The sequence below is a fragment of the Chiloscyllium plagiosum genome, unplaced genomic scaffold, assembly GCF_037043375.1.
Source record: "Chiloscyllium plagiosum isolate Xiang-an unplaced genomic scaffold, Cpla_swu_hap1 HiC_scaffold_14, whole genome shotgun sequence".
Lineage (NCBI taxonomy): Eukaryota > Metazoa > Chordata > Chondrichthyes > Orectolobiformes > Hemiscylliidae > Chiloscyllium > Chiloscyllium plagiosum.
In genome coordinates, this window is record NW_028270152.1 from 24137460 (window position 1) to 24400948 (window position 263489).

General features: G+C 40.4%; 5 protein-coding genes across 8 annotated transcripts; 4 read left to right on the forward strand and 1 right to left on the reverse strand.

Annotated features, from left to right (window-relative positions):
* Positions 1-9902: 9902 nt before the first annotated feature.
* On the reverse strand, positions 9903-187890 carry LOC122558906 (uncharacterized). 3 transcript variants are annotated; one of them, XM_087994175.1, is made up of 9 exons: positions 187756-187890; positions 125845-126046; positions 31337-31439; positions 27144-27277; positions 21027-21439; positions 18693-19078; positions 16713-16873; positions 16206-16338; positions 9903-10469 (listed from the first exon to the last, which is right to left on the reverse strand). In XM_087994175.1, exons 5-9 carry the CDS (start codon positions 21250-21252, stop codon positions 10299-10301), a joined length of 1077 nt encoding a protein of 358 aa, XP_087850301.1. In that variant the 5' UTR covers positions 21253-21439; positions 27144-27277; positions 31337-31439; positions 125845-126046; positions 187756-187890; the 3' UTR covers positions 9903-10298. The 3 variants fall into 3 exon arrangements, with proteins under 3 accessions (XP_087850301.1, XP_087850302.1, XP_043563782.1); XM_087994176.1 differs by lacking the exons at positions 125845-126046; positions 187756-187890 and having other exon boundaries at positions 31337-31469; XM_043707847.2 differs by lacking the exons at positions 31337-31439; positions 125845-126046; positions 187756-187890 and adding an exon at positions 23184-23281 and having other exon boundaries at positions 27144-27381.
* Positions 30823-38802, forward strand: surf6 (surfeit 6). The gene is made up of 4 exons (XM_043707851.2): positions 30823-31108; positions 34884-35051; positions 37003-37088; positions 37903-38802. Exons 1-4 carry the CDS (start codon positions 31009-31011, stop codon positions 38587-38589), a joined length of 1041 nt encoding a protein of 346 aa, XP_043563786.1. The 5' UTR covers positions 30823-31008; the 3' UTR covers positions 38590-38802.
* On the forward strand, positions 68303-128389 carry LOC122558903 (inter-alpha-trypsin inhibitor heavy chain H3-like). The gene is made up of 22 exons (XM_043707837.2): positions 68303-68450; positions 68540-68593; positions 69106-69135; positions 73321-73487; positions 83459-83563; positions 83821-83983; positions 84101-84211; positions 84309-84437; positions 84520-84636; positions 85779-85947; positions 87634-87756; positions 88987-89168; positions 90546-90731; positions 92585-92724; positions 102080-102240; positions 107174-107290; positions 116573-116593; positions 120843-120956; positions 122332-122533; positions 124792-124964; positions 126569-126680; positions 126811-128389. The coding sequence occupies exons 1-22, from the start codon at positions 68343-68345 to the stop codon at positions 126941-126943; spliced, it is 2817 nt and encodes a 938-aa protein (XP_043563772.2). The 5' UTR covers positions 68303-68342; the 3' UTR covers positions 126944-128389.
* LOC122558904 (inter-alpha-trypsin inhibitor heavy chain H3-like) lies at positions 138067-228808 on the forward strand. Of its 2 annotated transcripts, XM_043707838.2 has the most exons (23): positions 138067-138220; positions 138309-138365; positions 145339-145368; positions 145683-145849; positions 151748-151852; positions 153869-154031; positions 154128-154238; positions 154319-154447; positions 154526-154642; positions 176851-177019; positions 181903-182028; positions 185101-185282; positions 194654-194839; positions 199473-199612; positions 200799-200956; positions 205330-205380; positions 208044-208073; positions 208328-208351; positions 216504-216617; positions 217863-218064; positions 223386-223558; positions 226916-227027; positions 227131-228808. In XM_043707838.2, the coding sequence occupies exons 1-23, from the start codon at positions 138131-138133 to the stop codon at positions 227273-227275; spliced, it is 2781 nt and encodes a 926-aa protein (XP_043563773.1). In that variant the 5' UTR covers positions 138067-138130; the 3' UTR covers positions 227276-228808. The 2 variants fall into 2 exon arrangements, with proteins under 2 accessions (XP_043563773.1, XP_043563774.1); XM_043707839.2 differs by lacking the exon at positions 208044-208073.
* Positions 228809-236456: 7648 nt separating this feature from the next.
* On the forward strand, positions 236457-249730 carry LOC148147933 (inter-alpha-trypsin inhibitor heavy chain H3-like). Its single transcript, XM_087994174.1, has 5 exons — positions 236457-236613; positions 237859-238060; positions 243382-243554; positions 247838-247949; positions 248053-249730. Exons 1-5 carry the CDS (start codon positions 236472-236474, stop codon positions 248195-248197), a joined length of 774 nt encoding a protein of 257 aa, XP_087850300.1. The 5' UTR covers positions 236457-236471; the 3' UTR covers positions 248198-249730.
* The last annotated feature ends 13759 nt before the right edge of the window (positions 249731-263489 follow it).

Consider the following 263489-nt stretch of genomic DNA (forward strand, 5'->3'; position numbering starts at 1 on the left):
GAAGAGTCAAAGCCTTCCAGAGATCAATAACAGCCATATGGAGTAGCTGGCATTGCTCCAGACACCTTTTTTGAATGCCAATGATTCCTTTGGATGTTTGGAAACCACACTGGGTCTAGAAAAGGATGACTTTGCTTACAGGTCGGAAACAGATCAGAAGGGATACATTTGAGAATTTTCCAATGAGTGGACAGACAGATATGCCTCTATAGCTGCAACAAATCAATTCAATGAAGAATTAAATACTGTTGGCATTGTGCAATTTGGGAGATGTTTGTAAAAAGATCTGAAAGTTTGAGTGAGATTTTGTGATTTTTTAGCTTTATAAACATCAGTATAAATATTGTTCAAACCTTGTTATTCATCTGTTAGATAGGTTTTTCCAAGTGCTGGAAGCACACTCAAAGTTGATCTCTCAACCTGTTAAGGGATTATTTTGATGGTTTTGCCTACCATTGACTTGCAGTTGAGAAGCTTGAGTCGTGTTCCTTCCAATGATTTTGGAGAGCTGTATTGTCTTTGGCAAGAGTAATGTCTCAAAGGGGAGAAAGATTGTTTGTTTTTGGTCCATAAATAGTCTTGGTGACGTGGAAAAGCTGAATATGTTGGGCAACTCCACATAGCATTAGATTTTGTTCACCTTCTCTACTCACAAAATTGATATTCCTGTTGGTACTTATGATTTGAACTTTGGATTTGAGTTGTAAGACGAAAATGAAATGTTCAGAACTTCAATCCTCTCCAAATTCTAATACTCACCCATTAGAAGTGAAAATGGACATGATGCAAATACTAAGTATGGATCAGATAAATATAATTCATCATCATGTACAGACTACTGAAAATTCAATACAGAATCTCTGCATATTTACAAACTTGTTGTTCAAACTTTATAAAATTTTACAAAGGGTAGGAGTTGTCTGGGTCAGAGTTCTGTTGCCCGTAATGATACCTGGTTTAAACAGATATTTTTGCCCCAATCTCACCTGATCAAGCAATAGCCAAACAGGTACTAAAAACAATAACTTTTATTTTTATAGAACCTTTAATGAAAAGGACAAGGTGGTGATGTCACTGGACTAGTAATCCGGAGATTTAGAAGAACCATCTGGGAACATGGTTCTGAAATTCCACTTCGGTAGCTGGTGAAATTTAAATTCAATTATCTAATCTAAAAAATCTAATCTTAACAATACTGGAATATCAAGTTAGCCTCAGCAATGAAACTATCATCAAAGCTCATCTGGTTCACTAGTGCTTTTAAGGAGGAAGTTTGCCATTCTTATCTGTGCTATTTCCATGTGACTCCAGGCTGACAGTAGTGTGGCTGACTCTCAATTGCCCTCTGAAATGGTCTAGCATGACACTTTGTTCAAAGGCAGTTAGGGTTAGGTATCAAATGCCTTGCCAGTGACACCCACGTCTCATGTAATGATAAAGAAAAAAGATTTGCTGACGTGTTTAATAGGAGCATATTAAGTCAATATGCAACACTGACTTCCATAAAGAGATATTAGAGTATAAGGCCAAAGCTTGGAAAAAAGGTAGCATTTAGGAAGCATCTGAAAGAGAGGTGAAGAGGGTTAGAGTGTGAATTCCATAGTTGAGGACATTGGTATCACCAAAAATGGAGAAGCAGTTAAGATCAAGGAAATCAAAATTAGATGTGTGTTGATATCTTAGAAGGTTACAGAAGGTTGAGGTATACTTGAAAAAAGTGGCAAAGTAGGTCTGTGGGGAAAGGTGTGATTGGTGAACAGGACTTGATGTAAGTAAGGGCATGGGCAGCAGAGTTTTGTTTCACCCAAGGTTGCTGAGAGTAGAATGTGGGAGACCAGTGCATTACAATAGTCAAGTCTGCTGATAACAAAGACACAGATACATGTGTGTTATGAAGATGTGGGTGTACTGTATCTTTAAGAGAGTTAAAAGCAACAGAACTACCTGACAGCATCAAGTGTTCTGAAAAAAGATATAATATAGCCTTTTGGGCCAGCAATTTGGGTAGCTGGTTGCCTGGAGATAAAAACAGATTTGAATTAGGCCAATCAATTTAAATGATACCCCAAAAATACCAAACTCCAATCCTGTTTGAATTTAGTATATTGACAATCTTAAAAGCCAATGACACAATTCAATGCTTTGGGGGTATAAGATCAATAGACAATAGACAATAGACAATAGATACAGGAGTAGGCCATTCTGTCCTTCGAGCCTGCACCACCATTCAATATGATCATGGCTGATCATCCTTAATCAGTATCCTGTTCCTGCCTTATCTCCATAACTCTTGATTCCACTATCCTTGAGAGCTCTATCCAACTCTTTCTTAAATGAATCCAGAGACTGGGCCTCCACTGCCCTCTGGGGCAGAGAATCCCACACAGCCACCACTTTCTGGGTGAAGAAGTTTCTCATCTCTGTCCTAAATGGTCTATCCCGTATTTTTAAGCTGTGTCCTCTGGTTCGGCACTCATCCATCAGCGGAAACATGTTTCCTGCCGCCAGAGTGTCCAAACCTTTAATAATCTTATATGTCTCAATCAGATCCCCTCTCAGTCTTCTAAACTCAAGGGTATACAAGCCCAGTCACTCCAGTCTTTCAGCGTAAGGTAATCCCGCCATTCCAGGAATTGACCTCGTGAACCTACGCTGCACTCCCTCAATAGCCAGAATGTCTTTCCTCAAATTTGGAGACCAGAACTGCACACAATACTCCAGGTGTGGTCTCACCAGGGCCCTGTACAGCTGCAGAGGAACCTCTTTGCTTCTATACTCAATCCCTCTTGTTATGAAGGTCAGCATGCTATTAGCCTTCTTCACTACCTGCTGTACCTGCATGCTTACCTTCATTGACTGGTGTACAAGAACAGATCTCTTTGTACTGCCCCTTTACTGCAATTGATTCCATTTAGGTAGTAATCTCTCTTCTTGTTCTTGCCACCAAAGTGGATAACCATACATTTATCCACATTAAACTGCATCTGCCATGCATCTGACCGCTCACCTAACCTGTCCAGGTCACTCTGTAATCTCCTAACATCGTCCTCACATTTCACCCTGCCACCCAGCTTAGTATCATCAGCAAATTTGCTAATGTTATTACTAATACCATCTTGTATATCATTAATATATATTGTAAAAAGCTGCGATCCCAGCACTGATCCCTGCAGTACCCCACTGGTCACTGCCTGCCATTCCGAAACTCTTTGTTTCCTGTCAGCCAACCAACTTTTAATCCAAGTTAGTACTTTTCCCCCAATACTATGAGCCCTAATTTTGCTCACTAACCTCCTATGTGGGACTTTATCAAAAGCTTTCTGAAAGTCCAGGTACACTACATCTACTGGATCTCCCTCATCCATCTTCAGAGTTACATCCTCAAAAACTTCCAGAAGATTAGTCAAGCATGATTTCCCCTTCATAAATCCATGCTGACTCTGACCTATCCTGGTACTACTATCCAGATGTGTCGTAATTTCATCCTTTATAATGATCTTTCCCACCACTGAGGTCAGACTAACTGGTCTATAATTTCCTGCTTTCTCTCTCCCATCTTTCTTAAAAAGTGGTACAACATTAGCCACCCTCCAATCTGCAGGAACTGATCCCGAATCTATTGACCTCTGGAAAATAATCACCAACGCATCCACGATTTCTCGAGCCACCTCCTTCAGTACCCTGGGATGTAGACCATCAGGCCCCGGGTACTTACCAACCTTCAGACCTAACAGTCTCTCCAACACCAATTCCTGGCAAATATAAATTCCTTTCAGTTCAGGTCCTTCAGCCACTGTTACCCCAGGGAGATTGCTTGTGTCTTCCCCAGTGAACACAGATCTGAAGTACCATTTCTTTGTTCCCGTAATATATTCCCCTGTTTCTGTCTTCAAGGGCCCAATTTTAGTCTTAACCAATTTTTTGCCTTTCACATACCTAAAAAAGCTTTTACTATCCTCCTTTATATTTTTGGCCAGTTTACCTTCGTACCTCATTTTTTCTCTGCGTATTTCCTTCTTAGTAATCCTCTGTTGTTCTTTAAAAGCTTCCCAGTCCTCCGTTTTCCCACTTATCTTTGCTATGTTATACTTTTTCTCTTTTAACTTTATATGTTTCTTAACTTATCTCGTCAGCTATGGCCACCCATGCCTCCTCCTGGGATCTTTCTTCCTTTTTGGAATTAACTGATCCTGCATCTTCTGCATTATACACAGAAATATCTGCCATTGTTCTTCCAGTGTCATCCCTGCTAAGGTATTGCACCATTGAACTTTGGCCAGCTCCTCCCTCATAGCTCCCTTTATTCAACTGAAATATTGTCATTTCTGTTTGTACCCTCTCCCTCTCAAATTGCAGATTGAAGCTCATTGTATTATGGTCACTACTTCCCAATGGCTCCTTCACTTCGAGGTCCCTGATCAATTCTGGTTCGTTGCACAATACCAGATCCAGAATTGCCTTCTCCCTGGTAGGCTCCAGCACCAGCTGTTCTAAGAATCCATCTCGGAGGCACTCTACAAAGTCTGTTTCTTAAGGTCCAATACCAGCCTGATTCTCCCAGTCTACCTGCATGTTGAAATCCCCCATAACTACTGTAGTAACATCTTTGCGACAGGCCAATTTCAGCTCCTGATTCAACTTACATCCGACATCCAGACTACTGTTTGGGGGCCTGTAGATAACTCCCAAGAGGGTCTTTTTACCCTTAGAATTTCTCAGCTCTATCCATATTGACTCTACATCCCCTGATTCTAGGTCCCCCTCACAAGGGACTGAATATCATCCCTTACCAACATGGCCACCCCACTCCCTGTGCCCGTCAGTCTGTCCTTACGATAGCGCGTGTAGCCTTGAATATTCATTTCCCAGGCCCTGTCCACTTGAAGCCACGTCTCAGTTATCCCTACAATATCATATCTGCCAATTTCCAAAAGAGCCTCAAGCTCATCCATCTTATTTCTAATGCTTCGTGCATTCATATATAGTATTTTTAATTTGTTACTGCCCTCACCCTTCCCATCAACTCGTATTTCACTCAACCTTACAGCATGATCCCTTTTTGAGTTTTCTGCTTCATTGAAACAGTTGTCTTTCTTGACTTCCTTTGTTCTAATTTTTCCTTCATTTCCTTCTTCAACATCCAGTTTGTCCCCTCCCCCCCACTACTTAGTTTAAACGCAGCTGTGTTGCAGTAGCAAACCTGCCTGCCAGAATGCTGGTCCCCAACCAATTTATGCTTACCACAAAACATACCCCAGTGATCTAAGAATTTAAATCCTTGCTTCCTGCACCAGTTCCCCAGCCACACATTCAAGTCCATTATCCCCCTGTTTCTGGCCTCACCAGCCTGAGGAACTGGAAGCAAACCGGAGATAACCACCCTGGACATCCTGCTTTTCAGCCTTCTTCCTGGTTCTCCAAAGTCCCGCTGTAGTATGTTCCTCCTCTTCTTCCCAACATCATTTGTGCCGACATGTACCACCACCTCTGGCTCTTCACCTTCGTCCTTGAGGATTTCCTGCACTCTGTCTGTGATGTCTTTAACCCTGGCACCAGGAAGGCAACACACCATCCTTAAGTCCCGCCTGCTGCCACAAAAACCCCGGTCAGTTCCTCTCACTATGGAGTCCCCTATTACCACGGCTCTGTGCGATGTCCGACTCTTCCGCTCTGCCTCCACGCCAACTTTTAATTGACAGACCTGGCCGCCTCGCGGACTGGCAGTGTCATCTGTCTCTAATGTTTCCAAAAGATTCAACTTATTCCTGACAGGTACTTCCCCTGGGGTGTCTTGCACCTGTCTCCTCTCTGCCTTCCTCATTGTCTGCTCTCTTCTGGTATGGTCGGTGTAATAACCTCACTGCAGGTCTTGTCCAGAAAGATCTCGTTCTCTCGGGGTGCACAAAGGATAGTACATTAGAAGGAATGGTTCAGGAATAGGAAGAAAAGCCAATGTAGGTAGTTCTGATTAGATAGACAAAAATGGAACCTAGGTGAGTGCAGTCAAAGTTCCTTTAAGCTACAACACAAATGCTGCAACACAGGCTTCGCACGTCAACCCTTCTTATGTACCATGTGTGCGTGGCAGCACAGAAAAATTTAAAGGGTCCATGTACATACATGGAATAGCACTACACTACAAAAGAAAATTAGAGAGGCCATTGATGTAGTCCCACCCAGCTGGTCAACAGAAGGGATATGGTGGACGAGGGTTTACTCAACCTTGTCAAAAGACAGGGTGAGAATGATATGGAGGGTTATGATGACCAATATCAAGTTAATAAGCCTAAGTTTAATTGTTTCGCCGATTCTGCTGAGTACCAGCATTACATTTTCCACTTTCCAATCCATTGGATCTATTCCAGAACTTTAAGAATTTTGGTAGATTACAACCGTGTCCACCTCTTTAAGAGCCCTGGGAAGCAGGCCATTTGCTCCATAGAATTTGTTGACTCTTAGTCCCACTAATTTCTCCAGTACGTTTACTCTAATAATATTAAATGGTCTATGAGAACAAGGTTACTCTCAGCATGGTTCGCCATTATTTTTGGTATGATTCTGCATCTTCTACTCTAAAGAGATATACAAATTATTTGTTTCATTTCTCTGCCATTTTCTAATTCCACATTATAACTTCTGTCTCATATCAAGGTTACCCACATTTACTTATGCTACTTTCTTCCTTTCACATATTTATGAATATCTTACTATCTGGTTTTAGACTTTTTGCTAATTTACGCTCATAATTTTCTAACTATTTAACAACTTTTTAGTATCTGATTGGATCATGGCCCATCTCCTTCAGGGCTTCGGAAGATTCCACTCTGTAAAACACTGAAACCAAATGAAAACCTTTTGTATATGAAAAAGTTTACAAGGATGCTGCCAGGGTTGGACGATTTGAGCTATAGTGAAAGGCTGAATATGCTGGGACAGTTCTCCCTGCACCATCAGAGGCTGAGGGGTAACCTTATAGAAGTTTATAAGATCATGAGGGGCATGGGTAGGGTAAGTAGACAAGATCATTTTCCTTGGGTGGGAGAGTCCAGAACTAGAGGGCATATGTTTAGAGTAAGAGGGATTTTTTTTTAAAGGGACCAAAGGCGCAACTTTTTCACACAGAGGGTGGTGCATGTATTGAATGAGCTGCCAGAGGAAGTGGTGGAGGCTGGTACAATTACAGCATTTAAAAGGCATTTGGATGGTATATGAATATGAAGGATGTAGAGAGATATGGCTAACGCTGGCAAATGAAACTAAATGAGGTTAGGATATCTGGTCAGCATGGATGAGTTGGACCAAAGGGTCTGTTTCTGTGCTATACATCTGTGTGATAAGTCTGTAACATAGTCATGGTATTATAATGTGAGGAAAGGTTACACTCATAGATTTGCACTTAAATTGTGAGGATCTTTTCCAATTACGAGGCAAACTCTGTTGTCTATCTTTTACCGTACAGAGATAAAAAATATAAAAATACTAAGTGATATTACATTAGATGTGGAAGGGAATTAAAAATCTGTTTAATTCTTCCGTAAATTCATTCAATGTTTTGGCATCCACCACACTCTGAGGTAATGAACTCTACAGATTCATGGCCCTTTGAGAGAAGTAATTTCTCATCCGTTTTAAATTGGCTACCTCTTATCCTAAAACTATGACCTCTCGTTCTGTGATGTTCCACAAGAGGAAACTTCCTCGCTACATCTACTTTGTCAATTTCCTTGAGCATCTTATATTCCTCAATTAGATCTCTCATTCATCTAAGCTTTAGATACAATGCTGGATTATAGACACGAGGATAGCATGGTGATTATGATACCTTGATTACAGTTTGAGTGCGTGTAATGTTTGAACAAGTTTGGAAACTATGATCATGAATAGGTTTGAACACAATATTGTATCTCCACTGATAAACAAAACCATGATATTATGATAAATTCATTACTGGTTCTAAAAGGCAGACTGCAACTGCCAGTCAACATTACATAATGCCAAAGAAAATGTTAACTATTTTTCTCTCCACAGATGCTGCCTAACCTGCTGAGTTTCTCTAGCACTTGCTGTTTTTTCCTTCAGATTTCCAGTATTTTGCAAATATTTCAGTCAATATTACACTTGTGATCAAAATATTTACTCCTAGTGTGGCTAGGGACATTGATGGAGGATTGTTAAAGCAGCTTTCCTTCAGAAGTTTCAATAATGACTATTATAGAAATTGAAAAGGATAGACAAAGTACACATAGCACAGCTTTCTTGTGATATGTTATTGCAATGCCGGGCATTATTAGGCTAGTTTGGGAATTAAATTTTCCCTATGCTCATGGATGACATGAGAGCAAGTACAAGTATGCAGCAGCAATAATTTTCTGGAATCAGAATCTGTTTATTTTTGGCGTTTGTCACTCAGCTTGGGTGTAAAAGTCAATAAGTATTTAAGTTCTGCAAGATTGCCCAACAAGGCAGAGTGCTGAGAGCATCCAGATGGAACTCATTCACTTTGAGCCTATTAGACCAATTAAACAACTCACAGATGTAGTCTGGTCCAGTCCATCTGCTAGGCATATGTTCCAGAGTGCAAAGTATCCTTGCTGCAACATTTCAATAATTGCCATTTCATTCTCAGGTGCAGCATTGAAGTGCACTGTAAGTGGATCAGAGATTTGCCATGACGGCTTTTAGAGGCTGACATATGTCAGATGCCAATGTCCATCGACTGAAGCAATATTTGTCAAATGGCCATGGAACACTGAGAGTTTGGTGCCTGGTTTCCAACATGGAGATCCTTTGAAGCAAATAGCAAGCTGAAGTTATCAAGTAACTATTCTGACTTCTATATTGAGAATGTTCACAATCCAGTTTGCTCGTGGTGTGTGATAGGATAGGCAACTGTATAAACTGAGGTGAGATGTGTAGTTTGTTAATAAGCAATAATCCTCCTTAATAGGCAACTTACTGCTCCCTAGTGAGAATCTCACCTCATTGCCCAGAACTTAGTAAGAAGATGCAAGTTTCTTCCAGTGCCAAAATAGGCCTCACCGAACTTCTTGCGCTATTCTGCCATATTTCTCCCTGGAGCATCTATTGTTCAGATCCTATGTTTTATTCTGGTAGGAAGTGGCATATCCCAATGTTAAATAGGTGCTTATATCTTATACTTTTGGGTTCGGGAACTATTGTCTATTTCTGGCCCTGGTTTTAAGACACATTACTGTTGCCATCAGCCTATAAAGCAAATAAAGGGTAAAGTTCAGACAATATACCTTAAGTAACTATAGTGTTTGTATATCCTGTAACCGCCTATCAGTTTTAGTCTATTACAAGTAATAGATATAGCATCTCTGTCTCTAAAACACACCCAGTGAAAGTTCAACAATTAGTTTTAAAAGGAGACAAAGAGTTTTGAGGGCTCGTTCATGATGTATACAAAACATTGGAAAGAGCCTGGGCTATCTGTGTATCTCATAGACTGTGTTGCCCGGATCATAATAACTGAATTATTGTTGGTTAGTTGGTGGGTTTGAAAGTTGGTGAGGATTTTTGAACTAATATGAACTACCCATTAAAAGTAATGGCGCTGCTGAAGTGTTAGTGAACCATCAGAAAGGGATTTCTTCATTTTCAAGAATGGCACTGTAAGCTATCCCAATTACTATATGTATGTATATTTAGTTTATTCTCATACGTATAAAATTTATGGTTTCTTTTTAAAATGTAATAAGTATTTTAAAATAGCCAATTTCCACCATACTTTCAGTTTTGATTTATCCATGTACAATTTACCCGATAGCTTGGTTCGGGTTATAAGAGATTTGTGTTCCTTGCTTCGTTTGCATTGGGAATCGGGTCAAAATTCAAAGACAGCAGGTTATCAGTGAATCAAGGCAGTTTTGAAATAAAAAAGTAGAACAATGGAATAACATCTGGTATCTGTCATTTTGAATGAGTACATCTTTTCTGTAGATTTAATGATCTATTTCTCTGTACATCCACTCTTTACAGTTATTGTAATTGTCTAGACTTCGTTTGATACAAGTGAACAAGAGTTGTTGCAAACCATGTTCTGATGTCAGAATCAAGCTCATTATAATTTCCACAGTAACCATAAATAATAGATCATTTTTAAGAGTAATGCATCATTGTGAATGTTTCTTTACAACGCAACAATCTATCTCTGTTTATATTTGGGACAAAAGTGAAGACAAAGTTACATACAACTTTATTATCCAGTTTCACTTTCAAACATGCCCTGAGTTTTTCAGGTATCTGAGCCTGATAATATATTAGGTAGGATATCTTCAATGTGAAAGTGCAGTGTATTTACTATAATTCTCTTCACACTGTTGAACACATCTGATGAAGTAACTCCGGTCATGGATAGCTCTGAGAAGGTCTGTCTGAACGAGACAAATATCAAACAACTCTGAAGTTGGCACAGTCCTGGTGCCAGAACCATCCTTCATAAACACCTGTTTATTTATTAAAACAAAAGAAGAATAGTTGATTTGAAAATTGTGCTATAAACACAGCTTGGTACCCATAAATTTCAATACTTAACTATCAATAAGTGAAATACAGTAATTCATTAAAAACCAAAAGAACTGCAGACTCTGGAAATCAGAAACAAAAATGGAAATTGCTGGAAAAGCTCAGCACATCTGGCAATATCTGGGGAGAGAAATCAGAGTTAAGTTTTTGGGTCCAGTGACCCTTCTTCAGAACTGATGGCAGTTAGGAAATTATTGGTTTTCATGCAGCCGATAGGTGGAGGGGGTAAGGAGTAAATGAGAGATGGATATAGAGCCCAAAGAGAGAGAAGGACAGTTGGACAGGTAAAGGAATGGATAACAGTCAGCCTAAGAGAATGGATATTTATTAAAGGGGACTACTGGGCTAACAATGGGTTGTGTGTAAAAGGAGACCACTTGATAACAAGGCCTGGTGTGAGGAGTTTGGGGTAAGGACATTAGAGTTTGAGACACCTACTCCAAAATTGTTGAATTTGATGTCGAGTCCTGAAGGCTATAGAATTCCCAATTAGAAAATGAGATGCTGTTCTTCCAGCAACGCTTTACTGGAGCACTGCGACAGCCACCCCATTCATTGGTAACAACTCCTACCAATCCCTTCAAATTTTCACGTGAGGCAAGCAATAGATGCAACATGTATTGTTTACCTTCAGGGATCAAGATTTCTTCAAAGGGTACAGATTAATTTCTATGCATTTTGGGTAAGTGAAAGAGATTTTAAGATTCATACAGGTTAGCAAAAAGCAAAGTACAGCAGATGTTAGAAATCTGAAATAAAATCAGAACATGTGGGAAATATTTAGCAGGGAGCATCTGTCATGCGAGAAACAGACTTGAAGTAAACATGAAGACAGTCATTACAGCAATAGACGCCTTCAGGCGTGAGTTGACCTTTGCTGGAAGAGAGCCACAGGCTAAAAGCAGGGATGTCAGCATAACAGAAGGGTCAGTGGAAGCTTGGGGGCATGCTTTGGTGTAAACAGAAATATTCTACAAGGTGGTTACCCGATCTTTGTTTTTTCTCTCCAATATGGAGCAGACTACAAATCATGCCTTGTCAGCTTTACTGGAAGTTATGTCTTTGTTCATCATAGTGAGATCAATCAGCCATCAATGTTCAAGATCAGAAATTATTTTCCTGTTCACCTTAATAGTAGCTGTGTTAGGGGAGATTGAAAAACAGAGTGGTTTGTGTGCTTGCAAGGATTTTATGTTCCTGGTTTTCTCTATCAAAAGAATGAGCAGGAGGATACTGGTGTTAGAACATAAATGGCTTTCCGATAATATTTATCACGATCCTGAAAATTTTGATCCTGCTAAAGTGGAACTTTGTTCAAAAACTGTCTAAATAGACAAATCCTGGAAGTTGTAAGTGGTACAATGAAGTCAATTAGAGCATAACTTCAGCTGATAGTAAATTTCAATGCTGCACAATAATAATATGCACTACATCACGTTTTCACTCTCAGAGCTACACTTCCTAAAAGAAAGCTTCTTCCCATATGAATCTATCGTAGCATCCTGAAACTCAAAATACATTTTTAAATACAATTCAACAGATGATTACGTAATGTTAGAATTATTTGACACATTGCAGCTCCTCTCAGTATGGCACTTAAAGTAGATAAGGACTCAGAAGTGAAGAGTAATGTAGGATTGTATCGTGGTCAGTCACGTGGACCTCTTAAAATATGAGTTCCCCGATTGTGGCTCTTAATCCAGTCCAATCAGAGAGCCCTGGCTGACAGACACAAACATCCTGTTTTCTCTGACAGCTGGTTCTGAGGGAGCTGAATCGGTGCCAATGACTCTCCACCTGTAAATAAAGGGTGACTTGGTGACGGGATAGTGGCCTCTGTAGAATTATTTCAAGTGTCAGATGACTCAAGGTTGGCTTAATGCTATCATTTGCTTTGATTTTCAGAGGCTTTTCATGAAGGTTCTAATGTAAAGCATTTAAAGTAAAGATTTGTTGACAATTATTGACTTGGATTAACAAGCACCTTATAAAATTGAAAGCACCAGTGATGATTAATGGAAGAACTGTAGAAACACAGAAAATAGGTACAAGAATAGGCCATTTGGCCCTTTGAGCCTGCACTGCCATTCAATACAATCATGACTGATTATCCAACTCTCGCTTTCTCCCCATACCCTTTGAAAACTCTAAGGTGAACAGAAAGCCAATGCCAGAAACTTGTGGAGTTCTATAGGATCTTGTTCAAAGAATATGCAAATTTGTGGAGTTGGCTGCTGAGGCAATCTTGAAAATGATGGTTTTAATGTCAAATAAGCAGCAAAATAAGCTTCACTGGATAGATAAAAGGTCCCAGGGTAGACTGTTACATTTGAATTTTGACATTCAATATTATAACCAAGTGGATCAAATTACAAAGTTATCTTGAGTTGAAAAGTTTAACGAGTTACTGTTTAATTTCTAGAGTCTGCTATAAGGAACCAGAAGGACATTCAAATTAAAACTATCAACTCAGATGTACGCATTCTAAATGACAAATTATTCTATCAAATGTAGCATTTCATCTGTATCTTTGGCTCTATAAATACATAAATGGAAATACATTCAATCAATAGTCTAGCCAGTGAATAAATTCTAGTATGGAAATGTGTTGCTGGAAAAGCGCAGCAGGTCAGGCAGCATCTAGGGAACAGGAGAATCGACGTTTCGGGCATTAGCCCTTCTTCAGGAATTCCTGAAGAAGGGCTAATGCCCGAAACGTCGATTCTCCTGTTCCCTAGATGCTGCCTGACCTGCTGCGCTTTTCCAGCAACACATTTCCATCTCTGATCTCCAGCATCTGCAGACCTCACTTTCTCCTCAATAAATTCTAGTAACCAATTTACTTTGACTGGATGTTTGCATATGCTAACTTAGCATAGTGGAGACTGGAAGGTAGCAATTGAAGTATGCTGATGTTACAGAAAGAATCCTCATAGAATTCCTCTCTATTCAACACAAGTGTTCATTTTTATTGACCATTCACCAACATATGCCATTATGAAGTTATCAATGATCCAAAACAAGCATGAGAAGTTGAATGCTTATTTTAACCATTTGAGCACAAGTGCAAATTTGAACAGAACAGAAATCAACCTTATAAATCAAGTGCTAAAATAACTTTTTTAGTACATTTTCTGGTCTAATGTATTCTACTTGGAAAAGGACGTGAACAACAATGAGGATGAATCAAGGATGGTCATGAGGGATATGGATAGAGTAAATTATAGGTGTATTTTCCCAGGATGGGGGACTTGAGGACTGGATGACACATTTTTAAGGTGAGAGGAGAGAGATTCAAAAAGGCATGGAGACATTTTTTTTAAATAGAGAGCGATTCATGTATGGCATGAACCTCCTGAGGAAGTGGTGAATATAGGCACCATTACAATGTTTAAAAAAGACACTTGGATAAGTACATGAATAGGAAAGGTTTGGAGAGTTATGGGCCAGGAGCAGGCAGGTGGGACTAGCTTGGTTTGGGATTATATTCAGCATGGACTGGTTGGACCAAAGGGTATGTTTCTGTTCTGTATGGGTCTATGACTCCATGATCCAGGATGCTAAGTGGTGAACAGGACTCACTGTAGAAAAAGTAATTATAAGCAGGGATAAAATCGTTAAAATATTGAGAACTATAAGTAATGGATGCAAAGTTATTATTAAATTTGAATGATGATGAGTGCAGTATTAGAGAAAACAGGTTAAAAATAAACCAGTTCTCAAACTAGACTCAAAATTAGAATATTTGCCTTTCATTCAACACAATAGTGAATGAATCAGAGATTTCAGGTAAAAACTAATGCTTCATAAAAGATAAATATCTGAAGGTTATTGCTTTAAGCAAATCAAATGGTCAAATTGAACTTTTGTGATCAACTAAATGTTAAAATGCACAGAAACTATAACAGTCCTTAATATTCAAACAAAGCTATTAAGAATTTAGAAAAGCAAAATTATTTGTCTAATACTGCATTGAGTTAAAGTTTTGCCAAGGAACTGGGAAACAACAGCCAAGTTTGACTTTTGGTCAGAAGTTCACCTCTGATGGGGACCTGATTAAAACTACCATTTTCATGGGAATTTGGCAAAGCCGGGAGGATTTGGTGAACGCTTAATAGACATGGAAATGGTTTCCTTATTCAATTAGAGCCAGCTTGAAAAGGAACAGTGAATATATCGAGTGTGAAATTAATTTTAGTTTAAAAATTCCAAAGCAGCTATTATGAAGGCTGCTGGATATCCTGAAGAAGAGAATTGCAGTTTGTGTAGAAACCTTTCACTGCTGCAATAGCATGTGAAATTATGGAGAGAACAGGAGGCCTTGCACCCAGGGCAGGGCTGCTCCTCTATTTATTGATGGGGACCTGGATCACATGTTGGAGGTTGAAGGAGAAGAGGATCATCCTACTACCAGAGGTGGCAAGAGGAGGGTACCTTTGCTGACCACACAGGTCTAGCTCCAAACGGCTGTAGCCAACAGCGACAAAGGTGAGACAACGGGAACTCTGTTAGTATTTCAAGAGTTTAATGACCTCATAAATTCTGGCAAAGGGAATGCCCCCAACACACTGAGGACACCTCAGGACTTGCACTAACCAGCAAAAACATCACCAAAGCAGCCTCAGAATGCATTCTGCTCGTAAATTAGGAATGAGCAACTGAGGCACTTATTGGCTCCTCAGAATTGCTTACAGCCAGAGGGCTCCTGAAAGCTTTCACCACTGAGACATATAACTGTAAATGGACAGGAGATTTGGCACCCTATAAAGGTGAGAGGGATGGCAGTCACCCTTCCTCTATCAAATAGCCATGAAGAAAACAATAATAGAGATCACAAAAATGTGAATGAGGAGGAAGTCGGGCCTGGCAAAACAGAAGCTCCTGGTTGACCTGGTGATTACAGAAGGAAACTTGTTGATTGAGGAAGTAGATGTGCAATGTATTTGCTAGCATGTCATGCACTGAGTAGCATTTAGAAATTTTAGCATTGCAGTGGTTTCTAATCTCGTAAATGAGGTTTTGTCATCTCTTCAGGTGCAGACTTCCAACCCATGACATATCTTTTCCCTCTAGATCCATAGGGCAACAGAAGCATGAGCATGAAGCAGTAGCTTAGTCACACTTTATAGGTGCACCATCCACCATCACAGGTACTCTAACATGTGGAGCCTTGCATGTGTGTAGATTGTGTAGCAGATGACAATGATCACATCAATAGTATGCAGCTTGAGGCAGTGAGAGCTGTGGTCAACTCCCAAATGGGGACAACATACACAGTTCTATTCAGTTCAACACAAGTTCAAGATTGGGGTTCACAGAAAAGATGGTCCTACCTTGAATAGCAGTAAGAAATATGTTCCCACATCTCAGTGTTCACTGAGATAGTGTGGGTTCTGCACCGACCTGTTTTTCCAAAGAACTAATTATCTGTTATTTATAAACCACAAAGACCGATAGCATATTTCCAAGCACAATGAAACCACTGCAATGCTGAAATTTCTAAATGCTACTCAGTGCATGACATGCAAGCAAATACATTGCACAGAGAAGACATGCAAGTTATATGGTCACAAATTTGGCTCCAGAAATGAATTTTGGCAGTTAACTACAAAATCCAATCAATGACATATCCTAAATCATACCCTAGCAATTTGTACCTGTGGATGAACAATGCTCTCAGCATCATTCAGACGGATATTATCATCTATAAATATATGCTGTATTCCAGTTTCAGAAGGATCGATCCAAAATGGTTTACCACCTTCGTTTGAGAAGCTATTCCTAGACCACCTGAAAGAAAAAAGGAACACAAAGCACCTTTTCAAAATTAGTAAAGCAATTTTCTAATACTTGGAGTTTTGCTCCAATATAATGACGAAACAATGACAAATTTGAAGCCTAGTCACAGCTAAAAAGTTCAGTATGAGATTATTTGAAGCAATCACTACTATTTCCTGATACCAACAAACTGTTAACATGCTGATTTATACAGGTGTTAGGATTTTTTTCATGAATAATGAACTGTAGAAATCAATCTAATTTTTCAAACCAGCAAGTTAAAACTTGATTAAAGTATTGTGGTCCAAACAATTCTTTTTGGTTTTGTGAAGTAATGCTATTGTAATCCTTAAATTTGCAATGCATAATTAACTTCTAAGACTCACCAGTCAAAATGATCCTGAAAACCTACAATTCCTTCCAATGAAGAGAAATAATGATATACAGCTCTATCGTCTGACTGTGTAGAAATCCGCTCAGATCCCAAGGTCAACACAACATTCTTTTTATTACAACGGATTTTACCCGGAGATATTCTCAATGGAAGCTAAAGGGAAAAAAATAAGTGTAATATCTGTTAGTTAATGTTTTATAAAAGCCTTTCATCTTAAACTGGAAGAATCACGTGCTCTCGGCTGTTAGAAAAATCTAACTATCTCTGAACATTAAATTGTTCACAAAACAAAAAGAGAGACTAAAACAAAATACACATTAGACCAATTCGTCTAGGTGAAGGGAACAAGAAAGCTAATGCTTTAAGTGCAGATTTCTATTTGGGAAAAGGATTCCGATCACAAACATGAATTTACCTGTTAGATCCAAAAATGACAATAACTAAATCCACTGTTGCAAATTTCCAGGCTGTTTTGTTTTTGTTTCAAATTAACAGTAATCTGCAGTATTTACCTTTCACTTGGAACAATCAAGTTATTTATATCTATTATACAGTGTTTAAACACCCCCACGCATAAAAAGACAACTTTTAATCTTTCAACAGAATTATTAAATATCTTTTTCTCTCTATTTCGTTGTGATACACTTCAAATTCCATTATGTGAAAAGCAACGTAGACGACCGATATCTAGCTTTTCCCAAAGTTCCTCCTGAGGTAAGTACAAAGTGGTGCATAACAATAGTCTGCACTAACTTGACTGACTGTCTTCCTTTATCCCCGGTAGTAAAGTATCAAGTTCAAGGTGAAAATATTAACATACGCACAAGAAACAAAAGTAGGCCACTCAGCCCTTTGAGCCTGCTCTGCCACTCAATTTTGATTTTAACTTCAAGTTCCTGCATATCACTATTAATCTTTCACTCCCTTGGTAATCAAGTATTTATTCTACTTCTGCCTTAAAATTATTTGCTGTCCACTGCCTTTTGTGGAAGGGAACTCCAAAGACTCATCATCCTGACAGAAAAATGCTTGCTCATCTGTTTTAAATGGACACTCCCTTAGTGTTAACCCATAACACCTAGTTCTAGAATCTCCCAGAAGAGGAAGCATCCTTTCAACAATCACCCGATCAAGTCACCTCAGCATCTGAAATGTTTCAATTAAGTCACCAACTCCCATGTTTACAAGCCTAGACTGTCTCACCTTCCCTCATGCCAATATTCAGTACTGTAGAGGCAGAGTTTAATGTCTCCTCTACTCTCAAGGTGAGTTCCAAGGGGCGAGGAGTAGAGGGGGTGGGAATTTGGACCCTCTCGCCACCACACTTTAAGCAGACTTGTGGGTCACCTATTAGCCTGGACAGCAATTCAGGCTCTTATAATGTAATTAATGCCTACATAAGTGTCTCCACCTCCTACCTCGGGTGAACTCACCATGTGGAGAGACTGGCAAGCAAACCTGATTGGGCTGTATCTGCTCTCGAGACCCAAATCAAAAATAGGGGCCTGTTCACAGTTAGACCCATGTCTTTCCCCTGCCCTTTCTTCATCCAGCCCCACCTTTTCCTTAATGACAAAGCCTAAGTGTGTTACTGGCAACAACAATTGACACCAGAGAGCTTCCAGCATCTGATTGGCACCTCTCAAGAATGAGATTCCCATCCTGTCGGGGGAGGTGCAGAGACTAAATGTCCCAGTGGAGGCAAGAATCATGGGCAGCAGGGTTTCTGCTACTCATGAGCAGCTTCATTTCCTGAGAGTTCCCAATGATTGCGACAATAGGGGGGTACCAACAGTGTTGGTTGTCAGACCCTTTCCAACCCCTTATTAAATTCCATCCAATAAAGAGAAATTCAAGTTGTCTGGTTTGGAAAAATATCAGAATGAATAATCACTATAGCTTACCAGACCAATATTAAAATTTTTAAAAATTCTGTCTTTATGCATTCATTTGAAAATTAAGCTTTGCTTACATGTTTCGTTTGAAGGTGTTGATACTGAGGATGCTGACCAGACAGGGTGATCTGAATGGTCTTTAAAGTTCTACTCAAGTCCGACCCAAAGGTTCGAAGTACGATGGCAAATTCTCTGCCTTGTGATGACAAACAATCAATTAACTCAAAGAAAGCTGGCAGGATCCGATGGTACTCTTTGCCATCTTCATCAGTCATAGACAGAAGCTCATTGTGGGGACCCATCCATTCTACTTTCTGTAGGTGGTCAGTAAAAATCTTTTTAAAGAGGGAACCATCACCAGTCTCTGTGAAATCCAATGGCCTCCCAAACTGCGAATAATAGCTCACAGCACCATCACAAGGTGGGTTCAAGGAAGGTACTTTACTCAGCCATTCCCATTTTCCTGAAAAATAATTCACACTGTAATCAGCTTAACTTTAGATTAGATTACATTACAGTGTGGAAACAGGCCCTTCGGCCCAACAAGTCCACACCGACCCGCAGAAGCGCAACCCACCCATATCCCCACATTTACCCCTTACCTAACACTATGGGCAATTTAGCATGGCCAATTCACCTGACCTGCACATCTTTGGACTGTGGGAGGAAACCAGAGCACCCAGAGGAAACCCACGCAGACACAGGGAGAACGTGCAAACTCCACACAGTCGGTTGCCTGAGGCGGGAAACGAACCCAGGTCTCTGGCGCTGTGAGGCAGCAGTGCTAACCACTGTGCCACCGTGCCGCCCACTATCATATCATATTGCTAGTGGTTTTGATGAAGACATTATGATGGTAACAACATCTAGTAGGTAAATACAGGGAAACTTACCTCTACTAGAGAAATAACCAAATAAAAGATTTATCACTTCAAAATTAGCATTAGGTAGGTTAGGATGAAATAAAGAGGCTCATCCTTAAAAAGAAATCACGGAAAAGTTGAAACTCACTACTTAAAATGTTCTTGAGGCTAAGTCAATTGAAAATGTCAAAACTGAAACTAAAATGTTTTTGTTGTGCAAAGATCCTGTGGTAGATGAAACCAAAGGCAAAAGAGAAACTAGAAACAGAATAGGGCCCCTTAAAAACCAAGAAGGCTGTGTGCGTATCGACTCACAAAAGATGTGTGAGATACTAAACAAGTATTTCGCATCACTAGAGAACTTGGGAAAATGGTGATACCTTGAAAAGTGTCCATATTAGAGAAGAGGAGGTGCTGCACATCTTAAAACGCATAAAGATGGATAAATCCCCAGGACTTGATCAAGAGTATTCCAGACTTTGTGGGATTATTATTTATATTTTTTTTTATTTATTCTTTATTTAGTCATAGAGTCATAGGGATGTACAGCATGGAAATAGATCCTTTGGTCCAATTCAAGCACTCCAACCAGATATCTTAAACAAATCTAATCCCATTTGCCACCATTTGGCCCATTTCGCTCTAAACCCTTCCTGTTCACATACCCATACAGATGGCTTTTAAATGTTGTAATTGTACCAGCCTCCACCATTTCCTCTGGTAGATCATTCCATACACGCAACACTGTGTGTGTGAAAAAGTTGCCCCTTAGGTCCCTTTTAAATCTTGCCCCTCTCACCTAAAACCGATGCCCTGTAATTTTGGATTCCCCCACTCCAGGAATAGGACCTTGTTTATTTGCCCTATCCCTGCCTCTCATGATTTTATAAACTTCTGTAAGATCTCCCCTTAAACCTTCCAACCTGGCAACATCCTCATAAATCTTTTCTGAACCCTTTCAAGTTTCACAATATCCTTCCTATAGCAGGGAGACCAGAATTGCATGCAATATTCCAAAAGTGGCCTAACCTATGTCCTGTACAGCTGCAACATGACCTCCCAACCCCTCTACTCAATGCACTGACCAATAAAGGCAAGCATACCAAATGCCTCCTTCACTATCCTGTCTACCTGCGACTCCATTTTCAAGGAACCATGAACCTGCACTCCAAGGTATCTTTGTTCAGCAACACTCCTCAGGATCTTACCATTAAGTGTATAAGTCCTGCCCTGATTTGCCTTTCCAAAATGCAGCACCTCACATTTATCTAAATTAAACTCCATTGCCATTCCTCGGCCCACTGACCCATCTGATCAAGGTCCTGTTGTACTCTAAGGTAACCTTCTTCGCTGTCCACTACACCCCCAATTTTGGTGTCATCTACAAACTTACTAACCATACCTCCTGTGTTCAGATCCAAATTATTAAGTATTATTTAATTATATTATTTATTTTTCTTCCAGCCAAGTTTATTGGATTGTTAACTATAACCACTTCCACACCCAAAAAAACTAGAAATATTTGAATAGAAAAATATGAATTCCTACCTTCCTGGTTGATCCGACCCCAAGTAACAGTGGTGAGAAAGGAACTGAGAGCTCTCCTGGGCCCTTGTCTGGTAACTGTGTCAAACAACAGGACGGTGTTATTTAAATCCAAGTGCACAATCAGTTTTGATCTACTACAATTTAAAGTCTTAGGAATCTCAGTGATCATTTGGCTTGAAACAGATTCCACTCTTTCAGTATCGTGATCTGGATGAAGCAAAGCCATTTATAATTTCTGTACTAGATGATGTAGAAATCAATTATCTTGTCGGACGTGCATTGTTACTTGCAGTTATTGCGGCCATTCAAATTCCCTGTGCTTACGGTCACATAGGATTCATTTGTAAAATTTCTGCTTTCAGCATTATCCCAGTGACGTGGATTATGGAGTGGACTGGTTGGGCCTCAAAGACCTTCAGGAAAGAAGATGAAAATTTTGTAATTATTAATATGACTCTGGTTGGATTCTGTATGTTTTAAATCTGTAAGTAAATATAGACTAAAACAAATGGCAAGCAATGAGAATTATAAAACAAAAGGTAAACATAAACTACTGTCAATACAAGTGCAATTACAAATGGTGCACAGAGGAAACACTAATTACAGTAGATAGACTAGGATGAGAAAGATAATTGAAAATGGCCCATTACTTCCTAGATGAACTATGAAGATTTTCCCCAGAGTGACAGTAAGTTCTTTTTTCATTGCTCCCCTCTGCGCATTTATATAACGTGCCTGAGTATTGCACACAATTAGTATACTCTCTTCTATTATGCTCTGCAACTCCATGATTGGCTGATGTTTTCAAATTTACCAATGACTTTCCAGGAACCATAAAATATATGTGAAATTTGAGAATTGCTCAAATACTAAAAGTAATTCTAGTTTTGCTACTTCAATAACCAGACAAATCTTCAGAAATCAAATGCATGAAGACATTTTTACTTTTACTGATTTTATTTTTCTTAAACTAGCATTTATATGGCACAAACCAAAAGACTTCAAAGCACTTTAAATCGAATAACTTTTGGACTGAAGTACTGCACTTGCAAGGCAATCTAAATTATATGCTGAAGTCCCATTGCTGTACTTGAACATAAGTATTTCCTAAGCTACAGGCAAAAAGCTACGACAGATGGATGAGCCATGGATTTTGCCCTTGAATGCGATTACGTTTTACAGATTTTTGTTTTATTTTGGTCAGCTAGTTGCTAAGAAACAGCTTGGTGACTGAAGTCCAAACTGCTCAAGCACAGTTTAGAAAAAGCCAAGGCTCCTGAAAGATGCAGGAGTTTAAGAAAAAAACACACAGCTTAACAGTGCAAAGCATTATAAAAGTTCTAAAAATTGTATGCGGCATAAATATATATTCTTTCCATGCAATACCTTTCAAACTAGCACATCACCGTCCACAGATACCAGTGTTCCCAACCCCCTGCATCCCTCTTCAACATCCAGTCCACCCATCCATTATCTGGTTTTGCGGAGGGGTAGTGTGGCACACCTGCAGTCATCCTACTGCCACTGTAACACACACTAACACACACACTCACTCACTTACTCCTCAGCTTTCAATTATTGATGCAAATTACATAACGTCACCACTGACTCTCCTTCTTCTCTAGGTACTAACTTGGTGGGGAATCAAACTGTTCATAAACTGATTGACTGTGAAAGGCTTGCTAACCCCTAAATTCTCTCTATTAGCCCACTTCCACATCTGTAAAGTTAGCCATCTCAGTCTCCAACTCAACTAACCTGTAACTAAAACCCAGGTATATTTTGGCCCAGATACGGTTACATCAATTCTCTGCTGCTTAATCTCCATTCCTCAGCCAAAACAAAAACCAAAAGAACTATGGATGTTGGAAATCATAAACAAATCAGATCGGCCTTCTTGAGAGTGAACCCGAGGAAAGCAACTAGCCCAAATGGAGGCCACAGCCGTGCACTCTGTCCTATGAGGACCAGCTGGTGGGAGTATTCGCTGACATCCTTAATCTCTCCTTGCTGCAATCTGAAGTCCCCACCTGCTTCAAGAGGACCACTATTATCCCAGTACCAAAGGAAACACATCAAATGTGCCTCAACGACTACCGCCCAATGGCTCTGACCTCCACAATCATGAAGTGTTTTGAGAGGTTAATCATGACTCACATCTACTCTAGCCTCCCAGCATGCCTCAGTCCTTTGCAACTTGTCTCTGGCAGATTAAGTCCACAGCAGATGCCATTTCTGTAGCTCTTCGCTCATCCCTGAAATATATAGATAAGAAGGATAACTACGTCGGGCTCCTACCTTTCGACTACAGCTCTGCCTTCAACACTATAATCCGCCTTCTTGCGGATTGTTTCAGAGAATATCTCTGGGACACCCACACCCACCAACCTCACCGCCTTATGGCTGAACGCTTCAACTCCCCCTTCCACTCCACCAAGGACATGCAGGTCCTGGGCCTCCTCCACCACCAAACCATTACCATCTGACGTCTGGAGGAGGAATACCTCATATTCCGCCTTGGGACCTTGCAACCACTCAGGATAAATGTGGATTTTAATAGCTTCCTCATTTCACCTCTCTCACATTATCCCAGTCCCACGCCTCCAACTTGGCACCGCAATCTGGACCCCTCCATCACTACCCCCACTGACCTATCACCTTCTCCCTCACCTTCATACACCTATCGCTTTCTCAGCTACCTCCCCACAACGCCACCCCCCTCCCATTTATCTCTCAGCCCTGACCCACAAGCCTTATTCCTGATGAAGGGCTTATGCCTAAAACATCGATTCTTCTGCTCCTCGGATGCTGCCTGACTGGCTGTGCTTTTCCAGCACCACATGCTTGACTCTGATCTACAGCATCTGAGTCCTCACTTTCTCCTAGTTGATTTCAACACTAATCACTACCAAACTGATCTCAAAACTTTGAGATCTCGGTCTCGGCTCCGTTGTCTGTAACTGGATCATCAGCTTCCAGACTCACAGACCGCAATCAGTGAAGGCAGACAACAGCACCCCCTCCATGACAATCCTCAACACCAACACCCCATAAGGATGCATACTCAGCCCCCTGCTGTACTCCCTGTACACTCTCAACTGTATGGCCGAATTTTATACAAATACCATCTACAATTTACTAACAACATCACCGATGTAGGCCGGATATCAAACAATGATGAGTCAGAATATAGGAAGATGATAGAATACTTGGTATCATGGTGCAAAGATAACAAATTCTCCCTTAATTCAGCAAAATTTAAAAAATTATTAAGTGACATCAGAAATAAAGAAGAAGGACACACTCGTATTTACATTAATGAAGCTGAAGTGAAGATGGTGGAGAGCATCAAGTCTCTAGGAGTGACAATAACTGACAACCTTTCCTGGAATTCCCAGGTAGATGCCACAGTCAAGAAGGCATAACAATGCCTCTGCTTCCACAGGATGCTAGGAAATTCCATATGACCATAAGGACCCTCATTAACTTCTACAGATGCATCATAGAAAGTATTCTATCTGGGTGCAACACAGCTTCTTTCCTGCTGTTATTAGACTGTTGAATGGACCTCACTAATTTCAATTATAATGTTGATCTTGCTTTTGTGCACCTCCTATGCAGCCATAATGTTGTATTGCCTTGTTCTACCTGAACACTCTATGATCTGTATGTCATTGTACATTATGATCTGGCTGTACTGCATGCAGAACAAAACCTTTCATTATACTTTAGGTACATGTGACAGTAATAAATCAAATTAATTCAAGATCAAATCAAGAACAAATCAACAAAATCAGAAATAGTTAGAAAAACTCAGCAGGTCTAGCAGTATAGTGTCAGAGAGATGTACTGCATGGAAACAAACCCGTCAGTCCAACTCATCCACGCCGACCAGATAGCCAAAGTAAATCTAGTCCCATTTAGCCCAATCCCTCTAAAAGTTTTCTTTTCATATACCAATCCAGATGCCTTGCAGTTGTACCAGCTTCCACCACTTCTTCTGGCAGGTCATTCCATACATGCACCACCCTCTATGTGAAAAAATTGCCCCTTAGGTCCCTTTTAAATCTTTCCCCTCTCACCTTAAGCTTATGCCATCTAGTTTTGGACTCCCCCACCTTGAGGAAAAGACCTTGTCTATTTACCCTACCCATGCCCCTCATGATTTTATAAACCTCTATAAAGGTCACCCCTTAGCCTCCGACGCTCCAGGGAAAACAGCCCTAGCCTATTCAACCTCTCCCTATAGCTCAAACCCTCCAAATCTTGCAACATCCATGTAAATCTTTTCTGAACCCTTTCAAGTTTCACAACATCCTTCCGATAGCAGGGCGACCAGAATTGCACACAGTGTTCCAAAAGTAGCCTCATAAATGTCCTGTACATCCGTAAAATGCCCTCCCAATCCCTATACTCAATGCACTGACCAATAACGGCAAGGATACCAAATGCCTCCTTCACTATCATAAGAACATAATAAGAACATAAGAACTAGGAGCAGGAGTACGCTGTCCGGCCCTTCGAGCTTGCTCTGCTACTCAATTACATCATGGCTAATCTTTTTGTGGACTCAGCTCCATTTACCCACGTTTTCACCATATCCCTTAATTCCTTTGTTTTTCAATAGAGTATCTATCTTAGCTTTAAAAGTGATTACTGAAGTAGCGTGAACTACTTCCCTGGACAAGGAATTCCACTGATTAACAACCCTCTGGGTGAAGACGTTCCTTCTCAGTTCAGTTCTAAACCTGCTTCCTCTAATCTTGAGGCCATGCCTTCTGGTCCTAGTCTCACCTACCAGTGGAAACATCCTCTCTACTTCTATTTTATCAATTCCTTTCATAATTTTACATGTTTCTATAAGATCCCCCCCATTCTTCTGAATTCCAATGAATATAATCCCAATCAACTCAGCCTTTCCTCATAAGCCAACCTCCTCAACTCTGGAATCAACCTAGTGAACCTCCTCTGCACCCCCTCTAGTGCCAGTACATCCTTTCTTAAGTAAGGAGACCAAATCTGCACACAGTAATCCAGGTGTGGCCTCACCAGAACCTGGTACAGCTCTAACATTACCTCTCTGTTTTAAAGCTCAACCCCTTCAGCAGTAAAGGACAAAATTCAACTTGCCTTCCTAATTACTTGTTGTACCTGCAGACTAACCTGCAATTCATGCACAAGGACACCAAGATCCCTCTGCAAATTAGCATGCTGCAACTTTTTAACCATTCAAGTAATCTATTTTGCTGTTACTCCTACCAAAATGTATGGCTTCGCATTTACTACATAGTATTCCATCTGCCAGACCTTTGCCCACTCACTCAAATGCATCTATGTTCTGTCTACCTGCAACTCCACTTTCAAAGAACAATGAACCTGCACTCCAAGGTCTCTTTATTCAGCAGCACTCTCCAGGACCTTACCATTAAGTGTATAAGTCCTGTCTTTCCAAATTACAGCACCTCACATTTGTCTAAATTAAATTCCATCTGCCATTCCTCAGCCCAGTGGCCATCTGATCAAGATCCTGTTGTACTCTGGAGGTAACCTTCTTCACTGTCCATTACACCTCCAATTTTGGTGTCATCCACAAACTGCTTAATTATATTTCCTATGTTCACATCCAAATCATTTATATAAATAACAAAAAGCAGTGGACCCACCATCAATCTTTGTGGCACATTTCTGGTCACAGGACTCCAGGCTGAAAAGCAAACCTCCTCCATCTCTGGAGGGAAAGCAAAGTCAACATTTCAGAATAAAGTGTCCCGTAACATGGGCTTTGCTTTCTTGACACAGATGCTGCCAGATCTGCCGAGCTGTTCCAATTTTCAGCCACCTTCCATACATAGACTTGAAACTTCCAAAGCAGCTCCATTTTCAGCCCCCGATCGGTTCTTAACGGCTAATTTCACCTTCCCCCAAAACCTCTCCACTTCTCTTTCGTTCAAGACTCAATTTTTAAACGCTCCGGCCAACCTTTCACTTCCCCTTCCCTATGTCGATTTTGGTTTCAGGTCTGGTTTGCCATGCCACTCAAGCTGCTGTAAAGCGTCCTGGGTCTTTTCTGTTTTCTCCCCCCGGGTTGTTTTGCAGGATTTCGGTCCTGTTACTGACCTTGAGTCAGGAGCAGTCACTAGAGTTTGGCCCTCTGGTACAGGAATAATCTCTGATGATGGAGAGACACAGCTCCTCACTCACACACAGCTCCAGGACCCGGCCGGCAGACTCTCCTCAGGATCAAAGACCTGCTGTTAATCAAAACACATAAATATTTTAAATATTTCACCTCCGGGCATTCCGAAGTGTCTCTAATACGTTAACTACTCCACACACACACATCCTCCTCATAACGTTATATCCACTTAACCGACCGGCTTTTTGTCTCCGAGAATTGTGGGATACAGGAGGACCAGTCAAACTCCAGGGCGACAATTAGCCTGTAATTTCTGCTTACTTACCATTGATGGCTCATTATTTTTTTCCCTAAAAGTGCTTTGACAGCCTTAAAACAATGCATTTTTTTAAATTCAAAAAAATCTATTCCATCTAAATGGGTATCCGTTCAGTTATCAGACCTCTTGGTGCCTCAAATGCATATAAATGTCATGATGTGGAAGTGGTAGTGTTGGACTGGGGTGGACAAAATTAAAAATCACACAACACTAGGTTATGAGTCCAACAGGTTTATTTGAATGTACTAGCTTTCAGAGCGCTGCTGCTTCATCAGGTAGCTGTGGAGCAGGATCATAAGTCATAGAATTTATAGCAAAAGATCACAGTGTCATGCATGCAACCATTACGATATATTAAACAAACCTGGATTGCTGTTTATGTCTTTCATCTTTTAGATTTGGTTGCAGGGTTTGGTTAATTAATATGTAAATCCCAGAACTTCTTTCAAATCACATTTGGTTTTACAAAAAATGTTACATCTCAGCTCAGATAATGCATTAAAAGTGTGAGGTTAAAGTCTGCCTCTATCCCAATCCTAGGTTAGACTGGTTCTATTTCCAAAGTAGGAATTTACAAAATGTTTCATGGATTGACTGCTTGCATTGACTGCCTGCAGATTGTGTGCTTTTTGAACAAAATAGAATATATCTGCAATCACAATTTTCCAAATGCAAATTCACCTCATGGTGCCACTGTTTAAGAAAAGATGGTAAGGACAAGCCAGGGAACTATAGACCGGTGAGCCTGACCTCAGTGGTGGGCTAGTTGTTGGAGGGAATCCTGAGGGACAGGATGTACATGTATTTGGAAAGGCAAGGACTGATTTGGGATAGTCAACATGGCTTTGTGCATGGGAAATCATGTCTCACAAACTTGAATGAGTGTTTTGAAGAAGTAACAAAGAAGATTGATGAGGGCAGAGCAGTAGATGTGATCTATATGGACTTCAGCAAGGCTTTCGACAAGGTTCCCCATGGGAGACTGATTAGCAAGGTTAGATCTCATGGACTACAGGGAGAACTAGCCATTTGGATACAGAACTGGCTCAAAGGTAGAAGACAGAGGAGTGTTGCTTGGAGTGCAGGTTCATAGCTCCTTGAAAGTGGAGTCGCAGGTAGATAGGATAGCGAAGAAGGTGTTTGGTATGCTTTCCTTTATTGGTCAGAGTATTGAGTAGAGGAGTTGGGAGGTCATGTTGCGGCTGTACAGAACATTGGTTAGGCCACTGTTGGAATATTGCATACAATTCTGGTCTCCTTCGTATCAGAAAGATGTTGTGAAACTTGAAAGGGTTCAGGAAAGATTTACAAGGATGTTGCCAGGGTTGGAGGATCTGAGCTACAGGGAGAGTTTGAACAGACTGGGGCTGTTTTCCCTGGAGCGTCGGAGGCTGAGGGGTGACCTTATAGAGGTTTACAAAATTATGAGGGGCATAGGTAGGATAAATAGACAAAGTCTTTTCCCTGGGGTTGGGAGTCCATAGAGGGCATAGGTTTAGGGTGAGAGGGGAAAGATATAAAAGAGACCTAAGGGGCAACGTTTTCACACAGAGGGTGGTACGTGTATGGAATGAGCTGCCAAAGGATGTCGTGGAGTTTGGTACAGTTGCAACATTTAAGAGGCATTTGGATGGGTATATGAATAGGACGGGTTTGGAGGGATATGGGCCGGGTGCTGGCAGGTGGGACTAGATTGGGTTGGGATATCTGGTCGGCATGGACAGGTTGGACCGAAGGGTCTGTTGTTGAAACTTTATTGCTGGAACAGCACAGCAGGTCAGGCAGCATCCAGGGAACAGGAGATTCGACGTTTCGGGCACAGGCCCTTCTTCAGGAAAGAAGGGCCTGTGCCCGAAACGTCGAATCTCCTGTTCCCTGGATGCTGCCTGACCTGCTGTGCTGTTCCAGCAATAAAGTTTCAACTTTGATCTCCAGCATCTGCAGACCTCACTTTCTCCCCGAAGGGTCTGTTTCCATGCTGTACATCTCTATGACTCTATGTGTAAACAGTATTCATTGTTTTGCATTTTGCTTTACTCTAATCTGGAGGTGGACTCAAAATTCCAACTGAAATGAACAGATGCACAAAATAATGAAAAATGCTTGTATATTTCTTGTATATTGCTGGCCTTTATATCAAGAGGAGTATAAGAGAAGGGAGTACAAGTCAAGGTCTGGACAAATAAAGCCCTGGCTAGATCAGACCTGGAGTACTGTGAGCAGTTCTTGGACTTACCTTAAAAGTTTTTTTTCCCTCTGGCATTAAGAGTGCAGTGTAGGACAGCTGGAGGTGGGATTACACAGAATAGGGTATTATTTAAGGGTTGATCCACTCAATACTTTCAAGCTATTAAGGGGAACAGACTGAGCAGATAGCAAGAAACAATTTCTGTTCATTTGGAAATCTATGATTAGGGAGCATAATCTAAAATTAGATCCAGATCTTTCAGGGTAAATTACACAGAAAGGTTTTTTACGGTACAAAAGTGGCTACACGTAAAAAGATTTTCATTGGTTGTAAAGCACTTTGAATCATTCTGTGGTCAAAAAGGTACATCATGTAAATCTTTCTTCGAAGCTTGAAAGCTGTTCAGTGAACAGTAATTAGTGCTAAATCAACTACCTATAAATTAAAACTTTAGATTGATAGATTATAGCTAATAAGAGAAGATACAGAATATGATGCATAAATGGGTATATCAAATTATATTGCTAAATTGACCATGATCTTTATGTTGGCAGAAGAAGCTGAAAGGAAAATCAGCCTATTCAATTTCATACTATCTCTAACTTTTTCTTGTATATTGAAAGTAGTATCCTGTGTTTTCAAAGTTCCCTGATCACTGCGACCTCTCAGTTCTAGCTATATGGTATTTGTAAATCTTGTGTACTAACTATTGAAAGTTCAGTCTCATTTTTATCACATGGCATAAAATTAAAATCGATCATTCTTTTTAACTTTTGAAGAAGGGTCACTGGATCTGAAACATTGACTCTGCTTCCTCTCCAAAAATGCTGCCAATTGCTGTTGAGTTCCTCCAGCAATTTCTGGTTTTGGTATCAGATTTTCAGCAGTTCTTTGCTTTATTATTCTTTTTAATTTGTTGTCGCTAATATGTGGCATGCTTGCCTGTGCTGCTAATCAGAGGGCACAGTGGTCATCAGACTTGGTGTGAAGTGAATGGAGAAGCTGGAGGAGAGGGAAGCCCCTTCAACCACTCTTGTCCTTGACATCCTGCAATACCTCACGTCAGCCACTAGGACAGGGTTATGGGCAGTTTCTGACGCAATCACAATGTGCCAGGTGAGCGAAGCTGGCTGCAGAATGATGACGTAGAAGGCACACATGGGAGCGTGCGGGTGAAGTATTAAAACGGGATTGAGCCTAATATTAATTAACTGGTTCATCAGTACTTTTCGATGAGAAGTAGTCGTTACTGTTTTTAATCTGCTGCCCTCCAAACGCTTAGTTTTCCACCGTATCTGTACTTAACCCACTTTCATTGGGAAACAGATCTGGATCAGAAATGGCTGATCCCAGTCTCGCTGCAAAAGACCAGTATTTTCAGAGTTTGGGAAGCAAAGTGTGCGCATCTCAGAATCAGGAGCCGCGTAAACGAAAGCTGGGTAAGGAACGCAATACAAATCGTAATACTGAGGGGGATTTTTCTTGCTCCTGATTAACGAATGACATGGGGCGAAAGCGGTCCTGGTAGCAATGTTCAAAAAGTCAGGCATTGTAAAAGAAACTAATATTGTGGAACTCTCTAGAACAGAGAGACTTATGGCTTCATGAACATAATTATTTGCGTCACACGTAGACAGGATGGTTAAGAAGGCGTTTAGCACGCTTACCTTCATTGCTCAGACCTTTTGCGGGAGGAATTGGGCTGTCACGTTGACGTTGCACAGAATATTAGTCAAGCCTTTTCTGGAATAATGTGTCCGATTCTGGCCCCTGTTATTGGAAAGATATTATTAAGCTGTTCAGGGTTCAGAAGAGATTTACCACGATGTTGCTGAGAATGGAAGGTTTGAGTTAGGAGAGGCTGGGACTCCTTTCACCTGGAGCCTAGGAGGTTGAGGGATGACCTTTGTGAGAAACAAAGCTCACTCACTTCAATAATTTCAGTCCGAGACAAGATCTGAAGCAATCAGTATATTTATTATACGCTTGAAAGCGAAGTGCCTAAAATAGACACACCGAGTTTAGCAAGTACATATTTTATATAGGATTCACTACTCCAAACCCAGTGCCTATTACTATTGCTTATCTCTTGCCGTATCCGGCCTTGTGCATAACAAAGTACAAGTTTTACTCGGCCATTTCACCACATCCTGCTATGGCCCATTGTTAGGTATATCCTTCTTCATGATTATCTGCTACCTCCACATGTGCGATTTCCTTCCTTTCCCTCACCATATTGATCCTTATGACCTTTTAATTGGGGTTTGTTTTTGTGTTTTTGCAAAAGTGGGAAACAGATGCTTATACCTACTGCTTGCACAAGCATATCTGGCTTAACCTACATCCTCACAGCACCTTATCTATTTGTCTACCATTGTTAGCAGGCATGTTTCATTCTTGCATTTACATTTTAGCTAATACAAAAACAATTATATATTCCCTCCACATAGTTTTCATTGTTGTTGACTCAGCTCTTGGGTTGAAACAATTATACACTGGTGTGAGTGCATTTACCTTGCATAAGTAATTATGATTGCAGAAGTAACACTACTTTACCTATATCCCACACCTTATAGAGAATTTATAAAATCATGAGTATAGATAAGATGTCTTTTCTGTACGTTTGGGGATTTAAAGACTAGGGATTACGTTTTTAAAGTGAGAGAAAGATTTAAAGAAGATGGGGGGGGCAACATTTTTACACCGTGGTTTGCATGTGGACTGAATTTCCAGAGGAACTGGTGAGTGGGAGTACAGTTACAATGTTTGAAAGACATTTGGATAAGTACATGAAGAAGAAATGTTTGGAAGAATATGGGCTAAGTGCAAGTAGGAGGGACTAGTTTAAGCCACTGCAGGAGATATTTGCAGGACACAATTTAACAGGTGAGGATGATGCAAAATTAGACTCATTGCACTTAGCTGAACAGTATGACAGATGTAAAATTCTGAATTAAACCATACAATGTAGCATCTGTCAAAGAATAAACCCAAGAGGTCAATAACTTTAAAAGTTAACTATTTCCCTTTCGTAGATGCTACTTAACCATATCCAGCATTTACTAGTTACTCCAGCATCCACAGTAATTTGCACATTCACATTTTATAAATACAGAAGCAAAAGGTAAATTGGGATTGTAAAACCATGGCAGAAGTAAGGGTTAGAGATTGGTGGCTAATCTTTTTGGATTGTGGAATCTGGAAGTGTTAATGACAGTAAAATATTTTCAGTAATAGATGAATTAAAGCAAAGATAGTTGGAAGTACCATCTACAAATACAACTCACCTAACCTCCTCCCACAATACTTTCCAAATCCATAACGCCAGTGTCCAGATGGAAATTGGCAGCAGATGCATGGGAACAAAACCATCTGGAGTCTTCCTCCAAGCCATGTGCAACTATCACTGTTCCTTCACTGCTATTGTATAAAATCCTTGAACTTCCTTTCTAACAGCACTGTTGGTGTCCCTGTGCCCCAAGTTCTGCAATGGTCCAGCTCATCTCCACCTTCTCCAGCAATTAGGAATGGGCACCTTCTGACATCTCATGAAAGAATTTAAGATAAAAAAATCTTATTCTGATTATAGTTTGAGGATACAATAGGAGTATAATGGAAGTAAAATTGTGAGCTATAATTCTGGGAGGATGTTAACTTGTGAAGTCAGCTTGTATCATTCACAAGCTAATCTCCAGATTTCAGGAGAATTATGCACAGACAGTGAATTCAGGAACTGTTTAATGGACAGAATCAATAGGTGAATTGTTGGCGGTTATCACTGAAAACTGGAGAACAGGAGGGTTGGTTTAATTCTGAAGTACATTGATAAAAATTAACCATTTAGAAATTCTGTAATGAAAATACTGAACATAAAGCTGGAGTAAATAAATCAAGATTTAACATTTTGTGTTGAGGCCCAGATGCAGTGTCTCTCATTGAAACAACATAGAACGTTACAGTGCAGTACAGGCCCTTTGGCCCTCTGTTGCAACGACCTGCGAAAATCATTTGCTGCCCATCTAACCTCCACCATTCCATTATTATCCACATGTATATCCAATGCCCATTTAAATGCCCTTAACGTCAGCGAGTCTACTACTGTTGCAGGCAGGCTGTCCCACGGTGCTACTATTCTGAGTGAAGAAACTACCCCTAATATCTGTCCTAAATCTATTACCCCCCCCGCCCCAAATTTAAAGCTATGTCCCCTTGTGTTAGCCTTCACCATCCAATGAAAAAGGCTCTCACTGTCCACCTTACTTAACTCTCTGATTATCTTACACATCTCGATTAAGTCACCTCTTAACCTCCTCCCCTCCAACGAAAACAGCCTGAGTTCCCTCAGCCTTTCCTCATAAGACCTTCCTTCCATACCAGGCAACATCCTGGTAAATCTCCTCTGAACCCTTTCCAAAACGTCCACATCCTTCCTGTAATGCGGTGACCAGAACTGCACGCAATGCTCCAGGTGCGGCCTTACCAGTATCTTGTACAGCTGAAGCATGACCTTGTGGCCCCGAAACTCAATCCCCCCCAACAATAAATGCCAACACACCATATGCTGCCTTAGCAACCCTATCAATATGGATGGCAACTTTCAGGGATTTATGCACCTGGACACAGATCTCTCTATTCATCTACACTGCCAAGAATTTTACCATTAGTCCAGTACTCTGCATTCGTGATACTTCTTCCGAAGTGAAATACCTCAGACTTTTCCACATTAAACTCCATTTGCCACTTCTCAGCCCAGCTCTGCATTTTATCTATGTCCCTCTAACTCACAATATCCTTTGGCACTATCCACAACTCTGCCTATCTTATTTACTAAGCCATCCTTCAATGCCCACATCCAAATCATTTGTATAAAAATGACAAACAGCAGTGGCCCCAAAACAGATCCTTGTGTCACACCACTGGTAACTGAGCTCCAGGATAAACATTTCCCATCAACCACCACCTTCACCTCCCCAAATCCTTTGATCCCTTTAGCACCATCTTCTTTCAGCTAGCCAATTTCTGATCCAGTTTTCTTTTGTTTTAAATTCTGATGAATTATATACTGTTTCTCTCTTATACAAAATGCAGATAATTTTAAAGTTACTGAGTGGAGACTAACTTGTAGAAATATTCAGGTGATGCTGTTAATTATTAAATGTGAATTAAATAAAATCAAGTCCTGTTCAGGTTGTGTGGTTTTGTTTGTATCTTTAGTTTCTAAAAAGGAGGGCTCAAAAGCTCTAACCCAACCTAAAAAGAAGAAGAGGAGGAGAAGAAAGGAAGCTCTAAAGGAGCTGAAACATTTTCAACCAGTGAGTGGGGGTCAGCCTAATACCGTTCAAAATGGAGTGAAAGTGGACAAAATCCAGCAAAATACCAGAGGTGTGAGAATTCTGTCTTGCTATGAGTATTGTTTCCCTGTTCTCCACTGAGGTAGTGAAATTAATCTCCTTTCACAATTTAGGTACTTAGATTAAATTCTTTTACACTCTTTATTATCATTGTTACCTCTAGATTCCAATATATTCCTGGCTGGTCTCTTACATTTTACCTTCCCATAGACTGGACGTTATCCAAACTCCAGTGCCTGTGTATTGATTCACAGTGAGCCTTGTTCACCAAATACCTCTGTTCACCTACCCACATTGGCTCCAAGAAAAGCAAGCTTTGATGTTAAAAGTCTCATGCTTGTTTTCAAAACCCTCTGAGGTCTAGCCCCTCCTGAAATCTCTAATAAATACTTTTAATCAACCTATTTCAGATGTTAATACAATACCTGTCTGGTGCAGGTATAACGTGAATCCTGACCTTCCAGCTGAGAGATAGGGATATTACCACTGCATTGCAAGAGCCCCAGTACTGGCTAACTGCAGGCAGTTGTAACTGGTTTAGTCTGGAATTATGACTGATATGGACTGAAGGGTCTGTTTCTGTGCTGTATGACTCTGACTGTAATATCCCTCACAAACTTTTGTGTTTTCCTCTAATTCTAATATCTTACATATTCCTATTTAAAATTACTATGCTATTAGTGGCCACGCCTTTAGATTGCCTAAGTCCCAAGCTTTGGAATTCCCTTCCGACATGTCACCACCTCACGTTCCTTTATAAAAACTCTTAATACTGACTTTGTCCAAGTTTTTTGTTATCTGACTATTACCTCCTTATGTATCTTGGTGTCGTATCTTCATTTATACTGCTCCTTTGAAGTACCTTGGGATGTTTTATTATGCTATATAAATATGCCTTTGTTTATTCCCCATCCTCATCTGCTCCCAGCACACTCATGCTTTCACCTTTACGTCGAAAATATAAATGCAGAAAACAGGAGCAGGATTAGCCCATTCAGCCTTTTGAGGCTGCTCTGCCATTCATCATGATAATGGCTGTTCACCCAACTCCATAGCCTGTTCCTACTTTACACCTCCCCAAATCCTTTGATCCCTTTAGCACCAAGTGCTAAATCCAACTTCTCCTTCAAACCATAAAATATTTTGTCCTTGATTGCTTTCTGTGGTAGTGAATTTTACGGGCTCCTCACTCTCTGGGTGAGCGGTTTTCTCCTCACCTCAGTCGTAAATGATTTCCCCTGTGTCCTTAGATTGTAACCTCTGGTTCTGGACCCCACAACTGGAAATCCATCCTGCATCTACCCTGTTCAGTCCTGTTTCTAGGTTTCTATGAGATCTCTCTCCATTCTTCTGAACTCCAAGTATAATCCTAACTGAATTTTTTTTTAAAAACCTGAACTTGTATGTAATTCTCATCATCCCAGGAATCAGTTTAGTAAATCTTTGATGCACTCCCTTTATAGTAAGAGTATTCTTCCAAAACTGCTCACAACGTTCCAGTTGTGGTATCACCAATGCCCCTGTAATTGCATGATGTGGAGGAACCGGTGTTGAACTGGGTGGACAACGATAAAAATGACATAACAACAGGTTTATTTGTAAGCACTAGCTTTCAGCACTGCTCCTTCATCAGGTTGTTGTGGAGCGGGACCATAAGACACAGAATTTATAGCAAAAGATTACAAATATTTGTTCAGTGTCTCATTTCAGTTGCATGATGCTGTAATGTTTTGATGTAAATTCTGTGTCTTTTAGTCCTGCTCCACAACTACCTGATGAAGGAGCAGCGCTCCAAAAGCTAGTCCTTCCAAAATAACCTGATATTGTGATTTTTAACCCTGTAATTGCAGCGAGACATCCCTGCTCCTGATTATTTTTGTATTATCATATTGTTTTAAAGCTTTTTCTACATAGCTAATCTACGTTTAGTACAGATGTAATTGGTGAATATGATATGTTATAACTTTAAACTTTCCTTTCAGTCAGTGAAGTGAACACAAGCTCGTTTTCAACAGTAAATATTCTTCGTCAGAGACTACATGAGAAAATCCAAGAAAGCCGCGGTCAGGTAAATTTTGATATGCCTTACATTTTGTGTGCTGGGTATATTTGGAGTCACTATTGGGTCACCTAGTCAGTCAGTTAGCTCTGAAGTGAATACAAGTTAAGTAACTATTAGTTTGGAAAAAGAAATTCAAATTGTGTCTAAATGCAGTGAAAGACGCTTAACTGGATTTGGATTGAAATATTATTGATTGAATGAATATCAAACTTTATCTGTTTTTAAACTTTAATGTTTACAGTTCCCCTGGAGAATTAATTAACCAATGCTTTTGAATTTTAAAGTATATGTAAAAAGATTCAAAGATCTGACAGTACAATTCTGGGTGCCACAAAATAGAATGGGATTATTGAATGTATATTTTGAATTGTTTTTTTAAACTAGTAATAATTTCACGGTATATAAAGCTTTTTGCAGTCAGAGATGTCAGATTAGAATAGTCTCAGTTAAATAGTAACTTTACAGTCTTGACCCCCCCCCCCCCCAGCCAAAATTCAAATCCTGGCAAAATATTTGACTGTAGAGACCTTTGTTAGAAAGGGTCTTTGTTTTTTAATTTGTATTGGATTCTGGGAGACTATAATTGTGAAAATGCCTCCATTTACAGGAGACTAATTTAATACCAAGTAATTTGATAAGTAAATGGGACAAGTGGAATGGCATGCAATTTATTGAGAGTAATTCTAGTTTTTTTGTCTGTATTCCAAGCAAACTTTATATGTAGTCTACATAACTTTCCAGCTATTCACTACAGATTTTCATTTACTACCTTTTCATTACTCTGTCATCAATTGTGTCATGTCTTGTGTTTTTTTGACAGTGCAATCCAAAAGGCTTGCTTCCTGAAGAATTAGAGAAGAAACGGCTGCACAGAAAGCGTGAGAGGGAAAAGAAAAAACAGAAACGGAAAGAGATGCGAATGAAAAAAGAACAGCAAATTGTCCAGGAAGATAGTATTGCAGCAGAGGCTCAAGATACAGAGAAAAAAGACACATCGAAGAAAATGGAAAATCAATTGCTCTTCAATAAAGTGGATTTGCCATCTGAGGTAGTTAAAGACAAAAAGATGAAAAGAAAAGAGAAAAAACAGAAAATTAAAGGTGGCATCACACCTCTCACTGGTAAAAACTACAAACAACTTTTATCTCGACTGGAAGCCCAAAAGAATAAGATTGAAGAATTGAAGATTAAAGATGAAAATAAGGCAAAGGAAGTTGAAATGAAGATGAAGTGGACCAATGTTCTGTACAAAGCTGAAGGCCTGAAAATTAAAGACAATGAAGAATTGCTGAAAGCTTCACTAAAGCGAAAAGAAAAACTCAAATCCCAACGGCAGAAGAACTGGGAAAAGCTAACAGAACATGTTGTTGAAAAGATGCAGCGTCGTCAAGATAAGAGGAAAAGAAATATAATGCAAAAGAAGCATGCCAAGATAGAACGGAAAAAAGACAAGGCAAGAAAGAAAGGACGTATTCTACCTGAAGATTTAAAAAAAGCAAATCTTTGAGAGAAGAGTTGAATTTTGTATTAACATAAAATAGTCTCAAACCTACACTGTGACCAATTTTTGTAAAGCATTGATATACAATGGTGTTGCTCACTAGTATTTTATTTACTGTATTATATTGAGTAAAGGATCCTGGCACTGTTAAATATGTTACAAACAGATTTTCTATCAACATTAAATATTTCCACCTTCATAAATAGTAAATTATTTGACTAATCAAGTATATAATGGCACAGTAATATTTTCTTGCAGGATAATTCAGTTCATGTAGCTGAATCAAATTCTGCCCTGATCAACGTTTGCTGTTAAGAGTGAATGTGTAAATAACGGACTCTTTAATGCGTAATCATAGTATCCCAACACTGTGGAAGCAAGCCGTTCAACCCATCAAGTCACAATCTCTGAACAGCATCCCACCCAGACTCAAACTCCTACTTAATCCCTGTAACCTTGCATTTCTCATGACTAATCCACCCAACCTACACATCCCTGAATGCTCTGAGCAATTTAGCATAGCCAATCCACTGAACTTGTACAGCTTTGGACTATGGATGGAAACCACTGCAGGCACAAGGAGAACGTGCAAACTCAATGTTGGATTCAAACCTGGCTCCCTGAGGCAGCAGTGCTAACCATTCAGCCGCCCTGGCCTCTATACTCCTGATAGACGTCATTGCTTGTAGCAGTGAGAGTGGAAATTAAAAATAATGACTGACTTGGCAAGATGGCGGTGATTCAGTAGAACTGCCGTGGATGGCTCTACCTAACAGCCAAGGCATATTGGTGTTTTTTTTAACCATCCCCGGCCAACTTTTTTTTGTTTGATTGCATTACTGAACATTGCCCAGGAATGTCTGCAGCCTGTGTTCCACATTTCCAAAAGTATGCTCCAGAACTGCCTCACCCACAAAGAGAGTGACAAGGCCAAAATGACTACAATTGTCACCTCGCCCATGTACAATAGCTCCACCCTCGCCAACTTAGTTGGAGGAATTGTTAATTTGAACTAACAAACAACACATTTGTTGACAATTTGGAGTGGGCAGGATGCCAAAAGGAAAAGGAGCGAACAAACATCAGCAAGGAGGACACTCTCCTGCAGCACTTTGTATGCCTGTGGCCGTAGCAGCAGCCCCTCCCGAATCCCCCCTGGGGGACCAGACGGGGACTCAGGAATTGGTGGCAGTGAGACTTAGTGCGAAGGTTGAGGCTGCGATCAAGGAGATCCATGCCAAGGTCCAACCCATTGCTTCCATGCTGCAGAAGCAGGCCCTTGGGGAGCAGGTGGAGGGTCGAACCACAGCCTCAGAAGTGATAATTGAGGCCTTGTTAGGACAAATCCATATACTGAAGCAGGAAGTGTGGGCCTTACGCGATCAGGTCAGAGGGTGAATCTTCAGATTGTCAGGCTTCTGGAGAGTGAGGAAAGTGGGCAGCCAGTCAGCTTCTTTGCAAGCTGGCTGTCGCAGTTCCTGGGCTTTCAAATTGAATCGGGACGGCTGCATATTGAAAGGGCGGTGCACAGGTCTAGTCCGGTACAGCACCCCCGCCCGGTCTTAGTGCACATCTTCATGTACAGGGCACAAGCAAAGAGAGATAGAAGCCTGCAGATCACTGGGGGAAGATCCACAGGCACTGCTGCACAAGGGGTCAAAAATTACATTTTTCCAGGATTTCTCAGCCGCTGTAATTCGAAAGAGGAAGTTCTTCAATGAAATTAAAAAGAGGCTGAAGAACCTGGGTATCCAGTATTCCATGAAGTACCCTGTGGTGCTCCATTTCAGCCACGAAGACTTAGTTTATATCTTGGCGGATAAAGCCAAGACCTTTATAGACACTTGAAAATAGACCGATTGGTCTGAAGAATACCGTTAATGTTCGTCCTCTTTTCCTTCTTTCCCAGTGTTTTCCATTTTCCCTTATTTTTCTTTCCCTAATTTTTTTTTTAAGAAAACAGATCTTGGAATATGTTGTTCCTATTATATTTTTATAACTGGATTTTATTATGGGAAGTTTTGTGGGCATCCTTTGTTGAATTCCCTTTTTTTTGTTCTTTCTCTCTTTTAGTCATAAGTAGGGATGACATGAAACTGGAGATGGGTAGAGTGCTTATCCTGACTTTTTCTTTTTGTTGACTTAAGGATCATTTCCTTGTTTATTTACTTTTGTTTGCCTAAGGCTGGGGCACAGTCTGGGCCTGAGGGAGATGTGCAGGAGGGACGTGTCCCCTATGGACAGGGGAGAGTGTCTTCCATTCAAAGTTTTATAGTTGGTTTTCTTTGTAGTTTTTTTTGGTAGTAATAGCTGTTTGTAGTTATGATAGAATAGTTTTTGTATACACAATTCGGCGACTCTGAGTCTCCATTTACTTATGCTCGGCATATTTGCAAGCAGGGTTCTCCCTCCTGGCGGTTCACGGGTCTCTGAAAGGGGATATGGCTAAGTGGCTTGTTAAAGGGTGCATCTGGAACGTCAAGGGAAATCATTCGCCTGTTAAAAGGGAAAAAAGTGCTTTCTAGCCTTAAGAGGGAAAGGGTTAACTGCCCTGTTGCAGAAAACCCATCTTAACGATGGGGAACACCTGAAGTTGCAACAGGGGGGTTATGTTTGGGTATTCTTTTCATCCTTTACTACTAAAAGTAGGGGAGTGGCTATACTTATGCAGAAAACCTTCCATTCACATTATTAGAGCAGGTGAAAGATGAGCAAGGGCAGTTTGTGATACTTAAAGCCCTGATACATGGGGAGAAATATGGCATTTTAAATATCTACTGCTCTCCAGCGCATCCCCTCAAATTTTTGATTGATGCCTTCTCTAAGCTGAGTGCCTTTGGAACACGCACATTATTATAGGGGGGGGGGGGGGATTCAATTGCCTTTTGGATCCAACAGTGGACGGGATGCCTAGTGGCCCCCCAACAATTTCTTTGCAGGTCAAGCAGGTGACTGACTTATGTGAGGAGTTGGGACTGGTGGACATTTGAAGATGTCTTCACCCTACCAGCAGGGACTTCACCTTTTTTTCAAATCCACATAAATGTTACATGAGGATTGATTTTTTTATTTGGCTCCTTCGACCCTTCTGGTTTCGATAATGGGTTGTAAAATTGGGAATATTACTATCTCTGATCACACAGCGGTATATTGGGGGTTAAGGCCAAGAGTGAGGTGCTTGGTTTGCACCACTGCCATCTGGATCCTTTTCTCCTTAAGGATTCCAAATTTGTGAAATATCTTTTGAGGGAGTTTTGGGAGTTTCAGGAGTTCCTGACTATCAACCCAGGCACGGCTAGTAGTCCTTCTATGCTATTGAAGACCGCTAAGGCCTTTGCTAGGGGATTAGCTATTTCCTATTCGGCTAGCCGGAAATGACAGAAGGGGGAACAGCAGCGTCTACTTGAGACACAGCTGAAAGCCGCTGAGACAGCATATTTTGCGAGGCCTTCAGTGACTAAGCTACAGCGAATCACAGCCCGAAGGGCTGCCTTGAATTCAATACTTACACAAACTGCAAAGAAATCATTTGCTTTTGTTAGACAAAGGATGTTCGAGTATGGGGATAGGTCAGGGAAGTATTTTGCATATCTGACTAGGAAAAAACGTGCTCCCTAATCCATTACTGCAGTTAGAGACAGCACCGGGGTTCTTACATACGATGCCAAAAGGATTAAGAAGGCTTTTCGGAGTTTTTACTCTGAATTGTATCAGTCTGAAGGTTGCGAGGATAGGAGAGCCAAAATTGAAGCCTTTTTAAGAGCCTGAACCTCCCAGGGATAAGCTTGGAACAGGCCTCTCTCCTCAATACCCCCTTGACAGTTCAGCAAGGCAGCTAGGCAACTTCAGAATGGAAAAGTGCCCAGCTGTGATGGTCTCCCTGGTGAGTTTGACAAGGAGTTTATAGAGATTCTGTCAGGACTGATGCTGGAAATGTACAATCACTCCTATATGAATGAATGCCTACCACCACCTTTGAAAGAAGCTAATGTTTCCCTCATTCATAAGAAGGGGAAAGTTCCTCAGGATTGTGTCTCACACAGGCCCATCTGTCAATTAAATGCAAATTTTAAGATTCTATCTAAGATTTTGGTACTAAGATTGGAGAAGGTATTGCCCTATATTGTCAAAAGAGGACCAGACAGATTTTATAAGGGGCCATAGGTCTTCTATTAATATTAGAAGGTTGCTGACTATGATCCAGGCATGTCAGCAACGATTGATCCAGGGGTTAGTGATTTAGAGTCATAGAGATGTATAACATGGAAACAGACCCTTCGGTCCAACCCATCCATGCCAACCAGATATCCCAACCTGATCTATTCCCACCTGCCAGCACCCGCCCCATATCCCTCCAAACCCTTCCTATTCATGTACCCATCCAAATGCCTTTTAAATGTTGCAATTGTACCAGCCTCCATGACATCCTCTGGCAGCTCATTCCATACATGTAGCACCCTCTGCATGAAAAAGTTACCCCTTGGGTCCCTTTTATATCTTTCCCCTCTCACTCTAAACCTATGCCCTTTAGTTCTGGACTCCCCCACTCCAGGGAAAAGACTTTGTCTATTTATCCTATCCATGCCCCTCCTAATTTTGTAAACCTCTATAAAGTCACCCCTCAGCCTCTGACGCTCCAGGGAAAACAGCCCCAGCCTGTTCAGCCTCTCCACATAGCTCAAATCCTCCAACCCTGGCAACATCCTTGTAAATCTTTTCTGAACCCTTTCAAGTTTCACATCTTTCCAGATAAGAAGGAGACAAGAATTGCGAGCAATATTCCGACAGTGGCCGAACCAATGTCCTGTACAGCCACCACATGACGTCCCAACTCCAGTACTCACTACTCTGACCAATAAAAGAAAGCATACCAAATGCCTTCTTCACTATCCTATCTACCTGCGACTCCACTTTCAAGGAGCTATGAACCTACATTCCAAAGTCTCTTTGTTCAGCAATACTCCCTAGGACCTTACCATTAAGTGTATAAGTCCTGCTAAGATTTGCTTTCCCAAAATGCAGCGTCTCGCATTTATCTGAATTAAACTCCATCTGCCACTTCTCAGCCCATTGGCCCATCTGGTCAAGATCCTGTTGTAATCTGAGGTAGCCCTCTTCGCTGTCCACTACACCTCCAATTTTGGTGTCATCTGCAAACTTACTAAGTGTACCTCTGATGCTTGCATCCAAATCATTTATGTAAATGACAAACATAGAGGACCCAGCACCGATCATGGTGGCCCTCCACTGGTCACAGGCCTCCAGTCTGAAAAACAACCCTCCAGCACCACCCTCTATCTTCTATCTTTGAGCCAGTTTTGTATCCAAATGGCTAGTTCTCCCTTTATTTTGTGAGATCTAACCTTGCTAACCAGTCTCCCATGGGGAACCTTGTCAAACGCCTTACTGAAGTCCATGTAGATCACATCTACTGCTCTGCCCTCATCAATTCTCTTTGTTACTTCTTCAAAAGTCTCAATCAAGTTTGTGAGCCATGATTTCCCATGCACAAAGCCATGTTGACTATCCCTAATCAGTCCTTGCCTTTCCAAATGCATGTACATTCTGTCCCTCAGGATTCCCTCCAGCAACTTGCCCACCACCGGCGTCAGGCTCACCGGTCTATATTCCCTGGCTTGTCCTTACCACCTTTCTTAAACAGTGGCACAACGTTAGCCAACCTCCAGTCTTCTGCAACCTCACCTGTGACTATCGATGATACAAATATCTGAGCAAGAGGCCCAGCATTCAAGAGTTCTAGGGTACACCTGATCAGGTCCTGGGGATTTATCCACTTTTACCCATTTCAAGACATCCTCCAGCACTTCCTCCTCTGTAATATGGACATTTTGCAAGATGTCACCATCCATTTCGTTACTTTCTCTATCTTCCATATCCTTTTCCACAGTAAACACTGGTGCAAAATATTCATTTAGTATCCCCCCTCCATTTTCTGCACCTCCACACAAAGGCCATCTTGCTGATCTTTGAGAGACCCTATTCTCTCCCTAGTTATCCTTTTGTCCTTAATGTATTCATAAAAACACTTTGGATTCTCCTTAACTCTATTTGCCAAAGCTATTTCATGTCTCCTTTTTGCCCTCCTGATTTCCCTCTTAAGTATACTCCTACTGCCTTTATACTCTTCTAAGGATTCACTCGATTTATCCTGTCTATACCTTACATATGCTTCCTTCTTTTTCTTAACCAAACCCTCAATTTCTTTAGTCATCCAGCATTCCCTATACCTACTAGCCTTTCCTTTCACCCTAACAGGAATATACTTTCTCTGGATTCTCGTTATCTCATTTCTGAAGGCTTCCCATTTTCCAGCCATTCCCTTACCTGCGAACATCTGCCCCCAATCAGCTTTTGAAAGTTCTTGCCTAATACTGTCAAAATTGGCCTTTCTCCAATTTAGAACTTCAACTTGTAGATCTGGTCTATCCTTTTCCATCACTATTTTAAAACGAATAGAATTATGGTTGCTGGTCCCAAACTGCTTCCCCACTGACACTTCAGTCACCTGCCCTGCCTTATTTCCCAAGAGTGGGTCAAGTTTTGCACCTTCTCGAGTAGGTACATCCAGATACTGAATCAGAAAATGTTCTTGTACACACTTAACAAATTCCTCTCCATCTAAACCCATAACACTATGGCAGTCCATAGATGCAAGTGCATTTCCTTAGATGCAGAGAAAGCATTTGACCAGGTGGAATGGCCATACCTCTTTTATGTCTTGGAGCCGTTTGGGTTGGGTGGGGTCTTTGCTAAGTGGGTGGAGGTTTTAAATCACCACCCTCTGACCGGGATCATCACCAACAGGGTGAAGTCTGGGAACTTTAGGACAGGTAGGGGTAGTTGTCAAGGCTGCCCCCATTCACCATTGTTGTTTATGTTGGTGATAGAACCGCTGGCAGAGGCCATTTGTCAGAACATCGACATAATCGCTGCGGAAGTGGGATCAAGGGTATACAAAATTACACTGTGTGTGGATGATGTCCTTCTGTTTTTATTGAACCCGATGACCTCCGTTCCCTATCTGATACAGTGTAGTAATTCATTTGGGGCTATTTCAGGATATAAGATCAACTTTACTAAGTTGGAGGCTATGCCCTTGGGGGACCTCAAGGAAGTTCCAGAGGCTGAAAGTGGCCCTAGGTTCCCCTTTAGATGGTCACAGGTGGGTTTCTGATACCCAGGTATCTTTATTACCCCCATGTTTGGTCGGTTATTTCGGACTAATTTTGCTCACCTGCTTGACAATATTTGGCGGGATCTTCAGAGATGGGAGGCTTTTCCAATTTCTTAGTTGGGCCAAATAGCCCTTATTAAGATGAATGTCCTCCCTCGTTTGCTTTATCCCATGTGTATGCTCCCTATAATGTTTTCTGGGTCAACGTTGGGGAAACTTATGGGTTGGCTTAGTTCCTTCGTCTAGTGTCGTGGACGGCCCCTCATCAAAATTACTAAATTGCAGTTGCCTCAAGGATGGAGAGGAGTTGATTTCATAGGCATCAGGAGTTATCAGTTGGGTTCCCTGTTGTCCTTTGTGTGCGATTGGGCAAGTAACTATCCAGTCTCAGTATGGCTGGATATCAAGGCCTCCCAGGCAAAGTGCTCTCTTATTAACCTATTGTTCATGGATAAGATGAGGACAGTTATGGACCACTGCCGGAACCCCATTGTTATTAGTACAGTCAAGGCATGGAGGGCAATGCGCGAGAGTGAGAGTTGCTTATCCAAGACTTCGCCACTTACTCCCATAGTTGGTATGCCAGGGTTCCGACTAGGGATGGTGGACTCAGGGTTCAAACTATGGGCGGCGAGAGGAGTTTCAAGTTTGGGAGACTTGTTTGAGGGGGACGTTATGATGTCTTTCGAGCAACTGAGCTGCAAATACTGGCTGCCCAGCAGAGATCTTTTCTGTTTTTTTCAGGTTAGGGATTTCATCCAGAAGAAGAATACACTTCTCACTAAGCCCTATAAACCAGATACAGAGAGATTGTTGCTATGTTCCACAAGCACCCTTTCGGTTAGTGCCCTTAATCACCTGCTGAGGGTAGGGCCTGGCAGCATATCAACTGGTTATGTGAGGTTTGGGAGAAAGAGTTAGGAGTGGAGATCTCTTCTGAAACGTGGGAGGACATATGGGAGAATGTGCGAAAGATCTCAATTTGTAATAAGACATGCGCTTTGCAGTTAAAAGTTCTGCATGGGGGTTCATTTGGCACCGGACCATCTGGTGAAGTTTAAAAAAGGGGCATCGCCAATGTGCCCCAAATGTAAAATAAGTGTAGGTATTCTTACCCATTGCTTCTAGACATGCCACAGACTCCATGCTTATTGGAGCGTCGTGGCAGGAGAGATAGGGAGGGTATTGACGATCAAAGTTAAAGTAGACCCGATATCTCTCCTAGGTCTACCGAATTTATCATCTTTAGACGGGCATAGGAAGAAACTATTTAACATTCTTACTTACTGTACATAGAAGAAAATTCTGATGAATTGGATGTCTAAGGAAATTAATTCTGGAGCACGTTCCCTTGGATTTTTTTTTACAAATATGGTGCACCACAGAACAGACCTTTTTTATAAGACATAGCAGCCATTTTTGAGTTATTTGGACACAGATCTGTCTGCTATCTTAATCAGGGCATTCGTTTAACCAGGATGGGTAGGTTCGCTCACCCCTGGACCCTGGAGGGGTGTCTCCTGAGTTAATACAGGTACATATACAATGCTCTCGTTTTTTTGTTTGGGAGCTTTGCACCGAACATTGTTATTTTGTGTTATTGTGTGTCCTTTTGTTGTTTTTTTATTTTATTAGTCACTTACTTATTGGTGTTGTTTTGCACAGTGTTTGTTTTGTATTATAGGGTAGGTTAGGAGTTAGTAGATAGTAATTGAATTGTAATTTGCATTTTTTTATTATACTGGTATTTGTCATATTTTCAATAACTTTATATTTTTGTAAAGTCAAAAAAAAATTTTTTTTTGCTAATAAATATATTTACAAAAAAATGTGCCTGGTCTTTTGAATGAGAAACTCATCATATTTGGGATTGTTTATGAAACAATAAATGGGCACTTTAGAAAGGACGTGAGATAAACTAAACTTTCAAATGAAAAATGAATCTGAAGATGGTGTTAGTGTGAGTGTCAACTGAAATCTTACAATATACCAACTTGCCCATATTTCAGGTAGTAATCCAGAGATTGGCAACCTGGACATTCTGTTTTCTGATTTCACTCTTAACTGTTCAACCTCTTTCGGCAGAACCTCCTTTAAAGACCCACTAATGTCACTGGTCAAAGTGCGGATGACAACGATGATGATAGGAGCTCTACCCCCTTCCAAATACTTTTCTAGCCCTGAGGAGATATCCATAACCCTGGCACTGGATATCAGTCCATCTTGCTTGTCAATAATGATAAATCTAAAACTTTAGTATTCAATTCACTTCCAGTTCAGCTCAAATTAATTTCAATGGATTTTAAATCCCTCAAATTTTGAAGACATAGCTTATATATCTTGATTTTCCAAGAAAATTAGGCACATAAGTTCACAGGCTGAGAGGAACACAACATCCATTTTAGTAAAGCATACAACTTGAACTGATAGAATAATGAAAATTGAGATGTTTGTATTATTTTAGCTTAAGTGCCATACAACTTCAAAAAAAAAACTGGAATTGCATTTTGTTTACCTGTGCTTTGATGTTTAAAAAATGCATCCTTCCTGCCAATGCTGCAATTTGGATCAGAAACAACTGTGCTAAGCTCAACTATGGGTAATCAAAAAGGAATTAAGGGAGAGCTCGCTGGAATGGGCTGGGAAAGGAGTTGTCAAAAAGTGTGGCGTTGGAAAAGCATAGCAGGTCAGCCAGCATCCAAGCAGCAGGGAATTCGATGTTTTGGGTATAAGCCCTTCATCAGGAATGTGGGGGTGGGGGGGAAGGTGGGGAAGCTAAAAGATAAATAGGAGGTTGGGGGTGGGAGCAAGGTAACTGGGAAGGCAATAGGTAGTTACAGGTCAGGGGTGATAGTGAAAGGTGAGAGGGGAGTGTGGAGCAGATAGGTGGGAAGGAAGATGGACAAGTAGGGCAGTTCAAGAGGACAATGCCAAGTTGGAGGATTTGGAATGAGTTGGGTGGGGGGAAGGGAGACAAGGACACTGGTGAAGTCGACATTGATGTCATGTAGTTGAAGAGTCCCAAGGCAGATGATGAGGCGTTCTTCCTCTAGTTGTCGTGTGGTTTGGATTTGGTGGTGGAGGAGAACTGGGACTTGCATGCCCTTAGCAGAGTGGGAGGGGGAGTCGAAGTGGTTGGCCACAGGGGCGGTGGGGCTGTTTGGTGAGTGTGTTCCAGAGATGTTCCCTGAAACGTTCCGTGAGTTGGCGTCCTGTCTCCCTAATGTAGACGAGACCACATTGACAACAACGGATACAGTGGATGAGGCATTTGGATGTGCAGGAAAATCTCTGCCGGATGTGAAAATATATTTTGGAACCTTGGATGTACGTGAGGGATGCAGGTTTTACACCTCTTGTGGCAGCATGGGAAGGTGCCAGGAATGGAGGGTGAGTTGGTTAGGGGGCATGGACCTAATGAGGGAGTCACAAATGTAGGAGGTAGAAATGGGGGAACGATAATTTGCTGTACCTGGAGATTAGTGCAGTGGAAGGTGAGGACCAGGGGGGTTCTATCCTTGTTGTGGGTGGAGTGGTGGGGTTCAAGGGTGGTGGTACGGGAAGTGGAGGAGATACGCTGGAGAGCATCGCTGATAACGTGGAAGGGGAAATCGTGGTCCTTGAATTAGGAGGACATCCAAACTCATAGTCCCAGAACCCCACACTGCCCAGATCCACCTCTTACCCAAAATCCACAAACCTGACTGCCCTGTTTGACCTATTGTCTCATCTGCTTCTGCCCCATTGAACCTATCTTCTCATATTTTGATACTGTCCCCCTTGGCCCAGGAACACCCACATATACTTGGGACACCATCCACACCCTCCACCTCCTCCATGACTTTCATTTCCCCAGCCCCCAAAGCCTCATCATGTAAATGTCCATCTGCCATGGCAAAGGCCTCGAAGCCCTCTGTTTTTTCCTCTCCCATCAACCCAACCAGTACCCCTCCACTGACACACTCATTTGATTGGCAGAACTGGTGCTCACCTTCAACAACTTCTTCTTCGAATCCTCCCATTGCCTTCAGAACAAAGGGCATGGACACCCACATGGGCCACAGCTATGCCTATCTCTTTGCAGGATATGTGGAACAATCCATCTTCCACAGTTACACTAGCACTATTCCCCACCTTTCCCTCCACTACATCAATGACTCTATCGGTGCTTCTCCGTGCTCCCACAAAGATGTTGAACAGTTCATCAACTTCACTGATACTTCCATCCTGACCTTACGTTCTGCTGGACCATGTCAGACATCACCCTCCCCTCCCTGAACCTCTCCGTCTCCATCTCCAGCAATTGCCTCAATACGGACATCTATTTCAAACCCACTGACTCCCACAGGTACCTGGACTACACCTCCCCCCAACACCAGCACACACCCCTGTTCCCCCATCAACCCCCACCTCCACTCCCTTCCCCCCCAGAAAAACACAATCTCTTTCTCCTAATTCCTCCAGCTCCACCATATCTGCTCCCAGGAGGAGCAATTCCACTCCAGGACATCTCAGATGGCCTTCTATTTCAAGGACCACAGTTTCCCCTCCAATGTGATCAACAATGCCCTCCAGTGCAAATCCTGCACTTCTTGAACCTCTGCCCTCAAACCCCACCCCTCCAACCAAAACAAGGATGGAAACTCCCTGATTCTCACCTTCCATGCCACCAATCTCCATATACAGTGCATGTCCGCCCTCCCCTCCCCCATCCTCCACTTCCTTGCCATCTCACCTCCCACCACACCTCTGTCCAAGGGTCCAATGGATCTTTTCATATCCAGCAAAGATTTTCCTGCACATCCAAACACCTCATCTACTGTGTCCATTGCTCTCGATGTGGTCTCCTCTACATCAGGGAGACAGAACGCTTACTCATGGAAAGTTTCAGTGAACACCTCTGGGACACACACCAAACAACCCCACTGCCCTGTGGCCGACCACTTCAATTCCCCCTCCCATTCTGCCAAGGATATGCAAGTACTGGGCCTCTTCCACAGCCAAATCCAAGCCACCTGATGGTTGGAAGAAGAAGGCCTTATCTTCTGCCTTGGGACCCTTCGACCACATGGCATTTGCATTGACTTCACCGGTTTCCTTATCCCTCCTCCTGCCACCTCATCCCAGATCCAACCTTCCAACGTGGCACTGTCCTATTGAACTGTCCTACCTGTCCATCTTCCTTCCCACCTATCCGCTCCACTCTCCCCAGTGACTTATCACAACCCCTGCGTCTACCTATCACCTTCCCAACTACCTTCACCCCACCCCCACCTCCTATTTACCTCTTAGCCCCCTTCCCTCCCTCCACATTCCTGATGAAGGGCTTATGCCCAAAACATCAACTCTCCTGCTCTTCAGATGCTGCCTGACCTGCTGTGCTTTTCCAGTGCCACACTTTTTGACTCTGATCTCCAGCATCTGCAGTCCTCACTTTCTCTTGGGAAAGAAGTTGAGCAGTTAAGATGGTTGAGGAACAATGGCTGATGTTCAAGAAGGTAGTTCATGGCTCACAGCAAGGATATATCCCAGTGGGAAAGAAGGATTCCAGGAAGGGGATAAGCCAACCAAAGTTAACCACGGAAGTTAAAAGTAGCTCCAAGTTAAAATGAAACAATGTGGCAATGTTTAGTACTAAGACAGAATATTAGGAAAGTACAAAAAATGAATAACAGACTAAAAAGAGAGGGAGAAGTTGTCAATTTTCATCAATGACATAGACGAGAATGTAGAGGGATAATAAGTAAATGACATAAAGATTGGCTGAGTGGTTGACAGTGAGGACGAAGGTCTTCAGTTACAGGAAGATTTGGACAGATATTGATATAGAGTTGAAGTGCATGGCGCTGGAAAAGCACTCCGGTCAGGCTTCATCCAAGGAACAACATTTTGGGCATAAGCCCTTCATCAGTAATGAATAGCCTGATCTCCAGCATCTGTAGTCCTCACTTTCTTCGTGATATCGATATAGGGTTGGGCAGATTGGGGCAGATAGAACTTAACCCTGATAACTGCGAGGTGATGCACTTTGGAAGAAGCAATGAGACAAAGAAGTTCTCAATGAATGGCAGGACACTAGGTAGCTCAGAGGAAATTTGGGGTGCTTGTCCATGAAAGCGGCTGGACAGGTTAACAGGGTAGTTTAGGCATATGGACACTTGCATTTATCAATCAAGGTGGAGATTATCAGAGCAGGGAGGTTATGTTGGGGCTGTACAGCTCCATTGATCCGGCCACAATGAACGAACTTTGTTCAGTTTTGTTTAACACATTATAGAAAGGATGTGATTGCACAGGATTGGGTACAAAGGGAACTCACCAGGATGTTGTCTATAATGGAGCTTTCCGCTCTGAACACAGGCTGGATAAGCTCACATTGTTTCCTTAAGAGCAAAGAAGGATGAAGGGGAACCTGATAGAGGGGTATAAGATTATGAGGGACATGGACAGAGTGAACAGAAAGCAACTGTACTCCTTAATTGAAGAGTCAAGAACAGGCACATGAAGTGAAAGGCAGGAGATTTAAAGGGGATTTGAGGAAAGGTTTGTTCATCCTAAAAGTGGTGAGTGTCTGAATTGCACTGGTTGGAGGGTAGTTGAAGTTGGTAACCTCACAACCTTTAAAAAGTATTTGGATAAACACTTGAAGTGTCATAATTTTCAAGGCTATGGGCCTAGTAGTGAAGTGAAACTGGAAGTCAAATTCATGTAGGTAGCATGAATTTCAGTGGTAAAGACTGATGGTCCAAAGAATGTCTTCTATACCATATGATTCTAAGATAAACTTTAAGGTAATTTTACAAGTAATGTCAAGCTAGATAGCAAGAATTTCTTTAAATATATTAAAAGGAAAAGAGAAGTCAAAGTGAACACAGGCCCCTTCGAGAATGAGGCTGGGAAATAATAATGGGGAACCAGAAAATGGCAGAGGAATTGAATAAATAAATCAAACATTCCAAAACTACTAAATATTCACGGGGCAAAAGGAGGAGAGGAAATAAACGCAGAAGCTATCACTAGAGAAAAAGTGCTAGGGAAACAAATGGGGCGAAAGACTGATAAATGCCCTGGGTGTAACGGAATGCATCCTAGGATAGTAAAGAAAGTAGGTACAAAGAGGTGTTTTGGTAGCAATCTTCCAAGAATTTGTTGACTCTGGGAAAATCCCTGAGGACTAGACTAGACAACTGCCAATAAAACACATTTATATCAAAAAGGAAACCTTTAAAAAGGACAAAACACAGGTATCTTAACATTATTAGGATATAATACCACAGCATTTAAAAATATGTATGTTCGAGCAGAGTCACCACGTCTTCATGTGGGTCCACATTAGGAGTCAACTTAGAATGGAAATGAGGTGACATTTCTTCAGCCAGAGAATGGTGGGCCTGTGGAATTCATTGCCATGGAGTGCAGTGGAAGCTGGGACGTTAAATGTCTTCAAGGCAGAGATTGATAAATTCTTGATCTCGTAAGGAATTAAGGGTTACGGTGAGAGTGCGAGTAAGTGGAGTTGAAATGCCCATCAGCCATGATTAAATGGCGGAGTGGACTTGATGGGCTGAATGGACTTTCACTCTTATGTCTTATGGTCTTATGAAGGGAATGCACGTCTGACAAACTTACTAGAATTCTTTGAGGAAACAATAAAAGGATGGATAAAGGGAAAGCAGATAAAGCATTTGATAAGGAACCAAACATTAGACCACTTAATAAGACAAGACCCCGTGATGTTGGTGGTAATATATTCAACTGGATATAGAATTGGCTAACTAAAGAAGACAGAGAGTTGGGATAAGGGGGGGGCACTTTCAGGATAGCAACCTGTGACTAGTGATGTGTCACAGGTATCGGTGCTGTGGCCACAATTATTTACAATATATTCATGACTGAAGTGAATGTACTATCGTCAAGTTCGCAGAAAACACAAAAAGTAAGTGGAAAGTCAAGTGATGAGGATAGCACAAAAAGTTTTCAGAAGGATTTAGACAGTTAACTGAGTGGCCAAAAACTTGGCAGATAGAACATAATGCAGGAAAATGTAAAGTTATGCACTTGGCAGGAAGACTAAAGGAGCTGAATACTATTTAGATTGGATTAGATTCCCTACAGTGTGGAGACAGGCCCTTCGGCCCAACCAGTACACACCGACCCTCCAAAGAGTAACCCACCCAGACACATTTTCCCTCTGACTAAATGGAGAAAGATTGCAGAAAGACCATAGCAGTGGATTTTGTGGTCCTTGTCCATGAATCACAAAAGCTCACCTGGTAATAGGGAAGGCGAGCGAAATGTTGGCATTGGTTTCAAAGGGAACGGAATTTAAAAGTAGGGAAGTTTGTTAAAACTCCACAAGGCACAAATACTGTGAACAACTATGGTTCCCTTAGCTAAGAAAGAATATACTGGCTCTTCAGTGGAGGCTCACCAGGCTGACCCCAGATATGGAGTGATAGTCTTATGAGGAGAGCTTGAATCGTTGGGTATGTACTCACTGAAATATAGAAGAACGAGAGGTAACCTTATTCAAACATAAAAGATTCTTAGGGGATTGGATAGGGTGGATGTGATCCTCTTGTGGGTGAGTCTAGATTCAGAAGGCATAATCTCAGAGTAGGGTCTCACATTTAAAACATTTACTTTCTTCTCAGAGTGTACCGAATCTGTGGAATTCTTTACTGCAGAGGGGTGTTGACGCTGGGTAATTACGTATACTCAAGGCTGAAATAGACATTTTTAATCTAAAGGGAATCAAAGATTACAGGGAAAAAGTAGGACAGTGGAATTGATGACTATCAGATTAGCATTGATCTCATTGAATGCGCTACGTCTCCTCTCCCATCTTACGGTCTTATAAACTAGTAATCTGTGTGAAGTTACTGGCTGTGAGATGTGACTACAATTGACAGCAATGAAGGTGTTATTTGTATTTGAATCAATTTCTATGAGCTTAAGAAGATTGTATTCTATTCTCAGCATCAAGTCATAGGAAGGATTTGTTGGCTTTGGTGGGAGTGCAGCATGAATTTACCAGATTGATATCTAGATGTCTAGATGCAACAATTACATTACAAGGAGAGATGATATAAACCAAAGTTTTATTTCTCAGAATTTGGAAGGGCAAGGAGCAATGACATTTTCACGACATAAAAGGGAACTGATAGGGTGAGCAGACAATTTCATTACCAAGGGAAATGAGGAATGAAAGTTTGGTTAAAAATTTAAGCCTGGATTTTCAGGAATGAGGTTAAACTGAATTTTAAATTAAATTGAATTAGCTTTGTTGTCATATACTCAAATGAATACAATGGAAAGTTTACAAGTTGCCACTCACGATCACATCTTAGGTACAAAAGTACATATGTACAAATTTTCAGTACAAGTTCTTAGGAAAAAATTTAGAAAAGAAATAAAACATCCAGAAATACAGATTGTAGGAATAACCTAGAAAATAGAGAATTAAGAAGTTCAGAACAATGATCTTTCTAACCCAGTCCACGCTGACAGTTAGCTTCCCGTCCAGGCCGGGTCTTGATTCCAGACCATGCTGGGGTTTAACTTGAGATTCTCAAGGCCAGGAGATCACTCTGGAGTCACCTTGAAACCAGAGGTCCAAACTGAGGCCATGTGGGGCCAAAAGACCACTATGGGCTGTTGAAAGACAACCATGCTGGGCCGAGAGACCCATACACTGGGACACTCAGAGATCATCACGCCTGGTTGTTGAGAAAGACCACCATTCCAGGATGACAGATTGCCATGCTGGTTGAAAAATTGCCACACCAGGCTGGGAGGCCACCATGCCAGGCTAGGAGGCTGCTATGCCAGGCAGGGAGGCCACATCACCAGTCAGGGAACCTGCTACTCCATTTTATCCTTTACCAAGCTGGGTATTTTATTCCAGTTAACTGGCTGCATAATCGCAAATTCCAGAAACTGCAATCTAATTGAGGTCACCCACAAGAATTGTCATTGTTCAGCATTAGGCACATATACAAAAAATGAAAATTATTTCAAAGTAGTCCTGAATAGAACAGGAGGCCATCAAGTGCCCCAAATTCAATGAGTTCATGATAAATCTGTGATCTAGTTCCTTATACTTATATTTGCCTTACTTCTTTAATGGACATGGAAGATGCCTCCCTGGTTCTGCGCTGAGGCTGGGAGTCCGAGGCTGGGTGTTTGAACCGACATTGAGGCAGGGAGTCCAAGGCTGAAAAAAAGGAGAGAAGAAAGAAAACACAAAAGAGAGAAACGAGAATGTACAGAGTGGACAAGCTCCAGCTGAAGCATCCCACTCTGCCACCATCTTGGACATGAGATTAGCAAATACTTATGTACACAAAGGGTGATAGAACTGTTTTTCACAATAGCAATTGATGCTACTTTAATTAGTTGTTTTAAATCTGAGATTGATAGATTTGTGCTAATTGGAGTTATTAAAGAAGTAAGGCAAATATAAGTATAAGGAACTAGATCACAGATTTATCATGAACTCATTGAATTTGGGGCACTTGATGGCCTCCTGTTCTATTCAGGACTACTTTGAAATAATTTTCATTTTTTGTATATGTGCCTAATGCTGAACAATGACAATTCTTGTGGGTGACCTCAATTAGATTGCAGTTTCTGGAATTTGCGATTATGCAGCCAGTTAACTGGAATAAAATACCCAGCTTGGTAAAGGATAAAATGGAGTCCAAGCAACACATGCAGTTTTATTCACAAAGTTCCATGCTTACAAGCGTAAACCTCCTAACTCCTCCAACTACTGCTTCAATCTGTATCTATGAATATAGGAAGTATGGTTAGTAAGTTTGTAGATGACATGAAAATTGGTGGTGTGGTAGACAGTGAAGAAGGTCATCTTAGAGTATGAGGTCTTGATCAGATGGACCAATGAGCCAAGGAGAGGCAGATGGAGTTTAATTTAGATAAATGCGAAGTGTTACATTTTGGTCAGTCAAATCAGGGCAGAACGTATACAATTAATAGTAGACCCTTAGGGAATTTTGCTGAACAAAGAGTCCAAAAGGTGCAGGTGCATACTTGCTTGAAAGTGGAGTCACATGTAGACAGTGTGATGAAGAAGGCATTTGGCATGCTTGCCTTCATTGGTCAGTACGTTGACAACAGGAGTTGGGATATCATGTTGTGCCTGTAGTAGACATCAGTGAGGCCAGATTTAGAATACTACATTCAATTCTGGTCTCCCTACTATAGACAAGATGTTGTTAAAATTCAAACAGTTCAGAAAAGCTTTACAAGGATGTTGCTGGGATTGGAGGGTTTGAGCTATAGGGAGAGACTGAATAGGTTGGGGCTTTTACCCCTGGAACATCAGAGGCTGAGGGGTGACCTTACAGAGGTTTATAAAATCATGAGGGGCATAGATAGGGTGAACAGCCAAGGTCTTTCTCGCCAGGGTAGGGGAGTGCAAAACCAGACAGCATAGGTTTAAGGTCAGAGGGGAAAGATTTAAAAGGCACCTGAAGGGCAATTTCCTCATGCAGAGGGAGGTCCGTGTATAGTCCTAGCTTCCAGTGGAAGTGGTGGAGGCAGGTACAGTTATGAGATTTAAAAGGCATGGAGCAGCACAGTGGCTCAATGGTTAGCATTGCTGCCTCACACCACCAAGGATCCGAGTTTGATTCCAGCCTCGGGTGACTGTCTGCATGGAGTTTGCACAATCTCCATGTCTCCATAGATTTCCTCTGGGTGCTCTGGATTCCTCCCACAATCCAAAGATGTACAGGTTAGATGAATTGGCCATCCTAAATTGCCCATAGTGTTCAGGAATGTGTAGGTTAGGTGCATCAGTCAGGAGTAAATGTAATGTAATAGAGTAGGGGAATGGATCTGGCTGGTTACTCTTTGGAGGGTTGCCGTGGACTTGTTGGGCCAAAGGGCCTGTTTCCACACTGTAGGGTTTCTATGCATCTGGATAGACACATGAATAGGAAATTAGAGAAATATGGGTCAAATGTGACAACGAAAGTTTAGGATATCTGGGTGGCAAGTTGGACAAGTTGGACTGAAGTGTCTGTGCAACTCTATGCCTTGATTAACGAGGGGGTCCTCTAATCAATCCATTCAGAGTTTTACTACCCATCTTTGGAGGAGGTGGAGCTTGAACCTAGGCCTTGTGTCTCAAAGGTAGCAACATTACCACTACACCACAAGGGGACTACTACACCACATAAAGGATTCTGATGAATGCCCAGTTAATTCCCATCACCTGCATACATTGAAACAATTCATATACAATTTACAGAGAAGTAAACTTCAGAGGACATAAACTGGTTAAGCACAAGTATGTTATAAGAGAGATGACAATTTTATGAGAAGAACTATGCTTGCATGATTAGAGATGTATAGCTGAGCAAACAAAATGGAGGCTAAATAAGTTTGATGAAGGTAGGAATAAAATCAAAAGTACAATGCATTATGGTTTTTATCAGGGCTGCAGTATCCTAAATATGAATTAAAAATAAAACCAGAAATCAGACCATTAATTACAAAAGAACAACGTAATTCAGTATAGGTGGAAATTACTTAATAAATTTGCAGTATGAGTCTGCATTGAATTCTGAAAAAGAATCAAGGGATTGAGCATATTAGATTTCTACATAACGGAAAAAAAACAGTAAAATTTATATGCAATAGATTTACAGCCATAATCAAGAAGCAATTGTAAACAATTATGGCTATCCTAAGATAGAATGTGTTAAGACAAATGTGGTGGGGTTCTGAAAATATGTGCAGGATGATTTTGAGGATTTCAGATATGTATTCAACTGCTCAAATCTCAATGTTAGCAGATTTACATATTAGTTAAAACTAGAGGTAAAGATCGACTCATCATTGACCTACCGGATTATCGGCTACTTTCACATTAGAGATAACTGAAGGCCACCATGCCTTAGACAAGGGGAGAGGTTGAGATGCAGAGTTATTCATTCTAGCAGATTCCGAGGGCGATTCCGCCCTGAAGTCTGTATGAAGTCTGTACATCCTCCCCATGTCTACATGATTTCCTCCTGCAGTCCAGAAATGTGCAGGCTAGGTGGAGTAACTGTGGAAATGCATGGTTACAGGGATATGGTAGGGAGGTGGATCTGGGTGGGATGCTCTTCAGGGGTTCAGTCTGGACTCGATGGGATGAATGGCCTACTTCCACACTGTAGGGATTATATGATTCATGATTCACAGTAGCCTCAGCCACTGTAGGAATGTCAGCACTGTTTGCATCACTTTACATTGCAAACCAGCCATCGAGCCAACTGAGCTAAAACTAGTGTACTGTGGAAATTGGTAACTTACAATAAAATCATCCAAGAGTAGTAACTCTTTTCGCCACCTGATGGCAGAACACGTAGCTTTAGTACTTTATACACCTTCATGAAGAGAAGCATTTCTCTTGTAAGAAAAGTGCAACCTCATTAAATGATAATTTGCATTCATTGATCTGTGCGTAACACTGGTCAGCCTGACTGACATGTATATTTCTGCAATTCAATGAAACCAAATTCTGGAACCAGTAGGATGGTAGAAATGAAACCATCAATGTGCAGTGGCATGGTTGTGTCGAGGCTGCAGTTTCATAAATGTGTCCAAATTAAAACTGTGAAATCAAAGCATCAATTACAAAAGAACACTGTAATATAGCATAGGTGGGAATTATTTAAAAGATTTGCAGTTCACATCTGCATTGAATTCTGAACCTGGGGATTGAGCACATTAGACTCCTATATAGCAGAAAACAAAATAGTAACATTTGTAGGCATTAGGTTCACAGTCATAACCAAGTTGCAATTGTAAACAATTGTGGCTGTCTTAAGTGTTAAAACAAATGTTAAGGGGGCAGCATGGTGGCTCAGTAGTTAGCACCTGCTGCTTCACGGTGCCAGGGACCTGGGCTCAATTCCTTGGGTGACTGCCTGTGTGAAGTTTGCACATTCTTCCTGTGTCTGCATGGGTTTCCTCCCAGAATCCAAAGATGTGCAGGTATTACCCAGAGTGTTCAGGGATGTGTAGGTTAGGTGCACTAGACAGGGGTAAACGTAGAGTAGTAGGGGAATGAATCTGGGTAGGACACTCTTTGGAGGGTCAATATGGATTTGTTGGGCCAAAAGACCAGTTTCCAAACTGTAAGGATACTATGATTAAAAACAATCTCTACAGTTCTGGATGTAGGTTTGCTCGCTGACCTGGAAGGGTCATATTTAGATGTTTCGTCACCATACTAGGTAACATCTTCAGTGAGCCTCCAAACGAAGCACTGCTGATGATTCCTGCTTTCTATTTATATGTTTAGGTTTCTTTGGGTTCGTGGTGTCATTTCCTGTGGTGATGTTATTTCCTGTTCTTTTTCTCAGGGGGTGGTAAATGGGTTCCAACTCAATGTGCTTGTTGATAGAGTTCTGGTTGGAATGCCAATGTAATTGTACATTGGACAAACAGGCAGAAAACTACCCACCATGATACATGAACATCAACTAGCCACAAAATGACATGACCTCTCTCACTAGTATCCTTACATACAGATAAGGAAGGACACTACTTCGTTTGGGACAACACATCCATCCTAGGACAAGGCTAACGGAGACACACATGAGAATTCCTAGAAGCATGGCATTCTAACCGGAACTCTATCAACAAACACTTTGAGTTGGACCCCATTTACCATCCCCTTGAAAAAGAACAGGAAATGACATCACCACAGGAAATGACATCACCAACCCAAAGAAACCCAAACATATAAACAGAAAGCAGGAATCATCAGCAGTGCTTCATCCAGAGACTCACTGAAGTTGTTACCGAGTATGGTGACAAAACGTCTGAACCTTGCAGCTCAATGAGCAAACCTACGCCCAGAATCTCAACCTGAGCTACAAATCTTCTCAAAACTCATTAATCTCTACAGTGTGGAAATTGGCCATTCAACCATCAAGTCAACACCGACCCTCCAAACAGCATCCCAACCAGTCCTACTCCCCTACCTTATCCCTGTAACCAGGCACTTCCAAACGCAAATCTATCTAGCATGCACGTCCATGGACATTACAGAGCAATTTAGCCTGGCCAATCCACCCAAACTGCACACCTTTGGATCAGCTAGATCTCTGAAGGTGGCAGGGCAGATTACTAGGATAGTCAAGGCGAAATAAGGACACATGTTTTTATCGGTTGCAACATTGCTTATGTTGGGAGACCACACTATAGGAAGGATGTGATCATTCTAGAAGAATTGCAGTGGAGATTACTAGGATGGTAAGTAAAAAAAAAAGAGAAACTGCGGATGCTGGAATTCAGAAACTAAAACAGAAATTGTTGGAAAAACTCAGCAGGTGTGGCAACAGCAGTGGATAGAAAGCAGAGTTAACATTTTGGGTATGAAAATTATCACTGGACCTGCTGAATTTTCCAGCAATTTTCTGGTGTTGTTTCAATAGGATGTTGCCTGGGATCAAGCAGCTTAGTCATGAAGGACGTCTGGACAAGCTTGGGTTGTTTTCTTTAGAGCAGAGAAGGTTGAGAGGGGACCTGATTGAAGTGTATAAGATTATCAAGAACAGGGTGGATAGGAAGCATCTCTTCCCCTTAATTGAAGGGCCAAGAACAAGGGGACATAATTTTCAGGAAGAAGGCAGGAGGTTTAGGAGGATTTGAGGAAAATCTTTTTCACCTATTAGGTGGTGGGTGGCTAGATTGCACTGTCTGGGCAGGTAGGTGAGAAAAATACTCGGATGAACATTTGAAACATCATAATATTCAAAGCTATGAGTCAAGTGCAGTAAAGACTAGTGTACCATTACAGTAATTTTTTTGTTGATGAGCCAAAGGACTATTAGAGAACAAGATTTACTCAAATTTGGAAAAATATGAACTAATTTATGATACACAGCACAGCTTTGTGTAAGGAAGGTCATGTCTCATAAACTCGATTGGGTTTTTCTGAGAAAGTGACAAAGGTAATGGATCACAATAGGGCAGTAGATGTTGTCTACATGGACTTTAGCAAGGCCTTTGACAAGGTCCCGAATGGCAGGTTGATATAAAAGGAGACGTCACATGGGATCTACTGTGAGCTGGTAAGATGGATACAGAACTGATTTAGTCATAGACGACAGAGTGGCGGTGGAAGGGTATTTTTCTGACTAGAAATCTGTGAACAGTGGGGTTCTGCAAGGATCAATGCTGGGACCCCTGTTGTTTGAAAGATATACATTTGATTTGGAGGAGAATGTAGGTGATTTGAATAGTAAGTTTATGGGTGACACAAAGATTGAGGGAGTTGTGGATAGTGAGGAGGATTATCAGAAGATACAGTAGGATACAGATAGGCCAGATAGAGATTCTATGACTCTGTGGAGACTTGGACGAAGATATGGCAGATGGAATTTAATGCAGGCAAGTGTGAGCTGGTGCATTTTAGAAGGTCTAATCAGGAGGGAAGTATACAGCTAATGGCAGAAGCCTTAGAAGCGTTAACATACACAGGGATCTAGGTATACAATTCCCTGAAAGTGAAGTGGATATGGTCAGGAGGGCATATGGAATGCTTGCCTTCATTGGTCAGGGCATAAATATAAAAAGTCACAAATCACGTTGCTCCTGTGTAGAACTCTAGTTAGGTCACCTTTAGAATTTTGGGTACAGTTCTGGTTGCCACACTACCAGAAAGATATGGAAGCTTTGGAGAGGGTACAGAAAAGGTTTAGCAGGATGTTGCCTAGTTTGAGGAGGGGGGGGGGGGTATTAGCTATAAGGAGAGATTGGACAAGCTTGGTTTGTTTTCACTTAAACATGAGAGGCCAAGGGACGACCTAATGGAAATTTATAAAATGATGAGAGATATCATCATCAAACTGTGTGGAGTTTGCACGTTCTCCCCCTGTCTGCATGGGTTTCCTCCGGGTGCTCCAGTTTCCTCCCACAGTCCAAAGATGTGCAGGCCAGATGAATTGGCCATGCTAAATTTTCCGTAGTGTTAGGTAAGGGGTAAATGTAGGGGTATGGGCGGATTGTGCTTCAGCGGGTCGGTGTGGACTTGTTGGGCCGAAGGGCCTGTTTCCACACTGTAAAGTAATCTAATCTAAAGTAATCTAATCTAATCTATATGGAAAGAATGAACAGTTGCAGTCCTTTCCCCATGTAGAAATATCAATTGCTTGGGGATGTAGGTTTAAGGTAAATAGGGAAAATTTAAAGGAGATGTGAGAGGCAAAATTCTAGAGCGAGGGTGGTAACTGCCTAGAATGTGCTGCCAGAGGAGGTGCCAGCAGATAGAATAGCAATGTTGAATGTTTAAGAGGCATCCTGACAGATACATGAATAGGCAAGGAATGGAGAGGTACAGGCCGCATAGAGGCAGACAACCTTTCCTTTAGAAGAAAGTCAAATGTTGGTGAAGTCTTGGTGGGCTGACGTGCCTATTCCTTGTTCTTTGTTCTGTACTGCATGATCCTATGATTTTATACTTCTACATTCCATGTCCATGAGGATGTAGCATGCTTTGGATGTCCAAAAAGAAATACAAATTGATTTTTTTAACTTCAATACAACTCTTTGATTCAAATGGTATTATTGCACTTTCTCCAGATGCCTGGCTCCACTTTGAGAGCTTGGAGAGCTGGCACACCTAGTTAGATGTCCTTTGCCTGTTATAATGTTTGTGACAAATCTGTACATAACACAGCAGCATGTAGCCCAATGCTTAATAGTTTATTTTATTTGTATTATCTATTTCTTTTGCCGTGTCTAGGTCTGCAGTATACTTTCCTTGATCTATGAAACATTCAAATATTATTCAACATAAGCCCTATTAGTAAAGATGAAAGTTGTCATCGAGTATTTGAAAAATTGTTTGAGTTACTTTGAGTATTGCGCATCATCCATTGTTAAATCACATAATTCATTTTGATTGGAGAAGTCTCGTACTTGAGCATAAAAATTACTCGAATGTATGGACATTTGATTTTCACACAATTACCTCAGCGTACAATGGGATCTTGATAAGATAGGCCAATGGGCCGAGGAGTGGCAGATGGAGTTTAGACAAATCTGAATTGCTGCATTTTGGAAAGACAAATTAGGGCAGGATCAAAAAAAATAATAGTAAGGTCCTGGGAAGTGTTGTTGAACAAAAAGACCTTGGAGTGCAGGTTCATAGTTCCTTGAAAGTAGAGTCTCAGGTAAATAGGATAATGAAGAATGCTTGCCTTTATTGGCCAGAGCATTGAGTATAGGAGGTGTGAGCTGAAAATGCGTTGCTGGAAAAGCGCAGCAGGTCAGGCAGCATCCAAGGAGCAGGAGAATCGACATTTCGGGCATGAGCCCTTCTTCAGGAATGAGGAAAGTGTGCCAAGCGGGCTAAGATAGAAGGTAGGGAGGAGGGACTTGGGGGAGGGGCGTTGGAAATGCGATAGGTGGAAGGAGGTTAAGGTGAGGGTGATAGGCCGGAGTGCAGGTGGGGGTGGAGAGGTCAGGAAGGTGGTGCTGAGTTCGAGGGTTAGGACTGAGACAAGGTGGAGGGAGGGTAAATGAGGAAACTGGAGAAGTCTGAGTTCATCCCTTGTGGTTGGAGGGTTCCTAGACGGAAGATGAGGCACTCTTCCTCCAGCTGTCATGTTGCTATGGTCTGGCGATGGAGGAGTCCAAGGACATGCATGTCCTTCCCTGCAATTTGCCCTACACCAGCTCAGGACAACACTCTCACAGACTTGCAAAGGACCTCTACTGTTCTTCATCCACAGAAGAATTCATGCACTAAACAAACAGTTCTTCCTAGCCATATCGGAAATTAAAGACAGTAATAACCAAAAACTTTCATGTACTTACACCCACACTCTGGGTTCCTCAACTGTTCCAGAATCTTCCATCGGCTTCCGAAATCACTTGGGCGCCATTAACCACGCGGTCGTTGCAGCGTCCGCGGCATCAACCGCCTCCGGGAATCATGATGTCACCTCCACCTCCACTGACCTTGCAGCCTCCGCAATCGCAGCCCAGACAACCACCTCCACAATCGCCAGGAATACCATCGCCGACAGATTCGTGGCCTCCACGGGGTGCACGGCTATTGGGACAACACCGTTTCTGCCGTCGCCACAGCCACTTCTGCCCCTGGGTTGCTGTCAACGCAGCCACTTCTGCCCCCATGCCTAATCCCACCCCCACTCCCAGCTCCAGCCCCAAACCAGGTCCTAGCTCCCAGCCCTGCCATGTTTTCACCATCCCTCCAGAACTACCCCTCTCTGAGGATGAAAGATCAGTCCTCAGCAGAGGGCTCACCTTCATTCCCCTACGCTCTCGGATTAACGAGTTCAACACGTGGCGAGACATCAAACAATTCTTCCGCCGCCTTCGTCTCCACGCCTACTTCTTCAACCAGGATTCTCGCCCACCCTCTGACGACCCCTTCTCCCACCTCCAACACATCCCATCCACCTGGACACCCCATGCTGGCCTCTTACCTGTCCTCGATCTCTTCATAGCCAACTGCCGCAGCGACATTAACCGCCTCAACTTCTCCACTCCAACCTCTCACCCTCGGAACGTGCAGCCCTCCACTCCCTCCGTTCCAACCCCAACCTCACTATCAAACCGGCAGACAAGGGAGGCGCGGTAGTAGTTTGGCGCACTGACCTTTACACCGCTGAGGCTAAACGCCAGCTCACAGACACCTCCTCCTACTGCCCCCTTGACCATGACCCCACCTCCCACCACCAAACCATCATCTCCCAGACCATCCATAACCTCATCACCTCAGGGGATCTCCCATCCACCGCCTCCAACCTCATAGTCCCACAATCCCACACCGCCCGTTTCTACCTCCTACCCAAAATCCACAAACCGAACTGCCCCGGCCAACCCATTGTCTCAGCTTGCTCCTGCCCCACCAAACTGATCTCTGCATACCTTGACACGGTCCTGTCCCCCTTAGTCCAAGAACTCCCCACCTACGTTCGGGACACCACCCACGCCCTCCACCTCCTCCATGATTTTCACTTCCCCGGTCCCCAATGCCTTGTCTTCACCATGGACATCCAGTCCCTGTACACCTCCATCCCCCATCACGAAGGACTCAAAGCCCTCCGCTACTTCCTTTCCCACCATACCAACCAGTACCCTTCCACTGACACCCTCCTTTGACTGACTGAACTGGTCCTCACTCTGAACAACTTCTCTTTCCAATCCTCCCACTTCGTCCAAACCAAAGGAGTAGCCATGGGCACCCGCATGGGCCCCAGCTATGCCTGCCTCTTCGTAGGATATGTGGAACAGACCATCTTCCGCAGCTACACTGGCACCACCCCCCACCTTTTCCTCCAATACATCGATGACTGTATCGGCGCTGCCTCGTGCTCCCACGAGGAGGTTGAACAGTTCATCCACTTTACCAACACCTTCCACCCCGACCTCAAATTTACCTGGACCATCTCAGACTCCTCCCTCCCCTTCCTAGACCTCTCCATTTCTATCTCGGGCAACCGAATCAACACGGACATTTACTATAAACTGACCGACTCCCACAGCTACCTAGACTACACCCCCTCCCACCCTGCCCCCTGTAAAAACACCATCCCATATTCCCAATTCCTTCGTCTCCGCTGCATCTGCTCCCAGGAGGACCAGTTCCAATACTGAACAACCCAGATGGCCTCCTTCTTCAAAGACCGCAATTTCCGCCCAGACGTGATCAACGATGCTCTCCACCGCATCTCCTCCACTTCCCGATCCTCGCCCTGGAGCCTCGCCCCTCCAATCGCCACCAGGACAGAACCCCACTGGTCCTCACCTACCACCCCACCAACCTCCATATACATCATATCATCCGTCATCATTTCCGCCACCTCCAAACGGACCCCACCACCAGGGATATATTTCCCTCCCCTCCCCTATCAGTGTTCCAAAAAGACCACTCCCTCCGTGACTCCCTCGTTAGGTCCACACTCCCCACCAACCCAACCTCCACTCCCGGCACCTTCCCCTGTAATCGCAAGAAATGCAAAACTTGCGCCCACACCTCCCCCCTTACTTCCCTCCAAGGTCCCAAGGGATCCTTCCATATCTGCCACAAATTCACCTGCACCTCCACACACATCATTTACTGCATCCGCTGCACCCGATGTGGCCTCGTCTATATTGGGGAGACAGGCCGCCTATTTGCGGAACGTTTCAGAGAACACCTCTGTGACACCCGGACCAACCAACCCAACCACCCTGTGGCTCAACACTTCAACTCCCCCTCTCACTTCATCAAGGACATGCAGGTCCTTGGACTCCTCCATCGCCAGACCATAGCAACACGACAGCTGGAGGAAGAGCGCCTCATCTTCCCCCTAGGAACCCTCCAACCACAAGGGATGAACTCAGACTTCTCCAGTTTCCTCATTTACCCTTCCCCCAACTCTCGAACTCAGCACCACTGTCCTAACCTGCAATTTTCTTCCTGACCTCTCCGCCCACACCCCCACTCCCACCCCCACCTACACTCCGGCCTATCACTCTCACCTTAACCTCCTTCCACCTATCGCATTTCCAACGCCCCTCCCCCAAGTCCCCCCTCCCTACCTTTTATCTTAGCCCGCTTGGCACACTTTCCTCATTCCTGAAGAAGGGCTCATGCCCGAAATGTCGATTCTCCTGCTCCTTGGATGCTGCCTGACCTGCTGCGCTTTCCCAGCAACACATTTTCAGCTCTGATCTCCAGCATCTGCAGTCCTCATTTTCTCCTATAGGAGGTGGGAGGTCATGTTGTGGCTGTACAGGACATTAGTTAGGCCACTTTTGGAATATTGTGTGCAATTCTGGTCTCCCTGTTATGGGAAGCATGTTGTGAAACTTGAAAGGCTTCAGAAAAGGTTTTCAGAATGTTGCCAGGATTGGAGGGTTTGAGCTATAGAGAGGGGCTGAATAGACTGGGGCTATTTTCCCTGGAGCACCAGAGGCTGAGGACTGACCTTATAGCTGTTTATAAAATCATGAGAGGCATGAATAGTGTGAAAAATCAATGTATTTTCTTCAGGATAGGGGAGTCCAAAACTAGAGAGTACAGGTGAGAGGGGAAAGCTTTAAAAGGGACTTACAGAGCAAATTCTTCTTGCAGAGGGTGGTGCGTGTATGGATCGAGCTGCCAGAGGAAGAGGTAGAGGCTGAGGCTAGAACAATTACAACATTTAAAAGGCATCTGGATGGGAATATGAATAGGAAGAGTTTAGAGGGATATGTGTCAAATGCTGACAAATCGGACTTGATTTATTTAGGATATCTGGTCGGCATGGAAGAGTTGGACCGAAGGGTTTGTTTCCATGCTATATATCTCTAAATCTCCATGACAAGAGTTTTTGTGCTATTTTTTCAATCTTTTTCCCCAGTTAGTCTAGTGAACCACAAAAATGAACATTAACTTCAAAATAGATACTGAAGGCTTTTCAGCAGAAATGTCAACATGAAAAGCATGTTGTTTGCCTTTAACCTTCTGGAGTTTATTTTGATAGTAAATATGTACAGTTATTAACAGAGGTTTAAATAAAGCTATTCACCTGTGAGACAGATGTACTCTTTTTTAAAAATGAGGCCAATGTTCGTCTATCTTTTGCTAATTTCTGTTCCGACCTTAATGTCAGCTGATTTCATAATAACAGAATCAGAGGATCATGAGGTAATGTAGAACCAGAATTCAACACTTATTTATTTTAAATATTTTAAAAATTGTAACTAATGTAATGTTTTTTCTAATTGATGTGGTAGGTTGGATATGGAAGCCGTTCACCAAATTATCAACCATTAAAAACGTTACTAAAGGTCTGTGTCATTATTAAAAGATAACCTTCTATCTATGGATTTCTTTGCATTACAGAAACCAATTCTGAAAGTTTTAAATTTTGAACCAATCATAAGACAATCATGGAAATCAGTTCTTAGAAATAATGCCAAATAAATTTTATCGTAACAAAGCTGTATCTCCATTCTCTGGTGTAAACATATTTCTTCTAACATCAGAACTTGATTGTAATAAACTGCTTTGTTGATTCTGTTAAGTTCACTATAATCGGGGTTGATATGTTCAGTAATGCTTGCTAGATAATGCAACAACATTTGGATTCTGTTGTTGTTTATTGCTCATGATTGCATGGGCTAATGTCGAAATCATTAATTAATTGAGTCATTAGATAAAACAGAAGGTGATTTCTCTCTTATTTTACCCTGAACTGTTATTGCTTTGTTTTGCATATAATATTTATCAAAAATACATTTCTTGTTAGCAGCCAATGTATTTATATATTCATGAAAAATGTTATTTTTTTTAATAATAGAAAAGAAGCACAAATGGACTGCGAAACAAAGTAGGTCTTATTTGTCAATTTTTAAAAAAATGATACTTCTCTTCTTTGCCGAAGCAGGTTATACTGTGAGTGCTTAGTTAGGTTTAGAAGTAGAATGTAAGGGTAATATCTAGCTTCCTTTCATTGTCACAATATGTCTTTTAAACTCCTCTCCTCTCTGTCCTCTATTCTAATCACCAGCAGCATGTGTGAAGACCTCCTGGACATCTCTGTCACTAAGAATTATTACTATTTAAACAATTGCCCCTCCTACATCTCTCCCTTCCTCTGTCTCACTCAGCCTCTATGGTACGCTTCTGTCCCGACCCTGAACTTACATCTTTCTTTGGTTTCTCTGCTATTTCCTCTCATGCACTTTCTAGAATCTCCTGCTTCCTCAACATTTCTGTCATTAAACTGCTGACTACTCAACTTCCCTTCTTGGTTAGATGATACTGTTACTGGTTCTCTCTCTTCAGGTATGGTTCCCCTTCTCTTCCAAATCGACAGTCATCATTCTTCTTGGACAATCAATCCTTGAAACTATGACCTCATTCCTGGCTTCCCTTTTATCTTCAAATTTCTTAACACATTAGAAATCTGTGTCCTTAATTCCCAGAATTCCATGTTGAATCCTCCAAACAGTTACTGCTCCTTGCAAAATATAGATATTTTTTAAATGTCTCAGTTTTTGAAATCATGAAGGGGCTGGATGGAGTTGATAGGGAAAGTCTGTTCCGTCTGACTAAAGAATTGAGAATGAGAATAGGTTAAAGCTCATTGGTAAGGGAATAATTAGATTAGATTAGATTAGATTAGATTAGATTAGATTAGATTACTTACAGTGTGGAAACAGGCCCTTCGGCCCCAACAAGTCCACACCGCCCCGCCGAAGCGCAACCCACCCATTTCCCTACCTTTACCCCTTACCTAATACTATGGGCAATTTAGCATGGCCAATTCACCTGGCCTGCACTTCTTTGGACTGTGGGAGGAAACCGGAGCACCCGGAGGAAACCCACGCAGACACGGGGAGAATGTGCAAACTCCACACAGTCAGTCGCCTGAGGCGGGAATTGAACCCGGGTCTTTGGCGCTGTGATGCAGCAGTGCTAACCACTGTGCCACCGTGCTGCCCAATTAGGTTCTGGAAAACACTGCCTGGAAGTGTCATGGAGGAAAGTTAATTGTGACCATCCTGGAAGGTATTAGATCATTATTTGAATAGAACACACTTGTAGTGAAAAGGCAGGAAAACGCCACTGAGATATGTTGATTCTCATTCAGAGAGCTGATACAGACATGATGGGCTGAACAGCCACCTCTGTATCATATCAATTCTGTGATTCTATGAATATCGAAATGGCTCTTCATCAAAGTTATGGGCTATGGCCTAGAAGACTATGACACAAGTAAACTATCTCTCCTTGTTCATCTAGACCAGTCTGCAGCCTTTGAAGTGACTGTCAATAACATCCTGCTCCAATACTTCTCCACCCTCATCCAGTTAAGTGGGACTGGAGTTGCCTGGTTTGCTGTTGTCTGTCAAATCTTAGCAAAAGAATGAGTTGTAATCTCTTCCCCTGTCCAGCTGTACATCACTGTCAGTCCTCTTAACTCATCCGCTGTATGTTCTATGCCAGGTTGCTTGCCAGTCATTCAGTTGTGGATTTGCAGAAATTTCTTCCAGCTAAACAATGGGAAGAACAAAGCCGCCACCTTTGGTCCCCACAACATACTCTTTGCCTCAGCTATCTATTTCATCTCTCTCCCTAGCAACTGTCTGGGACTGAACTGGGTCTTCTGGAACCTTGTCAGATTTGACTCTGAGATGAGCTTTTCACCACAATGTACACCATCATTAAGTTAATCTTTTTCTCCTCTTTAATATTTCCTAACTCCACCCCATCTACTGCTGGAGCTCTCATTAATGCCTTTGCTACTTTTAGATTTGATTATTCAAATACTTCTTTGTGTGCCCCCCTCCCATTTTCCACCCTCAATATTCTTAAGGTTGAGCTCTACTGCCTAGGTTCTTATTACATCAAGTCAGGCAGCATCCAAGGAGCTTCGAAATTGACGTTTCGGGCAAAAGCCCTTCATCAGGAATAAAGGCAGTGAGCCTGGAGCGTAGACAGATAAGCTAGAGGAGGGTGGAGGTGGGGAGAAAGTAGCATAGAGTACAATGGGTGAGTGGGGGAGGGGATGAAGGTGATAGGTCAGGGAGGAGAGGGTGGAGTAGATAGGGGGAAAAGGAGATAGGCAGGTAGGACAAGTCTGGACAAGTCAAGGGGATAGTGGTGAGCTGTCCCCATGACTTCCACATCCATCAAAGTTTTACTTGCACATCCACTAATATCATTTATTGTATCTGTTGCTCCCGATGCGGTCTCCTCTACAATGGAGACACTGGGCGCCTCCTAGCAGAGCACTTTAGGGAACATCTCCGGGACACCCGCACCAATCAACCACACCGCCCCGTGGCCCAACATTTCAACTCCCCCTCCCACTCTGCCGAGGACAAGGAGGTCCTGGGCCTCCTTCACCGCCGCTCCCTCACCACCAGACGCCTGGAGGAAGAACGCCTCATCTTCCGCCTTGGAACACTTCAACCCGAGGGCATCAATGTGGACTTCAACAGTTTCCTCATTTCCCCTTCCCCCACCTCACCCTAGTTCTAAACTTCCAGCTCAGCACTGTCCCCATGACTTGTCCGGACTTGTCCTACCTGCCTATCTCCTTTTCCACCTATCCACTCCACCCTCTCCTCCCTGACCTATCACCTTCATCCCCTCCCCCACTCACCCATTGTACTCTATGCTACTTTCTCCCCACCCCCACCCTCCTCTAGCTTATCTCTCTACGCTCCAGGCTCACTGCCTTTATTCCTGATGAAGGGCTTTTGCCCGAAACGTCGATTTCGAAGCTCCTTGGATGCTGCCTGAACTGTTGTGCTCTTCCAGCACCACTAATCCAGAATCTGGTTTCCAGCACCTGCAATCATTGTTTTTACCTCTTATTACATCAAGTCCCATGCATACACTAGTCCTAAAATCACTGGCCCACAGAGATTCCTGGTCAAGTAAGGCTTCAATTGTAGAATTTTCACCCTTGTTTACGAATGCTTCATGATTTCATCCTGCCTATCTCTGTAATTCCTACAGCCTCATGGTACCAAAAAAAATCTGAGCTTCTCCGATTCTGTTTTTGCATGTATCTTGATTTTAAACATCCCACCATTGTTTGCTATGACTGAGCTGTCAGGACTATCAGCTCTGGATCGGTCTCTCTAATCCTCTCTACTTCTCTATCTCTCTTTCCACCTTTGAAAACTCTCCGTAAATCTACCACTTGGAACAAGCTTATGGTCATCTGGCTAATATTGCCTTATATAACCACTTTATAACAGTCGTTTGAAGCACCTTATTATGAATGAATATACGCAATAAATGATGAATAAATACAACTCGATTTTACTAAGCATCAACTAAGATGCTTACTTCTTCCAAATAAATAACATAAATATCTGCAGGTAATTAATTTGATGTTTAGTTCATTTTGATAATGTCAATGCTATCTCTTGACAGTAACTATTTGATATCGGTAACTGAAAGAAAAAAAACCTCAAGCTGGTGTATAAATTGTTAAGATATTAAGTGCTATTCTCACAATTCTTTGAACTCCAGTAGGACAACAGTTGCTGTGATTTGTTCAGTTTCCCTGAAAAAATAAGGTGTTACTAGTTGGTACAGATCTACTTTTCTTGTTCTGGGATGTGTTCAATCAAAAACCTCCTGCAAAAATATCATAGTTTGAACACAGACCCTGAGGAAATTTGTCACCTCTTCAGTAGTGTTCATATGTTACTACAGGATGGGAAAAGAAAGGTAAGTGATGTGATGTTAGGTTTGTGCAATTGATTTCACCTTGAGTAGGGCCTGACTCTTTACAATTATGACTTAGCAGGGATTTCCTGGATGGATCTTGGTGGAAATTGTTCAGACCAATGACTAGAAAGAATCTCTTTTACTAGGCATCCATCACTTCTGCTGGTTATATTTGCGGAGAAAAGCATGTTTCTCTAACAAGCTACATGATATGAGAGCCAGCCTGGCAAAGCCCCAATATAAAAGCATCTTTTTGATCTTATTTACAATGGACCATTGTAATTCTTCACTAGTTAAAACCAAATACTCTATTTTTCAGGACAGAGAAAAGATTCAAGTCTACAGCTTGAAGATCAATTCCAAAATTACATCTCGATTCGCTCACAATGTGATAACAAGCCGTGTGGTAAACCGAGCAACTAAATCCAAAGAAGCCCTCTTTGAAGTTGAGCTGCCCAAAACAGCTTTCATTACCAACTTTACAATGTGTGTATCTGCTATAATTACCTAGCAAAACACCAAATTAGAGTTAAAATGCAATTAGTGCATCCGAGTTACTTTTGTGTACCTGACCATTTTTTAAACATACAATCACAGACTCTTTCTATCTTTTACAAATTTTAATGGCTTTTTCATTTATGCTGCCTTTGATTGTAGTCTTCACTGCATATAATGGATACATTTTTGTTAACACAATTTGCCCATTATATGTGGCAAATGGTTAAAATACCTGAACTGAGCTGCTTGAGCTCTAGACTTTCTGATTGCTACTTGTAGCTGTTAAGAATGCGTAGAGTACTGATTGGAGATGCTAAAATCTCTGACAAGTGCTCACACTATTTATAATTACAAGACACAGCCAGAAAGTGAAGATTTAAAGACCGAACTTTACTTAACAAAAAAAAATCAGTGGATCATTTCTATCAGCTCTGTCACACAAGTATGAAATACTGAATTTGTAAAGTTGCTTGCATATCTGTATGACCTAGCCTCTATTTTGACCTTTGACAAATGCATCAGATAGCTCACATTGCAATCAGCAGTTTTTTGATTTAAAAGTAAGTCAATTTTACATAGTTTAACACGTAGCAGGCATACAGAGTTGAGAGACAAGGGTAAAACACATTGGACACTCAGTGAAATTTGGTTTGATGATCAGCCTATCCTGATATCACTTTATATGGTTCAGTATCAAATTTTGCTTGACCACATTCCTATGAAGAGGTAAGTTACTCATCGCAGTATTCCTAGCTCCTGACCTGCTCTTGTAGCAGCTGTGTTTTTGGAGTAAGTCCAGTTGAGTTTATGGTCAATGGTAAACCCTAGGATGTTGATAATAGGAGATTCAGTGATGGTAACACCACTGAATGTCAAGGGTCAGTGGCTAGATTGTCTTATATTGATGATGGTCACAGACTGGTATTTACGTGGCATAAATGTCAGCCCAAGCCTGGATACTGTTCAGATCTTATTGCATTTGAACACGGAGCGCAACAGTATCTAAACGTGATGAATATTATGCAATCATCAGCGAACATCCCCACTTCTGACCTTACGATGTAAGGAAGGTCATTAATGAAGCAGCTGAAGATGGTTGGGTCTAGGACACCTCCCTGAGGAACACTTGCAGAGATGTCCTGGAGCTGAGATGACTGACCTCCAACAACCACTACCATCTTCCTATGTACCATGTATGATTCCAACCAGTGGAGAGTTTGTCACCTAATACCCATTCATTCCAGTTTTGTTAGGACTCCTGAATGACACACTATCAAATATAGCCTTGATGTCAAAGGCTGTCACTATCACCTTACCCCTAAAATTCAGCTCCTTTGTCCATGTTCGAACCAAGGCTGTGATAAAGTAGAGGGGAATCAACAGTTAAAAACATCCATTTTAAATCTCCATCTTGCAATAATAATTTGTCTTGTGTGTTTAAAATAGCTAGTGCTGTCACAGTGACCATGAGAATGAATGTAACAATTTTGGTATAACCTTGCAGCTGTTCTCTCTCACAGAACTTAAAGTGAATAAAATGCGTAGCTTAGGAAAGCAAATCTTAGCAGGTCTTATAAACTTAATGGTAAGGTCCTAGGGAGTGTTGCTGAACAAAGAGACCTTGGAGTGCAGGTTCATAGCTCCTTGAAAATGGAGTTGCAGGTAGATAGGATAGTGAAGAGGGCATTTGGTATGCTTTCCTTTATTGGTCAGAGTGTTGAGTACAGGAGTTGGAAGGTCATGTTGCGGCTGTACAGGGCATTGGTTAGGCCACTGTTGGAATATTGCGTGCAATTCTGGTCTCCTTCCTATTGGAAAGATGTTGTGAAACTTGAAAGGGTTTCGAAAAGATTTACAAGGATGTTGCCAGGGTTGGAGGATTTGAGCTGAACAGGCTGGGGCTGTTTTCCCTGGAGCGTCGGAGGCTGAGGGGTGACCTTATAGAGGTTTACAAAATTATGAGGGGCATGGATAGGGTAAGTAGGCAAAGTCTTTTCCCTGGGGTCAGGGAGTCCAGAACTAGAGGGCATAGGTTTAGGGTGAGAGGGGAAAGATATAAAAGAGACCTAAGGGGCAATGTTTTCACACAGAGAATGGTACGTGTATGGAATGAGCTGCTAGAGGAAGTGGTGGAGGCTGGTACCTTTGCAACATTTAAGAGGCATTTGGATGAGTACATGAATACGAAGGGTTAGAGTGATATTGTCCAGGTGCTGGCAGGTGGGACTAGATTGGGTTGGGATATCTGGTCGGCATGGATGGGTTGGACCGAAGGGTCTGTTTCCATGCTGTACACCTCTATGACTCTCTATCTGCTATGATGCAGGAGAAAGGCACCAAATGTAGAAACAGTTTAAATCTATAGGTATGTTTGGTCTATGAGAATAAGACTAAAATTTATTGCTAATTATGAGAATTTAATTAGAGAAAGAAACATTATATGATGTGGGAAAGGGAACATGCGAGATTGTAATGCAAATAAGGGCTATAAAATATGCAGCCATCTTGCTAAAAAGAAGGGATCTCTCAGTAGTCCGTCCAGAGTCATCTTGATTGATACTCAGGATGATGACAATTGATCTCTCAGCCGACTTGATAACAATAAAAGAGTGCTATTTTGCAAGCTACGAGTGGTTCGAGAATTTCTCAGTTTACATATGGTGCCGTGACATAGATCCCAACATTGGGAATGTTTCTCTCGGCTGATTAAGTGACCGAAAATTTGTGTCGGACTCACTGTGGTGGGGCGCCTTACGTATTTTACCTTAAGACCACTCCTTGTGTCCAAACAGATGATCTGCCCCTCGTCTAGTGAGACTTGCACTTTGAAGGAATCAAAAGAACCACTTGGTCGTCAAGTTTTAGATAAATTTAAGTCTCTTTTGTTTTTGTTTAATATTGTCTGTTGAAATTTGATATGTCCGGGTGAAATGTCTCTTTTGTTTGCTGCAGGGTGACCTTGGCTTTTCTGTATTCGGCGTAGAGAGCTGACTCCTTCAGATATGGCCAGTTGAACTTTTTAGATTACTATACTGTAAAAGGAAGGCAGTTTTGGTTAATTTCGCACTCCGTACTGTTAATATGGCTAGTGAAAATTATGAGATATTAGACACTCCGTTGTGTTAATATGGTCAGTTGAAGTTATGAGGTTATAGAAAAAGGAGGACAGGTTGGTTGAATTTTGTTTTGTAGAGCATGGAGGTATAAGTTACTATGGCACAGTCCCTCGATGTAGTTGGAAACGGTTATCCCTTTTAGACTATGTGTGAGATGATACCTGATCAGGAAAATGATTTACAGTGTTTGGAGGCCTCTCCGATTAATAAGACATTTTGTTAAATCCTTTGTGTGAATTAGACTACTTGAAAATTCTTAATTTACATTTTAAAGAACGTCCTGTTTGAATCATTAAATGATTGTGATTATGTGCATGTGAGAAACACCTTTCATAGAACGTGGAACTGGTTCCAAAACTATGACTTGTTCAAAAATAAGGGTGAAATGGACAAAATAATCTAAGAAACTTCCACCTGATAGCACATTTAATTGTGATCACACTAAACAATTGGCAGAAATTTTGTAAAGAAGAATATTTTGTTTACATTAGTTCGTATGTCAGTAACTAGGGCTTAATAGGTGTTCTCGTGCTTAGGGATAAGGCATCTATAGCATGGCTGCCAGTGGTGTAGTGACCAAAATCAGGGATGTACAATAGGCTAGAATAGGAAAAGCAGAGAGTGATTTCATACGCTAGCCTGCTGGAAATGGTTACAGAGACAAGGGAAGGCTGATTCCTTGGAGATATAGGCATTTTAAAATGGAAATGTTATTTCTCCTCAGTTAGCAGAGGAATGATGGTTCAATTAAATTTGCAACAAATTAAAATGGAAGCAGAAAACGTTTAAGATGAATTACAGTTTTTATTGGGTGGAAGGAGCCCATTCAGAAGAATATTAGAATAGTCTGGTTTAGATGTAACAAAGGTACAGATATGGGTTTGAGCACAATCTGAACTGATGCAGAATCTGAGCTAAGCAATGTTACAGAGATGGAAGTAGGCAAATTAATGTAGATATCCGAGGAGCAGAAGAATCGACGTTTCAGGCAGGAGCCCTTCATCAGGAATGAGGCTGGGAGCCTTGGCGGTAGAGAGATAAATGGGAGGTGGTGGGGCTGGGAGTGCAATAGGTGGATGGAAGTGGGGGAGAAGGTGATAGGTCAGAGAAGAGGGTGGAGCGGATAGCTTGGAAGGAAGATGGACAGGTGGGATAGGTCATGAGGGCGATGCTGAGTTGGAAGGTGGGAACTCAGATAAGGTAGGCAGAGGGGAAATGAGGAAACTGGTGAAGTCCACACTGATGCGTTGGGGTTGAAGGGTCCCGAGGCAGAAGATGAGGCGTTCTTCCTCCAGGTGTCGGGTGGTGAGCGAGTGACAGTGGAAGAGGCCCAGGACCTGCATGTCCTCAGCAGAGTGGGAGTGGGAGTTGAAATGGTCGGCCACAGGGCAGTGGGGTTGATTGGTGTGGGTGATGCCGAGATGTTCTCTGAATAAAAACCAATAAATGACATGTGTGGATGTGCAATAAAAACTGTAATTCATATTGGACCTGACCAGGTAGGCACGGAGAGAATGGTTTTTGCGGAAAGCGGATAGGGATGGGGAGTTAAATATATCCCTGGTGGTGCAGTCCATTTGTAGGTGGCGGAAATGTCGGTGGATGATGCGATTTATACAGAGGTTGGAGTCATCAATGTACACTGGGACCACTCCCCTCCTTTTCCTCCGCTACACCGGCACCATTCCCCACTTTTTCCTCCTCTACATTGATGACTGCATTGGCGCTACCTCGTGCTCCCATGAGGAGGTTGAACAGTTCATCAACTTCACCAACATATTTCACCCCGACCTTAAATTCACCTGGACCGTCTCTGACACCTCCCTCCCCTTCCTGGACCTCTCCATTTCCATCAACAATGACTGACTCAACACTGACATTTTTTACAAACCCACCAACACCCAAAGTTACCTGAATTACACCTCCTCCCACCCTACATTCTGCAAAAATGCTATCCTGTATTCCCAATTCCTCCACCTCTGCTGCATCTGCTCCCAGGCGGACCAGTTCCACCACAGAACACACCACATGGCCTCCTTCTTTAAAGACTGAAATGTCCTCTCCCACATGATTGAAGATGCCCTCCGACGCATCTCATCCATATCCCACCCTCGAACCACACCTCTCCACCCGCAGCAAGGTCATAACCCCCCCTGGTCCTCACCTTCCACCCCACCAACTGCTGCATAAATCGCATCATCTGCCGATATTTCCATCACCAAACAGACTCCATCACCAGAGATATATTTCTCTACCCATCCCATCCGCTTTCCACAAAGACCGTTCCCTCTGCGACTACCTGGTCAGGTCTACGCCCCCTAACAACCCATCCTCCCCTCCTAGCACCATCCCCTGCCACTGCAGGAATTGCAAAACCTGCACCCACACCTCCCCCCTCACTTCCAACCAAGGCCCAAATGGAGCCTTCCACATATATCAAAAGTTTCACCTGCACATCCACACATGTCATTTATTGTATCCTTTGCTCCCGAAGCGGTCTCCTCTACATTGGGGAGACTGGACGCCTTCTCGCAGAGTGTTCCAGGACACCCACACCAATCAACCCCACGCCCCCATGGCCGAACATTTCAACTCTCCCTCCCACTCTGCCGAGGACATGAAAGTCCTGGGCCTCCTCCATTGCCACTCCCTCACCACCTGACGCCTGGAGGAAGAACACCTCATCTTCTGCCTCGGGACCCTACAACCCCGCGGCATCAATGTGGACATCACCAGTTTCGTCATTTCTCTTCCCCCCACCTTACCCCAGTTCCAACCTTCCAGCTCAGCACCATCCCCATGACCTATCCCACCTGTGAATCTTGCTTCCCACTTATCAGCTCCACCCTCCTCTCCGACCTATCACCTTTACCCCCACCTCCATCCACCTATTGCACTCTCAGCTACCTTCTCCCTAGCCCCACCCCCTCCCCTTTATCTATCCACCCCCGAGGCTCCCAGCCTCATTTCTGATGAAGGACTCCTGCCCGAAATGACGTTTCTCCTGTTCCTCGGATGCTGCATGACCTGTTGTGCTTTTCCAGCACCACACACTGTCGACTCTGATCTCCAGCATCTGCAGTCCTCACTTTCTCCAAATTAATGCAGATAGGTGATTAAAATCAGAGTTGGGGCAATTCTCAGATCGCAAACTGTCTTACTCAGCTTAACACTGCTGCCAGAGATGGAACCAGTGATGATGGAATGAAGTTTTTTTAAAAATATATTCACTCAGGATATGTGGGCAGTATTTATTGCCCATCCCTAGTTGCACTTGAGAAGGTGGTGGTGAACTGCCTCCTTGAACCACTGAGTCCATATACTGTAGGTAGACCCACAATGCCATCAAAAGAGGGAATTTCAGGATTGTGACCAAACAACAATGAAGGAACAGTGACATATTTCCAAATGAGGATGATGAGTGGCTTAGAAGGGAATTTGCAAGTGGAGGTGTTTCCAATATCTGCTGCCCTTGTTCTCTGAGATGGAAGTGGTTGTGGGCTTGAAAGATGCTACCTGAGGATCTTGATAAATTTCCACAATGCATCTTTTAGGTAATATACACTACTGCTACTGAGCATCAGTGGCGGAGGTAGCGGATCCCTATGGATATAGTATAATCAAGCAGGGTGCTTTGTCCTGGATGATGTCAAGCTTCTTAAGCGTTGTTGGAGCTGGACTCATCCAGGCGAATGGAGAGTATTCCATCACACTCCAGGCTTGTCCTTTGTAGATGGTGGACCGCCTCTGGTCAGTTAAGAATTGAATTACTCGCTGCAGTATTCCTAGCCTCTGACTTACACTTGAAACCATTGTATTTATATGGCAAGTCCAGTTGAGTTTCTGGTCAATAGTAAGCACCAGGATATTGGTAGTGGAGTGGAGTAGAGCAAACACAATGATTTAAGCCTTCCCAGTATTTAGATGGTGAAAGTTTCTGCTCATCTTGTATTAAATGTTAGATAAGCAGTGTGAAAAACTGGTCCAGATTTGGAAGCCAAAAGGAGTGAAAGTAAGATAGAGCTGAGTGTCATCAGCAAACACAGAACAAAAATATATGTTTTCAGATGAAACCAGTAAGGTTAGCAGCAAATGGAAATATCCAGAGTCACAAATTCAAATCTACCTCAGTTGAGGAATTTAACTTATATTATTTATTAAATGAAAAGCTAGGGTTGATTAGGGCCAGATTGAAAGTGAGTAGAGTTGAAAATTAGCACTGTTTAGATCAGAGTAGTGCTGGAAAAGCGCAGCAGGTCAGGCAGCATCCGAGGAGCAGGAAAATTGACGTTTCGGGAAAAAGCCCTTCATCCAGCACCACTCCGATCTAAACTCTGTTTTCCAGCATTTGCAGTCCTCACTTTTGCTCCCTTGAAAATTAGCACTGACAGCTGGAATGCAAGTTCCCCAGTTTCATCCTCTTCTTGGTCATTTTAGCCTCAGAGAAACCAGGGATCACATATCTACCTGTTCCAAATTAACAAGTTAATGAAGTTAAAAATTGCCTTCCAAACATATCCATATAAATTCTATCTCATAGCTCATAAACAAAACAAAATGGGCTTCTCTCAACTGGAATGGCTAACAATTTAGGGTCATTAAGAATGAGACCAAAGGGGACCAATGTGAATATTTCAATCATCTGTCAATTTTTGTAAACTGCAGGGGTCTGTTTCAATGCTAGAGGTGTCTATCTAGCCAGGAATCAGAAAGGTGTACAGGCTTTCACAATCTTTACGGGAGTCTCCCTATTTTCCTGAGGTGGTGATCATCCTGCTGCCTGACCTGCTGTGCTTAGTTGAAGAAACATGCCTCTTACTTACCTCTCATTGAATCCTGCTATTCTTCTCAACCTGAAAGGCCTATGATTAGTCTTCCAGTTTTAAAAACCTGCCCACCATCTTTCCCCATCCTGGGAAAAATCACTAATGAGCATTTTTTATTCTTCTATGAGATGTGTATGACTACAAAACGTCAGCATTTGTTATCCATCCTGGATTATCCTTGAACTGAATGGTTTTCTACATCAGTTCAGAGGGCAGATAAGTGAACTATATATGGCTTCAGACTAACATATAAACCAGACAAAGAAAAGATGGCAGATTTATTTTTTGAAAGGGTATTAGTGAATGAGATAGTTTAATTGTCACAATTACTAACATTAGCTTTCAATTCCAACTTATTAATTGAATTTAAATTCAACCAGCTGCCATTGGTAGGGTTTGAATTTGAGTTCCCAGAGCATTGGGTTGGGCCTATGGATACTAGCCTATTGACAATCCCACTCTGCTACTGTCTCATCCACCACCAAACTCCACCTTCTGCACCCTTTTGTCTCCCAATGGGAAAGGGTTTGGAACTTGGAAAATGTTCTGGTCTTTGTTATTTTCCTCCCTAATCCTCAGTGGTAGAATCCGCCCCTAGCTTTGTTCATGGTAACCTGAAGCCCTTAGATCTAAACATCTGCATCAATGATGTCCTTTAAAGCAGAAAATCTGCAGTTCTTACCTGTGTCTTTTATGTAGCACCAGAAGCAGAACAACGTTATTGAGATTTTACTACTCTCTGAAATAGCTCGTAAGTCACTTAAACCTTTTCAGTGCAGTTTGTGGAATTAATAAAAATGATCCCAGATGGACAATACAGCCTTTCTAAAGGTACATCCTGCCTAACTCAACCCCACCACATCATCCTCACTAACATGTCAAAATTGGATGACATCTCACAGACCAGTTTTACTTACAGAATTGTGCTTTTCAGCTAGACCCATATTGTGGTTAACTTTTGTCTTCTGAAAAGGCCTGGCAAGCTGCTCTGTGATACTAGAATGGATAAAAAATGCTGGTGCTACCAAGGATGCCATACATCTTCTGAATTTTTTTTAAGAGAACATACAGCTGGAAATGAGTGAGGTAGCTCAGTAAATCAGCTTCAGAAACTGCTGTGTGATATTTTACCAACCACATCAGCAGACTGCATCTTGCACTAAGGAGATGCACTGCTGATGAGTGCAGGACAAGAGTATAGTTTGAGTATCATTAACAAGGATACTTTCTGCTGCTGCCTCTTTTAACTCTGCACAATGCCAAAAGTTAGAATTTTTAAAAAATAAACCTCAACTTTGCCTTTCTGTCAATTTTACCTTGAATTGCTAGTGCTTTAAAAGGTAATGAAATTAATACACAATCTGGCAATCCAGGAAATGCATTGCTATCGTCAGGGTTGAATGAAACGTGATTTAAGATTGTGCTTCAGCCATGTTTTTGATTTGTATATTAAGTAATGCAGTTACTCATTTATCACACAAATTAGTTTTCAAAAAGATTACAAAGATAACTGCACAGATTGATTTGAGCAACTGATAGTTAAGTATTAATTTTTTAAAAAAGGTAATTGAATGTTCAGACTCTAGTTTGGATTTTTGAAGGATTTTTTTCAGAAGTTCTAGCACATACATTCTCAAAACATAAATTAACATTTACATATTTGCTTCTCATGAATTTAGTTATGAATTAAATCCCAAAGATTAACAACCAATCTAAAGAAACAAAACTGATGGTTCTGATATTTTTAAAGGATTCTATTCTATTAATAGCAAACAGAAATTTAATTCTCAGTTCTTCATATTGAAACATTTCAAACATTGTGGATAAGTTTGCAGAAAATATCCAGGCTGCAAACTGATTGATGTTTCAGTTTGATCACAACTGCCATGAAAAATTCAACTTATTTTTTCTTTCTTTGTTCTCTCTCCTGTTCAGCCTATGTGGAAGATCAACCAGAGATTTAACAACAAGCTGCATTCTAATTTACTAATACACTTCCTGATTCCTTCCTCTGTAGGACCATAGATAGAGTGAAGTATTCTGGAGAAGTGAAGGAAAAAGAAGTTGCTCAGCAACAGTATGAAGTTGCAGTTTCCCAGGGGCAGACTGCAGGATTGGTAAAGTAAGGGCAAAATTACACTCTTAAAATTACAGATTAATTGGTAAAGAATACTAAAATATGAAAATAATTCATAACATGGGGACGCAGGGGGCTGGTGCTGTGGAAACATGACCACCTCCCCATTCTATCCCTCACCCCAGATAGTTCAGCGGTTACAAGCTTTCCAAGTTGAATTAATTTTCCATGCTCTACTTTCAAACCAAAGGCAACACTCGTTGATAACATCTATTGTTTAACTTGTTTTCTGGTGGACAAAGAGTATCTGGAAGAAAAATGGAAAAGTTCCAAGTCTCAGTAAATATTGCACCAGCCAAAAAAGTTAATTTTGAACTAATCTATGAAGAATTATTAAAACGCAAATTGGGAAAATATGAAATGATCCTCAGAGTAAAACCTAAGCAGCTGGTCAATCATTTCCAGGTAAATTGTTATTTAATATTCTATAACTAAAATATTTTAATTCCAACCTGATGTGTACTTAATAAAATTGTAATTAAAGTCCTTCGTTTTTCTGTTAAATTATTTCTTTTTGTTTAGATTGATGCTCATATTTTTGAACCAAAAGGCATTGCCTTTCTCAATGTCCATGGAACTTTCTTAACAAATGATCTGGATCAAGCTATGGTGAAGAACAGAACTGAAACCAAGGTCTGTAATTCCAAATTTGATGGTGGCATTTTTGACATTTTCCTTTATAAGATGTTAAGAATAACAATAACTGAAATTAAAATCAAATTGAATTTAGGCTCATATTTCCTTCAAACCAACCCTGGAGCAACAGCAAAAATGTCCTGATTGCAATGAAACACTGTTGGATGGAGACTTGATCATACAGTATGATGTCAATAGAGACCTGTCTGGTGGGGACATTCAGGTGAATAGATGACAAATTAAAATAATTTCTACTTGCTCATGTTGTGTAATATTTCACTAATTGCTTCATAATGTTATTTCAGATTGTGAATGGCTACTTTGTTCACCATTTTGCACCTGCAAATCTACCAAGAGTGCCTAAGAATGTTATCTTTGTGATAGACCGCAGCTTTTCTATGCGTGGCCTCAAATTCAGACAGGTATTGCAATTTGCCTAATTCATTAAGTGATCAGTAAATAACCATTAAGTGTTCCATTAACTTAAAGCTTTTACTGAAAACATTCGGCAAACCTGTGAAATATTTCAATGTCTTCTATAGTGCTATTTGTGTCAAAACGTTGACTCCAAAATAAATATATTTGCACAGTGACTTTATTGTTGCATTGATGCTAAAATTGAGAGGCTGGATTTGCATGCAGTAGCACCGTGATGGTGAGAGAGATGGTCAATTATGTTTTCATGCAGAATACAAGTGGGAACTTACATTCAGATTGAAGAGGTCAGGTTTTAGAGTATCTGAGTTTTGGATAGATGGATCCCCAAGGTAACCATAACTGTGAAATTCAGTTCAGTGTTCAGAAATTACCAATAGGTAAAGGAAAAAGGAGGCAAGGGATTGTGAGCTGAGAATAGCTTCGTAGCTATTCTATATAAAATGATGTATGCATTTTAGGGCCAGAGTAAACTACAACTCAGCAAGAGGATTTCAAACATCTTAAAGTTCAATAGGAAACTTTTTTGTTAGTTTAGAGTAAATTAAATAAAGTAATGTTTAGTTAATGTTTTTGATTACTGCTACCATAAAAGGGTGTGATGCAAAGGTAGAACTGACACCCCAACCAGTTCCGTCATCGTATTACTGAATGGCAGAATACAGCTGAAAGCCAAATGGCTGACTCCTTTTCCTAAGTTCTGTGCTCCTTTGTTAATACTTGAAAATTTGGCAGGTGAAGTTTCTGGTCAGTCACTGAAATTCAAATAAATTTTAAAGATTCTTGGTCTCTGAAGTGACCATAATTCATTCAGTGACAGTAAATGTGGTGTGGACTCATTATCATTATTTGCTTGTGAATTCTTGGCTACAGATTAAGTTTAGTCATACAAGATTTTTACACTGGATCACAAAGCTGGGAATCGTAATATCCCAGCCTTAGTTTTAATCTGGATCTTCAGTAGTATAATTTTAAAATTCTGGTCTCTTAGAGAGAGTGAGGAAAATTGGATTCTCAGCCATTAATCTGGTTCCACGTGGAATATTTTACAAAGAGGAGGAAACAAATGTGGAGAGAGGAATATCCCTAACCTGAGATGATAACATAAATATTATTTCCTCATTTGTAGACAAAGCTGGCTCTACTTAGAATATTAGGAGACATGAGCACACAGGATTATTTTACAATAATCAGTTTTGATTCTACCATTGAAAAGTGGCGAGATTCACTAGTTCAGGCAACTGCGGAAAATGTTTTGCAAGCGAAAAGATACATCATCTACTTACAACTTGGAGCAGGTGAGCATATAGGGCTGAATTTTATGTTCTTCCCCGTTGTTGAATTTTGCCACAAAGAGGGCATTTAATTGGGGTTGGTGGAGGTTGAGAGAACCTGCCATTTAAGCCCAGTCGGGGAAGGCATGTCGATGACCCTTCTGCCCTATTGCTAATTGAGACCTTTAAGTGGGCAATTAAAGTCCCATTAAACTCAATTTAGCTGCAAATAAGTATTCCCAATGATTTCCGTTGTAATTTTCAAATTGATTTTTTTCAAATGTAATGTTTCTCAGCGGATTAATGAGCCTTTAAACTAAGACACCCTCTGACTGCTTGGGCGAATGCAAAAGTCCTCATTGTATTACCCAAAGAAGAGCAGATAGTTGTGTCAGCATCTTGACCAAGGTGTTTCTCTCAATTTGGTCAATTCATTAATTTGCTGTTTGCTACAGCCTGCTGTTTGAAAATTGGCATCAATATTTGCCAACATAAAAAAAAATTGCACTACAAAAGTAATCCATAGATTGTAAAATGATTGGGACATCTCTTGTCATGTTAAGGTACTATATAAATGCAAGTACTTTCCTTATCATAATTCAAGTCCTTTGCAGCTAAACCTTAATAGAAATCTGCCAAAAATAATATGCCAAAGCCTGGATCTGTTCAGACTGATTATTGATGAGGGCAGGAAAGTGAACAATGACACAGCCAATTTTATTATGGTACCACATTTAATCATTGATAAATATATTTGAAACCCATTTACAAAATGTAGAGTTGTTACTATGAAAAGGTTTACTTAGTGCTCTAAATTAATTATAGCCTGTTGCCAATGTTAAAAGCATAAATAATTGAAAATAGCATTGCATTTGGGTTAATGACATACATATTAATATTCTTTTTGCTTAAATAAATATAATATTAACAAATGTTGCACAGTTTGATACATTTGAAATTTTGTGCTTGAATCAGATTTCATCACCTTCTCAAGGGCAATTAGGATGGACTATAATTGCTGCCACATATCCCTGAATGAATGAATAAATAATTTCTAACAAGAGCAGTTCTGTTTTTAAATAGCTGTTACATTTTGAGTAAGTTATCCTCAGTTAAGTTATAAAAAAGAATACCAACATTCATTTCCTCTGTGTCACACATGAGATTTTGAGACTAAAGTTCCTGTATCAAAAAGTTTAGCAAACAAAGGCAGTCATTTAAGGCAGTAGTAAGTATTCATGACATGTGACCAATCTTGGCAGGAAAACTGAAAAAGTAAATCAAAGAGATGCATAGTGTTCAAATGGCAATTAAATGTTGACCTCATCCACTGTTTACTTAAGAACAGTTAGGCTTTTCAGCCTCAAAATCACCTTAGCAGCAAAATAAGGCATTTTGCAAAACAGTTTGATATGACCCTATGACTGTTTATAATCTAATTTACAATGAGCCATTCCATAGAAGACCACTATGATATATATAAAAAGATTAAAATCAATTCCTCGTACCCCAGAGTTGCAGTTTGTCATACTTGTTGGTCACTGTGTCACAGATAATTATGAATAGGAATTTTAAAAAAGCAGGGAAAGATTTTGATGGTGTCACAGAGGGGCATTTCCCATATGTATTTTTCATATTTAAGTGCACAAGATATTCATTTTTGAATATAAGTTTATAACATAAACTGATTACTTTTCTCTTTCATTCCAGAAACAAACATAAATGATTCTCTGTTACTAGCTATAAGTCTTCTGGACACAGCTCACAAACAAAAGCTGCCTGAGAGAAGTGTCTCCATGATAATTCTTTTAACAGATGGTGATCCAAATGTGGGTTAGTTTAAGATACATTTTCTTCCTTGATACAGATCTGAACTATCAAATATGATAAAGCCTTTGCACTATATTATGCATTTTCTGAAGGATATATGGAAATATGTTCTGGTCATAAACTTCAAATCTTACAAGGCCTGAGTAATATCTTTATTTACAGTGAAGTTAATGTGAACCAGTTGCTTAATTATTATCATATCACTATTGATTTGACCATCATCACATTAGATAGTAGGATGAATTTTTGCATCTAAAGATGTGCGTTTCTAATCTTCGAAAGTGGCTATTACTTTGAAAATAGTGAAGGGAAGTCAGAGGATGATTTATGGAGTGCAGGTTCATACTTCCTTGAAAGTGGAGTTCCAGGTAGACAGGATAGTGAACAAGGCATTTGGTGTGCTTTCCTTTATTGGTCAGTGCATTGAGTATAATTGGGAGGTCATGTTGTGGCTGTACAGGACATTGGTTAGGCCACTTATGGAATATTGCGTTCACTTCTGGTCTCCCTGCTATAGGAAGGATGTTGCGAAACTTGAAAAGGTTCAGAAAAGATTTACAAGGATGTTGCCAGGATTGGAGGGTTTGGGCTATAGAGAGAGGCTGAATAGGCAAGGACTACATTTCCCTGGATCTTTGGAAGCTGAGGAGTGACCTTATAGAAATTTATCCAATCATGAGGGACATGGATAAGGTGAATAACCAAGGTTTTTTCCTGAGGGTTGGGGAGTCATAGGTTGAGACTAGAGGTCATTGGTTTAAGATGAGAGGAAAGATTTAAAAGGGACTGAAGGGACAACTTTTTCACACAGAGGTTGCATATGTGGAACAAGCTGCCAGTGGATGTGGTGAAGGCAGATACAATTACGACATTTAAACCACATCTGGATTCCAATATGAATAGGATGGGTTTAGAGGGATTTGGGCCAAATGTGGGCAAATAGGATGAGATTAATTTTGGATTTCTGGTCGGCATGGACAAGTTGGACTGAAGGCTTTGTAACCATACTGTGCAGCTCCAAGACTCTATTAGTCTATATTAACTCACCATATTATACTTTTGCAATTGGTTATATACTTGAGAATTTGAGAAAGTACATTTATTTAACCTTTCTGCGCCTACAGAAAATTGATTTATTTCTTAAAATGGCCTTTAAAACTAAATGTAAACTATTAATAAGAGAAAGTCAAAAGAAGTCATTAAATAAGATAAATTTGTTCACTTATATCACAGGAGAAAAGGACCCAGTGAAAATCCAAATCAATGTTAAAAATGCCATACAGGAGAGGTATAGTTTGTACTGTCTTGGCTTTGGTTTTGACGTTGATTACAGTTTCCTGGAAAAAATGGCACTGGATAATGGTGGCGTGGCTCGACGTATTTATGATGATTCAGATTCAGCCTTGCAGCTCCAGGTAAGTAGATGATTCATAAATAATCATTAATAAAGACCCATTCACAACTTAAATCAGATCTCATACAATTCCTCATTCATGATAGAATAAGAAAAGGTGAATTTTGCTTTTACTTTATCAGGAAGGAATTTTATGTGGTCAGTAGGAGAAAATATAAAATGAACTTAGGACTGGATTTGACCAAAAATTGGCCACTGTTCAATTTTGGTAAGTTTCATCGAGGGTTTCTCTTGATCATATCAAATGAGATTTCTCACACTACAACACTTGAGCCTGCACGCTTGGTCTGAGGTTGCCATCTGAGTCAGTGCAATATCCACAGTCAGGAAGAACACCCAGCAATACAGGACCTCTGTGAGGATAAATACCACCATCTTCTACTTGCTACCTCATGCTCACTCGATCCCTGCTATTGCATTCACCTCACACTGATGCTCATGGTCCACCACTCTCAGTACTGCATGCACATCTTCCCACACTTCCTATCACTCATCCCAACTTCCTACACTACTAACCCTGCAAGAATCTACATTGCTTATTTGTTCTTTTGGGACACCTCACCACTTTTCCCTAATCTGCATTAGCACTAACAGTTGTGCCACCCACTTTAATATCACTCTTTATCTGAATTTCTCTCATTCAAGGAGAAAATGATCCACAATGGGGTAGAGAGAGAGAGAGAGAGAGACTTGGCTCCTCACCAATTTGATGAGAGGATCCTGGCCCTGGCCAGTGATAACTACAATTGCTCACGTAATGATGCCAAAACCACCTGTTATGAAGAAGTATCATTGGACCCAAAACATTAACTCTGCCTACTCTCCACAGATGCTGCTATGTAGATGGCAAAGTGGCACAGTGGGCAGCACAGTGGCGCAGTGGTTAGCACTGCTGCCTCACAGTGCCAGAGACCCGGGTTCAATTCCCACCTCAGGCGACTGACTGTGTGGAGTTTGCACATTCTCCCCGTGTCTGCGTGGGTTTCATCCGGGTGCTCTGGTTTCCTCCCAAAGTCCAAAGATGTGCAGGTCAGGTGAATTGGCCATCCGTAGTGTTAGGTAAGGGATAAATGTAGGGGTATGGGTGGTTTGCGCTTTGGCGGGTTGGTGTGGACTTGTTGGGCTGAAGGGCCTGTTTCCACACTGTAAAGTAATCTAATCTAAACTGCTGAGTTTACCCAGCAATAACAGTTTTTGTTGAAGAAACATTAACTTTATCTTTTGCATATATGGACTAAGAATTCACAAAAATAATATTTACAATTTCTTTATTAGAATCTTAATAATTAATTCAAATACTTTAAAGAAATGGCTTTCAAATATCTCTTATATCTTTAGTTTTTTTTGTAGATGGCTCCCTATATTTGTTTTCCCACAGGGTTTTTATAATGAAGTAGCAAATCCCTTGCTTTTGGATGTCGAGATGCAATATCAGGAGAATGCCATTTCAGAGTTAACAGAGGCCAATTTCCGACAGTATTATGATGGATCTGAAATTGTCGTAGCTGGCAAGATAGCAGACAACAGTCTTGATACATTCATGGTAGAAATTACAGCTAAAACTGTAAGTACCAAAACTCCTCATATGTATTCTGTAATGTTTCATTGGAAAATCGGATTTGGAGCAAAGCCAATTTAAATTGCTACATTGTTTCGTCCCACGTTTAAAATCTTGTGTACATTTTGAATAGTATCTTAAATAAAAATATGAGCTACAGTTTTCATACAGAGTTAATGTAGCAACTTCATATGTGGTAAATGTGGAGCAGTTTTAGCCTCAAGGTCTGACAATCAAACACTTTAGGAATTATTCAGTTATTTTTGTGGTTTTGATTAGTTTGGCGGACATGATGGAATTAGGGAACAGTGGGTGTAGGCAATACAGCTCTCAGCATCTCCTTAAATAGTGCCATTAATAGCAAAAATAAACAGCATCTGTATATTTAACGTAGGAAATGATCCAAGAATTCCATGGCACACTCCAAGTAAAAAGGGCTTAAGCGTGTGTTTGTAAAAGGTGATCAAAAGCAAGTTTGGTTTTGAAAACATGCTTACAGGCTGCAAGAGAAGAAACAATGCAAAAAGAATCTTGGAATTATAGATGAGAGTTCTGCTATTGATAGTGGAAGGACAAAAAAGGATGCTCACATGTCCAGAATTATGCAAGTGTAGAGGAGATAGCAATGAAGAATATCATGGACACCTGCTGTTTTGAATCCATGTTCTAACTTAGAGAAGAATACTGTGAAGTAAAGCTAAAGAATTGGTTCATGCTTTGTGTGGGAGCTTTCATCACATCCCTGCCATCCTCTTTTGTCTGTATCTCTTTATTCTTGGCTTTTCCTCTTACTCTCTCGTGCCTCAGGAGCAGATCTTCCTTTGATATATTTTGGAGTGTTTTCTCATCTTGCATTCCTATATCAGTTGATATTTTTGTTTCTCGTTCAGATGCTGATCAAATTGAAAGAAAGCTTTTCATTTTTACAGATCTCTTTCAGATCTTAAAAGTATGGTTTATACAGAATGAAAAACTTTGAATAGCAGTGATTGTTTTTGGGTGGATAAATACAGCAGCCATTAAATGCACAAAATTAGTTTTCCTCGGTCCCATTCACAAATGCATTTGGTTGCTGCTGTAGGCCTAAACACATTGCTGTAATATTCTACTTCTCTTTAATTTCCATCTTTTCTGGCTACCCCTCCTACACCCTTGTCTATTGTTTTGTCTCCTTTTATTTCTCCCTTGTCAGATACACTACCCGCCCATGTCAACATTTCCATACTCCTTTATCTTTCTATTCTCCTACCACTGACCAGGTCTGACTTGTTTTATAAGACTATAGCTCCCTTCTGTATCTCCCTTGACATCTTCTGAAGGGTACTCCAGAAAGATACTTGGTGCTACTTCACAATATATAGCAACCACAACAGTTCCATTCTGCCCTTAAAAGTATTTTTTTGTTACCTGTGATATAACAATCTGTGAATTGCCTTGGAATATATTGTTACATTAACAACATTATGTAACAGAAGGTTATTGTTGAGATAAATATATACCCATCTAATATGCTTTCAATTACTGAAGAGATCTGTTTACTATCTTATGTGGGATACAGCAATGCCAACACTTCCTCCAGCTACACAAGGAGGTGCTCATGTTTGAAATGGGCCTTTCGCCCTTGATTTTCTAACTCAAGGACAAGAATGCTACCAACTATGCTAAGCTGTCAGTGCATGAATAATATGACTTAATTTTATTTGAAAGTTCCTGCATTCAGCTCGTTTTATCTCTTACAACATGTCATAGTTGATTCTACATAAATTAGACAATCTCCTCATGAACAGTATGAATTATTTTTATGGATTAAGATTGAAATCTGTAATGTCAGTGATTTTGATAATATGATTCTCTTGCAGGCAAGCAGTAATTTATCTCTTGAAGAGAAAGTCAATGTGTCAGAGGCAGAGAGGATTCTGCAATATCAGCAATATGTTTTTGGTGACTTTACTGAGAGATTGTGGGCATACTTGACTATTCAACAACTCCTAAATCAAAGGTAAAGTAGAATTTCTTATTCTACAAAATTGCATTTTTGTTGATTAACAAGAAAAAAAAGGCTGAGTTCATATTTGAAAAGTTATGTGTAGTTTAACATAGAAAATATAACAAGTTTTTATTGTAAAAGAATTTTAGCCACTCTAAGTTAGAATAGAAATGAAGAATTAAATTAATTCCTCAACATCTCTGCAGCTGACAATACAAAAAGTATATAAGATATTTAAAAGAGAGAAGCAGAGGGAGTATTGAGTGAGTCTGGAGAAGTAGTAATGATTATTTAAAAATGCCGGATGAACTTCATTCTTCACGGTGGAAGACATCAGTAGCATACCAGAACTTAAAGCAAGTCCAGGGCAGAGGTGAACATAGTGGCTGTCACTAAGGAGAAAGTGCTGGAGAAGCTAAAAGGTCTGAAGGTGGATAAATCATCCAGGATAATTGGACTGCACCTCGGACTCTGAAGGAGAAAGCTGAGGAGATTGTGGAGACATTAATGATCTTTCAGGAAGGATTGCAGTCAGCCAGGGTCTGAGAGGGTATTAAATAGCTAATATAACAGCTGTGTTTAAGAAGGGAGGGAGGCAGAACACATGAAACAACAGGCTGATTAGCCTGACCGCAGTCATTGATAAGACTTAAGCATCCATTATTAATGATGAGACTGTGGAGTACTTGGAAATGCATGGTAAAATGCCATGCCTGACAAATTCTTCGAGAACATAATGAGCAAGTTAGACAAAGGAGAGCGAATGGTCATGATCTATTTGGATTTCCAGAAGGCCCTCGACAAGGTACGTGCAGGAGGCTGCTAAATAAGACAAGAGCCCAAAGTGTTGGGGCAAGGTGCTGGCTGACTTTCAGAAGGCAAAGAGTGGGGTTAAAGGGTCTTTTTCAGGATGGCTACTGGTGACTAGTGGAGTTCTACAGGGGTCAGTGTTAGGACCACAACTATTCACATTATACATTAATGTTTGGACAGAGGAGCTGAAGGCACTGTTGTGAGGTTTGCAGATGACACAAAGATAGATGGAGGGACAGGTAGTGTTGTGGAGGCAGAAGAAATTAGACACGTTAGGAGAGTGAGCAAAGAAGTGGCAGATGAAATATAAACGATTTTCTTAAGTTAACATGAAGATTACGAAGGCAAATACAATGTTAGCAATCATTTCGAGAAGGCTAGAATACAAGAGTGGAAATTGTACGGCTGAAGCTGTATAAGGTTGTGGTCAGACTGCATTTGGAATATTGTAAGCAGTTTTGGGCCCTGTATCTAAGGAAGGATTTTCTGACCGTGGAAAGGTTGCAGAGGAGGTTGATGAATTATTCTGGGAATGAAGGGCTTGATGTATGAGGAGTGGTCTGTATTCTATGAAGTTTAGAAGAATGAGGGGAATCTCACTGAAACTTACTGAGAGGCCTGGATTGAGTGGACATGGAAAAGATGTTTCTACTAGTCGGAGAGATTAGGACCTGAGGGCACAGCCTCAAAATAAAGGGACAACCCTTTAGAGTCATAGAGATGTACAGCATGGAAACAGAACTTTCGGTCCAACCAGTCTATGCCGACAAGATATCTAGTCCCACTTGTCGGCACCCGGCCCATATCCCTCCAAACCCTTCCTATTCATGTACCTATCCAAATGCCTCTTAAACGTTGCAATTGTACCAGCCTCCACCACTTCCTCTAGCAGCTCATTCGATACACGTACCACCCTCTGTGTGAAAACGTAGCCCCTTAGGTCTCTTTTATATCTTTCCCCTCTCACCCTAAACCTATGCCCTCTAGTTCTGGACTCCCTCACCCCAGGGAAAAGACTTAGCCTATTTACCCTACCCATGCCCCTCATAATTTTGTAAACCTCTATAAAGTCACCCCTTAGCCTCCGACGCTCCAGGGAAAACAGCCCCAGCCTGTTCAGCCTCTCCCTATAGCTCAAATCCTCTAACTCTGGCAACATCCTTATAAATCTTTCTGAACCCTTTCAAGTTTCACAACATCCTTCCGATAGGAAGGTGACCAGAATTGCACACAATATTCCAACAGTTGCCTAACCAATGTTCTGTACAGCCGCAACATGACCTCCCAACTCCTGTACTCAATACTCTGAATAATAAAAGAAAGCATACCAATTGAGAATAGAAAGCATAGAATTGAGATGAGGAGGAATTTCTTCAGTCAGAGGGTGGTGAATCTATGGAACTCCTCTCTACAGAAGATCGTGTAGGCCAAATCATTGAGTGTATAGATAGGTAGAGAAATAGATAGATTTTTGATTGGAAAGGGATTCAAGAGTTACAGGGAGAAAGCAGGAGAATGAGGTTGAGAAACATTATCAGCTATGATTGAATGGTGGCGTAGACTCATTGGACTGAATGGCCTAAATCTGCTCCTCTACCTTGTGGTCTTATGATCCCAGGAAGAAGAAACAAGAATGGTTATTTTAAGTTCTAGACTAAAGATCAGAGGTTTTGAATTGAAATCCCACCATTGTAGCTGCTGAATACAAATTTAATGAATTAATTTTTGATATAAAGTATTTGTGTTAATAATTTCAGTCCAGTGAAGCAACACAGATGCTGACATTCAGGTTGAATAGTGAAAATTTTAGTGGCGTTAAGCAATCTCACAAATAGTGGATCAAATCAAAATTCTGCAGTAATACTACATTTAAGTCATGAGTGGGGTGAACAATTGAGCAAGTAAATTGAGGAGGAGACTACGTGAACATCTGCACTCCAGAATGTAGCACAAGGGTGAAAAAAAAACACTAAATAATTGAAACCATCTTTAAGTAGAAGTGCTGAATGGATCGTATATCTCAGCCTCTTCCTGAGATTTCCAACATCACAGATGCCAGGTTACTGCCCATGGGATATCAAGGAGGTACTAGATACAGGAAAAGGCCATGGGCCCTCAAGGATTTAAAATTTATTTAAATGGCATCCGTGAAGGGACCAAAGATACTATCGCTAAATTTGCTAACAATACAAATATGGGTAGAAAAGTAAGTTGTGAAGAGGACAGAAGGATGCTACAAAAAGGTACAAGTTGTGAGCGGCAAAGATGAGACAAATATAGAATAATGCAGAAAATGTGAAATTATTCATTTTGGCAGCAAGAAGAAAAATTGTTATTGCAGTGGTTAAAGATTTCAAAGCTCCGCAATATAGAGTGAACCACATAAGATTAGTACGCAGATACAGCAAGTAATTAGGTAAGCCAATAGAATGTTATCATTTATCATGAGGGAAATTTAACACAAAAATTGGGTAGTTATGCACGGTACAGTTGAGACTGCATCTAACATTCTGTGTGCAGTATTAGTCAACTTATTTAAGAAAGAATGTAAGTGTTTTGAAGGTGGTTCATAGGTTTACCAATCTAATACCTAGAATGGTGAGGTTGGGGGTTGCCTTATGAGTTAGAAATGAAAGAGATTATTTGATTGAAACATCCTAAGTGGTCTTGCTTTGGTGAAAGTGAAGAGAATGTTTCCTCTTATAGGAAAAGCTACAACTATTAGGTCATTGTTTAAAAAAATATAGTGTGGCCCTTTTGAAACTTCAGTTGAAATATTTGCTCTGGTGGAAGTGGTGGAAGCAGAGTCCTTTTTTTTAGAAGCAGAAGTATGCAGAGTCTTGATTGCAAAGGAGGTGAATGTTAATCAGGGTCAGTGGGATTGTGGATTTGAGGTTGCAATGAAACCAGCTGTGATCTTATTGAATGATGGAGGAGCTGAATGGCCTACTCCTTCTTCTAATTTGCATGTTGGTACATATGGATCAACATTACCTTCTGGTTTTCTGTTGATTTTTAGGGGTTTGCTGATCTATTATGTTTTCAGTAACATAAGTACAGGTAATTAACAGTCTACAAAATGCAAAAAAGAATGCAATGATTGAACTGATTTCCCAGGAATTACTATTTATGTAACAAGAAGGAATATAATTTGCAAATAGCTTCCTAAACACCTTCATAAAAATGTATGTAAGATGCTGACTGGCATCCAGATAAACAACTTGCTGATTATCCACAGTTTTGCTTTCTGTCCCTCTACACATTTAAAATAAAACATCAATACCCTAATTGCCTCCCCTATATGTTCCCTCTGTGTAGTTTCCTCAGTATTTTGAAATTGTGGTCACAACTTTCGTTAAGCTTGATCAGTGGTGGATAAAGTTGCATATGCATAAAATACCTACCCGCCAATTCATTACTGAGCCTTCAAAATGCGAAAAAAAAATGAAAAACAATGATGTGATACTGCTGAAGTAATTTAAAAGTCCCAGTTGGGCAGCAAATTGATTTATTTTTTGAAATGAGCCTCAGGGGTAAAGAGAATTTTGAAGATGACTGTTCAGAACTTCTAGAAATTTAATGTAGATCTTGGAGTACACAATCAAGCTTGATTAAAAATTTAGTTCACAAATCTAATTAAGGCAAATTGAATCAGTAGCTTTAATCTTTAAGTCATGCAAGAAATACCTGCATTATTTCTACCCACCATGCAGATGTAATGGCTCTGGTATTGGGCTAGTGACTGAGAGACCTAAGCAAATGTTCTAGATCTTTCTATGGCAGTTGAGAACTTAAATTCAATTAATTAAATATCGGAAGGATGTTGTGAAACTTCAAAAGGTTCAGAAAAGATTTACCATGATGTTGCCAGGGTGGAGGGTTTGAACTATAGGGAGAGGCTGAAAGGCTAGGACTGTTTTCCCTGGAACGTCAGAGGCTGAGGGGTGACCTTATAGAGGTTTATAAAATCAAGAGGGGAATGGATAGTGTAAATAAACAAAGTCTTTTTACTGGAGTCGAGGAGTCTAGAACTAGAGGGCATAGGTTTAGGAAAGGAGGGGAAAGATATAAAAGGGAGCTAAGGAGCAACCTTTTTACACAAGTGGTGCATGTATGGAATGAGCTGCCATTGGAAGTGGTGGAGGTGGGTACAATTATAACATTTAAAAGGCATCTGGATGGGTACATGGATAGGAAGGGTTTAGAGGGTTATGAGCCAAGTGCTGGCAAATGGGACTAGGTTAGGTTAGAATATCTGGTCAGCATGGATGAGTTGGATCAAAGGGTCTGTTTCCATGCTGTACATCTCTATGACTCTATGACTTCTGAAACCTTGTCCAGGTGTGCCCAGGCCTCCAGCCAGGCTGTACAAATCCAGCTACATCTCTGGCATCTATTGGACATATAGCAAAGTAACCCAGTCTGTTCTGTCCACAAAAAGCAGGAAAATTTTCAGAATAAAGCCAAAATAGTGCAGTTTCTGGAAATCTGAAACAAATACAGTGAATGCTGGATAAACTCATCAGGTCTGGCAGCATATGTGGAGAGAGAAACAGACTCTTCATCTGAAGAGTCATACCAAATGTAAAACACTAACTCTGTTTCTCTCGCCACAGGTGTTGACAGACCTGCTGAGTTTCCCTAGCACTGTCTGTGTTTCAGGTCAAATTCAATCTGGTCACCTACTACCTTTCATTCTTAGACAAAAAGGTCAGGTCCAAAGTTACCTTTGGCAACATGACAGCGTTTGATCTTGTAGTGAAATTTGAATCAGTAAGAATGAGGAAGAAACTGGTTGGAATCATGCTATGAAAATAGTTGTGGTTGAACAGGGCCAGTCATTTCAAACCCAGGATGTTAGTACATGAAGTCCTCAGGATAGTATCCAACAATAAAACGTCTTTAGCTGTGAATATTGTGACTACTATAAATGTGAGTTATGAATATTTTCATGGGGGATAGAAACATTAGTTCAGTTTTTTTACCTGGTATAGATTACCCAAAGAAATACAATCAAATCATGATTCAAATGTTGTGTCACAAATATTTGAAGAAATACTTAATGGTTTGGGGATAAAATAATACACATTTTTAGTCTAACATTCCCAAAAGCATGAAGTATTAGAAAGTTAGCATTAAACTTTAAAGATCAAAATTAAAGACTATTATCAGAAATGTCCTAGTGATTGGGCTAAAGGAATTCCTTTGTTACCATTTGCCATCAGTAATGCCCTGAATGAGTCAACGGGAATCAAACCATCTAAACCAATATGTGGGCAAGATGTGAAAGGTCACCTTAAATTAGTTTTTAAAAATCCAAGGCTCATAGTTCACTTCTAAACTTTGTATGAAATTTCTGAGAAAAATACCATTCAGAATGAAAATGTACGTGTAACCTTTCAAAGATTAATCAACTAAATCATTGAAGGATTATGCAATTGTCTTGCATATATTGATGATTCAATTGTTTTGTTGGAGGATTATTTTATAATGCTGAAACAAGTTGTTTGAATATAAAGTATTCATTTGGTTATAAACTTGGTAAAAAAAAAAGTTGCCAAGCTAAAAGTTATTTTGATAAGGCTAATTCGAATCTAGAGCAGTAAAAAAGGGCTACCTTGGATTTTTCCAGTGCAAGATAAAATGAGAGATTTTGCAGGATTCAGACTTAAATACATTCTACTGGAGGTTTGTTCCAAATTTAGGCACTGTATTGGTTCCTCTGATAACGTTTTAAAGAGTCAAGAAATCTGAATGAAGATAAAAGTATTAGACTGACAGCTTGAAAACTGTACTAACGACTGCACCAGTTTTTAGCAACACTGAATTAAGCTAAATGATTTAAACCAGCTGTCGATGCCAACTCATCAGTTTGTATGCAGGAGAATGAGATTGAGATTGAATAGCCAGTCAGTGACTTTTCTTGCCAGTGAAACTACATAACTGCAGAAAAAGAGATTTGAGTTTTGTTTTGGCTCCATAATGTTTTTAAGGGATTTTGAACCAATGATACTTAAGGAACAGGAACACATTTTCAAGTCAAGGTAGTGAGAGGAACTTGCATGTGGTGGTGTTCCCATGGTTCTGCTGTTCTAGTTCTTCAAGGTGGAAGTCATCGTGAGTTGGAAGGTGCTGCCTAAGGAGCTCTGAATTTCTGCTGTGTATCTTGTAGGTAGTACACACTGTTGTTACTGAGCTTCGGTGATGGGGGAGTGGATGTTTGTAGATGTGTTGCCAATTAAGCGGGCTTTTTTTATCCTGGATGGTGTCAAACTTCTTGAGTGCTGTTGAAGCTAATAGTGCATTGGGTGTACATACATCACACAAACTGCAAGAACTCTGAAGGCAGTTATCCCCACTTTCTCAAACTTAATTAGTGATAGGCAATAAATTCTGGCCATATCAATAACACTCCTATTCCATGAATGAACTGAATTAATTTTTAAAAATATGTTTGTACAGCTGTAATCCCCCATAGGGGCTCATAATGTTTAAAAGTATATTAGCATTTCTAGTAATGGGATAATTGGAATTGCACAATATGATTGTAAGTTTTAAGACTTCTATCTTGACAAACAAACTAAAAGAAACGTTGACTAAACATTACCTAATAGGCACCAAATACTGTGATCTACAGAAAAGGTAACCCTTATTCATGTCTTCAAATGGTCTAAAACCCCTAAACCACACAAACAGAAAGCTCTCCACAAGATTATAGACTTTTCAGGAAATAATCTGAAGTCAATGCCAGCATCTACCATGTTCATTTGTTTCACCAAGTGACAGGTTGAGTGACCTTTGAAAGATACTTCTCTCAATAATCAGAGGATTCTCAATCTGACTGCCAGCAGTAAGGTCCACTCTGGCAATTTTTCCTCCCTGCCTCATCATAGCAATTCTAAAATCTAAAATTGACCAGAGTTTAAAAAAATCACACAATGCCAGGTTATAGTCCAACAGGTTTATTTGGAAGTATAAGCTTTCGGAGCTCTGCTCCTTTGTCAGCAGCAGGATCATAGGACACAGAATTTATAGCAAAAGATCATGGTGTCATATAACTGATACAATATATTGAACAAACCTAGATTGCTGTTAAGTCTTTCATCTTTTAGAATGGGTTCAGGCCCAATCTGGGTTTGTTCAATATATTGCATCAGTTGTATGACACTGATATTTTGCTATAGACTCTGTGTCCTATGATCCTACTCCACTACCTGATGAAGGAGCAGCACTCCGAAAGCTTGTACTTCCAAATAAACCTGTTGGGCGATAATCTGGTGTTGTGTGATTTTTAACTTTGTTCACCCCAGTCCAACACTGGCACCTCCACACTTTGACCAGAGAAAATCTTCCCTCCCACATTCCAACTAACAGCTCACAAATTGTTAGGAGCAATATGCATTAGAGATGAGTTAACCTGTAAAAATCCACATGAATTTCCAGCTGGAATTAGAATAAGGTAGAGTTTTAATTAACTTTATAAGTAATAATCATTTAAGATGCATTTTCCATTCATTCTTACACAAGACAATAGTCAGGTTAAATAGCAAATTGGTTAAAACGCATAACCACACTCTGATGCGTGAAAATGCAACATGGCTGAACCTGCATTAACCCTGAGGCTTTATTTGGGAATGGAATGTGAAAATGATCCCATACCACACTGAGAAGACAAAGCAGTGGAGTTTAGTCAAGGATGTGAACAAAGCGCTGGCTTCAGAGAGTAGATAGGTTGTCAGCTGGGAAAATAGGGAGTAGGAAGACCAGGGGGTAACTGGCACCTTGCCACTTTTGTGCTTCAGAATTTAAGTAATGTACTAACTACATTACTTACAATGAATAAGTATCTGATGAATCATCATTGAGTTGGAGTGCGACATTGGAATCTTTTTCTCGAGTAGCCCAAGTTTAGCCCAGTAAATAATCATTGACCTGTACGTTGAGGCTCCAAGATTATTTTGTAAAATAATCTGCCACAACTCAAATAAGCCTTCTCCTTTCTGATGACCTGACTAGCTGAAGGCTTTGACTGCCCGAGATATTTCATTTTCATCTTTCTTTCGCTCCAAAAACTTTGAGACAGAAAATAAGTTCATTTGTCCCAACTGCTCCTACCTTTGTTTACAGATGTGAATGTTTTCAATTAGTCTGAACTTGGGTCTCAGATCTACATGGTAATCAAAGCACACAGATTTGTTCTCAGGCACATCTGTCACAGATCATATCACCATCTTGACTACTCAATTTTTCCTTGAATTAGAGATAGTCAAATACATGACCATCTTATAAAACCTTGCCCTTGTAACAATATGAATGGGGATGACAATGAAATTGTCAGCATCTTGGTCAAATAGTCTACCCCACTAAAACCAATCTCCCCAGTGAAGAATATAAATTGGGAAAATTGTCCGTCTTTGAATTATACCTTAGCATCAGTCATTGCTTTCAGAAGAGGAGGAAGGAGAAAACAAGATGGAAAGCCGGAACGGAGAAAAATTGATTGCTTTTTTGTCTTGGAATAGTGCATAACCTGTGCAATCTGTTACACTTTCAGAATTTCAGCGGATGCAGGAGAAAATAAAAAACTAACAGCCAGGGCCTTGGAACTTTCATTGAAGTACAGTTTTGTAACACCACTAACTTCAATGGTTGTGACAAAACCTGAGGAGAACAAAATGGATGTAATTGCCATGGCTGACAAACCCATTAAAAATGGTATTCATTTTTATTTAGTTCTTTGGGTTTTAAATTACTGTTTTTAGAATTTCATTTATACTTTGGCAAAGACGTTAGTCATAGTTTAAACAAAGGAAATATTTATTGCAGAAAATGCAGAATGACCCTCAAAAATACCATTAGTGATTGAAGCCCATGCACTTAGAAGGCTTAAAGTATATTCCTTTTGTTATTTTAAAGCTACAGTCACATTAATGAAAATGATTCATTCATTGGTATTGTCATAATAATTTTTTTAGACATGTATGCAAATATGTGTACTTCCAGGAAAGAAACAGTGAAACATTATAATATTTCTTAAAACTGCAAACTTAAGCATTTGCACGTACAATATCTTCAAACAGAGGTACTGAATAGATTATCGGTTTAGGCCTCCTCCTAAGAGCCCCTGCATCACAAATGCCAGTCTTCAGCTAATTGAACCTATTTATGAAATATCAAGAAACCACTGAAGGCACTGGATGCTGCAAAGCGTATGGTGCCTACTATTTGGAATAGTACTAAAGAATTGTGTCCCTAGCTGAGCTGTTCCATGAGCCACAACATTAGTCACAACCCAGCATGTGGAAAGTTGCCCTGATATGCCTGATCTGGGAGAAATAAATTGTCTAAAACAACATTGTTTGGGGCACAGATTCAAAAAGAAACCAAGTCTAGGTTTGTTTATCACCTGAACTGAAAATTAAGATATTTAATAAACACCTAGCCCCAAATTTCCATAAAGTAATTTATGCTGGATTTTGTCCTTAGTCTGAGATTTATGCCCATCAACCTTCTACTGAACATTGGCACCTAAATAGAAACATATTTGCCTCAGTGAGTTCACCAGTCACTGTAACTGATTTTTCATATGTGATTTTGAGCATCTTCCACTGGAAGTTTTAGCAGAGACATCTAAAGAAGGGAGTGTATGTACAAAGGCAAAATGGTTGAGAGTTTTAGTGAGACTGACCTCCAATCACTCCCAGATGGGGGTGCCACAAAAGGAGAATGAGGCTGTTGGGTTTCATGTGTAGGAGCCCAAAAGGTGTTTTGAACCACATGAAGATTGTGGAAGCGGCACTGAATGTCACATCTTTCACCTCCAGGATTGTAAACCAGTGCTATAAGGAGTCCAACGAGCTGATAAAGACATGATGTAGAGAAGCCGGTGTTGCACTGGTGTGGACAAAGTTAAAAATCACACAACACCAGGTATAGTCCAACAGGTTTATTTGGAAGCACTATCTTTTGAAGTGCTTCAGATAGATGAAGGAGCAGTGCTCCGAAAGCTACTGCTTGCAAATACTGTAAACCTTTTGGACTATAACCTGATAAAGACAGGCAAGGTCATACACTGGCTGCTCTCCCACTGTTTCAGGCTATTAATGCACTTTATCTACTTGTATAACCAATTCTTCACTTTAGGTAAGGAATTTTAGGGCAAAGTGAGCAATAAAATATTGACTACATAGTTGACTATGTTCCTATCTCAAAATTGGCAGTTTTTTGCATACAGAACTTTGAAATGCTTTCCATTAATCTAACATTGACTGAATAAATTGTCCTTTGCCAATTTAAATTCAAATCACCTCATCCACTCAACGTCATTGCAGGAAAATCTTGTTCATAATATCTGTGTGCACCACCATACGTTCGCATATTATACTTTGAACTCAGGGAAGGTTGAGTTCCTAAAGAAGAATAGCAATTTGTGCACACAACATGAGCATTAGTATACTTTCTGTTCAGAAATGTGGAAACTTGTCCCAGTAAAACTGGACAGTCATTTTTTGTTTCCATGCTATGATGTCAAGCAAACAGATAGTGTGTTCTCCAAAAATAAACAATCGTTACTTGACGACAAATATTTGGCTGGACCAGACTCATATTGATTTTCAAGAAAGCTCTCTGCTGTCTGACATGAATCCCATGCATAAAAGTTGAGTTTGGTTGTGATATTCACAACTATAGCTGGATGATGTGAAGGTAGTAGACCACAGCCAAAATTCTTCAAATGGTAGCTGAAACTCATTCCTTATTGTGTTTTTCATAAAATGTTCTATGAGTATTTCGTTAAGTTTTTCATACCAGTGTATGGTCTATGTAGCCTCTAAATACTTCATTGGTAGGAACTAATGTTTTTTTAAAAGAAGCATCCTCATAACCAGCTGATCCATTTCATCAACAATAGGGAGAGCGCCATGGAACTTTTGAATTCGAGTGGAGTTAAAATATTCCAATGATTTTACAGGCAGTCAGAGATAATTCCAGAATTGTTTAGAGGCAGTGTCACAAAAGAGCAGCTAGACTTCACCTAATTTACTCAATTCCATGAAAAATGAAAATTAAAAAAGTAAAGACTTCAAGAACTCTTTCTTAGTTCCAGTAATCTGTAATTAATGTTTGTAAATGCTTCAGCATCAACATGTTTCTTATTTTTTCTCCAGATTAAACTATCAATGGTAACAATTCCCCTTAGAACCCCATTTTAACCTACCTCTGGTACATTGTGCCTGTAACTTTGTAGTTCTAGCAGGGTAACACTTTCTGACCTTCAGTTATATATTGATAGCAACCGGTAACCTTGTGATTGGATTGTGGGAGCATTCAAACCATAGTAGGAAACACCAATCTTGAGGGAATAATGCTGATGTAAGTGGCTTAATTTCTCCAATTTGTAGAACAATAAACTGATTTACTCCAACTCCAAGCCCTAGAAATACTCACAACCATGAATATTTACATTGTTTGACTTGCACAATTTAGATAATTAGATTAGATTAGATTAGATTAGATTACAGTGTGGAAACAGGCCCTTCGGCCCAACAAGTCCACACCGCCCCGCCGAAGCGCAACCCACCCATACCCCTATGTTTACCCCTTACCTAACACTATGGGCAATTTAGCCTGGCCAATTCACCTGACCTGCACATCTTTGTGACTGTGGGAGGAAACCGGAGCACCCGGAGGAAACCCACGCAGACACGGGGAGAATGTGCAAACTCCACACAGTCAGTCACCCGAGGCTGGAATTGAACCCGGGTCTCTGGCGCTGTGAGGCAGCAGTGCTAACCACTGTGCCACCGTGTCTTGAGCTTTTATAAGTAGACCCTATTCATTTATCGCTTGCAGAGGTCATTTTTAAAGGCATAAAACAAAAGTGATTAGACGATCGGCTGGATAGCCCTTTGCCTCTGTTCATTTAGTAAGATTGTGATTAATCCTTAGGAACTCAACCTTCCCTGAGTTCATCAAAGAAAAATATGTGAATGACTGGTGCTGCACACAAATATTGTGAATAAGATTCTTCTGCAATGAAATTGAGTGATTTAGGTGAAGTCTAGCATTTGAATTTTAAATGACATTGAACAATTAATGCAGTCAATGTTAGATTAATGATAAGTGTTTCAAAGTTCTATATGAAGAAAAAACTGCTATTTTAGCAAAAGAAATATGTAGTCTACTATGTGGCCAATGCAGTATTGCCCACTTTTCCCTCATGTAGCTTGACTTTCCTGCCTAACTGTAATACACTTTGATTAGCCTGGATTCCCCAAATTTTTACCAATCTTATACTTGAATAAACATAATGACTGAGCATCCACAGTAGTCTGGCTTGGAGACTTTCAAAGATTTATGATTATCTGAGTGAAGAGATTGCTTTTCACTTCAGTTCAAAATGACTGTGCCCTTATTTAGAGACTATAATGCCTAGCTTTTGGCACTCTGGACAAATAAAAAAATAAGATCTCATAATCAGCTCTGTTCATCCTTCTGAGAATTTTATATATATCCTGAGCACTTCCCATTCTTAAAACTCCAGAAAGTATAACACCAATGCTACTCCCTCTCTCCTCATAAGAAAGGCTCTTAATCCAGTGAAACTTCATTGCACTGTCTTTCCTTATCCTTCCTTAATTTTGAAGACCAAAACCATACACAATGCCTCTAATGTGGTTTCATCTAAGCCTTATACATTTGTGGCAAGACTTATTTATTCTTGTTCTCCAACTCCATAGCAATAAAAAAAACAACTTGCTGGAGAAACTCAGCAGGGAAAACAGAATTCACATTTTGAGTCCAGAGATGCTTCTTTAAAACTGATGGCATCCAGGAAAAAGTGGTATTCCTGATGATGACAGCCCTGGGAAGGGGGCAGGATGAGAATAGCAGATGCAGGAAATCCAATTCCAGCACGGTTGTTTGCAGTCATCACTACGTTCAAATAGGTTCCATTTTCACATTTCCAATGGTCTTACCCTGCAATGTGGGAACAATGGTTTTATGGAGAGGGTCTAAATGCTTGTGAAAAGCAAACAAAGTTTGTTTGAGTTTTGATCTGACACCCAATATAGAATCTGTTTGACTTTAATTTCTGTGAGTTTATAATGCAAGCAGTGAAGTGAAATTTAGCACGATATGTAATTCTACTGATGCTCCAAATGCACTCTCAGGAGATGGTTAAAAATCCCATCAGTCTTCCTGAAGGAGTATTCCCATTAAAGTCCTGTTGGATATTTATCCCTGAGACAACACAAAGTAGTAGATTGTCTGATCATTATCACATTGCTGTTTTTGGAGGCTTACTGCATAACTTGGTTGTCACGCTTCCCTACATTACAACAGTGAAGACACTTTAAAATGCTTTATTGGCAGTAAAGTGCTTTGTGGCATATTTCTTTTTCATTGTGAAAGGTGCTCTATGGATTTAGTTCCTTTTTAATGAAATGGGAAGAATTATTAAAAAAAACTTCAGCATTATTATATTTTCACATATCATGTAATGTAGCCTGAAATTTGATATAACCCAACAGTTGCATCTAACTTGTTGGATTAAAAAAAATGTTTAGAGAATGGGTTTTCTAATGGTGATATGGAGAATAATACAAATGAATCTAAGGAGAATCTCAAAATGTTTTCTTTGGTCCAGCCAAACGCCAGAAACAGCAGAATAGAAAGTATTCCACTGTATCACCAGGTTTTCATCTGCGACAAAGGGGGACCCTTTTGTCAGGTGCTTCCCCTACATTAAATTTTGCATCATCTGGTAAGACTTTTTTTTCAAATAAATGTACTCTCGTTTGCAAATTTTCCTATAAGCAATATTCATTGGGAAAGAAGACAATATAAATTTTAGTTACTGTAAAGTAACAATTAGTGGTCAAGGAAAGTAAAAATACATTAGTAATATTTCAAATAATTGGATATTTTTGGTGGGAGAGAAATTATGAGCAGTATTGCACTCGTATGAATTCTTGACTTGCTTATGAAATTCCTCAATGCTGTTTGAGCACAGATGCCTGTGCTCAAAATATGCTTAAAGCAATATATAACTTCAACCGTATTTTGTTGTCTTTACTCCTCAAATATAAGTTAATTACAGTATTTTCTCAATGTAATGAAGATGGCCAAATTTGAAACTTATTCTTCAACAAACTTATAATACAAAGAAACAGTAAAAAGCTTATTTTTAATGGTAACTTTATAAAAACTGCACTTAAATAAGTTCTTTAACATCGATTACTTGGTGTCTTCCAATATCCTTGCATGAATAAAAATAATCAACATTTCTGAAAGCCTTCTGCACTGACAGAACAACCTTTGGAATTTTAATATGAATTATACAATGAAACTTTCCCTCATATAATCTCATCATGTTAAATGAACATCAACAAATAGAACTGCAACACACATAATCCAAAATCAAGCATTTACCTAGTTTGTGGTCAATAGTTGAAAATCATTTCCTTGTCTCAGATTTTACTAAAGCAACATCATGAATTCTAAAATACATGCAAATTCAATGTCACTTGCACAAGTAAGATTCAGCACAGAAATGTTCATGATTTTCAAATATGAAATGGGATTTAGTTACTGAAAAGAGAGATTAGTTGCCGAAACTTTTCATCTTGCGCTCATCAGGTCAATTTCAAGCAGATCAAGTTTTAAATGATCACAATAACTTAAACTGCAGGAGAAAAAGAAAAAGATTGGTTGTCAAGTTGATGTCAATTGTCCAAGGTGTTGCTGTTGAGAAAGCACATCCTAAGCTCTTTAAGCTTGGGGGTAATTCAAAAAATTGACAAGGAGCTTGCTGTTCTTCTCCATGCTGTTTTTGAAAAGCCTAGGATTCCATATGCACCACTTTCTCAGTCTGCCCCAACACCTTCAAAGATTTTTGCACATTTATCACCAGGTTTGTCTGCCCTTCCAACTCCTTTAGAATTTACTTCATAGTTCATATTGCTTCCACCTATTTATTTGCAACATCAGTACACTCATTCTATTTGTTTGTTACCTTAGCTGGCATCTGTGAGGCAGCATGTTAATTGAAATTCCCTTACAATAACAGAAGCGATTGTGTACTTCTCTCACTGTCCTATCTTCCAATGCTACTGCTACTTCCAACAATACAACATCCCAGGAAAATTTATGAGCATCTTCTATGATTTATTTACCTTGAATCACTGCCCTTGATTATATTATAGGATCAAGCTCAGTATATTCACCTGAGAGCTTTGTAACCATGCAAATTTGTCTCTTGCCAACCTTCACCCTTATCCTCCATAGCAGAAAGGTACTTATGTCCTTTCCTTTGCCTATATTCATCTCAAGCTGTCAAATGATCAATCCTGTGAAATCTTTGCCCATCCCATAGTGTGGAGAATATGAGAGGCTCGGTAACATACAGTTTCTATTTCTCTTCAAGCCATACCTTGATTAAAAAATTCTCTTGTTCATTTTCTAATCATTCTGCAGTCTTCCCTCTCCCCACCTCTGCGATTATATTTAGTTCCACAAACTCTGGGTACTCATCTAATTTGATTTGTTTCTGTTTGTTCCACTAAATCTTGTCATCCCACAAAGTTAACAATCAAATACTACCCTTGATCGCCTCACTGATTCAGTCCAATTGTATCAAGGTGCTTCATTTCTATTTGATGCAAACTCATTTATTTATTTTATTTGGAAAAATACTTCTGACAGCACCACACGCAGTCAAGTTCTCATGTGTAGATATAACACATTCTAATCAAATTCTGTCATGACAAGAGGAACAAAGGGAGTTGATTATTAAAAACAGATATTTTAATTTCTTTTTCAGTCATTTCCAGTGTCAGAAGCAAATTAATTCTATAAATTTGCTTTCATCATTATATCTTACTGAAAATAAAATCTTGAGTCGTCAGTAGTTGATTTTAAAAGGATTTAAGCCTAAAATACCAGAGACTAAATATTCATTTGACTTTTTCTTTGTGCATGGGGTATTTCTCAATTTGTGAACTGCCTTTGCCAGTTCCGTTGGATTTAAAAACATGCAAATTTGATGCTACTGCTTCATTTACTTGATTATAGCATATTACTGAGCAGCTTCCAAGCTTGGCTGCCCTCTTTGCACTGCCTCTGTGCTCAGAAGGTGGGACAAACTGCATTGCGCTGAGAGGACATTCCCTGTTCTTAACGAAAAGTTCCGTCTCTTAAAAGGAATAAAACAAAGAACGGAAGTTGCATGGAAATCTGAAACAAAACAGAAATTGATGGCAAAACTCAGCAGATCTTTAGGCAGAAAGAGTTAACATTTTGGATCTGATGACTCTACACCAGAACTGTATGAAGAGTCACCAGATCCGAAATGTTAAGTCTGCTTTTTCCCCACAGATGCTACAAGACCTGCTGAGTTTTGCCAGCAATTTCCGCTTCTGTCTTTTAAAGGGAAGTTGCATTTGCTGTAATGTAAAAGATAGAAAATGAAGCATCTAGGACAGAGGGATTCCCGAATTGTGATGCAGCAATAAACATTAATGTTCAAGATAGGTATGAAAAGTGACACTCTGATTGGCAGTGTGTTAGAACCCATGTCATCCAAGGAAGCTGAGAACATTGCAGATAGCAGTATGCTTTTTGTTTTATGTCCCTTCACATCTCATTGCACACCATCAGTCTGCAACTTGGCAAGCTAAGCAAGCTGCTGATTGTATCATCATGATGGGTCTATTACCTTAAATTTTCTCCCACTACCCACCCTTTCCCTTCAAATCCTGCTTTCGGATTTTGAGGAACTGCTGTTTGACCAGCCATAGCAGCCTGGGAGGGAAAAAAAACAGCATAGGACATGCATCCCTTGACCTGAAAGTCACATTCCAGCCCTCAGTGCCACATTTATTCTAATTCTGCCTGGATACCAAAGGCAGTCATTTTCACCTCATCTTGAGTTCATCTCTTTTGCCTGAGATCAGGAGTTAAATGAACCTGATGGAATTATAAACTGGGTATTGGTGAGTAAATTATTGTTAAATAAATGTTGCTTGATAGCACTCTAATTAACAGTAGATATTTTCTTATCAACCTGTTCAGAGATGTTAGTGCACACCTCTGGAGCAGGTGAGACTTGAACCTAGGCCTCCTGGTCCAGAGGTAGGGGTATTGCCACTGCACCACAAAAGCTCACTTTAAATGTAAAAGTTGATATTTTAATCAGCTTATTCAGGCATGTTGTGATATCTGTCTGGGGCAGGTGGGTCATGAACTGAGGCTTTTGGCCCAGAGATAGGGACACAATCACCAAGTCATACAGGCCCTTAAATTGCAAGTAATTAGGAAATTGGATTTTTCCTGATTTTTGTGTACAAGACATGCCTGGACAATTACCCTCATTTTTGGGAGATACTTAGCTGTGGTTGTACTGGAACAGCTTTATTAGGTGCGCAGCTAGGTCTTGAAAGCACATCTTCATTACTGGATGCAAGATAATGTCAGGTTCCATAGCAATTTCTCTTTGCTTTATGATAATTGTTTGCTGAGTATATGAAAGATATTTTTGAGCCTGTGTGGTCCAGATGAGAATGCTAACATTGCATTAGCCAGTTGTACCATGTGACATTAGACTAGAGCAAACTTGCAGCATTCTGGCACAAACTGGGCTGCCAGTAGAGCTTTGCTTCTCTAAAGGGCACATGGTTTGAGCCATGCAAGAGACAGGCATGCAGCATTTCTCGGATAATCAGCTCAGGGTGGACATAGCACTGTAGGGAGTGACGCTATGGAATACCATTCCCTGTCCTAAATCCTTAGTCAAGCCATGGTGCATACCTGTAACAATCAGTATTCTTGACTGACATCACCTCTAAGCAGATGCATAGCAGACTATCATGTACTATAGGTATTTTGAGTTCTCTGAGCCAGTAGATCTGTTCCAGAGGTAACAAATTAAATAGAAGATGATCTACTATCATTGAGTACATTATCAGCCATTATTTTTTGTTCTTTTGAAAATACAAATATATTTGGGTTTTAATGACAATGTTGATTTTTGTTTTAATATCAAACAAATCTTCAGGAATATTTGAAAGAATTTATTCATATTTAGGTTTTGGAATTGCACAGCACTCCAAGCACTATTAGGAGAAATTATTTTATGACCTTCACTGTAGCTCTTGTTTGATTTTTTGAGACACAATGATGCAACATTAACAAATATGTTGATGGTTAATGATTACATTTGACCAGTGCAGTGACCCTAAATACATTTGCAGTTAAGCAGAAAAGTTAGTTATTTTTATTATTTCAGAACAGCATTGACCTTTTAGTCACAGATGTTTTTCAAATTACTTTCAGAAATGAAAGCTTATAAAATGTCAGAACATCTAGAATATCTACATGCAGAATGTTATAATAATAATCGAGATGTATATTAACAATATGTTTTAATTAGAGGTTTACATTAACCATTTCAGGGATATATCATAGATTGGATTGTATAAGAATGAATTTATTTACAAATTTTTCCTGAGAGTTAACTGGTTCACTCATGCAAAATCTAACAAGCAAATTTTTAAAAATCTGTAGTGGTTTAAAAAAAACACAAAGATTATTTTTAAAATATACTTGTTTATACTTGGGATGTGGGCATCACATTTATTACCCATCCCTTGAGAAGATGCCAATGAGCTACCTTCTTGACATACTGCAGTCTGTAATATAACATCTTTTTCTGTTTCCATTTGTACTGTGGGGGCTGGAAGCCTGTTGAGATTGTAACATTTAAGTACGAGGTGTTCAACTGCTGGTTACATTTGATCTTACCCAAAAGCAAGAGTGGAACTTGTTGTAAGGTTTTTAATAGATCACTCAATCAATTCAAAGGTCAGTGAACAGCAACTCAGGGATCAGACATGTTGTAGTCAGCAACAGACAAGAGAGAAGGTGACACCATGTTGTAAAGTGCTGCTGTTAACTGGCTTCATGCAATTGGGGCAAAGGCCCATCGGTTGTAGTGTTCTACTCAAAGAAATTGTGCCAGCAATTAGATATTAGAGTCGTGTTTATGTAGCCCATGAGATGCAATCTCAGATGGAAGTTAGCTCATTTGAAAAAGAAGAGGCAGTGTGTGTTGGAGCCTTGTTGAGAATTTTCTTGAGAAAATTTAGGCAAAGTACAAGTTCATCAAAAAGTTGAAATTGTACAGCAATTAGACGATTACAAGGAGTCTCAGGAAGGAATGTGTTCTTGGAGAAGAGATTGAATGGCCAACTCACGAGCAGCTGTTAAGGCAGTCTGTGACATAGAGAATTTGATGGAGTTTCAAGGCTAGATCATCAAAAATGAAGAAGACAAGGACTAAGCGAGAAACTGAAAGAAGAGCAGATGCTGGAAATCAGAAATAAAACAGAAATTGCTGAAAATTTTTCAGCAGGTCTGGCAGCATCTGTGGAGAGAAATCACGGTTAATGTTTCAGGTCCCTTCATCAGAACTGATGGTAGCTAGGAAAAGGTTGGTTGTTATGCAGAAGGTAGGGTGGGGTGATGGGGAGGGCAGGTGGAATGGATAAGGAGTAAACGATAGGTGGAGCTAGCCCAAAGAGACAGAAGCATAGTTGGACAGACAAAGGAGTGGATTGTGGTCAGTCTAGCAAAATGAATGGCCACTAATGGGGACTATTAGTGGCTAACAATAGGTAATGTGTAGGCGAAAGTGAGTACTGCAGATGCTGGAGATTAGAATCAAGAGTGTGGTGCTGGGAAAGCACAGCAGGTTAGGCAGCATCCAAGAAACAGGAAAATCAATGTTTTGGGCAAATGGGTTTTTGCCCAAAATGTTGATTTTACTGCACCTCAGATGCTACCTGACCTGCTGTGCTTTTGCAGCACCACACTCTTGACACATATGATAACTAGGCCTGGTGTGTGGGGGTTGGCGATAAGGACATCGGAGAAGGTGCCTCAAGCTCTAAACTGGTTGAATTTGATATTGAGTCAGAAGGCTGTAGATTTCCCAAGTGGAAAATGAGGTGCTGTTCTTCCAGCTCAGCTGAACTTCACTAAGACAAAGATGTTAGCAAGGGAGCAGGTGGTTGTTGAAGTGGCGGGCAACTGGAAACTCAGAATCTTTTTTTTGGCCAGAATATAGGTGTTCTGGAAAGGGGTCACCAAGTCTACGCTTCGTTTTCCCATTATAGAGGAGACCATGTTTGTGAGCAGCGAATGCAGTAGACTAGATTGGGTGAAGTGCAGGTAAAGAACTGATTCACCTGGAAGGTGTATTTGGGCCTTTGGATAGTGCGGAGGGAGGAAGTAAATGCACCTACTGCGGTTGCAGGGGAAGGTGCCGTGGGGCTGTTGGAGGGGTGTTGGGAGCGAAGGAAGAATGAACCAGGGTGTCCCAGATGGAACAGTCCTTGTAGAAGGCTGACAAGGAGGGGAGGGAAATATGTGTCTGGTGGTGGCATCCCGCAGTACGTTGTGGAAATGGCAGCTAATGATCCTCTGGATGTGGATACTGGTGGGGTGGTAGGTGAGGATAAGGGGGACTCTTTCGCTGTTGTGGGAGGGAAGACAATGGGTGAGGACTGAAGTGCATGAGATGGGTCAGACCAGGCTGAGGGCCCTGTCAACAATGGTGCTGGGGAATTCTCAGTTGAGGAACAATATGGGTATTTCAGAGGCCCCCATGTCAAAGGTGGCATCATCAGAACAGATATGACTGAGATGAAGGAACTGGGAGAATGGAAGAGTCTGTCCAGGAAGTAGGGTGTGACGATATATATTCAAGGTAACTGTGGGAATCAGTTAGTTTGTACTGAATATTAGTGGCCAACCTATCCCCAGAAATGGAAACAGATGTTGAGGAAGTGAAGAGAGAAGTCAGAGATGGACAAGGTGAAGGTGAGAGCAGGGTGGAAATTGGAAATGAAATAGATGTACTTCTCCAATTCCAGACAAGAGCGGAAAGTAGCACCAATGATATCATTGATATGTCAGAGCAAGAGTTGTGGGTGGGGGCTGGGAAAGGATTAGAGCAAGGAATGTTCCACATACCCCATAAAGAGATGGGCATAACTGAGGCCCGTGCAGGTACCTATGGCCACCCCATTACTTGAAGAAAGTGAGAGGAGTTAAAACAATTGTTCAGAGTGAGGATGAGCTCAGCCAGGCAGAGTAAGGTGGTGGTAGCATATTGATGATTTAATTAGATTTACTCACTCTCAGTATCACTAAACTCTGGGTAGATTGCTGAATAATTCATGAAACTGTCTTGACTGTATCTGCTACTTGGGGTGTTTCACTTCAGTTTCTGTTAACCCATATTATCTCAAGCTAGAATATAAACTGTAAATTTGTATTGTAGATTTGTGTTACTTTTCTAACTTGGTATAGTAATTTTTTTGTTAAAATTCATGGAATACCGTGAGTTCACTCTTTACTAAGCACCCAGGATTTCAAATGTTAAGCAAAAAACACTTACTGATCTCTAATCTAGTCATAACATAAATTTACTGGTTTCACCTGGAATTATAACATAAAGTTGGTAGTCTTGTCTTATTGGAACATAAATTGAGGACTCTTGCCCCTTGCAGATGTAGAAACAAAATGAGTGTTAGGACTTTGTTTATGTTAAAAGTGATAACATTTTCATAGTCAATTTTTCTATACTTCTTGTAATGGCTTTGTTGTTGCTATGACTTTTCTGGAGAGAGAATACTATTCCTAAGTGATTTGCAAAAAAACACAATTTTAACAGTTTAATAGCATTAGAAGAAAAATTGGAGTAAGGGTTAAGAGCAGGGACAGAAAAACCTGATGTAACTGAGGTAGTAACGGAACATGTCGGGTAGGAAGGAAGAAAAATTAACTGAAGCACTGTACAGCGTTTCAGCTTATTTGATTAAAATACAGTTGTAATTGAGATAGAAATGATATTAAGATTCTCAAGAAAAAGAAAAAAAATTAGGAATTTGTAAAAGAAATAGAAATTCGAAAGCTTATACTTTAACTCCAGAAACAGAGATTAGCAAGGGAAGAAAGGGTAAAACACCCGAGAACTCCAAAGAGAGAAAGAAATTAAATGATATAAATTGGCTGAACAAAAATTTAGGTTATGTAGCTTAACAGAAGGTGTTCTAGTCAAAAGGACATAGAAAAGGATGGAGGTCATTTTCACCTATTGTAAGATATTTCATTATCATGTATATAAGATGATCTCTTTAATCTGTGTAATTAGGTTTCCCAAAAAATTTGTTAATACTACAAATATTTCAAGTTTATAGCTCAGAAACATACAGCCCAACAAAGTTCTGCTAACATTTCATGCAAGCTTCCTCTCATCCCGTTCCACCTAATGCAATCAACATATCCTTCCTTTCTCTTTCATAACTCAAGGTTATTTAGCTTTCTCTTACACATAGCAATGCTATCACTGCAGCTAAGCTTTGTGGTAGGACATTCCTACTTTTTACAACTCTTTAGGAAGTTTATTCTCTGTTTGATTTAGGGATTGCCAGAACCCTAAATTTAAGGCTTCTAGCTTTGGTCTTTCCCACAAATGGAAACATTTTCTCCATGTCCATCCTATCAAGTTCTTTCACTACTGAAATCATCACAGGACCCTCAAATTGTCTCCATTCAACCCTCTCCCTCCCTCTCAGCACTGCCTTTTCTTGACAAGAATACTCCAGCCTCTTGAATCTTTCTTGCCAGTTATAACCTCTCAGTTCTCATTTTACATCACAGATGGAGTACGCTATTAGATTTTACTGTTAAGGAAATAAACTCTTGGCGTCCTGTTGTCACCTGTCAGTCATTAAGGAGTAACAGAACCACAGCAACAGCATCACGCTAATAAAAAGGTTTTTATGTAATGTCACTATAAAACAGTAGTTTGATTTCACAAGTTCAAATCCTCAGCAAGAAAGTAAAGCTTGAGTGACTTACATTATTATCTGAGCCACGTAGTTAGTTTACTGCTTCATAACTCACTGAAGAACTGTAATATCTAATCTCAATATAATTTGATTGTAAGTTGCATTAATTTGTTTTATTTATTTTTAAACAGCTGACCATTCAGTAACTAGTGGTAAGTTGTTCATGTTTCTTTCTAACCATTAAGCAGACACAGTGCACATACAATAAGTTATTTTGAAATGGCTTTAACAGCTTAATTGATAGGTTTTGATGATATTAGTCATATTTCTGACAGCTTCCAAGCACCTTTACTACCTGTCTCGCCTTCCCTTTATAAATCCGGTTTGGGCTGCAGAAGGATGGAGATGTTATTTCTCCATCCAGATATTCTGGGCTGAACATTATTTCCAAGACAGGAAGGGAGGAGAGTGTTTTTTTGAAACCTGGAAGAACCGGATCTGTTGCCATTGTATATCTCTGTTTCTAAGCCTTGCAAGATTGAGAGGCTGGCTACTGGGAGCCTAGGCCTTTAACACAAGGATGCAACAGGCAAATTGAGAGAAGGGAGAAATTCAGAGGGATGTGTGTGTGTGCTGGGTGACAAAATTGGAGGATGGAAGTAAAATTGAGGTTCAGTGCAGGATATGATTGGAAGCAAAGGACATTAGAAGCCAGATGGAGAAGCGATTAAAATAAAGGGTAAGGGTCAGCTTTCAATTCACAATGGAGTAGAGATCAAAGGTCAGAAAGACAATTGGAAACCAGGGAGATGACAAGTGGCTGGATCAAGGAAGCTCAGAAGTCCTGTTGGATATATCTAAGGTATCTGGGAAATCAGGAATCAGGACAATGATCTGAAAAATCTAGGGAGAGTGAAAGCATTGTAACTGAGAAAGTCGAGGGGTTGATTTTTGATTTGATGTATTACTGTCACATATGACAAGGTACAATGAAATGTGCTGTCTTACGTGCTTAACAGACAGATGTACTATACAAGTGCATCAAGGTAACAGAACAGAGTGCAGGCTGGGAGTGACTGATCAAAGTGGATGGTCAGTGAGGCAGATAAACTGGCTGTAGTAGCTAATTAGAAAGACACTTAGCTCCTTGATTCTGCAGCCCTCACCTCCCTTTAGTTGCAGGTTTCCTGAAGCCTGGGGAGATTTGCTTGCTGGGTTAAATTTAAACTGTGGTACAATTTGAGACATTTAGCAGCATCATAACTTTTAAACTGACAACATACCATCCCTTCCTTTTCGATTTAAAATCAGAAATATAGAAACATAGAAAATGGGAATAGGAATAGACCCGTCAGCCCATTGAACCTACTCTGCCATTACATAGAAACATTGAAGATAGAAGCAGGAGGTGGCCATTCGGCCCTACAAGACTGCTCTGCCATTCATCATGATCATGGCTGATCATCCAATTCAATAGCCTAATCCTGCTTTCTCCCTATAATCTTTGATCCCATTCACCCCAATGCTATATTTAGCCATCTCTTGAATACATTGAATGTTTGGGCATCAACTACTTCCTGTGATAATGAATTCCACAGCCTCACCACTCTGCTTGAACAAATGTCTCCTCGTCTCCTCATCTCCATCCTAAATGGTCCACTCCAAATCCTCAGACTGTTGCCCCTGGTTCTGGATATACCCACCATCCTCCCTGCCCCAATCCTATCTAGACCTGTTAGGATTTTATAAGTCTCTGAGGATAACCACCCCCGACCCCCAACCCCCACCTCACTCATCTGAACCCTAGGGAAAACAATCCTATCCGAGTCAATCTCTGCTCATACATCAGTCCTGCCATCCCCAGAATCAGCCTAGTAAACCTTTGCTGCACTCCCTCGAGAGCAAGTGCATCTTTCCTCAGAAAAGGAGATCAAAACTGTGCACAATATTCTAGGTGTGGCCTCACCAAGATTCTGTATAACTCCACTGCACATGCTTGCTCCTGTACTCGAAACCTCTTGCAATGAAGGCCAACATATCATTTGCCTTCTTTATCGCCTGCTGCATTGCATGCCTACCTTCAGCACCTGGTGCACAAGGACACCCAGGTCTCACTGCACACTTACCTCTCACAATTTACAGCCATTCAGGGAGTAATCTGCCTTCTTGTTTTTGCTTCCAAAGTGAATAACCTCGCATTTATCCAAATTACACTGCATCTGTCATTGATTTGCCCACTCACCCAACCTGTTCAGATCATGTTGAAGCATCTTTGCATCCGCGTCACAGTTCACCCTCCCACCCAACTTGGTATCATCTGGCAGTTTGGAGATGTTAAAATTTGTTTCCTCATCTAAATCATTAATATATGTGCCTGTAGCACCCCACTAGTTACTGCTTGCCAATTTGAAAAGGACCCATTAATTCCTACTCCTTGTTTCCTCTCTGCCAACCAGTGTCCTATCTATCTCAATACACTTCCCCCAATTCCATGTGCTTTAATCTTGCACAAAAATCTCTTATGCAGGACTTTGTCAAACACTTTCTGAAAATCAAAATATACCACATCGACTGACTCCCCCTTATCAATTCTACTAGTTACACCTTCATAGAATTCCAACAAACTTGTCAAGTATGATTTCCCCTTCATAAATCCATGGTGACTCTGTCTGATTCTGACACTACTTTCTGAATGTTCCACTATAAAATCCTTGATAATGGATTTGAGAATTTTCCCCACTATCATTCCCCATTCATTATGATCATGGCTGATCATGCTACTCAGTAGCCAGTCGTCCTTTCCCTCCATATTCTTTGATCCCTTTAACCTGAAGGGCTCTCCCCAATTTGTTCTTGAAATCATACAATGTTTTGGCCTTGACTGCTTTCAGTGATAGGAAATTCCATAGGGTCGCTACTCTTTGCATGAAGAAATTTCTCTTTTCTCAGACTCCTAAATGGTTTGTCCTGTATCCTTACAGTGTGACCCCTAGTTTTAGACTCCCCTGACATTGGGAACTTTCTTCCCGTGTCCAGCCTATCCAGTCCTGTTAGAATTTTATAGGCTTAAAATCCCTCTCATTCTTCTGCATTTGATTGAATATGATCCTAACTGATTCAACCCTCTCCTCAAATGTCAGTCTCGCCTTCCCTGGAATCAGTCTGTTAACTATACTAGCTCTATTGCAGGAACATCCTTTCTCAGATAAGGAGACCAAAACTGCAAACAATATTCCAGGTGAGGCATCACCAAGGCCCTATATAATTGCAGCAAGACATTCCAGCTTCTTAACTCGAATCCTCTCATCATCAAGGCCTCCTTCAATGTCTGCCATACCTGTATGTTTACCTTAAGTGAGTGGTGTAGAAAGGACATCCAGGTCTCATTATCCGGATGGCTATAAATTGCACAATCATTTGCCTTCCTGTTTTTGCTACCAAAATCTGTAACCTTATATTTATCCACAATATGCTGCATCTACCATGCATTTGCCCACTCACTCAGCTAGTCCAAGTCACAGAGAAGCATCTCTGGTCTTCCTCACAGCTCAGCCACCCACTCAGCTTTGTGTCATCCACAAATTTGGAGAGATTGCATTTAGCTCCCCCAACCTATGCATTAATAGATATTATAAATATTTGGCATCTTAGCACTGATCCCTGTAGTACCCCACTAATCACGACCTGCAACTTAGAAAAAAATTCAAAAGTAGATTTGTGGGCTGTGGATTTAAGTTATGAGTAAGATTTTTAACATTTTAACATGCACCCCTCACACAATTATTCTACCCATTGTATTGTCTCAATCCTTCATCCCTCAGCTAGATTAGATTAGATTTAGATTAGATTAGATTAGATTACAGTGTGGAAACAGGCCCTTCGGCCCAACAAGTCCACACCGACCCGCCGAAGCGAAACCCACCCCATACCCCTACATTTACCCCTTACCTAACACTACGGGCAATTTAGTATGGCCAATTCACCTGACCCTGCACATCTTTGGACTGTGGGAGGAAACCGGAGCACCCGGAGGAAACCCACGCAGACACGGGGAGAACGTGCAAACTCCACACAGTCAGTCGCCTGAGGCGGGAATTGAACCCGGGTCTCTGGCGCTGTGAGGCAGCAGTGCTAACCACTGTGCCACCGTGCCGCCCACTATATCACATTGCAGAGGATCATGGACATGAAAACATCTGTGGAGAGAAAAACAGTTTACATTTCATGTGCAATATTAATTTTCTGAAACTGTTCTGTTTTTCGAATCTCCCACATCTAAAGGATTTTGCTTTTATTTTAGTACATAAAACAATGTCTTTTTTGTGTATAAAACAAATAGGATACAGCATATTTCTCTCTTTCTTTGCATGTTTTTCCCCTCTATTCTGATGTCTGCCCTTAGAAAATGTAATAAACGTTGATTTATAATGGCTGTTAACATTTTTTAACTTTATTTTTAAGTTGATGGTGATCCACATTTCATTATCCAACTACCGAAACAATTGAATGCCATCTGTTTCAACATAAATGGGAAACCAGGTTCAATATTAAATCTTGTCACAGATCTACAGACAGGTAACATAGAGTTTATTTTAAGCAGAGCATTAGAATAGAAACCAATCATAAAATAAAATGCATTGATATAGTTGCTTTGGAATGCTAAATGAAATAACTCCACAGAGGTCGGTACCTTTCACCAAGTCAACCTTTATTTACATGTGGAGAGTCCTTGACATTGATCCAGTTCTTAGAGTGAACAGATGTCTGGCACTGATTGGAATCCCTGATTGGATCTACTTAACAGCCCCAATCAAGAAACCCATATTCTATGAGATCCACCTGGCTGACCTCATTGCAATCACTACACAAAATGCCATAAGATATTTCATCGGCAATTATTTGTTTTTATGCAAATAGAAGAACCAATTTCCACACAGCAAGGCCTCTAATATAGCAATGAGAGAACAAAATGAAATGAAAGATAAGCCGTTGCCAGGATATCTAGAAAACTTATTTGCTTTTGTTTGGCTTGTTTTTACATCCACAGAAACACTAGATTTTCTATTGCATTTACAGGAAAATAATTTCTACAGCACATTTCCAAGAAAGATAATAGGCATTGTTCTAAATCTCTGCAAAAGTACATTAAATTTTATGATTCAATGAAAAGGAGGGAAATTCTTATTTGTCTCTCCTTACTGTCAAAATAATTACATTGTGAAATGTTTTTCTTAACACGTTCTTGTGAAAAATGAAATCATATTATTTTGCAGCTATTATATCTTTATGGAGAGATTAGTTACTAATTTTTCCATTCTGCTACATTAATTAATACTTATCCAGAAAAGGATACATACAAACGCTGCAGGTTGACACAAAATTTATATACAAGGAAATGTTGGGAATTAGTAGCACCATTACTAGAAAATCTCCGACACTATTGCAGATGGGGAGTGAAAAAACATGTTATTTTGTAACTTTTTCTATTGTCTTCACTTCGCTATTTCTCTCAGTTTCGCTTTCTCTCATATCTCCTTCTTTTGTTTCTTTGCGGTTTACCTTAACAAATACATTTTTGTTTCTATATTGTTTATTTATTTTGGCTGGACCATGGTGACAAAGGGTATGCCAAATTAGCCACTGCTCCTTTCTTTCTTTTTATTTGGGCTCAGCCACATGCTGGTGCCCATTCTAGCTGTTGTCTTCCCAGTAGATAATGTCTCCCATTTTCCATTCTATGCACTTTGCTTCATCTTTTTAACTATTTGCCTGAATGTTTTTTTGCTCCCTCTCACTTTTCCATTCTACCTCCATTCTTCCTGTTGAGTTATCCAAATAACTACCATAACTTTGGTGTTTTAATAATCATCAGCATTAATCAAATGTTTTATTTGTACATTGGGTTTATTGTTTTTCATTTATTTTTTATACATTTGTCATAAAACTACAGGTATAAATGTAAATGGACAATTAATAGGAGACAAGAAAATCGAAAACAACCAAACATTAAATACATACTTTGGAACATTTGGGATTGAAAACAGGAAAATCAACATGAAAATGGCAGTGACAACTGAAATAATCACCATCTATTATAATGAAGAAAATACTATTATCCCTTGGTCAACTACAGCAATGTTAACATATGAGAGGTATTGTCTGCAATAATAAACTGCCATGTGTTTGCCCTAGTACCATCTGTCGCAGGCACAGGGATTTTATCACAATCAGTCATCTGACTGGGTGGCTCACGATCAGAGATTCATGCCAGTAGAATCTGAGGCGTGTTTTGTGGTCAGTCCTGTAGGGTGAGCACAAGGAGTTGGGGAATTTGAGTATCTTTAACTAGGGAGTTATGAACACATCATTCAGACATCTGGTCACTCATGTCTAGTGCTGTTAGTTGAAGTTGGTATAGGTCTAAAAAAAAAACAGCACTGGGTTTCCGTCCGTTGATCTTTCGGGAAGGTTCACAGGGATTAAGATTCAGCAAGGGCAGCGTGGGAGTGGAGGAGTCAAGGCTGATGAACAAAATGCAGAGATAGTTAAAGTACTAGGGAGAGAATGAACACAGGAGAAACCCAAGTTCAACGTGAAAATTCAGAGCTGCATTGAAGAGTATAGTGGGCTTTGGGAGCAAGAGTTATGACCATCCCTGTGGCCTCCACAGGAAGAACATAAAGGAGCAAATTGACATCACAAGATGTAATGCTGAAGTTCAAGGGCAGGAAAGATAGGTGTAAATAAGTTTAATGTGGTGTTTCTCACCATTGGGCACTATGGTTGGAAAGGGCTACCTGAGTAGTTTGGGTAATGGGGAACAGATACATATGAGGGAATTGGGGTGGGGGGGGGGGTTAAAGTGGCAGTCACACTGGGCCTGGTGCTGATGGTGTCCAGCATGATTTATGTTACCAGCCATCACATTCTCTTCTCTAGGTGCAAAGTGATCCTAGGTCAGACAGAGACAGTGTCAGTTTTGGGTGAAAGCACAGATCCATGTTTGCTGAATACTAGTACATTGCAATAGTAATACATGATGCAGGCATTTACAAAGAGCAGTTAAATTGACTTCACACAAATTGCCTTACCAATTTCATTTACATTCAGAGTGAGGCAGCTCAGAGATCAGATGCTGGTCAAAGCCAACTTGATAGTTGCAAATTGTTCCCAGATGTATCAATAGTATTGAAGTTGGCAGCAATTATGGTATAAAAGGCCAGTGCTGGCTGAAGCGAAACCACTATTCATTCAACTTTCAAGGGTCCCATATGAATGACACAACTTCATGTCCTCATCTGTCATGTAAGTGTAGTGAGCTGAACACAGTGTTATGTTCAGTATTTGATGTGGCTGTAGGACTGGGAAGGTGGTATTGTGCTGAAGTAGTTCCTTTTCACTAGCATGTGGCGGTCACTCAGCCAGAGTAGCACTTCAGCAACTGGCTATACACGCTAAGGAGGAATATCCAATGCAGATGTATCTCCCATTATCCATATCCACCAAACTCTCTAAAAACCTTGACTAAACTCATATATGGCCAATGAAACATAAGGTTGAGCCTTTTAGATCTCTAACTTGAGTGCAGTCGATACGGTGTTCTCATTGGCTTGCCAGTATATACACTTGCACAGTAAAATTTATGTAATAAAAACTGAGAAGCTACTTCCCATTGCAGATAAATTCCCATTGTGTTAAATTGATTATATCACAAGTTTAAAATTTCACCGACAATAACATCAAGTTATCCAAAACTGGAGAGAAAGAACAGCAGCACACATATTTTTAAGTTCATAGGGCAGCATGGTGGCTCAATGGTTAGTACTGCTGCCTCACGGGGATCTGGGTTTGATTCCAGCTTTGGTAGTTTGCATATTCTCCCTGTGTCTGTGTGGGTTTCCTCTGGGTGCTCCGGTTTCCATTCATAGTCCAAAGATGTGCATGTTAGGTAGATTGGCTATACTAAATTGCCCATAGTGTGCAGGATTGTGTAGGGTGGTTTAGCCTTGGTAAATGCAGGGTGTGGGTGGGATGCTTTTTGAAGAGTCAGTATGGACTTGATGGGCTGAATGGTCTATTTCCACACTGTAGGAATTCTATGATTGTTAGGATGTGAGTGACATGAGCTACACCAGCATTTGTTGTCCTTGAGGAGGTGATGGTGAGCTGCAATTAGGGATGGGCAATAAATGCTGGCCCTGCCAGTGATGCCACATTCCATAAATGAATTTTTAAAAAATGAGTGCTGCTTTTCTCTCTGTTCAGCACGGGAACATTTAATCTAAAACAACAGCTGCAAAACTGCTTGAGATAATATACCCTGTAGTCATTCACTTTACTTATGCTTTTATGAAGAACTGAAACAATTTTGGATCAATTATATTTGAACACAAAAATTATCTCTATCCAGCTGTGCAGTATCCATCAGGAAAGAGAAAGATCTTACAATAACAATGGGGGATGGTGCAACATTTGTTATTGTGCTGCATCGCGTCTGGAAAAACCACCCTCTGCACAGAGACTTCCTGGGATTTTATACAATTGATAGCCACAGGCTTTCAAATATGACTCATGGATTACTTGGTATGCAGCACATTCACTTTATCACCTATACTGTCAAGAGAGAACTTTACATAGCATCTCAGGATGCCTAATGCACTTGATACCCAATTTTAATGTGTATTCAATGTTGCAATGCAGGGGAATGTGGTAGCAATGAGCATGCAGTAACATTCCACAAATAAAAATTACATTGATTAATGTTATATTGATGTCATAGAGGACACTGCGAGGTCTCACCCTGTTTTTCTTTGGATAGCTCCAGCTAATAAATGAAAACAAAATAACATTCATACCACACAAATGCCAGGAAACAATTATTACCAACAAGACAGAATCTAGCCAACAAGAAAATTTAGGGTGGCACAGTGGCTCACAGTGCTGCCTCACAGCACCAGGGACCCTGGTTCAATTCCAGCCTCGGGCAACGTCTGTGTGGAGTTTGCATGTTCTCCCTGTGTCTACATGGGTTTCCTCCCGCAATCCAAAGATGTGCAGGTTAGGTGTCTTGGCCATATAAAACTGCCCATAGTGTTCAGGGATGTGCAGGCGAGGTGCATTAATCAGGGGTAATGTAGAGTAATAGGATAGGGGAATAGATCTGGGTGGATTACTCTTCGGAGGGTCAGTGTGGCCTTGTTGGACTGAAGGGCCTATTTCCACTCTGTAGGGATTTTCTTCTATACCCATCCCTCTTTGACATTCAATGTCATTATTGTTGGTGAATTTCCCCATTACAGCATCCTAGGGATTACCAATGACCAGAATCTGAGCAGAACTAGCCATATAAATAGAGGCTACAGGAACAAATTCTGAGGTGAGTAAGTCACCACCTGAATTGCCAAAGCCTGACTACAACCCACATGACACGAGTTAGGAGTGTGATGAAATATATCACTCTTACCTGGATGAGGGCAGATCTAACAACACCCAAGAAACTTGATGCCATCAAAGACATGGTAGCCTCCTTGTTCAGTACTTCATCCACAACTTTAAGCATTCACTTGCTCCACCAATGATTCTCAGTTGTCCCACAGAAAAGATGTACTGATGTAATACGACAAGGTGCAATTAATAGTACCTTCTATTCCAAAGATCTCTGCTACCTGGGTAGGCAAGAGCAATACAGGATCATCACCATCTGCAAAATCTGAACCATACCACCCCTGACCTGGGGCTATATCACTCTTCTTTCATGGATGCTCAGTTAAAATCTTGGATCTCTCTTTCTAATAGCACAGCGTACCTGTAGCACAAAAACTGTAGTGGTTCAAGAAAAATGCTTTGTCAGCAATGCTCACAATTCTGAACAAACAGAAACCATCTTTTAGATCCTCTCAGGCAGCATATTTTATATTTCATCTAAGATACTTCAACTTTGTCAATGTAGCACGGTCTCAGTACTGTGCTGAATGTCAGTCTATATCACATGCTCAAAACTCAGGATTGGGGCTTAAACCTTTGACTTTATTATTCAGAGATTAGTGGCTATCATTGAACAAAGATTTATACCAGTTGTAGCCAAGTTTCAATTTTTGAGTGGGATATTTTATATTTCTTATTATGCACTGATGGATTTGTGAAAATCTAATCTTTGCCAGTACTGATTTTATTTAATGTTTGCACAGGTCAATTTTACCATGATGTTCCTTATAAGGTGTATAACATTCATCCTGGATCAGACCCAGAAAAACCAGAAGCCACAATGGTTGTAAAGGGTCATAATCTGATAGTAACAAGGTAGAAGTTTAAGTTGTGGTTTATACTTATATACTAAGAATATATTAGAATTTATTTATATATTAGAATTTATTTAGAATGATATTTTGGAAATTGTAATCATTTTATAATTTTGTCTTTTTTTTTACAGAGGATGGCAGAAAGATTATCGACTTAATTCAAAGTGGGGTGCCAATATCACATGCTGGTTTGTTCACAACAATGGGAAAGGATTTATTGATGGGACATACACTGACTATGTTGTTTCCTCCTTATTTGACTAAACATTCCATACAGCTGACCAATTTAGTAAAAAGCGACAGTGAAAAATTATACTTTTTCATAGATCATATCAAGATATTGCAAAGCGTTTTGCAAAATAAATTAAGCTTGAAGTGTGATGACTAATTTTATGTAAAAAAGAAGTCACTGCTTTTCAAATGATACCACATGATCATAACAGCCACCTGAATGGACAAATGTGACAGATGTACATACCCAACATAGGAAAATGCTCAGCTGAAAAAAAAATCAAATCCCATCATGCAATTAATCAATTCCTCGCTACATGGGGTTATGTTGTTTCCAGAGTCCATGTAGTCACTTGTGAGAGATAAGTGAATTGATAACAACCTTGGACAATAACAGAAAAAATTAATCTGGACGATTCTTCTCTGAACAAATTTTCCCAACCTAATTAACTGAAATAATTTGTCATTGAAGCCACAATCTTGTTCTATCATTATTTTACAATGCTCAATCAAATAGCCTTGGAGTTCTTATCTTCACGAGAGTTTTGTTCAAGGAAAAAAATAACATACTTCAATTATAATGAATATTCCCATGGATGCAGCACTGTTCCCTAAATAACTTTAGATATAGCTTCACAACATTGAATGAAGAATTTGAACTATATCACCAAGGTGTTTATCTTTTAGCAGTGGATTCCGTTTACTATTATGCAATGTTTATGCTCAATATCAGAAGAGTTTAGCTTCAGTACTTTGATTGAAATTCAGTCCAGTACAATTGTCAACAGTTTTCATTGAAACAGCAGTTTACAAACCAAAGGTTATAATGTTCACAAACAATAGTCACAAATTTATACAATGATTATACTGTTCACTTGCAAGTCTAGCAAAAATGAACCCATTGCAAAGTAATTAAAACATCTCAAAACCTTTATCTTTTATTATGACCTACCAATTTAAAAAAAAAATCATGTCATTTTTATAAGAGCCACACAATTATCTTCTTGTTTCATCCATCTTTATAGCATCTCTGAATGACATTCAGAATTTCACTGGCCCAAGGCATTTCATGAGATATGAAGTCATGACTAGTTGATGGGGCAGAATCCATGAAAGATTCTATTAATTCTTTTTTTTAGCTTAGAATCAATCTAAACATTATGGCACAGACAGCAGCAGACAGGGGGCTAACACCTTCAATACATTGTTTGGGCGGACACCAATTGTTAAAGTTAACCTGAGAATGTAACTTTTAAAAAAATCTTTGTGATTTGCATATGAAAGAAGTGAAACTACCATGGTCATTCTTACAGATGAGAGACTTAACAGACAATCACGGTATTTTTCGCCGTATAATTTCAGTTACATCACACTGTAAACTTTTGCTATAAACTCTGTGTCTTACAATTGTGTACTCCACAACCACCTGATGAAGGTGCAGTGCTCCGAAAGCAAGTGCTTCCAATTAAACCTGTTGGACTATAACCTGGTTTTGTGTGATTTTTAACTATGACTATTTGGAACTGCTTGAGATATACAATCTTTTCAGGAAGTGGAGAATAGAAATTTCCTTCCTCAGAATTTGAATTGGATTCATCTGAGATCCCATAGATTGAAAAGCAATGTCACTGCGCATCTGAACTGTCTCTCTTTCTCCTGCATTATTTTCCTGTAATTCATTTCTTTGCATTCTCTTACTTGCTCAAACTCACCTCATTTAATCTTTGTTTTTGTTATCCTATTATTTGTTTTGCTCTTGGTAGGAGAAGAGTTCTTTTAGATGGCAGAGTAATATCAGCTCCTTACTCCGCAGAACAGTTCTTTGTGAAATCCTAATGGCTTTATAAAACCCTCCAAACACACCGCACCCCCCCCACCCCACTTACCATTTAATATTGAATTAACTCCAAACCTAAAGAGTGGAAGCGGTTAAAATTGACCAGTTGACCTTCTATATTATCTCATTATTTTCAATTTTAATTTGCTTTTCTAAGCTTGTGGTAGCTTTAGGTTTTTGGGAAGAAAATCATGCTGAGAGGGTTGGAAAAATTGTTGGAAAAACCCCACTGGTTCACTGATGTCCTTTACGGAAGGAAACTGCCATCCTTACCTGGTTTGGCCTACATGCAACTTCAGATGAACAGCAATGTGGTTGATTCATAACTGCCCTCTAAGCAATTAGGGATGGGCAATAAATACTAGCCTAGCCACTAATGCCCTCATCCTGTGAATGAATAAAAAAATGGAAATACGCTTTGTAAATGGAAAATGACTGCAACCACACCCTGTGTGGATGGAGTAGATGTTTACTTCTAAGCATACAGGCTCTACTTGTGAGAGATGTGAAGCTCATTATGGGACAACTGCATTTATCAGGGACATACACTGTACAAGTTGAAGATGTCAGTAATCATAGTGCCCTGCATGTGAAATGCAAGTGGTGTCCAACTCTGTGGGATACCAATGCTGGTCACAAGTAAACTGGACCATGTCAATGGTCATAGTCATCTCTATGAAGCAGAAGTAATCTCAACAAACCTTAAAAAGCACCTGTGGGCCACAATTCATGAAGATAATTCAAGATTTTATCAGCTGCACAAGGAAACAGAACTGATTTTCTTTTATTTCCTTTTCTTTTACCTTGAATTTAAGAATTCACCAGCAGGCTCTTATATACAATGTTGCCTTTCTTAGATAATGTCGGGGTAGGGTGATAAAGTATCAGTAATCATACAATCCTTCCAATCTTACAGTTTCCTTCCGTAAAGGACATCAGTGAACCAGTGGGGCTTTTCCAACAATTTTTACCACCCTCTCAGCATGATTTTCTTCCCACAAACTTAAAGCTACCACAAGCTTAGAAAATCAAATTAAAATTGAAAATAATGAGATAATATATAGAAGGTCAACTGGTCTACTTTAACTGGCTTGTGCTGCAAGTACGGAGTAAGGTCCCTATGTCAACGGTCCTTGCAAAGGAATTTCATTCTTAGATTAGATTACTTACAGTGTGGAAACAGGCCCTTCGGCCCAACAAGTCCACACCGACCCGCTGAAGCACAACCCACCCAGACCCATTCCCCTTTTCACCTAACACTACGGGCAATTTAGCATGGCCAATTCACCTAACCTGCACATTTTTGGACTGTGGGAGGAAACCGGAGCACCTGGAGGAAACCCATGCAGACTCGGGGAGAACGTGCAAACTCCACACAGACAGTCGCCTGTTCCACCATGCCGCCCGACATTCCCTCTTTCTTGGAGTCCTCTATGTCCCACATTATAGAGGAGTATCTAAACCATCAAGGACCAGATGCCTACAAGGGTGGTTACAGGAAGACAAGGGCATCCCTCTACAACTATGACACCATTGCGCAACCTCTGACTGAGGCTGAGTGTAGATACAATGCAGCCCATTCCTCCACCAGGGCAATGGTGCAGCAGATGATAGGCACACTGAAGATGGGGTTCTGATGCTTTGATAGGTCTGGGTGCCTTGCAATACACTCCAAACAGAGTGTGCTGCATTATCCTCGTATGCTGTGCTCTGCACATCTGAACAAGGGAAAGAAGGGATGTGATGGACTCTGAATAGATGGGTGAGCAGCAACAGTCTTCCAAGTAGGAAAATGTGGAATTGAGCAGGAAAACATCACCTTCACCATAATATAGTGAAGGTCATGACTGCAACAAGACAGGCAAAACTTAATTGACACCCACTTCAAATAGTCGAGAGCTTGGTGTATTGATCCATCATTGATCTCATGGCCGGTATATATACCCCCCCTACTGTTATGATCAAACCAGGGGATCAACCCTGGTTCATTGCAATACTAGGAGCAGCAGCATGCATATTTAAAAATGAGTTGTCAACCTGGTAAAATTACAACACAGAACTACGCTCACATCAAACAGCAATGATAAACAGGCTTAGGCAATTTCACAATACTGTAAATGGGTTGAATCTGGGCTCTGCAATCCTGCCACATTCGTCATGGATGGTGTGGACAGTTGAACAAATCACTAGAGGACAAGATTCCACAAACAGCCCCATTCTCAACAATGGAGGTGCTCAGCACATCAGTACAAAAGATCAGGGTGAAACATTTTCAATTATCTTCAGCCAGAATTGCCAAGTGGACGAACCCCAGCATCGCAGACACCAGCTTTTGGTCAACTCAATTTAATCTAAGTGTTATCAAAAACTACCTGAAGGCAGTGGTATGGGCTCTGACAACATTCTGGTGATAGTACAGAACACTCATTCTCCAGAACTAGCTGGGCCTCTAGCCAAACTGATCCAGTACAATGACAGTACTGACAACTATAGACAGTGTGAAAGATTCCCAAGTGTGACCTGTACAAATAAACATACTGAGTAATTAAAACTCATCAGTCTATTCTCATACATCAGCAAAGTGATGGAAGTTATTGTCTACTGTGTACTAAGCATCACTTAATGACTCAACAATAACCTGTTACTGATGCTTAGTTGGAATTTCACCAAGCTCACTCATATTGACCTCATTATAGCTTTGATTCAAATATGGACTCATGGACTCAAGTGGAAGGGTTGGTGACTGTCTTTGACATCAAAAACATTTTTTGATTGAGTGTGACATCAAGGAGCCTGAGAAAAATGGGTTACTGAAGATGTCACTTGAGGGATGGTGTTGGAGGGAGGGGTTCAGATTTGTGGGACATTGGGACCGGTTCTGGGGAAGGTGGGACTTTTACAAATTGGACAGTCTACACCTGAACCAGACTGAAACTAATATCCTTGGGGGAGCTTTTGCTACTGCTGCTGGGAAGGTTTCAAATTAATGTGGCAAGGGGCTGGGAACCAGAAGAGAAGACTACTAGACAGTGAAGTGGAAACTGGAGACTGTAAGAATCATAAAGTTAGCATTACCAAGAGGAAGAGTAGGCTGAGAGCAGATGAACTGGCGGCCTGAAGTGCATATACTTTAATGCAAGGAGTATAATGAGTAAGGCAGATGAACTTAGAGCTTGGATTGGTGCCTGGGAGTATGATGTTATTGCGATCACAGAGACTTGGTTAAAAGAAGAGCATGATTGGCAACTAAATGTTCCAGGATACAGATGCTTTAGACACTACAGGGAGGGAAGTAAAAGGGGAGGAGGAGTTGCATTGCTGGTCAGGGATGCTTTCACGGTTGTGCTAAAGGAGGACATTATAGATGGCTGGAGCAGTGAGGCATCAGTGAGGAGCTGAGAAATAAGAAGGGTGCAGTCACATTGGTTACATTGCTGTATTACAGGCCTCCCAACAGTGAGCGTGAGGTTGAAGAACAAATAGGTAAACAGATTATGGAAAGATGTAGAGGCAACAGGGTGGTGGTCATACAGTCATAGAGATGTACAGCATGGAAACAGACCCTTCGGTCCAACCTGTCCATGCTGACCAGATATCCCAACCCAATCTAGTCCCACCTGCCAGCACCCGGCTCATATCCCTCCAAACCCTTCCTATTCATGTACCCATCCAAATGCCTCTTAAATGTTGCAATTGTACCAGCCTCCACCACTTCCTCTGGCAGCTCATTCCATACACATACCACCCTCTGTGAGAAAAAGTTGCCCCTTAGATCTCTTTTATATCTTTCCCCTCTCACCCTAAACCTATGCCCTCTAGTTCTGGACTCCCTGACCACAGCGAAAATACTTTGTCTATTTATCCTATCCATGCCCTTCATAATTTTGTAAACCTCTATAAGGTCACCCCTCAGCCTCCGATGCTCCAGGGAAAACAGCCCCAGCCTGTTCAGCCTCTCCCTGTAGCTCAGATCCTCCAACCCTGGCAACATCCTTGTAAATCTTTTCTAAACCTTTTCAAGTTTCACAACATCTTTCTGATAGGAAGGAGACCAGAACTGCACGCAATATTCCAACAGTGACCTAACCAATGTCCTGTACAGCCGCACCATGATCTCCCAATCCCTGTACTCAATTCTCTGACCAATGAAGGAAAGTATACCAAACGCCTTCTTCACTATTCTACCTACCTGCGACTCCACTTTCAAGGAGCTATGAACCTGCACTCCAAGGTCTCTTTGTTCAGCAACACTCCCTAGGACCTTACCATTAAGTGTATAAGTCCTGCTAAGATTTGCTTTCCCAAAATGCAGCACCTCGCATTTATCTGAATTAAACTCCATCTGCCACTTCTCAGCCCATTGGCCCATCTGGTCCAGATCCTGTTGTAATCTGAGGTAACCCTCTTCACTGTCCACTACATCTCCAATTTTGGTGTCATCTGTAAACTTACTAACTGTACCTCTTATGCTCGCATTCAAATCATTAATGTAAATGACTAAAAGTAGAGGGCTCAGCACCAATCCTTGTGGCACTCCACTGGTCACGGGCCTCCAGTCTGAAAAACAATGATCCACCACCACCCTCTGTCTTCTACCTTTGAGTCAGTTCTGTATCCAAATGGCTAGTTCTCCCTGTATTCCATGAAATATAACCTTGCTAATCCGTCTCCAATTGGGAATCTTGTCGAACGCCTTACTGAAGTCCATATAGATCACATCTACTGCTCTGCCCTCATCAATCTTCTTTGTTACTTCTTTATAAAACTCAATCAAGTTTGTGAGACATGATTTCCCACGCACAAAGCCATGTTGACTATCCCGAATCAGACCTTGTCTTTCCAAATAAAAGTACATCCTGTCCTTCAGGATTCCCTCCAACAACTTGCCCACCACCGAGGTCAGGCTCACCAGTCTATACTTCCCTGGCTTGTCTTTGCTGCCTTTCTTAAACAGTGGCACCATGTTTGCCAACCTCCAGTCTTCCAGCACCTCACCTGTGACTATCGATGGTGGTGATGGGAGATTTTATTTTTCCCAATATTGATTGGGATACACTTAGTGTCAGAGGTCTGGATGGGGCAGAATTTGAAAGGAGCATCCAGGAAAGTTATCTATAGCAGTATGTCAATAGTCCGACAAGGGAAGGGACCATATTGGACATGGTGTTGGGAAATGAGCCAGACCAGGTGGTATATGTTGCAGTGAGGGATTTCTTTGGGAATAGTGAGCACAATTCTGTAAGTTTTGGAATACTCGTAGACAAAGATGAGAGTGGTCCTCAGGGATGAGTATTAAACTGGGCCAAGGCCAATTATACCAAAATTAGGCATGAGCTGGAAAATGTGGATTGGCCACAGCTATTTGAAGGAAAGTCCACATTTGATATGTGAGAGGCTTTCAAAGATAGGTTGAAGATAGTGCAGGGTAGACATGTCCCTTTGAAAACAAGGGATAGGAAAGGTAAGATTCGTGAATTGTGGATGACAGGAGAAATCGTGCGACTAGCCAAGAGGAAAAGGGAAGGTCCAGGCAGCTAAGAACAGAACGGGCTTTGGAGGAATATCGGAAGAGTAGGACCATTCTTAAACAAGGAATCAAGCAGGCTAAAAGGGGTCATGAAATAGCTTTGGCGAGCAGAATTAGGGAGAATCCCAAGGCCTTTTATTCTTACATAAGAAGCAAGAGGGTAACCAGAGAAAGGGTTGGTCCACTGAAGAATAAGGAAGGAAGGTTGTGTGTTGAACCTGAGAAAATGGGTGAGATTCTCAATTATTACTTTGCATCAGTGTTCATTGAGGAACAGGAGGTGATGAATGCTGAGATTAGAGATAGAAGCTTGTTTACTCTGGATCATGTTGACATAAGGAGGGAAGATGTGTTGGGTAGGCGAAAGGATATTAAGGTGGACAAATCCCAAGAACCAGATAGGATCTATTCCAGGTTGCTGAGGGAGGCAAGAGAGGAAATAACTGGGGCCCTGACAGATATCTTTGTTGCATCCTTAAACGCAAGTGAGGTGCCAGAGGACTGGAGAGTTGCTCATATTGTCCCCTGTACAAGAAGGGTAGTAGGGATATTCCAGGTAATTACAGACCTGTAAGCCTGACATCAGTGGTGGGAATGTTGCTGGAGAAGGTACTGAGGGATAAAATCTATTTATATTTGGAACCGAATGGGCTTATCAGTGATAGGCAACATGGTTTTGTGCGTTGTAGATTGTGCCTTACCAACTTAATAGAGTTCTTTGAGGAAGTGACCAAGTTGGTAGATGAAGGAATGGCTGTAGATGTCATATACATGGAGTTTAGTAAGGCGTTTGATAAGGTTCCCCATGGTAAACTAATTGAGAAAGTGAAGTCACATGGTGTACAGGATGTTCTAGCTAGGTAGATAAAGAATTGGTTAAGCAACAGGAGACAGAGTGTAGTAGTTGAAGGGAATTTCTTGAAATGGAGAAAGGTGACCAGTAGTGTTCCACAGGGATCAGTGCTGGGACCACTGTTGTTTGTAATATACATAAATGATCTGGAAAAGGGCATTGTTGGTCTGATCAGTAGGTTTGTAGATGACACCAAGATTGATGGAGTAGCAGAAAGCATAGGAGACTGCCCAAGAATACAGGAGAATATAGATAGACTGTAGAGTTGGGCAGAGAAGTGGCAGATGGAGTTTAATCCAGGCAAGTATTTTGGGAAGTCTAATTCTAAAGCAAATTATACTGTAAACGCAAGAGCCTTGGGAAACGTTGATGAGCAGAGAGATCTGGGAGTTCAGGTCCATTGTACCCTGAAGGTGGCTGCACAGGTGGATAGAGTGGTCAAGAAGGCATATGGTATGCTTGCCTTCATTGGACGGGGTATTGAGTATAAGAGCTGGCAGGTCATGTTAAAATTGTTCAAGACTTTGGTTTGGCCGCATTTCGAATACTGTGTATAGTTCTGGTCACCACATTACCAAAAGGATGTGGATGCTTTGGAGAGGGTGCAGAGAAGGTTTATGAGGATGTTGCCTGGTATGGAAGGTGCTAGCTATGAAGAGAGGTTGAGTAGGTTAGGATTATTTTCATTAGAAAGGAAGAGATTGGGGGGGACCTGATTGAGGTCTACAAAATCATGAAGGATATAGACAGAGTAGGAGAAAGTGAGGACTGCAAATGCTGGAGATCAGAGCTGAAAATGTGTTGCTGGAAAAGCGCAGCAGGTCAGGCAGCATCCAGGAGCAGGAGAATCGACGTTTCAGGCATGACCCCTTCTTCAGGATTCCTGATTCCTGAAGAAGGGCTCATGCCCGAAACGTCGATTTTCCTGCTCCTTTGATGCTGCCTGACCTGCTGCGCTATAGACAGAGTAGATAGAGATAAGCTTTTTCCCAGGGTGAGGGATTTAATAACGAGAGGTCACGCATTCAAGGAGAGAGGTGAAAGATTTAAGGGGGATATGTGCGGCAAGTACTTTACACAGATGGTGGTAGGTGCCTAGAATGCGTTGCCAGCAGAGGTAGTAGAGGCAAGCATGGTAGATTCATTTAAGGTGCGTCTAGACAGATGCATGAGTAGGTGGCAGCAGAAGGATACAGATGCTTAGGAATTGGGTGATAGATTTAGACAGTGGATTTGGATCAGCTCAGGCTTGGAGGGCCGAAAGACCTGTTCCTGGGTTATAAATTTTCTTTGTTCTTTGTTCTTAAATGCTGTAATTGTACGAGCCTTCACCACTTCTCTGGCAGCTCATTCCATACATGCACCACCCTCTGTGTGAAAAGGTTGCGCCTTAGGTCCCTTTTAAATTTTTCCCCTCTCACCCGAAATCTATGCAGTCTAGTTCTTGACTACCCCCCCCCAGGGAATAGACCTTGTCTACTTACCCTTTCCATGTCCTTCATGATTTTATAAACCTCTAGAAGGTCACCCCTCGGCCTCCAACGCTCCAGGAAAAACAGCCCCAGTCTATTCAGCCTCTCCCTGTAGGTCAAATCCTCCAAACCTGGCAACATCCTTAAAAATCTTTTCTGAACCTTTTCAAAGTTTCACAATATCCTTCCAATAGGAGGGAGACCAGAATTGCAGACAATATTCCAAAATGGCCTAACCAATGTCCTGTACAGCTGCAACATGACCTCCCAACTCCTATACTCGATGGTCTGGCCAATAGAGGAAAGCATACCAGTTGCAGTTACTTCATCAACAACATTTCCTTTATCATAACATAATGGGTGGGGATGATTACATAATGTTCAGAACTATTTATGACTGCTCAGATACTGAAAGAGTCCATGTCCAAATGCATCAAGACAAGGCTTGGGCTGAAAAGAGCCAATTAACATTTGTGCAGTGCAAGTGCCAGGCAATAAGCATCTCCGGCAAGAGAAAAATCCAACTATTGTATATTTACTTTCAATAGTGTTACCAAATGGGAGTTAACATTGACCAGAAACAACAGGACCAGTCACCTAAAGACTGACCCTATAAAAGCAGATCAAAAGCATGGAATTCTGCAGCAAGCAATTTATCTCCTGGCTCCACAAAGCCTGTCTAACATCTACAAAGGCATAAGACAGCAGTTTAAAGGAATATTCCTCATTTGCTGCTATGAATGCAACTCCCACAATATTCATGAAACTTGACACCACACACGATCTTCAACATTCACTCCCTGCACCATCAACAAACAATGGCAGTATGTACCAAGTACAAAATGCATTGCAACAACTCACCAAAATTCCTTAAACAACTCCTTCCAAACCCATAACCTCTGTCACCTAGAAGAGCAATGGCAGAAATATACAGTATCCTCAAATTCTACACTTAGCCACAAACCATTCTGGCTTGGAACGTATTGTCACTCATTCACTGTTGCTCGGTCAAACTTTGCATCTCAATAATTTACAAAGCCAACTCACCATGAGAATGCAGCACTATGGGCTGGTAAGACTCTGGATTAGAGTGGTGCTGGAAAGCACAGCAGTTCAGGCAGCATCTGAGGAGCAGGAAAATCGACGTTTCGGGCAAAAGCCCTTCATCAGGAAAATTCTGGCAACTTGACATTCTCTCAGGCAATAGGGCCTAACCAGTGATACAGACATCTGTGAAATAATTTTAAATATGTTCTGTGAAATGATGTGCTGCTGCAACTAAAAAATTATTTTATACTTCAGTACTGACCCTTAAATATAGACTATTATTTGTCCCTGAACATGCATGTTTGATACTTCGTCTAAAAACTTCTCTGTTTGCTTTAATTACACAGTTTACATCATATTCTCCATTTGGTGAGTTTGTTTTTGGCAATAGTAGGAGTCAAGTCAATGCTGCTGTTGTTTATTAACAGAGTTCAGAATAAAACCTCGTTTCTTCTACCCCGCTTGACACATAGCATTGACCAAAATGAAGGCAATGCTGTCCTTTCTTTTGCTAATTTCTATTCCAGCACTAATATCCTCTGATTTTATAATAACAGAATCAGAGCATCAGAAGGTAATGTACTATCTATACAATTAAATTTCTATAATAACTTGCTTAATTGGCTGACTGTTTAATTTGTTATTTTTTTTATTTTGAGCAGAATGAGTATGTGAACCCTTTATCAAATGTTCTGGAACTGACTGGAAGAACCCTGAAGGTATTTTGCAGCTAAACTGTACATGTAAAATTCTGTGCCTTACTTAATCTCTGTGAAAATGTTATTGCAAGTAAAATATAAAATAATTAACTGTTGATTACTTTCTTTAAGTCTGGGTTTTTCTCACTACCAGTCATTTCAAAGTTTGTTCTCGCTGGCCATGATTTGCAAGCCTCAAACACAACAAACTATTTTCAAACTACCTATTTCTTGAGATAAAAGGATGCATGAAACAATCTATGTAACCTTTTCCAAATTATATCGCTTGTGACAGTAAATTTATGAAAGCGCATGAAAGATTCCATAATTATAAGCATAATGTAGCATTTAATTTGCTTTAATGTGAACACTGCTTCATTTGAGTGAGTCTTGTTTTACTTTTCTTAGTTGGCAATAGCTGTCAGTACAACTGCAAACTGAAACTGAAGGCGATGTTTATCACTAAAGAATCTAGTATTACAATTTTTGTTTTTATTATAGAGTTCGCCTGAGATAATTTTATTATCAACTGCACAAAATAATACCACATATGAATTTTGAATTCATATATCCCAGTTCTTTCATTTCATACCATAATTACAATGAATGCTTGCAATTTTTGAGAAGATTTGTAGCTCAGGTTGAGGTTCAGGTTGTATGTTTGCTCACCGCACTGGTAGGTTTGTTCTCAGATGTTTCGACACCACGCTAGGATCAGTGAGTCTCTGTTGAAACGCTGGTGTTCTGTCCTGCTCTCTATTTATGTGTGTAGGTCTGTTAAGGTGGGTGATATCATTTCCAGTTCTTTTTCTCAGAGGTTGGTAAATGGGTCCAAATCAAATTGCTTATTGATGGAGTTCCAGTTTGAATGCCAGGCCTGTAGGAATTCCCATGTGTGTCTTTGTTTAGCCTGTCCTAGGATGGATGCGTTGTCCGAGTCAAAGTGGTGCCCTTCTTCGTCTGTGTGTAAGGAAACTATTGACAATTGGTCATGTCTTTTGGTGGCTAATTGGTGCTCATGTATTCTGGTGGCAAGTTTTCTGTCTGTGTGTCGGATGTCGTGTTTGTTGCAGTCCTTGTAGGGCATTTTTATATGACATTAGTTTTGCTGGCTGTTGGTACAGGATCCTTTAGATTCATCAGTAACCGTTTCACTGTGTTTGTAGATTTATGAAGTATCACGATACCAAGGGGTCGGTGTGGTCTGGTCATCATCTCCAAGATGTCTTTGATGCATGATAGTGTGGCTGGAGTCTCTGGGCATGTTGTGTCTTCTTGTTTGGGTTTGTTTAAGAATCAGCAGACTGTGCTTATTGGGTACACATTATTCTTGAATACATTATGTAGATATTTTACTTCTGCTGCTCATAGTTCCTCTGTGCGGCAGTGTGTTGTGGCCCATTTAAATAATGTCCTGATGCAGCTCAGTTTGTGGGTGTTGGGATGATTGTTCCTGTATTTGAGTATCTGGTTTGCATGTGTTACTTTCCTGTAGACACTGGTCTGCAGTTCTCCACTGACGGTTCATTCCACTGTGCTGCCTAGGAAGGGGAGTTTGTTGTTGTTCTCTTCCTCTTTCATGAAATTTTGTCAGTAAGGATGTTGATAATGATATTGTAGTTACTACTAATTTGTTCCATCTCATGATGACAAAGGTATCATCCACATCCACATAGAGGGTTGTTCATTCTCGTCTCTGCATAACTGCTTCTGCTTCTGCTAAGAATCCTAATATTGATGATCCCAGGGGTATACTATTGATTTGTTTGTAGGTCTAGTCACTGAAGGTGAAGTGGCCAGTGAAGCACAAGTCTAAAAACTTGAGGATTCTGTCCTTGCCTATGGAGTTGGTACTGTCTGGTGTTTGTGTCCTTGATTCTACTAGTAGAGAGGTCAGTGTTTCTTTGGCCAGGCTGATGTTAACTGATGTGAATAGGGCGGTTACATCAAAGGAGACCATGACTTTGTCATCTTCTATGTTGGTGTTTTTGATCATGTTCAGGAATTCTTGGCTGGAGTGGCATGAGTCTTCTACGAGGTATTTAAGTTTACGGTGAGGCTCCTTTGCTAGTCTGTATATCGGTGTGCTAGGAAGTGAGACTATGGATCGGAAGAGGTTTGTGTATCTTAGATAATCCGTAAAAGCAGGGTATGTTGGTCCATCAGGTTTCATTCTTTGGAGATCTGTCTTGTTAATTTTGCCTGTTTGTGGAGTTTCTTCAGTGCTGTTATGTTATGGTTTTTTAGCTGTGGAGTTGGGTCCATCGCCACCTGTTGGTAAGTGTCAGTATCTGTGAATAGTGAGTTCGCCTTTTCAATGTTTTGTGTGCAGTTTAGGAAGACGGTCATGTGCCCTTTGTTTGCCGGTAGGATTACAATATTTCTGGGTTTTTTCTGTGTCCATCAAGAGCTTTCCTTTCCTTGTTGAGGGTGTTCCTTCTTTCTTCCTGCTTAGTGTTGGTGCTACTGATGGCCTGCTGGGTTTCTTCTATAAGTCCATTGTCTTTCAGGGTTGATTCTAGTGCTGCTAGGAAGTCCTTTTTGTCTGTCTCTGAAGTTGTAGTTCATCCCTCTTACGAGGACAGCTTTTTCCGTGTCTGTTAGTGGTTGGTCCAATAGGTACTTTATGAATGGCCACAGAATGTTGCAAGAAATGATTAATGATGCCCACAATCAACTCCACAAACATGAACGCGAAGGTTTGCACCAAAAAACTTTGTACACCAACGTGACTGACTAGGAATGGACAAGTACTTTAGAATGAACCTTCATTGTCAAACAACAGCAAACCCATGACAAAGAAAAAACTAGTTCTACCAGAAAAACTGGACAAGCTCGCACAAAAGAACAACACAGAAGCTTAAGAAGATAAAGAACCTATTGGACTGACCACTAACAGACACGGAAAAAGCCATCCTAGTAAAAGGGATGAACTACAACTTCAGAGACGCGGACAAAAAGGCTATCCTAGCAAAACTTTAATCAACCCTGAAGGACAATGGACTTACAGAAGAAACCCAGCAGGTTATTAGACAGACAGTAGCACCAACACTAAGCAGGAAGAAAGAAGGGAACTCTCTCAACAAGAAAAGGAAAGCCCTTGAAGGACTCGGAAAAAAGCAGAAATATTGTAATCCTACCGACAGGCAAAGGGCACATGACCGTCTTCCTAAACTGCACACAAAACATTGAAAAGGCGAACTCACTACTCACAGATACCGACACTTACTGATGGACCCAACTCCACAGCAAAGACAGCATCCTCAAGTTAATAGACCTGTGCCTCACTACCCACTTCATCTTCACAAGACCTACAAACAGATCAATAGTACACCCATGGGATCACCAATATCAGGATTCTTAGCAGAAGCAGTTATGCAGAGACTAGAATGAGCAGCCCTCCCCACGATCCAACCTAAGCTTTGGGTCTGTTATGTGGATGACACTTTTGTCATCATGAAATGGAACAAATTAGAAGAAACCTATAATATCATTAACAATATTCTTACTGGCATAAATTTCACCAAAGAGGAAGAGAACAACAACAGACTTCCCTTCCTAGATGTCACAGTGGAACGAACAGTCAATGGAGAACTGCAAATCAGTGTCTACAGGGAAGAAACACACACAGAGCAGATACTCAAATACAGGAGCAATCATCCCAACACCCACAAACTGAGCTGCATCAGGACATTATTTAAACGGGCCACAACAAACTGCAGCACCTAGCAACTAGGAGCAGAAAAAAACATATACAGTGTATTCAAAAATAATGTGTACCCAATAAGCACAGTCTGCCATTTCTTAACCAACAAACCCAAACAAGAAATCACAACATACCCAGGGACTTTAGCCATGCTACCATGCATCGAAGACATCTTGGAGATGATGACCAGACTACACCGACCCCTTGACATCAATGGTGGCCCACAAACCTACCAACACACTGAAACGACTACTGATAAACCTAAAGGACCCTGTTGCAGCAGCCAGCAAAACCAATATCATATAAAAATGCCCTGCAAGGATTGCAACAAACACTACATCCGACAGACAGGCAGGAAACTTGCCACCAGAATACATGAGCACCAACTAGCCGCCAAAAGACATTGACCCTCTCTCACTAGTATCCTTACACACAGACGAAGAAGGACACCACTTCGACTGGGACAACACATCCATCCTCAGACAGGCTAAATAAAGACATGCAGAGGAATTCTTACAGGCCTGGCATTCAAACTGGAACTCCATGAATAAACACATTGATTTGGAGCCCATTTACCAACCTCTGAGAAAAAGAGCTGGAAATGATATCACCCACCTTAACAGACCAACACACATAAATAGAAAGCAGGACAGAACACCAGCGCTTTAACGGAGGCTCACCGATGAGGATAGTATGGTGACGATACATCTGAGAACAAACCTACCAGCTCAGCGAACAAACTTACAAAGTACAACACACGTTTCAGTTTTTTGTGCTCAAATAGCAGATTATAGCCCAAGGCATTGGGAAGAATTTCTTTTTTTTTTCATTTAACTTATTTTTCAAAGCGACCTATTCAACAGATGTTACTACATACCTCTAGAGCAGGTGTGACTTGAACCTTGACCTCCTGGTCCGGGGTAGGGTCACTACAACTGTGCCACAAGAAGGTCTCCTAAAGTGAGATTTCTCAGGGACTTTAATGTGGGATTTTCACATCCGAAGCGGGAATTATACCCCTAGCCCAATAAGCCACTTTGGGGCACTTGAATATATTCTTACACTGCAGTGGAAAATCAGCCTCGAGTGAATTCATGAGAGGTACCTATTCATTCACCAACTTATGTCACTGAATGTAAAGTTGTGACTATTGATATTCATTAATTTTCACCAGTCAAGTTACTTTCTTAGAGTTAGGTTATAGAGTCATAGAGTCATAGAGATGTACAGAATGGAAACAGACCCTTCGGTCCAACCCGTCCATGCCGACCAGATATCCCAAGGCAATCTAGTCCCACCTGCCAGCACCCGGCCCATATCCCTCCAAACCCTTCCTATTCATATACCCATCCGGATGCCTCTTTTCAAAATATAAATACTGATCAGCTTTCAGTATTTGATTGTATCAAGACCTGTTGTACATTACATTTGGCATAGGGCACAGAAAGAGGTGTATTTCCCAACTTGTGCATCTTGATGTGGAGATCCCGGTGTTTGTCTGGGGTGGACAAAATCAGAAGTCAGGCTACACCAGGTTTAGTCCAACAGATTTATTTGAAATCACAAGATTTTGGAGCATTGCTCTTCATTACTTCACCTGAAGCAACACTCTAAAAGTTTCTGATTTCAAATAAACCTGTTGGACTATAACCTGGTGTCGTCTGACTTCAGACCTTGCACACCTTGATGTTTACATTCCACTCAAGCCTCCTCTTGTTTTAAATTTTTAACTCTGTCTTACTTTCTCCTTCATATGTAGGGCTAATTTCCCTTGAAATTGATAATGTACACTTGAACCATTCCCTGCAGTACTGAGTTCCTCTCTGGAGAAATTCCTCTGAATTCCCAATTTGATTTCTTGATGACTATCTTGTATGGATTGCTTCTAGATATGCCTTTCCTCTCTAGAAGAAACACTCTTTCTATACCCATTCAATCAAAATCACTCAATTTTAACAAGCCCTGTTCAGTCACACTTCATCTATTCACTCGGACAAAAGAAAGCCAGTCTATTAATCCTTTCCTACATATAATCATGCATTTCTGGCATCATCCTTACAATCTCTGCACCCTCCCTTGTGACTCTCTATCTTTCTTGTAACCATAACTACATGCAGTACAAATGTGCTCTAAGTAAAACTTAACACAGGTTTAGGACTCAGTTGGTTGGACAGCTGGTTTAAATTGCAGATTAATGCCAACAGCATGGGTTCAATTCCTTTGCTGACTGTAGTTACTGTGAAGTCTCCCCTCATTTGAGGCATTGAGACGGTCAGGTTAAAACCTCCACAGTCATCTCTCTCAGAGGCTAAATAGGTTGGCGTTGTTTTCCTTGGAGTGTTAGAGGCTGAGGGGTTATCTTATAGATGTTCATAAAATCATGAAGAGCATGGATACGGTAAATAGATAAGGTCTTTTCCCTGGAGTGGGGTAGTCCAGAACTAGAGGGCATACGTTTAGGGTGAGAAGGGAAATATTTAAAAGGGACCTAAGGGGCAACATTTTCTCACAGAGGGTGGTGTGTGTATGGCATGAGTTGACAGAGGAACTAGTGGATACCAGTACAATTACAACATCTGAAAGGCATTTGGATGGGTATCTTCATAGGAAGGGTTTGGGAGGATATGAGCCAAGTGCTAGCAAATGGGTCTAGATTAATTTGGGATATTGGTCGGCATGGACGAGTTGGACCGAAGGATCTGTTTCTGTATTGTACACCTCTATCACTATGACTCTTGAATGAAAGAACAGCCCTATGCTCCAGTAGGTGACTTTAACTTTAGCAATAAGTTCCTTTATTTTAAATTATTTCCCTCTCTAAATGAAGGCTTGTGCTTGTTTGTTTTGTGATGAACATGCTAACCTGTAATGTAGCTTTTAGTTGACCACACCATCAACTTTTTGTCCTTTAACACCACCTAGATATGCACCTTCCAAGTAATCTGATCTGCCTGTTCTTCCACCAAAAACTTACTATTTCATATCTGTGCTGAATTTCATTTGCCAATTATTTTCCATTCTGAAATTTATTACTGTCTTCAACTTTTTGCAATTCTCCTCGATAATGACTAATGCCACCATGCTCCTCCACCCCATATGTCATGCCATCGATATTCTACTTTTGCAATGAGGAAATCTGTACAGTGCTCTTTTTTACTTTATGTTTATAAATATTGAACATATAATCTTTAGTTTAATTTAATTTCTTTTGTAATTCCATTGGTTTGTACAATTTGTGTATATAACTGATGCATTTATAACATTGATGTGTTTATCCTTTGGCAACAGAAAAGAAGCATCGGTGAACATGGCAAAAACGTAAGCTTGATTTCGCTGACTATTTATTTCAGCATCAATTTCCATTTACTTTAACACGTGGCTTTTTTTTAAATCAGCTACATTGGTTTCTCTTCTGTCTCTGCGCAATGGTTTGATTGACTCTACTTTGACATATTGGAGCTGCAATTTTGTAAGATCTATTTGAAGATACCATTTGTACACTATGACCAATTAGAGGAAGAACAGTACTGTTTTATTGTTCCACAACAATAACTGATTTAATTTAAATTGGATGTTTTTAGTTCTTGTCTCAATCATTGCTCATTGAAACAATACTCCTTAATCTCTTTTAGCCTGAGAGCGGACTTGAAATTTATAGTATGAAGATTGACTGCAAAGTTACATCTCGGTTTGCTCACAATATGGTAATCAGCCGGGTAGTGAATCGAGCAAATGAATCAAAGGAAGCTTTCTTTGAAATAGAACTACCCAAAACAGCCTTCATTACCAACTTCAGCATGTGAGTATCAATTACCTTGTTCAGTCAAAGTAATTATTTAGTTAATAATTTATACAAAGAGTGTGCAAGTTTATTTGCATAGTGTCAAATTTTATAAGTGTATTGTGTATAAAACTAAAGGTTAAAATAACTACATGATTCTACCTCAACAAACTAATTTTGTTTAGCTTAGGGAAGGGAAATGTCATCAAAATGAAAACACTTTATAAACAGAGGTATGAAATATAAAATCAAAGAAGTTATGATGAATCCTCTAAAACTCTATAAACACTTGACAGGTCAGGCAACACATGTGGAGAGATAAGTATGCTTAACAGTTCAGAGGAGAAGTTGGACTAGCTGATTTGCTGTCATGGTGAGCTGGCATGAACATGAAGGGCCTAATGGCTTGCTCTGGGCTGACCATTAGTTGATTTGGTGATCCTGAATTTTATTATGTGAAGTAACTCCAGAGGCCAGTATCCTGTCACCAAGTCACCCTTTATTTAAATGTGGAGAATCCTTGACACTGATCCAGCTTCCTCAGAGCCAGCTCTCAGAGTGAACAGAACCTCAAACACTTCTGTTTATTTTTTTTCCTTTTTTTCTTTTGGAGGTAGGCTCAGGCAGCAGCAGCAGAAGTAGGCCCAGGTACAGGTGGGGCCCAGGCAGCGGCAGTGGAGAAGGGCCCCAGATGTAGGTAGGCCCAGGCAGCAGCAGCGGTGCTGGGGTGCAGGTGAGGTCCAGGCTCCAGTAGTAGAAGCAGGCCCAAGCATGTAGCAGCAGCAGTGATTATAGTAGTTACCTGTGCAGCTGAGCACAGCTTCAAATAAGCAAAAAAAAAAGAAAAGCCAGAGAACAACAGTCACAATAAAACAGAAGAAACAAAAACTTCAAAATAAACTCCTCCTCAATGGGAAGACACCAACAGAATCAGTCTCCTTTCCTCTTTCATACAGGAAAAACACTCCTGTTCTTTTTTTTCCCCCCAGCACCCATGATATGTGTGTGCAGGTGTGAGATACAGTGAAAGACAACAGGTGTACAAATCTTTATTCAATTTCCACCACCAGGAAGAAAGGAAACACCCAAGTGGTCAGTGACAAGCAGTGTCCTTCTTAGAAGCCAATGCTGCGTAATCAAACAGTGAAGGGGAGGGCTGGGATCAAATCAAAATAGAGTTGTATGGGGAAATAATACACTCTACTCCCTGTGGTGCCCACCTCTCCCTGAATAGTTCAAGGGTGTTGCTGGACACCACGTGCTCCTTCTTCAGAGACACCCGGGCCCTGAACACTCCTGTCAGTCAGGGCTCTATGTTTGGATCAGAACAACAGCTCCAACCAGGGAGCTCATATTCTATGAGGTCCATCTGGCTGACCTTGTTACAATCAATACGTCAATCCCCCTCTGAGTCTGAGGACATAGGCCAGTTCTTTTTATTGTAGCTCCTTCTGGGACATTGTAGCATCGGGTCAGGTTCCTCCATCTTTGCCTCTGATACAGGCTGCAAGTAATGCACAGTAACTCCCATCTTGTCTGGAGCATCTTAGAAGAAATTCATTCTCCTCTTCAGGTGGCAAAGACTTTGAGGTGGTGACATTCGCCTGTGTCCATCTCAGATTCCCAGGTATCTTCAACACTTGACAGAGAGGGAGAATCCATACATTCCAGAAAAGTCAGAAAGGAAATCGAGGAGCTGGAAAATGCTCCTGCACCATTTGTGAATTTGCAGCTTTTAGGTGGTCCACATGTTTGTTCAGGAATGTCGTATCTACCTGAACTTTGTATGCCACTGGTCCTGACTATGTGTTGACAATGCCTCTTCGCCATGCAAGACCATTCCTGTGGTCCCTACACCAAACATCGTCCTTGAAATAAACTGTCTCTTTTGCTTTGCGGAGTCTTGTGTCCAGCGTTGGTATTTGTGATTTCATTTCACCCTCCACCTCAGGACCAGGAAGATTAGATTTAACCTGGTACAGAGTCTTCTCCCCATTAGCCGCTCTGCTGGAGCTATCCCTGAGGGGTCGTCCTACAATAAAATTGCAACCAGGACAATTTGACATCCAGTGAAGCTGTACGCTGTTTCTTTAAACCTACCTTCAAAGTTTGGACAGCTCTTTCTGCCATACCATTGGATGACAGATGGTATTGAGCTGTCCTTACATAACGAATATGATTTAACTTTAGGAAATAATCAGATTCTCTTGCTAATAAACAATGGCCCGTTATCTGTGACAAACACTTCCACGGTTCCTTGCATTGCAAAAGATATGCTCAGTTTTTCTATCCTCATCTCCTAGGTTGACAAATAAACTCAATGCAGGTCCAGCCATTTTGATTGGGCATCCACAGTGACTGAGAACATTGAGCACATGAAAGGACCTGCAGAGTCGACATATAATCGAGTTCAGGGTTTATCCGGCCATTCCCACAAATGTAAGGGACATGCTGGCAGTAAGTTTTGTCCTCGTTGCCACTCTGGGCACTGTCCCACAAATGCAGTTATCTCTGCATCCAATACTGGCCAGCAGACATAAGTTCTTGTCAACATCATCATTTTCAAAATCCCTGGATGACCCTGGTGGGGACCAGCTAGTATCTGTCCTTTGCTCAGGACATTCACTCTTTCTCCTCATAAAAATATGCCTTTCTCTGGTCTCTCCAGATGTTAAATGGTTTCAATTCTGGTTGTGGTTGCCCTTTGCTTTCCCCTATCACCACCAGCTATTTCAGGAGAATTAGATTAAATTAGATTATTTACAGCATGGAAACAAGCCCTTCGGCCCAACAAGTCCACACCGACCCTCCGAAGAGCAACCCGCCCAGACCCATTCCCCTAGATTTACCCCTTCACCTAACACTACGGGCATATTAGCATGGCCAATTCACCTAACATGCACATTTTTGGACAGTGGGAGGAAACCGGAGCACCCGGAGGAAATCCATGCAGACACGGGGAGAATGTGCAAACTCCACACAGTTGCCGGAGGCGGGAATTGAACCTCGGTCTCTGGTGCTGTGAGGCAGCAGTGCTAACCACTGTGCCACCATGCCTCCCACTTGTTACTTGTTGCTTTTCCTCTGCCCAAATATCATTTGTCTGGAAACAGTAATGCATTATTTCCATGTACTGGGCTCAATCTTCTATGGCAGGATTGAATGAGTAAAGCTTGCCAAATAATGACATAATGGCAAAAATGCCAACTCAAAGACAACTGTTGTGAACAAATTTCTTCAGGAACAAATTTCGCCACTGAAATAATACCACAGAGGCTGGTATCCTGTAACCAAGTCACCCTTTAATTATAAATGGAGAATTCTGGACACTGATCCAGCTCCCTCGGAGCCAGCTGTCAGACTGAACAGAACCTCTGATATTCCTGTTCATACCTGTTATCTAGGGCTCCCTGTTTGGACAAGATTAACAGCCCAGTCTGGAAGCTGGGTCTTGTGCTGGAGATGTATCCAACTAAGTGATGCAGCATGAACTTCACCATAGATGAAGGTGTGAGGTCTAAAACAGGGTTGTTGGAGCTATTCATGCAGTCCCATGCAAGGATGGCAGGACCGTACTTGGTTAGGGTAGATTGTGGTGTTACCACAGAGGCAGCCTTACTGGCACCTCCATGGAACCCAGCCAACAGGGAAGCATCAATATTTACTAGCTTATTTCCCAATGCAGTACAGGCCTCTTCTAACAATGATAACATGCCAGGAACACAAGTAAGAAGCACTCAGATGGCCCTTAACTGGTCATGTAAGGGACTCATCTTGTCTCTGTAAGGGATGCTCTCCTTACAATTTCCCCATTTCCAGTATGATTTGATGACAGAAAATGACATTTTAGGTTAACTCTGCCTTCCAACCCATCTCCAAGAGATCCATAATGTTCTGTCCGCCGTTTAAGATTCAATAGCAGAACACCAATAAATATTGGCAATATTGTTAATTCATCGAGAAGACATTACTTAATTCAGCAATCTTTCAATTTCGCATTTATTATTACAAAATCATTTGTATTTATTTGAGACATTATTGGCTAGTTTCCTCTTGTTTCCTTTTCAACTTATATCATTTGCAAAAAGATGGAATGGCAAATATTGCTAAAACCAAGTCCAAAGGGGTGAATACAGTCCTCTCTTTTCACTCTTGAAATTGGTGTAACAAAATTTTGACCTTTTAAATAATTTATTTTCCAAAATTCAATATGCATTGAGACACATATTAAAGCTATGAAGAACACATCCTACAGATCTTATTGATGTAAGTAAAATGTAGAAGTTAATTTATTAAGTCTCATTTCATTGAAGGACAAAACCTTTTTTAAAAGAAAAAAAATCTCAATTTCCACACACAAACACTAGCATTCAAGCAAACAGTGCTTGATAGGGTCTGGATGGGTAGAAGTGAAAAGCAATCACAGTTTCAGAGACAGGTATATAGAGCATATTTCTGCATCTTAAAAGATCTTGGTTGGCAGGTGGTTTTCTATCAGGGCTGATCACTTTTGCAGAATGAGGCACACCACTTTCAAAAATATAGAGTTCTTCTCGATGTTACCAGATATTACTCAATGTTATTAGATGTCTCTTTGTGATGTTATTGCTTTCTGTAGCAACAAACACAAGATTTCTCATGGGAGGTGGGTTTATATGTGTGAATCCTTGCTGTTGACCCACAATGGGGACAATTCATTTTTAAAACAGTTTTTATGGTCCATTGTCAGAGTTTCCTGTCATCATTTGATAAAGCTAAAGGAAGGTGGAGGAAGGTACCAATCCATAAACATAGTTGACAATCCCCATCTACGGACATATTTGATGTTTCACTGAGAGCTATACATTCCAGACGAATTTTAATATTCAGGTCACTATACCTTATATGATCATTTCAAGCTATTTAATGCCCTATTTTTAAGCCTTGTCAATGAGATTTAAAAATTAATAGTTTGTATTTCATATCATAAAAAAGGTAAAATCACCATATCCACAGAGCACCACAGTTTTGTGCTCTCCTGTTAGAGGGACAATGGTGGTAGCTTAACCTGAGGGTCACCTCACCTCATTGTGACAATACTATAAAGTCAGTACAATATCAAATTGAATTATTGAATTGTGCAAATCCATAGGAAATTTGGGACAAATTGGCAAAATGTATAATTTTTCCTTACATTACACCCTCCCTGCTGAAATGCTACACAACTGTCAATTTAAGTCTTTCATAAGAATTGACACCTGATTGTAATTTGCTTGACTTTAAATATGAACTGCTAATTCTATCCAGTCCAGACTAGGATACTTCTCCACTCATTCTCTATTTGTTAGTTTTTTTAAAAAAGAGGTTTGCAACTGATGTTGGCTCCTCTGTTGTAGATCCCATGCTCTTGAAATTGTCTCTTTCATAGTTTCTAGTTCTCCTTACTTTATGCCTCCCAAGTTTCATTTCAATCTTATCTCTGATTTTGCTGTGCCCTTAAAATAATGTTTCCTCTTTCAATTTGTTACGTGACTCCAAGATATTTACACCGTCAATGCCTCTGGAATTTACCCCTCCCAGTTTTTTTGAAATCTTTCCTTTTTTCTCTCCATCTCCAAAATTCATCTGTCCAAGGCTCTTCATCTCTTTGTCTCAGAGATCTACGTGACTCTGTGTTTAAGACAAACCTCTACTCTATTTTTTGCATCCACTGTACAGTGTTTACCCAATTTTTTCAGGATGATCCTGCTGTGTGGACAAATATGTCTTAATGTGTCATTAATTAATTTAAAAGTATTGCAAAGTATATATTCCTTCTTGAACAGAGTAAGTATTATTAAAATAGTAGATTAAAAGAAGAAACCAGTGGAGGATATATGAGTTAAAATAATGAATTAGACCCCTGTTATACCATCCATGTGTTTTCTCTCCCTCTAGGACTCTAGATGGAGTGACATACGTGGGAGCTGTAAAAGAGAAAGAAGTTGCTCAGCAACAGTACCAAAAAGCAGTTTCACGGGGACAGACTGCAGGACTTGTAAAGTAAGAACAATTTCCTAGCATTTAACTAATAACCCCCATTTTTCACTAGTTTATTCCCCACCCTATTTGCCAAATGAAACACCTTGTGATAATGCCCATGTTAGTCTTAATTACAAAGAGGTAAGAATAAATACATGAAATTCCAGTTAGCAGTGCCCACTCCCACTTCCAACATACAATCACTTGTCCATTATCGTCATCTCTTACCAAGGCAATTTTCAATCCACCTGGCTAACTCATTCTATGCACTCATATTTTTTCAAATTTCTCCAATACTATGGTGAACCCAGCAGGAAATCCTCTGAGAATGAAATTTCAGAAGTTATAGGGTAACAATGCTATAAAATTCTTTCCCATTCTGGATGCCTGCATGTAGAGATTGGTTGCAAATACTGAATGTTCACAGAAGCACTCCACCTATTTAATCAGTTTCTGACAAGTATATTATTAATGCTGGAAAAAACACTTTTACTGACTGGAACCAACCAATCTAAAGGGGCAGATCAAGAAGATTTTATTGGAAAATTGGGCAGAGACCCATAATGTCAGAGCTCCACCCACTTTATGCATTATAACTATTTCTAGGCAAGATGGAGGGGCATGGTACAGTTTAGGAAACAGTACCCTCATTTGAGATTGATTCAAGGAAAGCACAATGTGCTCCCCATTTCTCAAAATACTGACATGTTGAATGCATAGGTTCTGTAGAAATACCTTACCTCTGGAAAAAATAACGTGTGTATTTTATTAACAGTACAAATGATTCCTGGATCAAGCAATTAATTCACATTAAATCTTCTGCTTAGATATTTCCATAAATATACTAGTGACGTTTGATGCAATTCTTACATTTAATTTAATTGATATTATTAAGCTCTGATAACAACAGAACAATAAACAGAGGGTATTAACTACACAGAATTGACCTACTTGAGTAATTCAGACAATGTACACTGATACGGAATTATACCTTAACAATATTTCCTACGATCCAACTGAGTTCCTTCAATTAACATTTCAAACAGATTATCCTTTCTTTGTTGGATCTTATAGAACATAGAACATTACAGCGCAGTACAGGCCCTTTAACCCTAGATGTTGCACAGACCTGTGAAACCAACCTGAAGTCCATCTAACCTACACTATTTCATTTTCGTCCATGGGTCTATCCAATGACCATTTAAGTACCCTTAAAGTTGGTGAGTGTACTACTGTTGTAGTCAGTGTGTTCCACGCTCTCCCACTCAACCAAATTTATGGTAGGCAAATTGGTTGCTGTCTTCGCTCACAGCAGCGAACACAATTCAAAGGTAATTCAGAAGCTGAGGTTTAGGATATCCTAAGTCATAGAGTCTTAGAACAGCACGGAAACAGACCCTTCAGTCCAAGTCATCCAATCTGACCAGATATCCTAAATTAAACCAGTCCCATTTGCCAGCATTTGACCTACATCTCTCTAAACCCTTCCTAATTGTATACCCAAACAGATGCCTTTCAAATGTTATAATTGTACCTGCCTCCATCATTTCCTCTGGCAGTTCATTCCATACACGCATAACCTTCTGCATGAAAACTTTGCCCCTTGGAACCCTTTTAAATCTTTTCCCTCTCATCTTAAACTTATGCCCACTAATTTTGGACTTTCCTATCCTGGGGAAAGGACCTTGGCTATTCACCCTATCCATGCTCCTCATGATTATATAAAGTTCTACAAGGTCATCCCTCAGCCCACAACACTCCACAGAAAATAGCCCCAGCCTATTCAGCCTCTCCCTATAGCTCAAACCTTCCAATCATGGCAACGTCCTCATACATCTTGCAAGTTTTTCTTATGCTCCACTCAAAACTGGATAGTTTTATCCCTCATCGTAATTATATAATTCTCACAAAACAACAGTAATATCATAAGAGGTTAAGGAATGGTTCTACCTCGATATATAACAGGTATAAAACTAATCCATTATCTTCCATGTACGTAACACCAATTTTTTAACTTTTTTTTTCTAATTTCCAAAGAGCATCTGGAAGAAAAATGGAGAAGTTCAAAGTGTCAGTAAACATTGGACCAACAAAAAAAGTCACCTTTGAACTAACTTATGAAGAATTATTAAAACGTCATTTGGGGAAATATGAAATACAAATCAGAGTAAAACCTAAGCAGCTTGTCAAACATTTTCAGGTACATTTCTAACATTATTAATATATTTTAATTATGTCTCTTATTTCCTGTTTAAGGATGATTAAATTCTCTTACATTTTGAATCGCTGTTTCCAGATTGACGTACATATCTTTGAACCACAAGGCATTGCCTTTCTGGATTTTGATGCAAAATTCTTACCAAATAATCTGACTTCAATTGTGAAAAAGACACTGACGGCAACAAGGGTAGGTACATGTCATTACTTAAAAAAAAATCTTTAGCTAAATAGTTACTGCAAAAATTGACTGCATCACTGCTTCTTCAGGGCCATGTTTCCTTCAAACCAACTCTTGAGCAACAACGCAAATGTCCTGATTGTGATGAGACTGTTCTGGATGGAGACTTCATCATAAAGTATGATGTCAATAGAGATCTATCGGCTGGTACTGTTCAGGTATTTGAACATTATACTTAAAATGGACATCTCATAGGGCCTTTTACTCTGATTTATTAATGTTGCATTCTTTTTCAGATTGTAAATGGATATTTTGTCCACCATTTTGCTCCAGCAAATCTAACCAGAATCCCTAAAAATGTCATCTTTGTAATTGACCACAGTGGATCTATGTCTGGTACTAAAATGCGTCAGGTAAGAAAAGCTTTTAATATAGGCTGAAGGATAGACATCCCTGTTATTGCTAATCTCTTTCTTTCCCAAGTCTTACTCAAAATGCAGCCAGATGAAAGAATAATTTGATTCACACATTTACTGACATGAGAAAGAAGGAAAGGCTTGCAACTATAGATACTTCATAATTAACATTCAAATATTTTATTATACACCTCTATAGCAGGAGGAACTTGAACTCAGAGGTAGTGATACTACCACAGCACTGCAAGAGACAAAGCTTTCAATAACAAACCAGAGTTCACAGCCACAGTATGTGCCAAATGTCTTACAACCATCAGTCATGGTTGTAATATATGCAGATCTTTGTTCTATAACAATATTCTCAAATACGTAGGATCATACAGAGTGGACTTTTCTGCAACCAAAGATGAAAAGTGCAGCACTGGAAAAGCACAGGTCAGGCAGCATCTGACGAGCAGCAGAGTCAATGTTTCGGGCATAAGCCATTCATTCCTGATGAATGGCTTATGCCCGAAACGTCAACTCTCAAGCTCCTCAGATGCTGCCTAACCTGTTGTGTTTTTCCAGCACCACACTTTTTGACTCAGAGCTCCAGCACCTGCAGTCCTCACTTTCTCCCATTCAACAAGGCCAATTATCTATTCTTAAATTTATATTTCAAATATTAACAGAAGCATTTTAAAAATGGATAAATGTATCCTGTTTTTAATCCAGGAAGACATCTGCATTTATGTTTAGTTTAGTCAGTGTTGGGTTAAAGTAGCTCTTTTTTTTACTATTTATTCAAAATGCGGATGCATCAAAACTCTCTGTTTATCAGTGTGATTACAACTTAGTTAATAATTTTATAGTGCCTCTGAAACAATGTCACATAGGCTGACAACTCATCACCAAGTCCCCTTTTATTTATACGTGGAGAGTCCTTGACACTGATTCAATTCCCTCAGAGGCAACTCCCAGAATGAACAGGATATGTGACACTTTTGTTCTTTTTTTTCTTTTTTTTTTGGTGTACCATCTCTTGTTTTTTGTGGAGAGTCCATACACTGATCCGGATCTCTCAGAGCCAGCTCTCAGAATGAACAGGATGCCTGACAATCGTGTTTATTTATTTTTTTACCCTCACAGTACCACCTAATTGCGGTAGTGCTTAATTTTCCCCCCCGCACCCATGTTGCCTGTGTGCAGGTGTGAGACACAGTGAAAGACAACAGGTGTACCATCTCTTGGTTTTTATTTTATTATTACCCCCACACTACCGCCTAACTGCGGTAGTGTTTTTTATTTCCCCAGCACCCATGTTGTATGTATGCAGGTCACACTTCTGTTCTTATCTGTCAGTCAGGACTCCCTGATTGGACCAGATCAGTAGCCCTGATCAGGAAACTCATATTCTATGAGGTCCACCTGGCTGACTTCATTAGAATCACTACAACCTCTAACAGTATTCAATTAACAGCTAACAATTGCAAAGTATGAGTGACAGAGAGCCAGAAGATAAGGTAATATTATTGTAGTTGGCCAAAAGCTTTGTCAGAGGTAGGTTTAAATAAAATCTAAACAAGAGACAAATTCTATCTAATAGGAGATAGTGAATCAAATCTTAGTGTATGAAACTGTCAATGTTGCCATCATTATTTAACTGACACAGACAGCAACTTTTGGATATGCTCAGAACTACATGGAAATTCAGACGTTGTTGTCAGTGAGTTTAACCTCCTCCACAGGATTCACTCTGGAGTTTCCCAAAGATTGCAACTTCCATATCATTCATTCATGAGTCACAACTCCATTTTTAACAGTGTGCTAAAATCATAACTGATGCTAAACAGCCAATTGCTTTTGTCTTTGTAGAATGTCAAATTTCTCCAAAGTAGTTAAAACATTCCACATATTCTCAAAGACAAATTCTTTTAAAAGCCTGTCTATCGTATTTTAACTTCTATTTTAATTCAGTCATTCAGTATAATATTTGAATATTTAACTTAAAAGTGAAGGATTTTAAGTGCCTTTGAAATCCAATGTCTGGTTTGCATTGCATAAATAAAACAAAATTGTAATTATCGTACTGCTTACTGACATTGCTGCCCAAGCACTTTGAAACATAATACAAACATATGAATAGAGAATGAGAATAGACCACTTGACCCCTCGAGCCTGCACTGCCATTCAATAATGTAGCATGAGATTTGAACACAGGGATGGCCAAAGATCATGAAGCAAAGATTCTTTATTTCAGTTATTCCAATGCCAGGTTGTTATAAACATGAACGGAAGTCAAAGATAATAAAAGACACAGCGCTTACAAGGAATTAGGCCCATAGTTTACATCTGGTTGACAAAATCCCTTGTCTATCTGATCCTTCACCCCATGAGGCTTATGTACTCAAAAGACATTCTTTTTCTCTAGAGAGGGTCTGTTTGACTGCTCCAGCTTCCCTATTCAGCACCCTCCTGCATTGTCACACCTGTTGCTGGAAATTTCATTTAAAACTTTCTTGCTTGAGACTTAACAACCCAGTAACCACACAGAGTGCACAATGACTTATTGCTAAGTAGTTGTGTGATTAGCAGGTTCAATTGCTTCCTGATGACAGGAATGTGTGGGTCCACATTAGTGGCAGTGCTCTTTTTATGTATCACAGCTGGGAATTGATAAATGTTGTGGTGATATCCACTATTTGCTCAAGGATCTTCTCAGCTTCTTATCTGTACTGGTACTTTCCAAGGGATCCAGGCTCTGTGGCGGGTCACCCATACTGGGGTCTGAGATGGTCAGGTCTTTAGGAGTTACATGATCAAAATCCTGGTGCTTCAGATTTATTCTCCACTTCAGTTATTCCAATGCCATTTTCAAGGGTCGCAGTGGGCTTCCCTACTGTGGATGTATACCTCAACACACTCCAGGAGTCCTTTTCATTAACCACTTCATTTGAGCCAAGATGCACTGTCACTTCAGGTTCAGTAATACTAAGCTACTTGCATCAGCACCCACAGACAACTGGTCTCAACAATCTCCTAATCGTAAACTATTTTCTGAGTCTGTACTCCAATCATCAATGTAAGTGTGACACTGTGTCCAATTGTTCAATAACTCTGTGGGGTTGAAGATTCCAGACATCCTGCATCTTATTGTGTCCGCTCGCATTCAAAATTTGGAGGAATACTCTTGTACTGATTGGAAGGCCTGTGTCACTAGATTTGCAATTGTTCAATGTTTTCCAACTCAGCACTTCTCTCTTAGTCCTCCTGGTTTCCATCTTGAATACCTGACCTAGCCCAGTATGATGCTCAGCTATCAACACGTTGGGCTGTCCATCTCCATCTGAAGTCCTATTAAGACAAAGAGATGGTCCACAGGAAAGACTGGGTCTTGACTAAAGAACAGATAATGCAGACAACAGCCCATAGATGAATGTGGGGCACTATTATAAGCATAAACAAACTCCTTCACCTTACCCTCAAGAGGCAAGGTATGCACATGGACAAACAGAGTAGAACTGAATGATTTGCTCTGTCTATTACCCTCTGGAATTTAGAGGGTGGTGGGTGATTCTTGATAATGTGATAGACCTAGCAAAGCTCGTGTAGGTATTGCTTTTGAAGATATGCCCCGATCACTGTGAATCTGACTGGGAAGACGAAAACAATCAACCCAATTACACACTAAGATTCTGGATATAATTGAGGCCTTTTGGACAAGAATAGGAAAGACCTGTGTGAACTTGATGAAGACACCCATGAGTATGAGAATGTGTTGAGAACCATTATTACTGGGATCAAAGACAGTAAAATCCATTGTAAAGATCTCTAGTGGTTTCTTCTCAAACAGATATCTCATGCCAGAGTGAAGTTATCTCTGTGCTATGCTCAAGGTATACCTTGCTCAATTATGACAAATGTCATCAACATCAGCAATCACTGCAGTCAATAACACAGCTTTCCGGTTAGGGCAATCACCTTTTCCATTGCTTGGTGTCTAACTTGACCATGAACTGCTATCAATAGTTGACCCTTGAGGCTATCAAGAATGATGAGTTGCTTCCCCTCTTTCTCCTTTATATGGACCTGCTAATAGAAGATGTCATCTTTCTCCTTGATCCTTTTCCAGCAGTTGACAATGACCCGGCATGTTTCCAAGTCAGGATGGTGAGTGGTTTGGAGGAAAACCTGCAGGTGGCGGTGTTTCTGATGTCCTTCAAGATGAAAATGGAAAGGGTTGGGAAGGTGTTGTCTAAGGATGTATGGTGAATTTCTGCAGTGCATCTTGTAGATAGTACACAAGCATCAGTATTGGAGGGAACGGATGTTTGTGGATGTGGTGCCAGTGAGGTGGGCTGCCTTATCCTGGATAGTGTCAATCTGCATGAATGTTATTGGAGTTCCAGGCAACCTTCCAAGTAAGTGGGGAGTATACAAGCACGCTCCTGGCTTGTGGTGTGGCAATTGGCTGTGTTGGATTTGTCTTGCTTTTTGAGTACAGGACATATCTGGGCATTTTCCACATTACTGGATAGGTACCAGTGTCGTAACTGTACTGGAACAGTTTGACTACAGGAACGACTCAAATTCTGGAGCACAAGTCTTCAGAATGCTAGAATGTTGTCAGCGTCCACAACTTTTGCACTATCTAGGGCTTCCAACCATTTCCTGATACCATATGGAGTGAATCGAATTGGCTGAAGACGGTTTTGAAGAAGGGTCACTGGACCCCAAACATTAGCACTGATTTCTCACTACAGATGCTGCCAGACCTGCTGAGCTTTACCAGCAATTTCAGCTTTTGTTTGCAGCTGATAACTAGTATCTGTAATGCTGAGGACCACTGGAGGAGTTCAAGGTGGGTCACTGGCCCGTTGCTTCTGGCTAAAGATTGCTTCAAATGCTTCAGTCTGATCTTTTGCGCTGACATGTTAGGCTCTTCCATCATTGAGAATTAGGATATTTGTGGAGCCTCCTCTTCCAGTGAATTGTTTAATTGTCCACCAATATTCACGATTGGATATGACAGGATTCCAGAGCTTAGATCAGATCTGTTGGTTGTGAGATTACTTAGCTCTATCATTAGCTGCTTATGCTGTTTAACATGCAAGTAGTCCTGTTTTGTTGCTTCACCAAGTTGACATCTCATTTTCAGTTCTGCCTGATGCTGCTCCTGGCATGCTCTCCTGCACTCTCTATTGCACCAGGGTTGATCCCATGATTTGATGATAATGGTTGAGTTGGTGATATGCCAGGCCATGCTGGAGACAATTCTGCTGCTGTTGATGGCCTATAGGGATGCAGAGTCTTGAGTTGCTAAGTCTGTTTGAAGTCTGTCCCACTTAGCACAGTGTTAGTGCCACACAACATGATGGAGGTTATTCTTAAAGTGAAAAGTGGGCTTTGTCTTCACAAGGACAGTCTGGTGGTTACTCTTACTGATACTGTCATGAACCGATGCATCTGCAGCTGGCAGATTGGTAAGGATGAGGTCACATATACTTTTCCCTCTTGTTAGTTCCCTCATCGCCTGCCGCAGTCCCAGTCCAGCAGCTATGTCCTTTAGGACCTGACCAGCTCGATCAATGGTATGCTACTGAGCCACTCTTGGCGGTGGACACTGAAACCTCCATCCAGAGTACATTTGTGCACTTATCACATTCAGTCAGTGCTCCCACCTGCCAGCACCCGGCCCATATCTCTCCAAACCCTTCCTATTCATCCATCCATCCAAATGCCTCTTAAATATTGCAATTGTACCAGCCTCCACCACTTCCTCTGGCAGCTCATTCCATACACGTACCACCCTCTGCGTGAAAACGTAGGTCTGTTTATATCTTTCCCCTCTCACCTTAAACCTATGCCCTCTAGTTGGACTCCCCGACCCCAGGGAAAAGACTTTGCCTATTTACCCTATCCATGCCCCTCATAATTTTGTAAACCTCTTTATAAAGCCTCCGACGCTCCAGGGAAAACAGCCCCAGCCTGTTCAGCCTCTCCCTATAGCTCAAATCCTCCAACCCTGGCAACATCCTTGTAAATCTTTTCTGAACTCTTTCAAGTTTCACAACATCTTTCCGATAGGAAGGAGACCAGAATTGCACGCAATATTCCAACAGTGGCCTAACCAATGTCCTGTACAGCCGCAACATGACCTCCCAACCCCTGTACTCAATACTCTGACCAAGAAAGGAAAGCATACCAAATATCTTCTTCACTATCCTATCTACCTGCGACTCCACTTTCAAGGAGCTATGAACCTGCACTCCAAGGTCTCTTTATTTAGCAATACTCCCTAGAACCTTACCATTCAGTGTATAAGTCCTGCTAAGATTTGCTTTCCCAAAATGCAGCACCTCGCATTTATTTGAATTAAACTCCATCTGCCACTTCTCAGCCCATTGGCCTATCTAGTCAAGATCCTGTTGTAATCTGAGGTAACCCTCTTCACTGTCCACTACACCTCCAATTTTGGTGTCATCTGCAAACTTACTAACTGTACCTCTTATGCTCGCATCCAAATCATTTATGTAAATGACAAAAAGTAGAGGACCCAGCACTGATCCTTGTGGGACTCTACTGTTCACAGGCCTCCAGTCTGAAAAACAACCCTCCATCACCACCCTCTGTCTTCTACCTTTCAGCCAGTTCTGTATCCAAATGGCTCCCATGTAGAATGATATGGAAATACTCTCTTTTGTCCAACCCATCCACACTGACCAGATATCCTAAACTGATCTAGTCCCATTTGTCTGCATTTATCCCAAATGGTTTTCAACCCTTCCTATTCATATACCGATCCTTTTAAATCTTGCAATTGTTCCCATTTTCACAACATCTTCTCCAGCTCGTTCCATATACACACTATATTCTGTATGGAAAAGTTGACCTTCACTTTACTTTTAATTCATTCCTCTCTCACCTTAGACTATGCGGTCCAGTTTTGGACTCCCCTACCCTGGGAAAAAGACCTTGGCTATTCAACTTCTCCATGCCGCTCATGATTTTATAAACCTCAATAAAGTCACCCCTCAGCTTCCAATGCTCCAAAGAAAAAAGTCCCGGTCTATTAATCCTCTATCTATAGCTGAAACACTCCAATCCCAGCAACATCCTTGTAAATCTTTTCTGAATCCTTTCAAGTTTAACAACATCTTCCCTTTAGCAGGGAGACCAGAATTGAATGCAGTATTTTAAAAGTGGCCTCAGCAATGTCTCACACACCCTCAATAGAGGAAAATAATAGCCTAGTAGTATTATCACTGGGCTGTTAATCCAGAGACCCAGATATTGTTTTGGAGTCCCAGGTTCAAATCCCACCATGGCAGATGGTGGAATCTAGCTTCAAAACAGCATACTGTTTGCTGGCTCACTGTTGTTTAATCAATGGCTGCTTATGATTAGATTGTACAGAAGCTATTTTGTTGGTTATAAAAGTTAATGGTGGGAGCACTTCTGTCATCACACTTATTCATGAGTAACTCAAGTCCTCGAAATTCATCAACCCATGTCATAGAAAACAATTTAATAACAAAGCAATGAGGACTCATTTTGGCTCATGATGCTCTTTCATCATCTTTTTAAAATGTGTTTGCATTTTGTATCCACCTCCAAAATACAACCATTATCCACATGGCTCACACCTTCTATTTTTTCTCTCATATCTCTTCCCATTCTTTTCAAAATTCTTCTCTCCATACGTTTTTTTTATTTTTGGTGCTCATATCTCAAAGCCAGTATCAGGAGTCTGATTGCTGCAGGGAAGTGGAGAGATTAAAATGAAATCAAGGAAAGCAAGTGTGGTACAAGTTGCTTGGTTTAGGGTATGCAAAGTTTGATTTATAGGTAAGTAAAGAAAAGGTGCTTAGGCTAATTAGTATAGAAGAATTCAGAGGTGAGAGTCAAAATTCCCTGGAGAAACATAAATGAGCTAGTTATGGGCTGATGATTGTAATTAGTTTTAAAGTTTCAATCTGAAAAAGCTTCTATTTTATGCATAATTTCTCGTGATATATAATTTCTTGTGAAATAAATATAATGAAATATAATTTCCACCACAGAGACACTGCTAAAATAACATTATCAAATGTAATTACTAAAAGATTTCATGTTATACCTCATCACATAACATTTGGCCAAAAAATTAGCATCTCATCAATTTGTTGTTTCTCGTTGTTATACCAGACAAATGACATTTTCTTCTTTTCTATACTTAATAGCCTCTCTTGTTTTTGATGTTTTAATCATATGGACTTTTCAATTTATATCTGTGACCATTCTGGTATCAACAAAAAAGCATTGTCTCACTACCTGTTGACAACTTACACTTTCCTGATTATAAGGCTAGAATTGGAACCAGTACCACTTGCTACTTTCTTGATTTGGAATAAGATAAATTATTGCTTCACCTTGCCACTGATTTCAATGTTGGTCCACTGAAACTGCAACTTTTTGCTCATGATACTGGTGTCTTAAAGGAGATGCTAATGCCTTTACCTCCTTTTACCAAAATGCAATCTTATAACAGCCATATTTCCCTTCTCCTCCAGCTAATTCCTGAACACAATGTCAGTACAATTGAGTATTCTAACTAGTGAAGGACATTTGATGTATGGGATCCACTGTCCTTGCTATGTGCCACAACTGGCAGATGTCAAAAACAAAAAAATTCATCTTTTTCACATATTTCATCATTCTCATTGAATCTAACAGTACAGAAGAGGCCCTTTGGCCCATTGAGTCTGCTTTTTGTTGAGTCACTTGGTACTGTGCCCATTTAGAAGAACGTTACATTTGGGGATCATAGGGTTAAGAAGGATTGGGATCTTGAAAACAGTTGAGTTGATAGTTTTCATCCACAAGCAGTCTCTTATGACCGGCATCACATATTTAGAACTGTGAGCAAAGGTGTGAAGGTGAATGTCTGGTGCCTCAAAACCAAATAGATATGAGCATGTGAGACTCATCAACCTTGCTTGTCAACTTGCCTTAGAGAAGGAAAACTCTAAATTTAATTTCCCAGCTATGGGCTATGTTGTTACATCTTTGTCAGTTGATAATCTAGAATATAAACAATGCCATTGAACTGGATGACGATATAGAAAGAGTGGATGGGGCTTTTCAGGGTTTTTTTTAGCAGCTCATTGTCATCATCATTCCTCAAAATTGTGCCATCTTCCAGGCTTCATGACTTATATGCCCTCAAGTGACTCAGTAGAACAATCTTGGAGCCATAGGCCTTTTGGCTAAAAGGACAAGAACTGAGAAGAGGCAGGGTTTCAAACCAGGTTAATTCGCTTTCTCATCCCCTTTCCCTCACTTCTCTGCATCAGGGTTCATGCTGTCAGTTTATGATCACAGATCATGGCAGCTATGGAGTTTATATGCTCCTAAGGAATACACTATTCCTACTATATACTATTCCTTTCTTAGGAATAGTACTACCCTCCCCAAACCAGGGAGGGGAGAAAGGAACACAAAGGCAGCACGATGTCTCTGCATCTTCCAAATCACTGCTCCTAGCTGATGTATCAAAAAAGTAGAGAAAATTCAAATTCATAAGATGGTAAGATGTAGGAGCAGAAGTAGGCCAATCAGCACATCGAGTCTACACCATCATTCACTGAGATCATGACTAATCTGATTATCTTCAACTCTACTTCTTTGTCTTTTCCCTATAACCATTTATTCCCTTATTGAATAAAAGTTTATCATCTCAACATTGAAAATGCTTAATGACCCCAACCTCAACAGCCATCTGTGGTAAAAAAAATTCCAAAGATTCAGAAGAAATTCCTCTACATTCCACCATTTCCTTCACATCCGTCTTAAATGGATGACTCCTTATTATAAGACTGTGCTCTCTGGTCCTAGACTTTCCCTCAACTGCATCTATCCTGTCAAGTTGCCTAAGAATCAATAAGTTTGCCTCTCATTCTTCTTTCTTCTAATGAGTACAGGCCTACTCATAGCATAATCCATCCATAGTATTAGCCTAGTCAACCTTCTCTGGACTACCTCCAATGCCAGTATATGTTTGCTGAGGTAAGGAAGTCAAGACTATTCACATTATTCCAGGTGTATTCTGACTAATGCTTTGTATTGTTTTAGCAAAACCTTCCTACTTTTATATTCCATTTCCCATTAAATAAAGGCCATTATTCCAATTGCCTTTCCTTTTACAGGTTGAACGTCAATGTTAGTTTGATATGACTCATTCATGAGGATCCTCAAATCTTTCTGTTTTATACCTTTCTGCAATCCTTCTCAATTTGGATAACATTTAGCTGTTCTATTCTTCCTGCTAAAGTGCACAAAGTCATATTTTACTCCATTATATTTCATCTGCCATTTCTTTGCCCACTGTTCAATCTACGTATATCCTCTGTAGAGGCTTTGTGCTATCCTCACTTCTTGACTTTCCAAATATTTTTGTTTCATCCACAAATTTGAATATAGTACATTCACTTCCCTCTTCCAAATCAATAATATGTGGCCCCAGCACTGATCCCTAATGGCGAGTAACAGGTTACCATCCTGAAAACTCCCTTATATCTGAAGTATCTGTCTTCTACAGACTAACCAATCTTCGATCTATTGAAACTCAATTCTATCTGCTTTTTCTTCCCTCTGCATTCCCTGAATTTATTTATTGACTTTTATTCTCGAAGATCAGTTTTGATCTACGCCAACTAGACTTGCAAGTAATAAGTGACCTCCCTATTCTTTGTAGTAAAATGTATTATCTCACATTTATCTGTATTAATTAACTTTCTAACTATTAGCCCAATCATTAAGCATATTAAAGTCTTCTTGTAATTTGTTGTGGACCTCCTCAGCATTAGCAAACTCCCAAATTGGTGTCAACGAGGCAAAAGTGAGGACTGCAGATGCTGGAAATCAGATTCTAGATTAGAGTGGAGCTGGAAAGGCACAGCAGGTCAGGCAGCATCGTAGGAGCAGGAAAATCGACGTTTCAGGCAAAAACCCTTCATCAGGACTGAAGGCAGGGAACCTCCAGGGTGGAGAGATAAATTGGAGGGGGTGGGGGTGGGGAGAAGGTCGCAAAGAGTACAATAAGTGGATGGGGGTGGGGATGAAGGTGATAGATCAGGGAGGAGGGTGGGGGAAGGTAGCAAAGCGTATAATGGGTGGATGGGGTTTGGGATGAAAGTGATAGGTCAGAGAGGAGGGTGGAACGGATAGGTGGGAAAGAAGATTGGCAAGTAGGACAGGTCATGAGAGTGGTGCTGAGCTGGAAGGTTGGAATTGGGGTAAGGTGTGGGGAAGGGAAATGAGAAAACTGGTGAAGTCCACATTGATGCCCTGGAGTTGAAGTGTTCTGAGGCAGAAGATGAGGCGTTCTTCCTCCAGGCGTCAGGTGGTGAGGGAACGATGGTGAAGGAGACACAGGACCTGCATGTCCTCGGTAGAGTGGGAAGGGGAGTTGAAATATTGGGCCAGGGGGCGTTGGGGTTGATTGGTGTGGGTGTCCTGGAAATGTTCCCTAAAGCGCTCTGCGAGAAGGTGTCCAGTCTCCCCAATGGAGAGGAGACCGCATCAGGAGCAACGGATACAATAAATGACATTGGTGGATGTGCAGGTGAAACTTTGATGGATGTGGAAGGCTCCTTTGGGGCCTTGGATGGAGGAGAGGGGGGAGGTGTGGGCGCAGATTTTGCAATTCTGGTGGCGGCAAGGGAAGGTGCCAGGACACGAGGGTGGGTTGTTGGGGGGGGCGTGGACCTGACCAGGTAGTCATGGAGGGAACGGTCTTTGCGGAAAGCGGAAAGGGGTGGGGTGGGAAATATATCCCTGGTGGTGGGGTCTGTTTGGACGTGGCAGAAATGTCAGCAGATGATGCGGTTTATGCGAAGGTTGGTGGGGTGTAAGTTGAGGACCGGGGGGTCCTGTCCTTGTTATGGTTGGAGGGGTGGGATTTGAGGGCAGAGGGGCGGGATGTGGATGAGATTCGTTGGAGGGCATCTTCAACCACGTGGGAAGGGAAATTGCGGTCTCTAAAGAAGGAGGCCAGTTGGTGTGTTCTGTGGTGGAACTGGTCCTCTTGGAGCAGATAAGGCAGAGGTGAAGGAATTGGGACTACGGGATAGCATTTTTGCAGGAGGTCGGGTGGGAAGAGGTATAATCCAGGTAGCTGTGGGAGTCGGTGGGTTTGTAAAAAAATGTCAGTGTCAAGTCGGTCGTCATTGATGGAGATGGAGAGGTCCAGGAAGGGGCGGGAGGTGTCAGAGATGGTCCAGGTGAATTTAAGGTCGGGGTGGAACGTGTTGGTGAAATTGATGAACTGCTCAACCTCCTCGCGGGAGCACGAGGTGGCAGCGATGCAGTCATCAATGTAGCGGAGGAAGAGGTGAGGAGTGGTGCCACTGTAACTACGGAAGATGGACTGTTCTACGTAGCCAACAAAGAGACAAGCATAGCTGGGGCCATTATGGGTGTCCATGGCTACCCCTTTGGTCTGGAGGAAGCGGGAGGATCCGAAGGAGAAATTGTTAAGGGTGAGGACCAGTTCAGCCAATCCTTCTACACCTCCACCCGCCATGACCAGGGCCTCCAAGCTCACCGCTTCTTCCTCTCCCAATGTCCCCAACAGTACTCTTCCACTGACACTCTCATTCATTTGGCTGAACTGGTCCTGCTGTGCTTTTCCAGCACCACTCTAATCTAGACTCCCAATTGGTGTCATCAATATTCTATTTCACATTTTTCTAAATGCCAACTGGTGTAGGTCAAACCTAGAATCATAGAATCTTACAGTACAGAAGGAGACCATTTGATCCATCATGTGTTTGCTGGCTCCTGAAAGAGCTAAATCAGAAATTGCTGCAAAAGCTCAGCAGTTCTGGCAGCATCTATGGAGAGAAAATCAGATTTGGGTCGAGTGATCTTTCCTCAGAACTGTAAATGCTACCCAGCTAGTATCGTTCTCCTGCCCCGTTTCCGTAGCCTTCTAAATTCATCACCTTCAAAATACATTCAGCTTTCTGTTGAAACCTTCCATGGAATCCACCTCCATTATTCTCCCACGTGGTGCAATCTAAATCCTAACAACTCTCTCAATTATGAAGTTTCCCGTGATCTAATTTCTAGCCCTCTTGCTAACAGTTTTGAAATTGTCATCCTTAGTTATTGACATAGCAATGAATGGAAACAGAATATTCTTCTTTAACAAATCAAAACATTTCATAATTTTGAACACATCAAAAGGTCACCTCTTAATATTCTCTGGTCCAAGGAGGAATAAGCACAATTTCTCTAATCTTTCCTTGCTTCGAAAATCCCTCATTCCTGGTAAATTTTATTAAAATAAAGTTCCTTTGTACTCTCTCCAAGGCTCTACCATCCTTCCATAAAGAAGATGCCTGGAAAATAGAACAGCACAGCATAGTAGAGGCACCTTGTCCCTTGATATTGTGCCGATCTTTTATCCTACTCTAAGATCAGACTAACCTTCATTGTATTACTTTCCATGTGTCTATCCAAGAGTCATTTAAATGTCCCTAATGTATATGACTCTACTACCAATGCTGGCAGTGCATTCCATGCACCCACTACTCTGTGTAAAGAACTTACATCTGACATCTTCTTCCGATCACCTTAAAATTATGTCCCCTCATGATAGCCATTTCTGCCCTGGGAAAAAGTGTCTGGCTATCCACTCTATCTATGCCTCTCATCATCTTGCACACCTCTATCAAGTTACCTCTCATCCTCTTCGCTCCAATGAGAAAAGCCCCAGCTCCCTCAACCTTTCTTCATAAGACATGCCCTCCAATCCAGGCAGCATCCTAGTAAATCTCCTCTGAACTCTCTCTAAAGCTTCCATATCCTTCCTATAATGAGGCAATCAGAATTGAATACAATATTCCATATGAGGTCTGGCCATTTATTTGTAGAGGTGGAGAATCACTTCGAGTCATAGCGATGTACAGTCATGCAAATAGACCTTTAGGTCCAACTTGTCCATGCCGACCAGATATCCAAGTGCCAGCACTTGGCCAATATCCCTCTAAACCCTTGCTATTCATAAATCCATCCAGATGCCTTTTAAATGCTGCAATTGTACCAGCTACCACTTCTTTCTCTGGCAGCCCATTTCATATACACACAACCCTCTGAGTGAAAAAGTTGCCCCTTAGGCTCCTTTTATATCTTTCTCCTCTCACCTTAAACCCATGCCCTCTAGTTCTGGACTTCCCCACCCCAGGAAAAAGACTTCCTCTATTCATCCTATCCATGCCCCTCATGATTTTATAAACCTTTATAAGGTTACCCCCCAGCCTCCAATGCTCCAGGCAAAACAGCACCAGCCTATTCAGCCTCTCCTTATAGCTCAAAGCCTCCAACCCTGGCAACATCCTTGTAAATCTCTTCTGAATCCTTTCAAGTTTCACAACATCCTTCTGATATGAAGGGGACCAGAACTGCATGCAATATTCCAAAAGTAGCCTAACCAATGTCCTGTACAGCTGCAGCATGACCTCCCAACTCCAATACTCAATACACTGACTCAATACCAAATGCCTTCTTCACTTAGTATTTATCTGCAATGCTACTTTCAAGGAACTATGATCCTGCACTCCAAGGTCTTTTTGTTCAGCAGCAGTCCCTAAGATCTTACCATTAAGTGTGTAAGTCCTGCTAAGATTTGCTTTCCCAAAATACAGTGCCTCACATTTATCTAAATTAAACTCCATCTACCACTCCTCAGCCCATTGGCCCATTTGATCAAAATCCTCTTCTATGCTGAGGTAACCTTCTTCGCTGTCCACTACGCCTCCAATTTTGGTGTCATCTACAAACTTCCTAACTATACCACCTATGTTCACATCAAAATCATTTATATAAATGACCAAAAGTAGTGGACCTAGCACCAATCCTTGTGGCACTCCACTGGTCACAGGCCTCCAGTCTTAAAAGTAACCCTCCGCCACCTGTCTTCTACTTTTAAGGCAGTTCTGTATCCAAATGGCTAGTTCTCCCTTTGTGTTTATATTCTATGCTTCCATGTATAAATCTAAGGATTCTACAAACCTACTTAACAACTTGTCCACTTGCCTAACCACCTTCAGAAAGTTTTACATGTGAATCCTAAGGCCCCTCTGCTCTTGCACTTCCCTCAAAGTTGTAGCATTGAGCCTGTATTGTCTGTCCTATTTCTTCTATCAAAATGAATTATATCACATTTCTCTGCATTGAATTTCATCTGCCAAATCTGTCCATTTGGCCAACTTATCAAAGTCCATCTAAAGCTGCTCAGCATCATCCTGACAATTCACAATTCTCCCCTGGTTTAGTATCATCTGCAAATTTAGAGATTTTGTCCTCAATACACATCTCCAAATGTTTATATAAATCAGAAAATATATGAATATCTAAACCTGTTCAACTTTGCTTTTTATGACAAACTCTTCATCCCAGGAATCAGCCTTGTGAACATATTCTGAACTATTTGCAATACAAATATAGCCTTTCATAAGTAAGGAGACCAAAAACTGTACATAACTGTTCCAGCACCACTCTAATCGTGACTCTAATCTCCAGCATCTGCAGTCCTCACTTTCGCCTCAACGGTTGTAGCAAGCCATTCCTAATTTCATACTTCAAAGCATTTGTAATTAAGGCCTACACTTTACTTGTCTTCCTAATTAATACTTACTTTCTTTTTGTGATTCATGTACAAGGACACCCATGTCCCTCTGCACTGCAGAACTCCAGAGTATCTCTCCACTTAAATATTATTCTGCTTTTGTATTCTTCTGCTTTTGTATTCTTCCTGCCAAAGACAACAACATTATCCTGCATCACACTCAACTTGCCAAATATTTTCCCACTCAGATCCTATCTTATAAATTCCAAGAGTCATACAGTACAGAAACAGACCCTTCAGGCCACCATATCAATGCTGACTAGCAAACATTGATCTACACTAATCTCATGTAACTGCTCTTGGTCCATAGTCTACTATGCCATGAAATTTTAAGTAGTCAAACAAATGCTTCTAAAATGTTAAGAGTATCTTCTTCACCACCTTCTCAAGCAGTACGTTTCATATTCCTACCATTCTCTGGGTGACAATATTTTTCCTCAGATCTCCTCGACACCACTTACTCTTTAGCCTGAACTTGTGCCCTCTGATTTTAGGCAAATATAGACATATGGGGAAAAAATGTTTATGATCTACACTGTCTCTGCCTCTCATAATTTTGTATACCTCAATCGGATCCACCCCCCACTCCCCTGATTCAGTCTCCCCACTGCTCCAAGGAAAACAAACCTGCCTATCCAGTCTTTCCTCATAATTGAGATATTTTTCCCTGGCAACATCCTGGTGAATCTCCTCTGCACCCTCTCCAGTGCAGTCACATCCTGCTTATAGTGTGGTGACAGGAACTGCACACGGTATTCCATTTGGCATGACCAAAGTTTATAAAATTACCACAAGACTTCCTTGTCCCTATATTCTATGACTTGGCTAATGAAGGCAACCATCCTATCTGCCTTCTTCACTGCCCTGTCTACCTGTGTTGACAACTTCAGGGATCTATGGACTTATACACTAAGGTCTCTTTGTTCCTCAGTATTACTTAAGGACTCACAATGTATTCTGTATGTCCCTCCTTTATTAGACCTCCCAAAATGCACCACCTCACACTTATCAGGATTAAATTCCACCTGCTATTACTCTGCCTATTTTACTAGCTTATGTGGCCTGAAATCACTTATGCCAGCTAAAACTTTTACTGCTTCTTCCTTATTTATCTAGAACCTCACCATCCCAACCAAAATCCTGGCTACAATACCTTTCTCCACTGTAAACAGAAATGAGAAACATTTATGTAAGGCCTCACCCACATCCTCTGGCTCCATGAACAGATTGCCCTTTGGGAATCTCTAATAGGTCCACTCTTTCCCTGATAATCCTCTTTCTCTTAATGTACTTATAAAATGCTTGGGTTTTCCTTAATCCTATCTGCCAAAGATATTTCATGGCTCCTCCTAATTGCTTTGTTGAGCAACCCCCTTCACACTTTACACATTTCATGGGCTTCCCCCTGTTCTTAATGCCTTGTACCTGACATATGCTTCCTTCTTTTTCTTTATCAACTTCTTAAAATACTTGACAGTGTTCCCTGGGCTTGCAGACCTTCCCCTTTACTCTTAGAGGAACACACTGGCCCTGAATTTACATTATACTACTTCTCAAAGGTTCTTACTTTCCAAATGTCAGCTTAGCTGTAAGTAACTGTTCCCAGACTAAGTTTGCCAAATCCTGTCTAATAAAATTGAAATTAACATTCCCCCAATATAGACACTTAACTTCTGCATTATACTTAACACTTTATATATTGAATTTGAATCTTACAGAGTTATAGTCACTATTCCCAAAATGCTCACCCACTAAAACTTCAACCACTTGATCAGCTTCATTCCTTATAATTAATGCTAGCACTGCCTTATCTCTAGTAGGACCCTCTACGTACTGGCACCAAAAGCTGTACTGGATGCACTTTAAAAATTCCACCCCATCTAATCTTAACACACTATGATGATCCCAATTAATGTTAGCAAAGTTGAAATCCCCTGCAACTATAACGCTATTCCTCTCACACCTGTCCGTAATTTGCCAACATATCTGCTCCTCTATCTCCCTCTGTTGGGAGGCCTGTAGTATAGTCCCAGCAAAGCAATCATCTCTTTTTCATTTCCAAGCTCTAATTAGATGCTCCCATTTGAAGACCTGTCTAGGATATCCTCCCTCATTACTGTAGTAATGGATTCCTTCATAAATAATAATATAAAGGATCGAGGTTAGTCACGCACAGGTGTTATCAACTCTAGAAGAAGTGAAAGTAGACAAGTCCCCTGGGCCAGATGGGAGTTATCTGAGGATTCTCTGGGAAGCTAGGGAGGAGATAGCAGAGCCTTTGGCTTTGATATTTGAGTCGTCATTGTCTACAGGTTTAGTACCTGAGGACTGGAGGATTGCAAATGTTGTGCCCTTGTTCAAGAAGGGCAGCAGAGATGACCCAGGTAATTATAGACCAGTGAGCCTTACTTCTGCTGTAGGAAAGGTTTTGGAAAGGATTATGAGAGATAAGATTTATAATCATCTAGCAAGCAACAATTTGATTTCAGATAGTCAACATGGTTTCGTCAAGGGTAGGTCGTGTCTCACAAACCTCATTGAATTTTTTGAGAAGGTGACCAAGCATGTAGATGAGGTTAGGGCAGTTGACGTGGTATACTTGGACTTCAGTAAACCTTTGATAAGGTTCCACGTAGTAGGCTGATGGAGAAAATGCAGAGGCATGGAATTGAGGGTGACTTAGCAGTTTGGATTTCTGGAAGAAGGCAGCGAGTGGTGGTTGATGGAAAATATTCAGTCTAGAGTCCAGTTACTAGTGGTGTGCCACAAGGATCTGTTTTGGGACCACTGCTGTTTGTCATTTTTAGAAATGACTTAGACGCAGGCGCAGGTGGATGGATTAGTAAATTTGCAGACGACACTAAAGTCGGTGGAGTAGTGGACAGTTTGGAAGAAAGTTACAGGTTGCAGGGGGACTTGGATAAACTGACGAATTGGGCTGAGAGGTGGCAAATGGAGTTCAATGCAGCAAAATGTGAGGTGATGCACTTTGGGAAGAATAACAGGATGGCAGAGTACTTGGTCAATGGAAAGATTCTTGGTAGTGTGGATATGCAGAGGGATCTTGGAGTCCATGTGCATAGATCCCTGAAAGTTGCCACCCAGGTGGATAGTGCTGTTAAGAAGGCATACAGTGTGTTAGGTTTTAGTTGTAGAGGGATTGAGTTCCAGAACCGCAATATCATGCTGCAACTATGTAAAACGCTGGTGCGGCCACACTTGGAATATTGTGTACAGTTCTGGTCGCCCCATTACAGAAAGGATGTGGAAGCATTGGAAAAGGTGCAGAGGAGATTTACCAGGATGTTGCCTGGTCTGAGGGAAGGTCTTATGAGGAAAGGCTGAGAGACTTGGGTCTGTTCTCATTGGAAAGAAGGCGACTAAGGGGGGATTTGATAGAGACATACAAGATGATCAGAGGATTAGATAAGGTAGACAGAGAAAGACTTTTTCCTAGGATGATGACGTCAGTTGTATGAGAGGGCACAACTGCAAATTGAGGGGTGATAGATTTAAGACAGATGTCAGAGGCACGTTCTTTACGCAAAGGGTCATAAGAGCATGGAATGTCCAACCTGCTTGCGTAGTCAACTCAGCTACATTAGGGAGATTTAAACAATCCTTAGATAAGCACATGGATGATTTTGTGATAATGTAAGGGGACGAGCTGAGAACAGTTCACAGGTCGACGCAACATCGAGGACCGAAGGGCCTGTTCTGCGCTACATTGTTCTATGTTCTATAATGGAATGATCCCACTTCACTTACAATCTGCCTACATCCCACTTGAAACCTCTATACTCTAAAATGTTGAGCTACCAGTCCTTTAGCCATGGTTTAATGATGGCAACAGTATCATATTCCCACGTGCTGACCAATGTTGCAAGTTCTCCACCTCACTTGAATTAAAATAGATATAATTTAGCTTTCTGGACCTTCCATATGTCTTTTCTGCCTACTGAATGTCCTGGGATTCCTTTTATATCCAATTGGACTTTGCTCCCAACTTTACATCTACTCTGTACCCTTCTATTACCAAATTAGTTTAAAACCTCTGCACAAAAACTCAGCAGGTCTGACAGTCTCTGTGGAGAGAAAGGAGAGTTAACTTTTCAGGTCCAGTGAACCTTCCTCAGAATGGAGTTCTTTTGTTTTTTTTTTAAATCGCTATATCTTTTTGTGGACTCTTGATATCCCCCACAGTTTGCTTACCACCCATACTTGTGTCATCTCCAAATTTGGCCACAAGAAGGTGATGGGTAGGCTGACTTTATGGCTTCTTATTCCTTAAATAGAAAATATTCTGACTCCGACCACCCTGACCATCTTACTGACTGTTTCCAAGACTCTGTACTGGTATCTGAGGCTGCCCTTGACTTACTATGCTGGTACCCCTTGAGCAAACTCTATCACCTTTGATTTGACTGAGGACCGATCTTTTCCCGAGGATGGGGAAGTTTAAAACTAGAGAGAACATTTTTAAATGAGTGGAGAAAGATTTAGAAGGGACCTGAAGGGCAATTTTTTCACACAGAAGGTGGTTTGTATGTGGAACGAACTGCCAAAGGAAGTACGAGATGCAGGTACAGTTACAACATTTAAAAGACAGTTGGACAGGTACATGAATAGAAAAGGTTTACAGGGATATGGATAAATGTAGGCAAATAGAACTCGTTTAGCTTAAGAAACTTGGTCAGCATGGATGAGTTGGATGGTAGGGTCTGTGTCATGCTGTATGACTCTATCACCAAGACGAGCTTCTTGGCTTTGTGTCTGTGCTAAACAACAAGGCAAGTCAGAAGTAACATGGGCCTGTTATCTCTAGTCAGGGACAAAATGCAAAAAAGCCAGGCAAGGCAATAGAAGATAGAGATGCTGTAGCATCCAGATAGGCTCAAAGTGAGTGAGCATTAACAGCAAACAAAGTATCTGGAGATGTAGCCTGATTCAGTTCAAGAGCTGGGTCTGCAACACTGAGCCCTCACTCAAAAGATGCATAAAATATAAATTGAGATGCTCCTGATATCAAAAAAGGCCTCTCCAGACTTCTCACAGAATTCTATCACAAATCTGTCCAATCTGATGTCATTCAGCCATCCACAAGATTCCACTCTTTGCCTTTTTAATTTTTAAATCTTGAATAAAAAAACTCCATAAAAAGTGCTTATTCAGTTTGTCATCTCTAAAAGGATAAGTTTTGCAGAATGTATTGACAGGAGATTATTTACAGCAATAGGTATAATAGTTCAATAACCCTTATACAGAGCACAGGTTTATGATTACGATCTCCAACTTGCGCAATCCTTTAATCTAATAGTGCACAGGAAGAGATGTATTCCTAATTGCAAATTCCACATAAAAATATTAATCACAGGTTTAAGGATTCATTCAACAATGTTTACTTGTGTAAGTTGATATGTCTGAGGCTAGAGAAATGTACCATTGACCTCATCCCACTATGCCACAAGTCACAAAATAACAGTTTTTCCAGTTACCAAGATGACCTTAGCTCTAGCAGATTTTAAACAAAGTCTATCAACAGGATTCGTAATAAACATAATTATGGCTTTATCATCAAAACAAAACTTATTCAAAAACAATGCAAGAATTAGTTAACATATAGTCATTAATATCACCAAAACACATGTGAAAACACACATAAACATTCTTTGAGAAGAACAGTGATCGGCTTTCTGAAAACAAAAATACACTGGCCCAGGGGTTATTCTTGATGGGAAGAGGATAACAAAGGGTGTTCTAAGTTTTGTTGCATGATTTTCTGGCACATGTGGTCAAGTCACTAATCATGCACCGTTTTTTATGAAGTCTTGCTGACTCAACCTGCTCAGGGTTACAATCTTGAGATTTTTAAAATTCATTCTTTCAAAAGAAGTGGGTTCACCCTGAACTAATGCAGATAGATTTCTTTTCAGAACAGAGAGAGATCAGCTTGTACACATTGAAGGAACCACAATTCCTTAATCTTCTACAACTACATAATCTAGCTAAGTAATTTCATGTTACTTAAATTGATCTGTGTTTTTTGTTCTCTGTTTCTTACTCACTTCCAAAATTTGTTTGAATATTACAAGCTAATGTTTGGAGTCATCTGATGTACAATTTGTTCATTTTATGAACATTGCACCATCTATTTAAATGCAAATATCAGTAGGTTATAGAGGTAGACTTCAGAGGCAAATTATCCATTCTTAGTTCAGAAATGGAGAGTAAATAATAACAATTGCTATACCTCTATAACATGTTTTGCGAAGCTAAGTCAGTGAAAGTTATTTTCAAATAATTTGGTCTAAATTAGTATTGTGTTGTGTCACTCATTTCACTTTTCATTATATTCCAGCACATGTGACAATAAATCTAATTTAATCTAAATCTAAATCATTTTGGTTCAGATGTATGTCATTGGGGCCATCTTCATGGCAGAATAACATGGTGAGAAAATGGCACGAAACCCACTATGGCTCTACAGTTAACATGATTGTTAAATTTGAAGCTCTTAAATTACAGTTGCAAACCAATGTTTTGTCCCTTCCAGACAAATGAAGCCCTTTTAAAAATTTTAGATGACATGAACACAAAAGATTACTTTGCAATTATTATATTTGATGATACTTCTGAAACTTGGAAAAACTCGATATTTCAAGCAACTCCAAACAATGTGGCTGAAGCTAAAGTTTTTGTACGAACCATTTCAGCCAGAGGAGGTAAAGATTACTACATTCATTATACAACTATATAAATATCGGAAGTGTTAATAATAAATAGAATAAGACAAAGCATTATATATTGTAATTACATTACTATAGTAATATAAGAATAATATTAACTAATTGAAACATGTAAGATCCTGAGGGATTTTGATGAGGTGAATCTGAAACGGATGATTTCTCTTGTAAGAAAATCTAGAACGGTGGGGGGGGGGGGGGGCGCGGTGGTCACCGTTTAAAAATAAGGGGTAGCGCATCTGAGACAGAGATAAGGGTGATTTTTTTTCTTACAAAGAGTGGCAAGTTTTGGATCGCTCATTAACAGATGATGGAAGCAGAACCTTCAAATCTTTTAAAGGTAGAGAGAGATAGATTCTTGAGTAGGGGAAGGTGTTGGCTAATGGTATTAACATTGGATTGTTAATCCAGGGACATAAGTAATATTCTGGAGACCTGGGTTCAAAGCCCGTCATCACTGATGATGTAATTTGAATTCATTAAAAATCTTGAATTAAGAGTCTAATGATGACTAGGAATCTACTGTTGACTGACGAGAAAAAAAAACCATCTGGCTGTCTAATGTACTTTTGGCAATGCAGTCTTAACTGTGAACTGCCCTCTGGGCAACCAGGGATGGGTAATAAATGCTGGCCTAGCCAGTGGTGCCCTCATCCTGTGAATGAATAAGAAGAAAAAGAGAAGCAAGGAAATGGGTGGTTATCTGGCATGGACATGAATGAGGAGTAGAGGTTACAATCAGATCAGCTGTCATCTTACTAAATGGTGGAGAAGGCCTGAGGGAACAAATAGTTTACCTATATTCCTAATTTGCATGTTCATGCATGTCCTATGATTTACTGTTTGTAGTATCAGCATCTGAAATAACGGGGACAAATGTGGTTAGAATTGGTTTCACTTTGTCAGGCAGAATTATTTAGAGAAAACAAAGTAAAAGGGGAAAATGTAGATAGGGTGTGATACAGCCTTGTCTTTCATAAGAGCCATGTTCATAGTGTTGTACAAATTATTGGTTCGGAATCGATTAATGTTGAAGGTGGAATTATGCTTCACCCAAACACATAACCTTGGTTGAGGAACTGGGAGTCTAGCACAAGGTTGCAAGAGAGATAGATGTGTCTTCTCTGGCTCCTGATAGTCATAGAACATAGAACATTACAGCGCAAGACAGGCCCTTCGGCCCTCGATGTTGCGCCAACCTGTCATACAAATCTGAAGCCCATCTAACCTACACTATTCCATGTACGTCCATATGCTTGTCCAATGACGACTTAAATGTACTTAAAGTTGGTGAATCTACAACCGTTGCAGGCAAAGCATTTCATACCCTTACTACTCTGAGTAAAGAAACTATCTCTGACATCTGTCCTATATCTATCACCCCTCAATTTAAAGCTATGCCCCCTCGTGCTCGCCGTCACCATACTTGGAAGAATGCTCTCCCTGTCCACCCTATCTAACCCTCTGATTATCTTATATGTCTCTATTAAGTCACCTCTCAACCTTCTTCTCTCTAACGAAAATAGCCTCAAGGACCTCAGCCTTTTCTCGTAAGACCTTCCCTCCATACCAGGCAACATCCTAGTAAATCTCCTCTGCACCCTTTCCAAAGCTTCCACATCCTTCTTATAATGCATTGACCAGAACTATACACAATACTTCAAGTGCGGCTGCACCAGAGTTTTATACAGCTGTAGCATAACCTCATGGTTCCGGAACTCGATCCCTCTATTAATAAAAGCTGTATGCCTTCTTAACAACCCTGTCAACCTGGGTGGCAACTTCCAAGGATCTGTGTACCTGGACACCGAGATCTCTCTGCTCATCTACACTACCAAGAATCTTACCATTAGCCCAGTATTTTGCATTCTGGTTACTCCGACCAAAGTGAATCACCTCACACTTGTCCTAATTAAACTCCATTTGCCACCTCTCAGCCCAGCTCTGCAGCTTATCTATGTCTCTCTGTAACCTACAACATCCTTCGCCACTATCCACAACTCCACTGACCTTAGTGTCATCTGCAAATTTACTAACCCACCCTTTTACCCCTTCATCCAGGTCGTTTATAAAAATGACAAACAGCAGTGGACCCAACACCGACCCTTGCAGTACACCACTGGTAACTGGACTCCAGGATGAACTTTTCCCATCAACCAGCACCCTGTCTTCTTTCAGCAAACCAATTACTGATCCAAGCTGCTATATCTCCCACAATCCCATTCTTCTGCATTTTGTACAATAGCCTACTGTGGGGAACCTTATTGAATGCCTCACTGAAATCCATATACACCACATCAACCAGTTTACTCTCATCTACCTGTTTGGTCACCTTCTCAAAGAACTCAATAAGGTTTGTGAGGCATGACCTACCCTTCACAAAATCATGCTGACTATCCATAATCAAATTATTCTTTTCTAGATGATTATAAATCCTATCTCTTATAACCTTTTCCAACATTTTACCAACAACTGAAGTAGGCTCACTGGTCTATAATTACCTGGGTTGTCTCTACTCCCCCTCTTGAACAGGGGAACCACATTTGCTATCCTCTAGTCTTCCTTGCAATTGTGCCAAACAAGTGAATGAAACTTATACCTATTGCCAATGTGCAATAAAATGCATCCTGTTATGTAAACAAGTGCCTTCCATCATTAACATTCAATAGTGGTTTATCCTTTACTACTTTTAATTAGAAAGACCCTTAGAAAAGAGGTTTTGTGGCAGTAGTCTACCTCAACCACAGGCCACTGTATTTGGTAATGTAACATCTGGCATGGTGATTAATGGTGGGCATAAATACCTTAAGGTAATAATGGTGAAAAAAAAAACAATTTATTTCAGAAGAAAAATACGACAGAAGAAAAGTTTAGCACTTTAAGAATGTTACTGCTCTGAGAAGACTCAGACAGTCAGTCAGCAGTTGAAAGCAAGTTGCAATCAGCAGTAGTCATTGAAGCACCAGCAGACCACAAGCAGCACTCAAGAAGAAAACCATCACCTCAGAGCTAGTAAAATGCACAGGAAAAATAATATGGGCTAGGAAGATAAAAACTAGTCATACTAGAAAGTTACAGAGCCCTGCAGAAGAAGGGTTTGTGGCAGCACTTTGGAAATCCATAAGTAAAGTTAGAAACTTTGATAAAGGGATACAATGAGAGTGCAATAGGCCTGGTTGGGAAGGATAGGTGAAAAGAAGTAGTTACCCTTTAATACAAGCATTGCTGCCATCGCGAGCAGGCTTCGCAAGACACAGTTACAATGGTAGAGCAAGGGTCAAAACATTCATTATTACCAAAGCCACGGTATTGGTAAGTTTGCAGAGTACTTTTAAGGTGACAAAGAAAATCAAAAGACTTTAAATATAGACTCAAATGAGAGATGAAAGAAGAGTATAAAGATTGTGATGACATTGAAATGTTCATGATTTAAACTGATTTAAATGTGAAGGTTTATTAGGGCTGCTGTCACAGAGGTTTATTGAAAATGAGTAAGAGATCATACATTGTGTTTTAGGACGTGGAAGGTGAGAAACTATCTATTTGCAATGAAGAAGTGGGAAAACTCCATCTGGGCTGCAGAAGGCAGAAAATCTCAGGAGACTGGGATGTGAAATGGTTTGGGTAAAGATGAGAAATAGTAGGGGAAAGTGGAAATGAAAGCACAAACAGATCAGTCATGATCTTATTGAATGGTTGAACAGGCTTGAGGAGCCAATGGCCTACTTCTGCTCTTAATTTAGGTGTATGTACCTTAAACTGCTGTCATTCACCACTACCCTGACATGATATGATGTGTTAGTTCTATGATTTGTGTTCAGTCTACAGCAGCTGATGATAGGACTCAGATATGTACTTTTAGCCTCTGAGTCATAATTAATTATATACAGTGCTAGTTTCAAATAAATAACCTACTTTTTGATCCACTTCATACACTGAAATGTATCTACCCAAAGAAGTGGCAAATGATGGTTCAACCAGCCAAAGCCAAACTCACTGCATGCAATAATTCTGAGCTTTCATCCTTAGGAACCCATTACACTCAAGTGTCAGTACATCAACTCACCCTGGCCATCCTCGATACTTTGGGCTGTGAGCACCGCAGGTCCAGTGATTACCAGCCTACTGTTATGCAAAGATTTCTCTGTGGTCACCATACATTAATGGTGAGGATCACAGAGCACCATGGAAAGCCCATATTAACACTAAGAGAAGACCACATAATTTTCCAATGTTGATCACCTTCCAAAAGGCTGTGAGACACAATTTGAACGTATTTGCTTTCCTGTGGAACCAATGTGGAATCATTCTTGAGCAGACAAGTGTCAGTAAGATCCACTAGCCATCACTTATCTATACTGCCAGGAATATAAGATGCATTGCTCATAAAAAGGACTGTATAAAAGCTGATAATGGTTGATACGTGGGTAATAAATTACACAATCTCAACAGCAGACAGAAAGTTTGAGTACAACACCCCAACCAACAGTACATGGAATCCAGCAGAAAGCATCTGTATATACCTAAAATCAAGATTGTATCAAGTATGAACACCAAATGGCATGACAGTACAATGGACAAGAATCAAATCAGTGGTGATTACTTAAATACATTTTCTAATTAAATGGTTATTCAACGAAGCAACTGGTGCAAAATTGAAAGATTTCCTGATTCTCTAAGATAATCATTTTCCCATACTTCATAATTTTGTCCAGTGAAATGTTCTTGTTTTGTTTTAAAACAGCAAGTCAACTGACATTTTAATGAATGAAATTCAATTGCCTAATTTATATTATGGTGGTGTTATTGAGCCATGTAAAATTCTGCAAAATTTTAAATGTCAAGAAAATCTTTTGTTATAGGAACAGATATAAATGCTCCAATGTTGAAAGCAGTAAGACTTCTGGACAAGTCCCATCAAGACAAACTTCTGCCTGAAAGAAGTGTCTCCATGATTATTTTGTTAACTGATGGTGATCCGAACTCAGGTTAGTGAAAATAAATGCCATTTATTTCTATCTTTTAAAAATCTGATTGCAGAACTAAAGCTTGAAACTAGACAGAGGCACAGTAAATCTGTGATGGATGAAATAAGAAACAAAACAGAAATTGATGTAGAAACCCAGCAGCTCCAGCAGTACCTGTGGAGGGAAAGCAGATTTAATATTTTGGGTCCGGTGATCCTTCTTCAGAAAGTGAGGGTCTGAAGAAGAGTCACTGGACCTGAAACGTTAACTCTGCTTTCTCTCCATAGATGTTGCCAAACCTGCTGAGTTTCTCTAACAATTTCTGGGTTTTTTTCAGATCCCCAGTATCAACAGTTCTTTGTTTTATTATGGAAGATATAAGGCTTTGCACTCTAATTATTGTTTTGTTGTTGGTTAAATGTTTATTTCAATACTGATACCTTTAGATAATAAAAGAGAAATGTAAAAGTCAAGTCTCTTTCAAGAAATTGCCATGTTAGAGGAATTTTACGTTAAAAATTTGGATCAACATTGGAAATCTTTCTGAGGTCACTTTCTTACGCAACTATCTATTAAATCTCATTGCTTTCAATCTATTAGGGTTGGAAGAATGTAAATATTGTTCCTTCAGCTATTAAACACAAGTAGCTCCTTCATGAACACAGCCCTCCCAAAAAGTTTGACAAGTAATCATTTTTGAAGTTTAAAAAGTGCCAATTTCCTCAGAGACAGATCCACAAACAGAATTGTGACTAGAGGCTTAAGATCTATTTTGTGATGTCAGTTGAAAGGTAAATATTGGTCAGGACTCTGGTGGGAACTTCCCTGCTTTTCTTCAAATTAGTGCCATGGGGTCTTCTATTTCCATCTGGGACAAAGTAATGTCTCTCATCTGAATGAAAGCTCAGATGACTGCAACACTCCCTCAGTCAGCCTCTTGTTAAGGAGGAGTCAGAGTCTAGTTGTAACACTGTTTGCCCTTAAATTCCTTCCATTTCTCTAAAGACAGGTCACCTTAACACAGGTTGAGGTAAAGATGGACTTCAATCACACATTACTTTAAACCAAGGGTAATATATTCAGAATAATGAGATTAATACAAATGATTTGAAAGAATTTTTCTAGTATCTATTTGTGCATTGATATAAAAGCTCAGCTGTCCAATGGGAACTAAATGATTTCTGAAGTATATGTCATTTGACATCATCATGAGTGACAAAAGTACTGCAATATATAGTTACTCCAAAAATGGAATCTAAACAACTAAGAACATACTGTTATGACATGGCAGTGATACCTTCTGTTAATTAAACCAAATACCCAGAAAAGTTCACCTCGCCACGTAATCTCAAAATGTGAGTGACAGAAAACTCCTAAACTTCTACCATTTAAAGAAAATAATATCAATTTATTCTTTAACTCTAAAAGTGAACATTAAACAACAACTATTCACAGATATAAGCCCCCCTTTCTCTTAACTGCTTATTACCTCCTCCAACTCTATAACAATATGCTGTTCCAATAAGACACTTATTAAAATTACATCAACTTAATTTCAAAACCACACAGCAGCTATCATCTTCGGTGTCTTTCATCTTCTGACTGAAGATCTCCCTTTCTTTTTACTGCAAATATGTTTCATATGAAAAGTTATCTTTGATAGAGAGTGTTTTCTAATTTCTTGGGTCTCTTTCGATGGCAGTTGCTCTATCTTCAATCTTCAAAATGCCTGTATTTTTATATCCCCAACATTGGATTGTCTCATTGGGTTGATACTGACAAAACAATAAATTCAAACACGATTGGGTTTTAGTATCCTGGGACATAATTTAATCTGATCGGCTAAAATCAAATTGCTGTCAAAACAGCAACCAACTCAGGTATCCATTTCACAGCCAAATGTTACAAATTTTCAATTTTCCAGTACACTCTGGGATTGCCATCTAGTCATATCACACAGGTGCTTGTAAGCTCTCAGTTCAGAACAGCATTCACTCTCTCTTAAAGATACAGAACTCGCCTTCAACTTTATAACAATACACACAGAAAAACTAGGAGCAGGACTAGGCCATTTAACTCCTCTATCCTGATCCACCATTCAATTGCTGATCTAATTATTCCACATGCCTGCCTATCCCCAGTAACCTTTCACTTCTTTGCTTACCAAGAATCTATCTCCTCTACAAAAATATTCAAAAACTCTGCTTCCATTACATGTTCAGTAAGGGTGTCTCAAAGACGAACTAACTTCCTTGAGAAAAACTATCCGTCCCATCTTCCCACCTTACATGGGCAATCCCTGAATTTTAAGCAGTGACTCTTAGTTCTCGATCCTCTCACAAGTGGAAGCATCCTTTCCACATCTACCGTATCAAGATCCCTTAGGACCTTACATGTTTCAGTCAAGTTACTGCATACTCTTCTAAGTTTCAGCAGATACTCCAGCCCCGCTTCTCAAATGAGGAGAACAATATTACATACAATACTCCAGATGTGGGTCCTACCAATGTCTAAACTAAAACATAGCCTCACCACTTTATGATTCAATTTCCCTTATGATAAATAATAACTCAATAGATTTCCTAATTATTTGTACCTACATAATAATCTTTTGTGATTCATGCACTTGGACATGTAGGTCCCTCGGTAGCTCAGAGCTCTGCAATCTCTCACTGTTTGGATAAAATGCTTTTTTTTTATTTTTCCTGCCAAAATGAGCTATTTCACATTTTCCCACATGATTTCCCTTTCACAAAACCATATGACTTTTTCTGACTGCATAGGAATTTTCAAAGAGCCCTGCCATAGCATCTTTACTAATAATATCTGGCAGATGTTAAGCTAACTGGCCTGTAGTTTCTTGGTTTCTGTCTCCCTTCATTTTTAAATAAAGGAATTATATTCACTGATGTTCCTAATGTAACCAAGTCTACCCTTCTCGTCATCTTGATTGAACCCTTCACAAATCTGTGAAGAATAGAAATACATGATTCATGATTTTATTCTATCTTAGACGAGCATATTCAGACTTAGAAGTCAATTCACTAAATGATTCGTTACAAATAAATTACATTTGCTTATTTATTATTACAGGAGAATCAAACCCAACAAAAATCCAGGAGAATGTTAAAAGTGCCATCAATGGCAGGTACAATGTGTATTGCCTTGGGTTTGGTTACGATGTTAAATATAGTTTTCTGGAAAAAATGTCACTGGACAATGATGGTGTAGCACGGAGAATTTATGAGGATTCAGATGCTCCCTTACAGCTCCAGGTAAAATGATTATTAAATACTCACTTAGTATGGACCAGAATTGCCTCAGAGATGGTCCCATTGATGTTGTAACTTCACTGAATATGCACCTGAAATCCAGCCAAGCCAGTGAACTGGGTTATAACCATACCTCCAGTGACGTTAGAGCAGCAGGGTGAAGACATCACTGAGGAATTTCATAATATTTCATCATCTCTTCCCATGAACCATTTGATATACTGGGTGGTATTACATTATGTCTGCTACTGATTTGTACTAAAAACTGCTAGACAGACTGTGACTATTTAATCCAAACTTGGTTCTAATTGTAGAGTTGCATACAAACATAAGAACTTAGAAATTATGAGAAGGAGTTTGACTTCAGCCTGTTCTGCCTCTCAGTAAGATTACTGTGATCTTATCATGTACTCAACTCTACTGTTTGCCTTAACTATTGCCCTTCACTCCTTTTTGGATCAAGGATCAAACTTGAATAGATTCAATGGTGTATCACCCATTCCTCTTTGAACTACTGAATTCTTAAATTAAAATTGCCAAGAGAGAAAAGAAGGTCCTCTTCAACTTCATTTTGAATGGAAGATGCCTTATTTTGAAACTGTGTCCCCTAGTTATAGACTACCCTATAAGGAAAAGCATCCTCTCAACATTTACACAGCTAAGCCTTCTAGCAGCACTATACTGTATATTTCATTGTGATCACTCTCATTCTTCTAAACTCCAATGAGAATAGACACAATCTGTTCAACCTTTCTCTTCAGACAACTCGATCATCCCAAGACCTAGCCTGGTGAACTTTCTCTGAACTGCTGTATATGCAAGTAGATCCTTTCCTAAATAATGAGCTCAAAATTGTACACAATATTCTATAAGTATTTTCTTACTTGTGCAGTTGTGAAAAGACATCCTTATTTTTACACTCCATTCCTCTTGCAATAAAGGTCAGCACTCCATCTGCCTTTGTAATTATCTGCTATACCTACATATTAATTTTGTTGTGATTCATATATAAGGATGCCAAAAGCCCTCTGTACTGTTTCCGTTTAAATAATATTCTGCTTTTCTACTTATCCTGTCAAAGTGGGCAACCGCGCATTTTCCCATATTCTCTATCTCCAAATTTTGCCCATTCACTCAACCTATCCAGAGCCTTTTGAAGACTTTTGATGTCCTCAGAATATGCTTTCCTAGCTACCTTTATATCAGCATCAATTCTGGCTGAAATACACACTGTCCTTTCATTGAATTTATTACTATAGATTGTAAATAGTTGATGACTCAGTACTGATCCATATGGAAACCCACTAGTTACAATTTACCAACCTGAAAATGATCTCTTTGTCCAGACGCCTGTGTATCCAAGTTAATATATGTCCCTCCATAATATGGGCAGCATATTTCAGGTTTATAGCTCTGGCATAATAACAGATATAGCTATCACACAGCTATTTAATGTTTCGAGGATCTGATTGGTTGGTAGCTCTGTAGTCCCAGCTGGGCCACTGTCAGTTATTTCTTGGGCTAGGGCCAGTCCAGGACCAGGTAAGTGTAATGGTGGATGGTAGCTTCTCTGGAGAGGGGAGTGATATCAAGTTGGTTGGGAAGGGGTTCAGGTCTCAAAAGGGAGACTGGAAACAGCAGGGAGCACCAATGGGACAGGATTTGTGCTCAATGTAGAAAAAAAAGCTCAAGGGAGATGCAACCTTCCTTCACACCCAAGGCCCAAATGGGTACTCTGCCAGAGTTGGCCACAACTTTGAACTCCTCTCTCTGGCCTCAAAGTTCTCCTGAGCTGGAATGGAAAACTTAAGCACAAATAATTGGGCAGAAATAGACATCAATGGGGCAAGGACAGACAGACTGCTCTAGGCCTTGCCAGCTTGGATAAAATTGCAGTCAGATTGAGGTGGCTGGGATGGCAGCAATAAGGCTATCTGGCAATTTTATAGGACAACAACCATCAACATATCTGCCAGCACAAATTGTGCCCTGCAAATTCTTAGCTGGTATGGTAAACTTTCATGTGTTACCTTCGCAAATGCCTTTTGGTGATTCAAGTACACTGTATCTGCTAGTTCCCCTCTCTTCACTCTAGTTGTTTTATTCTCAAATACCCTATAAAGTTGTGATTCACCTTTCAACAAATCATGTTAACTGTGCTTGATTAAGAACATAAGAAATGATGGAGGATTCAACATGGCAGCAACCCAGTAGGTCTGCTTTGCTGAGCTCTGCACCAGAACCCAGACAAAGTGGGGCACTCACCCTCCCTCACTGTTTAATTTGTTGGAAAAAAACTATCTCCCAACCCTTAGAATTAGTTAGTATCAGTTCTGAGCAGTTTGGTGAAGTTTAAGATGATGACTAAGGGAAAAAGAGAACGGGGATCGCATCAGGCAGGGAATCCCCCTACCTCCAACAACGGATACACCCATGGCCGCAGCCTCGGCCTCTGTGACCGCCCCAGGGGACTCACCTGCAGAGCACAGCCTGATCTCAGAGTTTGTGAAACTCCGAGAGAAGATCGATTCATTGGTGGAAGATACCCGGGCCAAGCTCAAATCGATCTCGCTCATGCTGTGAGGCGTAACCTGGAGATCCAGCATCTCGGTCAGCGTGTCAGGCGTGCAGCTTCAGAAACTGCGACCGAATCCTCAGTGGGTCAGGTTCAGGCCCTGGAACGCCGAGTGCAGGCCTTGAAGGAGCAGGTTAATGACTTCGAAAATCGAGGTCGTCAGAAGAACATCTGTTTGTTGGGGATTCTCGAACAGGAGGAAGAAGGCCAGCTTGTCAGCTTTCTGCAGCAATGGCTCCCACAGTTTCTAAGGCTGGAGGTTGAGGTTAGCCAGATGCAGGTTGAGCGGACCCACCAGGTCTCCTTAGCGCAGGCCCGGAATGGACCAGAGTCCCCGCCCCACCCTAGTGCGACTCCAACATTATAGAGACAAACAAGCCTCTCGAGCACTGGGGAAGGATCCCCAGGCTATGGTATATAAAGGATCATGAATCATGCTTTTTCAGGACTTTTCCCCAGTTGTGATTCCCAAGAGGTAAAAAAAGTGGCTGCGGGACCTGAATATTCAATATATCGTTAGATATCCAGCGATACTGCATTTCAGACATAGAGGGTCCGTGTTCAACTTTGATTCACCGGAAAAGGCAAAGGACTTTTTTTTTGTTGTTCTACCAGGAGTGCCTAGGATTATAGTATGGAGGGGACGGGTTGGCTGTCCACTTCTAATTTTCTTGTCATAAGATATTGGTATTTTTTCTTACTTTATGTTGTCTGGGGTGGGGGCATGGCTCCAGCTCGAAGGAGTCATGGTGGGATTAATGGGTGGTATGAGCACCCCCTGTGGACAAGGGGAAAAGTCTCCCTTCAGTTATGTTGTATGTTGTAGAAGTAGCTGTTCGAAGTTTTGATTAGTAGTTTTGGAAGTTGCATTTTTAAACTTATACAAACTGTTTATGGTTTTCACTCGGCGCGCTATGAGTAGGAATTTTCCTCCCAGGGGGGTCACGGGCTGTTTCGGATAATTGTGGCTAGCCATTCGTTTAAATGTTGGACCTGGAATATTAAGGGGTGTCACTCACCAATTAAGAGAAAAAGATACCGTCAATCCTTAGAAAAGCGAGGGTCAATGTAGCCTTATTACAAGAAATGCACTTAACCAATAAGAAGCATTTGAACTCAAAAAGTAGAGGAGTTGTTATTCTCATCTGGAAGAACCTCCCGTTTCAAATGCTCGGCCAAATTAAGGATGAGTGTAGGCAATTCATAATACTTAAAGCTTTAATACATGGAGAGGAATATGGGATTCTGAATATATATTGCCCCGTGGCACATTCCTTTAAATTCGTAACAGATGCACTCCCTAAATTAATGGCCCTTGGGGCAAGTCATACTATTATAGGGGGAGACTTTAATCATATTATTGACCCCGAGGTGGACAGGATGCCTCGGGGTCTTGTGGGTATATCTCTGAAAGCCAAGCAGTTGGCAGATTTGAATAGGGAGTTGGGGCTGGTGGATATATGGAAATATCTTCACCCGAATGGTAGGGATTTTACCTTTATTCCTAATCCATACAAGTGCTATACTAGAATTGACATTTTTTTTGTCCCATCAACCTTTTTGAACTCGCTAATGTCTTGCAGAATAGGGAATATAGCAGTTTCTGATCATGTGGCAGTGTACTTGGAGGTCATGGCCGGTGGTGGTGGGACGGGCTCCCGGCACTGGTGCATGGACCCTTTCCTCCTGAAAGATAGCAAGTTTATAGAATTTTTTTGCGTGAGTTTGAAATTTTTTTGGGATATCAATTCAGGTGCGGCCAGCAACCCATCAGTGTTGTGGGATACTGCCAAGGCCTATGCATGGGGTTTGATTATTTCTTACTCTGCAACCCGGAAACGACAGAGGGGAGAACAGCAACGTTTGCCTGAGGCTCGCCTAAAGGCGGCTGAGTTAGCATACTTTGATAGGCCGTCTATAACTAAGTTTCAGCGGAATACAGCCTTTAGGGCTACTTTGAATGCTGCACTTACCCAAATAGCAAAGAGGGAAATCCCTTTTGTGAAACAGAGATTATTTCAGTATGGTGATAAACCGGTAGATGTCTAGCGTGCTTGGCCAGAAAGGAGAATGCCCCCCAATCTATCACATCCATCAGAGAGATTGCTGGTACTCTTACTTGCAATGCTAAAAAGATTAATGCAGCATTTAGAAAGCTTTATTTTGAGCTATATCAGTCGGAGGGCTGTGAGGATAGAATGATGAAGATGGAGTCCTTTTTTAAGACCTTGGACCTTTCGGGTGTAACCTCAGAGCAGGTATCCTTTTTGAGTGCCCCACTGACCATTCAGCAAGTACTGTAGGCAGTGAGGCTGCTCCAGAATGGTAAAGGGCCTGGACCAGATAGATTTTATAAAGAGTTTATCGACAAGCTGGCCAGACCACTCTTGGATATGTACAATTATTCATTCAGTTAGGGCTGCCTCCCATCTTCTTTGAGAGAAGCAAATATTTCTCTTATTCTTAAGAAAGGAAAAGCCCCAGAAGATTGAACTTTGTACAGGCCCATATCGTTACTGAACGTGGATTTTAAAATCCTGTTGAAAATGCTGGCGTTAAGGCTGGAGAGGGTATTACCTTTCATTGTGAAGGAGGACCAGACAGGTTTTATTAAGGGTCCGTAGGTCTACCAACAATATTAGAAGAGTATTAAATATGGTCCAAATATGGTAAGCCAAGAACGATCCCGGGTTTGGTAGTCTCCCTGGATGCAGAGAAAGCATTTGATCGGGTGGAATGGCTGTATCTCTTTTATGTCATGGAACGGTTTGGTCTTGGAGAGGTTTTTACCAAATGTGTGGCAGTGCTGTATAGTGATCCAAAAACAGCGGTTCTCACTAATGGTATAAGGTCAGATAATTTTAGTGTCGGCAGAGGCTGCCATCAAGGGTGCACTCTCTCTCCACTATTATTTACATTGGTGATCAAGCTGTTGGCGGAAGCCATCTGGACAGTCCCCAATATAACTACCCTGGAGGCATAAAATCACTCTATATGCGGATGACGTCCTTCTCTTTTTAACCGATCCAATGACATCTGTGCTCCACTTAATGTAAGTGATTCATCTATTTGGTTTGTTTTCAAGGTATAAAATTAATTTCATGAAATCAGAGGCCATGCCTGTGGGGGGTCTTATTAGTATATCCAACTTTGGGGATGGAATCCGTTTCCCCTTCTGGTGGTCACAAGGAGGTTTTCTCTATTTAGGCATCTTTATTACCCTGGTTTTTAGTGAATTATGTAAAGCCAATTATGGGCAGCTGCTAGAGAAGATAAGGCAGGATCTTCGGCGCTGGGTAGATCTTCCGATATCTTGGTTGGGCAGAATAGCTCTGGTTAAGATTAAGTTCTTCTTTGCTTGTTATATCCCCATGAGAATGCTCCCTTTGATGCTGCCAAAGCAAGAACTGTGCATGCTTTACAGCTGCCTTGAATCCTTGGATCTTTTATTTGGCATCATAGACCACCTCTTATTAAGCTGGATGAATTGCAGCTTCCGCAAGAGTGGTCGGGGGAGGGGTGAGGGGGGGGGGGGGGGGGGGGGGGGCTGGTGGCACTGCTCTACATTTTCCGGACTTAAGGAAGAACCAACTGAGTTCCTTATTATCCTTTGTAGCTGAATGGGCCTGTCACGATCCACGATCAATCTGGCTAGACATTGAGGCCTCCCAGACAAAATGCCCTCTCATTAATTTGTTGTTTATGGACAAGATGAGAACTGTTAGGAATCACTGCAAAAACCCGATTGTCCTGTACACAGTTAAAGCATGGAAAATGATGTGGCGGGGCGAGGGCAACTTACAAAAAACTTCCCCTTTTACTCCCATAGTGAGAATGTTGGGATTCCAGCTGGGTTCGATGGACTCTGGCTTTAAGCTCTGGGAGTCGAGAGGAATCTCCTGTTTTGGAGATCTATTTGACATGGAGATCATGATGTCCTTCAAACAGCTGAGTCAGAAGTTCGAGCTACCTAGGAAAAATCATTTTCATTACTTTCAGGTTATAGACTTCATACAAAAAAAGACTACATTGATGGTCAACCCCTACAAGTTGGATGTGGAGAGAAGAGTGCTCCGGTTAGCACTCTCTATCACTTGTTAGATAGTAATGTCTTGAAGGACATTGAAAGGCTATATAAAACCTGTACTCAAGAAGTAGGGGTGGAAATCTCCTCAGAGATGTGGGAGGATATCTGGGAAAATGTTAGGAAGATTTCAATTTGTAATAGGACCCAGGCTATTCAACTGAAGGTACTTCACAGGGCTCACCTGGCACCGGAATGGTTTGCAAAATTTAAGAGAGGAGTGTCCCCAATGTGCCCTAAGTGTAAAATGGAGATTGGTATTCTTACTCACTGCTTGTGGTCACGCCACAAGCTCCACAGGTATTGGGATGACATAGCGAGTGTTTTGGCAAAGGTTTTGGGAACTGAGGTTAAGTTGAATCCGGTATCACTCCTTTTGGGTCTTCCAAATTTTCCCTCCCTGGATGCACATGGGAAAAAATTATTTAATGTTCTCTCTTTCTGAGCTGAGTGCCGGAAAATCCCCCAGGAATCTTGAGTTGGCGTAGGATAGTCATGGAACACATCCCCTTGGACTTCCTTACGAGTATGGTGCACCTGAAAACGGAATTGTTTTACAGAACATGGCGGCCCTTTTTGAATTATATTGATGCAGACACATCGACTATATTAGCCTTTGTATAGCCGTGAGAATTGTGTCTGTCTGTCTGTGGGCCCATGAGGGGAAGAATCCCAAACAAATATGGGTTTACTTACTATTGCTCCCAGTGGTGGGGAGCATGGATGAGATTACGCTGAGTGCAGTAATTCAATTGAATATAATTTAAGTTACCTTGTTATAACGTGTTTTAATTTTATTTCATCTATTTATTTTTCTTCTTTCTTCTTGGTTATTTATTGAATTGTAGTTTTTATAGAGTTTTTTGTGTTTCAGTAATCTGTGGAGTAGTAGCTTGTTTTCTATTATTGCTATTATATTACAAAGTTGTCATACTATTTTGTACTGGTTTTGTAATTTTGTAAAATGCCTAAAATCTTTTCTTTAATAAAAATACTCATTAAAAAAAAAATAAGAAATAGGAGCAGGAGTAGTTTATCTGGCCCATCGAGCCTGCTCCAACATTCAATAAAATCATGGTTGAATTTTGTGTGGACTCAGGTCCACTTGTCTGCCCACTCACCATAACTCTTGATTCCTTTACTGTTCAAAAAATCCATTCATCTTTGTCTTAAAAACATTCAACGAGGTAGCCTCAAGTGCTTCTCAACAATCCACAAATTCACAACCATTTGGGTGAAGAAGTTCCTCCTCAATTAAGACCTAAATCTGCTCCCCCTTATTTTGAGGTTTTGCCCCCTAGTTCTAATTTCACCTGCCAGTGGAAACAACCTTCCTACTTCTATCTTATCTATTCTCTTCATAATGTTATATGCTTCTATAAGATTCCTCCCTCATTCTTCTAAATTCCAAGTATAGTCCCAGTCTATTCAATCTCTCCTCATAAGGCAACCCTCAATTCCGGAATCAACTTAATGAACCCTCTTATGATTATATCGTAACTTTGCAAATATCAGTGCTATTATATACTTAATAATGGATTCCAGCATTTCCCAATGACAGGTTTTAAGCGAATTGGTCTGCTTTGTGTCTTTTATCTTTCTTGAGTAAGAGTGTTATAATTGCAGTTTTTCAATCTACCAGAATCTCGAGAATTTTGGGAGATTACAACAATGCATGTACTGTCCAAACAACTACTTATTTTAAAATCCTAAGTTGCAGGTAAGGGAACTTGTCAGTCTTTAGTCCCATTAGCTTTCCCAGTATATTTTCCCCAGTGATAGAGAAATGTAAAATAATCACCTATCACATTTGGTCTTTGAATTTCTACCATTCTTGAAGTATTTTTTGTGTATTTACTATGAAGACAGATACAAAATATTTGTTCAGTCTCTGCTATTTCCCCATATTATTTTTTCAGTATCATCCTTGAACACAATGTTTACTTTAGCCACTTATACATTTTTAGAAGATGATTAACTCTCATGTTCTGAATTGCAATGTTAAAGTTAAAATGATAATTCTTTCTCCCCACTGCCTGACTTGAGTTTTTTTTTCCTAGCACTTTTTGTTTTAGATTTCCAATAGTTGCAGTAATATGCTTTTGCTTACAAGTTGTTTCTCTTATTGTGTCATGCTGCATGATAAGCAGTAAGATTTTCAGGATCTTTGAATGGGAAGGAAGGAACAGTATTGTGAGAAATAGTTCTCTGACGTGTGCTTCAGGAGGTCTAAAATACATCATGGTGTAGTCTTGTCTTGACTTGACTTCTATCTACAGGTTTGCCATCTTCATTCAATTCGAACCAGAACCTTTGTTTACACCATGTCAACCTACCAATGTTGTGATACTAGGTTTTTCATTCTGGAGTGCGATGAACCTCAGCTTCTTCCCAACACTTGTGGCATCATGAAACTCAGTGCTGTGTCATTAAATTGAAAGCCTCCATTGTCCAGGAATTCTGCAGTTCATTTCCCCATCCCTTAGGAGTACACATATTTCACTGTTGTGATGTTCAAAATGATCAGTAGTTATGAATGCAAGCCAAGTGTGCAGCTGAGAACTAAAGCTGAGTAGAAAAATATACAAATTCTCAATATCAGGAGCAAATTATCAAGCAAATATATTTAGACCTCAATTTTATTTCAGAGGGTGTTTAAAGGATAACGACTCCGCATTATATTAAGTATTTAGAAATTCTTTCTTCTTTTCACAGGGCTTTTACGATGAAGTGGCAAATCCCTTGCTTTTGGATATTGAATTGCACTATCCAGAGAATGCCATTTCAGAGTTAACTCAGGCCAATTTTAGGCAGTATTATGATGGGTCAGAAATTGTAGTGGCTGGCAAGATTTCAGATGATGACCTGAAGTCACTCATTGCAGAGGTCTTTGCACAAACTGTAAGTACTCTCTAAAACCTACTCTAGTTCATTTATTTACATTTTGGAAGAATCATAGAACACAGTATTACAGTGTTGACAGAAAATAGTTCTGTGCCTATCTTGGCTCATTAAAGTTCAAACTGCAACACTATTTTCATCTCCTTTTTTCAAATCTTACCCAAATATTTTCTTACAATTAATTATCTACATCTCATTTGAATGATATCGTACTAATTTCTGTTTCCATAATTCTTTTACTGGGAGTTGAAAGATTATAAAAAATAGAAAATATTATATTTTATAAAATGTAAAATTTCCCATGATAAAAAATTCCCTGTATTGTAGATTTTTTGGGTAGAACAGACGACCATTTGGCTCATTCTACTTGCAATGGTTCTTTGAAAGAGCTAATAAATTAGTCCCTTACTCCATTAATAGTTGAGAGTGTGGTGCAGGAAAAGCACAGCAAGTTAGGCAGCATCCGAGAAACAGGAGTATTGATGATGAAGAGCTCTTGCCCAAAATGTCGATTCTCCTGCTCCTTTGATGCTGCCTGACATGTTAGGCTTTTCCAGCACCACACTCTCGACTCTGATCTCCACCATCTGCAGTCCCCACTTCCTCCATATCCCATTAGTAGCTCAGCAATATTTTTTCTATTTCAAATACTTATACAATTCTCTTTTGAAAACAATTAATGAATCTGCTTCATCGCTGTCAGGTAATGTACAATCATAACAATTCGCTGCATTAAAAATGGTTTCTTCCTGTCACTTTTGTTTCTTTTACTAATTCTTTTGAATCTATGTCCTCTAGTGACTGACCTAAGTGCTATTGGCAGTGTTTCTTTTTTACTCGATCAAAACCCTCTGATTAAATGTGTGTGTGTACAAATCAAAACTTTTCAGGTTCTTAAGTCATTCATGAAATCTAAATTTGAATGTTGTACTCTTCCCTTCTCATAGAATTATAGAATTTTACAGTACAGAATCCATTTGACCCATCATGTCAGTACCAACTCCTGAAAGAGCTAGCCATCCAGTCCCATTCACCTGCCCTGTATCTGTAGCCCTCTAAATTCATAACTTTCAAATATATATCCAGCTTTCTATTGAAACCTCCTATGGACTTCCTAAGAATGTATTTACTCTCAAATCTCTTGATTTATATTTTTTTAATATGATGTGACATCACTTGCTGGGTCAGCATTTATTGCTCATTCCTAATTGCAGTTAAGAAATTACCTGACACAACCACCTGATGAAGGAGCAGTGCTTTGAATGCGAGTGCTTCCAAATAAACCCGTTGGACTATAATCTGGTGTTGTGTGCTTTTTAACTTTGTACACCTGAGTCCAACACCAGCACCTCCAAATCATGGCTGTTAAGCAAGTGTTAGTGAGTTATCTGTTGAACTTTTGTGTAGGTAAACCCACAGTGCTATTAGATAAGGATAATGAGGATAATACCATTTCAAGTGAGGAGGGTAGATGATTTTCAGAGTTACTTTCAGGCAGTGTTTGTTTCCATGAGCCAATTAGTCTTGTTTTCCTAAGTGATAGTAGTTATTGGTCTGGAAGGTACGAGTGAAGAAGCATTTCTTTAAAAGCTCATTTGATGTATTATCTGCAGATTGTTGATTCCTATATACATATATCTGATCCCTTTCCAACTCACTGAAACTAACTTTTTTGCAGTTGAATACTTTCACGTTTAATTTTGCATTGTTCTTTCTCATAACTACATTAAATATGGAAAAGAAAAATAGAGTACGAGAGTAAGCTTATGGGGAACATAAAAACTGACCGTAAAAATTTCTACAGGTATGTGAAGAGAAAAAGGTTGGTGAAGACAAATGAAGGTCACACATTAAGAAACAGGAAAACTTACAATGGAGAACATAGAAATGGGCTGACCAACTAACCACATACTTTGGTTCTGTATTCACAAAAGAAGCCACAAATAACATAGTAGAAATGTTATAGAACATAGGATTGAGTGAGAGGGAGAAACTGAAAGCAATCTGTATTGTTAGGGAAATGGAGTTGGGGAAATTAATTGGATTGAAGGCTGTTAAATCCCTAGGCCCTGATAATTTACATCCAACAGTAACTCAAGAAGTGGTCCGAAAAATAGTGGATGCATTGGTGGTCATCTTTCAAGATTCCTAAGACTCTGGAACAGTTCCTTCAGATGGGAGGATAGCTAATGTAACTCCTCTATTTAAGGAAAGAGGCAGAGTGAAAATTGGGAATTATAGACCAGTCAGCCTGACGTCAGTAGTGGAAGAAATGCTAGAGTCCATTATGAAGTAATTAACAGCTGAGCATTTGGAACACAACGGCAAGATAGGACAGAGTCAGCTTAGATTTATGAAACAGAAATCGTGCTTGACAAATGTACAGGAATTCTTCAAGGATGTAACTAGTACAATTGATGAGGGGGGAGCCAGTGGAAGTGGTTCATTTGAATGTTCAGCAGACTGTTCACAAAGTTCCACATAAGAAATTAGCATGGGATTGGAGGTAATTTAATAAGATGGTTAGAAAACCAGTAGAGAGACAGGAAACAAAGACTATCAAGTGGTATATTTCTGAATGGCAAGCAGTGACTAGTAAGGTAGCTCAGGTATCAGTGCAAAAACTCCCAACTATTCACAATACATATTAATGATTTGGATGAGGGAACTAATATTTCCAAATGTGTATAAGACAAAAAGCTGGGTAGGAAAGTGATCTGTGAGAAGGATGCACAGATGCTTGGACAAGCTGTGTGAGTTGGCAAATGCATGGCAGATGCAGTATAATGTGGACAAATGTGAGGTTATCCACTTTGGCAGCAAAAACAGGAAGGCATGTTATTATCTGAATGGCTATAAATTGCAATGGAAACCTAATGTGCAATTCGATCTGGGTGTCCTCATAAATAAGTCACTGAAGCTAAGCATGCAGATACAGCAGACTATTAGGAAAGCAAATGGTATGTTTGCCTTCATAGCGAGAGGATTTGAGTACAAGAGCAAGGACATCTTGCTGCAATTATACAGGGCTTTGGTGAGACCACACCTGAAATAGTATGCAGCAAGGATTTACCAAACTGATTCCCTGGGATGGCAGGACTGACATATGAGGACCGGTCGAATTGGGTGGAATTAAATTCACTGGAGTTCAGAAGAATGAGGAAGGATCTCATAGAAAACTGTAAAATTCTAACAGGACTAGACAGGATAGATGCAGGAAGAATGTTCCCAAAGACTTCAGAGTTCAGAACCAGGAGTCTCAGTCTAAGGATAAGGTGATATCATTTAGTACTATGACTAGGAGAAATTTCTTCACAGAGTGGTGAGCCTGTGGAATTCAATTGAACAAGCGGCTGAGGCCAAAACATTTTATGATTTCAAGAATGATTTGGATAGAGCACTTGGGGATATGGGATCAAATGATATAAAAGAAAAATGAACACGCTATTGAATTGGATGATTATCCATAATTGTAATGAATAACAAAGCAAGTTCGAAGGGCCAAATGACCTTCCCTGCTTTTTTTTAATGTTCTATATTTCTAAATTGGGTGATGTTCTCAAACTGCTGCTTCATTCGCCTTTTACATATCAACACAACTACAGCAGGATTTTTTCCACATTATTGGTCCCTTAACCGGCTCTATGATATCTGGGTCAATCAGTCCCTTGAACTTTGCTTCAACTTATCCTATCATATCAAAAGGTGTTCCACGTATAGGCCTACTTACAAGCTCCATGCTTTATTCAATAATTAATCTCTCTTGGCTGTTGTGCAAATTGACAATTCCTTCCAAACTCCTCTCTGAACTTGGCATAGAATTTCACATTTAATCCAATGTGCAGCTCCCCAAAGGTTTAAGCAACTTCTCTGCTCTGAAGAGGCCCATCATCATCTTCAATCACGAAGAAACCTTCTCATCCCCGGGCTTTACATCCACAGGGTAACATGGAACAGTTTGAAGTGCAACTTTTGATGCATAAAGTTAGAGCTTTCAGACACATTTCTGAGACGTCCACTTGAGTATCTTTAGTTCTTTCCACAGCCCTCTGTGAATGACACTGTCACTGCTTTAATTTACAATAATGCTCACTATCACATCACCAAATATTGGAACAATGTCAGAGTTGCTTCCATTGACCAAAAACATGTATTCATAATTGATATTCATGTCCTCACTCTGTACATCTCCTTCAACTCATCTCATAATTGTTCCACATACTTCCAAAGCACAGTTAATCTGCTATGTAGTCAGGCAATTTAAATGCATCAGAGTCTCAAATCCAACAATGGGCTCTCTGATTAGTTAGTTGGTTCTAGTAAAGTTGTTGAAGGATACATTTTCGGTAGGGCAGTTATAAACCCCAAATCAACATAAAATTATAAGAAAATAATAATTGTTCTCATTACATATTTAATAAATTCTATCGGCTTTCAGTGTTCAGATTGATGAAAATAACTAATGCATCTTATGCCTAATATGAAATAATGAAAACACTACAAATTGCAGAATCTTTAAAAACATGATTAACAGCAAATATGAACTTAAGTCATCAAACAAAGAGTAAATGTTAATGCACTTTCCTAATCTATTTTCGACAAGGTTCAACTTAACCCTGTAATTTTCTAACAGGCCAATGAAAACCTAACTCTAAAAGCTGAAGTGCAGGTATCAGAAGTTGAAAATATCACTCAGCAGCAGCTATACATTTTTGGTGACTTTACTGAGCGACTGTGGGCTTATTTGACCATACAACAGCTCTTAGAGAAGCGGTAAAGTAACAAAAGCTTTCTGTTTATGAGACAGTAATTTTAAAAATGTTATTGAATGATAGCTGATCCATCAGCACCTAAAAGATAGGTTGATGTTTTGGTTGCTAACCCTTTGTAACACCTCATTCTTATTAACTGCAGCTGTTATCAGCGCAAAATGGTTGTAACCATCTCAGTATGATTATTTTTTGACAAAGGGTTAACATATATTATAATAATTTGGGAAGTTAGATTCTACGGTAGAGTTTTTTTTTGATTTAGTGCTATGAAGATGACTTATTTATTTAAAGAAGTTAGGAAGCCATTTTTCAATAGTGAGCTCAAACATCATTTCCAAGAAAGCATGTGACTTAAGTTAAAAGTCTAGCAAGATACCTGGAGTTTTATTTGATGAAGTGTTTGCAAAGTTAAACATCTGTGATAACAGAAAAAAGGTCATGGGCCACAATCAGGTTTCAGTTGAGAAGAAATGATTCATACCAGCAAAAGAGCAGTTGAGCTTCTGGCAGTCTCCAGGATAACAGAGCTGAAAAGACATCTCCAAGCAATCAGAAGTACAAAAACATTTTAAGTTATTTAGCATTTCAAGTAGACAAGGCTTTTCTTAAAGTTTACCAAGGAAATGTCAGTCAATTAGATAATGTCTGTGTATCACAAGAAACGACAACAATTGAGAGAATCATATCCGGTGGCTGCGCAGAAAGTCTGAAAGGAGACAATCTTACTAGACCATTAAGGAATTAAAGAATTAAGATAGTATGATATTTCACTGGGGTTAGGTGTCTTTAAAGGATATTGCTGGGAAACATGTTGAATTTTTCCTAAGGTTAGATCTTTCTAAAGTGTCATATACATAGCTTTGTTTTTTTTTTCTCTTTTGTGTAGTAAACTTACGTTATTTTGTTTAAAGTGCATTTGTAGCTTTGTAAAATATGTCTCGTGACTGATCATAATGGTAATCAAATTGCAAAAATAAAACTTACAATTTATCGAACTAGGTTTCCTTCTAAGATCTGACATGTCAAGTATTACTAAAAGCTTGGATCATAACAATTCAAAGAGAAAATCACAAAAACAGTGAAAAATTATTGCAATGGCAACAAATTATTTAAATGGCAGTACAAGTATTTGCAATAGTAGATAGAAATACATTGCAAAATTAATTATTATCAATTGTTGCATTCAGGGTTTCGGCAGAGACAAATGAAAAAAAAAACCTAACGGACAGAATCCTTGAACTATCGCTCAAGTACAGCTTTGTAACCCCATTAACATCAATGGTTGTTACAAAACCAGAGGAAAACAAGAATGACAGCTTTGTGGCTGACAAACCGTCAGAAGATGGTAATGTTTGAATACAATTACTTTTCATTCAGTCTTGATTTTGCAGATGACATTCACCTAGTGTATTAGTCAGCATATTCTGTGTAGATTAGATTTAAAAAGCTACATATTTATCTTAATGGATTGATTAAATTTTCATTTACTCATCTATTCAAGCTCTCATTTCAAAAGTAAAAACATTAATAAAACAAAGTTCATATTCAATAAAATCAAAACGTAAGTTGCACAAATCAAAAGCTCTCTAAATAAGACCAGTGTATGAATATTAAAGGCAGCAAAGAGAATTAATTGCATTGGATGAAGGTAGTTGATTTTCCATGACATTGTTCTTAGATATAAATATACCCTTTTAAAATGAAAGCAATAATGCTATACAGTCATAATGTATTAGTATAAAAAGTCATAGCTGAAGTATTTGTAGCATCTTAAGTCAGAAGTGCTGGTGGATGATTCATTTCAGTCTCCCTAAGCATCATCATAGCCAAAATGATTCACTCCGTGTGATATCAAGAGAAGACAGAATACACTGGATACTTCTATTCATGCTGGCAACATTTGGCACTTATACTGAAGGCTTTGCTCTAAAACCAGTCACAGCCATAGCCAAGTTCTTCAAGTGTACTTGCAACATTGGGTATCAACCTGGCAGTGTAGAAAGTTGCCCAAGTATGTCCTGTCCACAAAAAGCAGAGCAATCCAAATTGCCCATCTACTCTCAATCATTACCAAAGTGGAACATGTCATCGACAGCACTATAATAAACTGGTTGTTAAGAGGTTCCACCAGATACACTCAGCTCCTGATCTCATTGTAGCCTTAGTCCAAACATGGACAAAGGAATTGAATTCAAGAGGGAAAGTGAGGGTGACTGCTCTTGACACCATCTCTGCATTTGACTGACTGTGGCATCAAGGAGCAAAACAGAACAGGAGCCAACTGGAATCATGGGAAAAGTCTCCACTGTTTGGAGTCACCTGAATAAGGGCAAATGTTTGTGGTTGTTGGATATCAATAATCTTAGCCTCAAGACATCACTGCAAGAGTTTTTCTGGCTAGTGACTTAGGCCCAACCATTTTCAGCTGCTTCAGCAATGACCTTCCCTTCATTGTTCGATTAGATGTTTGCTAATAAGTCAAAATGTTTAGTACCACTGTTACGGCACGGGCAAACTCTCCTGCTTAATTTAAAACCAGCAACACAGAAATGATTTATCCCATGCAGTAATCTGTAAAGATTTGAGTGGCCAAGAACTATGTAAGGTAAAAATTAACAACTTTATTTCTTAAAGTATAACAGAGAATAATTAACTAACCACTATTTACAATTTCTTTCTCTAGCCCATCTTTTAGCATCCCTTCTATAATACTAGTCCGATAAAATTCCCAATTAAGATTTACAAAACAACACTTCTTATCTCAAAACCAGGCAGCTGTAGGTTCTTGTCTTCGGATCTTCCTGTGTCTTCTTTTCTCTTTGTAAAGAATTTCTGCATCACAGGTTACTGATTGAAAAGGTACTTTTAAGAGAGATATTTTTTCAAGCAGTCTGTTATATGCTAGCACTTGGCAGTTGTCCTCTCAACTGTTCATTTTCCCCCCGGTCTTATACCCCAGAGCATTGGATTGTGTCATTGGCTTTTAAGATTCATCAATATACTCAATTCAAACTTGATTGGAAATTGATTTTGTCTCCAGGCAATGAACTAATCGAGTTGTTCGACCCAGTGTTACATTGTTGCCTTAATGAGAACACTTGGTGCTGTGTCCGGTAGTTCTGCTGCTTTTAACTCTCTTAAAGGTACATCCACATCTTCATAACACCATTCACAACTCTTGAGATACAGATGTAGTCTGTGCCCAAATGCAGCAATACCTGGACATCATTTATCAGTTTTGGCTAATAAGTGGCAAATGATATTCATGCAACACAAGTGCCAGGCAAGAACCATTGCCATCATTGAGACCTTCACTATCGACATCCTGGAGGTTACCTTTGAACAGAAACTGAACTGGCCGAGCCATTGAAATGCTGTGGCAGAGGCTGGGAGTTCTGCAATGGGTAACTCAACTTCTGATTCCTCAAAGCCTGTCTCCAACGATAAGGCACAAATCAGAAGTGTGATGGAATATTGCCAATTTGCCTGGATGAGGCTCCAACAACACTAAAAGAGATGGAGACCATCCAGGAGAAAACGAAGTCCACATGATTGGCACCCCATCTAACACCTTCTACATTCACTCCCACCACCATCAATGTACAGTGGTAGCAGTGTGCATCATCTACAAGGTTCACGCGACAATGACAAGGCTCTACCAACAGCAAGCCTGTACTCCTTGGTAGACAATCAATTACTTTGTTTGATTTACATATACAAAGTTATTGCAATGCAACATTCAATTTAGTCTGCTGCCAGGGAAATACATCAAACAAAATTATAACTTAGAAAAATGTGCTGGACATTTAACCAACCCCTTGGCAATAAGCTTTCCCAGAGGCCATTAATCCATATACAATTAAGAGCCACATATTCTACTCTGCAGGTCAGGAACTATCACTTTCCTCAGAGATTGCCCAATTTAGTACTACGCTTGCAGAATCTCAGGGAAGGATTAGACCTTCTTTTCCACAATATCCATGGTTCACAGAAAAAGTACCCTAGCAACAAAGACCACCCTTAACAATGGTACTGCTCATACTTAGCAACCATTAAGCTCCCCCTTTCCCCCACACTACCAGCCCTAATTGCTAGCGATTTGTGAGGTTACCCCTCTCAGAGGCTGTTTCTCTGGTTTTGTTGCCTCAGCAATGACCACTGTGTTGCTGAGGTTACTGAGCTGCCCACTCTCTGATAGGCTGTTGCCCTTAACTTACAGTGTTACTCTGGGTTTCATTTCTAACGAAGCAGGGCCTCATCCTGCTTTCAGCCCCATTAGCAGGACTTCTGCTGTCACAATGTTCAGCCCAATTTATTGGCAATTATTGAATGTCTGTACATTTCGAGATATTGAAATTTTATCACAGGAACTGGAATGCGGGCTCTGTGAAAATGTTTGATTTGCAACCGCACATTGTATCAAATCTCTACTATCAATTGAATCTGTCATGACAGATCTTTGAGTTTTAAGATTTCTTGGGCAGACTGGAGATCGATTACGTGTCACTATACAGTGCCTCAAAAGCTAGGCTACACTTTCCCATTTTCTTGTGATATAATTTGGAGGTGCTGGCGTAGGACTGGGGTGTACAAAGTTAAACATCACACAACATCAGGTTATAGTCCAACAGGTTTATTTGGAAGCACTAGCTTTCGGAGCACTGCTCCTTCACCACCTGATGAAGGAGCAGCGCTCCAAAAGCTAGTGCTTCCAAATAAACCTATTGGACTATAACTTGGTGTTGTGTAATTTTTAACTTTTTTAGGTATAGATTGTCTGTGGTGCTGAACAGTTGGCTTTTCCTGCTGACGCACAATACCAGCCCAGGTGCTGCTGTTTCTTTGTGCATCCAAAGCAAGTCAAAGGACTCTATGTTTGTTCTTTTAGTGACAGCCTTGTTTAATATCTCCAATCAGGCTCAAGGCCCAGTCCCGAAATTAATGGGAATATCTCATTTCAACCTTACCTGTGTGTATTTCCTGGCCAAATTAATTGGCAACTGGTCAAGCAAACACTATACGACTGTTTCATTTTATTAGCAATCAGAAAGTTGCAGTCTTCACTTATGGCTTCAGTTAAAATAAAGTTAGAATGAAACCACACAGCTGTGGAGGTGCTGAATGTTGGCCAGGACAAATGGTTCTGGAAGTCAAATATGCCTTGTGCACTATACAATTCAAATGCCTGGCTCTCGGATTTTCATGAACCAAGATAGTTCTGGCATTATTGTTTGACCAATCATTTTCTCTCCTCCAACTTTGATGTCCATATCCTCACTCCTACTGTCTCCCAACTCAATGTACTTTGAAATTACATTCATTTTTATTTGGTTACACTCCCATGAATCATCTTGGAATGTTTTTCAACATTAAAGAAACTTTATAAATGCAAATTAAATGTCTTTGACTGTATTCGCTTTCCACAGATGCAACTCAACATGATGAGCACTTCGAACGTTCTCCGATTTTACATAAATGGAAGTGTCTGTTGTACATCTGTGATTCTATACTCCTCTAACATAAGAACATAGGAGCAGGAGTAGGCCATTCATGCTTGTTTTTTCCCTTTTCCTCAGCGTGTACTTTTCTGTACATTTACACTCTCTTCTTGTAACCACGCAGAGACTGGTAGCAACTGGAAAATGCAAAACAATCTCTCTATACATGGCAGATCTATTTAAAAGTATAAGTATATATATGTTCTAATTTCTTTTTCAGAAAAAGTCCCAATACAACAAAGGCAATACAGTTATCCAGGACATGCATATAGTAAGTAAAACAAAAAATTGATCTTAATTTGGTGGTGCTACTAGAAATTGTAAGCTGCTATACAAGTGTAAGAAATTCATTATTAAGATAAATATATGAAGGAAAGCATAATTGCAAGCAGGTGTCACCTCAGTAACCAAAGTGTAAAGCATTGGGTCTGGTAGCTCAGTGTGCAGGACAGAAAAGGACATCTACCAGAACCAATATAGCAAAGGAAGCAAGTATACCAATGGAGTGGAAATGAGAATACCATCAGAAACAGATGAAGGGAAATTGTATGTTGCATTACACATTCACAGTGGTCTCAGCTGTATTCCTCAAAATTATAATTGGTTACATGACTGAAAGAACATTATTTGTTTGTAACTTGAAGATGATATTGAAAATATCCAATTTCATGAGTTGCGGACTTTAGAAATATGACTTTTGGTTTGGGTGTTGTGATTTGTAAATGTAAAATAAATAGAAAGACGTGATTGAGAAATTGTTAACAACCCTGATGTAGATGCAAATCAAACAAGCTATTTTAATTACAATTAAAAAGTAATCTGTTTTATTCAATAAGGTCAACATTTTTAAGGGAGATCCATAAACAATAGATGATTTATCTTTTGACTTTGGTTGGTATGGACCAGGCCAGCGCCCCTTAAAAAATTTCAAGAAAGTAGACTGGACCCTAACTTTGCTAGTTGATTTAAACTGGTCTAAAGTGGATATTCCAGGAGTGATTCAGCTGATCCAACCACTTCGTTTTTAATAAACAGAATTTATTTGAAAGATTGCCAAACGAAACACAAACCGAAGAGAATAGAATATAGAATAACTTAACCGATCCGAAAACCTAACAGATTATCCTAACTTAATGAAGCTGTTCCAAATTCCTGCAACAATCCCCATAAACACCCCTTGGCAAAAAAGGTAAAATCAAACACGGGGTCTTACAGGAGAAATGTCAGAGAAATGGCAAGAGATTCAGCATGGAACACCTTCTTCCATATAACTTTTCTTTGACCAGCAGCCTCAAATTGGTTCTGAACAGCCAGACTGCTAAAATCGAAACCAAACTAGGGTAAAGCTGGGCTGGGAGAAGTGGCCACTCCCATATCATTTACACGTGTTTTTTCAACTTAAAAACTTCCTCAAGTAGATCACCCCAGACATTTCGGAACTTGTGACTTTATGACCTCCATAAAAAAAAAAGGACAACATAACCTTGTTAAAGGAGCAGCATCATCACAGGTATAATCATGATGTCCATATTAAACCAATAAAGCATTCAATTATTCATGTCAATTGTGGATTAAAGGAAACTCGGAGCAATTTGCAAATATGGGTGTTTCTTTGCAAAGCAGAAGGTCTGGAGACAGTGCAATTATATCCAATAGAGATATTAATCATTCATGTGGGTTACAAAATCAAACTGTTCTGTTGAAAGGGATAAAGAATATTCTACCTGGTGTCATGGAATGATCTTTGGCAGTCAGGACAATTTCTTTATTTTAAACATAGCTGGGTGTTTCATAGTTTGGCAGCAGTTGGCTTCCTCAGTCAGGAGAAATTGAGGACTGCAGATGCTGGAGATCAGAGTTGAGTGTGTGGCGCTGGAAAATCACAGCAGGCCAAGCAGCATCCGAGAAGCAGGAGAATCGACATTTCGAGCAGAAGCCCTTCACCAGGAATTATTCTGCTCCTTGGATGCTGTCTGACCTGCTGTGCTTTTCCAATGTCACACTCTCAGCTTAGTCAGTCAGCAGGAGATGTGGGAACAGAAGCTGTCAACCTGCCATGGAACTACAAACACAGGAGTTGTCAGGAATCAAGAGTGTTCTTAATTTTAAATCATTAAGCAATAATGCAATAAGGCCTTATGCATGAGGTCTTAAAGGAAAGTTGGAGAGTTGTATAGCTAAAAGCTAATGGAAGGATCCATGTAAAAACCTTGTAACTCATAGAATAAATGGAACATGAAAAAAGACCAAAGTGAATTCCAGAGAGCTGCTCAGTTAATCACTCAGTTTTCAAATTTATTTTTAAACATTAATGTTCCTTTAATAATCACAGCATTAGCTAAAATGAAAAATAGGTTGAATAAGTGAACGAGGTTGTCCTTTAAAACCACTGTTGTGTTAAAATGTTGGTTGCAGAGGGGAAGTATTTGGAGTCTCATTTATGTGAATTTAGATTTTATAAATTGTAGTGTTGGTGGAGAAATGTTTCCTTTGCTCTGTTGTTTACAATTTCCTCATGCCACTATTAGCCATTGCCTGTGGGAAGAGAACTGTTGTCAACCAAATATTTGATCTGACAGTTGATCAAAAGAGTGATTTTTTTTTAAACCAATCATGGCTTGTATTTTTGTTCTATGGAGCTTTTTGTCTGTTAAACTGACATTATTAACATCTGATGCCTCTGAGCCACACTTTCAGCTGTAATACACATGAACCAAGGTGTACTGCAAAACAACCTTCCAAATTGTTAATTTTTCAGAATTTCCAAGTTATTTAACAATCTATTAGCTAACAATTAAGTTTAGAATTTAACAATGCTCAAGATGTTACATAATTCTATTAGAAATAATCTTCTAAAGTTAGCATTATGAGAAAAATGTTGGACTCAGATTTTTTAAAATTGTATCTATACATCAAAGTTTTAATGTTTTCCAGCAACATCATTGGCCAGCCCAAGTTTTATCAGTAAGTAATTTACGTACATTTAGATTTTAAACTGTTTCAGTTCATTGTAACAAGTTATTGTACACATGCAACAGTTACTTTGTCAAATATAAATTATTGATAATTGCAAGCATCTTTTCTTCAATTACTTTCAAAAGCAAAGGTTTCTTAATTGACACAACTAACAAATATATATATTCTCGATGTTCACCAACGAACTATCTTAAGTTCTTTAAGTATTGACCAAACATTAATTTTCATATTTTTTTCTGCAGGTAAAAGACCCAGTTTCACTTATGGTAAGATGCAGCTTAAGCATTGCTTTATGTAGTTACATTAGTAAAATTTACAAATGTGTATAAATACATACAAAATTGACAGAAAAAAAGCACTCCACCAAGCCTCTCCCATTCTCATGACAACCAGAGCACCGTGTTTAAATCAACTAGGAGAAAGTGAGGACTGCAGATGTTGGAGATCAGAGCTTAAAAATGTATTGCTGGAAAAGCGCAGCAGGTCAGGCAGCATCCAAGGAGAAAGAGAATCGACATTTCGGGCATAAGCCCTTCTTCAGGAATGGCGTTTTTACGGGGGCCGGGTGGGAAGAGGTGTAATCTAGGTAGCTGTGGGAGTCAGTCGGTTTATAGTATACGTCCGTGTTGAGTCGGTGGTCCGAGATAGAAATGGAGAGGTCTAGGAAGGGGAGGGAGGAGTCTGAGACGGTCCAGGTAAATTTGAGGTCGGGGTGGAAGGTGTTAGTAAAGTGGATGAACTGTTCAACCTCCTTGTGGGAGCACGAGGTAGCGCCGATACAGTCATCAATGTAGCAGAGGAAAAGATGGGGGGTGGTGCCAGTGTAGCTGCGGAAGATGGACTGTTCCACATATCGAACAAAGAGGCAGGCATAGCTAGGGCCCATGCGGGTGCCCATGGCTACTCCTTTGGTTTGGAGGAAGTGGGAGGATTGGAAGGAGAAGTTGTTAAGAGTGAGGACCAGTTCAGTCAGTCGAAGGAGAGTGTCAGTGGAAGGGTACTGGTTGGTTCGGCGGGAAAGGAAGAAGCGGAGGGCTTTGAGGCCTTCGTGATGGGGGGTGGAGGTGTATAGGGACTGGATGCCTATAGGGAGGGCTGCCTGACCTGCTGCGCATTTCCAGCAACACATTTTTAAGTACTGTGTTTAAATGCTCACTTGGTTCCTCCATCCTGGTAGCCATATAATTTCTTGGAAAAGACAAAAGAATGAAGAAAATCTCAGGGCCAGTAAGAGAAAATTGCACAAGCAAATTCCTCATAATTCCCTTCAATTTAGGGAATCACACAGACAAATCTATAAAGATACTTATCTTCTACGATCTATGCCCAGTCAGAAAGCACTTGAACGATGAACCTGATCTATATGGACATCAGTAAGGCATTCAACAAAGTTCCTAGACTGGTTAGCAAAGTTAGATCACACGAATAAGGAAGAACTAGCTATTTGGATATAAAATTGTATAGAATGTAGAAGAAAGATAGTGGTGGTAGAGGGTTGCTTTTCAGACTGGAGGCCTGTGACCAATAATGTGCCATATGGATTGGTTCTGGATCCACTGCTTATCATCATTTATATAAATGATTTGGATGCGAACACAAGAGATATGGTTAGTAAGTTTGCAGATGACACCAAAATTGGAGGTGCAGTGGACAGCAAATAAGATTACAACATGATCTTGATCTGATGGGCCAGTGGGCTGAGATGTGGCATTTGGCGTTTGATTTATATAAATGCGAGGTCCTGCATTTTGGAAAGGCAAATCAGGGCAGGACTTACACACTTAATGGGAAGGACCTTAGGTGTGTGCTGAACAAAAAGAGACCTTGGAGTGCAGGTTTGTATTTCCTTGAAAGTGGAGTTCCAGGTATACAGGATAGTGAAGAAGGTGTTTGGTATGCTTGCCTTTATTAATCAGTACATTGACTATAGGAGTTGGGAGGTCATGTTGCAGCTGTAAAGGACATTAGTTATGCCACTATTAGAATACTGCTTGCAATTCTGGTCTCCCTGCCATAGGAAGGATATTGTGAAACTTGAAAAGGTTCAGAAAATATTTACAAGGATGTTGGAGGATTTGAGCTATGGGGAGAGGCTGAATAGACTGGGGCTATTTTCTGTGAGAGTGTCGGAGGCTGAGGGGTGATCTTACAGAGGTTTATAAAATTATGAGGGGCATGGATAGGTTAAATAGATAAGTTCTTTTCCCCATGGTGGAGGTGTCCAAACCTAGAGGACATAGGTTTATGGTGAGAAGGGAAATATTTAAAAAGGACCTGAGGGGCAACATTTTCATACAGAGGGTGGTGCGTGTATGGATTGAGCTGCCAGAGGAAGTGGTGGAGGCTGGTACAATTACAACATGTAAAAGGCACCTGGATGGGTATATGAATAGGAAGGATTTAGAGGGATATGGACCAAATGTTGGCAAATGAGATTAGATTTCTTTTGGATATCAGGTTAGTACGGACCAATTGAACCAAAAGGTCTGTTTCTGTGCAGTATATCTCTATGACTCTGTGACTGCAACTTCCAATCATAATCCTCCACACCAGCTGGCAATATATTCAAGAGACTAACTAATCTTTTGGAAAAGAAGAACGGTCCTACATCAATTCTCCTTAACCACATGTCCTTAAGCTGTTAAATTGTAATTTAAATTCTAGGTACTTTATTGGTCTCTACCCATGTCGACACTGCTTCAAAATAAACAGACAAAAAAATCTTTGAGCCTTTTAAATAGCCAAGGATCCTAAAACTGGAAATAGTCTTGAAGGACTCCTTTCCCAAAGGCAAATCATCACTTCATTATGTGGACAAAGTACTTCACATAACCCATGCTAGGAACTTACTGTGACAAAATTATTTTATTTAATTTTCATTGCATAGTTCTGCCAATACAATCTAATATCTTATCAACTTTAGCTACAATTTCTCCACTCTGGTTGCATAGAAAATTTACAAACAGAGCATAGGAGCAGGAATAGGCTGATCATCCAACTCAATAGCCTATTCCTCCTTTCACCTCTATCCTTTGATCCCATGAGCCTCTAATACTGTATTCAACCTTTCCTTGAAAACAATTTTTTGACCTTGACTGCTTTCTATGATAGCAAATTCCTTTGACAGAAAGTGAGGACTGCAGATGCTGGAGATCAGTCGAGAGTATGGTGCTGGAAAAGCACAACAGGGCAGGCGGCATCCGGGGAGCAGGAGAATTAATATTGCGGGCATAAGCCCTTCATCCTGATGAAGGGCTTATGCCCGAAGTGAATTTTATTGGCTCATCACTCTCTGCATGAAGAAACCTTTCCCCATCTCAGTCCTAAATAGTTTATTCCACATCCTTAGCATGTGATCCTGGTTCTATACTCCCCAGCCAACAGGAACATCCCTCTTAGATCCACCCTGTCTAGTCCTGTTAGAACTTTATAGGTTTCTGTGAGCTACACTGTGCCTTGGTACATGTGACAATAAATTCAATTCAATTCAATAGCTTCTCATTCTTCCCAATGGCAGCGAATATAATCCTAACTGATTCAACATCTCCTTATTCATCATTCCAGTAATCCCATGAATCATTCCAGAAAACTTTCACTGCACTCCCTCTATTGCAAGAACATCTTCCTCAGATAAGGAGGCCAGAAGGCACCTCTCGCTGCCACCATTGGGAATGAAGGAGGAGTGGACCAGGTGTCCATAAGGAAAAGGTGCTTGCAGAGGATTGACGGGGAGAATATGTATCTGGTAGTGGCATCCCACTGAAAATGGCAGAAATGGTGGCTAATGGTCCTCTGGTTGTGGATGCTGTTGGGTTGGTGAGGACAAAGAGGCCCCTATCACTGTTGTGGGAGGGAATGGAGGGGATGAGGGCTGATGTGCGGCAGATGGGTTGAACACAGCAGAGGGCCCTGCCAATTATGGTGTTGGGGAATCCTTGGTTAAGGAAGAAGTGGACATTTCTGAGGCCCCCTTGTCGAAGTTGGTATCATCAGAACAGATGCAACAGAGACAGAGAAATTGAGAGCATGAAATAGAGTCTTTACAGGAAGCAAGATGTGAGGATGTGTGGTCAAGGTGACTGTAGGAGTCAGTTGGTTTGTAGTGGATATTGGTGGGCAGCCTACTTCCAGAAATGGAAACAGAGACGTTGAGGAAGGGAAGAGAGCAGTTAGAGATGGACAGGTGAAGGTGAGAGTGGAGTAAAAACTGGAAGTGAAATTGATAAAACTTTCCCATTATAGACAAGAGAAAGAAGCAGCACCAATGATATAACAGAGAAAATGTTGTGGATGAGGGCCGGAATAAGACTGGAATAAGAAATGTTCCACATACCCCACAAAGAAACAGGCATTACGGACCCATGTGGGTACCCATGGCCACCCCTCTGACCTGAAGGAAGCGAAAGGAGTTAAATGAGAAGTTCTTCAGGGTGAAGACGAGCTTGGCCAAGTGGAGGAGGATGGTGGTGGATGGGGATAGTTCAGGCCTTTTTTTCCACGATAAAGTGGAGAATACTGAAATATTGCTGGGAGATAGATATGTAAAGGGATTACACATTCATGGTAAAGAGGAGGGGGCTGGAGCCCACAAACTGGAAATTCTGAAACTGACGTGAAGCATCAGAGGAATTGTGGATGTAAATGGGAAGGGACTGGACAAGGGGAGAAAAAAATTGAATCGAGATAGGAAGCGTTCTATGGGACATGCATGGGCAGAAACAATGGATTTGCCCGGGCAGTCCTGTTTGTAGATTTTAAGAAGGAGGTAGAAGTGAGCTAAGTGGGTTTGGAGACTATGTGCTTCAAGGCAGAGGCGGGGGGAGATCAACAGATGAAATGAGGTTAGTGACCATAGTGGACACAGTGGCCTGATGTACCTTGGGGCAGCCATTTATAAAAGAATTTGGGAATTTATGAACCTGTAGCTCCAACAATTTATTACTACTAAATCTCTGCTTCGTGTGATTTTCTGAGTTCCTCACTCTCTTCCATTTCATGATTTATTGCTGCTTCTGGTATATTATTTTTATCCTCTATAGTGAAGATTGATGCAAAATATCTGTTCATCTGCTGTTTCCTTGTTTTCATTATTAACTTTCATTCCATTCTTATTTCCTCTATGACTAATGCTCGAGTTCTCAATTCTTTGTTTAAAATGTTTATAGAGGTTCTTACTATCTATTTTCATATTTCTGGCAAGGTTTCTCTCACGCTGTTGTTTTTCTTTGCTTATTAAGTTTTTGGTCATATCTTGCATATTTTTTAATATTCTGTTTCAATCTTATGATTTTCCACTTGTCATTGCAAAATCATATGCATTTCCATTTAATTTTGACGTTGTGGTTAACATTCCTAGTTAACTAGTTAACTATGGATGTTGGGTCTATCCTTTGTAATTTTTGTTACTCTTTGGATAGTGGAACATAGGTAGTTGAGCAGTCAGTTTCAAGATTCTTGGCTGTGCAAGTTCGCTTAAGTTCTTTTGTCCTATTCTTTTTGAACTGGCTTGCTGACTGGTTCTCACCAGCAGTGCAAGAGATTCATTTACCTTCAATGCAGGGGAGACTACTGGATGGTTTGTTTACTGTGACTTTCACAGCACATTCGTATCAAGCCCAGATTAGTACACAAGTATCTCAGCCCACTGGAATATGCAAACATAAAAGCCTACTAGCAGATACAAGCAGACTTTTAACTCCTATCCTGAATGTATTCTTAAAAGGCAAAAACACAAACACACCTGTTGTCCAGACTGCTGTTTTTGCCTATCATGATCATAGTCTGAAATATTCACGGGAAATTATAGTTCACTTTGTCACATATTTCTCCCTATGAAGATCCCTTGATAACTTCCTGCTTCCTCCAGTGTTCCTCTCCAGATATCCACTAAATTTATCAATCATCTTTTGGCTGCATCTCTCTTTCTTAAATATCGCTAATGGGATGAGGCCGAAGGTAGCCAGGTCAGCATTTTTCTCCATCTGTAGTTACCCACATCTTCCACATTACTACAGGTCTGAGGTCACATTTAGGCCATACCAGGAAAGGATGGCAGATTTACTTATCCAAAGGACATTGTTTTTATGACAATTGACATGGTTGCTGTCAGGCTAGCTTAATTATCCAAACATTTTATGAATTCAATCACAACCATCTGCTGTGGTAGAATTCAAACTTATGTCTCGAGACCATTAGCCTGAGTTTCAGATTGTTAGTCCAATAACATTACCAGTATACCCCCATTTCCCTCTGGATATTTAAAAACACATGTTGCATTTGAAAGTTCAATATGTTCATAAATTGTCCCAGGGTTATAATCAATGGTCATGATAACAGGAGATCTATGAGTTCAGGTACATAATTCTTTGAAATTTGCATCACTGGTAGACAGCGTGGTAAGAAGGCATTTAGCATGCTTGCCTTCATTGCTCAGCTCTTTGAGTATAGGAGTTGGGATGTCGTGTTGAGGTTGTACAGGTTGTTGGGGAGGCATCTTCTGGGGTACTGTTAGCAGTTCTTGTCATCTATTACAGGAAGGATATTATTAAATTGGAGAATATTCATAAAAGATTTGTGAGGATGTTGCTGGGAATGGAGGTTTTAAATTATAGAATTACGTTGGATAGGCTGAGACCTTTTTCACTGGAGCATAGGAGGTTGAGGGATGGGTGACTTTATAGAGGTTTATAAAAGCTCCGAAAGCTAGTGTGCTTCCAATTAAACCTGTTGGACTATAACCTGGTGTTGTGTGATTTTTAACTTTGTACACCCCAGTCTAACACCGGCATCTCCGAATTATAAAATCATGAGGGACATAGATAAGGTGAATGACAAGCATCTTTTCCCTACATTGGAAGAGTTCAAAACTAGGGAGTGAGAAGAGAAAGTTTTAAAAGGGACCTGAGGGACAACCTTTTTATACAGGGAGTATTCCATATGTGGAATGAATTGCCAGAGGAAGTGGTGGATGTAGGTGGGCCAAATATAGTCAAGTGGGACTAGTTTAGTTTAGAAACATGGTCAGCATGGACTAGTTGAACTTAAAGATCTGATTCCATGCTGTATGATTCTATTATTCTATAACAGCAACATACTTTTCTCCCTCAACCTGTACCACTCCCTGCAAATGATACAGAGGAAGGTATTTTCTTGGCTAACAAATGAGTCAATTTTTTATGGGGAAGGCAGTATTGAACTAAGTTGGATCAACCATGATTTTATTGAACTGTGGAGCAGGCTTAGTGCTGGAATGACCAATTCCAGTTCCTTATCTGTCTGCTTGTATATGCATAAACTGTGTTGGCCTTACCAAGATTCATGTCACTTCATTTATTTAGATTAAATGACCTTTGTCATTATGCAGTCTGCATTTCTTCATATCTAAATCTCTGTTTTTGATTCTAATTTTCCTGTCTTAACATGTTCAGATTTTGTTGCTATCTGCAAGCATACAAACAACATTCCCAATGCCATTGTCTAGGTCATTAATAAAGACAGAGAGGAGTAATGGACCCAGGGGCTATTGCAGGGGCCACCACTCGTAGCATAATTCCCAACTGAATTTGATTAATTAACTATTTTGGCTGTCAGGTTTGTGACAATTCATTAGACAGCATTTAAAATTCCCACTGTTACCACTGGAATCTATTTTGAGAAGTAACCTATTACAAAGTTTCTTTAACATTTTCTGAATGGAACCAAGAGTAAAGGTATCCTGGATTGATTCATCTTGTTTGTTAATTTGGTAACTTGCTCAAAAATATTGTTCACTGCCTCCAACTTACCATCTGGAATTTAAGCATCATGTACTGGACTGACCTTTGGGAAATAATCATAATATGACTAAGTTTGAAGCTGCTATACGTACATGTTTGCAACAAAACCAGATATTGCCAGAGAAAGTTTTGTATCAGCTTTCTAGCATCTGCAGTCATTTTATTTCTGAACTTTTTAGTCCTCTGAAGGATCTTCAGACATAGCTGTAAACGCTTTTACTATTGCTCCCACAATTGCAGTGTATTTTCATTTCCAGAGATCTCTTGGCAATTCACATATTTTTCTGTCTTTCTCAATTGCATGTGATGATTTCCCCTGTGAGATAAAAGCTAGTGTTGAATGACTTCTTTGTTTTATTTTACTTCAAAAATGAAACTGTGTCCCTTTAAAGCCCAAACTCTGATCACTGTTAATATCCACGGCCTACCAGAGGCCAATTTCTATTTGGCACATCATAAGATTCATTACAGGGTAATTACTTTAAATCCTGGCTCCCTGCCATCAGAAAATGCAAATGAAAATACCTAGCTTTTATTCAAGACTGTTTTACAGTTGTAACAATGTATGAAGTTGAATTACATATAACAAGTTTTCAGTCCATAAAATAAGTGACAATGACTTCATCTTTGACATCTTTTCAAGTTGACAGTGATCCTCATTTTGTCATTTCAATAAACGATCATAGTGATGCCATTTGTTTCAACATTGATGGTAAACCAGGAGCAATCCTAAATCTTGTCACAGATCCATATACAGGTAGGTGTAATCTTTGTTACAAGTTGTCTCAAGGAAAGACAAAATAGCTTCTTAACAGAAACATTTTGAGTTAACAGATCATAATGACATTAAAGTTGACCTTTGCAGAATTTTATTGTTTGATGTGCCCACATTCCTGGCTGATAAAGGAATATCTATCGGCATGGTGGCTCAGTGGTTAGCACTGCTGCCTCAAAGTGCCAGGCATCCAGGTTCGATTCCAAACTCCGGTGACTGTCTGTATGGAGTCTGCATATTCTCCCTGTGTCTGTGTAGGTTTCCTCTGGGTGCTCCAGTTTCCCCCCACAATCCAAAGATGTGCAGGTTAGGTGAATTGGCCATGCTAAAATGCCCAAAGTGTTCAGGGATGTGTAGGTTAGGTGTGTTAATCATGGGTAATTGTACAGGAATGGGTTTGGGTGGGATACTCTTTGCAGGGTCAGTGTGGACTTGCTAGGCCAAAGGGTCTATTTCCACACTGTAGGAATTCGATGATCTGAAGCAAAGCATTTAATCTAATAGAAGAAAAGATGAGGAAATGTAGGAGGAGGCTATTCGGCCTTTTGAGCCTGCTCCGCCATTCATCACGATTATGGCTGATTGTCCAACTCAATAACCTAATCCTGCTTTCTCCCCATAACCTTTGATCCCATTCACCTCAAGTGCTATATCTAGCCATCTCTTGTATACATTCAATGTTTTGGCATCAACTACTTCCTGTGGTAATGGATTCCACAGGCTCACCACTCTTTGAGTGAAAACATGTCTCCTAATCTCCTTTGTAAATGGTCTACCCCAAATCCTCAGACTGTGACCCCGGTTCTGGAAAATTGTCCCTGCATCTATCCTGTCTAGTCCTGTTAGAGTTTTACAAGTCTCCATGAGATTCTCCCCTCATTCATCTGAACTCCAGTGAAAACAATCCTAACTTAGTCAGTCTCTTTTCATATGTGAGTCCCGCCATCCCCAGAATCAGCCTGGTAAACCTGAAGTATATAATTTTATGAAGTGGCCCAAGTATTTTTATTTCATGCAAATCTTATGAATTATTTATTTGATGTTTATTTCTTCATTATTTCCTCATATTTTTACTTGTGGGATCTTTGAAAAATCTTGCTGGCTATTCACAATAATGATCATTTGGATTCATCTATTAGCTTCATGAAAAAGTGATATTTCAAAAATGTAATTTGTTGTTGTGACAATTAATTAGCTTTAATTAATATGTTTGACATTTTCATGCAGATTTTGTAGTAAATGGAGAATTGATTGGAGAGAAGAAAATAGAAATTAACAAGAAAATAAATACATACTTTGGAAAGTTTGGAATTGTGAACAACAAAATGGATGTTAAAGTTGAAGTATCAACTAAAACAATTACAGTATTTCATGGAGAAGATAAGATTGTTTTCCCCTGGTCAGCAACTGCATCTTTAACAAAAGAAAGGTACAGTTGTGCAGTTTTATAGTTTGTATTTCTGGAACTAAATGGTGCCATCATAAATATAAACACAGCCAAGAAGGAAAATGTTCAAGCGGTTTGATTCTAACAAAATGCTTTGCAAAGTCAAAGTACTTTATATATGAATGTACTTTCATAGACATAGGTTTTTTTTGGTTTTTTTTGCATTTTTAAAGTTATATTAGTTATAGTGTAGCACGGTGGCACAGTAGTTAGCACTGCATCTTCACAGCGTGAGAGACCAGGGTTTGATTCCAGCCTTGGGCAACTGTCTGAATGGAGATTGCATATTCTCCCTGTATCTGTGTGGGTTTGCTCCAATTGTCTCCCACAGTCCAAAGATGTGCAGGTTAGGTGGATCGGCATACTCAATTGCCCTGTAGTGCCCAGGGGTGTGAGGGCTAGGTAAGTTAACTATGACTAAGAGGTTAGGGGGATAGGATAGGATGCAGTTTGGTGGGTCAGTGCAGACTCAATGGGCCGAATAGCCTCTATCTTTACTGTATAGATTCTATATGTGGTGAAAAGAGCTTGGCAAAAATACAAAGAATGACCAAAATGTCACCATTGCATAAAAAAACGAAATAGTAATATCGCTGCAATAGCAGCTCGAAGTGAAGATTTATAAACAGTAAAGTAAGAATAAGAATAACCTGAAGTAAGGTCAATCAGACCTATTATTAAGGAACTCTGAACAACTTATTTAGAAGACCCGACAAATTTAATCTAGTTTGATAAAATTCTGTTTGCTGCATTTATTCAAGTTCTTGAGGAAGCAACTGGAAAGGTAAATGAATGTGGTATGTGGTATGCCTCACTTTCCAAAAGATAACTGAATACGTGCCATTCAGGGGGCTAATATGACAGAAAGCAGTGCACAGAATTGGGTTTAATGTATTAGCAGAGATAGAGATTTGGTTAATGGAAGAAGCAGAGTGTAAGGATAAATGGAATATTCTCAATGGAGCAGGTTATAATTTGTGGAATGCCACAAAGATCACTTCTGACGCCTCAGGTGTTTACAACCCATATAAATGGTTAGATAGACACTTTGTTTAAATATTCATTTATGGAATATGGTCATCATTGGCTAGAACATCAATTATTGTCCATTCCTAATTTTTCTTGTGAGAAGGTAGCAAACTGTCGTCTTGATTCCCTCACATCCACTTGGGTTGAGCACACTCATAGTGCTGTTCGGAAGTGGGTTCCAGGATTGTAACTCCATATCATTAAAGAACAGAAATATAGTTCCAAGTCAAGATGGTGTGTAGCTTGCACAAGGGATGCTTGTACGTAGTGATCCTCTCATGCATCTGCTGTTTTGTTCTTCTAGATGGTAGAGGTAACATGTTTAGTTGGTGGTGTTGAAGGAGCCTTAGCGACTTGCTACAGAGCATCTTTTAAATGATACACACTGCTGCAATTGAGGGAGTGAATGCTGGACATGGTGGTTGGGTACCAATCAAGTAGGTTGCTGAATCCTGAATGGTGTTGAGCTTCCTAAGTGTAGGAGCTGCATTCAGCCAGGCAAGTGAAAAGTATGCCTTCACTCCTGACTTGCCATGAAGTTGGTTGACAGCATTTGAGGAGACAGGAAGTGAATTACTCACCTCAGACTTCCTCGTCTTTGACCTGTTCTTATAGCCACTGTGCTTATATGGCTGGTTAGGTTCAGTTTCTGGTTAATGACTGTTCTCCAGGATGTTGACATTGGGGGTTTTAGTTATGGTAACGCCAGGGAATGTAGATGGGAAACGGTTAGGTGCTCTCTTGTTGGAGATGGTCTTTGCAGGGCACTTGTGTGGTATGAATATTACCAGCCATTTATCAGCACAAACTCTTGCTGAATATGGACACAGCCTGCTTCAGTATCTCAGGGGTCAATAATAATGCTGAACATTGTGTTATCATTAGCAACCAACCGTGTCTGACTTCATGATTGAAGTAAAGCAATTGATGAAGCAACTCAAAATAATTGCATCCAGGATACCAGCCTCTGAGCCAGGAGACACAGTTTAAAGTCCTGCATTCTCCAGAGGTTCATAATAACATTAGTAAAAAGGCTGGTTAGAAGATGAGGAACCCCGGCTGTGACATCCTAGGACTGAGATGATTGGCCTTTAAGAAGACAACTGTTTTTCTTGTGCTCAGTTTGACTCCAAGCAGTGGAGAATTTACCCCTGATTTCCATGGACTTCAGTTTTGATAGGACACCTTGATGTCATACTCAGTCAAATGCTATGCTGATATCAAGGAAAACTCTCTCCCTCAGCTGTTTTACACATCTTTTCAAAAAGGCTGTAATAAGGAAAGGATTTCAGTGGCCCTGACAGAACCTATATTGACTGAATGTAAAGGTTACTACTGATTAAGTGCCATTATAGCATCATTCACAAATCCTTCCTTTGCTGAGGAACCTTGGAATGCAGGTTCATAGCGCCTTGAAAGTGGAGTCGCAGGTAGATAGGATAGAGAAGAAAGTGTTTGGTATGCTTTCCTTTATTGGTCAAGAGTTTTGAGTACAGGAGTTGAGAGGTCATGTTGCGGCTCTACAGGAAGTTGATTAGGCCACTTTTGGAATATTGCGTGCAATTCTGGTCTCCTTCCTATAGGAAGGATGTTGTGAAACTTGAAAGTGTTCAGAAAAGATTTACAAGGATGTTGCCAGAGTTGGAGGATTTGAGCTATAGGGAGAGGCTGAACAGGCCGGGGCTGTTTTCCCTGGAGCGTTGGAGGTTGAGGGGTGACATTGTAGATGTTTATAAAATCATGAGGGGCATGGATAGGGTAAATAGGTAAAGTCTCTTCCCTGGGGTGGGGGAGTCCAGAACTAGAGGGCATTGGTTTAGGGTGAGAGGGGAAAGATATAAGAGAGACCTGAGGGGCAATCTTTTCATGCAGAGGGTGGTATGCGTATGGAATGAGCTGCCAGAGGAAGTGGTGGAGGCTGATACAATTACAACATTTAAAAGGCATCTGGATGGGTATATGAATAGAAAGGGTTTGGAGGGATATGAGCCAGGTGCTGGCAAGTGGGACTAGATTGGGTTGGGATATCTGGTCGGCATGGACGACTTGGACCAAAGGGTCTGTTTCCATGCTGCACATCTCTATGACTCTATGGCAGCAATTGGCTGGGTTGGATATGTCTTCCTTTTTGTGTGTAGAGCCTGTGCAATTTTTCATGTTGCTGGGTAGATACCAGTATAATAGCTATACTGAAAGTTGGAGGTGGAGTTCCTTTTGGAGCATGGCTTTAGTACTGTTACCAGAATATTGCTTGGATCCTTGGCCTTTGCAGTATCCATTACATTCAGCTGTTTCTTAATATCACATGCGGTTAATCAAATTGGCTAAAGACTAGCAGCTGTGATACTGTGGTCTCAGGAGAAGGCCAAGATAATCCACTTGCTACTTCTGGGTAAAGATGGATACAGATATTTCAGCTTTGTGTTTTGCTGGCTCTCCCATTATTAAGGATAGGATATCTGCGGAGGCTCCTCTTGCTATCTGTTTAACTGTTCACAAGGTCTGAATGCAACATGACTATAGAACGTAGATTTAATCTAAATAAAACAAAGAAATTAGGAGCAGGAGTAGGCCAGTCAAACCTGCCATGACATTCAATATGATCAAGGCTGATCTTATATACCAATGTCATATCCTTGCTTACTCCACGTACCCCTTGGTTACTTCAAAAATCAAAAAATTATTAATTTTTTTCTTGAATTTATTCAAAGGCTTGATCGCCATAGCCTTCTGTTGTGGAGAATTTCATAGGTTTATTACTTTTTAAATGAAGAAATCTTTCCTCATCTCAGCCCTAGTAACCTAAAACACTGTGACTCCTGGTTCTAGAATCCCCAACCACCTTCCCTACATCTACCCTGTTCAGTCCCGCTAGAATGTTGTACATTTTAATCAGAGTTCCTCATATCCTTTTAAACTCTAGTGAATACTAGGCCCAGTCAAATCAATCTTTCTTCATAGTGCAATCCTGCCATCTCCAATATCAGCCTGCTGAACCTCTGCTCAATCTCAAGTATATTCTTTCTTAGGAAGGAAGAACATAACTGCATGCAATACTCCAGGTGTCATCTCACCAATACCACCATATAAGTGTAGTAAGACATCTCTACCTCTGAAATTAAGTCCACTTGCAATGACCACCAATATACCATTTGTCTTCCTAATTTTTTGTTGCATCTGCCTGTCGACTTTTATTGACTGGTGTTCAAGGATACCCAGATTCCTTTTTACTTTGATATTTTGGCTATGGAATTAACCGACTTTGTTGCATGCTGATTCCACTGTTCAGCATGCAAGAATTCCTGTGTTATAGCTTCACCAAGTTGACAACTCATTTTTATTTATGCTTAGTGCTGTTCCTGACAAGCTCCTTTGCACTCCTCAGTGAGCTAGGGTTGATCATCAGCCTGATGGCAATGATAGTGTGGCAGACATGTCAGGCCGTGTGGTTACAGATTTTGTTGGAGTACAATTCTGCTGTTTCTGATAGCTCACAGTACCTTATGGATACTCATTGATTTGTCAGATATGATTGAATTCTAGCCAGTTTAGCATTGTGCTAGTTCCACACTGCATATCAGAAGGCATTCTCAATGCGAAAACAGGACTTCATCTCCAGAAGGATTGTGCAGTGGTCACTCCTACTGTCTTGGATAGATGCATCCATGACAATTAGATTGATGAGCATGAGATGAAGTAAGTTTTTTTCCCCCTTTTGTTGGTTCCCTCATCACATCCTGCAAACCTAACGTGTATCTTTTAGGACTTTTTAACTGGTGGTGCAACTCAGCAACTCTTGGTAATTGTTGCTGAAGTGCCACCGAGAGTAAGTTCTATGCTCTTGTCCCTTTAGTGGCAGGAAGTGAGAGTAGTGAGGTGGGGGGATAGTGGGTATAAGACGATAAGCTGAAGGAGATTTCTTTGCAGGTGTCTTCCTTTCCAACTGGAGATGTTACCTTATTTCTTGAGACTTCATGGGGTCCAGTGTCAATGTTGAGGTCTCCCAGTGCAACTCTTTCTTTTTGAAATATATCTGTTTACAGATAAATAGACTAACAAATCAGAATGGAACCATTATCCTTGCCCACATTCAGTGGTGCAGGGTGAGGAAGTTACAACAGACACTATTTAAAGTAGGTCTTTATGAATGCATATAAAGATTATTAATAATGGATTATCGGAACAGATAATTGAATGATTTGCATAGATTCAATATTCAGTATATTAAAGTTTATATACAATATAATTTATCATTTCTAACATTTATTTCCTAGCTTCTCAATTTCAATCATAAAAGAAAGGAATCTCACACTAACAATGGGAGATGATGCAACATTTGTTATTGTGTTGCATCGCGTCTGGAAAAATCACCCTCTGCACAGAGACTTTCTGGGATTTTATACACTTGATAGCCACAGGTTTTCAAGTATGACTCATGGATTACTTGGTATGTATTCACTTCATTAATTGCTCATAGATAAACATACTACCACTAATGGCTTCCCCTTGAGCTGCCAGTCCCTAACCTCTGGTATTTTCACCCTGAAGTTTTCTGCGTTTTCTCCAAGATACTGCTATCTTTTCTCTAGATACTGCTAAAAATTTCAACCAAGCTTTGATTCTCAGTCCTAGCATTATCAAATCGTGCTCTGCATCATCTTTTAGAGTCATAGAGATACATACAGCACGGAAACAAACCCTTCAGTCCAACTCGTCCATGCCGACCAGATATTCCAATCCAATCAAGTCCCACTTGCCAGCACCTGGCCCATATCCCTCCAACCCTTTCCATTCATATATCCATCTAGCTGCCTTTTAAATGTTGCAATTGTACTAGCCTCCACCACTTCCTCTGGCAGCTCATTCCACACACGTACCACCCTCTGCATGAATAAATTGCCCCTGAGTTCTTTTTATACCTTTCTCCTCTCACCCTAAATCTATGCCCTCTAATTCTGGACTCCCCAGCCTCAGGGAAAAGACTTTATCTATTTATCCTATCCATGCCCCTCAAAATTTTATAAACCTCTACAAGGTCATCCCTCAGCCCCCAACGCTCCAGGGAAAACAGTCCTAGTCTATTCAACCTCTTCTCTTGCTCAAATCCTTCAACCCTGGCAACATCCTTGTAAATCTTTTCTGAACCCTTTCAAGTTTCACAACATCTTTCCGATAGGAAGGAGACCAGAATTGCATGCAATATTCCAACAGTGGCCTAACCAATGTCCTGTACAGCCGCAACATGACTCCCAACTCCTGTACTCAATACTTTGACCAATAAAGGAGAGCATACCAAACGCCTTCTTCACTATCCCATCTACCTGCGACTCTTTCAAGGAGCTATGAACCTGCACTCCAAAGTCTCTGTTTAGCAACGCTCTCTAGGATTCTGTTCGCTGAGCTGGGAATTTGTGTTGCAGACGTTTCGTCCCCTGACTAGGTGACATCCTCAGTGCTTGGGAGCCTCTTGTGAAGCGCTTCTGTGATCTTTCCTCTGGCATTTGTAGTGGTTTGAATCTGCCGCTTACGGTTGTCAGTTCCAGCTGTCCATTGCAGTGGTCAGTATATTGGGTCCAGGTCAATGTGCTTATTGATTGAATCTGTGGATGAGTGCCATGCCTCTAGGAATTCCCTGGCTGTTCTCTGTTTGGCTTGTCCTATAATAGTAGTGTTGTCCCAGTCGAATTTATGTTGCTTGTCATCTGCGTGTGTGGCTACTAAGGATAGCTGGTCGTGTCGTTTCGTGGCTAGTTGGTGTTCATGGATGCGGATCGTTAGCTGTCTTCCTGTTTGTCCTATGTAGTGTTTTGTGCACAAAATATAGTGTACAAAATCCCATGCAAGGACTGGAAGACAGCTAACGATCCGCATCCATGAACACCAACTAGCCACGAAACGACACGACCAGCTATCCAAAGCCATGTTGACTATTCCTAATCAGTCCTTGCTTTTCCAAATACATGTACATCCTGTCCCTCAGGATTCCCCTCAATAACTTGCCCATCAACAACATCAGGCTCACTGGTCTATAGTTCCCTGGCTTGTCCTTACCACCTTTCTTAAACAGTGCCACCACGTTAGCCAACCTCCAGTCTTCCTGCACCTTACCTGTGACTATCGATAATTTAAATATCTCTGCAGGAGGCCCAGCAATCACTTCCCTAGCTTCCCACAGAGTTTTAGGGTATACCTGATCAGGTCCTGGGGGTTTATCCACTTATATGTGTTTTAAGACATCCAGCACTTTCTCTTCTGTAATATGGACATTTTTCAAATGTCATCATCTGTTTCCCTACAATCTATATCTTCCATGTCCTTTTCCACAGTAAACACTGATGCAAAATACTCGTTTAGTATCTCCCCCATCTCCTGCGGCTCCACACAAAGGCCGCCTTGCTGATCTTTGAGGGGCCCTATTCTCTCCCTAGCTACCCTTTTGTCCTTAATGTATTTGTAAAAACCCTTTAGATTCTCCTTAATTCTATTTGCCAAAGCTACCTCATGTCCCCTTTCTACCCTCCTGATTTCTCTCTTAAGTATACTCCTACTGCCTTTATACTCTTGTCAGGATTCACTCGATCTATCCTGTCCATACCTGACATATGTTTTCTTCTTTTTCTTAACCAAACCCTCAATTTCTTTAGTTATCCAGCATTCCCTATACCTACCAGCCTTTCCTTTCATCCTAACAGGAATATACTGTCTCTGGACTCTCATTATCTCATTTCTGAAGGCTTCCCATTTTCCAGTCACCTCTTTACCTGCAAATGTCTGCCCCAATAAGCTTTTGAAAGTTCTTGCCTCATACCATCAAAATTGGCCTTAGAACTTCAACTTTTGGATCTAGTCTATCTCTTTCCATCACTATTTTAAAACTAATAGAATTATGTTGCTGGCCCCAAAGTACTCTCCCAGTGACACCTCAGTCATCTACGCTGCCTTATTTCCCAAGAGTAGGTCAAGTTTTGCACCTTCTCCAGTATGTGCATCCACATACTGATTAAGAACATTTTCTTCTGCATGCTTAATAAATTCCTCTCCATCTGAACCCTTATAACTATGGTAGCCCTGGTCTATGTTTGGAAAGTTAAAATCCCCTACCATAACCACCCTATTATTCTTACAGATAACTGAGATCTTTTGTTTTGGATATGCATGGGAAATTACTTTAGGACATTAAAATGCAATGAAGTACTTTATATTTACAAGCTACTGTTGTGTGAAGACTAACGGGGATACAGCTCTTGTTCAATCTTTTTACAGATTCCTTTGCAACACAAAGCTAATCTTTCTCATTGCCATACTAAATGATACTTCTGCAGGATATATGTCCCAAGAACAGCAATTTCCATACTTCACTGAAACTGTGAAGTTACTACCACATATTCAGTCTTGTGTCACTACATAGTGTCAAAAAATTAAATGTTCATGTCAATGTTCACCCATTTGTGAAATACATAATGAAAGGAATGGTTTAGTTTAGTTGAGTTCATTTCAATTCCCAACTTCATAAATATTCCACAGCCATTTTTGGTCAATATTTAAGTGTAATTTTAACTAAATTAACAAATTTATTTGTTAATATTTTACTAAATCAAATTACCACTAAAGTTCTTGCATTACTCATTGGAGAAAAGTGACGTTCTTGATTTAGTCACAAAATTTACCAACAACTTGAAATTAATTCATCCCTTATAAATCTTCACTGGTAGAATATAATAATATTTATTTTCCTTCTGCACTCAGTATATTAATGTTTATTGTGACTTTGCAATCAACTTAATTTGTTATTATTTTGACACAGGTCAGTTTTACCATGAAATAAGTGCTGAGATATATAATATTCACCCTGGTTTAGATGAAGGCAAATCTGATGCAACAATGATCGTAAAAGGTCACAAACTCAGAGTAACAAGGTAATGCTTACTAAGATAACATTAACACTTTTTGTGTCTTCGGTGTAACAGCTGTAACTTGTTTGTAAATTTCTTATGCAACTTTTTGATATTTTAATTTTAGAGGGTACCAGAAAGACTACAGATTTGATCCAAAGCGTGGAACCAATGTCCCATGCTGGTTCGTTCACTACAATGGCAAAGGATTTATTGATGGAAGCCCCACTGACTATGTTGTTTCTTCTTTATTTGACTACCTATATTCATAACTTGAGAGCAGATGATGAAAGTTTATCTCTCGAATGACTCGATTGCACAATTACTTTATATTTCAAATACAAAAACAGATTAAAAATCATATATGTAAGCACTTCCTGTCTCTTCAATCATAAGTTACAATGTTTCTTCAGAATAATTACTGCCTATGTAAAATGACCAGATTAGGTTTGTTTGTTAAAAATGGGTGCCAGGTACGCTCCTCTACTGATCCACTATGCTCCAGTCTCTGAAAATGTGCAGCGTCAAGATTATTTTCAGATTTCTACCCTATGCACAGCAGCACCATGACTTTAGATGTAATCTCACAAGACTTGATTCATAAAAACCTTCTTCAAAGGCCACCATCCAGTAGGGAAAGCTGACAAGCTTGAGGAGATGGAACGGCCAACTAATTCCGACAATGTGTAGTTTTCACTGTGACAACATTGAAAGCACCGCTAAAGAGTCTGGGGCATGAGAGAGCAATGTAATGAAAAGGACATGAGGCTAATAGTGTTAGATGGCTTTTCTTATACATTAGTATTCATTGTGATACCAGTCTCCATGTGAGACTGATGCAATATCAAACCTGTAAGTGCAGATCATTGTGAACTTGTCAGTTTGACATGTAAAGGTCAGACTGGTTGTTACTATAACTCTTGCCGTGCACTCACCTCCTGTTATGAACACAGTGGGGTTTACATACCCTTGAAAATTTTAAATATCCAGTGAAATTGCCTAATAACTAAATTAGTTATCTCAATTTCCTTCCTCTGTTTCCATAGACCCCTTGACATCGTATTAGGTCAGCAAATTTTCCTGAAGCTCCTACCTCAAACCTGTTCCACCAGTAAATTAAAAACAGGAATTCTGGTGTCAATTCTGTAATACTGTCCACAAATAGCCAAATGTATTTTCATCATACGGCAAATAATTGAATATAAGGTGGGTATTGATGCCAGTGCAGTAGGAACGCACTTAAAGAACACGTCAAAAAAAATTGGTATGCTGATTTCAATGTAATAGCTATTTTGATTGACAGAGGCAGTGATACCTATGCAGGCATTAGCATAGTTCTAGCACTGAACAGAAAAGAAAGTGGCCAAGTAATGAATTGGCTTCAGTACTACTTACTGCAATGCACGAACATTTGGACCAAAAGAACACTAGGTTTGAGTGGACCATATCACTGCATAAGGTTCCGTTGTGTAACAATCGTGTACAACTCCAATATAGATATGAATTTGAAAAAAAAAGTGCATTTTTAGAGTTATCGAGTAACTTAGCAATACAAAATGGTTCCAAAAGCATTTTTGATAGTAAGCTAAATTATTTGGCAAACTGCAAAAGCAATACTGAACAATCTGTCCCTCGTACTAGCAGGAAGCAAATGTATGTATCTTCCAATGTATAAACAGGTCTGATAATATGAGTTTTTAATAACTACATAATGAATTGTTCTAATAATGTGCATAATCTGAAGACATTATACTCACCAGATATATTCTTGCATTTGTAGACAAATAAATCAATTTTATTTTAAAGTCTTGTCAATTTGTGTGTATTGTTGTGTCGCTGCTTTATAGCCAATCATTTCTGAATTAAATTAATAGAGTAAAATTCCTCAAACTTCTTTTGATGAACACAGTTTCATTTTGCATTATAGTTAGTTCTCCATCATTTCCTTTGAATACGATTTGATGCACTGGTTTCATTAAACATCAAATCATAGACATAGGAGGTCACTCAGCCCATTGTGTCCCCAACAGTTGACAAGTAGCCATCCAGCCTGATCCCACTTGCCAGTGCTTGGACCATGGCTTTGTAAGTTGCAGCAATTCAAGTGCAAACCCAAATACATTTTATATATTTTCAGTGTTGTCCTTGTACTACCTCATGGAAAAGTCAGTTCCAGATTCCTACCATTCTGTGAATAATAAAAATCTTCTTGAAATTTGTTATTTAATTTACCATAATTTATTTTTAGGGTGATTTTGCAGCAATAATAAACTTCTGTTGATATCCAGGTGCCCTCTCTTACTTTCCCAGCCTTGTATTATTTCCCTACTTTCCCATTCTATGCTCATATTGTCTTTTATGCTTTGTTGTTTCCTTCCTTCAAAGCCTTTCTATCTTCTCTGTCATCATCCTGTTGCATTATGTTGTACTGGTAAAAAGCATGTATTTTAGTGGAGTAAACATTTTTATGAGTCATTAATTATTGGTCAATTTTAATTTGAGCATTGAATTTTTTTAAAAATTATTATCAATAGTCCAGAAGACAGCAGCAGAAGTAGGCCATTCACCCATCAAGTCTGCCCAACTATTCAATGAGATCATGGCTGATCTGATAATCCTCATCTCCACTTTCCTGGCTATTCCCAGAAACCCAGATTCCCTGAGTGGCTAAACATCTGTCTACCTCATCCTTGAATATACTATAAGAATCCAGCCTTGGCAGCCTTCTGTGGTAAAGAATTGCACAGATTTGCTACCCTCAAAGTAGAAATTTGTCTTTATTTCTGTCTTAAATTGGCAAACCCTCACTTTGGGATTATGACCTCTGGTCTTGGACACTCCCATCAAGGGGTATTCCCTCAAGTCCCTAAGAATTTGGTATGGTTCATTACGGTTGCCTCTCATTTTTCTAAAATCCAATAAGTGCAGGGTCAGAAGTCACACAACACCAGGTGGAAGGGGCTGCACTCCAAAAACTTGTGTGCTTTCAAATAAACTTGTACTATAAACCTGGTGTGATGTGACTTCTGATTTTGTCCACCACAGTCCAACACCAGCACCTCTATACCAAAATGTACAGCCTCAACCTACTCAAACTTTACTCAGAAGACAGTCCATTGGATTAGTCTAGTGAACCTTCTCTAGAATACCTCCAATCACACTGTGTCTTTCTGTAGATAAGTAGCCCAGAACTGTTCACAGTATTCTAGCTGCAGGTGTATTAGTGCCTTGTACAGTTTTACCTAAACCTCTGTACTTTTATACTCAATTTCCTTTCAAAGAAAGGCTAACATTCCATTTGCCTTCTCTATTACCCACTGAATTTAGATGTTAGTTTTTTTTGAGGACAAGGACTCCTAATCATTCCGTTCTGTAACTTCCTATAGTTTTCTCCATTTAAATAATATTCAGCTTCTCAATTCTTCCTGCAAAAGTGCATAGCCTCACATGTTCCTGCATTATATTCCATCTACCAAGTTTTTTGTCCACTCATTTAACCTGAATATATCCCTCTGCAAACTCTGTCATTCCCACCCATTTTTGTGTCATCCACAAACTTGGCTATAATCCATTCACTTTCCTCATTCATGACTTATTCAAGAAAAATAAAAACCAAAACAACTGTGAATGCTGTAAATCAGAAACAAAAACAGAAATTGCTGGAAAAGCTCAGCAGATCTGGCAGCACCTATGGGGAGAAATCAGAGTTAACATTTTGGGTTGAGTGACCTTTCCTCAGAACAGTTCCTCACAAGTTTTTCATCTGATTAAGTATGGCAAGTAAATATGGAGATGCACTTCATTCATATCAGCAGTAGAAGTCAGTAGGGAAGAGGAAAAAGATACCAAACAGAATAATATCAGGACACAACTCCGTTCACCTAATTCTCAATTTAAAAACAGTCATATGTGCAGCCATCAAACTGAATGGTGCTGTTCATGTTGACATGGAAGGACCATTTGAAATTGCAAAGTGTTGGATGATAGCCAATTTTTTCTAGAGCCTGTTACAGGCCTGCTCAGTCAGAGTGTCAAATGTTTTTGTAAGGTCCACAAAACCAAAGTGTTTTTGAACTGATGTATGGATGATGGTTATATCTACCAAATATCAATCTGCTATGAAGCCACATTGTGCTTCCATATCCACATCCATCCTATCCACTGGTCAGTGGAATCTTATCAGAATGATCCCGGCAAAGACTTTCCCAGTGACATTGAGAAGTGAGATATTTATAAGTGTCACAATATCCTCAAATGCTTTTGATCTTGTATAGCAGGTGCTGTTTGCATCATATATATATATATCCTGTGGGCCAGCCTTCTCGACAGCAGAGAAAGAAAGGCTGGTGGAGGTAAAGCATCAGGTGGAAGTTTCCATCATTGAGCAGCTCAGCTGATATTGCACCTTTTTCAGGTCAGTTCCTTGCAGATCGGGAGTCAATGTTTTCTCAAGCCATCCCATTAAGTTTTCAATATCAAGCTCATACCTGACTGCTAGCTGTGGAAAATCAATAAGCAAAGACAGAGAGATTTCACTTCACATATGTATAGTTCACTGACTGATTAGAATCATGCAGCCATTCAGCACAGAACACTTCAGTCCACCAAGTCAGCACCAAACTATTTACAATCCTACTTTCAAGCAGTTAGCTAATAGCCTTGAACGTTATAGCATTTCAAGGGCCTGTCCACGAATCTTTTAAAAGTAGAGAGGGCTCTTGCCACCTGTATGCTCCCTTGCAGAGCATTCCAGATTCCCACCATCTCTGGGTTAACTAATTTTTGTTTCAAATCTCCTCTGAATCTCCTGCCCTAAAATTATATTGACACTTCAATTACGGTGAGCTGTTGTTTCCAATTCACCTTGTTCATGCGCCTCATAATATATACACCTCACTCAGAACCCACCTCAGCCTTCTCTGCTCTAAAGAAAAATGTACCTACCCAGCCCCTCTTCATAGTTAATATGCCCCATCCAGGAAACATCATGGTGTATCTCTTCTGCACCCCCTTCAGTGCAACCACATCCTTCCTATAGTGTGGTGATCAGGACTGCATAAAGTATACCAGTTGTGACCTAAGCAAAGTTTTGGACAAATTCAAATGAACCTCCCTGCCATTATAATTTATGCCATGACTGATAAAGGTAAGTGTCCTACATGCCTTCTTAGCCACCCTGTTAACATGCCTTGCTGCCTTCAAAGATCTGTGAACAAGCACACCAAGGTTCCTCTGAGTTTCCTAGTGTCCTGTCATTCATTGAGTACTCCCTTGTTTGTTATTTCTTTCAGAGTACATCGCCTCACACTTATAAGGATTAAATTCCTTTCGCCACTGATCTGTGCATCTGATCAACGTGTCCATACCTTCCTAACAGATAAAACTTTCTTACTCACTTTTAACCATTTGGTCAATCTTCATGTCACCTGAAAACATATTCTTCATCCCCACATTCACATACCAGTTAACCAATAAACATGCCAGTACAAGTTCGGGTAACTGCACCGAGAAGTAAGGGAATTTTTAATAGTGGTAATTCATGTATCTGAAGTTTTCATGTTCTAGATGGCTATTAAAATATTTTCAAGTGGTTGAAATTATCAAGTCAGACATGGAAAACATGGTTAATGTTTTGCAGTGTTAACAAATCAAGTTGAGGCATGATACTAAAGTATGCAATTTCTAAGATAACACATCCATGTGTACAACTAAAACATTCAAAACTATGCAGACATGCAGATAATTAGATCAGTACAGTAGCATAAACAAAACTTTTAGAAAAGAGATTGCAGCCAGAAAGAGAGAGTGATGATTGAAAAGCACAGCAGGTCAGGCAGCATTCAAGGAGCAGGAAAATCAACATTGAGCATAAGCTCTTAGTCAGGAAACATAAGCCCTTCATCAGCCCCTGCTCAAAACGTCGATTCGTCTGCTCCTCGAATGCTGCCAGACCTGCTGTGCTTTTCCAGCACCACACTCTCAACATCTGCAGTCCTCACTGTCTCCCAGCAGCCAGAAAGACCAGGACATGGTGTATGCACTTCAAACATTGGGCAAACTGTTACATATCAACACAGTAAAGGTAACCAAATCATCTATCTTGTGAGTGTGGCTCATGATTCTGGCACTAATACACCTCCTGACAGCTTGAACATACATTTCGAGCCTAGGGCAGCAGTCTACTGGAGGGATCCAATTCGACTCTTTCTTCATTTGTCGCTGCACTGCGGATCTTTCTGTCGACTGTTCTGGTTTATTGGTTGTCTCACTGGGCTTGCTGCTGACTCCTTGGGGTTTGTGGAAGAATTCCTGGAGCCTCAATCGCCTGATGAATTCCTCTGTGTTTGCTGTGAGACTACCATTTTGATAATAAGGGAGAAATTGAGCCCTAGGCTGAGAACTTCATTTTCATCTGGTTGAAGGCTGTGGTCAGACAAGTTGGCGATAGATTTCTCTGCAATGGTACCAGCTTCAACCGTAGTATCAGAGGAGGCTTAGTTACTGCTGGTGGTGATGTAAGTTTCTCCAGTTTCAGTTCTTGGGGTGCATGTAGATGGTGTAGTTCCGTTGCCTCATCTGCTTGGCAGTTTCTTGTAGCTGGTCTGCTGTATCATGAATGCAAGCTGAGAATATGGATTCTATTTTGATTTCAAGGTTGGAGCATCTGCTGTAGTGCTGATGTGCGAGATGATTGAGGAGTGTGCGAGAAGTGCAACGGCACAGTCTCTCAGCATAGTCTGTGTTGTAGGTCGGCTTGAGTGGGTTTGTGATCTCTAGTCCTTTCGGGAACTTCTTTGCTTTCTTACATCTCTGAAGAAACTTGATGTCTGTGTTGATATGTGTGATTTTCTTGGAGATCCTCTCTACTTTGAGCTGCCAGTTTGTAGTGCCAATGGGAATCATGACGCAGAGATGCCAGTATTGAACTAGGATGCACTGGACCAGAAATCACATGACACCAAGTTATAGTCCAACGGGTTTAATTGAAATCACAAGCTTTCTGAGTGCTGCGTCTTCATCAATTCTGATGTGCCATAGCAAAAAACCGCAATAACCTCCTCAGAAGACATACACAGGATACAACAAATAGAGTACCCTTCATGGTCCAGTACTTCCTTGGAGCGGAGAAACTACGTCATATTGTTCACAGCCTTCAACATGCCATTGATGATGAACATCTCGCCAAGATCATCCCTACACCTCCACTTCTAACCTTCAAACATCCGCCAAACCTGGAAAAGACCATTGTTCACAGCAAACCACCCAGCTTTCAGGGCAACATTAACCACAACACCACACAAACCTGCCATGGCCACCTCTTCAAGACATGCCAGATCATAAATGTGGATACTACCATCACCACCCACTATGTACATGGCAGATACTCATGTGACTCGGCAATGTTGTCTATCTCATGCATTACAGGAAAAGATGTCCCGAAGCATGGCATATTGGCGAGACCATGCAGACGCTATAACAATGAATTAATGGATAATGCGCAACAATCACCAGACAGAAATGTTGCCTCCCAGTTGGGGAACACTTCAGCGATCAAGCCTCTGATCTTTGGGTAGGCATCTTCCAGGGTGGCCTTCAAGATATACAGCAACACAGAATCACTGAGCAGAAGCTAATAGCCAAGTTCCGTACAAATGAGGATAGCTTCAACTGTGATCTTGGGTTCACATTCGCTACATTGACATCACCATGCTATTCAGTTTCTGTAAAATCTTGCTTACCATCCTGTTTTGACACCATCATCTTGATAACTTGTTATGATCTCTCTACCTTAATTAGGTTGTACAATTTTGGATTATTTGCTACTTTGGTTAGACCCTTGGTTTGTGACTTTTAAACCTATTATATTATTCCAGTCGTCTGGTTTTAAATTTTTTGTATTTGTCTCACTGCTTCAATTAGTTGGAGTATAGGTCATCCCTTCATACACTATTCAGCTGTTGACAGTTTTCTCACACCATCTTATCTTGATCACCTGCACAGACCTGTTATACAGCCTGTCGACACTCCACTCACACCATTTGTTTGATATCTCTGATTATAAATTCTGTGCTTCTCCTCAATTCACCTGACAAAGGATCAGCTCTCTGAATGCTTGTGATTTCAAATAAACCTGTTGTGTGACTTCTGACCTTGTCCACCCCAGTCCAACACCAGCACCTCCACATAAAAATTGTATGAGGGTAAGACTTGTCCCTTGCCACCCCTTTTACCTGGCATTACAATGTCCTCTTGACAGCTGGAAATCTGTTCAACTAAGTTGGATCAACCATGATTTTATTGAACTGTGGAGCAGGCTTAGTGCTGGAATGACCAATTCCAGTTCCTTATCTGTCTGCTTGTATATGCATAAACTGTGTTGGCCTTACCAAGATTCATGTCACTTCATTTATTTAGATTAAATGACCTTTGTCATTATGCAGTCTGCATTTCTTCATATCTAAATCTCTGTTTTTGATTCTAATTTTCCTGTCTTAACATGTTCAGATTTTGTTGCTATCTGCAAGCATACAAACAACATTCCCAATGCCATTGTCTAGGTCATTAATAAAGACAGAGAGGAGTAATGGACCCAGGGGCTATTGCAGGGGCCACCACTCGTAGCATAATTCCCAACTGAATTTGATTAATTAACTATTTTGGCTGTCAGGTTTGTGACAATTCATTAGACAGCATTTAAAATTCCCACTGTTACCACTGGAATCTATTTTGAGAAGTAACCTATTACAAAGTTTCTTTAACATTTTCTGAATGGAACCAAGAGTAAAGGTATCCTGGATTGATTCATCTTGTTTGTTAATTTGGTAACTTGCTCAAAAATATTGTTCACTGCCTCCAACTTACCATCTGGAATTTAAGCATCATGTACTGGACTGACCTTTGGGAAATAATCATAATATGACTAAGTTTGAAGCTGCTATACGTACATGTTTGCAACAAAACCAGATATTGCCAGAGAAAGTTTTGTATCAGCTTTCTAGCATCTGCAGTCATTTTATTTCTGAACTTTTTAGTCCTCTGAAGGATCTTCAGACATAGCTGTAAACGCTTTTACTATTGCTCCCACAATTGCAGTGTATTTTCATTTCCAGAGATCTCTTGGCAATTCACATATTTTTCTGTCTTTCTCAATTGCATGTGATGATTTCCCCTGTGAGATAAAAGCTAGTGTTGAATGACTTCTTTGTTTTATTTTACTTCAAAAATGAAACTGTGTCCCTTTAAAGCCCAAACTCTGATCACTGTTAATATCCACGGCCTACCAGAGGCCAATTTCTATTTGGCACATCATAAGATTCATTACAGGGTAATTACTTTAAATCCTGGCTCCCTGCCATCAGAAAATGCAAATGAAAATACCTAGCTTTTATTCAAGACTGTTTTACAGTTGTAACAATGTATGAAGTTGAATTACATATAACAAGTTTTCAGTCCATAAAATAAGTGACAATGACTTCATCTTTGACATCTTTTCAAGTTGACAGTGATCCTCATTTTGTCATTTCAATAAACGATCATAGTGATGCCATTTGTTTCAACATTGATGGTAAACCAGGAGCAATCCTAAATCTTGTCACAGATCCATATACAGGTAGGTGTAATCTTTGTTACAAGTTGTCTCAAGGAAAGACAAAATAGCTTCTTAACAGAAACATTTTGAGTTAACAGATCATAATGACATTAAAGTTGACCTTTGCAGAATTTTATTGTTTGATGTGCCCACATTCCTGGCTGATAAAGGAATATCTATCGGCATGGTGGCTCAGTGGTTAGCACTGCTGCCTCAAAGTGCCAGGCATCCAGGTTCGATTCCAAACTCCGGTGACTGTCTGTATGGAGTCTGCATATTCTCCCTGTGTCTGTGTAGGTTTCCTCTGGGTGCTCCAGTTTCCCCCCACAATCCAAAGATGTGCAGGTTAGGTGAATTGGCCATGCTAAAATGCCCAAAGTGTTCAGGGATGTGTAGGTTAGGTGTGTTAATCATGGGTAATTGTACAGGAATGGGTTTGGGTGGGATACTCTTTGCAGGGTCAGTGTGGACTTGCTAGGCCAAAGGGTCTATTTCCACACTGTAGGAATTCGATGATCTGAAGCAAAGCATTTAATCTAATAGAAGAAAAGATGAGGAAATGTAGGAGGAGGCTATTCGGCCTTTTGAGCCTGCTCCGCCATTCATCACGATTATGGCTGATTGTCCAACTCAATAACCTAATCCTGCTTTCTCCCCATAACCTTTGATCCCATTCACCTCAAGTGCTATATCTAGCCATCTCTTGTATACATTCAATGTTTTGGCATCAACTACTTCCTGTGGTAATGGATTCCACAGGCTCACCACTCTTTGAGTGAAAACATGTCTCCTAATCTCCTTTGTAAATGGTCTACCCCAAATCCTCAGACTGTGACCCCGGTTCTGGAAAATTGTCCCTGCATCTATCCTGTCTAGTCCTGTTAGAGTTTTACAAGTCTCCATGAGATTCTCCCCTCATTCATCTGAACTCCAGTGAAAACAATCCTAACTTAGTCAGTCTCTTTTCATATGTGAGTCCCGCCATCCCCAGAATCAGCCTGGTAAACCTGAAGTATATAATTTTATGAAGTGGCCCAAGTATTTTTATTTCATGCAAATCTTATGAATTATTTATTTGATGTTTATTTCTTCATTATTTCCTCATATTTTTACTTGTGGGATCTTTGAAAAATCTTGCTGGCTATTCACAATAATGATCATTTGGATTCATCTATTAGCTTCATGAAAAAGTGATATTTCAAAAATGTAATTTGTTGTTGTGACAATTAATTAGCTTTAATTAATATGTTTGACATTTTCATGCAGATTTTGTAGTAAATGGAGAATTGATTGGAGAGAAGAAAATAGAAATTAACAAGAAAATAAATACATACTTTGGAAAGTTTGGAATTGTGAACAACAAAATGGATGTTAAAGTTGAAGTATCAACTAAAACAATTACAGTATTTCATGGAGAAGATAAGATTGTTTTCCCCTGGTCAGCAACTGCATCTTTAACAAAAGAAAGGTACAGTTGTGCAGTTTTATAGTTTGTATTTCTGGAACTAAATGGTGCCATCATAAATATAAACACAGCCAAGAAGGAAAATGTTCAAGCGGTTTGATTCTAACAAAATGCTTTGCAAAGTCAAAGTACTTTATATATGAATGTACTTTCATAGACATAGGTTTTTTTTGGTTTTTTTTGCATTTTTAAAGTTATATTAGTTATAGTGTAGCACGGTGGCACAGTAGTTAGCACTGCATCTTCACAGCGTGAGAGACCAGGGTTTGATTCCAGCCTTGGGCAACTGTCTGAATGGAGATTGCATATTCTCCCTGTATCTGTGTGGGTTTGCTCCAATTGTCTCCCACAGTCCAAAGATGTGCAGGTTAGGTGGATCGGCATACTCAATTGCCCTGTAGTGCCCAGGGGTGTGAGGGCTAGGTAAGTTAACTATGACTAAGAGGTTAGGGGGATAGGATAGGATGCAGTTTGGTGGGTCAGTGCAGACTCAATGGGCCGAATAGCCTCTATCTTTACTGTATAGATTCTATATGTGGTGAAAAGAGCTTGGCAAAAATACAAAGAATGACCAAAATGTCACCATTGCATAAAAAAACGAAATAGTAATATCGCTGCAATAGCAGCTCGAAGTGAAGATTTATAAACAGTAAAGTAAGAATAAGAATAACCTGAAGTAAGGTCAATCAGACCTATTATTAAGGAACTCTGAACAACTTATTTAGAAGACCCGACAAATTTAATCTAGTTTGATAAAATTCTGTTTGCTGCATTTATTCAAGTTCTTGAGGAAGCAACTGGAAAGGTAAATGAATGTGGTATGTGGTATGCCTCACTTTCCAAAAGATAACTGAATACGTGCCATTCAGGGGGCTAATATGACAGAAAGCAGTGCACAGAATTGGGTTTAATGTATTAGCAGAGATAGAGATTTGGTTAATGGAAGAAGCAGAGTGTAAGGATAAATGGAATATTCTCAATGGAGCAGGTTATAATTTGTGGAATGCCACAAAGATCACTTCTGACGCCTCAGGTGTTTACAACCCATATAAATGGTTAGATAGACACTTTGTTTAAATATTCATTTATGGAATATGGTCATCATTGGCTAGAACATCAATTATTGTCCATTCCTAATTTTTCTTGTGAGAAGGTAGCAAACTGTCGTCTTGATTCCCTCACATCCACTTGGGTTGAGCACACTCATAGTGCTGTTCGGAAGTGGGTTCCAGGATTGTAACTCCATATCATTAAAGAACAGAAATATAGTTCCAAGTCAAGATGGTGTGTAGCTTGCACAAGGGATGCTTGTACGTAGTGATCCTCTCATGCATCTGCTGTTTTGTTCTTCTAGATGGTAGAGGTAACATGTTTAGTTGGTGGTGTTGAAGGAGCCTTAGCGACTTGCTACAGAGCATCTTTTAAATGATACACACTGCTGCAATTGAGGGAGTGAATGCTGGACATGGTGGTTGGGTACCAATCAAGTAGGTTGCTGAATCCTGAATGGTGTTGAGCTTCCTAAGTGTAGGAGCTGCATTCAGCCAGGCAAGTGAAAAGTATGCCTTCACTCCTGACTTGCCATGAAGTTGGTTGACAGCATTTGAGGAGACAGGAAGTGAATTACTCACCTCAGACTTCCTCGTCTTTGACCTGTTCTTATAGCCACTGTGCTTATATGGCTGGTTAGGTTCAGTTTCTGGTTAATGACTGTTCTCCAGGATGTTGACATTGGGGGTTTTAGTTATGGTAACGCCAGGGAATGTAGATGGGAAACGGTTAGGTGCTCTCTTGTTGGAGATGGTCTTTGCAGGGCACTTGTGTGGTATGAATATTACCAGCCATTTATCAGCACAAACTCTTGCTGAATATGGACACAGCCTGCTTCAGTATCTCAGGGGTCAATAATAATGCTGAACATTGTGTTATCATTAGCAACCAACCGTGTCTGACTTCATGATTGAAGTAAAGCAATTGATGAAGCAACTCAAAATAATTGCATCCAGGATACCAGCCTCTGAGCCAGGAGACACAGTTTAAAGTCCTGCATTCTCCAGAGGTTCATAATAACATTAGTAAAAAGGCTGGTTAGAAGATGAGGAACCCCGGCTGTGACATCCTAGGACTGAGATGATTGGCCTTTAAGAAGACAACTGTTTTTCTTGTGCTCAGTTTGACTCCAAGCAGTGGAGAATTTACCCCTGATTTCCATGGACTTCAGTTTTGATAGGACACCTTGATGTCATACTCAGTCAAATGCTATGCTGATATCAAGGAAAACTCTCTCCCTCAGCTGTTTTACACATCTTTTCAAAAAGGCTGTAATAAGGAAAGGATTTCAGTGGCCCTGACAGAACCTATATTGACTGAATGTAAAGGTTACTACTGATTAAGTGCCATTATAGCATCATTCACAAATCCTTCCTTTGCTGAGGAACCTTGGAATGCAGGTTCATAGCGCCTTGAAAGTGGAGTCGCAGGTAGATAGGATAGAGAAGAAAGTGTTTGGTATGCTTTCCTTTATTGGTCAAGAGTTTTGAGTACAGGAGTTGAGAGGTCATGTTGCGGCTCTACAGGAAGTTGATTAGGCCACTTTTGGAATATTGCGTGCAATTCTGGTCTCCTTCCTATAGGAAGGATGTTGTGAAACTTGAAAGTGTTCAGAAAAGATTTACAAGGATGTTGCCAGAGTTGGAGGATTTGAGCTATAGGGAGAGGCTGAACAGGCCGGGGCTGTTTTCCCTGGAGCGTTGGAGGTTGAGGGGTGACATTGTAGATGTTTATAAAATCATGAGGGGCATGGATAGGGTAAATAGGTAAAGTCTCTTCCCTGGGGTGGGGGAGTCCAGAACTAGAGGGCATTGGTTTAGGGTGAGAGGGGAAAGATATAAGAGAGACCTGAGGGGCAATCTTTTCATGCAGAGGGTGGTATGCGTATGGAATGAGCTGCCAGAGGAAGTGGTGGAGGCTGATACAATTACAACATTTAAAAGGCATCTGGATGGGTATATGAATAGAAAGGGTTTGGAGGGATATGAGCCAGGTGCTGGCAAGTGGGACTAGATTGGGTTGGGATATCTGGTCGGCATGGACGACTTGGACCAAAGGCTCTGTTTCCATGCTGCACATCTCTATGACTCTATGGCAGCAATTGGCTGGGTTGGATATGTCTTCCTTTTTGTGTGTAGAGCCTGTGCAATTTTTCATGTTGCTGGGTAGATACCAGTATAATAGCTATACTGAAAGTTGGAGGTGGAGTTCCTTTTGGAGCATGGCTTTAGTACTGTTACCAGAATATTGCTTGGATCCTTGGCCTTTGCAGTATCCATTACATTCAGCTGTTTCTTAATATCACATGCGGTTAATCAAATTGGCTAAAGACTAGCAGCTGTGATACTGTGGTCTCAGGAGAAGGCCAAGATAATCCACTTGCTACTTCTGGGTAAAGATGGATACAGATATTTCAGCTTTGTGTTTTGCTGGCTCTCCCATTATTAAGGATAGGATATCTGCGGAGGCTCCTCTTGCTATCTGTTTAACTGTTCACAAGGTCTGAATGCAACATGACTATAGAACGTAGATTTAATCTAAATAAAACAAAGAAATTAGGAGCAGGAGTAGGCCAGTCAAACCTGCCATGACATTCAATATGATCAAGGCTGATCTTATATACCAATGTCATATCCTTGCTTACTCCACGTACCCCTTGGTTACTTCAAAAATCAAAAAATTATTAATTTTTTTCTTGAATTTATTCAAAGGCTTGATCGCCATAGCCTTCTGTTGTGGAGAATTTCATAGGTTTATTACTTTTTAAATGAAGAAATCTTTCCTCATCTCAGCCCTAGTAACCTAAAACACTGTGACTCCTGGTTCTAGAATCCCCAACCACCTTCCCTACATCTACCCTGTTCAGTCCCGCTAGAATGTTGTACATTTTAATCAGAGTTCCTCATATCCTTTTAAACTCTAGTGAATACTAGGCCCAGTCAAATCAATCTTTCTTCATAGTGCAATCCTGCCATCTCCAATATCAGCCTGCTGAACCTCTGCTCAATCTCAAGTATATTCTTTCTTAGGAAGGAAGAACATAACTGCATGCAATACTCCAGGTGTCATCTCACCAATACCACCATATAAGTGTAGTAAGACATCTCTACCTCTGAAATTAAGTCCACTTGCAATGACCACCAATATACCATTTGTCTTCCTAATTTTTTGTTGCATCTGCCTGTCGACTTTTATTGACTGGTGTTCAAGGATACCCAGATTCCTTTTTACTTTGATATTTTGGCTATGGAATTAACCGACTTTGTTGCATGCTGATTCCACTGTTCAGCATGCAAGAATTCCTGTGTTATAGCTTCACCAAGTTGACAACTCATTTTTATTTATGCTTAGTGCTGTTCCTGACAAGCTCCTTTGCACTCCTCAGTGAGCTAGGGTTGATCATCAGCCTGATGGCAATGATAGTGTGGCAGACATGTCAGGCCGTGTGGTTACAGATTTTGTTGGAGTACAATTCTGCTGTTTCTGATAGCTCACAGTACCTTATGGATACTCATTGATTTGTCAGATATGATTGAATTCTAGCCAGTTTAGCATTGTGCTAGTTCCACACTGCATATCAGAAGGCATTCTCAATGCGAAAACAGGACTTCATCTCCAGAAGGATTGTGCAGTGGTCACTCCTACTGTCTTGGATAGATGCATCCATGACAATTAGATTGATGAGCATGAGATGAAGTAAGTTTTTTTCCCCCTTTTGTTGGTTCCCTCATCACATCCTGCAAACCTAACGTGTATCTTTTAGGACTTTTTAACTGGTGGTGCAACTCAGCAACTCTTGGTAATTGTTGCTGAAGTGCCACCGAGAGTAAGTTCTATGCTCTTGTCCCTTTAGTGGCAGGAAGTGAGAGTAGTGAGGTGGGGGGATAGTGGGTATAAGACGATAAGCTGAAGGAGATTTCTTTGCAGGTGTCTTCCTTTCCAACTGGAGATGTTACCTTATTTCTTGAGACTTCATGGGGTCCAGTGTCAATGTTGAGGTCTCCCAGTGCAACTCTTTCTTTTTGAAATATATCTGTTTACAGATAAATAGACTAACAAATCAGAATGGAACCATTATCCTTGCCCACATTCAGTGGTGCAGGGTGAGGAAGTTACAACAGACACTATTTAAAGTAGGTCTTTATGAATGCATATAAAGATTATTAATAATGGATTATCGGAACAGATAATTGAATGATTTGCATAGATTCAATATTCAGTATATTAAAGTTTATATACAATATAATTTATCATTTCTAACATTTATTTCCTAGCTTCTCAATTTCAATCATAAAAGAAAGGAATCTCACACTAACAATGGGAGATGATGCAACATTTGTTATTGTGTTGCATCGCGTCTGGAAAAATCACCCTCTGCACAGAGACTTTCTGGGATTTTATACACTTGATAGCCACAGGTTTTCAAGTATGACTCATGGATTACTTGGTATGTATTCACTTCATTAATTGCTCATAGATAAACATACTACCACTAATGGCTTCCCCTTGAGCTGCCAGTCCCTAACCTCTGGTATTTTCACCCTGAAGTTTTCTGCGTTTTCTCCAAGATACTGCTATCTTTTCTCTAGATACTGCTAAAAATTTCAACCAAGCTTTGATTCTCAGTCCTAGCATTATCAAATCGTGCTCTGCATCATCTTTTAGAGTCATAGAGATACATACAGCACGGAAACAAACCCTTCAGTCCAACTCGTCCATGCCGACCAGATATTCCAATCCAATCAAGTCCCACTTGCCAGCACCTGGCCCATATCCCTCCAACCCTTTCCATTCATATATCCATCTAGCTGCCTTTTAAATGTTGCAATTGTACTAGCCTCCACCACTTCCTCTGGCAGCTCATTCCACACACGTACCACCCTCTGCATGAATAAATTGCCCCTGAGTTCTTTTTATACCTTTCTCCTCTCACCCTAAATCTATGCCCTCTAATTCTGGACTCCCCAGCCTCAGGGAAAAGACTTTATCTATTTATCCTATCCATGCCCCTCAAAATTTTATAAACCTCTACAAGGTCATCCCTCAGCCCCCAACGCTCCAGGGAAAACAGTCCTAGTCTATTCAACCTCTTCTCTTGCTCAAATCCTTCAACCCTGGCAACATCCTTGTAAATCTTTTCTGAACCCTTTCAAGTTTCACAACATCTTTCCGATAGGAAGGAGACCAGAATTGCATGCAATATTCCAACAGTGGCCTAACCAATGTCCTGTACAGCCGCAACATGACTCCCAACTCCTGTACTCAATACTTTGACCAATAAAGGAGAGCATACCAAACGCCTTCTTCACTATCCCATCTACCTGCGACTCTTTCAAGGAGCTATGAACCTGCACTCCAAAGTCTCTGTTTAGCAACGCTCTCTAGGATTCTGTTCGCTGAGCTGGGAATTTGTGTTGCAGACGTTTCGTCCCCTGACTAGGTGACATCCTCAGTGCTTGGGAGCCTCTTGTGAAGCGCTTCTGTGATCTTTCCTCTGGCATTTGTAGTGGTTTGAATCTGCCGCTTACGGTTGTCAGTTCCAGCTGTCCATTGCAGTGGTCAGTATATTGGGTCCAGGTCAATGTGCTTATTGATTGAATCTGTGGATGAGTGCCATGCCTCTAGGAATTCCCTGGCTGTTCTCTGTTTGGCTTGTCCTATAATAGTAGTGTTGTCCCAGTCGAATTTATGTTGCTTGTCATCTGCGTGTGTGGCTACTAAGGATAGCTGGTCGTGTCGTTTCGTGGCTAGTTGGTGTTCATGGATGCGGATCGTTAGCTGTCTTCCTGTTTGTCCTATGTAGTGTTTTGTGCACAAAATATAGTGTACAAAATCCCATGCAAGGACTGGAAGACAGCTAACGATCCGCATCCATGAACACCAACTAGCCACGAAACGACACGACCAGCTATCCTTAGTAGCCACACACGCAGATGACAAGCAACATGAATTCGACTGGGACAACACTACTATTATAGGACAAGCCAAACAGAGAACAGCCAGGGAATTCCTAGAGGCATCGCACTCATCCACAGATTCAATCAATAAGCACATCGACCTGGACCCAATATACCGACCACTGCAATGGACAGCTGGAACTGACAACCAGAAACGGCAGATTCAAATCACTACAAATGCCAGAGGAAAGATCACAGAAGCGCTTCACAGGAGGCTCCCAAGCACTGATGATGTCGCCTAGACAGGGGACGAAACGTCTGCAACACAAATTCCCAGCTCGGCGAACAGAACCACAACAACGAGCACCCGAGCTACAAATCTTCTCACAAACTTTGAACTCTCTAGGATCTTACCATTAAATGTATAAGTCCTACTAAGACTTGCTTTCCCAAAATGCAGCACCTTGCTTTTATCTAAATTAGACTCCATTTCCCACTCCTCAGCCCATTGGCCCATCTGATCAAGATCCCGTTGTAATCCAAGGTAACATTCTTCGCTGTCCGCTACACCTCCAATTTTGGTGTCATCTGCAAACTTACTAACTATACCTCATCCAAATTACTTACATAAGTGACAAAACGTTGTTGACCCAGCACTGATCCTTGTGGCACTCCACTGGGGTCACATGCCTCCAAATTTTGAAAAACAACCCTCCACCACCACCCTCTGTCTTCTACATTTGAGCCAGTTCTGTATCCAAATGGTTAGTTCTCCCTGTATTCCATGAGATCTAACATTGCTAACCAGTCTCCCATGGGGAATCTTGTCGAATGTCTTACTGAAGTCCATATAGATCACGTCTACCATTCTGCACTCATCAATCTTCTTTGTTACTTCTTCAAAAAACTCAATCAAGTTTGTGAGACATGATTTCCCATGCACAAAGCCATGTTGACTATTCCTAATCAGTCCTTGCTTTTCCAAATACATGTACATCCTGTCCCTCAGGATTCCCCTCAATAACTTGCCCATCAACAACATCAGGCTCACTGGTCTATAGTTCCCTGGCTTGTCCTTACCACCTTTCTTAAACAGTGCCACCACGTTAGCCAACCTCCAGTCTTCCTGCACCTTACCTGTGACTATCGATAATTTAAATATCTCTGCAGGAGGCCCAGCAATCACTTCCCTAGCTTCCCACAGAGTTTTAGGGTATACCTGATCAGGTCCTGGGGGTTTATCCACTTATATGTGTTTTAAGACATCCAGCACTTTCTCTTCTGTAATATGGACATTTTTCAAATGTCATCATCTGTTTCCCTACAATCTATATCTTCCATGTCCTTTTCCACAGTAAACACTGATGCAAAATACTCGTTTAGTATCTCCCCCATCTCCTGCGGCTCCACACAAAGGCCGCCTTGCTGATCTTTGAGGGGCCCTATTCTCTCCCTAGCTACCCTTTTGTCCTTAATGTATTTGTAAAAACCCTTTAGATTCTCCTTAATTCTATTTGCCAAAGCTACCTCATGTCCCCTTTCTACCCTCCTGATTTCTCTCTTAAGTATACTCCTACTGCCTTTATACTCTTGTCAGGATTCACTCGATCTATCCTGTCCATACCTGACATATGTTTTCTTCTTTTTCTTAACCAAACCCTCAATTTCTTTAGTTATCCAGCATTCCCTATACCTACCAGCCTTTCCTTTCATCCTAACAGGAATATACTGTCTCTGGACTCTCATTATCTCATTTCTGAAGGCTTCCCATTTTCCAGTCACCTCTTTACCTGCAAATGTCTGCCCCAATAAGCTTTTGAAAGTTCTTGCCTCATACCATCAAAATTGGCCTTAGAACTTCAACTTTTGGATCTAGTCTATCTCTTTCCATCACTATTTTAAAACTAATAGAATTATGTTGCTGGCCCCAAAGTACTCTCCCAGTGACACCTCAGTCATCTACGCTGCCTTATTTCCCAAGAGTAGGTCAAGTTTTGCACCTTCTCCAGTATGTGCATCCACATACTGATTAAGAACATTTTCTTCTGCATGCTTAATAAATTCCTCTCCATCTGAACCCTTATAACTATGGTAGCCCTGGTCTATGTTTGGAAAGTTAAAATCCCCTACCATAACCACCCTATTATTCTTACAGATAACTGAGATCTTTTGTTTTGGATATGCATGGGAAATTACTTTAGGACATTAAAATGCAATGAAGTACTTTATATTTACAAGCTACTGTTGTGTGAAGACTAACGGGGATACAGCTCTTGTTCAATCTTTTTACAGATTCCTTTGCAACACAAAGCTAATCTTTCTCATTGCCATACTAAATGATACTTCTGCAGGATATATGTCCCAAGAACAGCAATTTCCATACTTCACTGAAACTGTGAAGTTACTACCACATATTCAGTCTTGTGTCACTACATAGTGTCAAAAAATTAAATGTTCATGTCAATGTTCACCCATTTGTGAAATACATAATGAAAGGAATGGTTTAGTTTAGTTGAGTTCATTTCAATTCCCAACTTCATAAATATTCCACAGCCATTTTTGGTCAATATTTAAGTGTAATTTTAACTAAATTAACAAATTTATTTGTTAATATTTTACTAAATCAAATTACCACTAAAGTTCTTGCATTACTCATTGGAGAAAAGTGACGTTCTTGATTTAGTCACAAAATTTACCAACAACTTGAAATTAATTCATCCCTTATAAATCTTCACTGGTAGAATATAATAATATTTATTTTCCTTCTGCACTCAGTATATTAATGTTTATTGTGACTTTGCAATCAACTTAATTTGTTATTATTTTGACACAGGTCAGTTTTACCATGAAATAAGTGCTGAGATATATAATATTCACCCTGGTTTAGATGAAGGCAAATCTGATGCAACAATGATCGTAAAAGGTCACAAACTCAGAGTAACAAGGTAATGCTTACTAAGATAACATTAACACTTTTTGTGTCTTCGGTGTAACAGCTGTAACTTGTTTGTAAATTTCTTATGCAACTTTTTGATATTTTAATTTTAGAGGGTACCAGAAAGACTACAGATTTGATCCAAAGCGTGGAACCAATGTCCCATGCTGGTTCGTTCACTACAATGGCAAAGGATTTATTGATGGAAGCCCCACTGACTATGTTGTTTCTTCTTTATTTGACTACCTATATTCATAACTTGAGAGCAGATGATGAAAGTTTATCTCTCGAATGACTCGATTGCACAATTACTTTATATTTCAAATACAAAAACAGATTAAAAATCATATATGTAAGCACTTCCTGTCTCTTCAATCATAAGTTACAATGTTTCTTCAGAATAATTACTGCCTATGTAAAATGACCAGATTAGGTTTGTTTGTTAAAAATGGGTGCCAGGTACGCTCCTCTACTGATCCACTATGCTCCAGTCTCTGAAAATGTGCAGCGTCAAGATTATTTTCAGATTTCTACCCTATGCACAGCAGCACCATGACTTTAGATGTAATCTCACAAGACTTGATTCATAAAAACCTTCTTCAAAGGCCACCATCCAGTAGGGAAAGCTGACAAGCTTGAGGAGATGGAACGGCCAACTAATTCCGACAATGTGTAGTTTTCACTGTGACAACATTGAAAGCACCGCTAAAGAGTCTGGGGCATGAGAGAGCAATGTAATGAAAAGGACATGAGGCTAATAGTGTTAGATGGCTTTTCTTATACATTAGTATTCATTGTGATACCAGTCTCCATGTGAGACTGATGCAATATCAAACCTGTAAGTGCAGATCATTGTGAACTTGTCAGTTTGACATGTAAAGGTCAGACTGGTTGTTACTATAACTCTTGCCGTGCACTCACCTCCTGTTATGAACACAGTGGGGTTTACATACCCTTGAAAATTTTAAATATCCAGTGAAATTGCCTAATAACTAAATTAGTTATCTCAATTTCCTTCCTCTGTTTCCATAGACCCCTTGACATCGTATTAGGTCAGCAAATTTTCCTGAAGCTCCTACCTCAAACCTGTTCCACCAGTAAATTAAAAACAGGAATTCTGGTGTCAATTCTGTAATACTGTCCACAAATAGCCAAATGTATTTTCATCATACGGCAAATAATTGAATATAAGGTGGGTATTGATGCCAGTGCAGTAGGAACGCACTTAAAGAACACGTCAAAAAAAATTGGTATGCTGATTTCAATGTAATAGCTATTTTGATTGACAGAGGCAGTGATACCTATGCAGGCATTAGCATAGTTCTAGCACTGAACAGAAAAGAAAGTGGCCAAGTAATGAATTGGCTTCAGTACTACTTACTGCAATGCACGAACATTTGGACCAAAAGAACACTAGGTTTGAGTGGACCATATCACTGCATAAGGTTCCGTTGTGTAACAATCGTGTACAACTCCAATATAGATATGAATTTGAAAAAAAAAGTGCATTTTTAGAGTTATCGAGTAACTTAGCAATACAAAATGGTTCCAAAAGCATTTTTGATAGTAAGCTAAATTATTTGGCAAACTGCAAAAGCAATACTGAACAATCTGTCCCTCGTACTAGCAGGAAGCAAATGTATGTATCTTCCAATGTATAAACAGGTCTGATAATATGAGTTTTTAATAACTACATAATGAATTGTTCTAATAATGTGCATAATCTGAAGACATTATACTCACCAGATATATTCTTGCATTTGTAGACAAATAAATCAATTTTATTTTAAAGTCTTGTCAATTTGTGTGTATTGTTGTGTCGCTGCTTTATAGCCAATCATTTCTGAATTAAATTAATAGAGTAAAATTCCTCAAACTTCTTTTGATGAACACAGTTTCATTTTGCATTATAGTTAGTTCTCCATCATTTCCTTTGAATACGATTTGATGCACTGGTTTCATTAAACATCAAATCATAGACATAGGAGGTCACTCAGCCCATTGTGTCCCCAACAGTTGACAAGTAGCCATCCAGCCTGATCCCACTTGCCAGTGCTTGGACCATGGCTTTGTAAGTTGCAGCAATTCAAGTGCAAACCCAAATACATTTTATATATTTTCAGTGTTGTCCTTGTACTACCTCATGGAAAAGTCAGTTCCAGATTCCTACCATTCTGTGAATAATAAAAATCTTCTTGAAATTTGTTATTTAATTTACCATAATTTATTTTTAGGGTGATTTTGCAGCAATAATAAACTTCTGTTGATATCCAGGTGCCCTCTCTTACTTTCCCAGCCTTGTATTATTTCCCTACTTTCCCATTCTATGCTCATATTGTCTTTTATGCTTTGTTGTTTCCTTCCTTCAAAGCCTTTCTATCTTCTCTGTCATCATCCTGTTGCATTATGTTGTACTGGTAAAAAGCATGTATTTTAGTGGAGTAAACATTTTTATGAGTCATTAATTATTGGTCAATTTTAATTTGAGCATTGAATTTTTTTAAAAATTATTATCAATAGTCCAGAAGACAGCAGCAGAAGTAGGCCATTCACCCATCAAGTCTGCCCAACTATTCAATGAGATCATGGCTGATCTGATAATCCTCATCTCCACTTTCCTGGCTATTCCCAGAAACCCAGATTCCCTGAGTGGCTAAACATCTGTCTACCTCATCCTTGAATATACTATAAGAATCCAGCCTTGGCAGCCTTCTGTGGTAAAGAATTGCACAGATTTGCTACCCTCAAAGTAGAAATTTGTCTTTATTTCTGTCTTAAATTGGCAAACCCTCACTTTGGGATTATGACCTCTGGTCTTGGACACTCCCATCAAGGGGTATTCCCTCAAGTCCCTAAGAATTTGGTATGGTTCATTACGGTTGCCTCTCATTTTTCTAAAATCCAATAAGTGCAGGGTCAGAAGTCACACAACACCAGGTGGAAGGGGCTGCACTCCAAAAACTTGTGTGCTTTCAAATAAACTTGTACTATAAACCTGGTGTGATGTGACTTCTGATTTTGTCCACCACAGTCCAACACCAGCACCTCTATACCAAAATGTACAGCCTCAACCTACTCAAACTTTACTCAGAAGACAGTCCATTGGATTAGTCTAGTGAACCTTCTCTAGAATACCTCCAATCACACTGTGTCTTTCTGTAGATAAGTAGCCCAGAACTGTTCACAGTATTCTAGCTGCAGGTGTATTAGTGCCTTGTACAGTTTTACCTAAACCTCTGTACTTTTATACTCAATTTCCTTTCAAAGAAAGGCTAACATTCCATTTGCCTTCTCTATTACCCACTGAATTTAGATGTTAGTTTTTTTTGAGGACAAGGACTCCTAATCATTCCGTTCTGTAACTTCCTATAGTTTTCTCCATTTAAATAATATTCAGCTTCTCAATTCTTCCTGCAAAAGTGCATAGCCTCACATGTTCCTGCATTATATTCCATCTACCAAGTTTTTTGTCCACTCATTTAACCTGAATATATCCCTCTGCAAACTCTGTCATTCCCACCCATTTTTGTGTCATCCACAAACTTGGCTATAATCCATTCACTTTCCTCATTCATGACTTATTCAAGAAAAATAAAAACCAAAACAACTGTGAATGCTGTAAATCAGAAACAAAAACAGAAATTGCTGGAAAAGCTCAGCAGATCTGGCAGCACCTATGGGGAGAAATCAGAGTTAACATTTTGGGTTGAGTGACCTTTCCTCAGAACAGTTCCTCACAAGTTTTTCATCTGATTAAGTATGGCAAGTAAATATGGAGATGCACTTCATTCATATCAGCAGTAGAAGTCAGTAGGGAAGAGGAAAAAGATACCAAACAGAATAATATCAGGACACAACTCCGTTCACCTAATTCTCAATTTAAAAACAGTCATATGTGCAGCCATCAAACTGAATGGTGCTGTTCATGTTGACATGGAAGGACCATTTGAAATTGCAAAGTGTTGGATGATAGCCAATTTTTTCTAGAGCCTGTTACAGGCCTGCTCAGTCAGAGTGTCAAATGTTTTTGTAAGGTCCACAAAACCAAAGTGTTTTTGAACTGATGTATGGATGATGGTTATATCTACCAAATATCAATCTGCTATGAAGCCACATTGTGCTTCCATATCCACATCCATCCTATCCACTGGTCAGTGGAATCTTATCAGAATGATCCCGGCAAAGACTTTCCCAGTGACATTGAGAAGTGAGATATTTATAAGTGTCACAATATCCTCAAATGCTTTTGATCTTGTATAGCAGGTGCTGTTTGCATCATATATATATATATCCTGTGGGCCAGCCTTCTCGACAGCAGAGAAAGAAAGGCTGGTGGAGGTAAAGCATCAGGTGGAAGTTTCCATCATTGAGCAGCTCAGCTGATATTGCACCTTTTTCAGGTCAGTTCCTTGCAGATCGGGAGTCAATGTTTTCTCAAGCCATCCCATTAAGTTTTCAATATCAAGCTCATACCTGACTGCTAGCTGTGGAAAATCAATAAGCAAAGACAGAGAGATTTCACTTCACATATGTATAGTTCACTGACTGATTAGAATCATGCAGCCATTCAGCACAGAACACTTCAGTCCACCAAGTCAGCACCAAACTATTTACAATCCTACTTTCAAGCAGTTAGCTAATAGCCTTGAACGTTATAGCATTTCAAGGGCCTGTCCACGAATCTTTTAAAAGTAGAGAGGGCTCTTGCCACCTGTATGCTCCCTTGCAGAGCATTCCAGATTCCCACCATCTCTGGGTTAACTAATTTTTGTTTCAAATCTCCTCTGAATCTCCTGCCCTAAAATTATATTGACACTTCAATTACGGTGAGCTGTTGTTTCCAATTCACCTTGTTCATGCGCCTCATAATATATACACCTCACTCAGAACCCACCTCAGCCTTCTCTGCTCTAAAGAAAAATGTACCTACCCAGCCCCTCTTCATAGTTAATATGCCCCATCCAGGAAACATCATGGTGTATCTCTTCTGCACCCCCTTCAGTGCAACCACATCCTTCCTATAGTGTGGTGATCAGGACTGCATAAAGTATACCAGTTGTGACCTAAGCAAAGTTTTGGACAAATTCAAATGAACCTCCCTGCCATTATAATTTATGCCATGACTGATAAAGGTAAGTGTCCTACATGCCTTCTTAGCCACCCTGTTAACATGCCTTGCTGCCTTCAAAGATCTGTGAACAAGCACACCAAGGTTCCTCTGAGTTTCCTAGTGTCCTGTCATTCATTGAGTACTCCCTTGTTTGTTATTTCTTTCAGAGTACATCGCCTCACACTTATAAGGATTAAATTCCTTTCGCCACTGATCTGTGCATCTGATCAACGTGTCCATACCTTCCTAACAGATAAAACTTTCTTACTCACTTTTAACCATTTGGTCAATCTTCATGTCACCTGAAAACATATTCTTCATCCCCACATTCACATACCAGTTAACCAATAAACATGCCAGTACAAGTTCGGGTAACTGCACCGAGAAGTAAGGGAATTTTTAATAGTGGTAATTCATGTATCTGAAGTTTTCATGTTCTAGATGGCTATTAAAATATTTTCAAGTGGTTGAAATTATCAAGTCAGACATGGAAAACATGGTTAATGTTTTGCAGTGTTAACAAATCAAGTTGAGGCATGATACTAAAGTATGCAATTTCTAAGATAACACATCCATGTGTACAACTAAAACATTCAAAACTATGCAGACATGCAGATAATTAGATCAGTACAGTAGCATAAACAAAACTTTTAGAAAAGAGATTGCAGCCAGAAAGAGAGAGTGATGATTGAAAAGCACAGCAGGTCAGGCAGCATTCAAGGAGCAGGAAAATCAACATTGAGCATAAGCTCTTAGTCAGGAAACATAAGCCCTTCATCAGCCCCTGCTCAAAACGTCGATTCGTCTGCTCCTCGAATGCTGCCAGACCTGCTGTGCTTTTCCAGCACCACACTCTCAACATCTGCAGTCCTCACTGTCTCCCAGCAGCCAGAAAGACCAGGACATGGTGTATGCACTTCAAACATTGGGCAAACTGTTACATATCAACACAGTAAAGGTAACCAAATCATCTATCTTGTGAGTGTGGCTCATGATTCTGGCACTAATACACCTCCTGACAGCTTGAACATACATTTCGAGCCTAGGGCAGCAGTCTACTGGAGGGATCCAATTCGACTCTTTCTTCATTTGTCGCTGCACTGCGGATCTTTCTGTCGACTGTTCTGGTTTATTGGTTGTCTCACTGGGCTTGCTGCTGACACCTTGGGGTTTGTGGAAGAATTCCTGGAGCCTCAATCGCCTGATGAATTCCTCTGTGTTTGCTGTGAGACTACCATTTTGATAATAAGGGAGAAATTGAGCCCTAGGCTGAGAACTTCATTTTCATCTGGTTGAAGGCTGTGGTCAGACAAGTTGGCGATAGATTTCTCTGCAATGGTACCAGCTTCAACCGTAGTATCAGAGGAGGCTTAGTTACTGCTGGTGGTGATGTAAGTTTCTCCAGTTTCAGTTCTTGGGGTGCATGTAGATGGTGTAGTTCCGTTGCCTCATCTGCTTGGCAGTTTCTTGTAGCTGGTCTGCTGTATCATGAATGCAAGCTGAGAATATGGATTCTATTTTGATTTCAAGGTTGGAGCATCTGCTGTAGTGCTGATGTGCGAGATGATTGAGGAGTGTGCGAGAAGTGCAACGGCACAGTCTCTCAGCATAGTCTGTGTTGTAGGTCGGCTTGAGTGGGTTTGTGATCTCTAGTCCTTTCGGGAACTTCTTTGCTTTCTTACATCTCTGAAGAAACTTGATGTCTGTGTTGATATGTGTGATTTTCTTGGAGATCCTCTCTACTTTGAGCTGCCAGTTTGTAGTGCCAATGGGAATCATGACGCAGAGATGCCAGTATTGAACTAGGATGCACTGGACCAGAAATCACATGACACCAAGTTATAGTCCAACGGGTTTAATTGAAATCACAAGCTTTCTGAGTGCTGCGTCTTCATCAATTCTGATGTGCCATAGCAAAAAACCGCAATAACCTCCTCAGAAGACATACACAGGATACAACAAATAGAGTACCCTTCATGGTCCAGTACTTCCTTGGAGCGGAGAAACTACGTCATATTGTTCACAGCCTTCAACATGCCATTGATGATGAACATCTCGCCAAGATCATCCCTACACCTCCACTTCTAACCTTCAAACATCCGCCAAACCTGGAAAAGACCATTGTTCACAGCAAACCACCCAGCTTTCAGGGCAACATTAACCACAACACCACACAAACCTGCCATGGCCACCTCTTCAAGACATGCCAGATCATAAATGTGGATACTACCATCACCACCCACTATGTACATGGCAGATACTCATGTGACTCGGCAATGTTGTCTATCTCATGCATTACAGGAAAAGATGTCCCGAAGCATGGCATATTGGCGAGACCATGCAGACGCTATAACAATGAATTAATGGATAATGCGCAACAATCACCAGACAGAAATGTTGCCTCCCAGTTGGGGAACACTTCAGCGATCAAGCCTCTGATCTTTGGGTAGGCATCTTCCAGGGTGGCCTTCAAGATATACAGCAACACAGAATCACTGAGCAGAAGCTAATAGCCAAGTTCCGTACAAATGAGGATAGCTTCAACTGTGATCTTGGGTTCACATTCGCTACATTGACATCACCATGCTATTCAGTTTCTGTAAAATCTTGCTTACCATCCTGTTTTGACACCATCATCTTGATAACTTGTTATGATCTCTCTACCTTAATTAGGTTGTACAATTTTGGATTATTTGCTACTTTGGTTAGACCCTTGGTTTGTGACTTTTAAACCTATTATATTATTCCAGTCGTCTGGTTTTAAATTTTTTGTATTTGTCTCACTGCTTCAATTAGTTGGAGTATAGGTCATCCCTTCATACACTATTCAGCTGTTGACAGTTTTCTCACACCATCTTATCTTGATCACCTGCACAGACCTGTTATACAGCCTGTCGACACTCCACTCACACCATTTGTTTGATATCTCTGATTATAAATTCTGTGCTTCTCCTCAATTCACCTGACAAAGGATCAGCTCTCTGAATGCTTGTGATTTCAAATAAACCTGTTGTGTGACTTCTGACCTTGTCCACCCCAGTCCAACACCAGCACCTCCACATAAAAATTGTATGAGGGTAAGACTTGTCCCTTGCCACCCCTTTTACCTGGCATTACAATGTCCTCTTGACAGCTGGAAATCTGTTCAACTTAACAATAACCTACAAAGAAATCTTCAAGTATCATTTGCTTGGATCTCATGATGGAAATTGTCCTGGGGCAGAATTCAGTACCAGAAATGCATATTCCCCTAGTTATTGGAGAACCAGTGAAAAACATGTGTTCTTGAGGAAATCTGACACTGGTTAAGTGGATGAAAGCATTTAACTGGCCAGTGTCGGGTCTTCCAAGCAATCACGTCTCTCCCTACAGGTAAGAAATTCTAGCCTTGACAATGGTTTTCCAATCAGAGGCTAGCAAAATAAATTGCTTTCAGCATCACCCAAAAACTGCCTCCAAAACTGGGCACCTTAATTGGGCACTGATCAAAAGACCACATTCCACCCCTGCCGCCCGTCCACAATTATGAGATCTGACATGGTTTCTTGGGCAGCTTGGGAGCAATGGCAGGCTGGTACAAATACCAGGGCATCAATATGGACTTCACCAGTTTCATTTCCCCTCCCCCCACCTTACCCCAGTTCCAACTTTCCAGCTCAGCACCGTCCTCATGACCTGTCCCACGTGTCAATCTTCCTTCCCACCTATCCACTCTACCCTCCTCTCTGACCTATCACCTTTACTCCCATTCCATCCAACTAATGCACTCTCAGCTACCTTCTCCACCAGCCCCACCCCCCTCCCATTTATCTCTCCAATCCTGAGGCTCCCAGCCTCATCCCTGATAAAGGGCTCTGGCCCGAAACGTCGATTCTCCTGCTCCTTGGATGCTGCCTGACCTGCTGTGCTTTTCCAGCAACACACTCTCGACTCTGATCTCCAGCATCTGCAGACCTCACTTTCTCCTGGTACAAATACGTTTATGTCCATGAGCTATGACTACATCCCAGTGGGCTCAGGGATAAATGCCATTGAGTGGCTCACTAATGAGCCTAATTGTCATTTGCCTCTGTACGTTGTTTCCAATTTAATTAGTAGGGTGAACACAATCTTCCCCATGCTGGGTATCAGATTGGCCCCAGGCACAATTCTCCCATTCCCCTTCCACCACACTAATCCCACCCAAGTCTTTGGCATCTCCCCTAAATTCAGGCCCTGGTGCTTTAATAACACTGTTGAACACCTCAATACCGTTGACCATCAATGTGTATTAAAGCTTGATTTTTTAAAAACCACTCAGACCTGAATTAGGCATGATCTTTTGTTTCAGAATTAACAACCATTTTTGTGAATGTTGTGATAAAAGATACACACACCAGTACATATTACTATCCTTTGGGAATTGAGGTTTTAAAATAGAATGGCTATCCTGTTGAGTTTATGACAGATCAAAGAACATTGGTTGAACCCTGAATTTTAATTCAGAAAAATCAACAATTCAGTTCAGAAGAGAGAATTGTTCTCCTAGAGATAAGAGTCAAGTTTTCACTTCAGGGGAACCAGTCACCCTAGCAGATGTGGTTTTTAGTTTGTGAAGCTTTCAAAATTTCAACATGTGTGCATGCACCACATCCACAGACGTTCACTCCCTCCAAAACAGATGTTCAGTAGAAGCAGTTAGTACATCCACAAGATGCACTGCAAAGGTTCACCAAAGTTACTTAAACAGCATCTTCCAAATCCACTACCATCTAAAGGGAGAAGGGCAGATAAATATGAAGACTACCAATTGCAAATTCCCCTCCAAGCTACTCACCATCTTGACTTGAAAATTTATTCTTGTTTCTTTACTGTTGCTGGGTCAAAATAGAATAAAACATAGAACTGTACATCACAGGAACGGGGCCCTTTGACTTACAATGTTGTGCCAAACATGACACCAAATTAAACTATTCCCTTCTGCCTGTCCTTGGTCCATAAAGCTGCAACATGAGATCCTGACTCTTGTACTCAATTCTCTGACCAATAAAGGCAAGCATGCCATACATCATCTTCACCGTTCTATCTACTTGTATGGCCACTTTCAGGGAGCTGTGCACTCAAACCCCAAGATCCCTCTATACATTAATGCTGTTCCGGGTCCTGCCATTAACTGTATACTTCTAGTTAATATTTGATCTCCCAAAGTGCAGCACCTCACACTTACACTTCACCTGCTATTTCTCTGCCCATATCTGCAACTTATTTATATCCTGCTGTATCCTTTGACAACCTACTATAGTATCCACAACTCCACCGATCTTTGTATAGTCTGCAAACTTACTCACCCACCCTCTACATTTTTATCGAAGTCATTGTTGTATATATCACAGACAGCAGAGATCGCAGTACAGATGCCTGCGGAACACCACTAGTCACGGACCTCCAGCCTGAAAAACAACCCTCTGCCTTCTATGGGAAAGCCAATTCTGAATCCATGGATCCCATGCATCTTAATCTTCTAGATGAGCCTACCATGAGGGACCTTGTTGAAAACCTTACGAAAATTATTGTGGACAACATCCACTGCTCTACCTTCATCGATCACCTTTGTCAACGCCTTGAAAAATCCAATCAAATTAGTAAAGACATGACATGGCCTGCAGAAAACCATGCTGACTGTCCCTAATTAGGCCATGCTTTTTCAAATATGTGTTAATCTTATCTTCAATAGCTTCCCAACCACTGATGTAAGATTCATGAGTCTATAGTTTCCAGGATTATCCCTATTTCCCTTCTTGAATAGAGGAACAACATTAGCTACTTACCAGTCCTCTGGGACTTCTCCAGTGACTAATAAGGATATAAAGATCTTGGTCAAGGCCCCAGATATCTCCTCTCTTGCTTCTCTAAGTAACCAGGGATAGATATCACTGGGTCCTGGGAATTTACCCACCATAGTGCCTTTGAAGAGATCCAACACCATTTCTTTCTTGATCTCAAAACGCTCTAGCATATTAGCATGCTCCACACAAATCTCATTATCCTCTATATCCCTCTCCTGGGTGAATACTGATGCAAAATGTTCATTTAGGATTTCACCCACGTTCTCTGCCTCCAAGCACAAGTTCCATCCTTTATCCTTGAGTGACCCTACCTTCTCCCTAATTATCTTCTTTAATATTTTTACAGAATGCTTTGGAAATCTCTCTCACCCTAACTGCCAAGGTAATTTCATGGCCCCTTCTTGCTCTCCTAATTCCCTGCTTGAGCTCTTTCCTGCTTTATTTATATTCCACATGGACCCAGTCCAATTTTAGTTACAAAAACCTTACATATGCTTCTTTTTTCACTTTGACTAAATTCATGTTATCCAAGGGTCCCTTACCTTGCCATCCTTGTCCTTTCTCCTTACTGGAATATGCCAGTCCTGAACTCTCATCAGCAAGTGTTTAAACAATTCCCACACATCAAATGTGGACTTGCCTGAGAACATCTCCTTCCAATTAACGCTACCTAGCTCCTACATAATACTGACATAATTTGCCCTCCTCCACTTTAGTAACTTACTACAAGGTCCTGACTCATCCTTATTCATAGAGACAAAAAAACCTGCAGATGCTAGAATCCAAAGTAGACAAGCAGGAGGCTGGAAGAACACAGCAAGCCAGGCAGCATCAGGAGATGGAGAAGTCAACTATTCTTCCTGAGGAAGGGTTATACTCGAAAAGTTGACTTCACATCCTGATGCTGCCTGGCTTGCTGTGTTCTTCCAGCCTCCTGTTTGTCAACCTTATTCATAACTAGCTTAAAACCTAAGGAGTTGTGATCACTACTTCAAAATGCTCTCCCGCGGAAAGGTCAGTCACCTGGCCCTGCCCATTAGCCAGTTCAAGGTCCAGTATGGCACCTCCTCTAGTTCAACTATCCACATACTTTTGAAGAAACCCTCTTGGATGAACTTAACAAATTCTGCCTCATGTATGCATCTTGCTCGAAGGGAGGTGCAGTCCATATTGGGGAAATTAAAGTCACCCACTATGACAACTCTGTTTTTACTGCATCCTTCAATAATCTGCCTGCATATTTGTTCCTCAATGTCTTGGTGGCTGCTGGGGGGGGCTAATCGTAAAATCCTATCAGAGTGATTGCACCTATCTTATGCTTGAACTCTACCCATATTGCCTCAGTAGATGAACCCTCCAATATGTCCTTTCTGACTATAGATGTAACATTCGCTCTGATTAGCTGTGTGCGAATGGGCAGCCCAGTTGCTCAGTGGTTACAGTTGGCATGGTAGCTCTAGTTGGTACTGCTGCCTCACAGCGCCAGGGACCCGGGTTGATTCCACCTTTGGGCGACTGTCTGTGTGGAGTTTGCACATTCTCCCGTGTCTGCGTGGGTTTCCTCCGGGTGCTCCGGTTTCCTCCCACAGTCCAAGAATGTGCAGGTCAGGTGAATTGGCTGTACTAAATTGTCCATAGTGTTCAGGGATGTGGAGGTTAGGTGCATTAGTCAGGGGTAAATATAGGGTAGGGGGAATGGGTCTGGGTGGGTTACTGTTCAGAGGGTTGGGCCAAAGGGCCTGTTTCCACACGGTAGGAATTCTATGATTTTAATACTCCTTGCATTGAAATAAACACACTTCAGCCCATTAGTTCCATTGTGTTATTTTACCCTTTTATGCCCATCCTTTCTTTCTGAGTTACCAATCGTAACATGTGCCTTCCCCTTAATCTCTTCACTTGTTGACCTGCTGCTCTCGTTCCCAGTCCCTGCCACTCTAGTTTAAATCTTCCTGTGTAACACTAGTGAACCTCCCTGTGAAGATATTGGTTCCCCTTTCCCAGAAGAGACTGCCATGATACAAGAACCTGAAACCCTGCACCAGCATCTTAGCCATGCATTCATTTGTCCTATCTTTCTATTCCTTGCCTCACTAGTACATGGCACTAATAGTAACCCAGAGATCACTACACTTGAGGTCCTGCTTTTCAGCTTCTTTCCTAACGACCTGTACTCATTCCACAGGACCTCTACCCCTTTTTCGATCTATGTCATTGGTACCAATGTGCACAATGATCTCTGGCTGTTCACTCTCGCCCTTAAGAGTTTTGTGCAACTGCTCAGACACATCCTTAACTCTGACACCAGGCAGGCAACACACCATTCTAGAGTCTCTAATGTGGCCACAGAAACACCTGTCTGTGTGCCCTTAACTAGCGAGTTTCCTTCAACTATTGCTCGCTTGGATCTTGCCCGGCCCTGCCCTACAGCACAGTCAGTTGTGGTGCCACAGGCCTGGCTAATGATGTTACACTTCCCTGAAAGGCTACTCTCACCACTCCAGTATTCAAAATGGTATATCTGTGAGAGAAGGGATCAGCCATAGGAGACTCCTACATCACCTGCCTACCCCTCCTGATGATCTGGAAATGTGTTGCTGGAAAAGCGCAGCAGGTCAGGCAGCATCCAGGGAACAGGAGACCCGACCTCTCCGCCCCCACCCCAGTCTGACCTATCACCCTCACCTTGACCTCTTTCCACCTATCACATTTCCGACGCCCCTCCCCCTAGTCCCTTCTCCCTACCTTTTATCTTAGCCTGCTGGACAAACTTTCCCCATTCCTGAGGAAGGGCTTGTGCCCGAAACGTCGATTCTCCTGTTCCCTGGATGCTGCCTGACCTGCTGCGCTTTTCCAGCAACACATTTCCAGCTCTGATCTCCAGCATCTGCAGACCTCACTTTCCCCTCCTGATGATCACCTATCTACCTGACTGAACCTATGGTGTGTCTATGCTCCTCAGTGTATCCAACTGCCAACTGAACAATGCAGTCTGTGAGGAGCTGCAGCCAGTCACACTTAGAGTCATAGAGATGTACAGCACAGAAACAGACCCTTCGGACCAACCCGTCCATGCTGACCAGGTATTCCATCCTAATCTAGTCCCATTTGCCAGCACTTGGCCCATATCCCTCCAAACCCTTCCTAATCATATACCCAATCAGATGCCTTTCAAATGTTGCAATCGTACCAGCCTCCACCACTTACACTGGCAGCTCATTCCATACACGCACTACCGTCTGCGTGAAAACGTTGCTCCTTAGGTCCCTTTTATATCTTTACCCTCTTACCCTAAACCTATGCCCTCTAGTTCTGGACTCCCCCACCCCAAGGAAAAGACTTTGTATATTTATCCTATCCATGCCTCTCGTGATTTTGTAAAACTCTATGAGGTCACCCCTCAGCCTCCGATGCTCCAGGGAAAACAGCCCCAGCCTGTTCAACCTCTCCCTCGCGTTCAAAGCCTCCAACCCTGTCAACATTCTTGTAAATCTTTTCTGAACCCTTTCAAGTTTCACAACATCCTTCCGATAGGAAAGAGACCAGAATTGCATGCAATATTCCAAAAGTGGCCTAACCAATTTCCTGTACAGCCGCAACATGACCTCCCAACTCCTATACGCAATGGACCAATAAAGGAAAGCATACTAAACGCCTTATTCACTATCCTATTGACCTGCAATTCTACTTTCAAAGAGTTATGAACCTGCACTCCAAGGTCTCTTTGTTCAGCAACACTTCCAGGACCTTACCATTAAGTATATAAGTCCTGCTAAGATTTGCTTTCCCAAAATGTAGCACCTCGCGTTTATCTAAATCTCAGAGTGTTTTGTGCCATTTGAAATGTATTCTTTAATGTACTCTTAATTCTAGTTTTACCCTATAGAACTACATGCTCTTCCACTACATTTGTAACTCTGAAGAATGGAGGTTGATTAGTGAAAGTGCAGGGCAGCCAGCCTAGGTTTAAGACTGACAGGGCCTGGAGGAACCAAGAGCTTCGGCTGTCTCAGAGCTCTCATAAGAAAGCCAGAACTTCAAATATGAGGATGAGTAAGATTTCTGGAATTTGCGATGCCAGTACCATACTCAAATGCATCTCGGTCTTCAGCACTATTAGGATTGCAAATTCCAGGCCAAAGCTTCATCAAATAGTCAAAATTAACAAAGCATTACATGTAGTCAGTATTTACTCAACTCTTCCATCTGTATTATGAACATGCAACTGTACTGTGCAAGAAGGTGAACATCTAAAAGGAAAGGCAATGTCATCCATTCTGCACCAGATTTGCAAGGCATTTTCAATTTTCTCAATAAACTATAAGAAACCCCTTGAATGTTGCCAAAACAAATTCATTAACTCCTATTTGGTCATCTATGTGGGGCAAATACTTTGGAATATGTTAAGCACTTCACATACTTTTGTAACCAACACCAAAAGACCATCAATGACAAGGAGATCTAATATCAGATCGGATCAGCCTTCTGCAAAGTACAATAACAAGTATTTGACAACAAAACCACATCAGTGATAGCATCCAAAAGGCGGTGGATGGGTGGTGTTGGAAAAAGAAAGAGATTGGCAGCTAATGCAGACAACAACTGCCATCTGGAG

Bases quoted from the DNA above. Each gene is read 5' to 3' on its own strand.
- LOC122558904 (XM_043707838.2), top strand. From the start codon at position 138,131: ATGAAGGCAATGCTGTCCTTTCTTTTGCTAATTTCTATTCCAGCACTA. The intron at 145,369-145,682 runs GTAAGCTTGATT...AATCTCTTTTAG, and splicing joins TCGGTGAACATGGCAAAAAC to CCTGAGAGCGGACTTGAAAT. The intron at 154,239-154,318 runs GTAGGTACATGT...CTGCTTCTTCAG, and splicing joins AGACACTGACGGCAACAAGG to GGCCATGTTTCCTTCAAACC.
- LOC122558903 (XM_043707837.2), top strand. From the start codon at position 68,343: ATGTACTCTTTTTTAAAAATGAGGCCAATGTTCGTCTATCTTTTGCTA. The intron at 69,136-73,320 runs GTAGGTCTTATT...TCTATTTTTCAG, and splicing joins CAAATGGACTGCGAAACAAA to GACAGAGAAAAGATTCAAGT. The intron at 107,291-116,572 runs GTAAGACTTTTT...ATTTTTAAACAG, and splicing joins ATTAAATTTTGCATCATCTG to CTGACCATTCAGTAACTAGT.
- LOC122558906 (XM_087994175.1), bottom strand. From the start codon at position 21,252: ATGGCTTTGCTTCATCCAGATCACGATACTGAAAGAGTGGAATCTGTT. The intron at 16,874-18,692 runs GTAAGCAAAGCT...TTTTCCCTTTAG, and splicing joins AACACCTTCAAACGAAACAT to CTTCCATTGAGAATATCTCC. The intron at 16,339-16,712 runs GTGAGTCTTAGA...TTTTTCTTTCAG, and splicing joins TTTCAGGATCATTTTGACTG to GTGGTCTAGGAATAGCTTCT.
- surf6 (XM_043707851.2), top strand. From the start codon at position 31,009: ATGGCTGATCCCAGTCTCGCTGCAAAAGACCAGTATTTTCAGAGTTTG. The intron at 31,109-34,883 runs GTAAGGAACGCA...TTGTATCTTTAG, and splicing joins GCCGCGTAAACGAAAGCTGG to TTTCTAAAAAGGAGGGCTCA. The intron at 35,052-37,002 runs GTGTGAGAATTC...CTTTCCTTTCAG, and splicing joins AATCCAGCAAAATACCAGAG to TCAGTGAAGTGAACACAAGC.
- LOC148147933 (XM_087994174.1), top strand. From the start codon at position 236,472: ATGACTTCATCTTTGACATCTTTTCAAGTTGACAGTGATCCTCATTTT. The intron at 236,614-237,858 runs GTAGGTGTAATC...ATTTTCATGCAG, and splicing joins TGTCACAGATCCATATACAG to ATTTTGTAGTAAATGGAGAA. The intron at 238,061-243,381 runs GTACAGTTGTGC...TTTATTTCCTAG, and splicing joins GCATCTTTAACAAAAGAAAG to CTTCTCAATTTCAATCATAA.